At 44.3% G+C, this 284,072-nt stretch overlaps 12 protein-coding genes across 19 annotated transcripts in view; 6 read left to right on the top strand and 6 right to left on the bottom strand.

The window, feature by feature from the left end:
* C15H11orf52 (chromosome 15 C11orf52 homolog) overlaps nt 1-13,840 on the top strand; it is a 16,735-nt gene extending 2,895 nt beyond the window's left edge. The window contains exons 2-4 of the mRNA XM_033172107.1: nt 6,373-6,413; nt 11,191-11,240; nt 12,765-13,840. Of these exons, the coding sequence (XP_033027998.1) occupies nt 6,373-6,413; nt 11,191-11,240; nt 12,765-13,016 (343 nt within the window). The 3' untranslated portion in view covers nt 13,017-13,840. The remainder of the gene's footprint in view (nt 1-6,372; nt 6,414-11,190; nt 11,241-12,764) is intronic.
* Nucleotides 13,841-36,597: 22,757 nt separating this feature from the next.
* Nucleotides 36,598-104,183, top strand: DIXDC1 (DIX domain containing 1). 5 transcript variants are annotated; one of them, XM_033172386.1, is made up of 20 exons: nt 36,598-36,837; nt 61,072-61,201; nt 63,528-63,653; nt 66,646-66,904; nt 67,642-67,749; nt 79,931-80,043; nt 82,551-82,675; nt 85,418-85,507; nt 85,602-85,655; nt 87,281-87,331; nt 90,031-90,135; nt 94,186-94,239; nt 94,548-94,640; nt 94,740-94,811; nt 95,421-95,507; nt 95,660-95,821; nt 97,112-97,178; nt 99,229-99,337; nt 99,529-99,637; nt 101,527-104,183. In XM_033172386.1, exons 1-20 carry the CDS (start codon nt 36,778-36,780, stop codon nt 101,605-101,607), a joined length of 2,055 nt encoding a protein of 684 aa, XP_033028277.1. In that variant the 5' UTR covers nt 36,598-36,777; the 3' UTR covers nt 101,608-104,183. The 5 variants fall into 5 exon arrangements, with proteins under 5 accessions (XP_033028277.1, XP_033028278.1, XP_033028276.1 ...); XM_033172385.1 differs by having other exon boundaries at nt 36,600-36,837; nt 82,524-82,675; XM_033172387.1 differs by lacking the exon at nt 101,527-104,183 and having other exon boundaries at nt 82,524-82,675; nt 94,499-94,640.
* Nucleotides 104,184-106,802: 2,619 nt separating this feature from the next.
* Nucleotides 106,803-119,287, top strand: DLAT (dihydrolipoamide S-acetyltransferase). The gene is made up of 14 exons (XM_033171442.1): nt 106,803-107,214; nt 109,390-109,491; nt 109,801-109,925; nt 110,498-110,657; nt 111,505-111,631; nt 112,055-112,239; nt 112,834-112,984; nt 113,084-113,151; nt 113,972-114,076; nt 114,636-114,743; nt 115,703-115,818; nt 116,092-116,254; nt 116,457-116,593; nt 117,424-119,287. The coding sequence occupies exons 1-14, from the start codon at nt 106,948-106,950 to the stop codon at nt 117,551-117,553; spliced, it is 1,944 nt and encodes a 647-aa protein (XP_033027333.1). The 5' UTR covers nt 106,803-106,947; the 3' UTR covers nt 117,554-119,287.
* Nucleotides 119,288-120,114: 827 nt separating this feature from the next.
* PIH1D2 (PIH1 domain containing 2) lies at nt 120,115-124,706 on the bottom strand. Its single transcript, XM_033171777.1, has 6 exons — nt 124,682-124,706; nt 123,096-123,302; nt 122,599-122,722; nt 121,675-121,920; nt 120,792-121,051; nt 120,115-120,665 (listed from the first exon to the last, which is right to left on the bottom strand). Exons 2-6 carry the CDS (start codon nt 123,276-123,278, stop codon nt 120,522-120,524), a joined length of 957 nt encoding a protein of 318 aa, XP_033027668.1. The 5' UTR covers nt 123,279-123,302; nt 124,682-124,706; the 3' UTR covers nt 120,115-120,521.
* An 81-nt stretch (nt 124,707-124,787) lies between these two features.
* On the top strand, nt 124,788-132,216 carry NKAPD1 (NKAP domain containing 1). Its single transcript, XM_033171778.1, has 6 exons — nt 124,788-124,993; nt 127,271-127,347; nt 127,915-128,015; nt 129,738-129,896; nt 130,332-130,385; nt 131,261-132,216. The coding sequence occupies exons 2-6, from the start codon at nt 127,279-127,281 to the stop codon at nt 131,775-131,777; spliced, it is 900 nt and encodes a 299-aa protein (XP_033027669.1). The 5' UTR covers nt 124,788-124,993; nt 127,271-127,278; the 3' UTR covers nt 131,778-132,216.
* A 2,392-nt stretch (nt 132,217-134,608) lies between these two features.
* On the bottom strand, nt 134,609-137,274 carry TIMM8B (translocase of inner mitochondrial membrane 8 homolog B). The gene is made up of 2 exons (XM_033172500.1): nt 137,131-137,274; nt 134,609-134,986 (listed from the first exon to the last, which is right to left on the bottom strand). The coding sequence occupies exons 1-2, from the start codon at nt 137,215-137,217 to the stop codon at nt 134,819-134,821; spliced, it is 255 nt and encodes an 84-aa protein (XP_033028391.1). The 5' UTR covers nt 137,218-137,274; the 3' UTR covers nt 134,609-134,818.
* Nucleotides 137,275-137,378: 104 nt separating this feature from the next.
* On the top strand, nt 137,379-210,290 carry BCO2 (beta-carotene oxygenase 2). Of its 3 annotated transcripts, XM_033172495.1 has the most exons (13): nt 137,379-137,517; nt 140,154-140,255; nt 195,690-195,894; nt 197,155-197,366; nt 199,323-199,438; nt 200,386-200,488; nt 204,106-204,237; nt 205,480-205,640; nt 206,712-206,879; nt 207,805-207,942; nt 208,308-208,490; nt 208,591-208,701; nt 209,321-210,290. In XM_033172495.1, exons 1-13 carry the CDS (start codon nt 137,457-137,459, stop codon nt 209,435-209,437), a joined length of 1,809 nt encoding a protein of 602 aa, XP_033028386.1. In that variant the 5' UTR covers nt 137,379-137,456; the 3' UTR covers nt 209,438-210,290. The 3 variants fall into 3 exon arrangements, with proteins under 3 accessions (XP_033028386.1, XP_033028385.1, XP_033028387.1); XM_033172494.1 differs by lacking the exons at nt 137,379-137,517; nt 140,154-140,255 and adding an exon at nt 182,774-182,926; XM_033172496.1 differs by lacking the exons at nt 137,379-137,517; nt 140,154-140,255; nt 197,155-197,366 and having other exon boundaries at nt 195,771-195,894.
* LOC117060283 (interleukin-18-like) lies at nt 151,763-163,086 on the bottom strand. 2 transcript variants are annotated; one of them, XM_033172497.1, is made up of 6 exons: nt 163,001-163,086; nt 161,544-161,617; nt 159,913-159,921; nt 158,610-158,762; nt 156,706-156,848; nt 151,763-152,333 (listed from the first exon to the last, which is right to left on the bottom strand). In XM_033172497.1, exons 2-6 carry the CDS (start codon nt 161,608-161,610, stop codon nt 152,094-152,096), a joined length of 612 nt encoding a protein of 203 aa, XP_033028388.1. In that variant the 5' UTR covers nt 161,611-161,617; nt 163,001-163,086; the 3' UTR covers nt 151,763-152,093. The 2 variants fall into 2 exon arrangements, with proteins under 2 accessions (XP_033028388.1, XP_033028390.1); XM_033172499.1 differs by lacking the exon at nt 163,001-163,086 and having other exon boundaries at nt 161,544-161,693.
* Nucleotides 210,291-211,974: 1,684 nt separating the features above from the next.
* On the bottom strand, nt 211,975-219,728 carry LOC117060320 (6-pyruvoyl tetrahydrobiopterin synthase-like). Its single transcript, XM_033172535.1, has 6 exons — nt 219,395-219,728; nt 218,011-218,084; nt 217,194-217,216; nt 215,764-215,820; nt 212,559-212,629; nt 211,975-212,134 (listed from the first exon to the last, which is right to left on the bottom strand). Exons 1-6 carry the CDS (start codon nt 219,604-219,606, stop codon nt 211,975-211,977), a joined length of 597 nt encoding a protein of 198 aa, XP_033028426.1. The 5' UTR covers nt 219,607-219,728.
* A 1,026-nt stretch (nt 219,729-220,754) lies between these two features.
* LOC117060122 (6-pyruvoyl tetrahydrobiopterin synthase-like) lies at nt 220,755-232,281 on the top strand. Its single transcript, XM_033172246.1, has 6 exons — nt 220,755-220,882; nt 225,379-225,458; nt 227,000-227,022; nt 228,929-228,985; nt 229,668-229,738; nt 231,974-232,281. The coding sequence occupies exons 1-6, from the start codon at nt 220,794-220,796 to the stop codon at nt 232,113-232,115; spliced, it is 462 nt and encodes a 153-aa protein (XP_033028137.1). The 5' UTR covers nt 220,755-220,793; the 3' UTR covers nt 232,116-232,281.
* Nucleotides 232,282-236,355: 4,074 nt separating this feature from the next.
* On the bottom strand, nt 236,356-243,463 carry LOC117060311 (6-pyruvoyl tetrahydrobiopterin synthase-like). The gene is made up of 6 exons (XM_033172526.1): nt 243,327-243,463; nt 240,177-240,250; nt 238,865-238,887; nt 238,147-238,203; nt 237,717-237,787; nt 236,356-236,697 (listed from the first exon to the last, which is right to left on the bottom strand). The coding sequence occupies exons 1-6, from the start codon at nt 243,422-243,424 to the stop codon at nt 236,574-236,576; spliced, it is 447 nt and encodes a 148-aa protein (XP_033028417.1). The 5' UTR covers nt 243,425-243,463; the 3' UTR covers nt 236,356-236,573.
* A 13,792-nt stretch (nt 243,464-257,255) lies between these two features.
* LOC117060163 lies at nt 257,256-264,474 on the bottom strand. The gene is made up of 4 exons (XM_033172330.1): nt 264,150-264,474; nt 261,462-261,669; nt 260,066-260,124; nt 257,256-258,818 (listed from the first exon to the last, which is right to left on the bottom strand). The coding sequence occupies exons 1-4, from the start codon at nt 264,319-264,321 to the stop codon at nt 258,541-258,543; spliced, it is 717 nt and encodes a 238-aa protein (XP_033028221.1). The 5' UTR covers nt 264,322-264,474; the 3' UTR covers nt 257,256-258,540.
* Nucleotides 264,475-284,072: the final 19,598 nt, after the last annotated feature.

The raw sequence follows: 284,072 nt of genomic DNA, 5'->3' as shown, positions 1-284,072 counted from the left end.
AGGAGAAAGGGCTTCTCTTGACGGCAAGTGGGAAATGAAATGGTGATGGGTGGGTCAGCAAAAGCACATGCTGGATAACTGCAGAGCAGATGATGATGATGATGATGATAATAATAATAATAATAATAATAATAATAATAATACATTTTATTATTTGTACCCCACCCATCTGACTGGTTTGCCCCAGACATTCTGGGCAGCTTCCAACATTTATAAAAATGTAATAAAATATTACAAATTAAAAAGCTTCCCTATACAGGGCTGCTAGCAATCTTGGGCAAGGCTGGGGAACCTGTGAATGGTGCTTTGTTTCCGATCAGCCCCAGCCAATATAGCCAATGGTCAGGGATGCTGAGACTTGGAGTCCAACAGCATTTGGCGAGTCACAGGTTCCCCAGCCCTGTTCCTGAGGTTAAGGACCACGTTTTCTGATCAGGTGGTTCTGAATAGAACCTAAGAGGAGCCTGGCCTGCTGTGTCATACCAAAGGCCCATCATAGCCCAGCATCTCGTTCTCACAGTGGCCAAGCAGATGCTCGAAATGGAAGCCTACAAGCTGGACCTGAATCCTCACTTGTGATTCCCAGCAGCTGGTATTCAGATATTTTGGCCTGATCTGCTAGGCTTGAGAAGACATTTCAGATTCCTGCTGAGCATCTCCATCAAAAATTTGATTGTGTACTTTATGAATGGCAACACAGCTGGATAAATGGGCTTTTGTCATGAGTATCTGTTTTAGCTTTGTTTTAAACATATCTACTGGGTACTTAAAGAGTTAGGAGAGCCTTAATAAACTACAGTTCCCAGAATTCTTTGGAGGAAGCTGTGACGCTTAAAGTGGTTACAGGTAGGTAGCCGTGTTGGTCTGCCATAGTCAAAACAAAATAAAAAATAAAAAAAATCCTTCCAGTAGCACCTTAGAGAGCAACTAAGTTTGTTATTGGTATGAGCTTTCGTGTGCATGCACACTTCTTCAGATATCTGAAGAATATCTGAGGAAGATATTCTTCAGATATAACTGGGGGAGGCAGTGGAAGACAGGAGTGCCTGGTGTGCTCTGGTCCATGGGGTCACGAAGAGTCGGACACGACAACTAAACAGCAAACAACAACAAATTAATCAGAATGTGAGTTTCCCACATCTTTAACTGAGCCGTACAAGGCAAGCTGGCTGAAACATAATTTCTGCTTAACAGTGCCACTCTCTTCCACAGATAATGCAGTAGGAGTAATAATTATACTTACCATTTTAGAGTGCTCAGAGTACTTCAGCATCTATTGCCATTAGGGCTGCACTGTGCACTTGATCAGTTAGATTAATTGATTCAAAAATTTCTAATGGACTGAAGTGGTATCATAATTAATTGAGCTGGTGATTTGAAATAACAGTGAGCTAGATCCAAGCAAGAAGTTGATTGCACTTAGTTTTTATTGAAACAACGGGACTCTGTTTATGCCATTATTAACCTGTCCTGTTGATTTCCAAAGGACCTGTGTTTATCTCTCTATTTGTCAAAATCCCATGAAGAAGGAAAATTGTATTCCAGGACATGTAAAGTTATGAGATACAAGCAGCCAATGGAAATTACAATCCCACTTAATAAGCAGCTAAATGGAGGAAAGAGGGGCTGGATCTAACCCCCACCCCCAGCTGAGTTGCAGAATATTAATTTTTTTTGACAAGGCCCTGGAGCAGCAAGAGTGTGACATGGAAATGTAGCACAAGAGATGGAGAAATGCTGTTGATTGTACAAAAGGAACTTTGTACCATGTTTGCATAGTGGAATCAGCTGGAGGTTGTAATCGCTGGTCTGTCTATTTTGTTTATAAATTGCATTTCCCATGAGGCTCATGGTGGTTTGCAAACATAGAATAAAAATACCCTAAGCATTATTTAAAAAAAATAGTAGAGAAAGCACAATGAAATACAGGTTTAGAAACAACACAGAATAAACACCTGAGGCCAGAGACCAATTCACCCAACTGGAAAAACGTATTGAAACAAACACATCTTCCTGTTTATTTCTGGAAAGTACTGATAGCAGGTGCCTGCCATATCTCAACAGAGATGCTGTTCCACAAAACAGGGACAGTCCCAACCTGAGTTGCTGTGAAGTGGGCCCAGGGCAGGATTTCCCCCCAGCCAGAAGTGGCTGGAACTTGGTTCTGGCACATGTCAGGTGGACACCTGCGGGGATTCGGTGCTGGAGCTTCCCGTGCGTGGGTCTAGGCCACCCACGCACGAGATACCAGTTGCTGGGGATTCACGGCCAGCGTTCCACGTGCGTATTGGCACAGGCGCCGGCCAAGCCTCAATATCTGAAGGTGCGTGAGTAAGTCGGAAATGAATGGATGCCTCGAAAGTGAATGGATGCCTCGAAAATGAATGGATGCCTCGAAAATGAATGGATGCCTCGAAACTAATCTTGAAATGACTTGCGACCTCCTGTACTGTTACTAAAGCAAAGGCGACTAAACCAAGGGCAAAGTTAAAGCATTAAGTAAAACCCCTGACGTTTTTTAAAATTAAATTTTAAACCTTTTCCCCAATAAAGACAGACACCGATGTTTCTTTTATGGCTTTGGCTGACCCGCATAGGCTCTTACACTGACTTTGACCTACCACTATTCTAATCTTCTTCCTAAGCTATCAGTCCCTGCACCGCCAAATCTTCCGCAATGCTAAGGCTAACTAAAACTAAACCGAGAAGTCTTCCGCGATCTAAGCCTATGCTAAACTAAAACCTAACTAAACCTTTACCGAAGATCTTCCGCAAACTAAAACCTAGCTAAGTCCTACACGCGCTTCCAACCCTTCCAGCCCAACCAGCCCGCTCCCCAAAAACCCTTAAACTGAACTAACCAAAAGCGAAAAACCCCAAAGGAACTAACTGAACTGATCTATCCCAAAACTGAACAGCTGTTCAATGCTTTCTATCTCTGCCTAAAGCGGGGAGCCTCAGCCTTTTATTGATAACCAAGTGTGACATCATAACCAATATATTTACCAATAGGAACGCTGTTGCTGCCCCCCAAAAAGGCGGGAAGCAGAATAAACGACCATTGACAACTTCAAAAACCTCTGGAACTAAACTTTTAGGCGGAGTGATCTCAGTGGCAAAATGCCTACTGAGTCTTACTTTTACTTTCACTTTTAAACGGAAGGATACGTAAAATAGTACACAAATAATCATTAAATTAACCAAATAACCGCGGGTTCAAAGGGACCCACAAAGTGTATTCCCACAGACACCATTGCCATTATAAGAGAACAAGGAAGGTGTTCATGATGAGTTCCGGCACCTCTTTTTCTAGAAAAATAGTACTGAGTGGTCCTCTGATATTTTGGGGGACTTTGCGGGGGGGTCATCTCTTCTGCAGAATGCAATTATTTATTCCTACTGGGTAGGTAAGGGTTAAGGCAGCTTCTGAAATAACCTGACCCCAAACTGTACATGGCCTTATGTGTTAGCACCTGAACCTTGAGCTTAGCCCCCATAGCAGGTTTGTAGCCAATAGACAAGGTGGTATTTGCTGGTGGAAGTTTGTCGCAACAAGCAACCTAGCTGCTTGGTTTTAAACCAGCTGCATCCTCTGGACCAGCCTCAAGGGTAGCCCCACATAGAGCAAATTGCGGTAATCCAACCTGCAGGTTACCAGTACATGGACAACTGTGATCAAGTAGTTCTGGGTAGTTGTGGGGAAAAGTGGTTTGTGAGGGTTGGGGCTTAATCCTCAAAGGGCAAGATTTTTCAGGAACATTTTGTAATTGGTTTAGAGAGAGGGAGCAGCATCATTGCTGGAGACTTCTCTCCCATCCTTGTCCATTCTAATTCTGTCTGATCCAGCAGAAGCTCGGAGATGCCTTTGGACGGACGAGCCAGGGATTAGCCCGCAGACAGCCTCAGAATAGCCATCGCCTGCAGGGCAGCTTGTTAAAACACCCTTCCGCTCTGCCAACCGATACAAGAGAAAAGCAGCTCTGAAAAATTATACAGGGCCTTGTATTTCTTAGGAAACAGGCTTAGGATGCCAATGATTATATTTAAAGCAGAGCTATTTTCATTGCGCTGCCCAGGCCTTGGCAGAACAGAGAAATGAACAAGTTGGTGCCGGAGTGGAAAGACGGCCAGTAGAGTTGTGTGTCTTTCATGATGCTCCAGCTGCTCTTTGCATTACAAGAAGATAGTGTAAGTCTCTGGACTTGCAGCGGGGAAGGAAGACACTTTGGAGAATGAGGCAGAATGAATTTTATCTGTGCAGTCCATTCGGGTGAATGAATGGGGTACTGCCCCACCAACCTCAGTCTATCCTCAGCCAGCCCTTGCCTGCCTACTTGTCTAGCAGGGAGTCGCTGCCAGTCAGTTTCTTCCCCCTGAGTTCCTGTGCTGTCCTTGTAGATGTCAGGAGAGAAGAGGATGGGGGCAAAACTAGAATTAGTTGGCTCTGCCTGTCATTGGTTCTGGCTCTTCCTATATTGGCCTCTCTGCCTTTCGCCCTACCAGTCCCAATGGATACCACAAGACACCACTCTCAGTGGAATCCTATGCATATTTATTCAGAAGCAAATCCTATTGAGTTTGGTGCAGCTTACTCTCAGGTTAGGGTTACCATATTTCATATATATATATATATATATATATATATATATATATATATATTGCTGCTTAAGATCCAATAAATTTCCCCTGGATGTCAATTCCTCCTTTGAAACACTGGTAATGTCCTGAAAAATCTGGACATATGGCAGCCCTACTCATGTAAATGACCTGGTATGCTTCAGACATGACGCTATGCCCTGATTTGTTTGGCTAAAGTATGGCTTGTTTGGACATTTGAACTCAGCCATGCAGAGTAACCATGGTTTGTTTTTTGTTTTGTTTTTTGGCAACAAACCATTATGCGAAACAAACTTTTACAAGGAACCATGCCTTATGGGATCATGACTTATTTTAACTATGGTTGTGGACTACAACTCCCATCAAAATCATCCTGGCTAGGGCTTATGGGAGATGCATTCCAAAACATGTGGATGATCTAATCACTAACTCCACCCTGGGTGGGGGGCGGGGAACCTCTGCCAGAAAACAAGAAACAAAATGCTCCAGTTCAACATTAGTTTTAGGCTCCATAAAAGCACAGAAAGGGCAAACAAGTACTGGATCACATGGAAGCAAAATACAGCTGCGAAACAACTTTCTTATTCATGGGAAAGAGAGCAGGCATCCTCACTGGTAGCAAAGGACAATGTCCAGCTTTGGGAGGAGGACAGGTGGGGTGGCCTGTACTGAACAGGGTCCATTCTGTTCTCTCTTTCCAGAACCCAGCCAGTGTGTGCTTGCTGACTGTACAATGCATTCAGTCTGCATGCTGGCCCATGGCTTCTGGCTGGAGGAGGGGAGGCATGTTACGAGAGCCGGGTGTTTGTTTCTGAAGAAGGTCACAAGAGCTGCCAGCTGTGGCTCCCTGCCCAGGAGCTCTCGGCATTTCCAACCATTTCCATGGAAAAATGAGTTTTTAGGCGGGTATCTTAGCAACAGGCTCCCCACAGCCGCACCTCCTTTCTCTCTGTCCCCCAACCTACCCTGGTATTTTTTTTGCATTCTTTAGCTATCCGTATATCAAGGTGGTATCTCTCCCCTGTGCTGGTGGCAGTGCTGAAATCTAGAGCACTAGTCATGTTACAGCCAATGAGAGGCAGGATGGTGTAATGGTTAGAGTATCAGACTGAAACCTGGGAGACGAGGGCTCAAATCCCCAGTCAGGGCTCATCCAGACTTCCTTTCATGCTGCTTTTCTAGGCACAGGTCTGGGTTTTAAAGTTCTGTTTCTGAGCAGTTTTCTTTCCTTCCCAGCACTTTTCGCAAACCCAACAAAGACTGAGCATGCTCAGTGGGCATAGAATGCTGACTGACGGATGAGGAAGAGAACCAGAAAATTGATGGTGGGGCAGAGAAATGATTGGGACTGGCTGGAAACCTGAACAGGAGAATTCCACTCTGTAGCATTTTGTGGCAGGCTGTGGATCAATACATCTTTATCAAGTACTGATCAGTGTGCCATTAGAGCAGGGGTCAGCAAACTTTTTCAGCAGGGGGCCGGTCCACCGTCCCTCAGACCTTGTGGGGGGCCGGAATATATTCTGGGGAAAAAAATGAACAAATTCCTATGCCCCACAAATAACCCAGAGATGCATTTTAAATTAAAGGACACATTCTACTCATGTAAAAACACACTGATTCCCGGACCGTCTGCGGGCTGCATTTAGAAGGCGATTGGGCCGCATCCGGCCCCCGGGCCTTAGTTTGGGGACCCCTGCATTAGTGGATTAAAGACCCTCTGAATTTCATGCAACTCTGTTTCTTTTATTTCAGGAACTGCCCCTCGCCGTTTAAGCGGAAAAAAGAAAAGCCAGGTAAATAATCCTCTCCAAACATTTTTATAAGCATGATCTGGAATGTGACTCCTTTAATAGATTTTTGAAGCTTCATCCCAGGTGTTTCACCCTTTCGTCTCCTGCCTACAACCCTGCAATACTCAGCTAGTCTCGCCACAGTTCTAAACAGGTTTACCTGGGAGCAAGTCCTATTGGTTTCAAGGGATTCTGTTACCGGTAGCGATCAACGGGGCAAGTGCCTGTGAACGTCGAAAAATATATGCAGGGCCACACGTTCCCTGTCTCCACTGCTCTACACTGTTACGTACTGCATTAATGTAAAATAGGTTGCCCTCCATTTGATCAAAGAACCAAGTGGAGCAGGGAGAATGCCTTTCTGCGTGCGTTAAGGATATGCTACTAAAACAGAATGGCCCGAAAATAGATTATTGGCAGCCCTGAGTACAGTGCAGCAGCTGCAATGTTAATGAAGGGGACAGTTCAAATAGCTAAATATCCCATATTGATTATAAATGCCTTAATTGCTTTTCTAACCTGTTTAAAATATAATTTTTCTGTATTGCTGAATATTAAGAGAGACAGTCTCTTAGAGGCAGAGACCTTGGAAAAGGAATGTGCCTAATGTTGCTTCTTCAACTATTTCTGGGAAACCAGCCAAAACTAGCCAGCAGCTTCAAGGTTTTGATAACAGTGCACGATCTGGAATTAAACAATGGCCTGTTAATACAGAAATAGCACCTTGGCTGTTACCATAGAAACACCATCATGAGAGAGGGGGACGGAAAGCCCCTTTTATGGAATGTGCCGTTAATTGTGGTTAGCCTTTAATGGGCTTAAGAGCTGGTCTTGTTGATTGATCATACTGGAGGCATCAGGCTTGTTGGAGTTGTGTATCCATTACATGTATTGGTATGTATTAATTTATATTTGTGTATTGTTCCTATGGGTCTTTGGGAGAGGGGCAGCTCTGAGTTGTGTGAGCAAGGGGGGCTCTCAGCCTTGGACGAAATGTATGCGCTTTCTGAGCAGACAGGAGGAATGCAGCTGGAGTTGGCTCCTGCCAACTGTATTAATATTATATTCAGTCCATTAAGATGTAAGGTATTTCCTAGTTAGTAGACTCATCCCCCTGCATGGGTATTATTGATTTATGCTTTTGTATTTCCTATCTAATGCAACAAGTATTATTGCCGGTTAACTGAAGTTATGCTTTCTTGCTGATTAGGCACACACACATGCCTTATGAATAGGTTCAACCTTCAGCATACAATAGCGGATCTGTGTGCTCACAAGCTAGGTGATGTTGCTATATTTCTGGGAAGCCTGCCAAGTATATTCAAAGCTCGCCAGGTACACATTCCCAGACTGGGGAGGCTAGGGAGGTTACCCTCCTAGGGAACATGTGAACCTTGAGCCAATTTTCGGTTTCTATTTTCGGTTTCTGTATTGTCTTTATAAGGAGTACGCGCCAGTCTCTCAGTGCTCAGTCCAACTTTTGGATTGTGCCTTTTGCTTTACATATGTAACTCAAAATAAATCCTGCTGAACCCTGCATGGTGTTTTGCCTCTTCGTGTTCCTGAATCCACCGCTCAAGAGCTCAAGAGCCCATTATGGTCTTACATTAAGAAGCTAAAACGTTTAGTGATCATTTTAATTGTTTTGTCTTTTTTTGTAAACCCCTTCGAGGTTTCCCCCCCTCACAATCGAGCGGCGTATAGGTGTTATGAAACAAACAAACAAACCTCAGGCTGCGCACTGTGTGGTGCCTTAGTGCTCATTGGCGTGCATTTACGTGCGGGGGCTCTTCCCAAGGTGCAGCCATTCTCCAATCTGAGATCCTGAGAGGATTCAGGGAGAGACCTGAAGAAAGAGACCATTAGCAACTCACACTAGCAACATTTTAACAAGACACCCACACCCCACACAAAAGGCAAAATAGGGGGTAGTGATGTACCAGTCCAACTAGGTCAAAATGCAGTGTCCAGAATTGACCGTGGCTGAGGTTCCATTTAGAACCCATATATAGCCTCCATTTTAAAACAGCTGTGTTAGTTGCCATTTTGTTTCTGGGCCCAATTCAAGGTGGTCTTGCTAGTGCTTAAAGCCCTTAACAATGCAGGCACCACATATGTGAAAAACTGCTTCTTTCCCTTCTCAAGGTTTGCAGTGTGTGTGTGTGTAGGGGGGTCCTCTTGGTAGTTCCACTGCCCTAAGAAGTTCATGGGGTGTCGCAGTAGAGGGCATTCTCTGTGGAAGCCCTGTTGTAGAACTCCCTCTGCACAGAGATATGCCTGGTGTATTTATTACGTAGTTTCTGCTGAAGGCGCACTGACCATAAATATATATACCCTATTTGTGTGACTGTAATTTGTTCTAAACTATTTTTAATGTCATACCCTCCAACGTTTCTCTGATGAAAATAGGGGCGTCCTATTCCATAGTAATAATAATTTTATTACTTATACCTTGGGTTCCCCAGTCACTCTGGGCCGCTTCCAACATATATGAAAACATAACAAAACATTAAACATACATATATATATATATATATATATATATATATATATATACACATACACACACACACACACACACACACACAACCTTCCCTATATAGGTGTCCTCTAAAGGTTGTATAGTTACTGATCTGCTTGGCTTAGCTCTATACCCTCCAACATTTCTCCAGTGGAAATAGAGACGTCCTAAGGAAAAGTGGGACATTCTGGGATCAAATCAGAAACCTAGACGGCTTCTGTAGATCCTGGACTGTCCCTGGAAAATAGTGACACTTGGAGGGTCTGTAATATTGAATTTAAAATTGCAGTAAACCATTTTGAGATCTTATGGTGAAGGGTGGGTAAGAAACAACAACAACAACAACAACAGAAAACAGGAACAGGATTGGGTAATACTGTAAGGGCAGTTGGAAACAGGGTGTTTTCAGAACTAGAATGTTATGTGTGCACCAGGCGTATATCAACATGGAGACAAAGAAACATCCAAATTCAGACTTTGGGCTTAGAGCTGAAAACATCCTTCCTAAAAGCGAGCAGGAGCCAAGAGCAATAAACAGAATTGCTACCTGGCTGCCCAGTGCTGCCCTGGCCTAGCAAAACACATAGCTGGACAAACGGCAAAGTTAGCAGAGAGGAATAAACAGAATGTTCCTAGGTTTCCTGGAGGACTTGAAAGGAAAACTCCACAGTTACATTCCTTCTGCTAGATGTTGCTATGGCCACTAACCACTGTGGTAATCTGTAGCCCAGTGCTTCGTGGGAAGCTTTTTGCCAAAGGAACGGATCTGGGCTTTCTCATGGGAGAAGGTCATGTGTTCACTCTGGGTTAAAAATTAGCAAAGGTCGCAGTCAAGGGGGCTCGACGCAGGATCTCTTTGGTGTTCAAATAACTGAATAATAGCTGAGGTCCTATTGACTTTCACACACAAGAGACTCAGGTGCTCTGACTTGAGTGCCCACAGTCTGAGGCTGACAGTACAAACAACACAATTTTGCACCCCTGCTCTTAATTTTCATGTGTTTTACTGACAGAATCTTACTGTTCTGCTGAACCTTTTTTTTAGCTTGTTTTGGTTGCAGTAATTTATAGTGGGGCTGGGGTCTCATTCCTCCCTCAAAAACAATTAAGGATTTGTATTTGCGTGGCCAGGCCGAGTCCCCTAAACCCCATGCAGCCCCTGAGCGGAATAATGACACAAGACAACGTGCTATGGGATTAAAATTGGCCACAACTTTACTGTATTAAGATTCAGATGTAGGAAGACCTTGGCTCAGGCATTGGGTGTTTATCCTTCCCAGCCCCTCAGCCGGCGGTCTGGGTAATTTCAGGGTTATCCAGCATGTGTGGGGATTGGGCTAAGTCTGGAGAACATGTGTTCAAGCAGATAGCTCGCCCCCCATTTGCCGCCGCTGGAGGGGGAGGCCAATGACAACCTCTGGGTGTATGGCCAATGCCTCCCCCAAGCCCCTTCAACGGGAACCCTGTTATCGCCGCCGCACTGGGGGCGTGGAGTCACCGCCCCATTCCCCCCACCCATTTAGGAAGATGACTAAAGGATTCCGCCCAAGGCCTGCAACTGCCAAAGTTGTGACGAATTGCTACGGCGAAACCTGCCAATGCAGGGAAATTCCTTTCCGGCCCTTCAACAGCGGCCTTGACATAGCAGCGCTTGAGTACCTGTGGAAAAGAGGTTAACCTGCAGAGTAAGCGTTAATTGAGGGAGTGGAGGGTGGGAGAAGCTCTGGAGCCGACTGCTGCTTCTCAGATAAGCTACACTCTCTATTGTGTACTGTGTGGTCCCTCCTCCCACCTGGCCAATCCCCCTGGCAACACCTCCCCAGGAGGGATTGGCGGCTGACTGGGGTAGGCGGAGACCACAGGTATCTTGCCCAGGAAGGTGGTACCAGTCCAAACTGCCAGGTGCTGCCGTGGGATCCAAGGGGGCTGTGCGCAACCTCGCAAAATGCGCACCCCATTTGATGTGGGGAACGGTCATTGTGAGATGATGCTGTTTCAGAACACATGTTGAGGAAGAACATCCTGGTGCCTGGGTGGATGGAATAATTCTATTTCCGGAAGCCTACTGGAAACCTCACAGTGCCTACATATTTTTGGAGGCGTTTATAAACTCATGGGGTCTAGCAACTTGCTGTTTTAAAAACAAACGTTTACATTAATAGGATTCTGCTGGAGTCACCATATTCTAATTTAGCCTCTCCTATCATTGTTTAGTACCAGCTATGTTGCTTCTCTAAATATCAGCTGTTTCTTCCGCAGGTACAAGAATCATTAGGTCAAGCACCCAGCAGCACCCAGAGAGCAAGAAGGTAAAACTGCCTCTGAAAAGACTTTGCTACCAATTGCAAAAGCTCCTAAAGTATGTTGCTGATTCAGTGCCATGTTACTTTGAGTTGAAGTAGTGCCCATTGGGTCAGCCTTATAACTCTGTTCTTGGTCCTAATTCATACACCCAAGAGGCCACACAGGCTGTGAGTGCAGCTTCGTGAGCCTAGTCAATTTGTGAGTGTGCTCAATTCAGGCCATTTTTAACCATACAAACACAATGCATCTACTTTGGTGCATTCATCCTTCCTTGGAGGTTTTTACACAGAGGGTGGATGGCCATATCTCATGGATGCTTTAGCTGAGATTCTTGCATTGCCCCGGTTTGGACAAGAAGAGCCTTGAGGTCCCTTCCAACTTCTATGATCCTGATGTATGTTTAACTGCAATTCTGAAGTCATCAATAATTGTGAATGCATAACCATGGGTTGATGTATATTCTGGAGTAATTTATCTGGAATAATGAAAGTGTTTGCTCTGATGTTAGTAAGATTCTGCCTGGTGCTAGTAAGACAGACTTTTCTGATCAATGGAGCACAAGCAGCTCTCTTCTAGCCCAGTGACAGAACACTTGCTTTGCATGCAGAAGGTCCCAGGTTCGATCCCCAGTGTCTCTAAGGAAGGCTGAGAATATCCCTGGCTGACACCCAGGGACGCTGCTGTCAGTCAGTGTTGACTGTACTGAGCTAGATGGACCAATGGTCTGTCTGACTCAGTATAAGGCAACTCCCTATGTTCAATGGGGCTCGAGCAGAAGAATTTTCCAGTGGATTATGCCCCGTGTAATTATTTATTATTTTATATATTGTTTAAAGCCAAAACTGGTTTCTGAGCTGTTCTCTCTTGTATAAAAGCACATAACATTAAAATATGAGCATGCATAATTAAACTACACAACAAAATCCCATTAAAACAGGAATAGGAAGCTACCATAAACTGAGTCAGGGCACTGGTCTGCTTAGCCCAGTACAGTTGTACCTTGGATCTCAAATGCATTGGCTCCCAAACAAATCGGCTCCCGGATGATCGAAACCTCGAAGTGAGTGTTCTGTTTTCAAACTATTTTTGGAAGCCGAACGTCCAACAGGGCTTTTGCAGCTTCTGATTAGCTGCAGGAGCTTCCTTCAGCCAATCAGAAGCCGTGCTTTGGTTTCCGAATGTTTTGGAAGTCAAACGCACTTCTGGAACGGATTTTGTTCCATTTCCAAGGTACAACTGTATTGCATTTACTGACTGGGAGTGTTCTCTAGGGTTCCAGACTGTGAGCCTCTTCCAGTCCTACCTGTGTAGATGCTGTGGATTGACCCTAAGACCTCCTGATGTAAAGCAGGTGCCACATCACTGACCTGTGGTCCTTCCCTTATAAACTAACATTAAAAATATGGAGTGAATATAATGCAACCGGGGTGCAATATGGGTTTTCCACCTGATGCACCAACATTGATTGGGCTGAGCTTGCTTCACAGAGATTTGCCTTCCTCAATCTCTTCCTCTTTCTCTCTCTGAAGGGAATGGATGTTGGGCCCGTTTATGACGACGTGTCTGAGTTCCCAGTCTATGCCACCGTGAGCAAGCCGAAGAGCATGAAGCGTGACGACAGCAGCGTACATTACGCAGACATCCAGGTCTTCAGCAAAATACGGGAGCGCTCAGCTGAAGAGGTGAAGACCTTCCAGTCCCAGAACACTACAGAATATGCCACCCTCAACTTCCCCCGGGCTACACAGAAGTATGACAGTAAGAATGGCACTCTGGTGTAAGAGCTGAAGCCTTCTTGCTATCCAACAACAGAAGCATCTCTCAGACCAAGATGTTGTGGATTTTGTGTCTCCACTTCCTTGGCTGGCGAACACCTAAGAAGGGTGTGTCATCTTTCGGCTGCATCTGATAAGGGGACACTGTTGTAACGGGAGCAAAAACATTTCCTCAAGTGTGCCAAGAAAATTACTATTTGGGGCAAGATGACCAGAGACATTTCTGAAGCTAGTAGAACCTCTCCTCTTTTGTTTCTTTTATAATATAAAGATATCACTGGGAGACCAAGCTACACGGTGAAAATGACACGGCTGGAATATTGGTTTGCTTCCAAATGACCCATTTGTTGAGTGTTCATCCCGATTTGTTTGCAGGGAGGTTAGGTGACTTTTGTGATTTATTGCGTATTCATCCTGATTTGTTTGTGAGGAGGTTAGATGATGTTGCTCCAAGCAATTGTTATCCCACACTTTCAGTGCATTTCTCCATCACTTTCCTTATTACAAAAAGTCCAGTTTTGGGGGGAAGTAGGTTTGTGAAAGAACTGCAAATCAACTTTAATGTGATTGAATCTCCACTTAAAATAGCAACAGTCTGGAAGTGCCTTTGGAGCTAAAGAATATAGATATTTGTGATGCCCCCCTTCAGATCAATAGTAACTGGATTCCATTACCATATTATGAACATTCACTGTGAAATTACAACCGGGGAGTATCGTTTAGGATGCACAGTGAGAGTGATTTTTCAAAGAAAGCAGGTACTAACATAATCAGCAATATCCAGAGGAGTAGCCTTGTTAATATATTGCAGTGAAAAGGAAAAGGAAAAGGAAAAGGAAAAGAAAAGAAAAGAAAAGAAAAGAAAAGAAAAGAAAAGAAAAGAAAAGAAAGACAGTCTTGTGGCACCTTAAAGAAAAAAAAAAACATTTTTTCATGGCATAAGCATCTTTGGACTTCAGTTCAGTTCATCGGACACAGATAATCAAAAATGTTACTGCACAATACTACAGGACAAATGTACCGAGAACATTTTCCATTTGAGTCGTCTTCAACTCAGCCACATAATCACATTTATTTCAATAAGATTAATCCTACGAGAAAAGGATGCAAAGACAAGTGATTTGCGTGTAGGACATTCAAGACATACCTCTTCATACATGGAATACAAGCTCGTTTTGTTCATGTGGGCAACACCATCAGAAAGCTCAGCCCCCGTTTCCACCTATGGCAAAACAGTTCTACATTTCTCTCGGATGTAAGCAACTATTCATGGAGTACACAGATTGTGACAGTGAAGTTCAGTGACAGGACGGGGCTGATTTACCTGACAATTTTTGAGGCAGAAAAGTTGTCACAATGCGACTTTCGCACCCAGCTTCTATGCAACACAGTTGTCTTGTGAAAGGATCCTTATGTGATGAATGACAACTTCACACATCCTAATATTAGCTTATTAGTTTTCTCATCCAGAGTAGGCAGTGTAAGGTCTCCCAAGGCTTCTGGTTTTTGTTTTGTTTGTTTTTTGTGCAGGCACTTGTAAAGCGGTCTTGACCTTTCAAGGGAAAAGGTGGGACTAGGAGCCTTGGCAGAAAGCACAGGTGTGACCTTTGGGTGTTTGGCCATTCTTCTAGCATATTTGACAACATGTACAAATTTTAAAGTCTAAAACGAATTTGTGATGATCGTAGAATAGCTGCTTTTTGGCACAGGGGAAAACAGTGGCACAAAGCTCACCTCTTGCACCTGCTGGTCCAACTCCTCCTCTTCCTATCTGTTGTTTTTGCACGCTACCCAACCCCATTTTACCACACAAGCAGTGATATGAAGATGGAACATCACACTCCAACCGCCTCTGGGATGTTTTCTGCTTTGGGCCCAGAGAGAGAGGGGAAATGAATAGGCAAGTGATGATGACAGGGATTGAAGAGGAGTTGGACCCACTCGGCGAAGGGGGCTCAGTGTCAGGGACCGGAAAGCAGATTCCTCTTCAGGAGAGCAAGTCAAGGACTCTGAACCAAAAGGGGGAAGGGTACGTCCCAGGGGTGCCGCTACCTGATGAGCCTGAGGGGTTCAGAGTTCCTTTGGCCAGAGGAGGTGGCATTGCTGTCTTCTGATTCAGAAGACTCCACTGAGGCCCCAGTGAGAGACCAGAGGCTTCCCTGCTACATACAACAGTAGGAGACTCTTGGGAGAGTCTTAAAAGTAAAGCAATTCTATGCCACCTTAACATCCATGGTTTCTGCCAAAGAATCCTTATGGGTACTGAGAGTTGTTAGGAGACCTCCCCCAGAGCTACATAGGTGTCAGAAGTGGTATAAGACTGCATTGAATGCATGGTGCAGGTGTGCTATCACTTTTTCACTTCCTAGAGCGCAGTTGGCGTTCTTCCCAACTTGTCCTGCCTCAGGTTGCCTAGTATCCAGTCTCCACCTAGCCCTGCGCCCAAGGCTGACCTCTGCTTTGCCTTGCCTTACCACGGAGCAGGACCCCTGCTGAGGGCGGATTGCCCAAGAGCCCCATAACCCCTGGAGCTTTCTCTGGCACAGGGCCATGACTTGGTCATCAACAAGCTGGTCTTTCAAGTGGGGAGCCCTCTGCACAACACCCCTCCCTCATATGGCTAGCCTTGCATCCCCAGAGAGGCAATTGCCTTTATGATGGGTGAAACAGGGCTGTCCCATAGAAAACAACTTTGGGGTGTCAGTTAGCAAGCAGCATAAAGGAGGTTATTTACACTCTGGCCTTGTTGGTGCATGCGATTGCACACTTGTTGCTAAGGAGGGGACTGCAGACACTTGGATCTTTATGTCAATGCAGGATGACAAGCACATAAACTAATGCTCAGCTTAGCACATCAACCAAACCTGGAATTTTGGTTAAGGTCTCTCATCCTTATCCACAATCTGAGGCCAAGGTTTTCCCTACAGTTGGTTTCATGGTTTGGATTAGTGTTACGTGTGAGTGAGGCTGGTCTCGTTCTGCTCTTGGCTGCAGACTACTTTATGTTATCACAAACAAACTGGTTCCTCTGTCTATCTAGTTGACGGAACAAAAATGGAACATGTGAAAGTTGTCTTCCAGCCATGTCATTTGATGCAACTGGATAAGCAAGGCCTCAGACTTTTTTAAAAAATATTCTGCACATGAAGTAACAGCAATAAACACTGTCCTCAAATGAGCTTCACTGTACAAAGCCAGTATTTTATCTCTGGTTGCCCAGGGGAACTCTAAGAAGATTGCATATGGGTCTAGTATTACACGCCTGGTTTTAGAGGTGCAATGTATTAAACCAATAATCAAATGCTCTGCAGGGAAAGGGAAATAATAACAGCAATTTTGCCTGTTTAGCAGACACTAAATAGATGAAATGTGACCATTTAAAGTGTTTCAAGATGATTTACCTGAAGAATTTGTTTTTATTATTTGCACTGGATTTATAGATCAGGCAGACACACCTTCTTGGCTTCTGGTTCCTGTTTATTTCCAACAATTGGAATGAGATCAGACCAGAAAAGGGTGTACGTAGTTACTTAAGTGGTTTTGCCTGACTTATTGAACAAGAATCTTGACAATCTTGTTTCACTTTTAATATACTGGTTCTCAAGGTAGCAGGAATACTTTAAACACCTGAAATTCAAGAGGTGAAAACAGCACTTCCTGAAATCTTGTTTGATGATTTGACAAGGTTTACTCAGGATTTTGAATTTTGAATATCAGGATGCACAATAACAAGCCTCTAGTCACCTATATTTAAGGATTCAGCTGGTGCTAAGATACAGCATTGGTTGCTTAATGCCACAGAAGACACAGAGCTGCAGAAACTGAAGTTTGAAAACAGTTACCCGGGCTTCCAATAAATAACCAAAACTGATAGCTATTTAATTGATTTATTTAATTGATTTTCACAAGTGTTGTAACTTCTTGGTGATGAACCACACCTTCAGCTGGAGCTAACCTATGATGCCATCAAATATTTTTTTTTTTAAACCAGAGTATTCTTGTTGCTAGACTCCTTGGGCAGGCACTTAAACTGGCATTGAATATTTCAGTTTCTTATCTTCAAACAATTTTTTTTTAGTGCTTTCCCTATGTTTAAACAAATGGCATCCAGAGGAAGTGCAAAGTATCACTCAGTTGTGGCTTAGTACAGAGGTCGGCAACCTAAGGCCCATGGGCCACAAGCGGTTCATGGGGGTCGTTTAACCGGCCCATGGACCCCCGCTGCCCTCTCAGGGACCCCTGCCACCCTCTCGGTTGGCTCCTGTACACTGTGCTAAACCGGCGCAGAGCAGAGCGGGGACCACCTTCCGCAACGCTGGCCGGCTTCCCATTGGTTGCAGGAAGCTCCTGCAGCCAATGGGAAGCTGCTCATGCCTCCTCTGCACTGGAAGGAGCGCTGCAAATAGCGTTTGCGTGTGCGTGCCAGCCCAACCCGGTGTCTGCGGGACCGTGAACTGGCACAAGCCACAAAAACTTTGCCGACCCCTGGCTTAGTACCATCTAAATTACATTAATTACATGCCAATCTAGACATGCAGATCAGCTGTTGCTTGTAGCTCAGGAAATGTGACCTCAGTGCTACACAGGGCCATGCATCCATACATCAAACTGTCCTTCAGTGGGTTAATTTTAGCTTGCCAGCTGTATAAATGCTTAAGTTTCATACTGCACTTCAGACAATTTTGCTCTGGATCCCAGTAGGATACAGTTAATTAATACAATCATATATTTATGACAGTGGGAACAGCTGGAGAAGGCAGAAGTCAATATGTTTTGCTATTAAAAAATATTTGGTCTTGCTCATGATATTTACCTTCATGCATGCATTGAGTAATGAATAAAAGTTGAGCTTTATCCAAGTCATGAAATGGTCATAAGATGAATTAGGTCAGTTTTGTACTAGCTTATACTGGCAAAAGGTAGCATTGAGCAGCTTGTCACTCTGTTAAATATTATATGAAGGAAAGCTATTCCTATTTATTTTCAGCACAAGCAAAGCTGAAAAGCAGAAAAAGAATCTGTATATATCCTGAATTATCCTTATTTTATTGTAATGATTTTTATAATGAACAGTATAACTAAATGTGTTTTACTAAAAGGAAACTTTCTGCAAACAACTCTGTGGATACTGTCTTTGAATGGGATTTTTCCTCCACCAGCATTTGATTATTGTTCATAAAAATATTGGAAACAGTTAATGGAGAACTTCCTGGCTCCTGGGTTTAGGGGCTGCACATTTTATTATTGCAAATAAATATTTTTATAGTTAACACAGCAGATTGTCCTGGTTTCTGATTGCTGTTTCTGATTGCTCTTTACCACCTTAACAATGTATGTGATTTTATTTGATCAAGGCATATTGATCAGAACTGTTATTTTCCATCCTGGGCTTATTTTGAATCATGTCTCATTAGAGTTGAGTCCCAGAATCTGTTCTGAATGCAAATGTTCATTTGCAAAAGATGTTGAGCAATAATAAGAATAAGAGGTCCTCTGAGTGTATATGAAGTTTATTAATCTTACAACAAAGTCATCTGAATTTATCCCTAAGCATCTGGGCACTGACTTGTAAGAATACAGCTGTGTATGCATTGCCAGTTTAAAACACAGCTAGTTCATTCTTTTTCTCAATTCGGGTTGACAAAATCTTTCACATGAAATGACAATATAGATGCTGGATAGATATGGACTGTGGCTAATGGCGTGTGTACACTGAATGCATAATACTGTACACAAGAGTGCTATATAGCCTATTGTTCCATATACAGGGTGAGTCCTTTAAAAGACTCACCCTGTAGTTTAAGACTAGTCTTCATGTGTGTCACCAAAAAAGAGAGATCAGACTTGTATATTCTATTTCAAAAAACCAGAACAAGCTTGGGTGGGGTTTTTTGTCTTTGTTTAATAAATATTTTTATTGGTTTTACATAAAATGATACATTAATGTTGAACTTTTTTTCAGGAAGACATCAATTCTGCCTTTAAATACATGGTAATATCAAGGAAAATCCTATTTATTACATAATACATTTTAATTGAATGACTATAATTTAAATACAAATACAGTCCATCTCACCATAGTAGGGAAGACCTGTGTGCCTGCTTAGTCTGCTGTCCAGAAGCTAACCACTGATGAACAACTTCATGTTGCTCTCCTAAAACCAGACTTGGACCAGAAAGATCCCCTTCTAATACTGTTCTCTGTAAAAGATGCGCCTCTTCACCCTGGCCTCTGTCACTTGGGACACCCACACCCATCATTTATCCTGGAAAGTAAAAAAAAAAGAGGCACCAGAGTTCAAAGACACATTGCACCCGGGGGGGGGGGGAACACCCAGGGATGGTTCCTCTGCCCCCAATTTCCTCCTCTTCCTATTTTTCTTCACATTTACTTTCCTCCTCCTCCTCCTCCTCCTCCTCTTCCTCCAATTACTTCTTTGTTTAGTGTCTGGAGATAAGAACTGAGGTTGGCTATGTAAGACACTAATGAAAAGACATAATTTTAATTGGGAGGAAGATTTACAGAGGATTTGAAATGGCAAGGGGCTGCGTAAAAGTGAGGCGGTGGAAAGTTAGAGAATTATATGGGGGATGGAAAATTATGCACCTACAATATGTGTTTGAAGTGCATTAATCTGCTTAAACATCTCCATTTCTCATATCTGAGATTATTTTCTTGTGGCTACTTCTCTGTGGAACTCTTTACCTTGAAATATTCTAGTGGCTTCCTCTTGATACTTCTTTTAAACTTTATTCACTCTTGCATTTCCCTCTTGTGCTATTTGCTTTTGTTTATTTCCTATTGCTGGGTTAATAAATTATATCATCTTTCCTATTTCAGTCTTTCTCGGCTTGCACACTTAGAACATAATAAATTGTCTTAGTCAGACCACTGGTCTGCCTTGTCCAGTACTGTTAACACTGACTGGCAGCACCTCTTCAGGATTTCAGGCAAAAGTTTTTCCTAGCCCACGCTGGGAATATTGGGAATGGAATCTGAGACCTTCTGCATGCAAATAATAGAGAAAAATAGGGGTGGTTGGCTTTTGCTGCCCAACTCCCCAAGGGACTGAGTCCCCTAAGTCCATGATTGGTCAGAGATGAATGGAGCCAGGGTGCAGTGAAAGCAAGGCAGGTCTTTATTTTTCTGTTGCAACAGTGCTCCCCCCCCCCCCGCCCCAGCAAAGGAGGCAAGAGAGACCCAGAACGAGAAGAATAATCTCTTTTAAGTGTTTGCATTTTGGTGTGGAGGACACCCCCTCTACAATCAGAAATTAGATCACACATAAGGTGGGGTTACTGTGGCTCAAGGTGATATTCTCGAGGTTTTAGCAAATTTCACATAGTTCCAGACACAGTTTACACAAAACATTAGCATTTGATAAGACCATCAGGATGCCCATCAGACATCCCTCAATGCAGAGCATCTGGGCAAACAATGACAATTCATACAAAGGAGGTTCATAGACACAGATACAGGAGAGGAATCCCTTCAGGAACTTCCCCAGATTGCTATCTGCCTACCTGTTCCTCAGCAAGGGGGATTAAGGAGGCAGAGGAAATATTTAAGAATCTTTAGGAGAGCCAAGATGGCTTTTGGATTGCTCTCCTGTACAATTTTAGACATCTGGTTTATATTTGTATGTGTGTTTACTGTTGAGTAGTGGGTAGAAGGATGAAGACACAGCTCTTAAAACAACCAGCTCTTTATTTCAGCTCTGAGTTCTGGACTGAACAACAGCTTAGCCGCCTGGCTTATATAGTACTCAGTAACCCGCAACAGTAACCAATTCCCCTTAGCTATCCAATCACTGAACAACAATCTCAAGTCTTCATTTGCATGTTGGGGAGGACCTGAGTGGAAACAGCAGCACTGTGGGCAGATTGAGAACTGCAGCCACGGTGGCCAGAATGAGTACTGCAGTTAAACTTAATACATAACACCCCTTCCCACCAGGATGAGGTGTTAGGGCAATTCATAAAAGGTTACAACTAGGCACCGTAAGCGTATAGTTGCTAATTCCACGTACAATCTTATTTGTTTCACAATGGCACTTAAACATATGGTTTCCACAAGTTTCAACAGCATGTGTTTTAACTATTTACAAGTACAATATACTGGTTCATTATGCAACATAATCCTTAAAATAGGCTGGATGACTACGAGTCCAAGTAGACCGACGAGATATTACTGGAGAGGCAGCCGGGCTACTTGAGCCTGGGGAACCTTCCGCCACAGGTGACACGGGGGTGGCTTGAGTCTGAGGCTTCTGCATCGGCTACTGCAGCGGTGGCTTCATGCTCCGGCGAGGGTGCCGGGGAAGGTGGCTTCATGCTCAGGAGGCTCTGGCGAGGGTGCCGGAGAAGGTTGTCTATGCGCTGGATGTTCTTCCTCAGTGGTACTTGGTGGCTGGCCAGCCTCTGCCGGGGCTGGCGGAGGCACTGTTCCATTGTCCAAATTCCCAGCCTGGCAGGCACAGCTGGTCAATGTTCCGGCGCCATAACCGGCCACAGTCCAAAGCCACCTGATATGATTTCGGCCCTGTAACCCCAACCACCACAGCTGGCATCCAGGGAATCTCTCCCGCATAGTTCCTCACAAACACCTTGTCCCCTGGAACAAAAGACCGTGGCAGGCTACCACAGCCTGGGGGATCTTCCACAGCAAAGTCTGGGTGCAGCCGGTCAAGAGGAGATTTACATTTACCTAACATACATAACATTTACCTTGTGCAATGATCAACATTGATTGTATATTTAAGACCTATAGCACAAAGCATGCCCTCTACCTCATAGCTGTCAACTTCCCCCCCTTTTTTTTAAGGGAAATTCCCTTATTCCTCGCAAGAAAAGGGAAAAGTTGACAGCTATGCTCTCTCTACCTGCCAAGCTACAACACTTAGAATTTATACTATTTGCAGCCAAGGTTACAGTGATGTGTCCAAGGATCCAACTCAGAGCAGACGCATTGGAATGAATGGGTGTCATTTAAATGAGCGGGGCCAGATTTAGGTTTGATGAGGCCCTAAACTACTGAAGGTAATGGGGCCATTTATGGTATATGTCCAGCTGTCCTTTGTCAATAACAAATTGTTGCTGTTTTTTGTGTTGAATATATGCTATATGGTAATTTATGGACCTATCTGAAGCCATTTGCACATAACAAAATATGTATTTTATCAAAGTAACTGTTGAACTGAAATACTATTAAGAAGGAGTATATTAATAGTGAAATACAAACCGGTGATATTTTACGGAGCAGGCTAGCAGGCGGGGCCCATTACTTACTTAATAGTAGCGTACACAACACAAAACACTGTTGCTGTATGTAGGTTTTATTTTATTTGTTTTTTTATCTGATATTTTGGAAATGTACATCCAGTTTTTTTTTCTTTAATTTTTTGGGGGGCCTCCAAGAGAGTGTGGGGCCCTAAGCTCTAGCTTGTTTAGCTTATGCGTAAATCCCGCACTGTAAATGAGCATTGGATAAAACCCAAAATGAATATAAATGGAAGAAACAACTTTTTCCCCCAAGAGAAAGAAAGCTTTTGGAAATAGGTCAGAGCCTGATCAGACGCACAAATTTATTTCCCTCCCAGAGTGAAGGGGGAAAGGAGGAGGGGCGGGAAACGAGGGACTAGGCCGCGGTTGGCTCCCGTCTCCATGGCGACGAGAACGCGCCGGCGCTGCTACCTGGGAGCGAAGAGCGGCCTGCAGCGCGCGCCGAGCACCTTTCCCGGGAAGAAACGTGGGCGGGAGGGAGGTCGCATGGGGCGCAATGGAAAAGAGATGGATCCCAAGGGCGGCCGCTGCTGGTTCCTTAAAGTGGGTAAGGTAGCCGCGTGACGGGTATAAGCCCCCCTCTCAGGCATCGCCCCAGTCCCCAAGTATATAGGCACCTCCTTGCTCCTTGCAAAGCAACTTTCTTCCTCGACTCTGGTGCGAAAGGAAAAAGGGGATTACGCAGTTCCGAAGGAAAAAATATACTGTATATCCAGAAACTCCAGAAGCGCGTGGCTTCTGCTAACACTGACCATTGTTAGTTTTGGTAACCAAAAACGAGTTGAGGTGGTGTGGGGATTGTTTCCCTTACGCAAAATCACTTGTTTTATTTACAGGGCGATCTTAGGTAAGCCTACTCAGAAGTAAGTTTTCATTTAGTGAGACTTGCTCCCAGTCCCAAGAACTGCAGCCTGAATTGTATATATTTAAAATTTTATATGCATTTCTGTGCCACTTTTTAAGGTAGAAACAGCTCAAAAGGAACTAGTAATTTTTAAAAATTAAAACGAAAAAAATTTGCGTGGGTATTGTTGGGAATTTGAAAGCAACAAATCTGTGTGCATGCCTGCTTTTTAATGGACTGAAATCGTAACACATTTCACAGGGCACTCTCAGACAGTAGTGGTTTTTGAGTGGGATTCAGTCACATGCCAGAAATTAAAGTTGATTTGGAGCACTTGTGCAACAAATCAGCTTTTTCAAAAACGACTTTTTTTGTGTTAAGGAAATGAGAAAATGTACTGGAAAGTTTTTGACTCAACGTCATCTTAACCTTCCCACAAACAAATAATAATGTTCGAAAAACCAAGTGACATCATCTAACTTCCCCACAAACTGTGCAAACAAGGCAGAATGAATGCTCAATAACAGGTTGTATGGCTATTACTCCTGAGTAAACACACTTAGGATCAGGCTCTTCTTCTGATTAACTATTGGAGGTTGTGCAATGTGCATGGTAGTTAGAGAAATGAGCCTGGAATAACTAACACCTCTGGTTTAGTCCTCCCAGTTAGTGATGTGTACTGAGAATTCTTATTTCACATACGTGCAGTGGGGGGAAATGGCAGAAAAGCCATATCTTTATTATTTCTAAATGATTCGGCATGCTAAAAGGAGAAAAAGCACAATGTCAATAAAATTGTGCTATGAAATAACAATTTTTCAAGAGTATGAGCCTGATAAAAGTGGTGGAGGAATCCCCTCAAACATATGTTACTGTGAATGTTATCAAGTCTTCTGTTGTGGAGGTAGACAGTGATCACTTTGCATTCCCATCTACTCTTCATTATTAATTGTTCTCATTAATCATTGGTGCCAGATGTACCAAATCTGGGACTTGAAGTGGGCTTGAAGTGTATGGTGGAGGTATGCTGCGGAAGAATGGAGCACTTCATATTTATAGGCGCGCTCTGTTATTTTAACGGCATATCCAATTTCATTTCATTAGTTGTTATCCTCTTTTCTTCCTGTTACTTGCTGTAGGTTGTAAGAGAAGACCTCTCCTTTAAAGATTGAAAATGAACTGTCGTTTGCTGCTGCAGTATCATCCACTCCTTTCCAAAAGCTGTGTTTCTGCCTTCCTGACTCAGTTTCCTAAGGACGAACATGGGGACCCTTTTGGAAGTAGGGTCTCGTAATCTATCACAGCCAACCGAAACTTCGGTAAGTGTTCTGGCAATTATTTCTGACAAACTGAGGAGAAAATGAGATGTTTGAAGAGTACAAATGAGAACTCCTTCCCCCAAATGACAGAGATTATTCTTGCCTTGTTTGGTCATTCACTGCTGACGTCTTTGTAATGAGATCGTGTAGTAGAGGTAAGTAGAGCATGGCCTTAACGTTGCACTAATTTCCACAAAAATCACTTATAATTTACATAGGATAACCTGTAATTTTCATTTTCAGAATATATAGTAATGAAAGCAAGGATGTGGCTCAGTTGTACAGCTCATGTGTTTTGCAAAGTGTCCTGGGTTCAATCTCCAGTATCTCTTCACAGGACCCTGTCTGAATCCCAGAAAAGATACTGCCAGTCATTTATTTTCCCAGCTTGGAGCCCTCCAGATATTTTGGAACTACAGTTCCCATCATCCATGACCATTAGCCATGCTGCCTGGGACTGATGAGAATTGTAATCCACATCATCTGGAGGGCACCAGTTCGCAGTTGACACGTGGTCTGATTGGTGTTAGGCAGTTTCTATGTTCCTATTTGTGCAAAACATTGTGAAGCATTAAAAAAATGCAATTATATTGGAAAGTATTTATTGGAGTATACATTTGCCATGGGATCATCCTTTCAGATATACATGAAGTTTTATGCCGCACCTTAAATAAGAAAATTTATTTTGATGTTTCCTAATGTTCAAGTAGGCCTAATAGAATAGTGTATTAAACTGTGTTAAAAATGTATATCCTGTGCTAAGTTTCTCAAGGCAGCTTACAACAATAATAATCCTGTATAAAACCCACCAAAAACTAGCATTCCAAAAACCTACTAAGTGACAAATCAGTAAAAGCAGAGCAGCAGAGGCTTAGCAGCAGCATAATGGCATAAGCTTACGGATAGGTGTAGCATAGAACTGCTCTTAACTGTCTCTCATCTCTTTCAAGGATTTCTAAATCCATATTTTTCCAAGAACACCTGCTTTCCTTGCATCTTTTTTTGTTTTGTGGTATTTGACTGTGCCATTAGAAACTTAAATGGGGCAAACTGCTGATTGCAGCCTTTCCTGACTCTCTGACTGGCTGCATTCACATGTCATGCTAAATGTGCTAAATGCTTTAATTTGACATGCATGAGCAGAAACAAGCTGCAGTCAGCCTTGGGCTTGTGTGCCCCTGCATCCTCTCTTGTCGTTCCACATGACCAAGGGGTTGTAGCTTGTAAGCGCTTCCTTCTGTTTTTAGTTAACTGCAGTTTGCCATGTGGCCCAGACCTGAAATTGAGGTTAAAGTTTGGTTTGTTTCAACAAGCCAGCTTCAGAACCACAGGTTGACGTTGGCTTGTTTGAAATTAACCATAGAAATGTTAGTTACAAGCAAAATAAAAAAAAACTCCTCCTCCTGACCATGTGGTGCTTGTTCCTGCTTGTCTACATCATGACTTAGCATGACATGCAAATGCAGCCTCTGTAATAAACTGGCCACAAAATACAGTTATCTCTGAAACTGAATGCTAACCCAGGACCAGTTTAGATGTAAGGGAATACCAGAGTTTCCTGCTACGTGAGAAGCCTTGGGCTCATGCATTCCTCCCTCCCTGCTTGTATGGCCATAAGGAGGAGATTGGAAGCTTTTTAATTTTGGTTTTAAACAAGCCATAGTTTCCTATTACTTCTGAACTTGGTTAGTTTAAAGTATGGTTTGTTCAAATGAGTCAGGATAAAATTGGTTTCGAATCTTAGCCTGTTTGGATATCACAGTTTAAAGAAACCACATCAACACCCCCCCCCTTTTAATGCACTTTGTTACTTTGAAACAGAAGCAAAACCTTCCAATTTTCTTGTAGCCTCACAAGATGGAATGGAGTGGGGAGCATTTGAGCTTGAGGCTCATAGAGGAAACCTTGGTGTCCCATGGTGTCCAAACCTGGCGCATAGTGAATGCTATCATAGAAGGACCATTGGTCCTTCTAGCTCAATGTATGCATTGACAGGCAGCAGTTCTTGAGAGTTTCAGTGAGAAGCCTCTCCTAGCATTACCTGGGATTGAACCCAGGTCCTTCTGTGTGTAAGGCAGATGATCTGCCACTGAGCTATAAGCCCTTCGCCAGGAGAGCTATGCCACTGTTGTCAACAGAGGATGATGATAATGGCAGATGAATTGGAGACCCTCCCCTTATACTACTGCTTGGTACATAGGATTGTTATGGAGGATTGGGCTGTTAACAGCTGTGAAAATTAAACAAGAGTCTCTATTTGCCAAGTTAGTACTTTTCAGTTCCAGGTGCTGGGGGCAAATGAAACAGCTGAAGAGCACCCAGAGACATCTAGTTGGCCAATGTTGGAAATAAGAGTGCCAGATTAGATGGGTCTGCTCTGCTCCAGGAGCACAAATCTGAAGCTCTTACGATGGCATGTTATATTACGGTCACTAGATTGGCCATAGAGGATTAAGTGGTTCATATACTTTGTGCTTTGTCCTGTTTCAGTTTGCTGAACACACAGTAGTAGCCTTCATCCATTGTTGGATAATGATGTTAGCAGCAGACTCTGCCACAGCCTGAAATGTTAGCTCTTCAGCCTAGTATATTGGATAGGTAGAAATTTGTATTATCAGCACCAGGCAACTTGCATCTTAGCTCTGTTACCATCAGTGTGAGTTTTCCTGCCGACTTCTATAAGAGGTAGATTGCTGCCTTAGACCAGTGGCTCCCAAACTTTTACAGACTACCACCCCCTTGGTTCCATAAACCCATCCCCAGTGCCCTCTACCATGCTCTATAAAAAGCATTATTCAGAATAGCGGTTTGCACAACCCACCAAGGTAGATAACAACTGCAGTAACATTCGGAACAGTAATAATTAGTTACACGTTTATTCAAGATCCAATCAAAACTGTTTAGTTTAATTAATTCAACAAAAGAGATGAACTTGATCCAGTGATGTTAGTGTTTCAAAGGCTGATAATTCATTTACATCTCCAGCACTCTCCTGCCTCTTAGCGTCCCGTCCCGTCCCCCCATTTCACTGCCCCTTAGGGGACGGTACCACCCACTTTGGGAACCACTGCCTTGGACCTAGAAACACAGTTCTGTACTTGACAATTAACTTATAATAGATTTTCCTTATGGGAGAGTGAACATATTTTTTTTGTGAGAATTACTTCCAGGTTAACTTATATTTCTAATAAACTATCAAAGGTGTGGGCACTATGTAAAGTGCTTTTTACTTACAACTTACTTAACACCCCTCCCACCCCCAGATTGGTTTACATTGTTGAAAGGAAACACAAGTTCCATGTCAGATTGGAAGTCCAGGGTATATTTATCAATACCCAAGGGTAGATTTACATTTGTAAGGAGGGGTAAGTACTAAAAATCGTTAAGCATGGAGCAATAATAACTGTAACAAATAAAGTTTTTGCCTAGGCATTGATATGCATAGGTTTTGTTGAAATTGGCCACCAGAGGTCACTGTTCTCAACCAATTGTAGATTTTTGTTTTGAAGGTCAAGGGTGGCCAGTCTGTACAAAACAGCTCCCACAGAACACTTGGTTGTCAGTCTTCATTTGTATTCACCTGTGGCTGTTTTAAGATAATGACGATTTTTGCAGGAATACTTTTAGCTGAACATTTGGAGTCTTGCGTAATAGTGTCTCATAGCTTATAGCTAATGCCGGGGAATGGGGTAGGGAAGTCCTGATGTGGGTGGGCATTGTACAAGATGCCTAAAGATGTAGATCTTATGTTGGATTTAAGAAGCCTGCAGTCTGCAATCCAATCAGGGATGGGGAGAACAGCTGCAACTTGCTTTACTTTTTAAATAATGAGCAGCTTTGTCTTGCAGTTCCCTGACTTACAGCTAGTATTATATCTGGGTGCATTTGGGTAATATTTAGACTGCCCTTTATTTTTTTCATCGCACTCTTGAACTGTATGATTCCTCCAGCATTAAGAAGGTGGCTCGGGAGATTTCCCTTTGGTGGTTTTTGTATGTGTGCAGGAAATTGATAAAAGGGTTTACTTATCTCTGGTACAGAGTCTGGGAGAGATTATTTTCGCTCTTAAAATATGTGGCAGTGTTTATTATTTCTAAGGTGCCTATATTTGATCTTTTAATTCGGATTTGCAGTCCTTTGTTAACAGGGTGCTTGATTAATAGTACTGCATTATAAACTATTCCAAACACAGAATTGTAGAGTTGCAAGGGAACCTGAGGGTCATCTCATCCAACTCCCTGCTATGCAGGAATCTCAACTAACAGATGGCCATCCATCCTGTGCTTAAAAACCTCTGATGAAGGAGAGTCCCCCGCCTTCCGATTTTTCTGCAGCGGAAGCTGGGTATACACCACACCAAAACCCACTAGATGATTAAATATTTCTGCCCCTGCTACAAAAGTGCAGGAAGTGGTTGGAGAACCTTTTCCTCCTATCACATGGCACCGTTCTTGAATACCAGTGAAGGCAATGGAGGACTGGCACTCAGGCCATTGTAGCCTTCCAACAATTAAATCAGTTTCTCCCATTCTTGGAACTAATACAGTACCAGCTCACATTAGCCCCAACCATCATGACCATCTGGAGGATGCAGGTTAACCACTCCTGACCTAATGTTATAGCAGCACAGGGCCTATTGGTCTATAGCATCCTTAGGTTTCGACGAGAGTGTTCTGGTCAAGGATATTTAGGGCTGAACTAGATGTAACCCTGTGCTTGGAGTTATACTTTGGACCTTACATCTAGAACATTGACCCATGGCATTTTAGTCTGCTAACCTTGATTTTTTTCCCTCCCTGGGGCTGACAAACTGCACATAATACCTGCAGCCTTGTTCTCAACAGTGCAGTGCCATAGAGCAGCCTGATTTTCACAATGTTTGTTTAAGGAATTTGCATTCTCCCCTTACAATAAAAAATATTATCAGGATGGCTTACAAATAAAACAATAAGATGCAATGCAAAACACATAATAAAACAGCAATGAATAAAACAGGAATTGAACAGCATGGATAAAATGGTAAATTCCAAAGTCTGGGGAATTTTTTTTTAAAGTGTTTTGGCATCAAAAAGGCACCAGGAGAGTCTCTGTGGACTTAAAACTCCACCAGATTGGGCCCTCATGCTACAAGTTCTTATGCCCAGGACCCAAATGCAACCCTCCAGGCCTCTTGATCTGGCCCATGTGACTCCTCCCAAGCTACACCCCTCATTGCCCCTGCTTCACACCCTCCTTGAGTGTTTTTGCCTGGCTATAATGTGTCCTTGAACTCTGTTAATGTGTCTTGCTTATCTAGACACATGATAGAGGTGTGCGTATGTGTAAAAACTATCCTGTTGTACAAAAGGTACAACATTCAATGCTCCACCCACTTTTCCCTTTAGCCCTGCCAATCACTGGCATGTGGCCCCCCAGAAGGTTGTTCAGATGGGAATGTGGCGCTCTGGCGAGAAAGGTTGTCCACACCTGTGTTAGAAGATGAGTGCTTTGAAGGTTATTGTCATAGGTTTCTGTTTTTTGCATGAGGCATGGTGTACTTGGCCTCCTTTGTGAAGTGCCATGCGCTTAGTATTGTGCTGCAGTTGACTCCAGTCCCTGTTTTATAAAAATAATTCCAGGCAACAGTGCCATATGGGGCCCCGTGTTCGAACTGGGGATTAGTACTTCAGATGATGTTATTACCCCTACCCACTCCACTTCTGTCAACAGCAAATCTGCGACCCAGACAGGCCAGAGTAGTCTCTCTCCTGTGAGCTCATTTATTATGACTTCTAGAGCCCGAATGAAAGGCTACATTGTCTGCTGTAATTTAGCAGGCAGAATAAGCAATCCAGAGCAGCTGGCAGCATCCGCTGCTTTGGTCAGGCGAAATATTTTCTTGCCTTTTGGTCTGCAGGATGGGGCACATCCACATCCCAAAATTTTAGGAATTGGTGTGTTGTTTCAAATGCATTTTCTCCCTGTGGTATATGGAGGGAGGGCGTGTTGGTCCATGTGGCTAATTTGGACCTCTACTGGTTCACGAAGGGCTGTACGTGTATGAATGGTTTTTGATTTTTTTGTTTGCAGGCAGGATAGGTCAGTGATAATATGCACATGATTTGCACATGGAAAGTCCCAGGCTTTATCTCTGGCCTCTCCTGTTTTAATAGGACTTTTGGTTGAAGGGCTTGGAAAGACCCTTGCTTGATATCTTGGAGATCCACAGTCAAGTCAGAGTAAAGAACAAGGTGATGGAATGAGCCAGTGGTCTGGCTCGGTATAATCTGAGGTGGCTTTGGATGTTTAGTCAGTACAGTTGCTTCAAGTAGAGGGTGGAAGGGGCAGGCCTGCTGCTTTTTCCGGGGACATTTCTGAGTGCCTGATTGTGTCAAATCAGTAGGCACAGGAAGCTCCCACTGAGTCATGACCTCTGCATTATGTCACATGATTGAGTTTGGTCCACATGGATAGGCTTGGAGCAGGAAGCCCTTTGTAGCCATGCTCCCACCATGAGTGAGGGTTATTGTATCTGAAGAAGTGTGCATGCACACGTAAGCTCATACCAAGAACAAACTTAGTTGGTCTTTAAGGTGCTACTGGAAGGAATTTTTTTATTTTTTATTTTGTTTCGACTATGGCAGACCAACACGGCTACCTACCTGTAACTGGACCAACCACTGTTCTCAGCCACATGTCCCTGTCTTATTAGTAATTAAACATCTGGTTTCTGCCTCTGGGGTTTCCACATTTATCAATAAAACCAAGCTCCCCATGAGCCAAACCTCATTAATGCTCGGTGGAAGCTAGGTTTGGTATAACAGCTGATGCTGATCCTATGGGAAAATCTGAACAGCTGCCATGATCAACAGTTCCGAAGCGCAAGTCTTTTAGGAGGAGATCTTTGGAAATTTCAGGTGCCTTTCAGAACGTGGTTTCCTCCCATCAGATGCCCTGAAATCAAGCCCAATCCTTTGTGAATTGTTGCGGTGGAAGGGCACAGTAAAAGGAAGTTCTCCTGCACAAGGCCCACTGAAATAAGTAGGGTCTTCTCATTAATTTCAATGGTGCTTGTGTAAGAGAACATCCTAGCGAATGGCAAGGAAACTTGCCTTCTGTGCAGCGGAGGATGGTCTACTAGGGCAGCTTTTGCCTGTCCCCAGCCAGACCCTACTTGCCTGCTTTCTTACTTATAAACCACCCCAGGAGATGGCATTGCCTGTCAGCTTCCTCTCCTTAGTCCCAGTGTTGCCCTTATATAACTTGGCAGGAGGAGAATGGGGGACAAAATTAGAATTACCGTAGTTGGCTCTGTTGCCACCTGCTGTTCGGGTGGCAACAGAGCCAACTTCCCACCCTGCCAGTCCCAATGGTGGTACCAGCCACCAAAGCTTCTGTGTGTGATCACATTTATGAAAAAGGAACAATCACTTGATAATTAGTTCTCGCCATCAAGTGGCAAGTTGCGCAGGGCTTGCTCCATGTCTAAGACAGCAGTTTGGCTCACCTATTCTGAACCTGGAAAAAGAGCTGTGAGTGAAGCTCAAAAAGCTCATCCACCCACAGATGCTATTGCATGATAAGAGCTATTGCCTGATCTGCTGCTTCTCCTGTTTCATGATTTAAACAGGGCATTGAAGGGATTAAGTCCTGTGTGCACCTCCCCCTCCATGTTGCTATCAATATTATTCAGAAGGATTATCTCTCTCTTTGTAGTGTAGAGGGTTGGTTTACTTCTCCCCACTCTCCCCTCCCCCATGCTTCTGATGTAGGACACAGGCAGCCTTCCCAGCATCCTCTCTACCCTGATAATGTCAGTTTGTGGATTGTATCACTTATGGGAAAATAGAACATGTTAAAATGGGAAACCAGATTTATTAAGAACATGAGAACACCTAGAAGACACCTGCCACCCCTTAACTTAGATTATTCATTACTTATGTATTTGTTTTATTTAAAAATGTTTATAAATTACTTAACATTTTAAAAATCTGTAAGTCCTGTGCAGTCTAAAAACAAACAATATCAGTAAAACAATGCAACCTAAAACCAATAAAACCCCAATGTAAAAACTTATGAAAACAAGTAAAACAGGAATTCAGGGGAGCCAGCAACACAAAACAGGGTCCAATCTTATGAGTCGAGGAAAGCCTGGGTGGAAAGCTAAGTCTTTGCAAAATGTCTGAATGTTTCACATGTGGTAGAGGGAATGGCATTCTGTAATACAGGGACAACAACAGACCATGCATGTTTTCAAGTCGCCACCCTGTGATATTCTGTAGGCTGTGGTGCCACGTGTAGATTTATTCATATGGTCTAAATAAGTGTTCCTCAACCTTGGGTCCCCAGATGTTTTTGGCCTACAACTCCCATCATCCATAGCTAGCAGGACCAGTCTAAATGATCTTACAGTTCTCTACAGGCACAGGTGGTCTTTCAGGTAACCTGATCCCAAGTCGTTCAGGGCTTTATATGTCAACATCAAGATGTTGAGCATGGCCATGTGCACTCATTAGTGCAGTTTTCCTTATACAGGTGTTTTGAACTACAGGTCCCATCAGTCTAGCCCATCACCAGGAAAGCACCAGATTGAGGAGGGCAGCATTAGTGCATTATACTAATACTTTTGATTTGGCTTCACTTCATAAACCACCCCACATCATGTTACCGGTAAGTTATTGGATGCTACAGTAGAGGAACTTTGACATGCTATCATGTTAATGTTCACAATACTGCGTTTGGGGGACATTAAAGATATGCAACAGTAAACAAGCATTATGCAGTCTGTTTTTTTGGAGAGGATTGGGGTAGCAACATCCATGTATCAGAGGTTGCAAACATTCTTTTCTGTATCCTGGAGGGTATTGAACTCATACTTAGTACATGATAAAAAGTTGTCTGTAAATCTTTATCCAGTGTGCAACAATTATTTTACATACCGGTATTTCTGAGGCAGTGGTTGTTTTTACATTGAGGCTTAAATGTTTACCGTAAATGCTTTAAGAGTAACAGTCTTAAAATTGCATTGCTTCTTATCAAGGCTACATATCATTCCTTATTTCAAGGTCTCATAGAATATCAAGGAATTCTTCGTGGGCTATAATGCAGAATCTTGGCCTATTTGTGTTATTGTAATCTGTTTTGGTGACAGTTCTGCATATTGTTCCTTTCCTTTGTATACACTGCATAGTTTAAAATCCAGAATAGGAGAGCTCTGGTTTTCGTTCTTTATTATTAAATAAAAAGTTTTCAATCCTTACGAGGGCAAAAGAATTGCTTTAACTTGCTAGCTGCTTCTGCTAAAAGATGCAGAAGTGGTGTATGGCTGGAACATGGAGTTTCCCTACTACAGCTTGCTTTCTCTCCTTTCTTTTTTATTATTTTATTATATTTTATTTTGACAAAGTAATAATCATAAATAAAGAAGAATAAAAAATAAAAATGTGCACCCCACCACTGAGACCATTCCATTGTAACTATCCAACCTCCCAAAATTTCAACACCTCTTCCGATGGTTTGACCCCTTTCCGTTTTAACAGCTCAAATTCTACAAACACCTTTCATATCTCCTCAAAATAATTTCTTCTGCATATGCCCCGTCTTACCTGAATGGCACATGTTAATTTATCATTCATACTGTAGCTATATCCCACACCTCTTTATACCAGTCTTCCATATTATGTTCTGCTTGCCCCTTCCACTTCCTAGCTCTCATAATTCGTGCAGCTGTCAGTAAATTTGTGGACAAGTCCTTCATAGAATCATAGAATCATAGAATCAGAGTTGGAAGAGACCACAAGGGCCATCCAGTCCAACCCCCTGCCAAGCAGGAAACACCATCAAAGCATGCCTGCAAACTTCTTTCTCTCCTTTCTCATATCCTCGTGTTGTTCTCTGTCCCTTTTATTCTTATGTGCTTCTTCTCTTACCCTATTCTCATGTTGGTCTTATTTTTCTTTCAAAAAGTGCTAACCCAAATTTATAAGAAAAACTTGATTGAGGTCTTGAACTCGAAGTGGTGAACCAGGTCTCCACACTGCCAGTGATTCTGAGTAGTCATTGGATCCAGACGTCCCTGCTCCACTTCTTGAGTTCCCCACACCAGTTGCCTGGATTCCTGGCCAGCTTTCGGGTGTACCCATCCCATCTCCCAGGGTTGCAGGAACAGAGGAGACAGCAATCCAGGCAGGAACTTCCCAGGCAGCAACTTCAGAGTCTCCAGCAAAGCGTCCACCTAGCTACCTGTGAGGCTACTCAGGAGGAGAGGAAATGCATGGAAACTCCCACCTGGAGAGGGGCTGGCTGAGAGCCAGGAAGGGGTAGAGCAGGGGTCAGCAAACTTTTTCAGCAGGGGGCTGGTCCTCTGTCCCTCCGACCTTGTAGGGGTGGGGGCGGACTGTATAGGGGGGGAAATGAACGAATTCCTATGCCCCACAAATAACCCAGAGATGCATTTTAAATAAAAGCACACATTCTACTCATGTAAAATCACGCTGATTCCCTGACCGTCCATGGGCTGGGTTGAGAAGGTGATTGGACCGGATCCGGTCCCCGGGCCTTAGTTTGCCTACCCATGGGATAGAGCTCCAGCTCCTATATAAAATCCCAGTCCGAGCTGCTTCATTGCTGAAACAACAGCCTTCATTCCCACCTCTAATCTTCCTGACCTGGAGAAATGGACAGAGAAATGGTGCAAGTTAAGCCAGTGTGTTGAAAGTGGCTTATAATTTGGGCTCTTCTGTGTGTGCCTATCATAGGACATTTTCATGTTTTAGGAAGTAATAATATGTTATTTGTACACTGACTTTTATTATAGTTACTTGTGACTTCTAACATGGGCTGTAATCCTGTGTACAGTTATTTAGGAGTGATTCCCATTGAAGTCAGTGAAACTTAACTTACAAGTAATATTGCATAGGATCGGACTGAAAGGCAGCAATATGCTCCGTTTTAAGTGTGTCATTTCAGGCATTTATTAACAAACAATTTAAATAGTACTGGGATGGGATTGTCTGAGGGCTGTTCTTGCATAACTCTGCATCTGGTTTGGTTAAGCAGTGCTAGGAATTCCCATTGTTTTGTTCACTTAAAAGGAAGGGGGTGAAGTCTTGCTGAGCAGTGTGGTTTGTTCCAGAAAAGCATTTTACTTCACTGATAGCTTAAAGATACCAGTGTTCCCACTTTAGTTGGATGAATATCTCATAATAGCTCTAATCCTGGCCATCACTGTGCCTTGCCCCCTTCATTCCTATAGCCTGTTAACTGGAAAATAAACAAATGCCAAAACAAAAATTTGATTTTGCACAAATCTTGCTTATTTACATTCTTTTTTTTTAAGGAGTAAGGAGATGAGAAGGGTCGGAGAACAGGGGTGTGACTGACTCGAGGCACTTAGCATACTCACAGATGTATAGCCAACCGTCACCCCTTTTGAAGTCCAAATTACTTTTTTTGGTGTGTAACAAATACAGAGTTCTATTTTTAAAAATCCAAGAGAAGGAAGTGTGTACCACAGGACAAAGATGATGCAATCCTGTACACGTTTACTTGGAATTAAGTCTGTATTCTGTTAGTTTTACTCTCAGGTACATGTGCCTAGGAATGCAGCCTAAATTATTCCAGCAACTTGAAAGGAAATGCTACGAGGATGTGGACACACCTAATTTGTTTATTGCTCCCCCTGGGCTGTAATGATTGATTTGCAGAGCCAAGCCATAGAGCATGTTTTCAAACCACATGTTAGCAATGAAACTGCCCTTTGTGGTTATACCGTATATACAATGTACCCTAACACTGAAGAGACGGCAAATAATTCGGGCATAGCCTGTTACAGCCACACTGGCATTGACTTTCAGCTTTCCTGCCCAAAGTTTTAAAGTTGGAAGTTCCATTTTAGATTTTCTTCTCTTTCAACTACATTCCCTTCTTAGCCGAACCAGATTTGCTCCCCCTGCTCCCCCCCCACTCCTTCGGAGCAGAGCTCTGTATCAGATGGAGGGGCCAGCCTCTGGAAATAGGTTTCAGATGTTTTCCCTGACCAGTTCCTCAGCCTGCATCTGTTAAGCTGAGGCGTTTCTATAGGAACAGAGTGGTGTGACATCTCTCCCGCTGCTCCCCCAGTGGCTCCCTTTGAGCATGCCCAGTACAAGTCTTGACTTTGGCTCAAGTATCCTGTTTGCACTAACGGGCTGCACATATGGGACTATGAGCGAGGTCCCCCATGAGCTGCAAGTCTTTGTCTTTAGGAGGAGGAGGGGGAGAAGGAGGAGGAGGTCGTGCCCCAGGCTGGAGGATTTGTTCTGCATGCTCCGAGAACTCGGCCCTTTGGGTGGGCTTCTGAAGAATGCTTGCCTGCTTGGCGCGCGGAAATTTATTGGATATCCTGCACGAGGGCTTCACGGAGGTAAATAAAACTTACCTATTTTCTTCTGTGTCTCGTCTTCTGCAAAGCTCTAAAACTGAAACGGGAAAGATCTTGACCTCCAAACGTGAGGATTTGAAGCACCCAGCAGCCTCACTGGTGCTTTGCGGAGCATCATTAAGTTTTGGAGAGTTTGTGTCAGCGATTCCTAGCTAGCTGTTTATGCACCAAGTTGCAGCAAGCAACCTTTGCCGACTGACTCAGCAGTAAAGCGCGGAAATGTTAGGATGGAAGACCTGCCTTGTAGAATTGGCAGGTTTTTGCTGGGTGTGTGTATGTGTCTGCTTGAAATGCAGTAAAGTCTGTTGTTATGGGCATGCAGATTCCTGGAGTAGGGACGTAACATGCTGGTTGCTCCCCCGCCCCCTTTCCCCGTCCATCTTGATTCTAAACAGTTGGGGACATAGAAATCGGCACATACGGGGTGGGTGGGCGGCGTAATTTGAGCAATTATTCTGAAGTTGAAGGAAAGCATGTTAAATAAACCCTTAAGTTGTGGGACGGAATACCTGGCTGATACCGTGGGGGGGGGCAGCATCTCCTAGACCTGCTTGCAAGCAGTTGGTGCAAAGCCAGTTCAGTTTGATCTGTTTGCCTTTATCAAGGAATGCCATCAGTGTCCATGCAGCTAAGTCAAGGGTTTCCTGGCTAAGTAAGCTGAGAAGACAGGAGACCAACGTGAGACTTATGCTCAATGATCAGGATTATGGTGGTTTTCCTCCTCACCTGACAGAACTTACATTGTGTTCCAGACTTAACCTTGTGTCTTGATTTAGCCTCTTGTAACACTTCTTTTGTCGGTTGCAGGCCTCAGCTCCTCTCGAATGTTTCATTCCCTTTTTCCTATTTACAAACTCCTATCTTACAGTGCATCCAGATAAATGAGACTGCTCAGGGGGAACTTCAGACTTGTAAATATACGGTAGAAAATGAGCACTTCTCTCTCTCTCTAGTTTTCTTTCACTGCTGCCCTCCCTTTTCATTTGAATACCCTGCTGTCATTTATGAGTTTTAGGTTTATTCAGTGTATACATCACTTCCTACTAAAAAAAAGTCCCCAAGTGTTCTGTAACGAAAGTAAAAAATGCAGTTAACGTTCTGTTTTCTATTGGCAGGCTACAAATGTTGTTGAACTACAGCTCCCATCATCCCATTTGCCATCTGCTTGCTGGGGCTGATGGGTGTTATAGTTTAACAAGATCGGGAGGACCACAGGTTCCCTACACCTGGCTTAGTTTGTCCTCCTCTCTATTCTCTAATGGGAGTGGGGTGGCAGGTAGAAGCAGAGGAATCCTGAAGGATATTTCTGTGACCAGAATCTGTTATTTTTTCTCATTTTTAAAGCAAGCAGTGGAATCCACTCTGAAGTAAATGCGCATAGGATTAGGCCATGGGTGAACACCCTGGTCTGAGCATATCCCCAGGAATAAAATCTAGTTTGAGGGTCAGGAAAGCAAAGATTCCCCCACAGACTCATGGATTTTTTTGCTGGTGTATTGTGCAATGTGTTACTGACACAATAATACCAGTTACAGGTGGGTAGCCGTGTTGGTCTGCCATAGTCAAAACAAAATCGAAAATTCTTTCTAGTAGCACCTTAGAGACCAACTGAGTTTGTTCCTGGCATGCACACGAAAGCTCATACCAGGAACAAACTCAGTTGGTCTCTAAGGTGCTACTAGAAAGAATTTTCGATTTTGTTTTGACACAATAATAGTGCATTAGTTGCTGGACCGCCCACACATCATTAGTTTCTCTGCAATGCTTCCCTCGTGTAACCACGTTACTTCCATCTGGAAGGGCATTCTTGCACAATAGGACAACAAAAGTAGGTACCCAAAAATCTCTGGAACTTTTTTGGGGCCAAGGCGTATGTGTTAAATTTCATTTTATAATGCCTTCTTGGAACATTTGTCATATGTAGAGGATTTTAGCAGGAAACTACAGGATGTGCATGACTGAAAAACAAAGCAGTATAAAACTTTAGAGAGTATTAACAATGTTGAAAGCAGGATTGCTTATCCGCACCTCAGTACCACCATGAGCACAAATCACCCCGAAAGCACATTGAAAAAGACATCTAGAGGGCCTCTTGGATCCTCTGCGACAAATCTGTCTTGAACTTCCCAGCAAGGGCAGTTTGGGATTTAACCTCCTGGTGTGCCGGCTGGGTGCCATTTCGGCTCTCAGATCCCTTGACTCCCAATTGACTTTGGGAAACTGCCAAATAGGGCAACAAGATCATACTATTCTCAGTTCTTACATCTGAAATGAACCATGCACTCATATTCCACTTAACAGCAGGAATCTCAATTAGGCTGGGTCTCAGAGCTTTGAGAAGCAGATCTTTCCTCCCTTTTTCATTGTGTTAAGTTTCAAATGAGGGGTGAGATGGGGAATAGGCTTCAGAGGGCATGCAATGTCATAGCATCTGTGCTATCTCCCTATAGATTTCTGAGCATATTTTATTGTACTGATCTCAACCTACACAGTCCTAAATGTCATGAGCTTCACAAGACTACTTCCATTCCTATATGCCATCACAGTATCTTAAATCAACCAAGACTATATCACTGAACAATAAGAACACATACAGAGGTATTATTGTTGGCTGTTCACCAGCTGTGGCATTTCTTGCTTTTGTTAGCCATAGCTAGATCATTGCATCATACATGCAGTAGGGATGCAGGGCCTGGGGCAAATTGTTAAAAATGTTTTAAGAAAGTAGAAATGTGAACAGTGCTAATAAACATAAGTACAGCTAAAAAGTTACTGTACTAAGTAGAAATGAGTTAAGCTTGGACTTGTGAACAAAATTATGGAGGATCTTGCACATACAAGTTTTTCCTAATGAGGCAAACAGCCATTTTAATCTAGGAAAGCTGATGAGAAAGGGTTAACCACTCCCTCCAGTGCCACAGTTCCTTCTGTGGCTGCTGTTCGCTAAAATTTATGGAGACTGCAAATCCGATCATGGATTTCCATTATCTTGTCTAGCTTGGCTTTTAGGCTTGAGAATTTCTCAGCTGCCCTTCATAAATATCCACAGCACTTTGGCCAAAGATCAGGAAATTGCAACTGAGGTTCAGCCCTCTTTTCTTGCAAAAGGCAGGGCCACATTTATTTTGGCAGCTTCAAGCTAAAAGGGACTCACTATAATAGGATGCTACCATCATCCTTAAATTGCATCTTCAGCTTCTGAGGCATAAGAAGTAAGACTGTTTTGCTCCAGGTTTCACGCTTGCAGCTAGAAAGGGAAGCAAGGATGTGTGATTTGTAATCTTGTGCTTTGATCCACTAACCACAGTCCTTCCGCTGTACTGTCTTAAGGAGGTTTATTCATGAACTCAGCAGACTTTGGAGCAGTTGCAGTCTCAGCTATGTGTGACCGCCACCCCACCCCCAGCTGGCCAGGTGATGTTGTCTGACGCTTGTTGGACTAGAGGACTTTTCAGGACATGATTACAGCAGGAGTGAGAAAGTGGTTCAGCACTAGTAGCTGCTTTAAAAAATGCTGCAGCTAATGACATATTTTACTTCCATGCAGCTAATACATTTTGAATGCAGTTTTTGCAAATGTGACAAGTGTCTTACAGAAATTAATGGACCTGTTGCATAAACCCTGGAGCAGAATGGTAATTGTCCCCCCCCCCCCCGCCCTGATGAAGCATGGGAATCACAAACCTTGCATAACCTTGCTGGTTGGGCCTAGATACAGTGCAGCAAAATAGAATGGGTTCGGCTTAAAAAACAAAACAGAAATACAGTGGTGCCCCGCTAGACGAAAATAATTCGTCCTGCGAAAATGTTCGTCTAGTGGGTTTTTCGTGTAGCGAAGCGGCAATGCAAGCCGCGCTTTTGCTAGACGAAAATTTTCGTCTTGCGAGGGCTGCCCATAGACTTTTTCGTCTTGCGGGGCTGCCTTCCGCTAGACGAATGCTTTCGTCTAATGAGTTTTTCGTCTAGCGAGGCATTCGTCTAGCGGGGCACCACTGTACATCCATTCCTTTATATATTCACACAACCTCAAAAACTAACTGCTTAGAAAAAGAATAACAAATTGCAAAGAAAATACATTCTGGTCTCTTGTCAGTGGGCCAGGGGACCAAGGAACATGGGGAGGAGGGTGCTCCTCTGCCCCCTAGGAAGAAGATTGTGGCGGCGACTTACCTTCTAACATCTGTAGAGAGCTTAGAAAATTCTAGACACTTTCTAAGTGTTAATATTCATGAAGATGAATTTAGAAGTTCTTAAATGCAAATATAGAGGGGTGGGTGCGCGCGCACACAAACATTTGGCTCTCAAATAATCTCCCTACTGTTTTTACAGTCATACACTTCTTGTTTCAAGATCACAGCACTGCTTCTGTGGTTGGCATTTTGGGATCTGGATTTGTCAGGTGGTTTTGTTTCTGCTGGTCTCTCCTGCCTCCTTTTTGCTGGCTGTGAGCACTCACCCAGCCCCATTAACTCAGGGAATGAGTGTGACCAAGAAAGAGGGCCTTATTGCCTTTATGGGTGCAGGGCCAGTTCTGTACCAATCAAAATCTGTTTTCGCAGGGCTTCCACTGCACATTAACATTGCCACTTTTAATTTGAGGGAAAAGCATATAACCAGAAGTTATTGGTGGTACAGAAAAGCAATAAACAATAAATAGCAATCTCTCTTTCCCTCAAGATGGAGAAGAGAGCAGGAGGGCCACTAGCTGGGAAGCCCCCTGGAATCTTCTCCACTGATGCCTCCTCCTCTGATCTCTACCACTGCTGCTGAGCAGGGTGTGGAAATGTGATGTTCCTACTTCTTTTCTCATGCCCATGTTTCCTGAGCATAGTGGTTGGGAGGATTGGGCCCATAGTTGCTTATGGCAAATCTGGAAGCTGCTCGTTCTACCTCTTTCTCTCTCTTTCGACAAAATTTCCACTCTGTGATTCTTTTCAGAAGATGAATGAGGAGGCAGAGGTGGCTGTTTGAGATTGCTGTCTCAGTAGAATTATGGACCCAGTCTACTGCCATGGGGGTGAGCAGGAGAGTAGAGACAAGAACAGCCACTGCTTTCTCTTCTTTGTATGCTTCCCCCCTGGAAGAGGCAGAGGCCCAAAGGGGGTGTGCTGCTGGGTTCGATAGGCTCCAGGAAGATTCCTACCGCTGTGTGGGTGGGTGGGGGGTCTTCCCTCCTGTACATGGCAGGGCAAGGGAGAAGAAATTGCTGTTGACTTCTCTTCACTAGGAACAGCTGCTGATCAGATGCTTTTCTTTTAAAATAAGAGTGACAGTGTTAAACATACCCTTTTCAAAAGGGATGCTTCATATGTCATTTGACCCCTGGTCGCTAACATAATCCTCGAATCAGGGTTCAGGGGAGCATCCTTAGGCTAAATGAATCTTCAGTTCCTGGATAAGATATGGTGTGTCTCATTTAAATCAGAGTGGCTGCAGTTTAAAAGCTGGAAGGCCCCTTGAGGCGATTGCACAGCCCCTAGCCCTTCATTCATTAGTGGATTGTGTTCTGCAGTTAGGCTGATTTCCTGCTATTTCTAATGGATGATCTCCACACTTTTCAGCACTTTAAAAATTCAGCCTTCCAGCGGGATGGAGGCAAGATAATGCAGGGCTGGTATAAGTGGCAGGTTGCATGGTGAAGAAACTTAGCAGGAACTTGAGTGTGGTTCAGCATTTGTGGTTTTATTCAGAAATTACAACCCCCAAAACAAATCAAAGGCACTGTGAATACACTTAATTGGGTGAACTGGGTTTCTTAGTATAAGACAATCTTCCCCAACCTGGTGTGCTCCAGATGTTTTGGACTGCAACTTTTGGCCTCAGTTGACACAGGCTAGGGCTGATGGGAGTTGTAGTCCAAAACATCAGGAGGGCACCAGGTATGGGAAGGCTGCTATGAGACTTGATTTTGACATCTGGGCTCAGCAGAGGCTTTCCATAGTGTCAGTTGTCTCCAGATTCAATATTTTGCAGGAGGGATTCAAGCACATTCTGGAAATTTAGCTTTGTGCAAATAAAGTGGATGAAGGCAATTTGCTGTCCTAGTACACCAAATCCACTTGGGGGGAAATAATACTTTTTTGCAGCTTGGAAAGTGATGGGAAAATGCATTGAAAAGATGAATGAATGCATTGTAGGATAAATGAATGATTAAAAGGAAGAAAATAGTGACCATCTGGAAATACCCACTGATGATGCTACTGTTCCCTCATTCTGAAAGTGAGTTGTCAAGAGTGGAAAGACGACTGCATTATTAAGCTGCTGGTTCCATTTATCATGAGCATGACTTGGCCCTAAATGAAAAAAGAGGGGGGGGGAGTAAAATTGAATATTTGAGCAGAGTTAAGCAGAAGAATGGCTTTAGCAAGACTATGTTAATTAAAATTGTTTAGAAGAAATTTCTTTTTGAATGAAGGATTCAATTGTTAGAAAGTATTATAAGATTTTTATGTCTAAGTTATGATTTATTTTTGATTAAACAAGGTTAAGGATATTAAGAAAGATGGCAAATGTTAATAGAATAAGATATAAAGCTATCTATAACGTATATATGATTTTGAAGACAGTGGAGGGAACAGGGGAAGCCCCCTGAATAGAGAAGAATGTAATAAGAGAAGTACAAAGATAAGTGTTGGTTAAGGTTAGTATATGTTTCCTTTTTCTGTATGTTTGTTTATATTGCTATTGTTTTTATTGTGTTATAAATTGTGTTTATGGTGTTTATGGTGTTTATGTTTATGTTTATGTTATGTTTTTTCTTTGTTTTATTGGAAAATAATAAAATCTTTATAAAAAAAAGAAAAAAAAAGAAAAAAGAGGGGGGGGGAGTAATTTTCTTATCCAAAATATCGGATGATGTTGCACAGAGATATGTTTGAATGATGGCCCTTGATTTGTTTGAAATGGCAGAACCAGCTGAGATTTCTGATAAAGAAGCACTTGCTCCAAGGAGGCAGGCATTGGAAATATTCTTTCTCCTTGAAAAGGTGAAGATAATAATCATCATAATGATCTCCCACCTTTGAATAAAAGTGCTGGGGAAAATCACTGAGGCTTGTTGGGTTGAGAGGGGATGGTAGGGTGTAATTTTGGAGGATAGGAAGGGCAACGGTGCTTATTGCAGATTGATGGGGTTAGAAACTGTTTGTAGTAGACCTGCCAATGTGGAGAGACAGACAATATTTTCGGTGATTATTTGGGGCTCATGATCTGTATTCAGGAAAACATGACTCTAAGGACCAGTTGGTGCATCTCTTGTGCCTCGGAATTTGCCTGGCCTTCTGAAGTGAATGAGGTGGAAAACTTGCTGGGCTTCATGCAAAACTACAGTTCATATTGTTCTTTACAGATTCAAAGTGGTTAAACCCTGATTTTGACAGTCATATCTCCTTAGACTCCTCCCTGATTGCCTCTCCTTGGAAACAGCCTTAAAATCAGGAGGAAAATGTTGCCGCTATTTTTAAACTTGCAGAACCTGTTGCTAGGCACTGCTGAGCTCAAGGTGGTCAGGCACAAGCAGTGCAGGAAATGGTAATCATCACTGAATGGAGAGAAAGTCTGAGATGGATTAGCTTCTCAGACATCTGGGTCTCACTGCAGCCTTTCTGACTGTCTTGGCCTTGTCAGAAATATAGGTAGGAACTGAAATTCGGACTTAGCCCCTTGTCCATGTCTCCAGGTTGCCCACTGTTGTGGTGACCAGCTTTGGGGAACAGATCCCTTTAGTAAGTAGTCTGTACTTTGTATTCTACCCATTTTAACTAAATCCAACTGACCACATCTACTGGTGTCCAAGGGATTCGACCTTTAGGGGATGAACCCTTCATTTTCTAGCACACCAGAAGAAAAAATAGAATCCCCGCCACTGGTGATGCTTAGGTTATTCCAGATGGATGCTTGGAATTAATTACCTAGACCAGTCTCTCTACTCCATACCTCCAATCATGCTTTTGTAGAAATCTTCCCCACCCCATTTCATTGCTTTGAAAAACAACAAGAATGCAAACTGACCAAGCTCTGGCCAGGAGATTACTGAGATCATCTAATTAAGATAATGTCTAGGAGCTTAGAAATTATGCAAGGCCTTAGCCACATTATGTCCTGATGCAATTAATGCCTTGAGCTTCGTTCCTTGCTTCACTGTTTGGCCTGCAGAGCCCTGAGTGCTATGTGAACACTGAAACAATAACAACATACACCCTCCATAGGAAGGAATTATGGAGGAACAGAGGCAGTGGCTCATAGATCCTTATTCTGCTAGAAAGAGAAAAGAAAAATTATGACCATAATGTAAAATGTGCACATTTAGTTAATTCATTCTTCAGTTATCATGCTTAAATAGAATTTAACTTTCTAGTTAAGGAATTTACAGGGGTTGTTGACATAAAATTTGTCTTTCCTTGTTGGCATTTTCCATTTGATCTGCACTATATCTGGCGAGGAATAAATGTTGATGGATGTTGGGAGATGTGGCTTTGTCCTTAAGTTTCACCTACATTTGTCATGTAATATGTCCTGATGCTTAAGACTAGAAAAAAGCAATTCTTGCTTTAGAAGTGAAGTGTCCTCGATGAATGTGTTCGGGTGCCAGTACAGCCCAGAAATCCAGTTTATTCAAGAGGTATTGATAAATGAAAAAGAGCAATGCACAATCAAAATGAAAATAAAACACTAAACCAGAATATTGGTCTAACTAGTCCTATACAGCGGCGGAGCAAGCCTCCAAAGGGCCTCCAAAGGGCTCCGCGGGGCCTCCAAAGAGTCTGCCTGCCTCCTCCCACTCAGCCTCCCTACAGCTGAGGGGCAGGCAGTGGGCGGACAGTTTGGGGCAGCGTGGAGCCTGTAGGAGCCAGGAGAGACGTGTGGCTTGGGTGCGCTGCAGGCCCCGCGGTGAGTGCCGCCCGCCATTTTGTCGTCCCCCCTCAGTGGCGACACCCAGTGCGACCGCCCCCCTTCCTCTGCCCCTTGTGATGGCCTGGGAGTCAGACTCTGATGCTGAACCTGAGGGATCCCAGCCTGCACGGGATTCCCCGCCTCCAGAACCAGCTGAGCCGGGGCCAGGGCTTGAGCCTGAAGGATCCCCACCTGTGCTGGATCCCCAGGTGCAGGCATCAGCAGAGTCTGCTCTGGCTCCTGATGGGAGGGAGGACCCATTGCCTGCAGGTGCTCCACTCCCAGCCTCTTCAGAGGAAGCTGAGGCATCCCCTGGGTCCAGTAACCCACCATCCTCTCCTGAGCTACAGAGGCTCAGGGCAGAGAGGCGAAGGGAGTTAAGTGTCTGCAGGAGGAGTGCTCGCCTCCAGGCCCGGAGGAGAGGCGAGTCTCCAGAGGATCGGGACCGCCCTAAGCATAGGGCCAGATAAAAGCCAGCCAGACCCAGCCCAAGTTGCGTGAGCAACTTAGTTGCAAGCGTGTGCTCAACCTGCAACCTTGTGCCTGAACCTGCCTTGGACCTTGATCTGCTCCCTGCCTCGCTCCCTGCCGGATTGACCTCCTTTGGACCCCTAGACCCAGGACTGGATTTGGACCTCGCTTCATGGACAAACCCTTGGGGCCAGCACAGTTTGCTCACGCCACACCCGCACTCCCCCTTCGCTGGGGTGCGTTCGGGAGGAACTAGTAGCCATGGCTGACCAGGCGGCTGCGCTGGTGGCATTGGCCCAGGAGAACCAGGCCTTGACCCACACCGTGCAGCAGCTAAGCAATGTGGTTACGGCGCTTCAGCAGCGTTTGGATGCCTTACTGGCTCCTGGGGCCGCCGCCCCAGCTCCTGGCAAGTACCCAGTGGCCCTGCCAGAGAAATTTGATGGGTCCCCAGCCAGCTTTCCCATGTTTCTCGCCCAGGCCAAGCTGTATATTCAGGGGCGAGCTCGGGATTTCCCTGACGATCGCACTAAGGTGCACTTCCTGATCAGCTTGCTGAAGGACCAGGCGGCCAAGTGGGCGTTGCCGCTGCTCCGGCAAGACTCCCGCTTGCTGACAGACTATACGGGGTTTTGCAATCATCTGGAAACCACGTTCGCCAACCCTCAGAAGGGGAGTCAAGCCAATCGGGCAATTCGGCGGTTGAAACAGGGCAAGTCCACAGTGGCCACCTATGCCACGGAATTTCGGCTGCTGGCACAGGACTTGACCTGGAACGACTCTGCCCTGCGGGACCAGTATCTCGAGGGACTTTCAGACGAGATACTGGATCAGCTGGCCACGTTGGATCGCCCTGCCACACTGGATGCCCTCATCCAACGGAGTCTGCAGATAGACGATCGGTTGGAGGACCGTCGCCAGGCCCGGGGCCGCCGGCACTCCGGCCTCCCGGCGCCGGTGCTTCCCTGCAGTTCCGTGGCCAGAGCTGAGTCATTGGAGGAGCCGATGCAGCTCGGGGCAGCGCGGCCTCGCCTCTCCCCCTCGGAAAAGACTCGGCGTCGGGAGGGGAACCTGTGTCTCTACTGCGGTGGGAGTGGACACTACGCCCAAACCTGCCCTGAGAAACGCCAGCCGCAGGGAAAACGGCCAACCCCAGTAGCCGATGGCCCAGGCTACCTGGGGTCCCAAGCATCGCATGATGGGCCCTCACCAGTGGAATTGCAACACCTCATGATACCGGTGCGTCTATACCCCCCCGGTGGGCCCTGGATTCTCACCCACGCTCTGGTGGATTCGGGGGCAACCCGCTCCTATATGGACTCTGCCTTCGCCACTCAGCATCAGGTGCCGCTTCAGAACAAGCCGGAACCAGTACAGGTGGAGGCAATTGACGGACGGCTCCTACGCTCGGGCGCTGTTACTCGGGAGACCCAGCCCTTGGTCCTGTGCTACCAGCAGCACCGGGAGGTGCGAACCCTGGACATTGCCACCATGCCCCGGTTTCCCCTGGTGCTTGGGATGGACTGGCTGGAGTCGCACAATGTTCAGATCGACTGGGTCAATCGGACGGTACGCTTCCCAGACCCGGGTTCCCATGCTCAGTCCGAGTTAGTAGCAGCTGCCCCCATGGGTCAGGCTTTGTCAACGCTCCCTGCTGTGTACCAGGACTATTTAGACGTGTTCGAGGAACAGGGAGCAGACAAGCTGCCGCCTCATCGGTCCTTCGACTGCGGCATAGACCTACAGCCTGGGGCGCCCCTGCCTGTGAGCCGCTTATATTCTCTTTCGGAGCCAGAGCGTGAAGCCTTGCAGGACTTCCTTCGCAAGAACCTGGAACGCGGGTTCATTAGGCCCTCTACCTCACCCACTGCCGCTCCTGTACTCTTCGTTAAGAAGAAGTGTGGGGAGCTTCGCCTCTGCCATGACTACCGGGCCCTGAATAAGATCACCATCCCAGACCGGTACCCCTTGCCCCTTATTGCAGAATTGCTGGAGCGGGTGCAGGGGGCGCAGATGTTCACCAAACTGGACCTCCGAGGGGCCTACAACCTGATTCGGATCCGTGCCGGGGACGAGTGGAAGACTGCATTCGGGACCCGGTATGGGCAGTTTGAATACCTGGTTATGCCGTTCGGATTATGCAACGCGCCCGCCGTGTTTCAACGGTACATCAACCACGTGTTCCAGGACTTGCTAGACAAATACGTGGTGGTGTACCTAGATGATATTCTGGTTTATTCCCGTGACCCAGCCCGTCACGAGAGTCATGTTCGGTCCGTGTTGCAGCGCTTGCGGGAGCACCGACTGTACGCCAAGCTCAGCAAGTGCGAGTTCCACCAGCGGTCAGTAGACTTCCTTGGACACCGACTCTCCCCTGACGGGGTGCAGATGGACCCTGGGAAGGTGGCTGCGGTTCGAGAGTGGGCAGCGCCCCGGAACCGCAAGGACTTACAGCGGTTCCTAGGGTTCGCCAACTATTACCGGACCTTCATTGCAGATTATGCTCATCGCACCACCCCATTAACCCGACTGCTGCGCCCCAAGACGCCCTTCTCCTGGGATGAGGAGGCTGAAGTGGCATTTCAGGGGTTGAAAGCCTGTTTCCAGAGGGCGCCGATTTTACAGCATCCTGATCCCTCTCGTCCCTTCGTGGTGGAGACTGATGCCTCCAGTACGGCTCTCGGTGCCATCCTGTCTCAGCAACAAGGACCCGATGCGCCACTGTTACCCTGCGCTTATTACTCCCGGCAGCTCCTTCCGGCGGAGCGTAACTATACCGTGTGGGAGCGGGAACTACTGGCCATCAAGGTGGCCTTTGAGGTCTGGCGCCATCATCTTGAGGGGGCACGACACCCGGTGGAAGTGAGAACGGACCACCGGAATCTGGAGTACCTCCAGACCACCCGCAAGTTGAACCAAAGGCAGATCCGGTGGGCGCTGTTTTTCTCCCGGTTCCAGTTCCGGATCCGCTACATCCCTAGCTCCCAAAACCGGAAAGCGGATGCCCTGTCCCGGAAACCTGAGGACGTCGCAGACACTGTACAGCAGGCAGTACCGACGACTATCTTACCACCAGCCGCATTCCTGGCCACTCAGGAGGCCAAGCCGCTGCAGGCTCGGGTGCGAGAACAGCAACGGGTCGACGCTTGGGCACAGGAACGGCTCCGGGAACTGTCTGACGGGTCATGCCCTCGATATCCGGGGCTGGCCCTGCACCAGGGCCTACTGCTGCACCAGGGTCGTCTATACATCCCACCAGGACCATTGCGGGCTGAGGTTCTCCAGATGTCCCACGATGCCCCAGCAGCAGGGCACTTTGGGCGGTACCGGACCACCCATCTGGTAAGCCGGGAGTTCTGGTGGCCCCGCCTGAAGGCTGATGTGGCACGCTATGTTGCTGGTTGCGATGTCTGCCGGAGGGCCAAGGGTCCTACCGGGCGACCCCCCGGTCTGCTCCAGCCATTACCAGTCCCACCGCGTCCCTGGCACACGGTCTCGCTGGACTTTGTGGTGGACTTGCCCCCATCTCGTCACTGTACCTGCCTCCTGGTTTTCACGGACCATTTCACTAAGATGGTGCACTGTGCCCCCTGCCCGTCCATACCCACAGCTAAGGAAACGGCTCAACTGTACTTGCAGCACATCTTCCGCCTGCATGGCCTGCCCGAGCGTGTGGTTTCTGACCGCGGCGTCCAGTTCACATCCCACTTCTGGCGAGCCCTGCACCAGACCCTTGGGACGGAGGTCTGTCTATCTTCGGCCCACCACCCGCAGACCGATGGCCAGACGGAACGGGCAAATGCGGTGCTGGAGCAGTACCTCCGGTGTTACTGCAGTTTCCAGCAGGATGACTGGGTCGATCACTTGCCATTGGCGGAGTTCGCCTACAACAATGCAGTGAACGCCTCCACCCAGCAGACCCCGTTCCAGGCCTCCTACGGCTACCATCCTCGTTTGTTCCCGGACGTGCTGCCAGCTTCCGCGGTCCCCGCAGTGACAGACTGGCTTCAGGAGCTTCAGTCCCAGCAACAATTATTGATGGAGCAACTGCGCCAGGCCAAGGACGCATACAAGGCCCAGGCTGACCGACATCGTCAGGAGGGGCCAGAACTCCATGTTGGCGATCGGGTGTGGCTCTCTACCCGTCACCTGCATCCTTCTCGGCCCTCACGAAAGCTGGATGCACGGTTTGCCGGCCCATTCACCATCACTGCGCAGGTGTCGCCGGTGGCGTTTCGCCTCCAGTTACCTCCATCGCTCAAGGTTCACCCAGTGTTCCACCGGTCCCTACTTAGTCCAGTCGCCCCGCCCGACGAGTTCCACCCAGACAATCCACGACCGCACCCAGTTTTGGTTGAGGGGGAGCCTGAGTACGAGGTGGAGCGCATTCTCGACTCACGATACCGCAGGGGGAAGCTCCAATACCTCATCGACTGGAAGGGGTATGGGCCTGAGGATCGTTCATGGGAACCAGCGGAAAACGTCCACGCACCTGCCTGCCTCCGTGATTTCCATGCAGCTTACCCCAGCAAGCCTGGTCCGGCCCCTCGGTTGAGGGGGGGGCCTGGGAGGGGGGATGGTGTGATGGCCTGGGAGTCAGACTCTGATGCTGAACCTGAGGGATCCCAGCCTGCACGGGATTCCCCGCCTCCAGAACCAGCTGAGCCGGGGCCAGGGCTTGAGCCTGAAGGATCCCCACCTGTGCTGGATCCCCAGGTGCAGGCATCAGCAGAGTCTGCTCTGGCTCCTGATGGGAGGGAGGACCCATTGCCTGCAGGTGCTCCACTCCCAGCCTCTTCAGAGGAAGCTGAGGCATCCCCTGGGTCCAGTAACCCACCATCCTCTCCTGAGCTACAGAGGCTCAGGGCAGAGAGGCGAAGGGAGTTAAGTGTCTGCAGGAGGAGTGCTCGCCTCCAGGCCCGGAGGAGAGGCGAGTCTCCAGAGGATCGGGACCGCCCTAAGCATAGGGCCAGATAAAAGCCAGCCAGACCCAGCCCAAGTTGCGTGAGCAACTTAGTTGCAAGCGTGTGCTCAACCTGCAACCTTGTGCCTGAACCTGCCTTGGACCTTGATCTGCTCCCTGCCTCGCTCCCTGCCGGATTGACCTCCTTTGGACCCCTAGACCCAGGACTGGATTTGGACCTCGCTTCATGGACAAACCCTTGGGGCCAGCACACCCCTGGTCCTACATTTGGTGAAACTAACATAGTACAAAGTACTCTCATTGGCCAACTCTGGTCTTGGCAATTTCTTTTGTTGGTTTCAGGATGCCGGATCTAGAGGGGACAACGGAATACAGTGGGCATAATGATATTTATGGTCTCTTGTGTCTAGATAGCTTTTAGTGACAAGTTCCTTGGCACAATGAATTGCAAAATAGCCATGTACTTAACACCTTTGGGAAGCTGGAAAATGAGGCAGTGAGAATGTCAAATATTGTCAGATTTGTCCTAATTTTCCTACCATACAACAGCCTGTCCTCAGCTTGTCGATTGGAGGGGAGAGGTGACCTCTCTGCTTGGAGGTGATAGATAACTTGTGTATCGTAAAGGGACAGGCAAGGACAAGATGGAATCATGCCCCACCATGCCCTTGCCAATTCTGTCACCCTCCCAGCCATATACCAAATGTGCTACTTTTGACTGAGCAACGTGACCAAGGACAAACAAATCCTAATTTACAACTTATTTGTTTCTGCCCTGAATGATCCAGCCTTTTGTGTTTCTGCTTCTTTCATCAATATGGTGGTCTGGACCATCCATAAATGCCAGATTTGCATCTCATCATCATTCTTGCCACAGGAATCATAGTACCTGTAATATTTGGCTTTACATAGGTGATTTCAAGTTTCTGAAAAGCATTTTCTTAAATTAATTCATAAGAGAAAATGTGCATGCAAAAGCGGTAAGGGGGGTCCAAAAATTCCTTAGAATCAAGTTGACTAGGAGAAGCCATGCTTTTATGTATTCTCATAAATTATTATTATTATTTTTTATTACAGTGGTGCCTCGCAAGACGAAATTAATTCGTTCTGCGAGTCGTTTCGTATTGTGAAAAATTCGTCTTGCGAAGCACGACCATAGGAATGCATAGGAATTTAATTCCCATAGGAATGCATTGAAATTTTCGTCTTGCGAAGCACGACCATAGAAAAATTCGTCTTGCGAGTCACCCTTCGTTAGCGTATGCTTTTCGTCTAGTGAGTTTTTCGTTGTGCGAGGCATTCGTCTTGCGAGGTACCACTGTATTCTGCGGAACTGCCAGGGGAAGCACCTGCCATTAGAAATATGAAATAAAACAGGCTTTATCCTTGCTGGCAAGACTTCTCTTTCCCCACCTATCTTAAGCCTATCGTTATCAGTCCACTGGTGCTGCATCAAGATGCGTGCTGTGTATCAGTGCACTGGAGAATTGCTTCAGATAAATGATATTCGCACTTCTCCTCTTTAACTGTCAGTGCCTATTTAAAGTCATTCTGCCATTCCCCTACACTGGTGAATTCACACTAATGTCTATGTGAACGTATTATTAAGCAGGAAAAAAACAAAACGGCAACAAACCACAGCGTGTGGTTCAGAACCTGCCTCTCTGTCTGTATTAGATCATGTGAAAAACTAGTCCAGGCACACTCTAAGTCTGACCTGCTGTTTCAATTTGAGGGTTTAAAATAGCAATGATACAAGTGTAGTTGTATCGTATAGGTGCCATAAATGGTTGCAGACCTTTTGCTGGCTGCAAGAATGTTCCACTGTGATTCAGCAGCTCAAGGTGCAGCAGGAGACCCCCAATTCCTTTCTTTTAGAAATTTCTATGTTGACCGTAAAGTATGTGAAGGACACATACATCCAACAGGTTAAATATGAGGAAGGAATACTGCGTGAGAGATTGTACCTCTTTTGGAACGCAAAGCCGTGTTAATATAAATAGGATTATGCCTAACCCCACGGCAATCCCACCAATCGGTGCCTTGTATAGTAACTCCTGCACTGAGAATGATACAGGGAGAAATTTGGACTTCGGTTTGGGGGTTAGTGCTTCTTTGCTCCAGTTTGGCCATTGGCCAAAGCTCAGAGTGATCCTAGAGCTATTAACAGTAGCAGATAATGAAGTAAATCTTTGAGGACTAAGGAGATGCCAGGTGAGGGAAAGTGGGGATTTTTTTTTTTAAAGCACCTTTTGCCCTTACCTCTCCTGAATATAACTGTGAGCGTTATACGATCAGAAAGTGACAAAAGGGGGCACCTTCAGGGAATTGTTAAATACTGTGCTGTTTGGAAATGTCTGAGCTGGAGCAGGGCTGCTTAACCATGTCACAAGAAGCAATGTAATGAGACCACAGGGAATTTTGTCCTCCATCGGAAGGACACAGGTGGATGTGGTGAGCAGCTGGTGGGGAAAGTATTTAAACAAGCCACAGGAAGATGCTGTATGTGCCAGGATATGATCATGCAATGATATTTTTCTCGGTGACAGTCCAGTACAATCCTTCTGCTTTTTCCATTCCTATTGTTATTGCTTAATATCTGTCTCATGCCAGGCTGTGTGATGTGCAGGACAGAGCAGTGATGTCATCCCCGACCAAAGGAGTTTATAATGTGCAGTACATCAGTTAGATAGGATGATGGAGAGGTATGGGTCTGACAAATAAATAGTGGAGGCAAGACTGGTGAAAGTGGATGTTTGTTCTGGGGCATGGATACTTGTTTCTTAGAGAATAACCTTTGCAGTGGTCAATAAGGTCTTGTAGACTGATGACAGGTGAAGGTGAAAGCAGAGTCTGCAAAAAAGGCAGAAGTGTTCGAAGCCAGGACATCAGATTGCAGGATATAAAGTTTAATGTGTGACATGGTAAGGAAAGAGGCTTGAGGTTGAGCAGTTTGGGGCGAAGACAAGTGTGTGTGTGTGTGTGTGTGTGTGTGTGTGTTGCTAAATTATTTCTGTCTTTCTATACTGTACAGCCCTTCATCAAAAATGAGTACACAACAATTTACAACGAAATGAGGCCATGTAACACATAATGCACTATAAGGAGAAAACATTGAAAAAAATAAAATACATAAATAACAGATTGGTAGAACCATAATCTAAGAAGAACCATAATCTAACCTATTGGCCTTTGAAAAGTCTTGACAGAAAAAGGTGAGCTTTTTACCTGGCACCTAAATGGATTCAAAGTTTGAGCAAGACACACTTTTGTGGAGAGGGAATTTGGCAGACATGGAGCCACCACTGAAAATGCTTTCCCACAGATTCCTGCATGCACTATGCGCCTCATTTAATGCAGGGGACCACCAGGAGAGCTTCACCTGTTCCCTCTGTGTAATTTTCATGATTCCACACCACACTGCAGTTACATAGATTTATAGGTTGGTGCTGCAGATTCTGTATATTTTGGGGAGCTTTTAGGTTGTAATGTGTACAGGTATGTGTTTTGGATGCCTCAACTTGGCATTGGCCTGCAGGAAATAGCTGGTGCAGCTAAGCACTGCAAAGAAGAAAAAGAACCCTAGAAGCTCTTCAGCAGGTAAAAGCATAATACAGTGTTAAGAACTTAATTTGTTTCGGAGGTCCGTTCTTAACCTGAAACTGTTCTTAATCTGAAGCACCACTTTAGCTAATGGGGCCTCCCGCTGCCGCTGCGCCGCCAGAGCACAATTTCTGTTCTCATCCTGAAGCAAAGTTCTTGACCTGAAGCGTTATTTCTGGGTTAGCGGAGTATGTAACCTGAAGTGTCTGTAACCCGAGGTACCACCGTATAGGAAGCAATTCCTTGGTTCACTTAAAGCAGTTGGCAGTCTACAGCCTTAGAATATTGGCCTAAGGTGATTGCTGGGTCTTGATAACCAGCTATGGAAGTAAGGGGAATTCATATTCCCTAAATAAAAAGAATGGCGGGTAAAGTTTTAGTCTTTAAAGATGAAAGCTAGTAATTAGTCCCGTGAAGTAATTTTCCCTAGAGAAAGAACAGGAGCTGAGTTTGGCTTCTTATCCAGACATCATTATAATGTTTCTGATCATGGTTAATAACCCCAAATGGGCTTTATAGGTGTTCTCTCCCCACCCTATTCTCAGTTTGCTCTGATTTCCATGCAGCGTCAAAACAGAGTGGAACTTCTGCTCACAGGCCTGTGCCCATTCTTACCACCGGCCTGCTTTGTTTGCCATCTAGCCTGATGAAGAATTCTGAAGAAACCAAAACCATGCATAAGTTTAATGATATTTTGATTGGCCTTAATATGGATTTTTTTCTTATGGAGCAGCATGACTATCTTTACTTTTTGTGTAACTTAGAAAATAGTTGTTAAGGTACATCTACCACAGATAGAAAGCTGGTATTTTGTACATGTTTACCCAGGGACTCCCTAATTTGAATACTTCTTTTTTAAAGCATCTGAAGATGGGACGTTTATTTATAATTTTTATTTATGCTATTTGTTTTGCTTCTCTATAACAAAAAGTTTTCATATATTGCCTTTCACCTGAGACCTGGAGCACAAAGCCTGCCTCTTGGAACAGCTTACTATACAGGGAATTGCTGGATTTTACCGGGGGGCGGGCGGGGGGGGGGCAAACTAAAATCAATGGAAAACTTAAGGAGCCAAGTTATGGATTGGTTGCAGTATCACCAGATATATGACATATTAAAATTACACAGAAAGAATGGATTTCTGGACCAAAGCTCAAAATTTGAAAAAGAACTCTTACGGAATAAGGATAAACTTCTGTCTAAAATGTATATATTTTTTATTAGAATGGGAAACAAAAGGTGAGCTTCTTCAAGTTCTGGGCAATAGATATAGTCACAATATAGATCTTAACCTCTGGGAGAAACTTTGGAAATTGGGAAATAAATATCCCATCTTCAGATGCTTTAAAAAAAATTAAATTAGGGAGTCCCTAAGTAAACATATACAAAACATCAGCTTTCTATCTGTGGTAGATGTACCTTAACAACAAAGTCTGCCTCTTGAGCAGCTTGATGAAATCACGCCAAGCCACACACACACACAATAGAATGGTTTGGTTTTGGAGTTCCCTCTTGTGCTTGGACCAAACTTTGATTGGGAGCAGTATGATTCCCTGAGATATGCAGAAGGACTTCTAGACTTGTGAAATGCAAGGTGCATTTATTAACATGGTTGCTGTTTTTTAAACAAAGGTGCAACTATTCTTATTTTTTTGACCCTAGATTAGGACTTTGTATATAACACTTTCTGCTGTATTAACATAACAGTTCATTGAAGATGCGCATGGCAGTTATGATGTAAGGAAGTGATCAGACAAAATGCTTTTCATTTTGACAGTTCAGAATTTTCATGGTTGTCCAGTGCCTCATGGTTTTCTCATTTCTGTGCATTTAATGCCACTCTGCCACTACTTAGCCATTAAATTTTATTGCCTTTTCATTTCTGTTGCCTGTTCATCTCAGCTGCCAGGAATGACAGGCTGCTGGGGATTTTTCATTTTGTAGGAAAATGAAATCTCTGTGGAATCTTGCAGGAAAGTCGTAAGTGCGAAGAGAGTTCTAGACACATAATATGCCTGAAACTACTGCAGGAAAGTCTTATGCTCTGAAGGGGAAAGATTATCGAAATTGTTAATTAAATGAGAGTCTGCAGCAACTCCTTCTCTTTTGGAGACCAGCATCACAGTTTGATGGTAGCAGGAACTCATCTCCCTTTGAAAGGGACTCTCAAGGTAGAAAGTCACAAAGGTTTTGAAGTGATTGGCTAAAAAATGAAATCATGTTAAAATTTCTGGGCATAATAAAAGATAATGCAAGTCAGAGCTATTATGGTAGGGAGATTCTCCTCCAGGCAACCTGTTTATTGAGCATCTATCCTGATTTGCTTGCCCAAAGCTTATGCGGTGGTTAGACATTGTCCAATCTTTATTGAGCATTTGCTCTGATTTGTTTGCAGGGAGGATATATGTCAATGAGCATTCATCGTGTTTCGCTTGAAGAGTGTTCACACATCTTCCTGTTGGTCATTTGTTCATTCCCCCACTTTTTAATGCATGCCCTCCTTACTTTTCTAACTGCAAAAATCCATTTTTAACAGATTTGTTGTACTAGGGTGGCAGAGCCCTTCAATTGTGAAAACCTAAACTTATGATAGCTGCCTGAATGATAGTCCGGAGGAACCCTATGATGATGAGATCTTAGTGTTAATGTGTCTGATAGGTCTACTATTGGTGCAGTGGTTTTAAGTGGAGCTAATCTGTAACTCATACCCACTTTGCAAACAGATGCAGAAGATGCTGGGTGAAGCGGAGAGCAAGAGATGGGAGGCTGGGAAGTTTGCAGTTTAAAATGTTTGTGTGGACACTTTTGGAAATAAATTGTTAATATTAAAAACTGAATTTCTTTCCCCACACAAAGGGTACAACACAGATTAACACCCAAAAGCCCTGTTGAAATCCATGGGCCGAAAACATTAAGCGTTTTTCATATAACTGATTTCAGTACATTGTGTAGCATGGTCTTACACACAAAAAAATTCAGAAGTAGGTCATGTTGAATTTCAGTGGAACTTTCTCTCTAGTAAAGTATGCTTGCAATTGCAACAGAATTAAATTCTGTTGGATATAATTTTTTTAAAAAATACATTTATTTTAAAGGTTTACCCACCTATTCAGCTGTTTTATTGCAACATGACCATAACACATTATTCATAAAAAAAAACACCACTCCATTTCCATGCACAACAATAATGCAAATGCAACAGCTGGATAAAACGTATTTCTAAAACAAAATTCTAAAAATGAAAGCAACCCCCCACACTTGCAATCAATCCAGATCTGGAGTGACAGATAACTCATTGACAAAATTCTGGTGTGAAAGGAATATTTTAACCAATTTCTTGAAGGCTTCTATAGACTGAAGCTGATGTGCTTTCCTGCAGAACACCAGGGAGGGTGTTCTGCAGGAAGGTGCCACCACAGACAAGGCCCTGTTCCAAACACAGATGAGTTAAACCCCCACTAGGAGTTCAAAGCTGAGTTTCCCCATATGGTGACCACACCACATTGTGGTGGCTCATAAAGGGGGGAAACCCCACAGAATGCCCTGGGGCCAGGCTGCTTAGAGAGCTTTAACTGTTAAACCAACCCCCTTGAACAGAGCCAAGAAGCTGACTGGCAACCCTGAAGCTCCTTCAATATGTCTCCTCTGACCAACGCCACAGGCTGATGCATGTAATCAAAGGTACCCTCAGCCCATTGCAGCACAGTTTTTCACTCTCCTGTCCTTCAGGGTTTTCCTCTACTCACTTCTGTATTTTCTGCATTGTGTTGCATTTTGGCAGCCCACTCCACCCTCCCAGTGTCCCCCTATTTTTCTGCTGAGCAGGGGCATACAACAGACAACAGTGGCTGAACACCTTTTTGAGCAAGGCAGACCAAAACCATGTTGTGTTACGGCTGGAGTTGGATTTTTCTTGTCAAGATGATTACAAGTGGTGCTGTGATCAGACTTTGTGGCGGATGGGCCGCGTAGAAGCATGTACTGTGACTGACGTTGCTGAGATGACTTGAAACCTGCCACGTCGGCAGAATAACGGGGAGCTTAACAGAAAGGAAGGCAATATACCGTAAAAGGAATAAACTGGATTATGTCGCTTCAATGGCACAGGCTCTTGTCTGCCCCTAGGGAGTTCCCACTACAATAGGATTGCTGCTTGCCGCTGTACTGTAGGATGGAAACTATATATTTTCATGTTAATTAAACTGGTAAACACAGTTGTGTGTGTGTGGGGGGGGTGTTTTTCTGATATTTGTTACCTGTCAATTAAGTAGAAAACCTCCAAATTGCTTAACAAAAAATCATAAAGAATACACAAAAGCAAGTCGGATTTTTTAAATGCCCTAAATTTAGGTAGCAACCAAAGTGATTAGATGAGCAGAAGCCTGGGGGTGCAGGGAGGAGAAGGGCATTTGGGGCAACCCAAAAGTGCTCTGGGAGAGAGCCACCTTGGTCTGGCATCCAAGAGCATGGGAAGAAGGAGCGAGTCCAGAATCATTAGGGAGAGAGTTCCACAGAAGGCCCTGTCTCGTGTTCTCACTTGCTGCACAGCATGCTTCAGGTCATGTCAAGCAAAGTTTCTGAGGAAATATCAACACACAGGTGGGTTCAAAGGGGAGCAAAGGTAAAGGGACCCCTGACCATTAGGTCCAGTCGTGTCCGACTCTGGGGTTGCGGCGCTCATCTCGCGTTACTGGCCGAGGGAGCCGGCGTACAGCTTCTGGGTCATGTGGCCAGCATGACTAAGCCGCTTCTGGAGAACCAGAGCAGCGCACGGAAACGCCGTTTACCTTCCTGCCGGAGCGGTACCTGTTTATCTACTTGCACTTTTGACGTGCTTTCAAACTGCTAGGTTGGCAGGAGCTGGGACAGAGCAATGGGAGCTCACCCCATCACAGGGATTCGAACTGCCGACCTTCTGATCAGCAAGCTCTAGGCTCTGTGGTTTAACCCACAGCGCCACCCGTGTCCCTTTCAAAGGGGAGTAGGAAGTCCTTAAATACACATTTCAAAACAAGACGCATTCCAGGACCAGTCATACCTTGAACGTCTTGTGACTTGAATGTTTTGGCTCCCGGACGCCGGTTTGTGAATGTTTTTTGGAAGCCGAATGTCCAACGCGGCTTCCGTGGCTTCTGTTTGGCTGTAGGAAGCTGCAGGAAGCTCCTGCAGCCAATTGGAAGCCGTGCCTTGGTTTTCGAACATTTTTGGAAGTCTAACGGACTTCCGGAACGGATTCCGTTCAAGAACCAAGGTACGACTGTACAGACTTCCCAACCTTTCTTTCGTTGACATCCTATTTCACATTATTTAGTTTGCTACATCTCCATTGATTATTCTTTTCTCCTTCCATTCATGATCCTTTATTTTGTCTGCTGCTGATCACAAATTTATCCCTGCTTGTAGATTTATCTTAATACCACTTCGTTTTAAATACACTTCAGATTGTTCCCACTTGCCTGTTACTATCTTTCCATCTATATTTCTTACTTTGGCTGTCATACTTGCTAGTTCGATGTATTCTATTAGTTTAAGCAGCCATTGGTCCTTTGCCTTCCCTTTCCACATTTTTGCGTACACTATTCTTGCGGCTGCTGTTGCATATAGAAATAAGTTTTTAACTTTGTTTGGTATTTCCTGACCTACTATTGCTAACAGGAACGCTGCTGGGTTTTGGGGGAAAGTGCATCATATATCATTTCCCAGATTTTTTATTTTTATTTTTTTGCGAATTTGCATTGCCACCACATGTGAATTAAAGATCTCTCTGTATCTGAACATTTCCAACATAAATTTGATCCTCTTTTATACTCTCCAAAATGTATAAAAGAGGTGGCATCCATATTTATTCCATTATGGTGTCTGTTTATAGGTTTTTTTTGTAGAGCATGACCTGAGGCAACAATGGAACTGTGTGTACACCATGAGAAACAGCGTTCTGTAGTTTTACCTGCAATTCAGATCAAACTCTCCATCTATGGTGTTTGAAAGTGAAGTCTTAGCTCAGTTTGGGATCCAGTGTGCACAGGAGTTACTGTGTGTGTGTGTGTTGAACCTCCTCTGTGCATAAGTTTTTTCAGGTGACTTCAGCAGAAGGGGTAGCTCCTTGGTCGTCTCTTCATTTCTTGTGAAATGCTGAACACCTGAGTGTAAAGTCATTGAGTGAGCCCTTGCATTTGCAGTTCATTGTGTATGTCAGGATGGATATGGTGTTTTGGATTGCTGCCTTGTTGCTCCCCCCCCCCCCAATGCAAGGATGCAGTTGTGCAAAGGTTCTCAACCAACTGTTCAGCTGGTAATAGCATTTTGTTCCTATTCCTCTTTTCCAGCAACAGCTGCAAGCATATGTGGCATGGGTGAATTCACAGCTAAAGAAGAAGCCTGCAGTTAAGCCAGTGCAGGACCTGAGGCATGATCTCCGAGATGGCGTTGTCCTGGCTTCTCTCATTGAGATCGTAGGTCAGTAACATGGTGGGCAGAAGACACTCATTGTAAACATGTCAGGGTTGTTTTCAACTTCACCCCTCCTCCATAACTTGAATGAAGCTAGTCTAGAGTAGTGCACAATGGCTGAGGTGTGCTGTGAAGGAAGACTGTGTGCATGCCTTCTGTCTCCAAAATAAAATAACATAAAATAATAAATCAATGATAGCACTTCACCAGAAATTTGTCTAATATTGCTCCAGTATTGCTCCGGTTTGTCTGCCTGCACTTCCATTGCACTGTCCCTTGAGAGGAGCTCCCCAGTACCTGTTATGCTTGGACTGCTAAGGATAAATCTTTAAACTGCTGGTGGGAATGGCGGAACAAAACAGGAGGGGTGGGTAGGTAGGACTTCTTTAGTTTCACGTAGGCTCAAGATGTTTGCAACCAGGCCTCCACGATCCCCCGTCAGAAGAGAACAACCTGTGAATCCCATAAGCAAACGTTCCTTACTTCCATATGTGTCCCAATAGATGCCAGAATGCTTTTCATGACTGACAACCTGGGCCAAGAACCGTTTTAGGGAAGCGATGAAAGGATTTCCTTTACTCCTAGATCTATTATTCTTATTATTAGAAGTAGTAGTGTCTGCATTGAGGAAGAGCCAGTCATAGCGCTAGGACTGTAGAAACTTAAATAAAATTTGATCCCTTGTCATCTACAAAGCATAGTAGGAGTTGCATATATTGATGAGACAGAATAGGATTTCATTGGTAGGGGGTGGTAAATGACTACACACAAAATGGCACAGCAATGAACTATATGCATCTGCTTATGATGGAGTAGAAAAAGAGCAGGGTTTTTTTTTTAAAAGGCTCCCTTTATAACCTGCTGTAAAGATTGTGTGGAACTTTTTTGGCTGTTCCAAATCCTGGTACAAACAAAGCTTTCAATACAAATCCTTAGTCAGCATCCAGGCGGCTGAGAGAAGTCGGTGATGGAAAGAGAGAGGTTTTGCACAAGTCAGCCACAAAGCAGACTCGCCCCAGTCCCTGCTGAAAATAAGTTTCCCAAACAGCTCTATGGCTTTGATAAATTTAGGTAAAGCACCAGCAACAAGCAATGGTTGTATACACCAGCAGAAACATTTTAAAATGTTTTTAGGAGAATAAAGGCAGCATTAGTAGCAACAAAAAAATTGTAAGTTTGCTGCCATCCTAATACTTACCCTGGCACTCAGTGCGGCTTGCTTCTAAGTAAACATGGGTAGGAGTTACGGATTGGTTCCATTTGTATATCACCTTTCTGCCAAGAAGGCTTGAAATATAGTATACTTTTTTAAAAGATGAGAAATGGGGCTCTCAGTCTCAGGATGACAGGAATTCCCCTACCTTGCATTTCTTTTAATCTGCCTCTCATCAGGGTGTTCATGTCTTAAGTAGCCCCTCAGAAGGTGGGGGAAGTTCTTAGGCTGTTGATGCTCCCATCAGCTCCCTGTTCTAGGTCTCTCTTCTACCTCTCTTTGAGTCACACGGGATTGGGCTGTAGAAGTGCTAGCCCCCCCCAAAGCAAAGGTAAGTTCTAAGCAGTACAGTGGTACCTCTGGTTACGAACTTAATTCGTTCCGGAGGTCCGTTCTTAACCTGAAACCATTCCTAACCTGAGGTACCACTTTAGCTAATGGGCCTCCTGCTGCCACTGCGCCACCAGCGCACAATTTCTGTTCTCATCCTGAGGTAAAGTTCTTAACCCCAGGTACTACTTCCAGGTTAGCGGAGTCTATAACCCGAAGTGTTTGTAACCCGAGGTGTTTGTAACTCAAGGTACCACTGTACTGGAGTGGAACGAAAATAATATCTCTTTTTGTCCTGAAGGCCATGTTTGACCAATGCCTTATTCACGATCGGTATCCTTGCCAGACAGTGAGAGTATGTCTAAACTGTGATTTTATTTTTTTAACAGGGCTTCCTTGGGTACTAATTTCTTTGCTGAGATACCACTATTTATTTATAAGGAGGAAATAGTAGGGTTTGCCATAATGATTGTTGGGATAATGCCACTCTTTTCAAAGGCCACATGGTGGAGCCTGCCAGCAGGAGGACATGACTGAATCCAGCTGATACAGCAGATAATGAAAGATCCCTCTTTGGCAGCATTTCAGGGCATGAGCTCTGTCTATTTATTCTAGTGTTCCAGTGCCCTAAGAGGATGGTGAAATCACAGCTTGTACTCCCCTTCGCCTCCGAGGAGAAGCAGCTGCTGAGGCTAACAACTATTCCCCTCCACCTGTAACAGCTCCGGTAGGCAGTTACTGTCACACAAGCTCATTCTTCTTGATAATTAGGTTGTGTCTCTTCCACAGCTGGAGAGAAACTGAATGGAGTGCAGGTCAACCCTGCTAGCCCTCAAGAAATGAGGGAGAATGTGGAGAAAGTCTTGCAATTCGTGGCATCCAAAAAGATTCGTATGCACCAGACATCAGCTAAAGGTGAGGGCTCTTTAGTTTGATGTATACAAATCAATGAAATAGCATTGCACGTCAATAGAAACAAGCATTCACCTTCCTCTTTGCTTTTTGCAAGCCGTGTTTGCCAGCATTTCCATTGCTGAGTACAACAAAACATTCAGTGGAAAAGAAATATAAAAGGCAAAGCCAGATGCTGTTCCATCTTCCTCTGGCATCAACATTAGTCACAAACATCACATGAATCGGGAGAAATGTTCTCCCAGTCTTGTGAGCTTCAGAGTGCTCTCGTTGAAAATACTGCTTACCTTGAGGCACTGGGTGTGGGTGACAAGGGGCACAGTGACTTCTGTTGTTTCCAGGAGGAGGAGAGCGCAGCCCTGCAGGCTACAGATGTCAGCTGGGAACCCTCTGTACATATGGGGGGAAACAGTGGACTCTCTGTGACAACAGCAGCATTCTTGAGAAGCCGTGAGATGTTACCCAAGCGTTTGTACCAGCTTTTATGTAAGCTGCATCAGGCCTCAGATTTTTATGGCACTCTGGGAAACCATCTGGTGTTTTTGTTTTGTTTTTTACCAAGATTGGGTTTCCTACAATTTTAGGTGGAATCCTGGGAAACGATAAATAGGGTTTTCATGGTAAAAACTCCTTACACTTAACCTAGCTCAGCTACTTTTTCAGGAAATTGGGTGCACCATCATACTGCAATGAAGACCAGACGATAGCAGGATAGAGTTAAGGCTGGGGCTTGGGATATTTCCGTCCCTGAAATAGTATAGAATAAGTTATTCAGCAGCCTGGATAGAAGTGATACCACTGTATTCTGGCAATTTTGTCATGAGCACAATCACAACCACTGGCAGGAACGGGTTTGTGAAGAGTGCTGGCTGCACTTAGGAGGAAGACTGCACAGCTGGAGGTACGGCATCCGAAATGCAGGCTGACTTGTTAATATTTAAACCATTCCCAGGAGGTTCACCTGTTACATTAATGCTGGCTCTTGAAAACCAGCAGCATTGCTAATCCGCACAGACAGTGTCACTTAGAATTTTTCAGGGATTCTGCAGTTTGTTTCCCTTGGGTTTATCTAAACATTCAACGAACACTTACCCCAAGCCACATTCTTCTAGGCGATTGTAGTGTGTGTGTGTGTTGGGGGGGGCACTGGTTATAAATCAATAAAACTAGATAAATCCCAAAATGGTGTGAACATGGGCTCAGGGATACATGGGCTCAGGGATAGAAGTTTTCTCACAAGAGTTTCAGTTAGGTGGTACCTGTGACACTTATGCACTAGTTTCAATTGCTGCCTTAGCAATGTGCATTTCCCCCACATTCAGATATCTGTGTATTTAAAAGTACGATGCTTCGTAACTTAGAAAACTATTTCCTAGATTTGTATGTGGTATGTACTGTTTTCTGAAGACAATAAACCATTAATAAGGGGGGGAAAGAAAAGAAAAACCAGTGCAACAAAAGCAAGTCCTCGCTTGAAGGAAGAAATCTTGATTCCCTGCGACAAGTTAGTTGCAACTGCCCATTTCAATGTATTGCTTAAAATTTATGCAGGGAAGTGTGGTAACATGTGGGTTAGATTTTGCCGCTTCTTTTTGAGTTAGAAGTAGATTCCCCTCCCCTCCCAGTTTTATAAAATAAAATGTGATAGCTCTGAATGTATAGTTTGTCCTTAATTGGGCTTGCTTACTGGAAAGTATCCCCATAATTATGATGAGACACTTTCCCATCTAGCAAACCTGGAAGTGTGCCATGCAGTTAAAGGCCTGATCTGTAGGTGGCAGTAATTGATTTTCTTTTGAGTCACTTATTCAGCTACATTCTCAAAACTTTTAATGGGTGTAGCTACCAAGTGGCAGCTGCAGGCTGGATTCCCTTAAACCTTCTGTACTTCAGCTGCGTCTTCCAGACGCTATTGTGCATTTTTATTTATTCATTATTTTATCAAATTTAAATACTGCCCTGCATCTGAGGATCATAGGGCAGTTTACAGTATAAAAACACAAACCTACTTAGCATAATAGCAAACAAACACCCCCCCCCCAAGTTTAAAAGGCTATAGATTGTTTAATTAGCCCAAAGGCCTGGGAGAAGAGGAATGTGTTTGCCTGGCGCCTAATGGTACGCAGTGAAGGTGCCAGGCAAGCCTTACTGGGGAGAGTATTCCAGAAGTGGGGAGCCATTGCAGAAAAGGCCTATTCTTGTGTTGCTGCACTCTGGACCACTTGTGGCGATGATCAAAGAGTCAGTGTTCGAGACTCCCATTGTTCTAGGCGCATTTTGCAACAGGGAATTAGTTTCTGAGCTCTGTGCCTAAGATTTCAGATTAAAACTGCAGAGTGGAAGGAAAGGAGGACCTTTTTCTGCCTCCCCAATTCCAGCTACTCTCTGAAGACTGGGAAAGAGACCCTCTTAAGAATATTAGGGGGATGGGCACAGGAAGGGCTAGACCATGTGAAAAATGAACATAATATTTTAGCTGCAGTTCATTCATTGTCAGCTTTGCATTCTTGTTATAAAAAAGCACGCCTGGACGTTCCATTGTTGTGCCCACAACCTAGGTTTAAGGTGCCATTTAGCTCCTAGCTTTCGTAACTCAGTTTCTAGCACTGCACAGATTCCAGGTCAGTTCATATGGGGAGATGTGGTCCTTGAGACATTGCGATATGCCTCCATTCCACATTATTGGCTGCTGCTCTTGGGAGCAAGAAATGCATATCATAACAGCATCAGGGCCCTGTATAAGTTGAACTACACCTGCCAGTGGATAAGGAAGGAAGGGCATGGACTTGAAGACTCATGGTGCAGCCACCTTTCTGAAGCTAAGCATATTAGATATGGTTGGAGCCTGGGAATCCCATATACACTGCCTTGACTTTAATGGTGCAAGAAAGTTGGGATATAAATATCCTAACATGGTTGCAACAATTGGCCAAACTGAGTCATGCTGGGTTTCAGGCAAATAACCTCATTGTTTGGGTTTGGTTGTATTTTATAGACATTGTTGATGGGAACCTGAAATGCATCATGAGGTTAATCCTTGCCTTAGCTGCTCATTTTAAACCTGGCTCAAGTAAAGCTGCCAATCAGGCCCCATCGAGCATGGTGGGAAAGAACTCAGCAGGAACAGGACTGTCATCAGCCAATCGCAGGCCTCAATCAGCTGCTGCTGTTGCCCAGGGTGCAGTGGCTGCCCTGGCAGATGTTCGCCAAGATGTTTTGCGCTTGGGGCGTGATGTTCTCCGGCACAGACAAAGGTAACTCATTTCACTTGTTCAATTTCATTTTGATAATGTGAGCTATTTGGAACTCCAACAAACACCTTTGATTAGTTTTGCCAATATTCAAGTTTCTCATTGACATATCTAGAATTGGTCAAAAAGGGGTTTTCCTTAGAGTGGATTGACTCATCATCCTTTCTTGAGATACCCGGGGGGTACATGCTTTTCTGACACCTTTCTGCAATGCAACTGCCATTTTCTAGCAGCACGTTGGTATGGATTGTGCAGGTACACTTGTGAGGGCAAAATGTTATATCAGGAGCCAATGAAAGGAGCGATTGGATGTGTAGGCTGATGAGAATAAATTAACAAAAGGCTAAAAGACTTTATTTCCTCAGACTGGTGGGATTGCAGATCTGCCCCATTCCATTCATACCATTAACCCCTCTACTTCTCTCTTTGGATCCACAGTTGCCACTTCACCATTTTTCTGCAACATTGGTTTAGTTTGCTTTGTCTTGTGTAGCTGATGGTACAACAGGTTGTTTGTTTGTTTTTTAAATTGCACATCTTTAAACCAATTATATGCAAGGAGTGATGATGTGCCTTTTAAAAATCTGGATAAGGAGGCAGTGCCGGCCAAATCCTATGAACATGCCTCATTAGCCTAAATTGAAGCCAAGGTGGGGGGTTGTTGTTGTTGTTGTTGTTGTTGTTGTTGTTGTTATTTTACACTGTTTGTCCATGCTCATGGTGCAGTCTTTAATCTTCAGAGACAGCAGCCTGGATGAAGAGATTGAGCATCCGTACTGGAGTGTCCGAGCACTGGTGCAGCAATACGAGGGGCAGCAAAGTGTGCCTTCAGAGTCCCACTCCTCCAGGTACTAAATTTGCTCCTTGCAACTCCTACCTCCATGCTTTTCCAAATCTACTCTTTGTAGAAGCTGGTCCTGTAATGGTTTTTTAAAAAAAACAAGTAAGGCTATTTTCCATGCACATGGCAAGCTGCATTGGCTCTTCAGGCTGATGCAGAATTTAGCTTCTTTAGAATCTCAAGTTTTGTTTTATCTTGACTTCATGAATATGTATATATTGGAGTGCAGACACTGCTTGTTGAAGGCTCTAAAGCAAAAGCATTCCCAACACAAGCCATTTGAGAAGTTATGTTGTGGTTCTTTCATGCACAGTCCAGCTCTTTGCCTTCTCCCATAGCTTTTAGCCCCTGTGCCACACAGATTCCCCAAGTATATTGCTCCTTGCCCTTTACCTCCTCAATTTGTGCTAGAAATATTTCATACTACATACACACACACACACACAGCAGCAGCAGCACAATGTTTAAATTGCACTAACTTTTATACTGTTTCTCTGGATTTAGAATTGGGAGATTCCGTGCTCATGTTCATTAGAATTTAGCAACTCTCCCAGAATTTTAGCATAAGAATACCAAATGCCGTCCCCACTTCCCAAATGTGTTCCCTTAATTGCCCCAACCCAAATTCCTCCCAAGTGCTTTGTCTGTGATGGCCATTGCTCTTCAGTCACAATTGTACAATCAGAAAGCGGACCCTCTGAACTCAGAGCGTTGTGTGTTAATCAGTTTGCCTGCATCTGCCAATTTGCGTCCTATTTTCTGCTCACTGGGCTTTTTTCTGCTTGCCTCCGGATTTCTATTACATGCATTTTCTCTTTGGGTGCAAAATTTTGCAGGGCACAGTAAAATGTCGGTGCTTACAAGCGGCTTTCTTCTCTCTGTGGGAGACACAAGAAAAGGAAGGAACCTTTGACGGCATGGTGAAGAATGCCTGATACCCTGTATCAGGGACCTTTTGTGGGCCAGTTGGGCAGAGTAAAGCTGATTTAAGTCATGGAGACAGTTGCAAAGAAATCTCACTTTCTTTGACTGAAAGGAACCGTGGCTTACAGCTGTTTTTTTCTACCGTGATGCCTCATCTATTGCTTGGCATCACCCCAAGCTTTTCATTCTCTTGTTTCTCCATCCTCAAACCCCGTGGAGCCCTCTGGATTTTCACATTTGGTGCAGTTCAGCACGTAGTCATAGTTGTCAACTTTCCCCCTTTTTAAAGGGAAATTCCCTTATTCCGAATAGGATTCCTCGCAAGAAAAGAGAAAAGTTGACAGTTATGCACGTAGTTAGTTTGTGGAAAACCTCTTCCTCCCACCACTCCCCTGTGGTGGAAAAATAAGAGCTCCCCACAGTCCACATAGCGGGTGTTCTCCCTTGAAACAGAAACTCAGGGCAAAGTACTTGCGCCTCACTATAAAAAGCCATGCTATCATGGCTGTTGGAAAACCTCACAAGCTAATTGAGGTCTGAGCCTTGGCAGTAGTTGAGACCGAGGCCCCTGGGAAAAGGACCTTGCAGGAAGTGGAGCTTGACTGTAATTATGGCTTATTTTTACTCAGACCCAACCAAGAAGTCTAAAACGAGTGCCATGTGTGCCTCTGCAGCTTAGGCAGCAGAATCCATTCCTTGTTCCTCTGCCAGGCCTATAGGGCTACAGCTGTGAACACAATAATGCAAATCGGGGGGTCATCTGCACATCAGGGCAGCATGAGGTGACCCACACAGTGTATTTTGTTGCTTCTGCTGTTGCACATAGATGTGATTGCACCTTTGCATTCCTTACCCTAAAAGCAGTATCCTCAGAAGGGTGTCCCGTGCCATGGTATTTCTACTGCAAAGGTAGAATTTGTATCCAATCTGATCTTCTTTTGCTGGAGCTTCTATTGCTGACACACACTGTGTAGATCCCACACCAGATTAAATAATTAATTGATGAATTATTTATCATAGTCTTGGAACAATAAAACTGGATACACAAATAAATCATACAGCTAGTTGAAACAGTCCAATTGCTAAAAACAGATAGGCATTCTTCAACAAGAAACCAACAATTTTTTTTTCGTGATCTGCCTTTATTTTTGCAACCCTCTCATTAATATGGGAAGAAGTGTGCAAGACAGCTGTGCACCATAGAAACTTATAGGTCATAATGGCCACCGGAGAATAGAAAGAGAAGACATACGCTAACCTGTTAATGATTCCACAGAAAGGTACTGTAACAAGCACTTCCTCCAAATGATCCTGAGAACTGTAGCTTACCCCTCACAGAGCTATGGTTCTCAGGGTTCTTTCTGGGGGCAGGGAGCCATGTGTTTTAAATGTGTTTCCATGCTAGCCGTGGAGGACAAGACGCCCTCTTTTCTACAGCAAGTAATGGAAATGCAGCATCTTACTCTGGTAAGAGGCTTGTAAAAAATAAAAAAATGAAAATGCCTTCTGCCATGCGGGCTGGCAGAGGAGGGATGGAGCTTCCCTTTCTCTGCAGCTAGTGAGGAGACCAAGTGGACAGGTGGAAGCGAGGTGGAGAGATTTGTTCCTCCTCCGCCACTTATTCCCTCTTGCATGGAATTCCTCATTACCTCCCGCAGCTGCCAAGCAAGTTGTTAAATGCAAGAGTGAAAGCACATAGTTCTCCTGGGCTTTCTGCCACTCACGTTCTGTTTGGGAAAGGGAGACAAGGGAGATGGGATAACAGGCATTCATCATTTTTGCATGTCAGTTCATTTACATGCATTCAGATTTAAAACGCCCACTGATTTGGATTGCGGTGGTGTGCTTAAAATAATCATAATAATAATCCTAGGAGGTGTGCAGTTATGCGCAGTGAAAATAGTATGGCTTGTTTCGACCCCATCTCTGTGTACCTTCTATGCATAGAGATATTTCAAGCATTTCAAAAAGTCTGGTGGAGTCAGGGATTCTCAACTGTTGTCAGAACTCTTGTCAATTCAAGAAATGCTTGACTTGCACCTTCCCTATTTTTTTTTTAAGGAGCCTATGTTGATTGGTAGACAGGTCCTTCTTGTGGCAATCCCTGGACCCAAGCATATTAGAGGGAAAGAATAAGATGTCTTATATAGGATGCTCCAAGGCAGCCAATTGTAACTGAAAACAGAGAAGGAGCTAACATAGCACCTAACCAGGCCCACAGGTGTACAGCTGCTCTTCCTACAGAATAGCTCTTTCTGTCCCCCTAATCTAAGGCAGTATTATTCTACCACCAGCCCATGTACGTCAGCTTGTGGGGAGGTAAGGAGTGGAGGCAGAATGCCTCTTGGCCCAGGAAGATATAGGCAGGAAAAAATGCTTGTCTTTCCCTAGCAACTGTGCCAGTCCCTGGGTTTCTAATATATGGGGCAAAGAGAGACAGTTCCACCAAAAATACCCTTTGAAAGAGAAATAAATGGAATCCCTGGTCATGTGATCTCATTAAAAACTGCATGGCACATTTCACAAGAGTTAGAGTGATTGGCCCACAGAGCCTGGCCCGATTCCAGGGTGGGTAATTACAATTTGCCTCCTGCAGTTCCCTCTGCTGTTCTAATTGGCAACATTTCCCCCCTCTCTTTCCCTGACCTAAAGTCTGCCATAACTCTGGTAATCAGGAGCTGAGGATTCTGGAAGCAAGCAATATGCTGACTCCATTATTTGGGAATGTTACTTGGAATTCCACCCCAGCTCCCCAGTTCTTTTGGCGTATAATATGTTCGTGCTTCACACAGAATATGGTGGTTTCATGTGGGGCTTGACCCATGGCAGAAATTGCTTCGTCCCTTATATCCTGTTCTATTCTACAGCATTTCCTTTATTGTGTCATCTGTGCATTGATTGAATAACGAGGACAGGAGGAGAGGTGTTCCACAAAAACTGCCTTGTTTGTCCTACTAGCGTCCTTTAGTGCAATCTTTTTCAGCCAGCCAGATTCCCCTGGATGACTCACATGCAAGGCTTGAAGCTGATGGCCTTCCCTGCTTGTTAGTTTGTTCCCAGCTTCAGGTATTCAGAGGTATACTGTTGCTGTACACCATGTTATTGGACTTCAGATCCCATCATGCTCGACCGTTCACAGTGCTAGTTGAGGCTGATGGGAGTCCAACAACATCAGGAGGACCACAGGTTAGTCACCTACTGCTGTACATGGAGGTTTCGTTTAATAATCATAGTTAATAATGGCGGGCTAAGCATGGCATTATTGTGGCTGCCCCAGAGTTCAGGAACTTCCTTCCTATTGACTTTCACCAAGTCCATGTCTGAGTGTTGGTTGGGAGCCCAGTAGTAGTAGCAGCAGCAGCAGTAGTAGTAGTAGATTCACCAAAAGATTCCAGGGCAGGTTACAACAATTTAAATTTCAGTATTAAAAACAATTTTTAAAAATTGCAGTCTTGGGTGTCAAAGGCCAGGTAATAGGGGCACATAGTGGATGTGGATGAATAGAAACTGGGTGCTTTTTACCCTGTCCATTTCACACCTTAAATTGGATCTATAGGCAAACTCAGTATGTAACGGGGAACCCAAATTCAGACTGGGTTTTCTGTTGAGACATGGTGTTAAAGCTGTGTGAACTTCCCAAAGACTTTTTTTTTAGCCTTGTTGACTCCCCCCTGCAGGTGCTGTATCCCCTGCATAGCTGCAAGAGAGAAGAAGACCCCCAAAGATTTGACAGGTTTGATCCAGTGTGCAAATTTCCCAGAGTTCTCCTAATCCTGTAGGGCTGAGAAGCAGGCAGAAGGACAGACAACCTGCTAGGAAATTGATCGGAGATTATGTCAAGCTAGAACTAAAATGCTTTTTAATTAAACCCAGGACTGTGCTGTGATGTGTAATTAGATTTCAGTCATAATGTCTTGAGAATGGGGGGTATTCTCCATCCGTTAAATGTGGATTTGTGTGCCGGCTTTGTAACTGTGTACAGACAAAGGGCAGAAGCTGCATTGTGAAACTCAGCAGCAGGACCCAAGGGGGAGGTTGAAAAGGAGGGAGATGTTTCAGAATTGTGTTCATTATTACAGGGAAAAACAGTAGTTTCTGTGTGCTGTTGGGTTTTGTGGGGGGAGAAGCAGATATGGAAATGCTGTTTATATCCCCACACCAGGGTCCCAGACTGAGACATCAAATCCAGGCTACCCTGCAGAGTGGTTCTCCATCTCTCCCACACCTTGTGTGTGTCTCCATCCCAGCAGTGCCAGATGCACAACTTGTTCCATGTGAAAGGAGGTGGCCTGTTGAGCCTGTCATGGATAAAGGCATCTGGTGCTGGTATACCAAATCCAGAGCTGTCACAGACATGGAAAATGCCTGTTTAAACTGCAGCATAGCTGCCAAGCTGGTAAGGGGAGATAATGGCTGCAGGCTAGGCACAGCCACTCAGAGGGAGAATTCAAGTTAAGTCAGCATCAAGGCAATTTATGATGCTTCCAAAGATGATGTAGGTGATTGGTGCTGGCTTTAAATCTAGGTCATAGACTCAGTAGCTACAGATTAGTTACACCTTAACATGCATCTTTAACCACTGTGTTGTATTCACTGTGAAGGTGGCAAAAGGGTGGATATTTCTCTCCTGGCTTTTCAAATGTGTCATAGGTGAAGTTGGGCTTCTAATCTATGTTAGTGGGTCGTAGTTTTTCAGGATTATCATGGGACATAAAGGACACACCGCCCTTGACAGGGGAGGGACCTTGCATAAAGTCCTCAGCATCTCCAGTTAAAAAGGAGCTCTGGGTAGCTGATCTGGGAAAAGTCTGTTTCTGAAACTTCGAAGAGCTAATAGGACATCAGAAGAGCCCTGCTGGGTTAGACCAAGGGCCCACCTTGGTCCAGCATCCTGTTTCCCACAGTGGTCAATCAGATGCCTCTGGGAAGCCCCCAAACCGCATATGAGAACACCAGCTCTCTTGTTCTCAGGAGCCCCAGCAACTAGTATTCAGAAGCATGATACTGTGGGTAGAATATAGGCATTGTGAATCTTAGTTTATACAATTATAATGAACCATAGAGCATGAGAACATAAGGAGAGCCTGCTGAATCTGGCCAGTTTCCCATTTAGTTCAGTATCCTATGGTCAACCAGATGCCTGTGGAAGCCTGCAAACAGGACCTGAGCGCAACAGCGCTCTCTCTTCCTGTGGCTTCCAGCAACTGGTATTCAGAAGCATTCTGCCTTAAGCTGTGGAGGCAGAACATGGCCATCATGATTAGTAGCCATTGAGAGCCTTATTCTCCATCAGTCCTCTTTAAAAGCTTCTAGGAGTGAATCTTCCAACATTCAGTTTTCATGGGATGCCCCCAACGTACAGTATTATGAGCACGGGAGAAAAACCTCTCTGCATGCTTTTTCCACACCATGCAGAACTTTATAGATCTCAATCATGTCCCCTCCTTGCTGTTTTTTCTAATCTAGAAACCCCAAACATTGTGACCTTTCCTCATAATGCAGTTTCTGCCCCAGGATCATTTGGGTTACAATTCTTCTGAACCCTTTCTGGCTCTGCTATATCCTTTTCGGGGATAGCGACCACAGCTGTCCACAGTATTCAGAGTGTGCTTGCACCATAGATTTGTATAATGCTGCTATGATATTTGCAGTTTTATTTCCAGTCCTTTTCCTAATGTTCCTTAGCATTGAATTGCCTTTTTCACAGCAGCTACACACTGGGTCAGCATCTTCTTTGAGCTATCCACTGTGACCCCAAGATTTTTTCCTCATCAGTCACCATTCACCACCGATTCAGGTCCCATTACTTTATATGGAAGTTAGTTTTTTTTGTCACTTTACACTGGCTTACATTTGCTATTTAGATGCCCAGTTGCTCAATTTAGAGATACCTTTTTGGAGTCCCTGGCATTCATTTCCCCCCCCTCCCTTCAGAACCAGTGTAGGTGGACCAGTGGTCTGACTTGGTGTACAGTTTTTGCCTTGAGTGGGGGGGGGGTAACATTTTCATGATTGCCAAGCAGCTCACTATGTCTGTTTGGAGAATGGCAAATTCTCCTGCTTTAAAGTTTGCCCTCAGAGCAGAAGAATGCGCTCTTTCACCTGACTTCTTCCTGTGCAGCCCTCTGCTGAATTAAATGCAGCCCTTCTGCAAAAATGCACATGTAAAATAATTCATGCATATGCACAAGCACTAGGAGAGGAGTATGAAGGGGTTTTGATGTAACTCCTGCATCTGCCCTGAGGTGTGATCTTGTGCACAGGGCACTGGATTTTTCTCCAGTGCCCCTGCTTTGAGGGCTCAGGATGGTTGACAGTGTGCTTTTACTGAGGCAGACTTCATTGGGGTCTCTGTGTGACCATTATACTGATATGTATATCAATTATAACATTGTGGCTGTAACCATCCCTCTCTACCATCCTCACCAAAAGTTTGAATACAAGTGGCTCTAACTACGGTATTTTGGGTGCATAGGGTTACCTTGATGTAGCTGGCCTCTTTTGGATAGAGTATGAAGTGCATTTTCATTGCCGTCCTTCTTTTCTGTGAGATCTTTGTATATAGCAATGGTAGCTGTTGCCAATAGTAACTGAGGAACAGAGTGTGACTGCCAGACCCAAGTTGTTTTCTTTCTCCCTGGCTCTGTGTTTTGCTTTTCCCAGCTGTGGAACATGAACGGGGCATCTTGGTTTCGTCACTGACCCCTCTGATGGTTGTGAAATACTTAGTGGTAACTCCGTGGCAGGGTGTGGGTGTCTGTCTACAATTCCTTTGCTGTTTTGATCCCAAATATCATCCTGCTTTATTCATACTTGGTGCACATTGCAGTTTTTAATAAAAAGAGAGGCTCGCCAATAGAGCTGCCTTATGCATCCTGGTTGCCAAATGGAGATTTCAAGGCTCTTTCCCCCCAAAAGAAATAGATCAACATCAGGGAGGCAGTTTGTCAGATCTGCCCGGAAAAGACATGCCACCATTTTATTAGTGCCTGAAATCTATTGGGTTTTTTTAAAAAAATGTATAGATGGACAGTCTTTGCTTCCTATGCCCATCCTCCTGACTGTGACACATAGCCAGAGATAATTTCCTTTGGATCCTCATCAACACATACACAGAGACAAACTCTTAGTGCCACAGTTTCTGGGGAGGGAAAGCAGTGTACTGCTATGGAAAGGCAGCAGACATGCTTCAGACAGGAATTGCCCAAATCATGCTGTTTTTTTCCCAGGCCATGAAGCACGTCTTCCTTCCCTCCCTCTTCCAGCCCCTCCCCTCCCCTCGACCATCCCTCTTCTCCACCCTGTGCTTAGACATCTTAGAGAATAGGTTTCTGCCTCGCACAGCCCTGGTGACAGCAGGAGAGAGACGGAGCTGCAGAGAGCGAAGGAAGAAGCAACGCACTCATAGACACTCGCCTGCGCACACAGACATAACAGGCACAGAGGACTGGGGGACAGCTACTTACTGTGCTACAGAGATAGGATCCGAGACTGGAGAAGTGGTTTCTGTGGCTTGGCTTGGGGTCTCTCTGGCGGCTGTTGGAGAGCTGGACTGATTAGAATGGGATGAAAAGCAGGACTTGCCATTCAGACCGAGATCCTTGCTGTTGAATAGATTTTGGGCATACGTCAGACCAAAATGCAACAGTGCAAAACAAACAACAACCCAACAGGCGACCGAGCCAAGCCGAAAACCGTGGCTGCCGAGCGTCCAGCCTCCTCCTCCCTGAGCCATGCTCGTAGGCTGCAGATTTATCACCGACCTGTTCCTGCCAAAGAACCGGAGCTGCTCTTTTAATTCCCCCCCTTCTTCCTGCTGTGAATTTCTTGGCTGGTGCGAGGGAGTCCGCCTGGCAAACATTTATCTGCTAGTTTGACAGGAGCCGACATCCTTGGCGCAGAAATTCTGAGCACGTGAAGGAACGAGGCATGCCCGTGGCTGGGACTTGTGGAAGACCGAGGCTCCCTAGGAGATTGGCTCTGTGAGGCCAGAGGTCAAGGGGGGATCATGGGAGGGAAGCAGGTCAAATGGTGAGCCAGTGGCAGTGGCTGTTGTCATTTAAAAGAGGGGGGCAGGTTGGTTGTGGAAACGGTCAGGGGATGTGGGCTTGGTTGCTAAGACCGTTCAGTGGTCCCTTGTTAGACGCTTATGTGGGCAACGTTTTTTTAGGTAAGGGACCAGGCAGTGCTGGAAGGAATGATACAGAGAAATAATTTTCCTGCACCATGAATCCTGCAGAAACAGATTCAATTCCCCAGACCTAATTTCTATGTGTTGCTAATGTTGAATGTTGAATTGGAATTTTTATCTTTTTAATAATGTTATATGGTATTTTGTGTAAAGGCATAGACCTCACAAATTTAATAAACTTGACTTGACTAAAAGAAAATCTGAAAATTGAAAGCTTAAAATGCACAATTCTCCTGGGAATTGATACCAAGACTGTGAGTTTCCTTAACCTCCACCCCACCCCACCCCAACACTTAACTAGTAGGATGCATGATGGAGATGACCTGTGACTCATGCTTTGGGTTTCAGGTGCACTGTTTGACTTGGTAACTTTATTTATTTTGGAGGTGGCCTGATGGCAGTCACTGGTAAATCATGGGCCAAAGAACTGTAAAATGGAGCTGTTAACTTGCATGTGAAACTGCCATTAAACTGAGCTACATCTGTATGGTGGTTATTAAAATCCTTTTGTAGTTGCATTTTAAAGCATGGTTGAGCATTTTCTTGTGTGTGCTACCCCCAAAGGTGCTTTAGGGGAGGGTTTGATGTTTTATACCCTTCTGAATGGAGTGGGCATTTCTGTGGACCAGAATGCCCAGCTGCCCTCATCCCAGTGAGCAGTGTCTGCTTAGTACCACCATCTCCCATATGCATTTCCCCTTCCATCTTGCTTTGCCTCCACTGGGCTGTCCTGTTGGGTTGCAACCTTCTTAACCGGCCCTGCTCCCATGCCTTTGTGTTATACAGACATTTAACTGGTGAAGCTAATACAGTACTGGCATGGTGATAAAGTGATGAGGAAAATGGCTTCATTTCTGCAGGTCTTAACGAAGGCAGAATAGTGATGTCTGCAAAAAGAAGAGGAGAAGTTGGCAGTCCTACTGCCTGTGTGACTTCTGTCACTATAGTGTCATTGCCATGTTGATCCCGCAGAGTGAGAGCTAGAGAAAACTTTCAGATATCTTAAAGAATCGGACAACAGTCCATCTCCCTCCAGCATTCTGTTTCCAACAGTAGTCCTCCCAATGCTGATGGTCCCTGTCTAGTCTCTTTTCTTCTGTGGTATACTGCTCCTATACATGGAGGTCCCTAAAGGCGCTTCCATTGAGAGAATCCATGCGTGTGTCAGTTGTGCTCTTCCAGCTGATCCCTAAGGACTGAATTGACAGCTGTGCTGAACGAAGCCCCTTAGTCCACATTGGTAAAGTGTAGCCCTAGTCACTGATTCCTTGTGTGTTGGTACATAAAACACACAACTTTTATGTTTTGTGTTCCTGCCTGCCTGTAGCTCTAGGGTTGGGCTAGTAGTATGGCAACCTGTGTCTTAAGATCTTCAATGCAGCCAGGCTGTAGTAGATTTAGTGGAGGGACTTTGATTTTTGAATTACGTTACTCAGGAGCTTGCAGAAGCCTTGCTCTTGCCCTGTGAGTTAAAAACAAACATGCTAAGAACACGTCAGGGTTTATGAGATGCTTGGATATTATTACTCTGCTGTGTGTGCCTCCTACCGAGTGCCTTTCTAGGTGTCTGATCCAACTCAAAAGTACTGAGAATATCTGGAAAGCAGGCTGGCTGGGGAGGCGTCTTCTATTTTTGTTTTTAATCCATTCTGTTTTCTTCTCTTTCCCCCACTTTTTCTTTTGTATGCTCTACCTTTTGTTTCCTGTCTCTGGGAAAATGATACATTAACTGGCTCACACTTGCAAGGAGAAATTCTTTAGGGACATATTAAATGGGTCAGTGAGTTTCAGATGCCTTTCTCTGTTGTCTGGGCGATGGATGTGAGAAGAATTTGGGATGGGGGCACAGGGAAGAAAGTTTGAGTGGTTGGAGCAGAATAAGCAGCTGGGAGGACTGGGGTTAAAAAAGGGGGGGGGGAGAGCTGAGTTCAGGCATTTAAAGCCAAATCATAAGTTGGTATCTTTATCCTCATGGGAGTTCACAATTTGCTAAAAATAATCTATTTGACTTTAGGCTTTAGTTGCACAAGGCCCTTAGAAGCAAGGGCCAAATGAGATACTGGATCCTGTGGGTAGCCTTTGTTTGCAACTTCCAACTCCTAAGGGCAGAAGTTGCCCCAATAAGTGTTTGTAAGCCAGGGATGGGGAGCCTGTTGTCCTCCGGGTGTTATTGGACTCGCAACTCCCAGCAGCCAGCAGGGCCAGTGGTCAGGGCTGGTGGGAATTGTACTTCATTAACATATGGAGGACCGCAACGGCCCCTACCCTTGTAAGCAGAATTCCCTATGTGTAAGTGTAGAATAAACTCCTTGACTTTGGGGGTATGTGGTTGCCCTTCTGAACTCTTCTTGTGCATGCTGGAAAAAGAAACTCGCCCAGTATTACTTTGTTCAGCTGTCAGCATCCAGATCAGGGCGAGGAATGGGCTTGGCAGCAGAAGCGTGGCCTCCTAATCAGGCAAGAGTGAGATAACAATATCAGATAGCAGATTTGGGTGCCATTTAGGGGGGCAAAATGGGAGAGAGATAGAGATCGGACTCATGGAGTGCATTCCCTTGGGGAGTTCTTCTGAGCTCTTGCACACATCCAGTTCATTTCCGTGGGACTCGCACAGGATAACTTACCAATGGATTATGCCCCATTTTTAATTACTGAAAGTATGTCCAGTGAGTTGTTGTTTTTTACCAGCCCCAGTTCACAGGTACAATGTCCCCCTCTGATTAACTTGTCAACCAGGGGTGGCTTGTGAGGTGGGTGGAGGTAGTGACATCCTCCAGGCAGCAGTGCTGCACTTACTAGGACATGGATGGGGTGGGGCAAGGAATACATGGGTGGGGTAGGGCTGCTTCTTCTCCGGAGCTCTGTCAACCTAACTTTCTCACCCTATTCCTGTCTTGATGTATTTGATGTAATCTTCTCCCTCTCTTACACTCCCATCGCTGCTCTCAACATGTGGGCAATATTTGCTGTAATCAAACTTTGCATGCTAACTTTATTTCACATAGAAAGTCGATGCAATGATAAGAGTTTGTAATGAAAAGAATGCTTGCCTTCCCCTCCCCTCCCTTCGCAGCCTCGCATCGCCCAGCCCTGTGAACAGCGCAAGGAGCGAGTCCAGTGTCACACACTCAGAAGAGAAGGCTGGATTTGACATTGTTCGTGAAGAGGAAGCAGATACCAGAACAGGTAGGGGAACAAACAGCTGACCAGGTAAATTGAAAGGTACATATCCACTACTTGGGCTGCCACAGCCTTCCTCTGAGATTTTACTCCGGTTCTGCATCATGGTTAGGGCTGCAGTGGTTAATTTATTATTTGGCTAGATTAAGCGATTTTAACACTTTTAATGTACTGGAAAGGTAACTCTGATTAATTGGGCGGTATTAATTAAAAACTGCAGAAAGCAAGCACAGTGGGGCAGAAGGAAAGCTCACTGTCTCAGGCCAAGGACTTGTCTAGTCCAGCACTCTGTTCTCACAGTGGCCAATATAACAAAACATAACATAATGTGTGTTATGCGGAGCCCACAAGCAGAACCTAAGCCCAACAGCACTCTCTCAAACTGTGGACCCCAGCAACTGGTATTCAGAGGCATACTGCCTTTGACAGTGACACACTTAGAGGTAAACTGACCTTAGCCAGATGAGCCACTGGTTCTTATACAGCAGTCCAGCATTTCTGAGGGCAGCTTTCCACATGACATTTTGTTAAGTGCAAACCCAGGATGTTTTAAAGCCAGGGGCCCATGACTCACTGTGGAACATGCCTCTGAAATATGAAGATGGCCCTTACTCTTTGTCAGTGAAAATTGGTTTGGGCTGTTTCCACACCTTCATGATCTTTAATGCTGGTTTTAATCAGTTGGCGGATTTTTAACCTGCTCTTCCTCCAACGAGCTGAGGGCAGCACAAAAGATTCTGTTCTCCTTTCTCTGTCTGCACAACTACCCAGCGAAGTAGGTCTAGGCTGAGAGAGACTGACTAGCACATATTCACTCAGTGAAATTCACAGCCAGGTGGGGATGTGGGGCTAGGTCTTCCTGGTTCTTAACCACCACACAATAATGGCAGTTTGTAATTAGGTTTGTAATTTGAATGATCCATGTTGTTTAGACCATGCATTTTGATTTTTAAAATGTATGTCACCTGCTTTCTGTACAAAAACAGCATTCCAAAGGAATGCATTCCGGGTTTCAAAGCATCCTGACATCCCCTTAGAAACAGCCTAAGTCTCAGCTGGCACAGATAAAAACAGTGCAGTTTCCTTCCCTGGTTATGGGATCCCCAGAACAAGGAGGATGGGAATGAAAAATTGCAGCAAGGGCTCCATAGTCTATGCAGATGATAGGATTTTAGGGCAAGGTCCTGTTTCAGCTTAATTTTCAAACCTATGATGTGACTGGGACACATTTGTAGTGGTCTTGGGGGGACTCGCTTAAAGCCATGAAAAGGGGGAGAAGTCCCTTTTATCATTCACAGTACAGGGAAGGATGCTTTGTCCTTAACTCAAGGAAAGCAGTGGGTGGGTGGGATCCTCAAAACAAAAGCCTGAAATCCCCCATCTGACTAAGTCTGAATTCATAATCGCAGAAGCTGGAACAGAGCCTGGGAAAATGGGGGTTGGTACTTCCCCTCAGTCATTTGGAGTGGCTCTTTAAAAAGTATTGGGTAGTACTTGCCTTTTAAATAACAACAACAAATACAACATGTAGCATTTTTATAATGTTTTAGTGAGTGTTCAAAGCATCCCACAACTTTATCTCTGCCACCCTTTACAATAGCTCTGTCAGTGAGCATTTTTCAGTTGGGGGTGGATGGGTTGAGGCTGAGAAAGAGTATTTTGCCAGAGACCCATCTAATGAGTTCATAGCTGTATTGAGATTTGAACCAGGCAACTTCTGAGGTGACAATTGCCACTCCTGAAATGCAGTCCTGCGCATGCTCATTTGGAAGTGAAGCCCCCTGAGTTCAGTAGCCCTAATTTCCAAGTCACTATGCATAGGATCCTAGCAGGGCAAAGCAGTCGAAAAGTCCACTGTGCTGAAGTAGGGTTGGATACAACTAAAGTGTCTCTCTGCCCAACCCTGTCCAGATCTGTCAGCCTCTGCTAGTGGGGGAGCTCTGCCTATCTCTAGTCTAAATAATGTTGAAGGAAGGGATTAGGTCCCTTGCACAGGGTGTTTATAGTTTGCATTAGATGGGCAGAGAGAAAGACAGACGGGAGGGGGGGTGGCAGGTAGGATGCTGTACAAATGCGGGAACCAACGTGGCATTACAGATTTTGAGACAGGAGTGACTTGAAAGCTGTCCTCCTGAAAAACAGCAGCATTGCTGTTGGGCCTTGTGCAAATTGGCGCACTGCTTGGCAGTGGGGACAGAGAGGCTGTTAGTGTGAATGTGGCCTGTGTGCCTGCCTTACAGTTTCCCAAATGCAGCAACTCGAGCAAGACGTTAGTTCAGATTAGCACAGTGTGTCCTCTTGAGAGGATTCTGCCAAGATGAATTTTCACCTAAGGACATAGCATCCTGTAGTTAATGGCAGGAAGTCAGGGAAGTGTACAAATTACCCAGAGGCATGTGCTATACTGTTGTCCCCCTTCTGAAGTGCAGAGGAAACTGGTTTTGGCCACCTGGAGTTGTTCAACCAACATATTGTTTTGCTTGCAGAAGAGACGTGCTCTCCCTTTCCTGTAGAGTTGCAGCAGGCCAGGTGTCCTGCGACAGGCTTGGAGACTGCATGGGAGGAACAGCTCCTGGAGCAGCAAGGTCACTTGGAAAAGGAGATGGAAGAAGCAAAGCAGATGATTTCAGGACTGCAGGTATCTGTTCTGCTTCCTCTGTCTGCATTTAGCCCATTTGCTTCTAGCAGCCACTTGTAATTCATGGGTAGGCAAACTAAGGTCCAGGGGCCAGATCCGGTCCAATTGCCTTCTCAATCCAGCCCGCGGACAGTCTGGGAATCAGCATGTTTTTACATGAGTAGAATGTGTGCTTTTATTTAAGATGCATCTCTGGGTTATTTGTGGGGCATAGGAATTTGTTCATTTCCCCCCCTCTTCAAAATATAGTCTGGCCCCCACACAAGGTCTGAGGGACAGTGGACCGGCCCCCTGCTGAAAAGTTTGCTGACCCCTGTTGTAATTTGAGGCACGGCTGTGGGAGTCAGAAGCTGTTGTTTCAGCTCCTTGCCCCATATTTGCCCACTCAACCACTTGGATCTGCGGAAGTGGCAATGTTACATGTGCCATGTAATACTTGTCCCCTCCTCTTGTAATAAAGCAATTTTTTAGTGTTGTAGTACCCACACTTTGGAACTCCCTGCCTATTGACATCAGGCAGACACCTTTTTGGCAACTGCTTAAAACATTTTTGTTTAGGTAAGCCTATCCTAACATATAGAAACTGAGACGTTTTTAGCTTCCTGATGAATTAAATTGTTCTTTAAATATTTGCTTTTAACTGGTTTTTTTTTTACTGATAATTTTAATGTCTTATTTCTTTTGTAAACTGCTTTGAGGTTTTCTTACAATCAAGTGGTATACAAATGTCATTAAATAGTTTCCAAAAAGGGACCTGCAGCCATTCCTGAGGTAGGTGGCTCTAGAAATTCTGAGATAGCTCAGGGAAGACAAGAGAGACATGCTGCTCTTTAAACTTCCAATACTAACTAATGTAATGTGTTGAACGAATGCTTCAGTGCTGAGGAAGCGCACGCAGGAAGCATATCATCACCAAGGGCATGGCAAAGTAAAAAAATCACAAAGTGGCACTGGCATAGGGCTGGGGAGGGTTTTATATCATTCTCTGTACCACTTGATGACCATAATAGTTGCACAACTACATTCTGCACAGCAATTGCAAATCATGATTGAATGAGTTATCTGGGGAACAAACTGTGTTCTACCAGATGCAAAGTGCTGGGGAAATACATCCCCACATCAGAAGTGTGGTCTCAGATGAACAGGTCTGGGCTATGTGTAACAAATGCATACCAAATACGCTATTTTGCTTTTTTTCTTTTTAAAAAAGGGAAGAATACACAGTAAAAGCCATAGAGGAAAAGGGGACAATACCTTCATCAGATCAACAGTTGATAAAAATGCTAGAATTCAGGTTTCCAATCATCCAGGGCTGCTAAAGGACTGAGTTTATTTGCCTTGTGAGAAGCCTTGCTTCAATGATGAGATATAGTGTTTTCTTCCTGACTGGTTTGTTCCTCCACCTCTGACCCCTCCCTGGTTACGTGACCCACCCTCCTCCTCACTGCTCTGCTTGGAGGTCAAGTGCTCTGTTCCTTCTGCTAAAGACTCTGTACTTTCTCAAGCACCAGCATTTTCTGCTCTGGGAACTGTGCTGGTTTTGAATTGTAAATGTTTATGTATGAGTGCACAAAGGCAGCATTGTGTTGGCAGCATCAAACAGGGCAGGCAGGAGGGTGCATTTGCAGCCGGCAGCAAACAGGAGACACAAAAGGCTCAAAAAGCAGCCAGGGCTGCTTGGTGCCCTGCTGAAAATTGATTGCCCACTGTACCCCCTGAGATCATGCACTCCCTTCTCTAGTTTTTCATGCTCTGGGAGCCAAACGGGAGGCAGCTGGTACTCAGGGCAGCAGCTGCCTGGCATCGTGTCTCCCAGGAGAAGTGAGGAGGCAGCTGATCCCACTGTCCAGGAAATTGGATCTGAATAGTCAATTTTCCCCTTTAAAGCCTCTAGTTCATGAGGGTTTGATTGAAGGCCCAGGGCTTAGCATGTTTCTTTGGGAAGCAAGACAGGAGCAGCTCCCTGGTTGGTCTCGACTGGATATCATGCTGGGCAAACTTTGGGAGCTCTTGGCATAGGAAATGTAAATGTGTATGAGGTTGGCATTCTGCCAGGGTTGCCTCTCCCTTGGTTATCTATCACACACATTCTGCCAACTTCAGAGTTTAGCTTTGCTGAATCTCAGTTGGACTGTCCCTGCCATTGGACAGCAGTGCTGCTTTCCAATGCTCTCTCTGGGATCTAAGTAAAACATAAATTCAGCCTGCAAAGTAAAGACTACTTGCCTTGCATCTTCCATAAACTCATGTCAGCTTCTGTCTCCTATAGTTGTGCATGCTCAGGTCTGCAGAATGGGAATAATTACAGTCTTAATTCACAGGGCTAGAATTGCATCTGTCTCTCTTTCTCCCTCCGTCTGTTTCCAAAGTTCAGAGATGAGTGTCGATCCTTAGGTAGCCAAAACAGCACTTATCCACACGCAAGTTCAAGTTAAAATAGATATCTCTTGGGAAACTAAGCTTGCTGTATATACTGTTGTGGCCTTGAAGACTTTACTCCAAAAGGGCCTTAGCGGTCTGCCAAAAGCAGCACTCTTATTTCTTTCCCTTGTGTCCAAATACTGCTTTTAATGTCATCTGAGGACAGAATCCAGTTTTTGTGCTGTTGGGCACCAGTTGCTGAAACAGACAAGGTTGCACATCCCAAATGGGGGCTATCCAGAAGGGATTGAATTTCTCTCTGGCACGTTTCCATGGAGGTCTCTGATTGGGCCTTTCCCTTTGCCTTTGTTGCTTTGCCAGGCATTGCTGCTCAATGGGTCGTTACCTGAGGATGAGCAAGAAAGATTGTTTGTCCTTTGCGAACAAGATGCCTGCCCTGAAGAGCAGCTGGTGAGTTGGGAAGGCTTTTTCTCCCAAGACTCTTTTTTTGTGTGTAGTATCTCTATGCAGGCACTGGTAAATAACTGCAATACTTTGCCTTCAGGTCATAGTCCGAAGCCGTCTGGATCAGAGCATGGAGGAGAATCAAGAGCTGAAGGTAAGAAGAGGCAGACAGGATGCAAGAGAGAGGTTCCTGGGGCACCAGCTACTGAGCCACATTCAGGGTCTCGTAGCTAACTTACAAAACCCTGAACAACTTGGCACCAGGTTGCCTGAAAGACCGCCTGCTCCTCTAGAAACCTGTAAGATTACTTAGATGGTTTGGGGAATTTTTACTTGTAGTAACAGACCCAACAGAACATCACAGGGTGGTTACCTGGAAACGGGCATTTTGCTCTAGTTCTCCTGGACTTTGGAGTACCCTTGCCTCTGCCATATAGGAAGCATCATCCACCAGTTGCTTCAGACAGGGGGAGGACCGAGAGGTTTGAATTTACTTATTTACTTTTGCATTTTGCAAGCCGCTTAGTGGACCTAATGGTCAAGTACAGGGTATATACCTAACTGTTGGGGATGTCTGTGAGATGGGAAACTTTCGTCTGATTGCATTTTAAAAGTTCTCACTGGGTCATTTGTGTTTACACGGGAGGAGTTGAATGCTACATGCAGGGAAACGGTGGCTTTTTTGGGGGGGGGCCTAACATGCAAATCCAAACCATTACAAATTTTCAGTGTGGGGCTATCCCAAGTGTGGGATCAAGGGCTATAAAGCATAACAAGGAACAAGGGACATGTCCTGGGGAAACACAGATATCCCCCATCCTCACCCCCCCGCCCCTGCCCCCTCAGGATGCCCTTGCATTCACTGAGGGAAGCAAACCATGCAAACTGCACAGACCATGCTCATCCTGAACCACTTCTGTTTTGGTCATTGGCAACCTTGGCAACAACCAGGCCTGGACTGTTGGCACCAGCTGCAGTGAAAGAGCATGCTGAGCACTAGAAATTATATCCCACGAGGACTCTTTACAAATTTCTTAACATAAAGCTTAAATTACCCATGTGTTTTCAGGTTTTCCTATGTGTTTTCCTATGTGTGGGCTATACTTTGGCACTGGGTTTTACTGCAGTCATGGCCTTCTGTCGTTAATTCTCCCCTTTTATCGTGTGATTCTGGTTGCACAAATTTATGCACCCTCTCTTCTTCTCCCCTGTTACAACATCCCTTCTTCAGCAACTGAGAGAAGCCTAACTCTGCAAGGTGTTCTTGAAGCCTACTTAACACTGAAAAGTTGCGCTATATTTGGAGAACTAATGGGGGCATTAGTTAAGATTTCTAGCCATGTCTAAGTGTATTCACACTTTCATTGGCAAGATGAAAGCAGCTCAGGAAAAGGCAATTCTGTCATGTCTGTCTCATCTGGGGCCCATGCAGAAGTTGGCAGCGAGCCCAGGACTCTCGCTGGAAGCTACATTCTCAGCACTGGGCCGAAAGAGAGATTTTGAGGGATTGTCGGTTTTTCCCGTTTAATGTCGAGTCCTTAAGGGAGCAGGCCCAGGGGGGCATTCATGCAGGCATTGATTTTTTCCTTGGTTCCTTCAGGCTCATTAAAACAGGTCCTGTACAAAATTCCATTTGATTTTCAAGCATGAAAGAGGGTTTCTTTAAAACATTTTAGGTGGGGGGGAGGATGAACAGTGAAGGGAGGTGGGAGAGGCGGCATTGATTTTGAGACAGTGACACCAGGATGTCATTGCAACCTCACTTCGTTCAACTTTCAGAAAGAGTTGCAGAGGCACAAGCAAGAAGCTCGAAGCCTGCAAGGAGTAAAGGTGAGAAAATAAAGTTTAAAATATTGGCTATGGCCTATTGTTGCAGTTTGGCGTGATTGGGGAAGAAGTGAAGAAATGGCTCACCCAACCTTAATGTTGGGTCATACTTGCTTTTCAAAGAATCTTCTTTTGCACATCAGAGAATCTAAACTGCTAGCAATGTCTGGAACGGGACTTTCATTCTCTCTGTGAGCAGTGCAGAGTTTTAAAAGCAACCAACTGGAGGCGTTGAACCTTGAATTCTGCTTGTGAGTTTTTCACCCCGACAGGACCACTTCTGAACATTTTGTAATACACATTTAATCCTCACCTGCCTATCCAAATGTACACAGATGTTTGTAGCTGAAGATCACTCACACTGGGATATATGGTGGGGTGAGGGGGGAGATACTCCAATCAGGAAGATAAGTGTTACCCATCTAAATGCCTCTCTCCAGCAGGACTCCCCCAAGGAATTTTATCTTTTTGGTAGCACTGTATACCCCCCGCCCCCGCTGCCTAGCGTGCTTGCCATTTCCCAGTTGGTGGATTGTCCAGAGGGAAATTAAAATGTGAAGAATAGCTGGAGAAAACATGAAGGCGATTTGAGGAGCATTTGCATTTGTGCTGAATGTGCAAAAACTGATTTATGTGTCTGATTACAAGTACTCTTGACATTAATGTGGGTTTCCACAAGCAGTTTGTAGGGTTAGAGGCAGCTTCTTCTCTGTTACTCAGTTTCCAAAGGACAAGCTGAATTGGCAAGGCTGGGAAAATCCCAGAGGCCTGGTCACAACGACCTCTAAAAAATAAAAAATGTGATTCCCTACCCCCCCAAAAAAATGCTGGCAAAAACAGGATGTAGAACAATAGGTGACAGCACAGTATGTGAAACTGAAACTTAAAAATTAAATTATTGACTGTTAGGAGCTAAAATATTTAACCAACTTTAGGACAGGTCATTCTGGGTGGATTGAAAGAACAATCAGTGATTCCCTAGTAAATGCTGCCTTTGCCATTTGAAAAGTGCTGAGGGTCAGGTGGAAGTAGGCAATTTGAAAGGGTCTACCAAGCAATGGGTTAAAATACAGAGCCTAGGGCTTGCCGATCAGAAGGTCGGCGGTTCGAATCCCTGCGACGGGGTGAGCTCCCATTGCTCGGTCCCTGCTCCTGCCCACCTAGCAGTTTGAAAGCACAAAAAGTGCAAGTAGATAAATAGGTACTGCTCTGGCGGGAAGGTAAACGGCGTTTCTGTGTGCTGCTCTGGTTCGCCAGAAGCGGCTTTGTCATGCTGGCCACATGACCTGGAAGCTGTACACCGGCTCCCTCAGCCAGTAACACGAGATGAGCACCGCAACCCCAGAGTCGGGACACGACTGGACCTAATGGTCAGGGGTCCCTTTACCTTTACCATACCAAGCAATGGGTACTGCAGTCAACACTCAATGGTCAGAAACAGTCACATCCCCACTGCACGGCACTTTAAAAAGTCAGTTGAGGAAATGGTTGTGCGAATCTGTCTTCTCCTGAAGGTGAAGGTTGTTGCTTCATGGATCAGTGTACTCATTCCTAGGCGTACAACATACATATGAGGGATCTGCAACAAATCTATGTGCCGTGCTTGGCTGCCTTCAGCTTGTTTATATTCCAGCCATGTGATAATCAGCTCCAGAGCAAGAGGTATTTTTAGTTCTGCCTCCTCACCTGATGTTGCTGGAGGAAGAAACCTGTGAGAAACATGAAGGGAGAGTTGTGGAAATGTACCCTGGCTTGGGCAGATACAGTAGGATTGCAGGGCAATGTGGTTCTCAGAGCTTACCTAGCTCAAATTCCATGGTATTCCCTGGGCCATTAGGCTTTAAATTGCATGCATGCTTCACATTCATTTTACTGCAGATGAATTACATGTGTCTTGCTGTAGTTTATGTATTTTGAGATCTTTATTTGGTCCGCTAGCAACCCTCAAAACAAGTGTCTCAAACAATATCTGAATTAAAGGCAATTTTAGTAAAACAGTTCAGATCCTCCCAGGCTACATGCTGCATCGATAATATCGGTCCCTACCTACAGTCTGAAATAATGTACTCCATACAGGTTTGCCACTTCGCAACATCAGGAGGGCCACAGCTTCCCTGTCTCTGCTACAGAGATTAGGATTGAGAAACTTCATATAGTGATACTCTGAATGTTACATTCTCAACTTTTCAGCCCTGGTAGATGCTTACATCTTTCTTGAGTGGGCACTAGGGTACTACTAGGTGAGTGTTGTATAGTTCCACTCACTTGAATATGCAATGGTAGCTTCTCCTTCATGGATTGTGTAGGTGGCTGAGTGGTGGCAGTAGGAATTGACACTGGGCCACACAAAAGAACCTCCAAAGGCACATATTTTGCCCATTTTTTTTCACTTTAGCCGCCTGAGCAGCCCTGGGGACACATATACCTTTTGAGATGCTGACTGGAGTGTAGCTCAGTGGTGAGATCCTGGAGTTTGGTCTAAACAGTTCACCTGGGTTGACCTGCGTAGTTCTCTTCCTGTAGCCACTGTACTCTTGCCTTCTGCACCTCCCTTCCTTTTCCCTTCGCATTTTAGTCTGTAGGCTCTTTACACTGCAGTTTCAAGCACATTTCCTCAGAAGTAAGTCTGAGTGCAATTCTACTTGCTTCCTAGCAAATGTTCCAGGATGGCAGCCTGACGTGGGTGTGTTTTATTTTCCCAGGATGCCTTGCAGCAGCGGTTGGCCCAACAGGATGCTCTGATTCTTCAGATAAAGCAAGAGCTACTTAGAGCAAACATGGACAAGGAGGAACTGCATAGCCAAAATGTGAGTGGCCGTTTCGTGTTGCAGCGTCGCGTGTGAGGTTTCCTCTCTGGAGACTGAAGCTCATGGGACTTGTGGGAGGGGTTGTAGTGGGAGATCATGCACTTTGCCCGCAGACGGTCCCAGATTGAATCCTTAGCCTCTTCAGGTGTGTGTGTGTGTAAACCATGTGATGTGAATGGCCTTCCTCTGCCTCAAAACCTGGAGAGCCACAACTAATCAGAGTAAACAATACTGGGATAAGTGCACAAGTAATTGTGTGCAGGCATAAGGCAACTTCCTGTGTTCCATGCCATACATTTAAAGCATGTGGCCTCCCCCTAAGAATCCTGGGAATTGGAATTGGTGCTAGGAATTGAAGCTCTGTGAGGAATGAACTACAGTTCCCAGTATTCTTAGGGGGAAGCCGTGACTGTTAAAAATGCTGTAAATTAATATGGTAAAAGGACAGGCCCGTGGGGAGTCGGGGGAAGTTTCATTGCTACAGCTCAGTGGCCTAATTAATGCCTTCTGTAGCCCATTCTCTTCCTGAGGGATCTATGTATGTTGTTGTTGTTTAGTCGTTTAGTCGTGTCTGACTCTTTGTGACCCCATGGACCAGAGCACGCCAGGCACTCCTGTCTTCCACTGCCTCTCGCAGTTTGGTCAGACTCATGTTGGGAGCTTCGAGAACACTGTCCAACCACCTCGTCTTCTGTCGTCCCTTCTCCTTGTGCCCTCAGTCTTTCCCAACATCAAGGTCTTTTCCAGGGAGTCTTCTCTTCTCATGAGGTGTCCAAAGTATTGGAGCCTCGGCTTCAGGATCTGTCCTTCCAGTGAGCACTCAGGGCTGATTTCTTTAAGAATGGATAGGTTTGATCTTTTTGCAGTCCATAGGACTCTCAAGAGTCTCCTCCAGCACCATAATTCAAAAGCATCAATTCTTTGGTGATCAGCCTTCTTTATGGTCCCGCTCTCACTTCCATACATCACTACCGGGAAAACCATAGCTTTAACTATATGGACCTTTGTCGGCAAGGTGATGTCTCTGCTTTTTAAGATGCTGTCTAGGTTTGTCATTGCTTTTCTCCCAAGAAGCAGGCGTCTTCTAATTTCGTGACTGCTGTCACCATCTGCAGTAATCATGGAACCCAAGAAAGTGAAATCTCTCACTGCCTCCATTTCTTCCCCTTCTATTTGCCAGGAGGTGATGGGACTAGTGGCCACGATCCTAGTTTTTTTGATGTTGAGCTTAAGACCATATTTTGCGCTCTCCTCTTTCACCCTCATTAAAAGGTTCTTTAATTCCTCCTCACTTTCTGCCATCAAGGTTGTGTCATCAGCGTATCTGAGGTTGTTGATATTTCTTCCGGCAATCTTAATTCCGGTTTGGGATTCATCCAGTCCAGCCTTTCGCATGATGAATTCTGCATATAAGTTAAATAAGCAGGGAGACAATATACAGCCTTGTCATACTCCTTTCCCAATTTTGAACCAATCAGTTATTCCATATCCAGTTCTAACTGTAGCTTGTTGTCCCACATAGAGATTTCTCAGGAGACTCCCATTTCTTTAAGAACTTGCCATAGTTTGCTGTGGTCAACACAGTCAAATGCTTTTGCGTAGTCAATGAAGCAGAAGTAGATGTTTTTCTGGAACTCTCTAGCTTTCTCCATAATCCAGCGCATGTTTGCAATTTGGTCTCTGGTTCCTCTGCCCCTTCGAAATCCAGCTTGCACTTCTGGGAGTTCTCGGTCCACATACTGCTTAAGCCTGCCTTGTAGAATTTTAAGCATAACCTTGCTAGTGTGTGAAATGAGTGCAATTGTGCGGTAGTTGGAGCATTCTTTGGCACTGCCCTTCTTTGGGATTGGGGTGTAGACTGATCTTCTCCAATCCTCTGGCCACTGCTGAGTTTTCCGAACTTGCTGGCATATTGAGTGTAGCACCTTAACAGCAACATATTTTAAAATTTTAAATAGTTCAACTGGAATATCATCACTTCTACTAGCCTTGTTATTAGCAGTGCTTTCTAAGGCCCATTTGACTTCACTCTCCAGGATGTCTGGCTCAGGGTCAGCAACCACACTACCTGGGGTGTATGGGACTTTCATATCTTTCTGGTATAATTCCTCTGTGTATTCTTGCCACCTCTTCTGGATGTCTTCTGCTTCTGTTAGGTCCTTTCCACTTTTGTCCTTTATTATGGTAATCTTTGTACGAAATGTTCCTTTCATATCTCCAATTTTCTTGAACAGATCTCTGGTTTTTCCCATTCTGTTGTTTTCCTCTATTTCTTTGCATTGTTCATTTAAGAAGGACCTCTTGTCTCTCCTTGCTATTTTTTTGGAAATTTGCATTCAATTTCCTGTATCTTTCACTATCTCCCTCACATTTTGCTTACCTTCTCTCCCCCGCCATTTGTAAAGCCTCATTGGACAGCTACTTTGCTTTCTTGCATTTCCTTTTCATTGGGATGGTTTTCATTGCTGCCTCCTGTATAATGTTACGAGCCTCCATCCATAGTTCTTCAGGCACTCTGTCCACCAAATCTAAATCCTTAAACCTGTTCCTCTCTTCCACTGTGTATTCATAAGGGATTTGATTTAGATTGTATCTTACTGGCCCAGTGGTTTTCCCTACTTTCTTCAGTTTAAGCTGGAATTTTGCTATAAGAAGCTGATGATCTGAGCCACAGTCAGCTCCAGGTCTTGTTTTTGCTGACTGTATAGAGCTACTCCATCTTTGGCTGCAGAGAATATAATCAATCTGATTTCGATGCTGCCCATCTGGTGATGTCCATGTGTAGAGTCGTCTCTTGTGTTGTTGGAAAAGAGTGTTTGTGATGACCAGCTTGTTCTCTTGACAGAACTCTTTGCCCTGCTTCGTTTTGAACCCCAAGGCCAAACTTGCCAGTTGTTCCTTTTATCTCTTGACTCCCTACTTTAGCATTCCAAACCCATATAATTAGAAGAACATCCTTCTTTGGTGTGATTTCTAGAAGGTGTTGTATGTCTTCATAGAATTGGTCAATTTCAGTTTCTTCAGCACCTGTAGTTGGTGCATAAACTTGGATTACTGTGATGTTAAAAGTTCTGCCTTGGATTTGTATCGAGATCATTCTATCATTTTTGAGATTGCATCCCAGTACAGCTTTCGCCACTCTTTTATTGACTATGAGGGCCACTCCATTTCTTTTACGGGATTCTTGCCCACAGTAGTAGATATGATGGTCATCCGAACTGAATTCGCCCATTCCCGTCCATTTTAGTTCACTGATGCCCAGGATGTCAATATTTATTCTTGCCATTTCATTTTTGACCACATCCAGCTTACCAAGGTTCATGTTTCTTACATTCTGGGTCCTATGCAATATTTTTCTTTACAGCATTGGACTTTCCTTTTGCTTCCAGGCATATCCGCAACTGAGTGACCTTTTGGCTTTGGCCCAGCCGCTTCATCAGCTTTGAATCTGCTTGTACTTGTCCTCTGCTCTTCCTCAGTAGCATGTTGTTGGACGCCTTCTGACCTGAGGGGCTCATCTTCCAGCGTCATAACTTTTATATTCCTGTTGTCTTTGTCCATGGAGTTTTCTTGGCAGGGATACTAGAGTGGCTTGCCAGTTCCTGCTCCAGGTGGATCACGTTTAGTCAAAACTCTCCACTATGACCTGTCCATCTTGGGTGGCCCTGCACGGCATAGCTCATAGCTTCTCTGAGCCACGACAAGGCAGTGACCCATGAAGGAGATCTATGTATGTAGTTATTTGCATTTTCCAAAATCACTTCATCTAGTGAGAAGAGAGAATGGCTTCCCTAGTGTACTTGGCAGTAAAGCATGGTGCAGACCTGTAAATCCTTTACTTCACAGCTGGGGCTGCTTTAGCTTCAGAGCTGAGCTAGAGCCATCCTGTAAATTAAAATGGAGGAAGCGTCAGTGACCAAGGAAGGGCCAGGGAACAACTGGAGCCTCTGTGTGTGTCATGGCACATTTTGTGGAGTGTTGCACTGGGTCTCCAGAGCCAGGGGGTACAAACAGCACACCTAGCTCACTATTCAGTTGTTTCTTATGCAGGCTGATCTACAGAGGAAAGTGGAAGAGCGGAATCGACTTCTGGCTGAACACAAAGTAAGGAAATCTTCCTTCCCCTCTGGTATTAGGGAGGAGACCCCTGCAGTGTAACTGGGAAATCCTCCTCACATGCCCTTATAATTCTGCCTCTCTACCATTCCCTTACCTGTAGCTGGGTTGTGCTACTGAGTCTCTCCATTATCCAGGCAACCCAGTGTGCTGGATGCCCAGCTGATCTTTCCTGTCTGAAGAAAGCCGTGTAGCAACAGCTACGTGGCCTGTGCTGACCTTTGCCCCCAACTTTGCTCCCATCCAGTGCAAGCCTCCTTCCCCTGCTGATGACCCCAATTCCCACTGTGTTGCAGAAGGAGCTGAGCCAGAAGGATCGGCACTTGCACCAGCACCAAGCCAAGATGGAGGAGATGCTGCGGCAGCTCTCCGAGGCCAGCTATCACCAGGTACCGGCACCGTCTCCCCCCTGCTGCCGCCACCAGTCCCTGTTTATGTCCCAAGCCTCTTGGTTGTATTGCTTGCTGATCCATTTCTTCTGTATGCAGGCGGAGCTGGAGCGAGAGCTGGAGCACAAAGAAGCCCTGTTGGCTCAGTGTATAAAGAAGGATGCAGAAGAGGTGTGTGAAACAGCAGTGGAACTTCATTGTTTGCCTTTTGCAAGTGTGGCTTTTTGCTGTTCCAGCACAATAATAATAACCTCTGATTACGCTGCAATAGAGGAAGCAGCAGCAGCACCATTGGATGGAAACAGATGTAATAGAAAAGAGAAAAAAAGAGTTGAGCATTGAGCTTAGCTAGCACCTAGCTCTGAAACTGAAATGACTGATGTGCATATCAGCAAATTGAACACTGGCTCTGTTGTGAGACCACCCCTAAAAATGAAGGTGGATTCTCTGCTTAAAAAAAAGAGAAAATCACATTTGAAGCCTTATTAATCATTTAAAAATAAATATCTAAAGTGCAAAACTCCTGGGAATTTGGGAGGTGATGACAGCATGGACACCAGCCAATCAACACAATGTAAAGCTGGTTTCTGCTACAAATTTGCAGAACCACTTCATGAAAGTGCTTCCAAAAATGGACTTCACTCCTCTATAAATCTTCTGTCTTCACTGTGGAAGACCCCCCAGAATATGGTGACAAATGAGGCTGGGTCTGTAATCCATTCATAGCTCTGTCTCCTTGCCTGTGGCTACAAAAGTTTTTCTTTCTTTCATGCCAACCAGGTGATAGTCTACAGCAATCATGGCTCTCAGAGCAACGGATTCCTGCAGACGTCAGGAAAAGGAGCTGCTTCCACAGCACACAGAGGCGTAAGTTACTTCTTTCTCCTTTTCTCGGGGCTCCATGGAGCATCCTTGGCCTTGCAAGCCACCTGCTGGGAGGGCTTAGGGGTACCGCAGGGCAGAGCCTCTCAGAGGAGCCAGGCTTGCTTCCTCCTGATCTCTCCTTATCTCCTGGACAGACCAACGACCTGCAGCTGGTGCGCGAGGCCCTGCGCAGCTTGCGGAACAGCTTCAGCGGCCACGACCCCCAGCACCATACCATCGACAGCCTGGAGCAGGGCATTTCCAGCCTGATGGAGAGGCTGCACCGCATGGAGATGCAGAAGAGGCAAGAGAGGAGGGTAAGAGGTGCTTCTGGGTCATGGTGACTAGGGAGCCTGGGGCGACGTTGCCTCTTTCTGCACCATTTGTGGCTTGTGGCTTTACCTGCACATGGGGCCTGGAGGAGTCATTGCTCTGTAAGCACCTTTGCCTTGCATGGGCAGACCATGTGCCCATGACGCTTCACAGTGAAGAGGGGGTAATAAAGTACATTATCATCATCATCTATGCTATGACCCCTCCTCCTACCATGCATGCAGGTGAGGGGCAGGTGTAGGCTTACTTCAGGGCATGTGCGCTTGCTGGGGTCCTAGAAAAAGCACTGTGTGACAGCGTTATGGGTTGAGACCTGCATTGTGACAAAGGGGGAGTTTGCAACCACCTGATATACCCTGGAGGGATTCTTGAGGTAGGGGACGTAGTGATGCATGTTGTCCTAAAGCACTAGCTCCACCAAAAAATAATGCTTTCCCAGGCACTGGTCTAGGATGTGTCTGGGATTTAGGAGTCCTGGCTTTGATCTTGGTTTTGTGGTGAATGAATTTCAGGCTTCATGGCTTAGTTGCAGCTGGACTATATTACGCCAGGCAAATATGTCGAAGGAGATGGGAGTGTTGGTTCCTGCTCCTGACTCCCACAAGCTTGCTGCGCCCTCCCTCCTTTAACAGGCCTTTTGCCGCTTTCCCATGGGAGCTTCCTCCTCTAGGAAGCCTTGAGGGAGACTTCGTCACAATCTGTGAAACGGCTAAAGGGCCACCAGGTGCTGCTATTGCTGTAGGGCTTTTCAGTCACTCACGTCACTGGATGCTGTCCTTGGTGGGGGTCGTTTTTGAGCAGGCTCTTGCTGCCATTACAGTGGCACATGCTCCCTTTGTCCCAGTTGGTGTGCACGCTTGCGTATGGCCCTTTAATCAGTTTAACCCATCTGTTGTTTTCCTCTCTGCTGACCTTTAAGATGGAGCCCCTCGCGTTTGTAGCTGCTACTCAGCAGGCAAACCTGGCTTGCCTCTCAAGCCCCCAAGTCTCCTGAGCCTCTCTGATGTTTGCTCAGCTCAGCGATGCAAGGACCGGTAAATGGTTGCCCTGCATTGGAATAGTAAAAGTAGACCCTTCTGTCAGAGCTTTAAAGTAGATTCCCCAAGACACTCCAGGAGCAACAAGAGGGTACAATTTGCAAGTCATTCCTGTCCTTGGATTCTCAACCCCAGAACCTGCTTTTGATGCCAGGGCTCAGTCCTGAAATCTTAATAGTAATAATAATGATGTGCCTATGAGCATGTACAGAGTGTCTTTCTGGTTTCCCCCTCTAGATCCAAGGAAAATCACCTGTCGGCCACACCACGAAAGAGTACCGAGAGTCCTGGCCCTCCAACTCCAGTGAGTGCAGTTCCAAGACCGCGCTCTCATTGCAGACGGAAATGTCCTGCTTCAGGTCTAGACTGTCAGTATTTTGTGGGAGGGATTCAGTTACATTCCAGAAAAGCAGGTTTGCACCGTTCAAGTGCATTCTAGTGCTCTTGTCGCCCTAGCACTCCACTTCCAAAAAAGAATGGACCTTTTGTGGTTAGGAAAGTGATGGGGAAATATCTCTGGAAAGTGTAGGATGAACAAATGGTTAACAGGAAGACGTGTAAACACCTTGCAAGCAAATTCTGATGAATGTTCATTAACATACCGGCATAACCTTCTCGGTGGCAGCTCCCAGACTGTGGAACTCCTTCCCTTAAAAAGCTAGACTGGCTCCCTCCTTGTTGTTCTTCCACTGGCAGGTGAAAAGCATCTTGTTCCAACAGGCTTTTGGAAACTGGCTGCTTTAATGAAAGGGCTGGTGCGATGCTGTTTTTATTGTAATTATTTGTATGCTTTGAACGGGTTTTATATGTGTATATAGTTATAATTCTATTCATTTTTAATTGTTTTTTTTAATTATTGCTCTTTCTGTGTTTTTAGCAATTCTTGTTTTATCTGTAAGTTGTGTTGTCCCATTAGGGCAAAAAGGCAGAGTATAAATAAACTAATAATAATAATAATAATAATAATAATAATAATAATAATAATAATAATAATAATAAACTGCCCCATAGACAAATCAGAACAAATGCTCATTTGTCTAATCTCAGTGTAAGTTTTGTGCAAGCAAATTGGGACAAATGCAGAATAAATCTGGAGGGCTGTCAGATGCTCTGGAACAGAGGCTGTTTAGCAGGGATGCTTTTGGAAATCTAGGCAGGCCTTGCTCCTCCTTACTCTCCCCCCTGACCTGCTCACCCTCCTAATTGCTCCTTTTCCTTGGACTGTTCCTTTCACCAGCTTCACTTGGAACTAAGAGCTTGCCAAGGTGCAGTTGTTGGCACAAAGCAGACAGCTTCGGTCTCTGGATACTACTGCACCATAAATAATGAACAACTCCAATTAATATTTACTCTTAACATCAAGCAGAAAACACCACCTTATTCTCTGAGGCCTTGCAGTGTTTTACTGCAAACAGGTTCTGCCATCTACTGGTCACAGTTGACAGTGGTGCCTCTTTTTGCCTTGCTCCCCAGTCATTGCAGCTGGATTTTAAAAATTGGACATCTCTTATCCATCTATCTCATTCTGGGTGGACCATTTCCTTCCACGCCATCATTGCATTATTGTAACTGTATGCTCTATAAAACAGAAGAGTTTTTTGCATTATGAGAACTCTCAAGCCAAGCCTTTAGACCGGAGCATTTTCCAGGAAGTTCAGGCATACCTGGCACCTGTACCTGCCTGATCCATGCTCACCCCTACCTACACTGGAGATTGTGAGCTGTGTGCAGTGGCAGACAGAAATAAAGCTGCTTCATGTTCCTGGACAAATTGGCTTGTTGAATCCCAAGCCCTCCTCCCACATCCAGTTTGTTGAAAACAGCATAGATATAGCATGAGGGACGTACACCTGCATGACTATTCCAAAAGTAGGGAGAGACATATTTGCCGTGTAACCCTTGATAGGCAGGCGTGCCTGCAGCTTTTCCTTGTGCCAATTCTCTGCTTATCCACATCAGAAGTGGTGTTGGTTTTGGGGCCACTGGAGGCATAGCAGGAGTTGTGCTTTGAGACTGCAAAACATCAACAGGATTCTTGATTTTATCATTGGCTGGATTATTGCCAGTGACTCCAGAGGCTGCAAGCAGGATGATGCTGTTGTGGGAGAGGTGTTGTGTGGCCTGGGGTCTTTGTAATCCACTGGTGTTGTCCCTAAATCCTATTGGTGACAAACTCTGTAGAGGTGTGAAGTGTGTGTGTGTGTGTGTGTGTGTGTGTGTACACAAACAGAGAGATTTCTATCAGGGTGGGGTCTCTAGCCTTTGATGTTAGGTGAGCTCTCACGTTTTCCTTCTCTAGCTTCTCTTTTAGAGTTGAAGGGCTATAATTTAACAAAGTCCACCTGTCTTTGCAGAACTGCCTCATTCTCACAGCACCCCCGCAATGAGCAGCAGTGCCTGCACCAAAGTGCTCTACTTCACGGATCGCTCCCTCACACCTTTCATGGTGAACATACCAAAGAGGTAAGGCTGGCAGCCCTGCATCATGTCTCTGTCATGGGGGGACTTCAAGTCACAATTTGTGCCTTTGTGGGATGTTCTTTCTCCCAGCATGCACTGCAACAGCCCCTGCACCCAAGGAGCCCTGTGTCATTCATGCCACAAGCTGGCAGTGAGGCTGGCTCTACCTCTTTCCTACTCTTGTGTCTGTGCAGGTTAGGTGAGGTGACCCTAAGGGACTTCAAAGCAGCTATTGATCGGGAAGGAACACATCGCTACCACTTCAAAGCCCTCGATCCAGAATTTGGCACAGTAAAAGAGGAGGTATGTAATAGCCTCTCATTAGGACTTACACTCACAGTTATTGTGTGACATACCCACTTGTAGAAAGTGGCAAAATGGCAGTTGGTTTTGTGTGCGTGGGGATGGGGGAGAAGTTTGATTTTGTTTGCACCATAGTGAGAGACTTCTTAATTAACACTTCTCTAATACACAAACTAAAACACAGCTCTCCTTTGAAATCTGCACTTCTTTGAATTTTGCGATGGAGGCTTTCCAACCAGTGTGTGCAAAAAATGCAAGCATTAGGGGAGAAAGTACATGTTAGTGGAAATTACAAAAATGCATTACATTAGTTGTAATTGCTTGTAAAATATATTGGGGGGGAAAGTGCGTACAAAAATGTGTTCTATTAGGAGAAACCTGCCCTAAACCATTGATCAATTTGCATGAGGATTAAAAAATAATTTCAAATTGCTGCAGAAATGAGGAGAACTGAATTTAAGATTGGAAAAATGAGAAATTGAGAGAAACCGAATTTGACATAATCCTCCATCCCTAATTGTGTGGTGACTCTTTTTCATCTCTGTGTGCTCATGCTTGGCCTGTATCCTGTGGTGTGGAAGCCCAGGGGCAGAAAGGCCAGGGTTGGCCCAGGTGTGGGGGTCATGTGGGTAAATCATTCAGCCTTAAAGTACAACTGAAGAATGTTGCATAAAAGCAACCTGACTATTCAGCCGCCGCCCTTTAAGAGCTACAGGCAGAAAGTGAAGTCTCCAGACAAATCAACTGATGAATGTAACCCAATAAGAGTGCCAAAGCTCTGGGAACTTGTCCTGTTTGGTTTGGCTGGTAAGGACAGATTTCTGCAGTGCTTGGCTTGGGTGATGTAACTGTAATAGCTAAAGGAGGTTAGGCCATCATGTAGGGTAAGAACCTGCAACTTCCTCTGAGCTTACAAGGCCCTGATCATCCTGCAGCTTGCAGAATAAGCCTTCTGGTGTAAAACTTGTGAGATGCCCCAGAATGTGCAAAATAATCTGCTTGCACCTTCAAAAGGAGTGACTTTCTGGCACTCAGTTTTTACAGGTGAATCCGAGTGTGGTGAACAGAGAATTGGGCTTGTGCCTGGAGGAGCTGGGCTCAGGCCCACCTACCCCTTGCTGCCATGGGCTTCATTTTGTGAAGGCATGGGCATGTCATCATGTCTCAGGATCAGCCAGTGAAAAGGAAAAATGTTAATAATGTTGGGGCTCACTGGGATAACCATTTGACTATCAACATGAGGATGGCCTTTTGATCACTCATAGTAATCCAGATAGAGTTGAAAAGAGCAGCTTGCCCTACAGCAGTGATAGGGTACCTTTTCCATCTTGAGGGCCACATTCCCTCCTGGACAGCCTTCCAAAGGCCGCATGCCAGTGGTGAGCATGGGCAGAGCAACAAATGCAAATTTTATCTTTGTACAGCAGGCTAGTTTGCGCATGCACACATGTTCTTTCTCTCTCCTCCACCCATGCAAGCAAGAGGCATTATCAGAGTTCAGGCATGTCCTGCACTAGCCCCCAGACACTCAAGGATGGTACAAAGCAGAGATACTGAGGGGTGGGGACTGAGAAGAGTTCTGGGGGTCAGGGGCAGATGCCTGAAGAGCTGCATTTGCTCCCTGGGTCTGAGGTTTCCTGACACCTGGTAGGTTTATGGTTGAGATAACATTTGCACTGAGGACTCCTGATGTGCAGCTGGCTTTCTTAGCCACTGTGCCATGCCAGCACCTGGCTGTTCAAAACACACCCTGAGACGTGCTTAGGGAGAAGAAGCTTCAACCCACTTAAACTTGCAAGAACCGCTAGCCTTGGTGACTCTTGGCACAGGAACATCTGCACGTGCCCTCATTTTGTTGACAAATTTCTCTCACTTTGTTTTTCTCACAGGTTTTCCATGACGACGACATCATCCCTGGGTGGGAGGGAAAGATTGTGGCATGGGTGGAAGAGGATCATGGGGAGAACTAATGAGAGACATCTGAACTCTCTTTCCCTGGCGACGCACCACTGGTATACTGCACTTCCCAGATACTGACCAAAAAGTGTGTGAACTGAGATGCATCTGTCTCAAAACTGCCAAAAGAAAGGAACAGACTTCTCTGCAAAATGACGGGTATAACGTTTTGCCACAAGCGAGGAGGATGTATGGCACTTGAGTTCCATGGCCAAATGTTGCATTGTTTGAAAGTCCCATGGTGTGGGGAGTGGGCCGCCTCTCTTTTTCAGTCATTGTCAGCCTTAATGGTGTGTTTGTCTCTGCTTCTCCTTCCAATTGCTGTCAGAGAATCCAGAGCATTTTCATTGGGAGACGTACAGTATTACAAGGAACCTTGCACTTAATGGCGGAAACTTAGAACCTGTCCTCTGGAGGCAGGCAGTGCTGTTGCAGCTACATTCTCCATATTGAAAGCCCTCGCCAGCCAATCATTCCAAATGACTGTGCCAGACAGACAGCATCGGGAGCCAACAAGACTTTCTTGAGAGAAAGAAGTGGGTTGGATTGTGGTCCAGATCATGAGTTGGCAGCATCAGAGTGGGGTTGGGGTGTCTGCTTCTGCTTTTCTTGTTTTGCTCTCCTATCCTGGAACTCTTGATGGACATGAAATGATAGTTGGATTGCTTTGGGGGGTATGGGTGAGGAGGGTACTTTGCCCTTTCCTTCAACTGCCTTGTCACCCTCTTGCTTTCGTTTTGGTAGAGGAGGCCACAGAAAGGTCCACGTCTTTGTTTCTCCAGGGATCAAGTGGCAGAAGAGAGTCCGGTCCATGCATTTGTTCTCTTAAACTCCAGTCCAAACAGTAGGAGAATGTAATGTGGGTCCCTCGGAAAGGGGGCTTCTCGTGTCTTCTTCCACAACTCAAGAATTCATGACTCTGCTTTTCTCCCATCACCATCTGAGTTCTTTTCCAATCAGCCTGTGCTGAGACTCAGGTGGAACTGGGATCCCACTTTGCTATTTGAATGCTATTTATTTTTAAGTGGTTGGACAGTGGGAATTCACATCGAACTGTTTCATGTGGGTCTCACTGCAAGTTTTCTAGTGAGAGTGTGTGACTGTGTGAAACCACCTTCAGGAAAGCCGAAAGGGAGCAAGGCACCAGGCACATAACCTCTCTGGTCCCCTGGTTTAAAACTGTTGCATACAATCGTGCCCCCGCCCCCCTTGTGGTGGCTGTCTTTTTCCTCTACTGCCATGGTGGTTCCTTTCCCTTTGATTAAGGGGGGTCGACTGGCTTGTTCGCCTCAAGCAGAATCTGCAGTTTTGCCCAGCTCCGCTCAGACCACTCTTCAAGTGTGGCGTGCAAAATGGGTGGTATGTGCTTGCGGAGAACGAGTTAAACAGTTCTCTGAGCCACAGCAGGCACCATGAGCAGGGGAGCTGCATGAACTGGCTCTCAAGCATAACACACACACTTTTCATAGCATAATAAAGCTTGGACAGAAATTGTAGCCGTTAAGGTCAGTGGAGTTTAAATAAGTAGGTTTAAGTAAGAGTCTTTGGGGCACACCTACACATCATTTTGGGATGCATCCACTTGCTGCTTACATCTGTTCTCCACATGCCAAATTTGGTCTCCTGGTAGTCCAGCCGGCAATCAGTACTGCTTCATGTAACATTATACTTTTTAGCTTTTCTTGAATATGGACTTTCTATGTTTCCAGCAATGCTCTAAAATGCAGAACTGGGTAGTGCAGGGGGTGCCTCTTGGTAAGTGCACCCAGGGCATCACTGAACTGAAAAGCAGATGGTGAGTGGCAAAATCAGGAATATCACTCCAGCTACCAGAGATTGCTGCCTCCACCAGCCCAGCTCCATGTATCTGCATCTCGTCTTCCATCCAGCACAGTCCTGTGCGTTGAAGGTGGTTGCAGGCCTGCATGTCTCTGGTGCATGCACCAGCACTCTGAATGAACGTTTCTGTATGTCAGCCTGTTTTGTGTCCTTTTTCATGTGAGGCTGGACATTTGAAGGAAAACTTGGCTTTTATCATTTTATAGATTTTAAACATGTCCTTTTTGTAAACTTGTTCCTGTTTTTTTGGAATTATTTTGTATCCATTTGCATTGCTGTTGTTCAAGGATGGTGTATATTTTTATACCGGTGCAAGTATTATTCCCCTCTGTATATTTCTGCACACATGCTGAGCTGTATTTTACCTATTTTTCTAGAGGACACTAGCAGGTTTTGTACAGCATCCTGTTAATGCCACCCCCCCAAGTGGCTCCCATTACTAGGTTTACTTTACTATGAAGGTATTACAGATTCCTAATGGTTTTATATTTTGCCAGCTGTTTTCTTGTACTGATTGTGTTTTCTGTGTTGTTGGTCTTCCCAATGCCCTCAGTGTACAGAAAGTGCAGTAGTGCCTTTCTAAACCCTGCCCTCATTAGAATCCGTGTCTGCTGTTAGCAATTCAGAGTGCAATCCTTGTTGTCCTTCAGAACAGCAACTACCAAGCTGGCTTTTGGAGGTGAGAGCTTATTACTAAATGGGAAGAAACAGGGTTCCTCACCCCTGATAAAGAAAAACTTACTTCTCCTCATGGAATTACTGTTTTTTCTGTTGCATGAATTTTAGTAGATTGCGAAAAGGCAGCATGGAATTATATTTACTAAACAAAGAGACAGAGAAGAGAATTGTCCAGTGGTTTGTCCCCCCCCCCCCAGGAAGAGTTATGCTTTTAAGCTCAAACTTCTACTCACTTCTCAACAACTTAACTTCAGTTTAATTGAACCAGTTCTTCCTTTTTAGACAGGCTTCTTGGCAGAAATGTGGTTGTGGTGGCGAGAGGGAGCAAAGAATACCCTGGTTCAGGGGGGTCACCTCAGGAAAGACTTAAGGGCTCTGGTTGGCTGCAATCCTTCATACTATTGGGCTGTCTTAATACCGTGAACCCCAGTGGGATTTAGTTATCCAGAGTGGGTGCAGGGTTTCAGCCTCAGTCTTGTAGCATTAAGGTTGAAGTTGTAGCTTGCATTTTCCTAAGACTATCGCCACTCTTTCATATCAGTGTTGTCCCCTTTCTACAAAACACCTAGTTTTACTTTGTTTCTGCAGTTACACCAAAGGTGTATCTACATGGCTGAGGCTTATGTAAAACTGGCTTAGGTGCTGTCACACTCTAACCACCAGAGAACCACAGGAAAGTATATAGGCATCTCTTCACTATCTAAACTACAGTTCCCTCGAGTCTTTGGGGGGTAAGCAGCAATATATTGCTCAAATCGTATGAAAGTTTGTCATGCAGATATGCTCCACAATTTATTTACCGTCCCCTCATAAGGATGAGGAGCATTGGGGAGGTACAGAATAGGCCTGAAATAAATTGAATCATTCATGGAATCGGGTGGGGGGGGCAATTGTATTCACTAACTGGGTGCCTCTCAGTATTTTAGACTACAGCTTCTGGGACTAATAGGAGTTGTAGTCAAAAACATTGTTGGGGAAGGCTGTATTTGAGACTGAAAAGTAGGGAGAAGTTCTTGGTTTTTCTCCTCAACATATCTATGCTTGATTTTTACACAAACTAGAGATGTTCTGCTTCCTTTTGAAATTCCTCTTTTGAGTTCATATCCTTGCAGCATGTCCCATGCAAGCTATGTATAAAATGCTCTATATTTTGTATAGAAATTCTGAAGTCTGCAATCATTACTATTACAAGGGGGGGTTACTCTCATAACCTCCTCCCTGCACATTGCTGGCCAAGAGAGACCCGAAGCTTGTTTGTGTGCTGCAACAGTTAAAAATACTTTGGATTTGTGGACCAAGACTTTAAAGAAAAAAATAACCTCCAATAAAGAGAGTTCGCAAACCCAGGTCTGATTTGCTTTTTGTGTGTGCAGTGGAGCAGGGGGGAAGAAGAAGAAGAAGAAGAAGAGTTTGGATTTGATATCCCGCTTTTCACTACCCGAAGGAGTCTCAAAGCGGCTCACATTCTCCTTTCCCTTCCTCCCCCACAACAAACACTCTGTGAGGTGAGTGGGGCTGAGAGACTTCAGAGAAGTGTGACTAGCCCAAGGTCACCCAGCAGCTGCATGTGGAGGAGCGGAGACGCGAACCCGGTTCCCCAGATTACAAAGCCACCACTCTTAACCACTACACCACACTGGCTCTGGGAAATGGTGAGAAGCTTGCTAGGTGCATTGAGCGTCACATGAGACATGCTTCCTGTATGTCAACAGGTGTGTGTACTTGAGAAAGGACCTTTCAGCAAGCTCTGAGGCTGCCATAGGTGCTGCTGCCTGGGTCTGGTGTGAGAAAGGAAGTCAGCCAACTAAGGAAACAGAGGCCATTTCTTCCATGCTGATTTGTTTGGCAAAGGGAGGAACTGCAATTTCAATCCCAAGCATCTGTGCCAGCCCAAGCAACCTGCTTCATCCTTCAGCAAGAAATAGTGAAAGGAAAACCTGCCTGCTACATAGTGCTTGGTAGTGGGTGTGAGTTACAGCTGCTTTTTCAGATGTCAGCGAATCCAAGGAACTGGCAGCATTGTACTAGTAGTATTTGATGTGTGTTGAAGCAGCTGTCTTTGGAAAAAGAAAATGCCCCAAGGCTTGTACCTCTCTCTCACACAGCCAGACAGCATCAGGTATGATCTTAAATAAACCAACCGCTAAAGCCTCCACCCTCCAGTCGCCATCTTCTTTAATCCTTTGAGCAGCTAAAACCCAGCACATCCACTTATCAGTAACTTTTTAAATCAGGTATTTTTTTTAACCTGCAACTATTCTATAGTAAATTCAGCCAGATCCATTGAGAGATTAAGCACCTTTCCGTTTCAAAAGGGGAAACAATTGTACTCTGCCAGCACACTTTGTTCAGAGGCTGTCTTTTGCCAGGACTGTCTCTTGCCAAGTAAAGGGCACAGTTCACAGAAAGACAGAAGAGCTTTCAGCGCCATGTGCTTTGTGTGTAGATAAAAGGGCACGGGGATTCCTTGGGGAAGCAAACCTTGGTGTAAGAATTTCATCCACTCGTTCGTTCATTCATTCATTCATTCGCGAGTGGCTCAAGCTGACTGCGCGCGCAGCTTCTCACGACGCCGAAAGGTAACCTCAGGCCACGGCTGGGAAGCAGCCCCGCCCAAGCTTGACGCGCTTGACGGCTCCTCGCCCGCCCGCCTCCCGGTTCCTTTTGCGACAGTGTCGCGCGCCCTCCTCCCGTGCCTTACGGCGCTGCCCGCTCCGGGGAGTCTGAGGGAGGTCACTCGCTCCTCTCTCGGCCGCCGCTGCCTGACAGAATCCGGGGAGGCCGGGGCCTCCTCCTTTTTTTCCTCTTGAGGGAGGGAGAAGGGGAGGCGAAGCGGGATGTGGCGCGTGCTGGCGAGGCGCGTGGCCCAGCAATGCTCGGCCCCGCGGAGGGTTCGGCTCCTGCCGGCGCCGGGGGCGAGCTTGGAGGGGGCCCCTTGGCGGGGCCGCGCCTCCTGGGGGGCCGTCGCCGGTGGTAGCGGCGGCGGCCTCGCCTCATGGGGGCCCCGCCGGCGGGGAGAGGCGCCGCTGTTCCTTCAGGAAGGGAAGGCCCAGCTGCAGCCCGGCCCCGCCCGGCACTGGTGCAGCTACCCGGCCCACCAGAAGGTGAGTGGGGCCCGCATTTGTGCAGGGGGTCTCCCCTTCGGTGGCCCCGGGCTGGGAGGATCGGGCGGGGGGGGGGAATCCTCCACTCATAGGGACTGGGAGATCCTCTCACGGTCGTTATGGGGTCGGTGGGTTCCTTCTCCCGGTTGGGAAGGCTGCGGGCTCTGCGGCGGCAGAAGACCTGCTTCGCAGGCAGAAACGAAGGTCACGCGAAGGTAAGAAGCTGCCTGGCTGCTGGGTGAGGCCGGACTGCACCCCCTCCCCCAATAGCCCAGCATCTTGGTCTCAGCCCGATGGCCTAACGGGAAACCTGTGCAAGCGGGACTTGAGCTCAGCAGCCCTCGGTTCTTCCTTCCTGCAAATCCTGTAGTCCCGGGATGGTGGGATTCGCACAGAAGCATTGGGGGGGGGGGGGCAGCGTTGAAGAAACTTGGTGTACACAAGCCTAGAGCTAGATGGGCGGTAGGGCAGTTTATTTTGCTGCTACTGTATTTGAATCAGCCCTTCCTTCCAGAGCGATGGGGACTGGAATATTTATTTTTAGGGGAAGGAGCAGAGCTCATTTGGTAGAACGTGCATGGGCTTTGTATGAAAAAGGTCCCAGGTACCAAATCTTCTAGCATCTTTTGGTACCTGCCTGAAAGGTTGGAGAGCCATTGCCCATCACAGTACTGAGTAGGATAGATTAATATCTGAGGCAGCTTCCCGTGCTTTTGTTATTCAGAATGATGAAGGCTGCAATCTTCATTTAATATTTTTTTTTAATGAAGGGTCATCTCTCAGTGGCAAAGCACATGCTTTTCTATGCAAAAGGTCCTTCTCCAGGTAGAACTGGGGAAGACCTTTTATTTGAAACCCTGGTGAGCTGCTGTCAGTTGTTGCAGCCAATCCTGAGATGGACTGAGGCTGTTGCTTGGGATAAGGCACCTTTCTATGTTTTCATATTCTTTCTTCCCCTTCCCCTGGACTTCCCAGTGTTATACTGGAAGGAAGCAAGGGTTGAGTCTAGTTCAGTGTTCCCAGTTTGGAGTTTGGGTATGGATGGCTTCTCCACACTAAAGGTGCTTGGGTCCCCCCCCCCACCCACCCGCAGTCTTCTCTGTATTTATTGGTGGTATTTGGATCAGTTATTCTATCCTGCTCATGGGTCTTCCTCCCATTCACACACACACATTGTGCTTTTCTGCTGTTAGCTACCCCATAAGTGTTGTGTGTGTGTGTGTGTGTAGTGGTTCTTCAGATATGTGGTCTCCTGGCCTCTGCTTCCCACCTTAGATATAAAAAGTAAGACTTAATTAGAGTAACCCCTTTCCTAAAGATGGACTCAATTTATTGAAGTGGCCTTTCCCAATGATGGGCATACTGAGGACCCATAATTGACTATAGATCTCTTACTTATTCTGGGACCCTGTGTGATGGGAGTTCCAAAGTGCATGGAAGTCTCTGTATGTAAGTTTCCCCAGTGCAGATAGATACCTATCTATGTGTGCTCTTGTGCTCATGTTCTGCTTTGGGGCTTTCCATAGGTACCTGGTTCGACACTCGAAAAACTTAGAGTTGGAGTAGATAGGCTTTTGATTGCATTCAGTAAGGGTCTTGCATTCTGCTTTTCAGCCTTTCTGTCTAGCATGAAAATGCAGGCTAGGGTTTTTTTTGTTTTGTTTTTTGGCAGGCTAATCACTTGTGTGGGTTTATTTATAAGGTCAATATAGGGGCTTACAATCCAGAACTTGGGGATCTTTCTTTACTATGAGGTACCCTGGGACTTCTTTCTGTTTCCTGTATGAATTACATCTCTACCTAAAACCTATTAATAATGGCATTCTATAGTCCTATGAGAAACTGGCCTGCATGGAAATTTAGACAGATGAAGTGGGTTTTTTATATTGATTTGTGCTGTTTTTAACGTTTCATTGACTGTTTTTGTATTTTGATTGATTGATCTCTCCCCGGGGGTGTCTTTTTTGTATATAAATGTATTTTATTGATTGGCCCTAGGGCCTTATGATGATGAATAGGATATTACTCCTATGCCTGGAGCCCTATTTTCTTCTGCACAAATTAAGGCTCCTTCTCTTTGTGAAGGGGACATGCTGGTGGGTGCTTAGCAATACCTGTTGATGCTGAAATTCTAGGATGGGAAATTGATCACCTTAACAACCTGTTTCTTTGTAGGTGCCTTTGCCAGCTCTCTCTCCTACGATGCAGATGGGGACTATTGCACGATGGGAGAAGAAAGAAGGGGACAAGATCAATGAGGGGGATCTGATAGCTGAGGTACCTTGAAATTGGCGTAACCTGTTGGCCTTTTGTACCAATCTAGTGACTAATGTCATTTTTATTAAGTAGTATCTGAGCAGGCTGTTGGAATTGAGTTCCTAGGAACATCGTGGAGGGATGTCAGTCTCCTTCAACGCCTAATACTTTCTGCTGACCACCTGTGATTAAGAGGGAGGAAGAAGTCGATTTCACTGGCATCTTTTTCTTTTTTTCTTATGGTGTACGTTGCTAATGTGAGGTTGATGAGGTGTAGGTCAAGAAAATAGGATGTTTCTTTACTGTAACAACTTTGCTATGTTTGTGAAGGTAGAGACAGACAAAGCTACTGTGGGGTTTGAGAGCCTGGAAGAATGTTACTTGGCCAAGATCCTGGTGCCAGAAGGAACGCGGGATGTTCCCATTGGAGCCATAATCTGCATCACTGTGGACAAGTGAGTAGAGCTAGGACCATCTTTGTAGAATTCCCGTTTTGCTAATGTCTGTTTGAGTGTCCTTCACTTCTCCCCCACCCCACAATCTTTGCCCTACCTTTGCCAAACTACTCCTTCTAGGACAGCTTCTTAGTGATAAAATCTCTTCATGTGAGAGGGGTTCAGATCTACAGTAATTGGATGGCCCTTGCCCAAATTCCTAAGATGTATGGAGCCTGCTTGCCATTCAGTGGTCTGAAAGACACTCCACATGTAAGCAGAGGCACCCTTATGTTCTATGCTCAGTTATATTGGGGCAGGTTCTGGGGCTGAGTCTTGGCTTAAATTAAGCTCTGCTTCTCCCTTTCAAGCCCAGACCTCTACTCTTTCTCCTATCCACTTCACTTGGTCTAGAAACCTTCTGGGCAGGGCCACATCTCTTCTGTATTATGTACTGCTGCATGCTTCAGTGTGTTGTTGGGACATGCAGTTGTTAGCCAGCAGAGCTGTGAGGCCTTCTGGGTGGCTGAGTTATATTTTTAGGTATATTGTATCTTTGCACTTGCTCAAGGCTCTTTCCTGCCTTCTCCTAGGCCTGAGCTTATTGATGCCTTTAAGAGTTACACTTTGGATTCTTCAGCAACTGCTCCACCAGCCTCAGTGCCTCCTCCTCCTCCAGCAGCAGCTCCTCCCGCGCCAGCAGCTCAGCCCTCTGCTCAAGCTCCAGGCAGCTCCTATCCTCCCCACATGCAGGTACAGTACAGGCCCTATTTACTATTTCTCTTACTGTATCTCTCTCTATGTCCATTATCATTTATTCTTCTTCTGTCTTCAAACTTTATTCCTGTTCCCATGCTGCAAAAACAATGCAAGCTGTGAGCTTGCTTTTGCTACAGCAGGAGAAGCAGAACTGCCTTTAAAGGACTGTGGAAATGGAGGGTGGAAAGTTTCTGCCCTTGGCAGATTGGCACATGTCTGTGTGTGAGGCAACTATTTACTTATTTATTTTTATTTATCACAATTATATCCTACCTTTCCTCCATGGAGCTCAAACTGGCATACTCCTTCCACAGCCCCACTCATTTCATCCTCACAACAACCCTGGGAGGTAGGATAGGCTGAGACACTGACTTGCCTAAAGTCACCCAATGAGTTTCATGGCCGAGCAGGGATTTGAACCCTGGTCTCCTAGGTCCTAGTGCAACACTAACTACTACACCACATTGACTCAATTAGTGGTATTAGCTGGTTGACTTTGCTCCCTGCCAAGAGAAAACACACACACACACACACACACACACACACACACGTTGTGCTAACTAACATGCCAACTGCTAGAGAGTGAGGAAGTTTCTTTGGGTGCCAGAGAATGTCCCTCTACCTTATCCTCTACAATGCTGTAGAAGGAGGAGGAATGACCACTCAGTTCACTGTCCATGGAGCAGTTATGTCCTGTTTCCCTCCTTTCAATCAAACATTGTGTCAGGAAGACTGAGAACTGTAACCACACTGTTTGGCCTTGCCTTTTGGATTGGGGATCGTTGCTGTTTGGTTTTAAGAGATCTGTTCATATAGACTTTTGTACTCTCTACTTCCCTAGATTCTTCTCCCTGCCCTCTCACCCACAATGACAATGGGCACAGTTCAGAGATGGGAAAAGAAGGTTGGTGAAAAGCTAAGCGAAGGAGACTTGTTGGCAGAAATTGAGACAGACAAAGCTACGATAGGTGAGAAGCTTTTAAATTGTAAACAAATAAAGCAAGGATGAGGAACTTGTGGCTCGTCCAAAGTAGCTGGATCCCTGCTCCCATCAGTCTCTTATTTGGTCCACGGGTTGCCTTTTTCATATCCCATCAGTCTCAGGCAGCCAGCATGGCCAGGGGTAGTGGGTGTTGTGGCCATTACCCTATCTCACTACAGCATCAGGTGCTCCAGGCTTGTTATCTTACTACATGAAGATCTCTCCTCAATTAGAAGAACTCTGTGCATTACATCTTCCAAATTTGCTAATTTAAATATTTTATTTTGTAAATAATACACAATTCACTTGTTTGCTGGAATCTCTTGCTCTCCATAGTGGGATTGTGAAGTTTCCTTCAGTATTGGTCTCCGTAGTGATTGTTTCCCTAAACAATTTCTTTCCGCTTAAGGCTTTGAAGTACAGGAAGAAGGTTACTTGGCAAAAATCTTAGTGTCCGAAGGCACGAGAGATGTGCCCTTAGGAACTCCCCTCTGCATCATTGTGGAGAAAGAGTCTGACATTCCAGCATTTGCAGACTACAAGGATGCTGGAGTAGCAGATATCAAGCCTCCGGTGCTGCCGCCCCAAAGTCCTGTAAGTACAACCTGCATATGTGATACCTCTGATGGGGAAATGTATCTGTTGGGTAGCCCCATGTAATCAGCTGGATCCAAGATTTTTGGACTTTTGCTTCTGTGCAGGAAGATGTTGTTGCTCTAGAAATTATCTCCATATAGGAGAGATGCAGGATTGCTTCTACAACCTGATCAACTGTGTGCTGCCTGTTTTCATATATTTGCAAGGAAAGGGGCTACAAGACAGCTTAGAAAGAAACCTTTCCTATCTGCCTGCTAAATTTTATTCTTCAGAGGCTTGGGGAGTCACTGAGACTGTTTTGCCGACTTCCCAACGTATGTGATTCCCCCCCCCCCCCGCCCAATTCAGTACACTCCTCTCTCTCTTCTAAGTAAGATGTCCAGCTCCCATTAGGACCCTGCATTCTTGGGTCATGCATGTATTAGCGCAATTCCACTGTGGTACTGTGTACTGGACTTGAGCGGCTGGCACTGTGCCCCATGCCAAACACCCACCCATTTAGTCAAGCACAGGTTGGAACATTGGGGAATTCCCATGAACCTCCATGTGTTGGCATCTAACTAAACATTTGGCCTTCTCTTTTCTGTTAAGGCAGCGGGAGCAACACCTACTCCTTCTTTTCCATCCCAGCCTGCGGCCCCTCCTTCAGCCAAGGTTCCTGGACAAAAAGGGAGGGTAATAGTCAGCCCCCTGGCAAAGAAACTGGCAGCAGAGAAAGGAATTGACCTTTCACAGGTGAAAGGTGAGTGGCCACCCCCAGCATACTTTTGTCACTCCACATCCCCAGTTCATTTGGTTAGCTCTTGCTTGAAACACTTCCCCTTTTGTGTGTCTTCTCCAGGCACGGGACCAGACGGACGGATAACAAAGAAAGACATTGAGTCGTTTGTGCCATCAAAGGTTGCCCCGGTGAGTAGTGCACAGAAATGCAGCATCTTGATGTTTCTGCCTTGGTTGCATCAAAGTTATATATTTGACAAGGCTAAACCTTTACCGAAGACTGCCTCCAATGTATTATTTGAACTGCAGCGTTCCCTCAGAACTTGACCTGAGTGCTGAAGTTTCAGCTCTGGGATGTGAGAAAATGGCTTGCAGCACATTCCAGGTGTCTGTCCCTCAGTATGCCAACTAGTCAATGGGTTCTATGCCCAGTTGCTTTTTGTTTTCAAAGTCCAGAACTGCTTGCACCTCCTGTGCCAATTTGGCATTCTCTTAGAGATACTTCTTGAGAAATGTGATGCTAAGGCAGTATTTCAGCTGACTTTCTAAATGTAGCTACATGGAATTGTGTACTGATAAATTCTTCAAATATTTCTGATCACTATTGCAGGTTGTGCATTGTTGGTATCCTTGGATACACCTGCGTACAACTTCCTCACCACTGCCCCAACGCCTTTAACGCTCCTTTTTTTGACCTTTCCCACCAACCACACTGAGCCCCTTCTGATGGAAATTTTGCTTTAATAAACACAAATGGACTGTAAATTAGGTTGATGGCACAAGCATAGGAATTAGAAGCTGTGTTCTGTAGGCTGGAGAAAATAAGGTAGTGGGAAGGAAGCAGGGTCTTGAAGCTGTTCTCTTTTATATGTGTGAAGGCAACACTTTAAAACTATTCTAAGTTGGAATAGCTTAAAGAACAATGAACCCTCTCTGACCTCAGCCCAACAATACTTAGGCCCCTCTCTTCACAAAAAAATTGTAGCTAAAAAGGTTTCTCTGCACACAGTCCCGGGCAGCAGAAGCACCTCCTCTGGCAGCACCTGCACCAGCAGCTGCAACTGCCCTTCCCACAGGCGTCTTCACGGATATTCCAATCAGCAATATTCGCAAGGTAAGGCATCACTGTTGTCGCCATAGGGTGTGTGTTAACAGTCAATGCCTCTTGTTGAGCATCATTCAAGTGTGAAGGCTTGGCTTGTTGACCTCTTAAGTGCCTCCTCTGAACAGGTGCTAGCAGAAGTTTGTGAAACAGAGGTTTAGCACATGTGGCCTCCAAACGCTAATCTTGGAGTTCCCATCATGTCAAGGGTGGTATTGTACAGATGTGTGCCATGCTTTAGAGTAACAAAAGGATAGAAAAAAGGTGATTCCTACCTTGAGAAGTTCCTATTTTAGATGCAGGGGGGCAAGGTAATAAGGATATAATGGGAACAAAAGCATGTGTGCTTTTTTCTGGCTGTGGGCGATGACAAAGGAATTAGGTTAAAGGCTGCACGTGAAAGGTGTGTTTTGAGGAAGGCCACTCCTGACTGACATTTGGGGAGGGTAAGCTTCTGTGTGGCGCTTTAAATACTTCCACCCAACTGAAAGCCACCAAACTTGGATATGACACCAACTCTTGGCAGAATACGTTGTGTCTTAAATTCTTGTCCTGCTGTCTGTACTTGCAGGTGATTGCCCAGCGTTTGATGCAGTCGAAGCAAACGATACCTCACTACTATCTCTCAATTGATGTAGACATGGGAGAAATACTGGTGCTAAGAAAAGAGCTCAACCAGGTAACTTGCTGTGGTGGGTGAAGATTTGCGATGGCGTTGTAGGTAGTTCCTAAAACAATATTGTGGCATCCTATGTTGTAGGGGGCTGCAGCTCTGTAATGATTTAATGTTTCCTTGAGTTTTCGGTATGTGGTAGTTTTAACATAATACAAAACAGCCTACCATCCATGGATATTCCAGCAGTGTACGCATTTACATGCATTTCTGGTTTCCCACAACATTGCATTCCCAGTCAAGATCACAGAATATGCAACAGGAGATTGTAAACTAAGGGAAAGATGACTATATCAGAGCTAGTTCTGTGCATTGTTTTATTCTCTACATTATTAGAACTGAAATGAGAGAAAGTTGCACAATGCTCTGGGAAACAACCCTCTTATTAAATTGGAATGAAAACCTTTCATTCTGAGAGTTAGGCTTAGGAGAAGTATGATGTGTGTTGGTAAACTGGAGAAGAAGAAGTTTGGATTTGATATCCCACTTTATCACTACCCTAAGGAGTCTCAAAGGGGCTAACAATCTCCTTTTCCCTTCCTCACTCTGAGGTGAGTGAGGCTGAGAAACTTCAGAGAAGTGTGAGTAGCCCAAGTTCACCCAGCAGCTGCATGCGGAGGAGCGGGGACACGAACCTGGTTCACCAGATTACGAGTCCACCGCTCTTTACCACTACACCACACTGGAAGGGGGGAAACCACTCAAGTTGTATGCTCTGGGTTTCTCAGCCTGGTTGACCTGTCTGCATTAGATGGACAGCCTGCTCTTGCTTGCATTGCCTTCTGTATACTTAGGTTCACTGACACCTTGTGTAACAGCTGGCCTTGAATAGCCGCTTTCCACAATCATTGTAATTATGTGGAATACATGGTTGCATGAATTTATCCTTTTTCAACCTTCTAAGATGACTCTGGCAGATGAACAGTTTTGCAAATATGTCCATTCTGTCTCTTTTGTCTTTGCAGGAGATGCCGCAGAACACTAAGCTTTCTGTCAATGACTTCATAATTAAGGCTTCAGCTCTGGCTTGCATGAAAGTGCCTGAAGCAAATTCCTCTTGGTTGGACACAGTCATTAGACAGTAAGTGTACAGTCTTTAAGTTAGCAAGTAAATTTCAAAACTGTTGGCCCCATCATAACTGTATGCTGGAACTGAGTTGCAGCAGTATAGAGGCAGCAGCTTGATGCCTTTTGTGCAATTAAATTGAAGGGGGTCAGGGTGGGGGAGGTTGGCTTATGGTACAAGGCAGCCAATAATGGATTGTGGAAGTGCCTTCCAATTTCTGTTCAAGTCTGAATTTCTTTTGAGTTGCTAGGTTCATACAGATGGACCCCCACCCCTTTTGTCTTCCAGGAATCATGTAGTTGATGTAAGTGTTGCAGTCAGTACTCCAGCAGGGCTTATAACCCCAATAGTATTTAACGCACACATAAAGGGATTGGCTTCCATTAACAAAGATATTGTAACGTTGGCAACCAAAGCTCGCGAAGGGAAGTTACAGCCGCATGAATTTCAGGTAAGCTACATGGAGCAGGAGTGATTTCCAAAGGTGTGACTGTGCTCTGGATTTGCTTTCTGAGAGATGAGGAAAATGTTTTGGAGTGGTGATGGTTGTTTAGCGAACAGTTTCTCAGAACTACCCTTTTATGTTCCACAGCTGACAGCGTACCATACACAGTAGTTTGTCAAAGAACGCTAATGTATTTATTTCCTTTCAGGGAGGAACTTTTACAGTCTCAAATTTAGGAATGTATGGGATTAAGAATTTCTCTGCGATTATCAATCCACCACAGGCTTGTATTTTAGCAGTTGGTGCCTCTGAGAAAAGGCTGGTCCCAGCAGATAATGAAAAGGGGTAAGTTTTTTGTTTTTTTTAAGTACCTCTTTAAATAGGGTAGCACCCAAGCAAATTTGTGTGGCCTGGTTTACATGCATTGTTAAATCATTGTTTAAAATGAACTATGGTTTAACATGCATGTTGCTTCTCCCGTGCTCCTGGTCGTTCCATGGAGTAGAGGAAACCAACTTCTTGTGACATACGAATCCAGGCTCATGGTTTATTTCTCTCCTATCAAATCACAAGTGGAAGCCAAGTTTTCTTCTTAGCTTCACTGCTTGTGGTTTAGAGGAGACAAAGCACAAGCCTGGGTTCACATCTCACAACAAGCTAGACCAGGCATAGGCAAACTCGGCCCTCCAGATGTTTTGGAACTACAACTCCCATGATCCCTAGCTAACAGGACCAGTGGTCAGGGATGATGGGAATTGTAGTCCTAAAACATCTGGAGGGCCGAGTTTACCTATGTCTGAGCTAGACTTAGCTTGTTTCTCCTAGGGCATGGTACACTCAGGTGCAAAGTGCCTTTGCATGTTAAACCATAGTTTATTTCAAATCATGGTTTAACTTTGTGTGCAAACCAGGCCAGTATATAGCTGTAGCCAGGAAAAGTCCAAAATTTGTATAGAAGAAAATACTAAAAATGGCTGACCATGTTTATGCTGGCTGTGCACAAGCTGTGTGCCCCCAAAGGCAGCCCCGTTGTTGCTGCTTTGTTCCTTGCTGACTTAATCCTCACTTACTGCATTTTGCTTTTATTCCTTTTTTAAAAACATTTTTTCCATTCCTATTGATTGGTTCATGGAGGAGGTTGAGCATTTGAAATGTGCTTTTTCCCCCCACCCCAGATTTGACGTAACCAGCATGATGTCTGTCACGCTTAGCTGTGACCACCGCGTTGTGGATGGAGCAGTTGGAGCCCAGTGGCTGGCTGAGTTCAAGAAGTTGCTTGAGAAGCCGGCCACCATGCTGCTATAATCCCTTGAGGCCACCAGGACTTTCTTAGGTCACATCACTTCATTCTAAAGAAGCTATTTATATATCTAGTGTTTAGACTTTTAAACAAATGTTCCCTTCTTTATTTTTTAAAAAAATCTTATCTAAATATATATATATGGTTGCTGGTAATTTTTATTACCAGTTGTACATATTAAAATGGTTTGCATAGGCTTTCTAGAGCCTGGTTCGGTTATACTGTATTTTATACAGGGAAATGAATTTGCAAACTTTCCCCCTCCTAAATAGCCCAAAGTGATTGAAATCATGTGGAGGAGCTCGTGCTTCTGATCAAGGGAACACAGGCCCACCCAGCAACCTGATGACTCATTCTGTGTTCCCAAAAACAGAGGAACCAAGACTGTAAAAGCAAAGAAAAAGAAAAACACAAGTTGAACTATCTGGTGGCTGAAATCCCCTTACCAGCAAAGACAGGGAGCTTGTGCATTCTCTCCTCCTGTCCTTTTAGATTAGAAGGCTGTCCTGAAGGAAGGAAGAAAGAGAACAGGGTTCCCTAATGGTCCACATGCCAGCTTTTTTCTAGAGTTCAGCAGTTACTCAGATTTTACAGCCACATGAATTCTTTGAGAGCACTTTAACTCAAGAACTCCAATCAGACTCCCCACATTTTATGGCGACATTTCTTTTTTGAAATAATGCTTACCATATATGTTCATTCTAGTGCATTTTATGAACTTTTCATCTTTTTTTGGCATTAAATCTTTCATTTTAAGAGACTGCTTCCCCCTCTAGTTTAGTGAATGCTGCTTCACTTGAAGGAGCAGTCATTGTTCAGGGAATTGATGGAATTCATTAGGGGCTGATAAACATAAACCAATGCGGTCTAAACATCTGGATGCTGACTTTAGGGTTCCCTCCCCCCTTCCACATTGTTGACCCTAGGAAGCTCTGAGAGGTGTTGGGACTAGGTGCAATCCAAATGGGACTTGTCCTGTCATTGAAATGAATGTGAGGTCACTGTCTTCCTTCATATAAAAAAAGATTGTGCAGAAAAGATAACCTGAGTGGCTTGTGACCACTGGCCATAATTCAGAGTAAATGAGTTTTGCTTAAGTTTCATTGAAATCAATGGGACAGGTTAGTAGTGACTATTGAAGTCCTATTCATTTCAAAATAGGTGTAACTATATTTCACTGAATTGGGGTCAGTTCTGTAACAACTTTGTCTTTGCCAATCCCAGCCTTGGGGAAGTGGCAGAATTTCTTTGGTCATGTAAATAGTGTAAAAAATTAAATTGCTTGGAATGGTTTTCTTTTGAAATTGTGCCCATTTGCATTTAAGATTGTGTCCACAAAGGGAAGGATTCTCTAGTGGAAAACACTCCCACGTTTGCTTTCCAAATAAAATGTTAATTTACAAAGGAGGATCATGTAATAGCCAAGTGACGTGACCTGGAGAGCCAAGTATACCATTGATAAATATACCCAAAATTATTCTGTACGATATGCATTGCATTAAGTATTGTAAAGTTGTGCTACCAAATCCACTAAAAGAATATTCAAGGTGGTTATACTGTGGAGATTAAATATTTTTCTGAGACCCATCTAATATTTTGTTAATTTAGTTGCTGTTTTGCATAAAATCTTTTACTGTTTTGGTAAGAAGCAAGTTGCACTTAAAACGTCCTAACTCAGTTCCCGTCTGGCCAGTTAGGCCAGTTGTGTTCCATTAAATGTTTAAAATTTATTAGATGGCTTTTCCTTGTCCCTGGTGCTTCATTTGCTGAGGGTGTTATGGTATGTATGGAACTGACCCTACTGGTAAGAAGGATTGCTGAGCTTGCCTCACTATTTGAATAAGTGAAACATGAATCTTAACTTGTCCCACTCAGGGGCTGGGAATCACAAGAGATTTGTCACTTGAACTATGGATAGCTTTGTGCCTACTAACTCTGTAGCTGCTCTAAATGTTCTTCAGTTATTTTTAGAATCCAACTTAACTAAAGCCTTGAAACTTTTGTGTTTGTTTCATTGTAATAATCCAAAACTTGACTACTTTTTCATTCTACTGACAGTATTTATTTTATTTTACTGACTATTTTATAAGTAGGGAATGGCTAGCTTCTATTTTTCTTCTTCTTTGATGCTACGGTATGAGGTTGGCTAGCTCAGTCTGTAGAGCATGAGACTTTTAATTCCAGGGTTGTGGGTTTGAGCCCCATGTAGGGTGAAAGATTCCTGCATTGCAGGGAATTGGAATAGATGGCCCTTGTGGCCCCTTCCAATTCTACAATTCCATACAATTTCTAGTATATTTGCCACTGCTGTAGCTGAGAAACAGTATGGACAGCCTTTGAACCAGGAACTCCTGCTTCAGTTACAAAGAGTAATCTAACCTTTTAGATTCAAGAAATCTACAACTGGTAAGCTGTGTTTGTCCTGTGTTCAAAATGTATCTCCTATCAACCACATGGTCTTTCAATAGAGCCAGGGAAAAACTTGTACTGTATTTAAGTTTGCACCCTTGAGCTGAGTTCTTGTGAATAGGTGTTGGGACACAGTTCAAACCCAGACACCACTGGAAGTGGTAGAATGTGTACCTTTTATTGTTTGTTAATTGAGGGATCAATGAAAATTTAAACTTTACAATTGCTTTTATAAGATTTTCATGTAGCTGTTGAGCCAATACAGTTTGCACAATACAGTAGAAACTCCATGACTGATAAGAAAAACATTTAAAGTAAACATTGGAACATTCTCCATTAGAGTTGAGTTTCAGTTCTGTACTTAGAAACATGTCATCTTCAGTTAACATTACTCAGCTCTGCATCTGTCCAAAGGGCAGCTGTGATGCCTGCTCTAATGATCAGAGGTGTGAAATGCAGGCAAGCAGCCAGCAGACTTTAATATTAACCTTCGTAAAGTGTTTGGAAGTGCTGAGTGGGCATTACTTAAACCCAAGCCCACCTGCCGTATCGAATCTGCTAACATCACTTCTTTTCAGACACAGGCATTGTGATAAGTAAGACTCTTTTCCGGCTGTGAAATGCTGCTGTTGTTGCTTCTTCATTCACAGAGTGTGGAAGATCCAAGTGTAATTTATACTTTGCAGGGCATTCAATCAATACATCATCCTAAAATCGAAAAAGAAGTTTCTTTGTAAATGAAGTACATGTGATTGCTACAGGTGAGGCATGCCAGATGGACACAGGGCTGTCCGAAGGGCAGCCAGAGTTGAGTGTAATTCATGACTAACTTACCTCAGAAACGCTTAGGTCACACTCAGAGACACAGTGTACCTCTGGCAATTCAACTTTCAGTTCAATCTTCAGAGGCTTCTCATTCGTATCCTTTATGATGGTGACTTCATAGGCTGGGGTGCACAATTCCTCTGGCTGCTCTGTAGTGGAAATCTCTTCAATGAGGCATGTTTTAGAGGGCACCATGTTCTCCATTAGCAGAGTAAGGTCACTGCTGTCTTCCTTTGTTATGATGTTTCTCAGTTGGTCAAGTGTCACTTCTATCCAAGGTGATTTTTAGACATGGGAATTTAAAAAATACTTTAATGGATCACATAGTTACAGAATTATCAGTTATATGTCCTACCTAGTAGACAATGGGATGTTTGCTGGCATAATAAGCTTAAGATTAGCCTCTTTCTGGGTTAAATCAAGAATCCAGTTAACCCCAGTTTGCTCTTGACCTGATTGAAGAGTTTGCCAATAAAATTTGGGCAAGCACAATAGTTCTGAAGCAAGAACCACATTTTTCTTTTAGATGATGCATGCAACTGTCATAGCAGACATCTTAGAAAAGCAATTTCCTCCTATATTAAAGAAAAAGGAATTGCCTCTCAGCTGCAGTTTGTATAAATACTTACATAAAAACTCCTATAAGGGGAAGATTCCATTTAGTGTACTCAAGAGTTTTTTAATCTCTTCATTTTACAATTGATAAAATATTTCAGGTCCTATTCATCTTAAATTCATAAAACAAGAATATACCGAGGCATGCTGAAACCAAGCACGCTTCTGCAAGTGCCTCTTAATGTGGGTTATAACTTGCATCCTAAAGAGTGGTGTGAGAAGTTTCATCATACCCCATCATGTTTCACTCCTGGTAATGACTTGGGAGGGTACTTGCCTTTCTGCAAGGTCTTCTGGGACAAAGCCACTGGTGTTTGCTCTCTCCTTAAGCTCTGTCTCATCCTTGCCAGGCTTCCCTTCAGTTTAAATTTTGTAATAGTATAGGAGTTTGACAGAATGATGTTGTAATGCTCCTCAATATACTTAAGTGATAGACGGATCAATTGGTCCTTCATTGTTGGGTCATCCTTTCCCTTCTCAATAACAGATTGGTTGTATGCAATATCAAGGACAGTATAAAACTCTAGAAGAAAAAATAGTCTAATTACTGTTTTATCATATAACGGTACATTATATTGTAGAATACAATGGGGGTATAGCCAGATATGAAGGTTATAAACTTTTGTTGTTGTTTTTTTTTAAAAAAACCATTGTCAAATTGTGAGATTACACTTAATTTTGCTCTTTTGGCTGTTACTTTCCTACTCTTTCAGCTAAGGCTCATTGGTTTATAACGGGTCAGCAAATTTACCTGGCCTCGGGCCGGTTCCTCCGGCGCTGATCGCATAGAGGATGGGGAAGCATGCGCCCATACATGTGCGCAACGCTATTTTGGCGCACTTCCAGGTCGGCGAAGCACCGGAAATAGCTTGTGCACATGGGCCTCCTCCGACCTGGAAGTGACACCTGCGCATGCGCACAAGCTATTTCCGGCGCTCCGCCGACCCAGAGGTGGGCAGCCATGCCAGTAAGAGTGGGTGGCGGGGGTCGCCATGGGCCGGATAATTGACTTGCTCGGGCCATATCCGGCCCGCGGACCTTAGTTTGGGGACCCCTGGTTTATAATGTACATTCCTGTCATCTTCACCCCACCTATTTGGAGAGAAAAAATGGGCTGGGATATAAGGGGCTAAAATAGACCTATAGAAATGAGTACTGTGCTACACAGCAAGCTAAACCTTCTGCAAGGAGCAAAGCTGACCTGATTTCTCAGATACCTCCTCCATTTTGCCAGCCCTCAATGGCACTGGGTCAGATGGCGATTGGGGTGCTGGAACCTGATTCCACCTGCAGAGGTTAACGAACAATGATTTTTCAGTAGGATCCTGGAAAAAGAATCCAAAACCAGTTAATTAATAAAGGAGGATAGTTTATTGACTACATCATGCAGGCATGAACTAGAATAGGAACACGGTCAAACTCTGGTTTGCATCCTCTATTTCTGGTCTTGGATACGGTCCAGTGTTTTTGGATTAACTGATGAGATAATTGCACCTGTTACCTTCCATCCATCTTGTTTTCTATTCTAAATAAATAAGAAATAGTTAGGAAGAAGCAATAGAACAAATATAGAATGCAAATCAAGTGCACACATGCCTATTTTATCTGCCTGGCTAGTTAAGTAAAGGTTTGGCAAAAATGGAGGCAAATTTTGATGTCTGAGCTTCCTTCTTGCTGTGCAGGTGTCTTGCAACATACCAAGATGCAGGTCTTCAGGCACATGTATGGTTCTGCAGGAGCATAATGTTGCTTTGCGTCTTTGAGTTGCTGCTGCATGAACCGGTGGTAACTTTCAGGATTGCTCTCAGCCATGTCATCGAGCATTGTCCAGAGTTGGTTCGCTTTTGCCAGCATATCCTCAGATTTACAAAGAGCCTCCATGATTGTCTCTTCAACAGTGGGTGGCTGCAGCAACACAAGAAGAGAGTCGGAGAAGACTGTGGGAACAGAACTGTGAAGCTCTTCTCTGACAGTGGTAAAATCTATACGGGGGGGAAATGATTCATTGTGGCTGTCCTTGGAGAGTTCCTAAAAACCCCTCTTTCAACACTAGCCTCCATTACTTCTCTAAAGAATTGGAAAAATCAATGAGCTAGTCCTACAGGACTTGCCTTGCTGCCTTGTGTGATGGCAGGATATCTCTCTTGCTCAAACACAGGGCTCTCCAGAGATTTGGGGCTACAGGAAGGCTGGGGCAGATGGGATTTGCAATCCAAGGCATCAGGAGGACACTAGTTTGGGGAAAGCTACTTTAAAACAGTTGCTTGGCAGGCATGAATGCAACAGGTGCAGCTTTTCCAAACCAATGTGATGAACAAAGCTGCTCCTGTTTAAAGAAGATGTGACAAAGTAGCTAAAAAGGGAAGTCCCAAGTTTAGATACTCTATGCTATGGGCTTCCTAAAAGTGCAATCCTATCCAAACATGCCTTGGAATCGAAGCACATCAAACACAGAAGAACAACATCTGAGTAAACAACATTCATGGATTGTTCTGTAAATGGCTTTAAGCAAACCTGTTCTTTCTCTGCACCCCGTCATAAGGGGGAATTATACTGGCCTACTTTGTAGGGCTGTTAGTTTTATTTTAAATATTTATACCACATACCTTTGCAGGGCAAGTTCCAAAATGCAAAGCAATAAAAACTCAGTAGTAAAATCTGCAAAGCTAAAAACTGCACACAAAACCATTTCATTAAATATAAGGGTGGCTGGGATAGTGCCCATGAGGCCTTGATTCAGCATACATCTCCCAAACTCAATCTGACTTGCTTCTGAATAGACATGCCCAGGATTGAAACTTCGAAAAGCAGTATAAAAAGGCTAAGACTTCCACTTACCCTGAGGAATAAATATTACACAACACAACGGAACATTTTCCTGAGCAGACATGCAAATTTTTGCTCTCATAAGGCTGCAATCCCATATCCAACGACCTGAGAATTCAATTTAAATCGGGCGCTGACTTCACAGCAGAACATACACAGGATTGGTATAAATATTATTGGGTGCCTGTTTCAGGTGACAAACACGCACTTGTTTCCCCGCTATCCAATCCAGGAGAAAAATGAACGAGCGGCCCTGATTCGTGTCCGTGACTACTCAAGAGTAACTACCGCTGACTTCAATGGGGCTTACTTGCAAGCCGAAGACTGGGAGGGGAAGGCATCTTACACGTGTAAAAAGAAGGGTGCCAGAGAAATATCAACTACAAGAGAGCTAATAATGTACAAATCATTTTTGGTGTTGCGTTTTTTTTTTTTGCGCTGAGACTCAAGCCACCTACCCAGCTGGTCCGCGCGCCGCGAAGACCCAAGCCGTCTCCTTAGCAACCGCCGGAAGAAGAAAGTGGCCTCCGCCGGAAGCGGAAGCGAGGCGTTCTCTCTCTTTCCCCGGCTCTTCTCGCCCCACGCATTCCGGGTTCCGAGGCCTGACGAATCATCAGCTCGGGAGTCTGCCGCTTGCGTGGTCGAGGTCCCCGGAAGGAAGCGGGGGGGGGGGGAGGAATAAATAAGCGGTTTCCTTAGGAGGGAAAGGTCTGGACTCGGGTGGCGAAGGAACGTGTGACTCGTGGACTGGCAAGGCTCGCTAACTGTCGGTGAGGAGTATCTGAAGAAGTGTGCATGCACACGAAACCTCATACCAATAACAAACTTAGTTGGTCTCTAAGGTGCTACTGGAAAGAATTTTTTTATTTTGTTTTGTCGGTGAGGGGGATGCTCGCTCTATTATATTCCTATCCAGGTCTTGGGGGGGGGGGACATTCGTGGCTCCCTCTCTCTCCCTCCGCTCATCCTATTTTGCCCTCGCAACAACCCCGAGAGGTAGGTCAGGTTCGGACACGATGCCTGGCCCAAGATGAGCTTTGTGCTGCCTGAGCGGGAATTTGAACCCGGGCCTATTGAATGATGCCTGGGCTGGGCAGCGCACCGTGCCCGCCTTGCAACCGCCCATTAGCAGAGCTGGGGAAGCAGCGTCGACTTGGAAGAAAATCGCAGCAGCTGCACCCTGCACGACCTCAGAATCAGATCCTTCTTTGGGCTAGTTAGTTGATCTGTAATAATCATTAATCTGGAATAATGATGGCCCATTTCTTTTGCAGTTGCAAATCATGGGTGAAAAATCTCTGCAGCTGTTAAAAATCTTGGGTGCTGTTTTTGGCATGGGTTGGGGAACTGGTGGGGCCTCCAAAACTTCTTAATACTCATAAGAACATAAGGGGATCTTGTTCTCATAGTGACCAACCAAAGGGCCTTGGGAAGCCCGAATGTCTCATTTGTGAATCCTAGCAGCTGCTATTCATATACACTATACAGCAGTGTTTTTCAACCACTGTTCCGCGGCACACTAGTGTGCCGCGAGATGTTGCCTGGTGTGCCGTGGGAAAAATTGAAAAATTCAAGAGAATTACTTTATATATAGTCAATATAGGCACAGAGTTAAATTTTTTAACATTTTCTAATGGTGGTGTGCCTCGTGATTTTTTTCATGAAACAAGTGTGCCTTTGCCCAAAAAAGGTTGAAAAACACTGCTATACAGTATATTCATCACGACCAGTAGGCATTATTTGTATTTTGATCCTTCATAAATTTGTCTAATTCCTCTTTATAGCCATCCAAGTTTATGGTCGTTGTGTCTCTTGAGGCAATGAATTTCCTGGTTTAATTATGTGCTGTGTATAAAAATATTTATTGTGTCCTGAATAATCTAATATTCAGCTTGGGCTGTGGTCAAAGATAATGGGAGCTATTCTGCATTTCTGATTTATGGGTATGACTCTAGAATTGGGTAAATGATTTGCATCAAGTTGTCTGGAATACCCAGGAGCATTTCAGAGAACAGAAGTGCTCTCAAAGCATGTGAGGAGATTGGTCATCCCCAGTGGCCCCTTGCTAAAAAAAATGCCATGCAATGCATTCAAAGAACCAGCTTCATAACCCTTGCTCTTATTTGCATTTTGTTATCAAACACGCAATTTATTATTCTAAATATATAGCCACCCTTCTCTCCACCCCCTACCTCCAAACTACTAGCTGTTGCATTTGACACAAGTAGGTTCCTGTGAGTTTGAGAATTTACATTGGTATAAGGAGTTCGAATCCCCACGACAGAGTGAGCTCCCGTTGCTCGGTCCCAGCTCCTGCCAACCTAGCAGTTCGAAAGCACGTCAAAGTGCAAGTAGATAAATAGGTACCGCTCCAGCGGGAAGGTAAATGGCGTTTCCGTGCGCTGCTCTGGTTCGCCAGAAGCGGCTTAGTCATGCTGGCCACATGACCCAGAAGCTGTACGCCAGCTCCCTGGGCCAATATAGCGAGATGAGCGCCGCAACCCAGAGTCATCCGCGACTGGACCTAATGGTCAGGGGTCCCTTTACCTTTACCTTTAAGGGGTTCCTAGGGAAGAGAAATGTGTCTTTATTCAAAGTGTGGGGACCTGGGGACCAGATGTACCCCTCCAGCCTCTCCTTAGGCCAGGCACTGCTCCACCCAGTCCTTGAGTGCTCTTCCCTGGCTGAAATGTATCCTGAAGGAAGAAGGGTGTGCATATAAATGCATGGGTTTTATGTGGGTGAAATGTAGCCTCTTGTACAAAATTCACAGTCACATTCATTGCTTTGCTCATCTTTGCCTCTGACCTGGTCCATGACTGGGATGAGGCCCCCAGAAGGTTCTGCATAAGGGAAAAAAGCCTCCCTGCAATCACTCTTAACGACATCAGCAGTTGCCATGTCTGTGATGAGGTTCTGTTATAAACAGCCATTGAGCAGGTTTTCAGAGTTTTGAGAAGGTATGTTATATACTTGCCGTTTATTGCTTATACTGTGTTTTTATTGCTTATACTGTGTTTTGTTTATTGCCTTCTTTTATGCTAAAGGATAAAGGATGTCCCGTGTCCCATTGGGGAAAGTCCTCCTGCGAAATGTCATCCGTCACACTGATGCACATAACAAGGTATTGAAAAGTGTGTTTTGTACCCGAAAACATCTCTGGGGATGTAGGATCTATCCTAGCTCCATAATTGAGGGTGGAGGGAGGGCTAGTGTCATATCCCCCCTGCATTTCACTGCAGCAGCTTCTGTGGCCCTGATCCAACTGATGTCAGAGCTCCAACTCTTGGTAGGATCCAGGGCCTTCAAAAAGGATATGTAGGCTTCGCAGTTCCTGAAGTGCCACTAAAAACAGCAATTAAGCTATGCTAGCCCTAGAAACTGTGCTAGTTCTGTGAACCACCGTGAGACCTGCGGGTACAGGGCAGTATACAAATTTAAATAACAACAGACACAGCTCAATCTTATTTTTCCCTAATGTTGTTTCTGTGGGGAGAGGGGACAGAAAAAGCTGGCAGTGGGTGACAAGACTGCTCCTCTGACCTGACAATAAGAGCCTAGTGGGGTGTTGTGGGGGATGGTGGGTGCATTGCCGTTAGTTCCTCCATTCTACCAATGGGGTCATTCCTGTAGAAATGCAGCACTTTGGCGGGTACTTTCTTAAACTGATATATTTCTTTATGTACCTTAGATTCAAGAAGAGTCGGAAATGTGGAAAATTCGGGAAATGGAAAAGCAGAACAAAGACATTCAGTGGGGCAAGGAAAAGAGACTGCTTCCTGATTGTTCCAGGTGGGACTTGAAAGTGGCAACAAGTGGCGTTTCTGCTTTGCAGTGTTGCCAGTGCTGCATCTGCTGCAGCAATCTTCCACCACCACCACCAACTACTTTATGGCTCCTTACCCGGATCAGAAGTCTGTGCTTATTTTAGTCAAGGTTTGGGAGTCAGGAGAAGCTTATCTGCACCCTCCCCTTCCTGTCCCCCACCAGCTGATGATATGGCAGGAAGGGAAAGGTCTGGCAGCCTAACCCCAGCAGAACCATAGAGAAGGAGGGGGGGGCTTCTCTTAAAACCAGAGCTTATAAAGCAGGAATGGGTTATTTGTGGCCCCTTTCAGATTGTTGTTGGATTACCATTTCTATTGTCCCTGTCCATTGGCCTGGCTGCCTGGAACTGGTGGGAGATGGAGTCTAACAACATCTGGAGGGCCGCAGGTTCCCCATCTGTGATTGAAGGAGTTAGTGCCAAGGAAGGACAGCAGGGAAGTTCTATCTTAGCAAAGATTGGCCAGTTTTAGAATCATAGTATTGTAGAGTTGGAAGGGACTCTGAGGATCATCTAATTCAACCCCCTGGAATGAAGAGCAGCTGTCTCATACGGGGATTGAACCTGCAACCTTGGTGTTATCAGCGCCACACTCTAACCAACTGAGCTATCTAGCCAAGGAATATCCTTTATGAACTTCATATTAGGGAGAAAGTGTACCATCTTTCTGTCAAGAATTCTACTCATATTGATCCAGAGCAGATTCTAATGTGTAGTTAGCAGTGTAAAAACTTAAAACATGTTGCAGGATTCCCCCAAAATAGACCAGAAGTAATTAATATTTCATCCAGCAGAGCTTTACTGCTACTGAAGGCAAATGAGCATAATGGTCAAAAATCCAGTACATTCAGGATTGGCACTGTCCATAAGAAATCCAGTTGCAGCAGACTTAGCTTAAACTTACAATAACATAATAAGAGGAAAACCTTAACACTAAGCATACTATATACAGAACACCACACCAGAAGGAAAGAGAGATAGAAAGTGAAACCCAGGCTCCTTCTGGCCTTATTATTATAGTCAGCATGACGTTGACAGAAAGAGATAACAGAACCAGTTTAAGTCAGCTGTACTCCGCTTCCCTGAAGGAATAACCCAAACATCATAAAACCTCTGCTTGTTTCTAGGCAGAATAGAAACTTATTTGTCAGCTAGAACTTCTAGCTTGCACCAGTTTGTATCACACAGAGAAGCTTCCAGAACCCTCTTGAATTAATTAGAATAGGAAAGATCTCCACACATCAGATCAATACTTTCTGTACCAAGAAATGCAAACGTGACACTTTCTTTACTGCAGCACTGTCTCCGGGAAACTTACCACTAGTGAGACATTTCTCTCAATGCACCCTGACAAACCCAAACCCAGCTAAGTATTTATAGGGCAACCAGCCTAAGAAACTGAGGGGCATACCATAGAATACATGATTTGCATGCAGGTCGTCTCTGGTTCAATCCATGGCATCACCAGGTAGCGCTGGAAAAAAGTCATGTCTGAAACCCTGGAGAACTGCTCCCAGTCAAAGTAGACAATACTGAATTAGATGGACCAACGGGGTGAACTCAGTATCAGGCAGCTTCCCATATTGTTTGGGGAGCTCCTGAACTTCTGAAGGACCTTTTTAGCCTTTTTTCATGACTTGCCTTTTTACCTTTTGAAATGTACAAAGGCTACTCTCTTTCGTCTGCAGCAGCCGGATGCGTAGCGATGGGTTTGATGAAGAGACCCAGCAGGCCAATTGGAAGGCGAGGAATTTGGCTCCTGTGTCAGTAGAGACAGAGGACGACCTCCGGCATGCCCGCTACTGGAACAAGAAGCTCTATGAATGTGAAGCAAACATGCCAGACAGGTCTGAACGTTTACCGATGTCGTTGATAAGAGGTCCATTCGTGCATGTGGTGCTTTCCCAAGAAAAAATGAGTTCAGGTGACAGGCCTCTTCCCCCAAGACATTTTGCTTTCTAGATTTTGTTTGACAGGGGTGAGGCAAGGTTATGAGGGAGGACATATTTTAGGCCTCCTGCCAACTGGGGGAATCCTAAAGTTGGAGGAATATCTTACAGTGACAATTTCTCTTCTCTTTTGAATCTGCAAAGCACATTGTAGATTGAGGCACTGCAGCACTAAAGGGTACAATTCCCTCTATTCCATGGCCTGCAGCTGGAAGTGGTGCAGTCCAACAAAGGTTGCATCATGTGATTTTTGCTGCCTGTGTTGCTTTGCTCTGTGGTTGCATAGCTTGTATGTTTGTGAACCTCTTAAGACAGCATGGTGTTCTCTTGCAGGTGGGGCCACAGTGGCTACAAAGAGCTGTATCCAGAAGAATTCGATACAGACAGGTAAAGCCAATAAGGTTGCTTGTAAAAAGGGTGTGTGTGGGGGGGGGGGGGGGAAGTATGTTTGACCTTTTTAGACCTTCACACTAATCTCTGGCTTAATGTTGCCTTACAAACCTCAAATGCATGTTCCTTCCTTCCCTCTAGCACAGATGTGAGGATTTCAGAAACTTCTGCTTCTAAACTAAGCTGAACTCCCATTACATCCAAACTTAAGAAAACTCTGGTTAGTTTAAACTCTGGTTTGTTCATACAAGCCAGGATGAAACCGTAGTGTGTGTTTGGAGCTGGTTCTCCCAAGTTTGGATATAGCAAGGAACTCTGGTTAGTTTAAACCAGTGGTGGTGGGGAACCTGTGTTCGACTCCAATTTCCATAATCCCTGACAAATCAGCTCTGCAGGCTGGGGCTGATGGGAGCTGGAGTCTTCTTCCCACTTTAAAAGCAGGTGCTGATTGACATTACGGCTATTCTAGAGAAAGAGACGTGGTGTGCACATGAGCCTTGTGGACATGGTTTTTTTTGTATAATTTTTCATTTTAAATAAAATGCAAAAACTAAACTGTCCAAACTGAGATGGTTCTTTATTTCCATTACAAAACAAGTAAGGTGTGTATTTTCAGGGTTATACCTCTTATTCCAGGTGAAATTTAGTTCCTGCAGAAATCCTCCTTAAATGCATGGACTTCTGTATCCCAGACTGTGTTCTATGCATGGGTAACCATACCCCCCAGTTAGCACACAGCCCTTGTGGTAGGTTGGCCAAGGATGAAAACGCATCCTTAGAGCGAAAAAGGTCAAGCCACCTCCACTTTAGAACATTGTTGATTATTCTTCAATATCATGCCTTAAGCTTTTGTCCTCTTGGCTGTATTGCAGTGACAGAGAGCGAGATGAACAAAACTCTGTGAACGGAAAAAGGAAGTCTCAGCCTGGCACGCGGTCTTCCCTTGAGTTGCCCAAAAGGAAAAAAGCCAAAAAGTCACACAAGAAAAAGCGGAAAAAGAAATCTCATAAGAAGCAGAAGAAGAAGAAACAGGAGCAGCCAAATGCCATGGCAGATTCTTCCCAGGAGTCTGACTCGTCGGAGAAAGGTGCTGGCAAGAGAAAGCGGAAGCGTCACAAAAAGGCCAAGAAGAGCTCTGCAAAGGCAGCCCCCTCTTCTTCCTCAGGGCAAGACAATGACTCCAGCAAGGCCAGCAGCTGCCCCTCCAGCAGTTCTGAGGACAGTGAGCCAGACAAAAAGCAGGAGAAGCAGCCGAAGAAAAAGAGGCGGAAACGCCACGTATCTCTCTCAGAACGGTGTGCTGAAAGGGTGCAGGAGAAGCGCAGTAAGAGGAAGAACTGGAAAGTGGCTGCTGATGAGAATTCAGAGGACAGTTCTGATGAGGACTAGGGGAAAGGGACCAACACAGTCAGTGCTTTTTGCGGGGCGGGGCAGGGGCACTGACATTCTGAGAGATTGGTCTCCAAGTGCTGCCCCCTTGGAACAAAAGTAGTCTGGGCAACAGCTCTATGATCCAGATGCTGCAAACCTCAGTTACCTGCAGGGGGCTTCTTTCAGTTTCATGTAGGTCAGAAACTGGTCAGGAAATGAGAAGCTCCCAGCCCAAGGCTCGTTTGTCCAGCCCAGGTTTAAACTTGAGTTTGTTTGTGACAATACAGTACCTTAACTCACAAGAGAGCTACTATTGGAGTCTGCATAGAACGGAACTGACCTTGGGTCCCCTTAGATTTTTTTTTAAAAAAACTAAAATCTATTTTTGATGGCCAATACCTAACATTTAATTGCAATAAACAATGAAGGAGATCAGACACTCCTCAGGTTGCCAACCTGTGTTTCGTATGTACCCACTTACTTGCAAGGTTGATCAGATGGTGGCATACAAGATGTGCCATCAGCTCCAAAGGCCAAGTGGAGAACAGCGCAGGGCATGTGGCAGCCCTAGGTTCAAATAGGATCTACTGGGGTTCAGAGACAACTATCCAAACACAAGCCACGGTGAGATTTAAAGTAAGTTGCCTCTGCTAGGTGTTTTGTGGTCAAATGGAGGTTATAAGCATCCCATGCCCTGCGAGAGTAGGCTTAATGCCATATCCTATTCCTTCTGCTAAACTGGTTGTCAGCTTTGCTGGTGTGTGTCCAAGCTGCATGCCCTTTGGTTTTGCAAACTCTTGCTGGAAAAAATATATATCTCGCTACCAGTCAGGGAATGAGAGCACATGGAGAGAGAGTTCCTGTTCTTACTTAACAAGAGAAGTGGTTTCTCAGCATAATGGGAAGAGGCTGCTGGGATCTTGGTTCACCAAGCTTCTCTCCTGGTGTTATTGCTGCTGGCAGGGGTTGATGGGAGACCAGCAGCACCTGAAGGGTCAGAGATGTCCCATCCATGGTGTAACTAGTCAGATGTGGCTTGGCTTTCATGTAACTCCCTCCTCCAGATCCACATGCCTTCTATGATTGAAGGCAGAAGGGTTTCAGTGGTTTGCTGGAAAGCTGGCATAGCTCATTCTACAGCTTAGGGGCTGCAAAGATGCACACTGTAGAAAGAACTTTGTAGTAGTTACCTCTGCCCCGCATCTTAGGCTGTCAAGAGGTAGAGTACACCATAAACCAAACATTGATTCCCTCTTACGCAGACCTTGTAAGGAGGACTGGGGCTATACATTAGTGGCTTCTTTGCATCCTCACCAATTTCCCACTGAAATTCCCACCATGCCTCTGGGGAAACCATGACTATTAAAGTACCTAAAGTGGTACCTTGGGTTACAGATGCTTCAGGTTACAGACACTTCAGGTTACAGACTCCACTAACCCAGAAATAATGCTTCAGGTTAAGAACTTTGCTTCAGGATGAGAACAGAAATTGGGCAGCGGCGGCAGCGGGATGCCCCATTAGCTAAAGTGGTGCTTCAGGTTAAGAACGGTTTCAGGTTAAGAACGGACCTCCGGAACGAATTAAGTACGTAACCAGAGGTACCACTGTATAAAACTACTAAGTTTGTAGTGTAGATAATTCATCATTCCCTCCTTTTTCTTAAAGTGGGCCATTGTAAACTCAAGGCACACAGGCTGGTTAGAGTAAAGGGTTTTGGACCTTTCCCCTCTTTCCTTATCCTTAATGGTCACATCTTACCTTCCTTCTCACAGTGTAACATCCTGCTGGAGCTGTTTTATCAGCCTCTTGACCTCCAATTGCCTGCTATCACCCCATATCTGGGGAATAGTGAACAGAATGCCATTGTTCTGTCCTACGTTGTGGTACCAGTGCACAAAGCTTATTTTTCTAGTTCTAATGTGTTGCTATAAAAAGCAAAGCAACTCAAGTTATTTTGACAAAAACAACTATTTTTTAATATGTGCAAGGTATCAGCATGAATAAATTCAGAGGGTCTGAAATAGCAAATGATGTTGGTTTCACCCAACAGCAGTCAAAATGAAGAATCTTTATAATAAGCATTTAAGATTTTATACACCATTATAAACATGCACTGATGAGTTTGGAGGTGGGGGAGATGAGACACTCTTAGATCGGAAAGGCATTGTGAAAGGGGTGGGCTTCAAAAATAAATCTGAAGAACAACAGTAGCACACTCATTATAAATGGAATTCCAACTTCTGGAGGGAGGATGGCAGTGAAGGATCTATACCTGTTACTGGCCTTTAAGTGCAAGCCAGGAAATCCTACGTTACATTTGCAGAACTTGCAATCAGCACTCTGGCACAGATCTAGAAAGCTCTGTTGCATCTCTTTCCTCAAATGGCAGAACATGTGTTTTGCAGGGATAAAATGTGCTGACCAGGTTCACAGGTGTTCATTAGAAGATAGTAATGCATTAAGAAATTTGCTTTGATACAAATTGGCATGCTCAGAATGGAACTGAAGCAGTATAAACTCCAAAATAGAGAATGGAATGGCTGAATAGATTTTTACTGCAATCAGCAGCAGCAGTAACTACTGTACAAATTAGTTTTGAGTTGTAAAGCAACTTTCTTTTCTCTTATCAAATGGAGGAGGTAAGAGTACACAAGAGAGCCTACGTGAGCTTCGGCAATGAGTTTGCAAATGCTCCCCATCCCCCATTTTTTCCTAAGATTTCCTGAAAACACTTCTACCTTTGAGAGAGAATTTTAAGAGCATGCTATTTAGTGTGAGGGTACATGTTATCCCTATTATCCTGCATTGGGAAGAAAGCAAAGCAGTTAAGTTTTTGCTACAGGGTCAGTTTGTTTAAGCAAGTCTTGATTTATTAGCTTGAAAGGAGCCAAGATTTTGTTCTACATGACCCAGTCTAATGCCACTTAGGCATGAACAATCATGTACAAATGGCTCTTCAAGCTGCACTGAGGTAGAACAACTGACAGAGTAGGGCCCCAGTGAAAGACCTGGATCTTGTTAAGTCCGTTGATCGAAGGGGACCTCCTCCATGTGGTAGTCAATGGCCTCCTTTCTGTATTATCTGTGCAAAGCGGTTGGTGATGGACAGTGTTGTGTCTATGAAGCGGTTGACGCAGTTGGCGAGGCAAGTTTCTGTTCTGGAGTCCAGCTTGGAACCTGGCTTGTCAACACATTTTTCCCAGCAGACCTCCATGAAGTTGTGAACCTGGAGTAGGGAGTGGCAGAGAGAGATGAGAATGGATACAAGTATTAACAGCACTCCCCATTAGGACCAGCCTCTTTCAATTCCGCTCACAACCTTCAACATGGCAAGTTTCCATTGCCCTCTGCGAAGGGCCCCATTTACCTCTCCAGCTTGGTGTGCATGTAGCAGATATCCCTGCAGTCGTGTTGAGCTTTTGATGGCACAACTTAGCTACAGGGGAGACTCACACCCTCAGAAAATGAATCTGGCTGTTTGGGTGATGTGTGGCATAGGCCCTTTCCCACATAGACATCCATATAGCATGTACACATGTAGCTAGTAACATTGAGGACAATGACACTCATACCCCAAAGCTACAGAAATCACAACAACCAAGGATCAATGAGTCCCATTCTGCCCTAATAATAATAATAATAATAATACAGTGGTACCTTGGTACTTGAACGGCTTGGCTCCCAAACGCCACAAACCTGGAAGTGAGTGTTCTGGTTTGGAAACATTTTTTGGAAGCTGAACGTCTGACGCAGTTTCCAATTGAGTGCAGGAAGCTCCTGCAGCCAATCGGCAGCCGCACCTTGGTTTTCGAACCATTTCGGGAGTCTAATGGAATAAGTTCAAGAACCAAGGTACCACTAATAATAATGGACGTGCTCTGTTTATCATTTTTTGAGTATGGGTCAGTGGTACAGCTTATGCTGTATGGAAAATGTCCCGTGTTCAATCCTTGGCTATTTTCCAGTGGAAAAGATGAGGTAAGGCCCTGGAGAGCTGCTGCCAATCTGAGTGGACAATATAGGGCTAGATAGAGAAATAGTCTAACTTGGTATAATATAGCTTCCTACATTCTTGTGGGGAACTTTTGGTGTGAGAAACAGATCTCTGGCGGAGAAGCCTGGAACTGGCCATTTAGATGCATCTGGACATTTTAAAAAATCACTCCTCCATTTCTCACAGCAGAGCTGAAGCGAAGCTGTAGGAGATCACTCCTCCCCCCACCCACCCACCCACACACATCTGGGAGGAATTGTCTTTGACCTTGCCACAGTGGTGCAGCATGAGGCTATGTGCCAACAGCCCAATCCTATGCCTATCTACTCAGAAGGTAATCCCACTGAATTTAATGATGCTTCCCAATCTCGCATGCCTCAAAAGTAGTATTTGCGAGAAGGAGTTGCAATTCTAGCAGACACCCCCACCCCATGAGAAAGTGCCATCTCCAGCTTCTTGGGGTGACTGTCAGGGCAGAATAGACAATCAAAGGTCCTGAATGAATTCTGGGGAGAAGGTTTAAGGTCTAAGAAGGGGCAGAAGGTCTGGGTGGAGAAAGGGTATAAGGCAGATGCAGCCATTTCAGAAAGCCCAGCCACCTGAAAAGCCTAGGCAGAACAATACTGTAAAGTAAACTATAGCTCAGGTTTCTTAACAGGAGGGTGGATCCAGTCTGGATTATCTTAATGGAAGCAGGTATAGTAAATAAGTGACGTTTGAAGAACAGGCATGGTGAACCTCAAGTCTGAGGGTTCTCCAGGACTCTCTCTGGCCCTTTGGACCCTACAAGGCCCTGCTTAAGTGCTTTCCTGGGCCAGAAGGTATCCTTGAACTGGGCAATGTATTTTACTTGCCTGGATAGAAAGGGGTGTGTGCAGAAACCTCTGGCTTTTGTATGGTTGCAAGGCAAATGCTACCGTGCAAAGTTATGAGTCATACCTATGGTGCCACACTGGCGTGCAGATCCCGGAAGCTTTCCCAGAAAGAACATGGCCCTGGGGCTCAAGAAGTTCCCTAGTCCCTGGTTTTCCCAAAAAAAGGAAAGGGAGAAGAGCTCAGAAAGGGCCTTACAAAGGAGCAGGGTGGGATAAAGGGGCGTGCTACTAGGGATCTGTCAGACCCTAGTCTGACAGAGGAGAGAGGGGAGAGAGGAGAGGGAATTACAATTAGGTCTGAGTCGTGGACACGCATCTGGGTTCAGACGAGACAAAAAAGTTCATAACACGGTTGCTCTGGGCGGGGTGTTCCATGGAGAAGAGGCCAGGTTCAAGCCCCCGCCCCACTCAGCCAGCCACTCCTCCTATTTCAACCTAGCCGATCTCGCAGGGTTGTTCATGCACACACACACACACGAACACGTATCTCGCGGCATGTACCTGGGCGGCGAGGCGGGCGCGCTGCTCCTCGACAGCCACCAGGCGCTGCAGCTCCGAGACGTCGGCCTCCCTCTCCGGGTCCTCCATGGCGGAGCCTCTGCCCTGCGGCCTCCCCGAACCGAGGTAATAAGGACGAAGGCAAAGGCGAGGACCGGCCTTCCCACACCCGCGCGCTCAAAGGTCAACCGGAAGCGGCATCTCGTCGACCGGAAGCCCGACGTCACGCTTCCGGTTCCGGGCTAGCGAGTGCCCTTGGGCCCTATCTCCCCCCCCCCTTAGAGTGGGAGGCCACGAATAGGCAGAAGGGGGACGGCGAGCGGTGCAAGATGGCGGCGGGGCTGCTGCTGCTGCGGGCGGGGCTGGGCAGACCCTACGGCGGGGGAGTCGGTGAGTGAGCGGAGGGGGAGGGGGAGCGGGTGAACCTGACTTGCCTTCTGCCCCCTTGAAGCTGCCTCGCAGGGACTCGCCCTTGTCTCTCCTCCCTGTCTAAACTGACATTTGAGAGCAGAGGACTTATACGGAGTCCAGACCTTTGGTCGACGTAGCTCTGTATTGTCTGCACTGACTGGCAGCGGTGGCTTTCCAGGGTATCAGACCAGGGAGTCCTTTTCCTGCCTTATCAGGGGGCGCCATGGAAGGGGTGAACTTGGGACCTTCTGCCTGCAAGGCAGGTGCTTTGCCCTTCCCCATAAGGCAGAAGGACATAGGAAACTGCCTCGTACTGAATCAGGCCTGTAGCCTGGCGCACTGTTGTCTGCACTGACCGGCAGCAAGGGCTCTCCAGGGTTTCAGGCAAAGGAGACTTTTCTCAGTCCTGCTCCGACGCTGTAGAGGATTTTACCTGGGAGCTTTTGCATTGCAGGGCACGAGTGGTTCTGCCACTGAGCCCCCCCCCCCAAGCCATTTTTGGGAACAAAATAACATATATTGGTACTGGTGGTTCCTTGTTTGTTTCTCCTCCACTGCTGTCCCAGTGGTATTTGTCCCTGTGGTCGGGAAGTTTTTCCTTTCAGGTCTTCTTTCCTAGCTGCAACTTTTGTCTGCTTCTTGCTGTGTTGCATGGAGCTGTAGTGTTATCCTTTTGAAGGTGACTCTCTTTTGAAGCAAGAGGCAGCTTAGATGAGATACCTGGTATTCTTTCTCCCCTCCTAAGAAAGGCTTCTTTATCATTGTGGTCTTTAGGCATTTGCAAACGTCGGACTAATTTGCTTTGGTAGCTGCACTTTCCTTTGCTTTCTCTTCACTCTATACAGTACCTGCTAACCTTCCAGCTGTATCTCACAAGCAACTTACTCTGCATATCTTTCTGCTTCAATAATTGCTTTGGGGTGGGGAAAGGAGCATGTCTTCATAATTAAAATAGAGACTGAGATATTTCTCCTATGTTAGTAAAACATGTTTGGTTCATGTGTAAAAGACAGAGACAACTTTGTGCAGATCAGAACAATACAGCTTGTTCTTTCAGATGTGGAAGAGCAACATTAATTACAAACACAGTTCTAATTACACATGCAAGTCATCAACTTGCAATACATGAGTGCCCCAAGCCACAGAAAATATTAACCAGGCTAGGTATTGCCGCTGCCATGGCAAACCCTTTGTCACATGCACTTTTGGATGTTGTGCAACAGCCTGTAAGATCATGCACTGTCTTGTAACATGTGACCTAAGAGCTAGCATGTGAGTGAATAAGAGGGTAGTTTGCCTTTCGTTGCAAAGAAATAAGAGCATTGAAGGGACCCAGGTGGCGCTGTGGGTTAAACCACAGAGTCTAGGGCTTGCCGATCAGAAGGTCGGCGGTTCGAATCCCTGCGACGGGGTGAGCTCCTGTTGTTCGGTCCTAGCTCCTGCCCACCTAGCAGTTCGAAAGCACGTCAAAGTGCAAGTAGATAAATAGGGACCGCTCCAGCGGGAAGGTAAACGGCGTTTCCGTGCGCTGCTCTGGTTAGCCTGAAGCGGCTTTGTCATGCTGGCCACATGACCTGGAAGCTGTCTGCGGACAAACGCCGGCTCCCTCGGCCTATAGAGCGAGATGAGCGCCGCAACCCCAGAGTCGGACACGACTGGACCTGATGGTCAGGGTTCCCTTTACCTTTACCTTTAAGAGCATTGAAAGGGGACATGCATTGACCTAAGTGTTGTCTCTTTTGCTCACACTGCTACCTACCCATACCTCTTTGTTTGTGTGATATATGTAAAGGTAAAGGGACCCCTGACCATTAGGTCCAGTCGCAGACGACTCTGGGGTTGCGGCACTCATCTCGCTTTATTGGCCGAGGGAGCTGGCGTACAGCTTCCGGGTCATGTGGCCAGCATGACTAAGCCGCTTCTGGCAAACCAGAGCAGTGCACGGAAACACCGTTTACCTTCCTGCCGGAGCGGTACCTATTTATCTGCTTGCACTTTGATGTGCTTTCGAACTGCTATGTTGGCAGGAGCTGGGACCGAGCAACGGGAGCTCACCCCGTCGTCGGGTTTCGAACCGCCGACCTTCTGATCGGCAAACCCTAGGCTCTGTGGTTTAGACCACAGCGCCACCTGCGTCCCATATGGAAATGTAGGTTCGCACAATATGATTTTGGAATGCATCCAAAATTCCAGTAAATCAGATCTGGAGGACATCTTGTCCATCTGTTATCCAGCATCCCATCTACACTAACTTATGGGCTGCTTCACACACGCATGTTCATAACTTGAACCTGGGAGGCCTGGGACCCCCTTTTGTTGCCATATGAGGTGGTATCTGGAGGATACTTCTATACTGGTACTACATTGACTTGTATCACACTTTTGTAGATTCTCATAATGGATTTTCTTGTCATTCAGTGGCTGGGAGAGCTGCCCTCTCTTTGCTGTATCTCTTTTCAGTTTCCTTTATTCCTAAGAGCTTCCCTTCCAAAGTTTTAAAAAAATAATATTAGCATGTCATTAGTACTTATTATTGCATGCATAAGCACTTTGGTCGAGTCTGAGGATTAAAGTCCTCTTCTACCTTGAGTGAGATTTGCCTGTTGTACCCACAGTTCTCCTGAACAAGATTGTCTTGACCAGACCAGCTGTTTGTGTTGCAACTGACAAGCGCCATCCTCTGGCATGTAAAATCCACACATCCCCCAGGAGTTTAGGTGGGTCTTTCTTGGATTCCTTTACCCTGCTTTTGTTTCATGTGGCCATGCAAAATAGTTTGCCTGTTTTTACTCTCTGTAGTTATGACAGTCATCCTCAATTTGGCAAGCTAAAGCTGGAGACATGTTAGGAAGAATTTGCTTTCTGTAGTTTAGCAAGTGGTAAATGAAATCATTTTAATGATAAATTATTGTTGTCATTGACAGTGCTTTCAGTAACAAATTATTGTTTTTGAATTTATTTCACTCTTCCCTGAAGGGTTGGGGCAGATCCTAGGATTATCAAAATAAGTTTTAGATTAATAATTATGAAAAACCCCATTCCTTTCATTTACGGAGCTAAAACTTCTAGTTTTGATGGTTGCAGAGGAGTACCTGGGAGTGTGCTGGGAGTGTCTGAAAAGCCGGAAAGTTGGGAAGAGAGGGTCATTTGGGTGGAATTTCAGTTCTCAGCATTCCTCTGTCTCCTGCTTGAACCATGCTGGTTCCATCCTACACACTTCAAACATGCACCCCAGACAATGCCTGTTGTTTTCCTGTCTCCTGCTTTCCCAATTTATTTATTTTTTCTCAAATGTATATGTTGCAAAGCTGTGTGTTTACATCCCAGCACAAAAGATGTGCACTCATTTTATGCAGTTTGCTTTATTTGCATCCTTTTATTCTGAACTTGAATGATGTGGTGAACAATCTTGGGACATTGAATTGCATCCCTGAATGTAGTGGAGTCTCAGGCTGCTAATATAATGGACCGCCGTGATCATTGCAAAAGGGGAATCTGTTCTCTTGGGTTGTGAAAGAGACACTGTTTTGCTCTCCTGCTTGCCATGCAACCTCCTTCTGTTTCATAACAGTCCATAGACAATTATAGGTATGTACTTTGCTGCCTCTGGCCTGTTTTAAATAGGACAACTAATTGGATGTTTGGTTTCCAAGTGTGTTGGAATTCATGGGAACTACACAACAGCCTTGAAGTAGATGAGCCTACAATTAAGAATGCATTTGGGTGGAGTTTTTTTTAGAGGCTGGCTGAGGCTCCATGTGGTGTAGAGTGCATGGTAACTTGACCTAAGCTGTAAAGGTGTTCTCTTCTAGAGGTTTTTTTCTAGCACTGGTTAGTGCTCCTGTCCCAAACGCATTGCATGAAAGTAAGCCATGTTGTTGTGTAACTGCTTTCATGTAATATATCGTGAAATAGGTGCCTTAAAAGTAATCCAGCAAGGATGGATGAAAGCAGAACAGTTGTTCACTTACAGCTCTCCTTGCAAACTTGGCACCTTAGTGCAACCTGCAGGTGTTTGTTAATACTCTCGGAGTCAAAGCTTGTGCTTTAAAGATGTAGGTGGTGATGGAAAAATACACTTGTGCCATATCTTCGAGCATCTGCCTTTGTAATTAAACACTCCACATGCAGCTGCTGGGTGACCTTGGGCTAGTCACACTTCTCTGAAGTCTCTCAGCCCCACTCACCTCACAGAGTGTTTGTTGTGGGGGAGGAAGGGAAAGGAGAATGTTAGCCGCTTTGAGACTCCTTCGGGTAGTGAAAAGCAGGATATCAAATCCAAACTCTTCTTCTTCTTCTTCTTACGGTATGCTTTTGAGATGTGCCAATTCAACTTTTCACAGTGGATGATAATCTCCACAGCTAGTCTTGAATGAAGTTGGTGTTTTCCCTAGTGTGTAATAGTTCTTTTCTAGTCCATATATACTAGTTGTGGCACTAGTTGTGTTGTCTGTTGCATCTGCTAAGTTCCTGCAGTTTGTATGCAGAATTTTAAATAGAATCTGGTGTTCTTGCTCATAACTTGGATTTTTGGAAATTTCGTCTCGATGCTACACCATACCAGGTTTTTTAAAAGCAAGTTTCTAGTCCTCATGACTGTGGAGATATGCTTGGGTGCACCCAGGTTGTGTGTGCAAAAACTTCAATATTCAGGGGGTCAGGCTTATGTACTCCCCTCTCCCAAGGCTACCTGCCCCTCCTTTCTCGGCTCCAGTCATATTCTTCTTCCAAGACACACTCAACCATCCCTCTGTCACCTGTAGATTTACTTCTGCCACCAACTTGCTACATCTCCACAAAAAAGAAGGTATGCAAATATCCACTGTTCAGTTCAGAATAATGCATGCAAATGATTGATAAGCAAATCTGCATAAATTGTGTTTGGGCTCCTGATTTGGTTGTGGGAGGCTGGGAGAAGGGTTTTTTTGTGCCATCAAATTGTTGCTTATATCCTTCTACCTTGTGAGCCACTTTGGGCACAATTGTGTGTAAAAGTGGCATACAAATATTCAGATGAATATATTTAAATATACTATTTCTATGCATCTTGAAGGGCCAGAAGATGAGACAAAAAAGTCTTTACCCTTCCACCCAAATCAGTGTAACATTGGTAGCAAACTGCCTCCATGTGTGATTGATGCTGGGAATCAATGAAAGAATTTCATATTTTCTGTAAGACTCCTGCTGGAGGCAAGGTTTCTTTTGCTTTTTTTCTGGAGTTATGCTGCCTGGTTACCTCCTTTTCCTTGCCATCTGTTTGACCTCAGATCTGGGACAATTGTTCAGTTCTACCAACATTAATCAGTTACCATTTCCTCTTTGGAGGCTCAGCTGATATGATCGTTGGCATGAAGAAGCCAACTGTCGCCGAATTTCAGGAACCCTTTGGGGAGTGGGGGAGACCTATAAACCCAACTAGCTTGCATTGATTTGTTGACAAATGTTGAATCATCAAAGGTACCCTTTATTCATTCCCGGCTCTCGAGCAGCCGTTCCTGGAGATTAACAGTGCTTCTTCTTTCCCTATAGCTGGTTCCAAGGCTGCCTCTCTGCACTGGACAGGTGAGCGAGCAGTCAGTGTCCTCCTGCTTGGGCTCCTGCCTGCAGCTTACCTGTATCCTGGACCAGCCATGGACTACTCGCTGGCTGCCACTCTCACACTCCACGGTCACTGGTGAGTAAGGAGGGAAGCAACCCAACCGGGATTAATTCCTGCTGCCTCTCCTGCTCAGTTCAGAACCCTGGATTGCACTGGGGTCCAGAGGCTGGTTTCTCTGTGCTGTTTTGACTCGGTAGCCCTGGAACTTGCTTCATCCCATCATTCCTTCTGAGATCTGGACATCTTTCAAGCATGTTAGCAAGTTCATGAGAGGCTCAGGTGGCCTCATTGGCATGGAGTGCCACCTTCAATCAGCTCCAGCTGGTGGCCCAGCCGCACCCCTATCTGGTCAGGGATAACCTAATTTCTGTCGTTTATGTTCTAGGTTACCTCTAGGTTAGATTACTGCAAGAAGTCCTACACAGGGCTGCCTCTGAAGGCAGTTGAGAAACTCTGCTGGTGCAGAATTCAGCAACCAGGCAGCTCACTGGGCAAGATAACACCAAACCTGGCCTGACTGCACTGGCTGCCAGTTAGTTTCCCAGTCCAATTCACAGTTCTGGTTTTGACCTATAAAGCCTTAAACGGCTCAGGACTGCAATACCTCAAGGACTGGCTCTCCCCATGTGAACTGATCAGGACTCTGAGATTATCGTCTGAGGCTCTTCTTCATGTGCCTCCTTCATGAGAGGTTCTGAGGGTGGCAACATGAGAGTGGGCCTTTTCTGTAGTGACTCCCCATTTGTGGAATGCTCACACCTGGGAGCCTTCGTCACATCTCTTTTGACTCCAGGCAAAAATGTTTCTCAATAGACCTTTGGATGATAATATGTTTATAGGAGAGGGATTACAGTATTGCTTTGTTTTTCTTTTGCTGTGTATTTTGCATCCTCTTTTTGTATTTTTTTCTTGCGAACTGCCCTGTGATCTTCAGATGAAGGGTGGTATACAAATTTAATAAATAAACAATGAATAACTAGAGTGTGAAAGGGTTGGGGGAGATTCTTGGCTCGCCACAGTGCTCATTTTAAAGATGAGTCTGTAAACAACAGCAGGGGGTGCTGTAACCGAGGGAGTTGCCACTTCCATAGAGATGCACAGGGACCTCTGTGCTTTGTTTCTGGCATGGGGAGTCTGCCGCTCTGCAGATCTTGTTGGGCTCCCATCAGTCCCAGTCAGCATGGCCATTGGTCAGGGATAATGGGAGTTGTAGTCCCAAGAGCATCTGGTCCCCCAGCCTTGCAACATTTGAACCTACTTTTCAGTAAAATTGTTACAAATTTGTTGCATTGGGATTGGTCCTGCCTCTGAATGCCAGATGCTGGACAAGCAAACAAGAAGTGTTCAAGCCCCACGTTGGATGAAAGATTCCTGCATTTGCAGGGGGTTGGACTAGATGACCCTCATGGTCCCTTCCAGTTCTATGATCTTTCCCTATGCTCTGCTTGTAGGCTTCCCAGGAGCCACCTGGCTGACCACTGCTGCAGGCAGAAGCTTTTAGTGTGCCCCACAGTCAATTCTTACAGCTTCTCACTTTTGCTCTCTGCCTTTTCCAAATGCTCTCTTAGAAATTTACTCTCTCTTCCTGGGCTTTTACAAGCCTTTAGAAGCATTTTACAATTGCAGTTTACAAGCATTCCCAGGAATATGCCATATACTGTACAGTACTACAGAGGTTTATCCATGTCTGTTGTTTGACTTAACACTAGAGGGCAGTGTGGTACTTCAGAGATCCAGTTTGGTCCTGAAAATATGTAACTTGCCAGTGAAACATTGTAAGAATAACAGTTCGTAGAAATGGCTATCCCCAGCCAGCAGTACAGCAGAAGCAACTATTCTCTCCCACAGGTCCCCCCCCAACCCCAACCCCAACCCCCCAAATATTTGCCATCAGAGGGAGAGAAGAGCAGAGACTACACACACTTTCCTGGGGAGGGCATTTCACATGTGGGGAGCCAGCAGTGGAAAAGCCTTGCTTTAGTAGTAAACCTCCTTAATTTCAGAAGGCCAAAGAACCTGGAAGTGGTTCTTTGATTTCTGCATCCAGGCAGATTCCAATTGAGACAGGAGGTCCTTCAGGTACCATTTTATGTCTTTGTAGGTCAATACCAACATTTTGAACTGCACCCAGAAGCCAACTAGTTAATTGGCAAACTGACTGCGGTTTTTAAAAAAATGTTTATTAGAAATTTGCAACAACAGCAACAAAAGCTCTTAGGAGTTTACAAGATTACAAACATTGTAAATTGATTATAGAACTTTTATGTAATATAAAAAGGAGAAACAGGAAAGGGAGGGACCCATAAAAGACTAAACAAAAAGCCGTTCATACAGTAGCTCAACAAATTTAAGGTATGTTCATTACAGAGCAAAAATTTTACTCAGAGAAGAAAACATACCATAGACACTTGTTTTGGAAGTAGGATACATCAGAAGAAGACCTTGAGAGTGAGGGTGGCTGTTCCTCTCCTGCAAGATAAGGCACCTGAATTCCAGAACAGGTTGCTGGTAATGGAACCTGTTACTGTGGAGGAGGAGCTTTTCTTTGTTTTCTTGTTAAAAACTCTGTTGGTGTTTTTCTCAAGCTCAGCACTCTCTGCACTTTCACTGCACTCCCCTTTGTTTTCAGGTTGCACATGCGTAGATGAGTCGAAAAAGCCCAGTACACAATTTTTCATGGCTCTCTAGTGGCTGTGGTGGCTCATTTACCAGATGTAATGTATTTAGCATTAACTCTGGAAGTGTAAACTCTATTCTGACCAAACTAAGCCTCCCAGAGCAAAATATACATCAGGAGGCTTTGTTTTGTGTCCTAGGCTTTTTTTTAACTCGTCTATGCACGTGCAATCTGAAAACAAAGGGACGCGTTGGTTGCCAGATGTGAAATATATTGACATTATTTTCAGCTCTTCTACCCCACTACCTAGTCCAGCATTCTGTTTCCATAGCGGCTAACCAGATGCCGCTGAAAAGCCTATAAGCACAACAGCACACTCATAACCCCCAACAGCTGGCATTCATAGACATTTTTATTATACCGGAGGCAGTATTCTGCGTGGGTTTGTCTAATCCCCTTCTAAAGGCATCCAAGATCAGTGATACCAACCTTAACCTCCTGTTGAATTGGTAATTCCTGAAATAATAGTGCAATCTTTGAATGCCTGGCTTATGAATTCTTGGCAGCTGATTAAAGGTGCCAGGGCTGTGTTCTGCTGTGGTTTTCGCTGACAGTGCTGTTTGTTGTGCCCATAGGCAACATGTCTGCAAGAGCTGCTGTAATACTCCTTGGCACTCCTCAGTAGGCTTGTTGCATAATGATGGGTTGAATGCGATGTTCGTAAAATACCTTTCTGCTTCGGTAATATAATCAGTCATTCAGCACAACCTGTGCTCCTTCTGACTTGCTTAATAATGCTGTCTGGATAATTTGTGAAAGCAGTTGTGGTCCTCGGTTCCATCAAGGTTAGATTTTGAGCTTTTCTCTTTCCCACTGATACATCTCTCACCTGATCTCAGCAATGATAGCTGTCCAATTAAGAAGGCAAAGAATGTTGTTGTTGTTTTTGCGGAAATGGAAAGGGGTTGATAATAATAACCAATTCCTATGGAGAATACCCTAGAAAACGTTTGAAACTATGTTGGGTTGAATTGTCTTCATTTTTAGCTTTTTCTTCTTCTTCCTTGTAGGGGCCTTGGGCAAATAGTAACTGACTACGTCCATGGAGAGACATCTATTAAACTGGCCAACACTGGCCTCTACCTGCTCTCAGCGCTCACCTTTGCTGGCCTCTGCTACTTCAATTACCATGATGTGGGCATCTGTAGGGCCGTGGCCATGCTGTGGAGCCTCTGAGGCACAATACGTCACCTACCGGCAACATTCAACGATTGTTCACCGCTGCCTCTGCTTCATTGTATTATTGCCGAGTCATTGAATGAGGGAGAAATAGCAACAGGGGGTCCTACACTGCGTATAGCAGAATGACTTGGGGAAAGAGGCATCCAAATATGGGTCAGCAGCTATAGCCATTCATCAAAATGTGGGGATCTCTCGCTGAGAAAAGAGCTAGGCTTGAGACAAGCTAGAGAGCTCACCAAGTTTTGGTATTAATGTGGATGGCAAGCTAGTAGTGATAGCCTTTTTTGTATGGCTGACCCTTTCCCCTGTCAAATGGCAGCTTGGTTTCAACAGGTGCAGCAGAACTGGTCTTGAATTCCAGTCACTTGGGTTTTTTTGGTCCTGATATTGCAATTAGTGGATTGTGTACACGGCATCTTGCATGGTGCTCAGGCTGGGCCCTAAGCAGTTGCTGTGCAAAAGGGAATTTTTCTTTCTTTATTTGTTTAATTGATGTACAATAAAGAATTTACAGAAGCCTCAGCTGTTTGATTCTGAAGTGTTTCTTTGAAAATATTTTCAGTTGTCTCTGATGTTGCTTAGCTTTTTTTAAAAAAAAAAACCCACACACAATCCCTTTAAAAGATAACAGCACACTGTCCTCTCCTATTACTACCAAGGCAGTTAACACTTTAAATAAAACAGTTAAAACTTTATTTGGAAGATAAATCAACGAATGCTTATTTGATTGATTGGGGTTGTGTGCTAAGGACTCATTTTGGTTTTTTGTTCTTCTGAGTTGATAGAATGAGAATTTAAAAAGAAGATACCAAAGGTGGTTGCTTATGTTATAAATTGCCTCTCACTCCCTTTTATCCCCAAAATCCACCTATATTGAACAGTTAAGATTAAAACAGTAATAAAAATATAGTAGAATTTCAGATAACTTGTTCTCAAACTGTTAAGGTCAAAAGCAACACTTTTTATTGAGCACAACAATGAATAGGGATCCAGTCCAATGGGCACAGTGCTGTTTTCAGTGATATATTAAGAAACATGTTTTAAACTGTCATATACGAGTCAGACAACTGCGCCACCAAGCACAGTATTGGCTGCTTTTTACAGGCTGCGACTTCTGTGGCTCTGAAGCAGAGAGGGGTGTCTTTCTCCCCCTCGTTGCCTAAGAAATGCTAAGGAGAGAGCCCTGTAACTTTTGCTGAGCATGTGCTGCAGCACTGAGCTATGGCCTTTCACTTGGGAAAATTGCCCAAATAAAGGTAAAGTACCCCTGGACAGTTAAGTCCAGTCAAAGGTGACGGGTTGCAGCGCTCATCTCACTTTCAGGCCGAGGGAGCTGGCTTTTGTCCACAGGCAGCTTTCCAGGTCGTGGCCAGCGTGACTAAACCGCTTCTGACACAATGGGACACTGTGACAAGTGCCAGAGCGCACGGAAACGCCGCCGCAGTGGTACCTGCAGTATTTATCTACTTGCAATTGTGTGCTTTCAAACTGCTAGGCTGGGAGGAGCTGGGACAGAGCAACGGGAGCTCACCCCGTCACGGGGATTCGAACCGCCGACCTTTCGATTGGCAAGCCCAAGAGGCTCAGTGGTTTTGACCACAGCGCCACCCATATCCCTAATTGCCCAAATATTCCTTAATTAGCTGAGGAATCCCTCCTTTAGCAACATTTGAAGTATATGGAAAACAAGACCTTGGCTCAAGTTCCCTGCTTGCTTCATGTTTTCAAGCACCTTCAAATGTTACAGAAAAGGCACCGTCAACACTGGAGACTGGGAGATGAGATCCCATCATTTGCTGCGTCACTTGTTGCAGTCTTTAGTTTACACCTAATTATTCAGTTCTTGGAGAAGCATGGCATTTTTGTCTCAAGACCAATGGCGAGTGCAAAAGGCCTTGGTGGGAGGACAACTCACAGAACTGCCTTCACTTGAGTCCCAACAGCTCTGATGCTCATAGCTGAGGGCTGTCTGAAGGAGGGATTTCCCCAGAACAGTGAACGACCTTAAACTCCATGTGTGAACCAAGGAGTTTGAGACTGAGGCTCCTGCTTGTTCCTACCTTCCCTGGTTCCGCCCCCACAATGCATCTCCATGGTCACAAGGTCTAGAAACTTGCTTCAAAAACAAACCTCAGATTTACAGGTGTCTGCACCAGAAAACACTACAAAGCTACAAAACCAACAACTCTTTATCTATGTGTATTTCTTTTGACTTTATTTCTTTTGCTTAATTGATTTCCTCACTGGCAGTGGTTTGACTTAAGTCTTTGTAGCTGAAATAGACTCATTCCTCATTGCAAATCTCTCTTTTGTATTAGGGCTTGTCGAAGTTGGCTGTATTGTTTCCACTTTGATTTAAGGCCCTATTGATGGGCTGTATGGCAGAATGTCAGTGACCATGTGGTTCTGAGGAGATGGAAATTCTCTTTCACATATTTTTTCATGCAAATTCTGCAGTGGCTTACGTGAAGCACTTATTTGTCCATTGCTTATACAGTGGTGCCTCGCTAGACGAAAATAATTCGTTCTGCGAGTATCTTTGTCTAGCGATTTTTTCGTCTAGCGAAGCACCAATACAAGTAGCGGTTTCCGTGTGACGAATTTTTTTTTCCGTCTTGCGAGGCAGCCCCATAGACAAATTCGTCTTGCGGGGCAGCCTTCCGCTAGCGAATGCCTTTCGTCTAGCGAGGCATCCGTCTAGCGGGGCACCACTGTATTAATTTTATATTGTTGTTTTTGTTCACCTGCCCTTCACTCTAAGGTCCCGGGGGGGGGGAGGGGTAGCAACATTAAAACACAATATAAAAAACTGTTTAAAACAACCTACAGCCACAGAACTATTAGCAGATACTACGCCTTAGGTGACAGAAGGCAGCTAAATATTTGGCTACCACTCTTAATGCGTATAACAAACTGAGAGCAAATTATCTGCATGTTACAATACTTAAATTGTTACAATACTTAACTTTGTAGTCTTCATGCAATTTGTCTGTACAAACACACACACTAAAAGTGAAATGGGTTGATAATAAGTTCCTGTGTTGCCTTTGGAGAAAGGCTGTGTCACCATTAATCTAATTTTGGCTCTTTCCTTGAGTGGTGTTGCTTCTAGCCTCTTCATCTGGTGCATTAAATGGATTTTTTAGAGCCGCCTTCACCAAGCTGGTGGTTATGCACCAGATGTTTTGGACTACCACACCCATCAGCCACAGCCAGCTAGCTGTGGCTGATGGGTGTTGTAGTCAAAACATCTGGAGGGCACCAGCTTGGTAAGGGCTGCTTTGGAATCTTTGCAGTACTTCCATAGTGTGGTGTGGACTAGAAGATGTGCAGGAGTTTGGATGAGTTTTTAAATGTGTTGATTTATAAAAGCAGGTTAGAAAAACACACTTTAAAAATAATAATAAACTAGCTATTAGTAAACAAGGTGACATTCAAACAAACTGGTTTAAATAAAATTGCTGTGTTTTTAATAGGGTAACATCTAAATTGATCCACCATGTTTATCAAGGACTTCACAGCATGTGTTGATTTTGTGGGATGTAAACACAGAGCAGCCAAACACAACATTGCTAGAGTGGACATGAAGGTAACTCAGTCCTGGACTGAGTTACAGGAACCAGAAGTAGGTGTGGTCTTACCTGGGAACAAGAGTCCAAAGATCACTCTCCATTTTGCCTCGTCTTTTGAACAAGCAGGATGCTCTCTCTCAGCTTGCAGCTGAGAGGAGCAGAGGTGAAGCCTGTTCCCCTATGGAATCAGCTTCACCACATGTAAATATATTTGTCTAAGCTTATCTGCCTCTTTGAGCCTGTACTGTAACTCATGGATGACTGTAAGTAGACTCTTTTATATCTTATAATCAGTACTATGTTGTGTCTTTACTTTTAAGAGGGAAGAAGGGGAATATACCAGGAATATATATTTCTTATAGAGGCTTTAGCAAGCCTATGCAACCGTTTTCTGCTGTGTTTTAAAAGGGAATGTGACTGTGCTAAGTTTGGAGCTTGCTCACACAAGCTGGGATGATATATATAAAATAATATATACTCACCCACACTCCTAAACATTCCCACAGATTTGCAGTTGCAAGAGATTTCCCCAGTCTGTCACCTTCACACGGTCAATTTTTCTCAGGAAGAAAATCTATTGTTCATGGTTGCTTTTGCTGAAGTGGTAGATTTTGTTGCATAAATGTATTTCTTTGGTGACAAATGTTGAAACTTGTAGTTCGTGTATTGTAGCGGGGAGGTCAGCCTGCTGTTTTTAAACTGATTGGAATGGTTCTTAATAATAAGATGGACCCTTTTAAAAATGGGTACATTTTGTTACAGAGCTGTTTTAATTGTCTCTGTGTGAAATTGTGACTTGACGCTTACTCACATTTTTCAAGGATGAGGCAACAGAGATGGTCATAAATGAGTCATTGTGAGTGTATCTGATGATTACAATGAGGAAGCACTTTCTCACACGTAAAGTTCTATGTGTGAATGACAATTATTTCAGCATTTGTAGAGCACACTGAGGAAGTTCTGGGGTCAATCTCCAGTAAAAGGATTTTGGGTTTCTAGCTTGGAAAGGCCCATATTTGATACCTCAGTTGGTTCTGGACTAGGTGAATCTCATCTGCTAAAAGATGGCTTATTGTACATCTATATTGCTTAATCATAGGCAGGAACCAAAATGCATGAGAAAAAGGCAAGACTCAAAATGGTATGAAGATGCAGGAAACTTTACTAAGAGTTATAAAATGCCCAATGTAGTCCAAAATACTCTGTACAAAAATATTCATCAACTCAAATTACATATAGCATTCACAGTCATGAAACAGCCACTTAGAAAAGTGACACAGATTGTTATTTAAAAGAGAGCTTTATAACAAAATACTTCTTTATACTGCAAATCCTGCCATCCTACAAACCTTGTTTGTTTTTCCTTCGGGGCTCTGCAGTGTGTTATATAGATATTCCAAGATTCATTTATTAGGGGTGTGATGTTTTTCATTACAGTATTCTATATTATTTGTTTTACTTGTTTGTATTGTTTGTTTGTATTCCATTTCTAGTATTTTTTTTGCTTATGTTTTTCTTGCGATGGTTATATTTTTTTCCTGGGAAGTGGGGAAGTATGTAGCTTTGTAGTCTCATCTATTCCATCCATTCTCTTTATCACCAGTTGTGTGACTCTGTTCCTCTCATTTCTCTCAAAGGCAAGGAAGTAGCCTTGCTCCAGTGAGGACTCAAATCTATAGAATTGTCTGTCACCTTTGGAAAATGGGGTTTTGAAGAATAGCATATCACTTTTTTCTCCTGGAATGAATTCTGGGACATCTCTTGGCTGGAAAGAAGAAAGATTAGAAATGTATTATCTTAAAGAAAGTTCGAATCTTGCAAACAGTGTCTGAAGCAAGGCCTTGATCAAACCACCAAACACAGGGGCCAAAGCAGCCCAATAGAGATCCCATGCTAAACAGCCAGTTTAGGAAGGCTTCTCAGTGTTTGAATTCAGGGGCGGAGGAAGCTGCTTGGCCGCCGGGGGGGAGCTTTGCTCCACAGCGTGCATGCGTCCTGATGCGTGCTTCATGATGAATGCGCCGTGGAGGTGAGGGACGGGCCAGCAAGGCGGCATCACGCTTGTGGCTGGCGTGACACACCTTGCTGGCCCGCCCCTCCCCTCCGCAGTTCTGCCCAGGGCCCAGCAGCAGGAAGGGAGAGCATGCACTGGCTTGCTCGAGCCCTGTTTGCCGGGCGGCAGGACTTGAGCAAGCTGGCGCGCGCTCTCCCTTCCTGCTGCTGGGCCCTGGGAGGAGCCACGGAGGGGAGGGGCAGACCAGCGAAGGGCATCACGCCAGCCACAAGCGTGGCGCCGCCTTGCTGGCCCACCCCTCCCCTCCACGCGCGGCTCCGCCCAGGGCCCACCCCTGCACCGAAAAAAGGAAAACGTGAGCCAGCAGAGCGAGAGAGCCGATTCCCAAAACCTTGCTTGGCGCGTGGCAGCGGCTGGCTTGTGCTTGCTTGCTCTCTCGCTCTGCTGGCTCGTGCTTTCCTTTTTTTCTGGCGCTGGGATGGGCCCTGGGTGGAGCCGCGCATGGAGGCGTCACACTTGTGGCTGGCGTGATGCCCCTCCTCGCTGGCCTGCTCCTTGCCCGGCTTCGCGCAGGGCCCACTCTTGTGCCGAAAGAAACAACAAAAAAATAAAGGAAAGTGCGAGCCGGTAGAGCGAGAGAGTGAGCAAGCAAGCACAAGCCAGCCGCATGCCGAGTGAGGTTTTGGGATCGGCTTGGGAGTCGCCGATCGTGGGGGAGGGTGCCCAGAGCGTCACCCTCTCCATGGCGGTACCCAGGGCGCCCCGCCCCATCACCCCGCCCTCACTACGCCACTGTTTGAATTAAATATGCCTCGCTGTAATTTAAGACCCTTGTTGGAGAGTAGACTCAAGCGATAGGATCCTGACACTGCAAGTAGTTCTGGCAACTGGTTAATACTTTGATATGTAACTCACATGGAAAATGCAACACTATAGATGCTCATCAGACACTTTCACATGACCATGACTTGGCCCTGATTGCTCCATGCTCCAGCTGTGATTGTGCACAGTGAGATGTAATGCAACAAACCATGGTTTGTTGTGATACCTGAATTTGTGAATGTCCATGAAACCAGAATCTGAAACCTGGATTTGAGAAGCTGGTATGCATACAACTGTTGGGAAAAACTGGTTTGGTGTTACATGTGAACCTGCTTTTTCTATGTTACTTGAGCATATGCGCAGAGACAAATGGGACTACTTGATATTATTTAATCTACTTAAAATGTTTTACTAGACTTTTCCAAAGTTAGTCCCATTTCACTTACACTGGTGCTCAATCATTTTGTACTTCTTATTATTTAAAGTAGTAACTAATTTTGAACCTTAAAAAAAACTTTGTTGATAAAATCATGGCTAATACGGGGGGGGGGGGAACAGCCACCTCCAGGCCCAACTACAACACCACGTCAAAGAAAAGGTTCAATTACAAAATCTGATTTAACGACAATTTTATTAGAAATGAGGAAAGAGGTGAAAGAAGGAATACAGAGACTGGAACAGAAAACACAGTAACAACTCAGCAGTCGCAAATTTGACAACAGGAATTAAAGAACTGTCACATAAAACATTAGAATTGGGGGAGGAAACAGGGCAAAAATTAAAGCTTAAAACCTCCAGTTTGGAGGAATCTTCCAAGAAAGTAGAAGTGGAAGTAAGAGAGACAAAAAGGGAGCAGGAGAGGATGAAAGTAGATACTGAAGCAGTGAAATTATGAAGAGGATCTGGGTGAGATGATGGTTTTGGAATTAAATCAAAAAGACAATTATTTGACTGAGAGGCGTTTGTGTCGGTGGAATTAAGTGAAAAAATAATAAAAGAACTTGCTAACCTGATTGAATTGGAGGAAGAAACTATTAGCGTGGCCATGGATAAATTTTTCCACGTAAAACCTAGACATGCTAAAGGGAGAAAAAAAAAACCCAAAAAACTGCTGGGCGACTGTTTGGTGTTTTTCAATTCAAGGAGAATTAAGGGTAGAATAATACAGGTGCACTACCAGAAAAATCTCCAGATCTCGCCTTGGATCTACGGAAGCTGTCCAGTCAAAGTTGTTAAGGCAAATTTTCTCTGCACCACCCTGTGTTCCAAATGCATCATTGCACCTAGAGGCTAATCTTCCCTCGGTAGAATTATGGATCTGGTGTAGGACACGTAACTATTGGTTTTGCCTAAACTCAAATCCACCCCCCCCCAGTCTAATATTCCTAGTGCTGCAAGATGGTCACAAGAGCACCTGGACTAAAATTGTCCATCAAAAACTTCACTCTTGTGGTTTATCACCACAACAGCTACTCACTTTGGGTTTTAGTAAAGCAAACAGTTTAATTTGCCAGCGCTTAAATGATATCGAGCGTCAGAACAACTTGGCAAACAATAAGGAAATTTTGCCCATGGTATGACTATTTTCCACCTTCCCATTTCGACTCTCTGGCACCCTATCTGCATAACCTAGCAATTCTAAAATATAGATGCGCTTTTACTCTCGCAAGATTGAATGTATTGCCCTCGGCTGTACTTGAGGGGCAATTCCATAAGATTCCACACGAAAAACGCTTATGTCCCTGTGGAGATGGTAGTACCAAATCGGTGGCGCATGCCCTTCTGGCTTGCACTCTTTATAAAGACTTGAGGAATGAGGTTATCACCCCTCTTTTATTGTCCATTCCGGGTCGCCCAACCACTGCCACACTGTCCTTTCTCTTGGCAGATCAAGATGAGCAGGTGACAGCAAAAGTTGCAAGGTTTTTAGCTGGGGCAATCAGAATAAGATCCACTATTTGACTGTTGATTCAAAACCCTAAAATGTATTTTATATAATTGACTTTTATTTCTATTCTTTGTATGTTGTATTGCTGTTTTATTGCTATGACCGATGGCTGACGCAAATAAAGATTCATTCATTCAAATTTCCAGATCGATGAGCAGAAAATAATAATTTTGAAAGAAATCCCAATGAGGTTGTTAAAGAAAAGAGTAAATTATAAATACTTGACAGATGCACTGAGATACAACAAAATCCCTTATCGTTGGGAATACCCTGAAGGAGTATCTTTTACATATAAAGGGAGAAAACAAAGGTTTCGGGATCCCAATGAAGCAGACAAATTCTGGAGAAAATATGGAAAAGAATTAGCAGGAAGAAGAATCAACAGAGGTAGAGATAAAAGACAAATAAATAAAGAACAAGATGGCATTAAAAATCTTAATTTTGAATGTAAATGGACTTAATAATAATTTAAAAAGTTAAATTTGGACATGATTTGCCTCCAGGAAACATACATTGCGAAGAAACGCAGAAGGATTTTGATTAATAAAAGACTGAGAAAGGATTTTGTAGCGCATACCAAAAAAAGAAGATAAAGTTGAAAAAGCAAGAAATCTTAGAAGAAATAAAAAGAAAAGAAAATAATAATAAATTCCCCTTGAAAAGAGATTGTGAAACAGGATATTAAGATATTGCAAACACAGTTCTCAAGGATAATAAATCAAGAAACAGAGTGGGAAATTAAATATTTAAAACAGAAACCATTCAAACAGGCTAACAAACCAGGGCAACTATTAGCATGGCAAATAAAGACAAGAAAAATCTTGTATATATAAAATTAATACAGGAGGCAGAGCTGTGGAAAAACCCTAAAGAAATAAGAAATCAAGTTGTGATTTTTTTATACAGAACTATATCGAGCTAATAAATTTAAGGAACCGCAGAAAGAAGAGGAAGGAAGTTGAGTTTTGACATGTTAAAATGATTGTAAAACTATTGAAATGTATATAACTGAAAATCACAAATTAAATAATAATAATAAATTACACACATTATTGTATGTGTTTTGCCAAAATACATAAATTTCAATGCTTTTCATGCACTTTCCTGTGAAATATACATCTTATACACATTTTAATCATAGCATACATATTTTTTGGAACATATGTGCTCCAATGCACAAGGAAGTTTTGGACTGTCAAATTGGGTCAGTCTGCTGCAAAAGGATGACTCAGCCAATTCCTCATCCATCCCTTCTTGACCCATGCAAGTCCCTCCTAGAGAGTCAACAAGGCTGCAACATCAAAGGTACAGAACTTTAAAAAAGAGTCGTTATGGCAATTGGCAGTGGCTTACCCTAAATGCCACCCTCATGTTGCTACCGTCTTTCACGATTTGCATGATGTAAGTTTCACCGTTCCACTTTGTGCTGAAGGCCACTGGAAGTCCTCTCAGGTTAGTGTCTTGGTAAATGTGAATATTCAACGAGATTCCAGGTTCTGCGCACAAAGGACAATCGTGTACCTTTTGAAAAAGTCTCTAGCAGTGGCTAACAAAGCTCAGAGCTGAGCGCCTACAATTGCACCACTTTCCTTGAGGCTAATCGCCTACTGTCAACATCATTCATCATCCCTTCCCTTTGATTAAGTGGGCAGAACTTCAGTAAGATGCGATGTATTCAGCATGCTGGATTTCTGCACCAAGAAACCTCAAAAGTGTGTAGCCATGCATTGGCGACTCAAAAGCATTTGTCCAGCAGTAGAGCATGTGGCCTTTGTGTGATTAACTGACGGTCTCTGCCTTGTTTGTAGTGAAGGCTGGAGCATATATACAGCACTTATTCAAAAACAATCAGCAGTCGCTTGCTTAAGACAAGCTGAATCAGGTGGCAATGTTGGCTGACCAGATATCTTCATAAAACTGATGGCCTTTTAAGAACATGATATATGATACCCCTCCCCCCACAATTTGAACTTAAGCGTACAGTGGTGCCCCGCTAGACGAATGCCTCGCTAGACGAAAAACTCGCTAGACGAAGGCATTCGTCTAGCGGAAGGCAGCCCCGCAAGACGAAAAAGTCTATGGGGCTGCCTCGCAAGATGAAAAGTTTTCGTCTTTTTTTTTCGTCTAGCGAAAGCGCGGCTTGCATTGCCACTTCGCTAGACGAAAAACCCTCTAGACGAAAATTTTCGCAGGACGAATTATTTTCGTCTAGCAGGGCACCATTGTACTGCTGGGTCAGACTCTATCTACTCCAGCATGTTGTTCTCATGTTGGCTAACCAGATGTTCTAATGGGAAGCTCAGAAGCAGTTCATGAGCACAATACAGTGGTACCTTGGTTCTCAAACTTAATCTGTTCTGGAAGTCTGTTCCAAAACCAAAGTATTCCAAAACCAAGGCACGCTTTCCCATGGAAAGTAATGCAAAATGGATTAATTTTAAAAACAACCCCTAAAACAGCGATATAACATGAATTTTACTATCTAACGAGACCACTGATCCATAAAATGAAAGCAATAAACAATGTACTGCAGTCACACAATCAATCAATCAATCAATCAATCAGTAGCTGAACTGGGGTTCCACACAGACACAAAAACAAAACAAAAAAGAGCAGCAAAAACAAAAATGCAAAATAAGTAGCAAAAACAGACAGACCTCCGCGTAACACTCAAAACAGAAGTGTGGCACTCAAATCGTCAGTGTAACACCCAAAGCAGAAGCGTAACACTCAAACCGGAGCATGTTTGGCTTCCGAAAAAGTTTCACAAACCGGAGCACTTCCAGGTTTGCAGTGTTTGGGTTCAAAGTTGTTTGAGTACCAAGGTGTTTGAGAACCAAGGTATCACTGTAGTACCCTTTTGTCATTCCCCCCAAAAGTTGTTTTTCTGTATTTCATCAAAGAGGGATGTGGTGGCAGAGCTATGAACATTTACAGGTATAGCTCGGTGCACCTTGTAAGACAACTAGTGGTTTTTAACTATCAGGGTGCTCCAGATGCATTTCCTGTTTAATATAGGTTGTCTTTAAAATCTGCAATGGATTCACAACTCCCCTTGCACAACTTGTTCCATTATTAAACTTCTCTTATACTTACAAAGCTATTTCCTAATGAGCAATCTAACTGTACACACCTGCAGTAGTTGTTGTTTTTAAATGTTTTATTTTGTTCCTGAATACATGAAGCAAGAGAAAAAATAAAGTGGGATAGGTGAAACCAGTTCAGGCTTCAAGGAAGGGTTGGAAATACTACTGTACCGTTTTGCATTTCTTCGTCTGTCATAGGCTCAAATGCTGCCATGGCATCGGCATTGTCCTCTGGTCTCACGATGAGCACGTGATTTTCTTGGTTTCGGAAGATCTGTGCTGCCTTGCCTTTTTCGGATTTTTTAAAGCTGTCTGCTTCTAAACCTTTCAAGAGACATGTTAAATGTGGATTCAGAAGGAGGGCTGTAGATTTGTCTCTTCCAGAAAGTAATTGTTTGGGAAAGTTTTTAATGTTTTATTGTGTTTTTAATATTCTATTGGGAGCCTCCCAGAGTGGCTGGGGTATGTATAAACAAACAAACAAACAAACAAACAAATTATTATTATTATTATTATTATTATTATTATTATTATTATTATTATTATTATTTATTGCATCACACATGAGTGCTTTGAAGTGGGGCCATTTTCTAACCCTTGAATGTTGAATTAACTTTTCTTCAGGCAGGTTCTCCCTTGAATCAGTATTTTCAGCAGGCCTAGATCTCGTCCCCTCTCCTCCCCAACCATATTTTGTTACACCATGTATAAGCACTGTTCTTCCTCTCTTCTCTTTTGAGATCATTTCTGAGTATTAAGCCACGGTTCCCCATTACACCTGAACTGGGAAACTCGGAGCACTGCTCGTAGCCAGAAAGGATATGAAACCACCCACTAACCCTGGTTTCATATCCTGGTTTATAAATGGAAATTAAACCACAGTTTCCCTATTCGGAAGTAAGGGGAAACACTGGCAATAAGACTTGATTAATGTGCTAAAGCTGAGTGAGGAGTGACAATGAAAAATGTGGTCACAACACTTGTTCTTGGTTTAATAAACCATAATTCTGGACTAGGATTATAATCTTGGAACTACAGGTACATCGGTTCCACCTCTTGGTATTTTTATTTATTTTTTGTTCTTTTTCGTTTGTCTTGGGTAACAGCTATAATTGCTGTTATATTGGTGCATAAATCTGATTGGCTGTGCTTTTATATGTGATTTAATTTACTGAAAGTTTGGTGGCCTTGCATCATGTATTGCACGAAACCACGGCCATTCTTGCTATGTGATGTTCACCTTGGCACGTGGAACCACTTGATCTTATTAATTCATTGCTGAAGTTAGAGAGCAAAGTGGACAGTGGGGAAATGGCCCAATACTGATTTTCCACAGCATTTGATTAAATTGGGGGGGGGGAGGAGAACCACCTATCCCATAAAGCCACAATTCTCCATACAAAAATGTAACACCACAAAACATTGGCACAACTCTTGTTTGTTGAGTAATTTATAACAGAGAATTTACAACTACCTTGATCTTCTGTTCCAGCCAAACCACGAACAGAGTAGGGAAAGAATGGGAAAACGTTAGAGTGCATCCAGACAATTGATTGTTTGCTAGCTGGGTGTATTCTATACCCCCTCCCACTGAATACAAATGAATTAATATCCCCCCCCCCCAAAAAAAAAATCCTGCCTATTACCAATTGGATTAGAACAGGGGTTGCCAACCCTTTGGGGCCTATAGTCAGGGCTGGCCTAGGACATTTTGAGTCCTGAGGTAAACCACTAAATGACCCTCCCCCCACCCCCAGCCAACAAGGAGTAAATGGAGATCTACATCAGGAACGGGGGTGGGGGTGGGGAATAAAGATCTACATTGTGGCACCAAAAGTGCCTTCTGTTTGCTAAGAGGTCACTGTGCAGGAGCTGCCAAGAAGGCAACGGATCCGGCCTCCAAGGAGCATGCCACAGCTGTTGCTGCTACCGTGGCAGGGGCAGCAGGCGATGCATTTCTTGGACGCCAGATCTGCTGCCCCAAGGATCCTGCCGTCTGAGGCGGGCGCCTCACCTTGCCTCATGAGTGGGCTGCCCCTGCCTGTAGGCATATTTGCAAATTGGAGAAACAGCAGGCAATGCACTCAACATCCAAACGCATACCACAGCTTGTAGCATTGGCTATAACAGAACACTTCTTTCAAGCCCAATTTCAACAGAGGGAGGGGGAGCTTGGAAACAAGGAAACATAATTTCCTAATCCCATAGCAGAAGGTTTCTCTCCACCCTCTCTTTGCTGCATCAAACTACTTGGTCCATCTAGCCCACGGATGTATAGGTTTGACAGGCAGTTTGATCTCCTAGTGTGCAGCCAGCCTACAAGGAATCTTTTAATTCGAGGTGCTGAGTGTTGAATTTAGGACTTAACCATGGCAAAGGGGAGCTCTGCCACTGAACCACAGATTGTTTCCTAAGTGCTGACAAGTGTTGCTACCAACAGAAATATATTGAGTACCCACAGGCAGTGGAGAACAGCCCCTGAATCGCTCACCTACAAGGGCAGCCAATAGTCTATTATGCCCTCTGCTTATATTATGTAAACGTTGCCCTGTTTTTTTTAAAGAGTCACAACCCACATCATACATTTTCCTTCAGATATTACCTTATTGCCTTACATGCTTTCTCTGGAGATACTGGGCCTGATCCAAATCAGAATTAATCATGTTTAGTCCTAGCGGTGCAATTTCCATCGGAAACCCTGGAAAACTGCTACCAGTCAAAGTTGAAAATAAAATTGGGTTTGCTGCCCTGATGCTAAACACAGTTAAGCACAATTTTGTTGTAGAAAATGATATTTTTTTAAATAAAATGAGCATTGAAATCATGTACATGCTCAGTCACACTAACTATGAAGTGTGTGTGTGTGTGTGTGTGTGTGAGAGAGAGAGAGAGAGAGAGAGAGAGAGAGAGAGAGAGAGAGAGAGAGAGAGAGAGAGATCTCCTGTGGTGACCAGCATACCATGCTGACCCTGGAGCTGACACCAGGTCTCTTTGCCACTGCCTCCATCTGCTGCTCTGGATAGTCATTTGGGGTTAGAACCCTGATTATGGCCATAGCAACACCTCTGCAGAAAATCAAACCAAAATAATCCAGGCGAGAGTTACCTTCAAAAAAGAGGGTCCCATCATCTTCAAAATGCAGTGGACACATCTGAATTATATCCTCAGCCATCTTTGCTCTTTAGGAGTGTGGTAGGAGGAAGAAAAGGGTTAATAATATGTATCAGTTCTCTATAGGGTGTTCCAAGGTACACGATGCCTTTCTGCTCCCATGCTCATGTGCTTCACAATGTAGTGTTGGCAGAACTGTTAAGAAGACACACACAGAATTCAGGCAGCTGGAATTAGTACCATGGCTGCTGACCAATGAAATGGTTTTTGGGAGTTGTAGTCCATAAGAAATGGAGAGCACAGAGTTGGTGAAGACCTGCACAAAGGGAGTTGTGAGGGATGTAGTGGCTGCATATTTCTTGTGAAAACTATGAATGAAGATTTCCTCCCACTCTGCCACAGAACACTGACCTTTTTTGTTTGCAATGACATCACTAGATTATTAATAATAATTTACATAGTCCAGAAATGTAATGCATACACAAATAATGTAAAAAAAGGTAAAGGTAAAGGACCCCTGGACGGTTAAGTCCAGTCAAAGGCGACTATGAGGCTGCATCTCACTTTCAGACTGAGGGAGCCGGCGTTTGTCCACAGACAGCTTTCCGGGCCATGTGGCCAGCATGACTAAACCGCTGCGGTACCTATTTATCTACTTGCAATTGTGTGCTTTCAAACTGCTAAGTTGGCAGGAGCTGGGATAGAACAACGAAAGCTCACCCCGTCACAGGGATTCAAACCGCTGACCTTCCTATCAGCAAGCCCAAGAGGCACAGTGGTTTAGAGCACAGTGCCGCCCGCGTCCCTACAAATAATTTATCTAGATGCCGTAGGAGTCCTCTTTTGTATTCTATTGAAGCTGAATTGTTGTCTGATGTTGAACAGATATGGTAAACTTTCCCCATCCCTTTATCTGCTTGCAAGGAAAAGCTTCCCAAAGGAAGCTAGTGCATAAGTTTACTCTATGGTTCCTTGTGGCAATACTCCAGTTGTTACCCCATCCTCAATACTTGACAACTGCACCCACTACAGCTGCAAGGCTGGGTTACTTCAGGTAGGGATATCTTTAGGGATGTCAAGGAAACAGATCCTGATCCAAGAGGCTGTGTCTTAACAGCATCCTCTGTGAGGGATTCTGGGGTGTCCCTCTTGTGTTTGGGGGAGACAGAGGTTGGTGGCCCCGCCTAGCTGCGCCCAGCTCCGCACCCACTTCTAGGAGAGTAGATGGGTTGACTATGCAGTCCCAGGTCCCCCGTTCTTAGCAGCTCTTGACAGATTTCCAAGCTGCAGCCTCTGGGCTGGCTTCCTTTGCAACAGCAGGCCTTCATTGGCCCTAAAGTACCAGCCCCAGGCAGGAGGCCAAGCTAGGAAGGGTGCCCTGTTGTCCCTCTTGCATGCAGCCAGGCAGCCACCCGCATCATCGCAGTGCCAGGCTGCCCATCCTCGCCTACCTGCTTCCTGTGCAGCCCAAGATCCGACGGCAACCGAGTCAGCTGAACCTTCACAAGCGACTGGGGAAGTAGTGGGTGAGGTCTGAGCATATGTGGATGAAGCAGGGGAACAGGGGTGGAGCGGAGAGGAAGGGAGGAACAGACAGGAAAGCAGTGCACCAGACCAGGCGGTTTTACCACCAACCATATGACGTTTTTATTGGTTTGTACAGTGCTGTAATTGGGGAAGGGCTACTGTGGCTCAGTAGCTGCAGTGCACGTAAGAAGGTCCCAGGTTCTTGGCATTTCCAGGCAGGGCTGGGAAAGCAAAATTAACAGCAAGATTGCATCCATGGAAGGACTGCCAAGTCAGTTCATCTGCGCTACCCTCAAACCACATTCCTGGCCTCGATTAAGAATTATTTGATTCAAAGTGTGTGGCTTTTGTCCTAGGCTCTGGTTGGTGTGTCTCCAAAAACAAAGATGAACCTGATAGCCTGATAGCCTTGTCCGCCCCTGCAGTAGACAGTCCTGAGCTAGATGCACCAATGGCCTGACTACCTGTTTAAGGTAGCTTTCTTAGGTTCCTTCCTATCTTTCTGGACTTCCTTTTTATTAATTGCTTATATAAATATGAACATTTATAAATTGTGAAAATATTAATATAAAAATAGTATTTTGATATGGCAGTAAATTTATGTAAAAAGAATTAAGGAATAAATGGGAGGTCAGGTATAAAAGATAATGAGATTTTTATTTTTATTGTAACATGAAATTGCAATCACAAATTTATGTCATAATTTTTATCTTATTTACAGATTGTGTAAATTTTATTTTCTTTCCTTTTCCCTCCCCTCTTAACTTGTACCCCTTTTCAGTATTGTTTTTATTTTGGTATGTAATAAGCATGGAAATAAGCATGGGAAAAAATATTTAAAAATGAGAAAGAAATGTTTTAAATAACTCAATAAATATAACTACAAAGACATGATTTGGGGTTGCACAATTATGGCCCCTTCAATCTTTTCTCTTTATTCCAAGAATCAAGAATGCTCACATCTCATTTGTCTTTGTAATATATAGAATCATGAGTAGCTTATTTCTCAACAGTGGCGATGGAGCTGATGCCTCTCGGACCAGGAAAACCTGTGCACTCTGTCCATGCTCAGTGAAGCTTTTTATTTGCTCCTGAGTTGTGCTCTGGCATTGAATGTAGGTTCTGGCTGTGTCTGCCTGGGATTGAGCCTTGGCTCCAAGTCCTTCACTTCAGAAGTCGGCATTTCGGGCTGTGTGGATCTTTGATAGTCCTTTAGTTCCCATTTTGACTCTTAAAACATTAACAACATTCCCTTTCTTCCCACTTTACTACAGAAAGCGTGCATGCCCTTAACTGTGCATGAAGAGTTCCTAATCACAACAAACTTTTCAAGATGATTAAAAACCTCCATAGTTCTTTAGCTTAACTACCTTGACAGGCAATCTAATTTAATTTTAATCAGTTTAAATAACTCAATTCACAAATGCCCAGCCGGAATAAGATACCAAACTAGATGAGCACTTGGTCTAATTCAGCAGGGCTGTTTTATTTAACAACAAAAATATTATCAAACTGTTATGCATATTTAAATGGAGACATTTACTGATGGTTGGTTCTCTGAGCATCAATAAGGAGTTCGATGTGAACAATTATGTTGCTGTTCACTTGTTCAGTTGTGTCCAACTCTTCGTGACCCCATGGACCAGAGCATGCCAGGCACGCCTATCTTTCACTGCCTCCCGCAGTTTGGCCAAACTCATGCTACTCGCTTCAAGAACACTGTCCAACCATCTCATCCTCCATCGTCCCCTTCTCCTTGTGCCCTCCATCTTTCCCAACATCAGGGTCTTTTCCAGGGAGTCTTCCCTTCTCATGAGGTGGCCAAAGTACTTGAGCCTCAACATCAGGATCTGTCCTTCCAGTGAGCACTCAGGGCTGATTTCTTTAAGGATGGATAAGTTTGATCTTTTTGCAGTCCATGGGACTCTCAAGAGTCTCCTCCAGCACCATAATTCAAAAGCATCAATTCTTCGGCGATCAGTCTTCTTTATGGTCCAGCTCTCACTTCCATACATTACTACTGGGAAAACCATAGCTTTAACTATATGGACCTTTGTCGGCAAGGTGATGTCTCTGCTTTTTAAGATGCTGTCTAGGTTTGTCATTGCTTCCCTCCCAAGAAGCAGGCGTCTTTTAATTTCGTGACTGCTGTCACCATCAGCAGTGATCATGGAGCCCAAGAAAGTAAAATCTCTCACTGCCTCTATTTCTTCCCCTTCTATTTGCCAGGAGGTGATGGGACCAGTGGCCATGATCTTAGTTTTTTTGATGTTGAGCTTCAGACCATATTTTGCACTCTCCTCTTTCACCCTCATTATAAATTCCATTAAAAACAAACAAACTGTGCAATTTCATGAGAGAAAGTAAGACTGGGAATGTACTGCTCCCAAAAGGCCACAGGTGAATAACATGCCCATTTGTTTGCCTTCGGGGAAAACTGGAGTTTGTATTTATGTCTCTTAACATAAATGCCCAGACTTTTCTACTTCTTTATCTAGCTTTGGAATTCAAACCATGCTTCTTAAAAGAACAAGGAACTGTAATTATTTCCCTTTTAAAATATTTAAATTTTTGAGTATTTTCTTGGAGTTCCATTGAGGCAGGCTATTCATGTAAATAAATGATTAAAGTAAGAGGTGTCAGTTTGCTCAGCTGCTTGTTTTGGTAGTCTAATCTGTTTTAGCATACCCCATTCACTTTTCATAAGTGATGAAAATAATAGTTAATAGCACAGTCCTAACCATGTCTACTCAAAAGTAAGTCCCACTGAATTCACTGTGGTTTATTCCCAGGTAACATGGGTAGTATTGCAGCCTAGGTGCTGAGGAGTTAGGTATTTGCTCAAAGGATATGCCAAAATTGTGTTCGTGATGGCAATTGGATATGCTAAATAGGTTAGAGTAGAATGTCAGTCTAAGTCATTTTGTACCACTGCTGTCGGTGTGATTATGTTTCAATACTACACATTGTGTCGTGGAGGAAATATTACCGGAATAAAAGGTTCAGCGTCCTAACAAGGAACTGAAAGGAGGAGAGGAAGTAGCTGGTTTTGTGGGTGTTAGCAGTGCCCGCAGTCTGTTCAGGAAGTATCAGTACAGTATGTTGTGGGCAGCAATGGTGTGAGAGAACTGCATTTGCAGAGTGGAACAGTGATTCATAAGAATTAGGATGTGGGAACCTTGCACTCACTCCCTTGACTTACTGATATGTACCTGTATATTTAAAACGTGTAATCAAATCACTGGTCTGTCTCTAGGCCACTGAAAAAACTTGACTCTAAGATTCCTGTGTTTCCAGGAGACTCCCTATTGAAATCAATTTAGTATTGATTACAATAACAGTTGATGCCAGATATTCTGCTCATTTGTTGGAAACTTTAATTTTCCTTCAGTATTTTCATTTACTGTTATAATTACCAGTATATTGGCCCTGCCTCTTAGCTGGACACTTTTTCCACAGTTTTGTAAAATGGCAAAATATCCAGCTTAGAGACTGTTTAAAATCCATTTGAAAGCATCTTTAATGGCAGGGAGACTGTTTTACCACTGTATTAAGTTTTCAAATTAGTTTAAAATACTGCTTTCATATTCAAGTCTCAATAAGCACCATTTACCATTGGTTGGAAGTGTCTGAATCATATGAAGTGTCTTAATTTTTCTTCGGGGCCTTCTAGCGGAGAATTCGGCCGCAGTATGAGTTTGCAGGGTTTTATTATTATTTATTAAATTTATATACAGTTTCTGCCATTCACTCTCATTTTCTTTCTAGACGCAAATCTTTTTACATAACTTTATTAACTACATTCTCATGTTCTTGGAAGCCCAATCTTAAATGCCACTTACACACAACTTGCTATGGTAGTACAGTTAACAAATAGCATGATGGTACTGATTTGTCACAGTTATGTTACAATATATGCTATCCGTACATATGTTACCGCAAGGAATCCTTTGCAACATCCGTCTGTAAACATTCTGTTCCTCAAGTGTGCATTGGAATGCAACCTGAAATAATAACGGTAAAACCAACTTCAAAGAAATTAAATTAAAGCAATTTCAAATGCAGTTATTACAAATTACACTTGGGCAGAGACTGTTATGTATTGAAGTTCTCACCCTAGGCCACTAGGGGTGTGTTTATATAGTTCATGCTGCTGCAGTTTTCACTCAGGTCCGCACATGCAAATGAGGGATTGAAAGTGACGTTGGGTAACTACAGAAAGTTGTTACTGTTGCTTGTAGCTGAGTTCTATATGAGCAGGCTGCTGAGCCCTTCAGTGCAGTTCTGTTCCAGCCTGAGAATAAACAGAGCTGCTTGAAGAATCACTGTGTCATCTGCTATGTCCACCCACTATTTAATAGAAACTAATTCAAAGAAGTATCAGATGTAATGAGATTCTAAGATAAAGTATAAATTTCCAAGTAGAAAGAGATTAATGGAGAATAGTGTTTCAGCTGGACACTATCAGGCGATATATATTTGGAGAAAAATATAACTATGATGTTGGCTTGAGTGGAAAAACCACAAAAACTCCAGATGACCATTGCTGGAGCTATGATGTTGGTCTGGGTCAGTCAGTACTTGAATGAGGAACCGCCTGGAAGCTCCATGTACATTGTTTGAAAACAAATACAATGAATTGACAGCAGCACTGAAATGACGCAGACTGTCCTCCTTATGACAATCAAAAGGCAGAAACAACCATTCTGGGCCCCAATACTTCCTTTTATCTTACTTTTAAGAACCACCACTCTACTCTCTCTGGAATGTATCTTATGGAGATTTACCTCCCAAAGGTCACCCGTCATCAAACCCATAACCACATATTTTGTTTTACATCTATCTAGCCTTATTTACTTATAACCTGTGAGATTACGCCTTTAACCACATCCTTTAACCATAGTTTGGGGAAATTGTTTGGCACATCTTTGAACACTTCTCTGCAGAATCTGATGTTTTCCTATCCCTCATATGCCTACCATTTTATATATCTTCTCCATTTTGAAAGCAAATCAAAGAAGCAGACCCTAGAAAACTGAACTGGGTTTATTTATTTATCTAGGATTTATTTTTGTCCTGTTCTTCAGTCAAAAAAGGCTCCCAGAGCATATCACTGATAAGCTAGTCCCTGCTCGCAGGCTTACAATTTAAAAGATGTGACACAAAAGGAAGGGTTATTGGGAGGGAGGAAGAAAAAAGCAAGTTCTTAATTAGCTATATTGCCTACCCAACCCTTTCTGCTACTTGGATGTGAAGGGACAGCAGCTGTGGGACACTCTTTAGATTTATGAGATAGTGAAGGAGAACCCCACCCCTGTAACTGTCATTTTCTGCAAAGGGACAATATTAAGAGTGGAAGAGAAAAACAGATAAGAGGACCTAACTTTGAGTTAACCAGCCTCATATAACCAACATGCTTAAGTCTAATTAAGGCATGAATGAGTTAATACCATAGAGCAAGCTGTCCTGCCAGGCTTAGCTATGTCCACTTCCCTTACCTTGGGAGGAAATGGGTAATCAAGCCTATTGTTCATCCCCCAACCAACCTTGCGCACAGCATGTAAAGAGGCTAAGCTGGTTGCTCGTTTAGCTGCATGGCTCTCACAAACCACTCTTGAGTTCATTTACCAATAATTTTGGAACTCTCATCACTGTAACAGCCAAGTTTTACTGCCTGTGCAAGTTTTTCTGAATGATGTATGGAAAAGCACATGAATCTGACCGACAGAGAGTTTGTAAGTAAACCATTTGTAACTTACCAAACATTTGGTCTTTCTCCATGCTAGGGGAAGAGGGAAGTTTTGGAACTCATAAAGGCATATTTTAAAGATCTAATAGCCTATATTTCCACACTTTACTTTGCTGCATACTGTATTTTGTGATTTTAAATCTCTGCTGGGGTCCTCTCACCAAAGTGTACGTCTATGCTGCTTTCCATTCACATGAATCCCAAAGTGCCTTACAAACAATAAATAACAAAACACCACAAGTACAGCATAAATCATATAATTAACAAAATGTCAATAAAACAATTACAATCTATAAAACACTATTAGCAAAGCAGCAACTAAGAAACAGGCTAAACATCACAATTACAGCATAAGGATACAAATGTTTAAAATGAATAATTAGTTTTCACTTACAAAGACTGTACATTTAGGTTACTAATAAGACAATGTTTTCAGCCATTAGAGATCTAAGCTTTTGGAATAGTTTCCTTGGCATATTGATAGGAAGGAGAAAAATGCAATTGGAATAATATTTTTAGACCAGTGACTAGTGTTACTTTCAAATTCTAAGAGAGGGACAGCTATAATGTTTTTGTGCAACAATTCTGCTAAAATGTGTCATGTGTACAACAATTCTCTGTTTAACAAATATATTTTAATTGTTTAACAATAGTAATGATGTCATACATGCTGGTAGAAAAAAACATTAGGCAACATTTTAAACTAAGAAATATTCCTGTAGCGTTAGCCTATACTTCTGCCTTCTGTCATTTCCTCTTCTTCTGACTCATTTGTTTCTGGAATGATTTTTTAAAATTTCTATTTGTTTAATCAGCTGAATGCTTGGTAACATGCCACAAAAGCACACCCTCCATCTCCGTATGGGTTATTCTGCAATAATTGACAAATAAATCCCTTACTTGCAATAGTTAGCAATGCAGGTAAGGTTTCCCCACCCAATAAGCATATAGAAACATGCTGAGTCGCCATTTTTTGTTACAACACTGATGATAATGCAGCCTAGAATTGCATTAGCTTTGTCCATGACTTTCAGTGTATGACTAAGATAGCAGACAACGCTTTGTGTGCTCAAGGCAATTAAATGTGTAGGATAAAGGGAGACCTGGGCTGGCTCTCAATTTTTTCCATACTTCATAAACAGGTATATAATTCAAAAGGGACTCAAACCAGTTTAGTGGAATAGAAAGAGAGTGACTGTAAGAAAAGGAAAAGAAGAAAAGGAGAAATATGAAGTTAACATCTTTCTAGGAATTTTATGTATAGAATATTCAAATTATGGTTTGTACTCCTTAAATAATGTTGTGTATTTGATAAATTTCTTTTCAATTTCTTTTGTTTTTGTTTTTTAAATCTCTAAAATTTTCTTTTATGTATTTTTTCCTTTTTTCTGTTTAGTATATGTGGTTTAGGATCAACTTATTCTTTTCTTCTGTCAATTTTAAAAATGCAATAAAGATGAATAATAATAATAATTCAAAAATATAATTCAAAAGCAGCACCCGAAAGCTTGCCCCAAATAAGACCCCTTTAAAGGCAGTTCACCCCGTTATTCCACTCCGACTTTGCCTCCCACCAGACTGAGGGGGAAAGGCAAGACAACGTCTTCCCGCCAAAACGGCCAAAGGAGGACTCCCACCTCGCCCAGCCCATTCCCTGCGTCTCAAGGCAGGAAGCAAGGGAGCAGCAATGGCTCCTTCCACTTCTTCCATCATCACCAGCACCCTGAGGGAGGTGCAGGGTGCTGTGAGGGGGGGAAAGGCGGCACATTCATATATGGGGTGTGGGAACTGTGGAACCAAAACACACACATACATATGGAGATGCTGAATGTTAAAGGGCGTCCATTGCGGGATGTTTAGATTTACTAATCCCCCACACACCCATAACTCTTTCCATGTGGGTGAGGGATTAATTTGTCCCTGGTGTTTGGAGCTCCAAGCAATATTTGGTGCTGGTGCTTTAAAACAGGGTCCTTTATTGTGTGTGGAGTTGGAGCTCAATTTCTGTCGCTGCTGCTGCTGTGTTATAAATCTGTTAAGCGAACGAGGAACAGCTTAATGAAAATAAATGGTTTCCTTTAAAATAAAAGGCATCTAGTCCTTGTATTCCCTTCTCACCCCTTTGTCAGGGTTTGCTGTGTGTGGTAATAATGGTTCTGATAAAGCTGGCAAAAAACAAACCAACCCTCAGTGTCCTGCTCTAAATGTGAGACAGGCTACAACTCCATACTCATTTACCTGGGAGTAAGTCCCTTTGCACTTAGTGTGGCATAGTACTGAAGTGATAACATAGATGACTGTTTTGTATGCCTGCAATGCTAAGCACATTTATTAGGGAGAGAGCCTTACTGAGCTTAATAAGATTTATAGCATATCTTATTATTTCTTTCACAATATTCCTATACTGCTTGATGGTTGTAAACTCTTCCAGCAGTTTGTGATGAAATCAACATAATGTAAACGATGTGTTTGCTTATGATTGGCAAGGGTGTGTGAGAAACAAAACTTCTAAAAACAAAATTGCTAATGCTGGAGTATAGCCAGCATTTTGAGAATTTGCCTCAACAATTACACATGAAAATATGGACAATGCTTGGCTTCTGGTTCCACTCTGCCTTAATGGAGGCAGCCCCTGGGGGAATATTGTTGGTGGAGGAAAAACAAGGATGATTGAAGGTAATTATCCTGGCTCTCGCTCTGGCATGGAAGGCGGGAGGCAGGGAGGCTCTGAGTGCAAAAGCACTTCTCCTGCCAAAAACCCTCCAACGTTGCCATTAAAAAGCAGAGGTTCTCCTGCTAATTAGAGTTTAATTTGGACCAAAGTACAGGCACGTGCTAGAAGAGATGAGATCACAAACTGTGGAACAAACCAGTTGCAGGGAGTTTAAGGTTTGAACTTGAGAGGCGGCTTCATTCGGTGCAAAAGACGATTGGGGAGAGGGGAGCCTACGGTTTCTTTATTTAAAGTTTTCTTCTCAACATTTGATTTGGCAACCCTCCTCTGAATGTTAGTTCAAATTATATTTGTACAAGTGAGGATGGAAGAAACTGGATTATAAATATGGAATATTTGAGTTCCCCACTTGCAGTTTTAAAAATCATTTAATATGTCAACATGAATAGAAGTAGTTAATATTGCAGTTATTGTATATGGGATGTCCGGAATGTAATTGAAACTAAAAAGATTTTGGAACGCAGAAATAAAGAAAACCATCAAACCATTATATCTAGCATGCGGGGCCCCCCACTTTATCTAAACTACGTACTGTAATTCAGTATTTGAATGATTGGTATTAATAATTGTATTATAAATTGGTATTGTTATAATGAGACTATTATTGGATTGTAATTGAAAACTAATAAAATTTATTCAAAAAGTAAAAAAGAGAGAATACGGAGAATGCTTTTGCTTTGTTGCATTGAATCCGAAGCAACAGGAATCAACTAGCTACTGAAAACATTTCATCTGGCAAGGCATATAAGTGCCTTTCACATGTTCACCAGAAGGCACTTACAAAGGGGGAAGGGGATTGCACCCAGGGGCATAGGAAAGGGGGGGCGGAGGGGTGGGTTGACCCATGTACCATCATGGAGGGGAGTGACAAATTATCAAGGAACATTTACTGCCCTACTAGGGCGGTTCATAAAAAACTTTTTTTTTTTTTAATGCCTGCTCCAAAGGTCTTATCTTACTACACTAGGGATTATATAGCTATATATGGAATTTCATGCATATCAGTTAATATCTTTTTTATTACTTTATTGACAATTTTGCAAATACAAAAAAGAAAGAGGGGGGGAAATCAGCAAATGCTTTGATCCTGTATCTCCCCCCTATCATGATTCCTTTAATATTTTAATCTTCCCTTATATTCCTTAGTAAAATTTCTAAAACAATTATGAAAAGTAGCGGTGACAAGGGGCACCCTTGTCTTGTTCCTTTGGATATACCGGTACTTATATTTTCTGTAAGCATACCATTTATTATTAAATTAGCATTTTGATTTTCATAAATGGTCCCAATCGCCCTTTCAAACTTGTCTCCAGTATTTAATTTACTTAAAACTTTTACTATAAATATCCAGGACACATTGTCAAATGCCTTTTTGGCGTCTATAGACATTATAGCCGCTTGTTTACCTCTTTCATTTTCCAAACATTCTAAGATGTTTATTATATTTTCCTTTGCTTGCCTTCCCTTCACAAACCCCACTTGATCTTTATGTATTATATCTTCTAATATTGTACTTAATCTTTTAGCCAATATTTTAGCAAAATTTTTATAATCGCAATTTAATAACAATATTGGTCTATAATTAGTTGGCAGTTCCAAATCAACATTTTGTTTTGGAAGGAGTGTTATCAGCGCCTCTTTCCATGTTGCTGGCATAGTTCCCTTCATGAGGATTTTATTCATCAAATCTTTTAGTGGCATTACTATAATTTCCTCTAGACATTTATAAAATTCAATTGGGAACCCATCAGGTCCGGGTGCTTTTTCTTTCATCTCCTGTCCTGTATTGCTTCCTTTATTTCTAATATAGTGATTTCATCATTTAATAATTTTGTTTTCTCTATTGGGATTTGAGGTAATTTATATATTTTTTAGAAATTTATCAGAATCTCTTGAGCCAGTATCTCTTCTTTTTAATATAAAAATTTGTAAAAAATTTCAAAGGCCTTCATAATTTCTTTTGTCTTATCTATGACTTTCCCTTCTATTCTTATTTTATTTATTAATCTCTCACTTTGTTTCTTTTTCATTTGCCAGGCTAATAACTTCAATTCAATGGAGCAGGGTCAAGATATTAACTGATATGGATGAAATTTCAGATATAGCTATATAATCCCTAGTTTAGTAAGATAAGACCTTTGGAGCAGGCATATTTTAAATTTTTTTTTAAAAAAATGAACTGCGCTACCCTCCTCTGGGCTTCCTGGGTCCTGGAAAGTTAGCCTATGTGAAGAAAATGAGACTAGGCCGAGTGGATTAGGCCTTGCCTTACCTTCGCCCCACCCCCTGACCACAGCCGATTGGCCAGCTGGGTTGGGGGTGGGGCAAAGCAAAGCAAGGCCGAATCTACTCGGCCTAGTCTCATTTTCTTCACATAGACCGACTTTCCGGGCTGCCGGGGAAGCCTGCCAAGGCCACTGCCTGTCCTGCACACCCCCTTCGGGCCCCAATCCCCCTCCGAAAAGCTTCTACTGCTCCCGAAAGTGGAGTGTGTGGGACAATGGCAGCGCTGCTGCTCTGTTTTGCCCACGTCCCTTTTGCTCCCAGCTGCCCCTGCATGAAGGGAGGATCCCCCCTCTCTCAGCCACCCCCTGCCAGTCTCCCCTGCATGAAGCTAGGACCCCCCCAAAGTAGTTGTGTAATTAAAAGAAGTTGAGAAAAATCAGCAAAGCAATTCTGTGGCTAATTGAACAATTCCTTTAAATAGGGTCTTATTAATGAAGTTCACACTTTTGACAACCAGTCTGATGCTTTTGTCCATGGGGCTCTGGTCCATGGGGTCATGAAGAGTTGGATACGAGTAAATGACTAAACAACTGATGCTTTTGCAGAAAAACATTCCTAACACACAAAGATCGTAACCGGCTGAAAAGTAATCACAATTCTCATCAATTGCACATATAAACAAGTGTAATATAAATCTCAAACATAATAGGTACAACCATTCAACTGTAAATATATGCCATCAACATGTGTCCATAAGTATCATGGGATCCACATATTACAGATCAAGGTCCCAAGGCAGACAAAAATAAAGCATGGATGTAATAATTATTATAGTCTTGCCAGTCTGCAACATGAAAGTTGCCTCAGAAGGGTGTGATGCAGGTCGTACTGGTTGGCGATGGCTCTGTAGTTACGCCACTCCAAAAGATACAGATGAAGTTGCCACGAAGAAAAAGACAAACAAAGTAATTCTGTAGTAATGCCACTCCAAAATTAGATGAAAAAGGCCACGAAGAAAACGTCAAACAAAGAGGGACAAGGTTACCCGGGTTACAGTCCTTGTTTCGCCTAAATTAGGCTTCATCAGCAATAAATACGCTGTATAAAGAAGTACAAAATCAGTTTCTTAACCCAAATATCTGCTATCAACCCACAAAATAAACGTTGTTATACATACCACTCGAAGTGAATGCGTAAACACAGAACAACAGGAATAAAAATTAGGCTTCTTCAGCAACAAATACGCTGTATGATGTCAAATAAATACAAAATCAGTATCTTAAACCAAAATGTATGTTATCAACCTGCCAAATAAATGCTGTTATACATACCACTCGAAGTGAATGCGCAAACACAGAACAACAGGAGTATAGAGGGTGGAACAAACATATCAAGTAAGGCTAACTATATATATAGGTATACAACCAAGAGTTACAGGTGTTACTAATTAGGATTCTTCTAGAAAGCCCTTAAAGGGACAGACAAAAATACTGTTAGTTAAGTTGAAAATTTAAAATGTTTCAAAATTAAAGACCAGGAATGTACATAGAACAAGTATCAGACTCAAAAAAAGCGATGAAGGAGAAGAGACGAGATCTGGATTATAAAATCCTGCACTTTGGAACTGCCTGCCTATTGCAACAAAGCACATGCCTTTGCTAGACTCTATTTGGGCACCTGCTAAAAGCATTCTTCTTTAGGCAAGCATACCTAGATGCTTAGGAAGTTGAAGTAATTTTAATCTTAATAATTTAGCTTTTGTATGTTTTAAAGTAGGATTGTTAATTTTTATTGATTTTACTGCTGTGATGTTCTTTTGCTTTTTGTTTTGGTAAACCACTTTGCAGGTTTTTTAAAATAAATTTTATTAAATAAATAAATAAACAATAAATATAAATAAAATAACACAAGCCAAAACACACTCCATCCTGTAGATTTAAGTATCTGTCCATAGTTACCTACTTGTTATCAGAGGCCGAGAATCCACATTCCTTTGTAAGAAAATATGAAATAACGTAAAACCATTTTTGCAGGAAAACAAAAGAATGTTTGTGTGTGGGGGGGGGGGTGACAAGAAATTTTCTGCACCGGGTCCCACCTGACCTTCCTATGCCTCTTATTGCACCCACTCATGGTCACAAACTCCACCCTGACAACCCATTTGAAACAGCATATTCTTATACAAATTAGGTCCATAGGCTGGTTCCATCTGCTGGATCATATAATTGCAGAGTTGGAAGGGATGAGTAATCTCATCCAAATCCCCTGCGATGCAGGAATCTCAGCTAAAGCATCCATAACAGATGGCCATCCAACCTCTGCTTAAAAACCTCCAAGGAAGGAGAGTCTACAATTTCCTGAGGGAGACTGATCTGAGACATTGCCTGTGCAGAGTTTCATTGATCCCATCGATCAGCGGTTAGCAAACTTTTTCAGCAGGGGGCTGGTCCACTGTCCCTCAGACCTTGTGGGGGGCCAGACTATATTTTGAAAATAAAAATAAAAATTAATGAATTCCTATGCCCCACAAATAACTCAGAGATGCATTTTAAATAAAAGCACACATTCTACTAATGTGAAAACATCAGGCAGGCCCTACAGTTCCCTCATTGCAAGAAGCAAAGCTACAGGAAACCAGGCAGAGGGCCTTCTCGCTAGTGGCGTCCGCCCTGTGGAACACCCTCCCAACATTTAGAAAATACCTGAAGGCAGCCCTGTTTAGGGAAGTTTTTAATCTGTGACATTTTAATGTATTTCAACATTTGTTGGAAGCCGCCCAGGGTGCCTGGGGAAGCCCAGCCAGATGGGCGGGGTACAAATAATAAATTCTTCTTCTTCTTCTTCTTCTTCTTCTTCTTCTTCTTCTTCTTCTTCTTCTTCTTCTTCTTCTTCCAAATAACCCAGAGATGCATTTTAAATAAAAGGACACATTCTTCTCATGTAAAAACACGCTGATTCCCAGACCATCCGCAGACTGTATTTAGAAGGTGATTGGGCCGGATCCGGCCCCCGGTGCCTTAGTTTACCTACATGCCATAGATCAGTGTTTTTCAACCACTGTTCCGCGGCACACTAGTGTGCCGCGAGATGTTGCCTGGTGTGCCGTGGGAAAATTACTTTATATATAGTCAATATAGGCACAGAGTTAATTTTTTTAACATTTTCTAACGGTGGTGTGCCTCGTGATTTTTTTCATGAAACAAGTGTGCCTTTGCCCAAAAAAGGTTGAAAAACACTGCCATAGATGAAGTGACTTGTGGATTGAACATTCATTATATATATATATATATATATATATATATATATATATATATATATATATATAATTATTAAAGATTTTCTTGGTTTACAAAGGTAATGCAATGTCTCTCTCGTATTTTCGGTTGTTGTTGTTGAGACATTAGGAAGAGAAGGGGGAGAGAGGTGGTTGGGATGGGGTGATGGGTGGGGTAGGGCGACGATGTTTCTGTTTTACTTAATATGTGTAGGGTTTGGTGTCAGCGTTGTCTGTGCAGGTTCTCTGTTGTTCGCTTGTGCTCCTTTGGTGGTGAGAGAGGTTGGGGTTGGCGTGGGGCGTGATTGTTCTTTTGTGGTTGGCTGTGGTGTTCTTCGGTCTCCTGTGTGAGTGGGGTGGGTGGGTGTTTTTGGTCAGGTTAGCCATATTGATTTGTATGCTGTCGGTAGATTTTTGCCATTGTCTTGTTGGGCTGTGTGTGTGATGAAGGGGGACCATTTGTTTGCAGACAGATAGTGCAACATTGGTTATTTATTGAATATTCATTCTAATTTGTTTGTGGGGAGGATAGATGATTGCATCAAAGCAAGTGTTACCTCATGCTTCCCAAGGCATTTCCCTGTCACTTGTGCAAGACCTTATACAGTAAATCAATCATAATTGTGCAGCTTGAACTTGCCAGTACATGATTGAATCTCACTGGAAAATAACAGCAGCCTGAGAACTCCATGGGTACAGTACATATGTGGGCTTCTTCACACTCCTGCCAAATGGCTGTAAACGTGGGAGGGAGCAGGGCCAACAGCTTTACCAGCACATTCTATCTTGCACACAATCTTTGAACATATGAAATATTATGTAGTATTTACAACTAAATAAAGCTGGATTTACTCATCCTCTCAGTACTGATGGCCAAGTTTCATAATTAGTACTGTTTCAGTCTTTTCTTACAAAGTCACTGTTCCCCCCCCCCTCTGTTTTCATCTCCAACGTTTTTGGAAACAATATTATTGCCAGTGGGGGCTGCGAAGTCCTAGGAAGCAACTTTGTAATGGTGCCATTCATGTAAAAGATTAATTGTTGCCCATATGCAGACTTTGGGATTGCTCACATGTAGGTATGGATAATCCCTTTAAAATTATTTTTCAGTTCTTATCATGCCAAATTATTTTGTTACCATTTTCTGAAACTTTGGAGTCATTTTTTTCAACAGTGAGGATAGCATCGTGATCTTACTCTGCAGCTACATTGCTTTTCTGATATGCTTTTCTCTTGCAGCACTAGCACAAGGAAAAGAAGTTTGTTTTGCAAATGTAACACTATCTTTTTACCAGGTAACAATGACAAGTAACCTAATAAAGTCTAGTGAAAATAGAATTATATGTAGAGAGGAAGCAACGGTAAGCAGTTTTAGTTTAATTAAAAATATTACAATTTCTGTTTTGGTTCTTTTTAAGAAAGCCTATATAGCCACATATTATGAGGTGTGTGAGAAAAACTGTGTGTACAGTTCTGCAGGGCTAAAAGCTTTCTGTTGGCAGAATGAATCTCCAGAAAATTCACAGTTGCCTTCTTTTGAAAAAATGGATTTGTCTCTGGAAGCTCTGAGGCAGTTCACAAAACTGAAGCTCTGGAAGAAGTTTTAAATGGTGGTGACCTTAACAGTACTGTATATCAACCACTCAAAAATTTCACTTAATTAACATTGGCACCCACCTTTTTAAAATTAAAAATAATATCTATATTAACAGATACAAGCAAAGAAATACTTATTCTGTTATCAAAATATGCTCATATTTTAAGGCAAGTGCACTATTTTATTAATTTATTTCGTTTCTAGCAGCCAGCCTTTCTAACAAATATTCAGCTAAATTGTTGATATTTTCAAATTTCTATTTGTGTCATTTTTACTTATTAAAAAGATGAACTATTATTTTGCTTGTGCATATTTACCACACCTATCTGTCCCTAAATAAAATCATGCTTATGTTACTAATCTTCAGAAATCAGGGACATTATTTTACACATTGTGTAAAGATAAGATATTAAGCAACAAGATTCTATCTGTCAACAATTGCTGGTATATCCTAGACCAAACTAAATGTAACACCTGTTTTTCATTTTACTGAGAATTATACTTCCACTTTTCCTTCCATAATCTGCTTTCCTGTTGGATTAGAGGGTGAGGTTTAAACTAAAAATTAATTGGGTTTAAAGCTGCCATGTCTGATCAACAGAGCTTGGCTGGGAATTACTTCTCCCTCTAATCTTTTCCATCCTATTGTTCAACGTGCAACATTCCTAATATTTTAGACTATTAACAGCAGGGGTAGGCAACCTAAGGCCCGTGGGCCGGATGCGGCCCAATCACCTTCTCAGTCCGGCCCACAAACAGTCTAGGAATCAGCGTGTTTTTACATGAGTAGAATGTGTGCTTTTATTTAAAATGTATCTCTGGGATATTTGTGGGGCATCGGAATTCGTTGCTGACCCCTGATTAACAGGGTCTACTGACTCAAAGACCTCAGAACCCAGTGTCTTGAAATGACCTCTGATGAGGTCTATAGATTCTGCTGGCTAGGAGTAGCTGTGATTACTCTGACCATTACTAAAAATTATATGGATCATATCCATAATTGATAAAATAAGAATACTAGAGAGCACAATGCTCTTTCATACTTTTGTCAGCTATGTTTTGTTCTCCTGACACATGTGACCTATAAAATTGTAAATATGCTTATTAAGATAGACTGTTTACCAATATTCCTTCATGTTGGCTTATGACAAGAGTAGGGAATCTTTCACCCTTAGGCTGGATGTGGCTGTGGTAGGTTTCAAAATGGCTGTCAGCCTCCCCTCCCCACCCCTCCCCTTCAGACCTGCCCTTCACAATCAGCTGCTGATAGAGGAAGAAATTGATCTTTTCCTGCTGGATGTACTCTGATGCGAGTACTTCAGTACTATTCCTCTCTTTACACAGCCTTCACATAAATGCAGAAGTGCGTGGCACTAAAAACTTTAGCACATGCAGAAGGATCATGGAGGGAGGCATGCAAGTATAGGGTGGAATAATAATAATAATAATAATAATAATAATAATAATAATAATAATATTCTTCACAATCCAGATTGGCTCCAGTTTTCTTTGAGGCTGCTTTCTGTTGGTTGGAATGGGACAGCAACCAAGTGTTATGAGTATTTTAAAAATAGGAGGCAGATGCATTAGAAAGAAAAATTCCCCAGAGGCTCCTGAAGGACAGCCCTGACATCTGGGATGACTCTCCTCTCTCACAGGGTCATGTGACAAAAAGGGTTCTTGCTGGGGGAGGAGCCATCCTGCGACCCCCAGTTTAGCCCTGAAGCTCACAGCATGCCAGCATGTGTTTTCTTATTTTTTCCCCCTTCTGGATTCTTTCCCCCTCACCCCCATTCAGGCTTCTGGCAAGGACAATACAAAATCAATAAATAAATTACAAATCAAAACAAAACAAGCCAAAGTGATACTAATCGCGCCACACTGGGCAAGAAGACCATGGTTCCTAGAGCTCCTACATCTATTGAACTTCCCATCATTGCGACTCCCAGCCAGGAGGGATCTGCTCAAACAGGGACCAATCCTTCACCCAGACTTAGGAATGTTCTGACTAACTGGCTAGAGACTGAGCGCATCTGGCTCTCGGACCTGGCAACACTCAGGAAGGTTCTAGAGCAGGGGTCCCCAAACTAAGGCCTGGGGGCTGGATGTGGCCCAATCGCCTTCTCAATCTGGCCCGTGGACGGTCTGGGAATCAGCGTGTTTTTACATGAGTAGAATGTGCCCTTTTATTTAAAAGGCATCTATGTGTTATTTGTGGGGTCTGCCTGGTGTTTCTACATGAATAGAATGTGTGCTTTTATTTAAAATGCATCTCTGGATTATTTGTGGGGCATATGAAGTCGTTCATATTTTTTTTTCAAAATATAGTCTGGCCCCCCACAAGGTCTGAGGGACAGTGGACCGGCCCCCTGCTGAAAAAGTTTGCTGACCCTTTTTCTAGAGTATTTGAGAGTATTATTGGGCTGGTGCAGTCAGAAAGGGAGGCAACCTATGGCCAAAGACATATTCAGCATATCTGAGTTCCTGCAAGAGGGCTTAGATAGAGGTCTAAGCAATAGCATATTCAAGAAACAGGCAACTGCCCTAGGCAGCATCTTGGGTTGCAAAAGGGGATTTTCCTTTGTCCTCACACCCCTTGCTGAAGGGCGTAAAGCAGAAGAATTCCCCTAGTGGTGTGTAGATTCCCCAACTGGAACCCAGGTTTTGGACAGCCCTAATGAGCGCTCCCCTCGAACCTATGGCAACAATAGACTTCCATCTGAAGGCATTTTTTTCCTGGTGGCTGTCACATCAGCTCAACAGGTGCCAGAGATAGGAGCATTGTCTTCCAGCCCATATCTTTGTACCTTCCATCTCGACAAGGTGGATCTTTCATTCATCCCTAAGGTGAATTCCCTTTTCTGCAGGGTCTCAGGAAATAGCATTACCCTACTTCTGCCACAACCCCAAGCCAGATAAGGAGACCGCCTGGCACTCTGGACATGCATAGAGTACTGAGGTTCTATTTAGACAGAACAAAGGCCTTCACAAAGTCTGTAGCAGTTCTTCCAAAGCAGGTTCTGCAGCAGGTTTAACAGCACATCTCATTAGAGGGGCAGCTACCTTTCTGCCACCTTTAAAGGGGACTTTCCCCTGGTGGATGCTTGTAGGGCGACCATCTGGGCCTCCTTGCACACATTCGCCAGACACTACAAGCTAGACAAATGGGCTTTAGCCGACACAGCCTTCAGCAGGAAGGTACTGCAAAAGGTGGTACAGCCATGATGCCTCTCTAAGCCCACCCAATAGGAATAGCTCTGGTACATGCCAGGTGTAAGAAGGGCTGTCCTTCAGGAGCTTCTGGGAAACAAAAGAAAATTATTACCGTGAATTTCTATTCCCAGAGACTCCGGGACAGCAGCTACCCCATGGCTATATGGGGATGGAACTTCACTGGATGAAGTAAAGTCACAAGATAATACCTAATAAGTTTTGTTTCTTAGGTTGTTGGTTTTTTTGCCTAGCAGTACACCTGGAAGATAAACAGATGCGACACGCCAATCGGAGCAGGAAATGAACTTCACCACCTGCAACATGCTGACTAAAGGGGAGGGGTTCTTTCCTGCTCAACCATCCTAAGTGGAGAGTTGGGATGATTTCTCCCCAGCAAGTACCTGTTTTGTTATGTGATCCTAGTTACCAGTGAGAGGGAAGAGTCATCCCAGATGTACTACTGTAAGGGAGTCTCTGGGAACAGAAACTGACAGTAAGAATTTCCTTTCATTCACTTCCTTACTATGCTGGGTCAAATCACTTTGCACTCTTGTTTATTTGAAACAATTAACTGGTAGCACATTTCATTAGATTCTCTGAGCATATTTGTAAACGGTTCTAAACGTGTTAGATAGCAAAGCTCGTATATGTGAAAACACAGTCTTAACTGGGAAAGTGCATACTATTCCTCCAAATTCTTTTCAAAGCTGCAGAGATGGAACGCTGCAGAATGACAGCACAATAAGCTGGTATCGCCGTTTCTGTCTGTTCTGTGCAGCCTCATCCCTAAATGCCTTTGTTCAGTCAGAAAAGGCTGAGCCAGAGCCAGGCTTTTATTCTGAAATGATGTGTTCAGCCAGCCTAGTTGTACACTCCTATCATTACTAGATGCACTGTGCCATCTTTCGCATAGACGGTTTATGCAGGTTCCTCAGTATATGCTGCCTATATCTGAGTTCAGTATCACGAAAGATGCTTTCTCGCATGTTCTCTTTCATCAGCCTCCTGTCTAGGAAAGTGGCTGATTTTCTTTGGTCTTTGCTCCAGTACATCCCAGGTAAGATTTCCATTTCCTCCCAGTTTTCTGCTAGGAGTTGTTTTTCAGCATCTGAGATCGGACGGACTGTATTCAGAGGCCTGTTTGGGATTGTGCCTGTAACCCGCAAGATTAGAGTCTAGTTATTATTCAGAAGTGCACGTACTGATTATTTCAGATTGTGCAGTTTGGGGGCTGGAAGGTCATCGACGGCCAACAACAGTCTCTGCAATTAGGTTGCAATCTGAAATTTGAATGGCTTTAAAATAAAATAAAATAAAATAAAATAAAATAAAATAGGGAAGTCACTTGTTTAAAACATGTAACACCAAAGCTTTCACCTAGTCTCCACAATAAAGAAATCAGAGAATATCAAAACAGTCATCCTAGGGGGTAATGTGTAATGTGTTTCTCATTGGAATCAGCAGGTCAGAACTCTCAGAGCCTAGTTAAGTTGCGTTGCTATCCTTAAGCCATGGTGCTGCCTGCTGTCAAATTGTCATTAGGATGGAGCAAGAAAGCAATAATGGAATTACCCATGTACATAGCAAATTCAGTTCATCTGCTGTGCAAGCTTTGGTGTTCTTAGGTAGAATCTGCTAGTTTCATTGTTGCAAGCTTTGTAAGGATAAATGCCTTGAGGGATAGAGTAATATGTTTTTTAGTTCTCTTCTGTATTGCTTCATAGTACGTATGCTATTTTGACAGCAATGTAATATGTTTTAAGAGCAAGAGCTGTGCAATATTACATAGATGGGAGAAAAAACAACATTTAATCACAGCAGTAATCTAAAAAGCAATTCTTATCAAAGTTATTATTCTTTATTCTTTACCCTTTTGCTGGAAATGGAAACCTATTTGCTTCAACGTTTTGGATCACCAAAGAAAATAAAAAACAAATTGTGGGAAAGCAGTAACTTTCACAGCTGACAAATCTCAGATACATTAAAAACACAGAATAGAGTTTAACCAGTAAAACCACAGACTCAAGACTGTAACTGAAACAAATCACTGAGTGGCATTATTAAATGATATGAAATATTACAAAAGTTATAGTAAATAAAACAACATAAAACAAGTTACAAAGGATAAAATATTTGAAACTAAAGCAACTTACATAAGACAAACTTAAAGCAGTTTTATACAATTTGCACATACTCATTAATGGTATGAAGTTATAAATAACATAATCGTCTCCCCCCCTCCCTCCAGTCAATTTAATTCTGAAAAGTTCTAAGTTCCCTAGCATACTAAAATAAATGAATAAATGTCAATGTTTTCAACCCAAGGCAGTGGGCTAGGACTTGTAGTCTTCAGCGGGGCCAAATACACAAAACAAGTTGAGTAGCAGGCAGTAAGCAAGAAGAATAAATGAATCTTATACAACTCTTCCCATCTCCACCAAAATAAAGAACTAACAAAACATGCACACACAATGCTACCTTTTATATCAGTCAGCAATGGAACCAGGAGACTGGACTTCTTTTTGCCAATTTTACATTACCGGTAATTTCATTAGGCTACTCATATGGGTTGACCCATATAAGATGTAGCTATGAATTATCATTATTTGTCAGGAAGAGAGGAAGAAAGTAACTGGAACTCTTGGGTTATCACACTCCAGCAGTGGCTTGCCAAAATGTATAATGCTTTCATTTATGTTGTGGCTTCACGGCTGTTTTTCTGCTACATTTATCATTATGCCAGTCTTAAATGAAAGCATGTACAGCATCAAAACTTGCACAAAGGACTTTACAACCTGGAAAAAAGGACAAGACACATACTTTTGTAAACCAAGAAAACATTTTCTAGATTTTCAGACGTTGCCTTCACTTTTCTCCTCAGAAATGCCTTTCGCATGAACACCAGTCATAAAAACATTCTCTGTTTTTATATCATTCTACACCTAGTGAATAATCTAAAATTAATATCTAGTTTTTTCTTAATATGAGGGCTACCACATTTATTTTGCTTCTGCTTTCCCTTATAAAGGTGTGTTCCAGAATTCTGATGAATGCCAGAGACAAAACTAAATAATTTTTGGCTTTTACATTTTCAAAGACGGTTGTTTGTTTCTTTGCCATACCATGCATTTGGTGCAGCCTGAGATCATTTGCATTGGACACAAAACCAGTTAGTTTGCAAACTGCTTCCTGAATCTCAAAGTTGCAGGCAATTGGCCAAAACATTTTGCTAAGGTGAACCAGAAAATGGAACCAACTCCATGCACTGGCATGAGAGAGAATTCTTTAGTTGACAGATTTATGTACTTTATTTTTAATGGCACTGAACTGTAATTTACCTTAGAAATACTTGGCGTTTCTAGCGTTGTCATCTTCTGATTTGCCTCTTAACACACAAACACACAGTTCTCAACGAATGGAGCAGGTAAAGTGTGAAAGGATGTTTTTTAAAAAATAATAATACATGAACATTTTGTAATTCAAAAATAAGTGTTTTTTATGTTATGTACCAATAGAAATTGGACTTGTATTTACTGTATTATGTCAACTTCAAAACAAAGCTTTATACACTTTGCAGGCTGTTTGGCATAGTTATATATGTAAGAGTTTGTTTTGGTCATAGAAATAAACTTATACAATAATCACATCAAATCCAAATCTTATTAAAATATTGTGGAAATAAGCTTCTCCACTGATCCTTTTACAACAGAGGTAGAGTGCTCTTGAGTAATCAAAGCAAACTATTTGATTCATAATGGAAGGAAGAAAAATAAACAGAAACATATTCCAGCCAAAATCAAGCCCTTTCTAGTTAAGGGGTGTAAATAAATCACAAAGCAACAGCAACAGGACGAGCATCTAATTAAATATATGCAAAGTAATGAGGAATTTGCTAACAGATTTAAAAACCCCAATGGGGAGGGGAAGCCTTTTGTAATTTGAAGGTGTTGTATTCCGATCCAACTGCCCTCCAGATTTACAGCATGTTCATTCAGAAATTAAGCCTCAGTGAGTTAAATGGAGTTATCCTATTAGGTGTGCTTAGGATAGACTTTCTTTTGGGACAAAACATTCTAGAAATCAAAGGGAAGAAATAGGAAGGGTGGACAGCGGAAGAAATAAACAAAGAGGGGAAAGCAAAACTAAGTGAAGCAAATAAGATCTGCAGCTATTTGGGGGGGGGGGTAGCCAGGGTGTTTTTTTTTTTTTTTTGCCCTGGTGAAGCTTCCAGGGGGGTGCCGTTGAGGCTCCCAGCCTGTGAGTGTGTTTGCAAATGCGCATGAGGTGTGTGCCAAACTGGGTCTTTGACCAGGGTGAAATAAAGCCTAGTTTCACCTCTGCTTTCCCTCTCCTCCCATTTATGTTAGAATTCATTCCACAGGTGCCAACTTCAGGGGCCCCAATAAAACATTTTAGGAGCCTGGACTCTCTCTGCCCCCCCCTCCCCAACATGCTGCCTTTATTTCTTTTCCATGTTTGGACTTCGTTTCCCAACTAGCCCTGTAAACAAACTTGCAAAAGGGTTGCTGGATGGCAAAAGGGGTGGCAAAAAGAACTCTGGCATCATTTCTTATGGCCCTTGCGACTGGAGCACAGAAAGAAAATGCAAGCTGCTTGCTCCACTGGGTGGGTTCACGGAGCTCTGCTAGGAGAAGAGAGGAAGCGGTTCCTGGTTGCTAATTATTTAAAAAAGAAATCATACTAGGAGTGCCTAATTCAGATGACTTAGAGGGTAAAGCTTCACAGTAATTATTATTATTATTATTGCTATTAATCCACCCTTTACCCTGAGGTTCTAGGGCAGGTTACAACAATTAAAACACAATACTTAAAAGCAAATTTAAAACAACTGGCTCTCAAAGAAATAAGGTGGGTCCTAAAAATATGCCCAAGCAGGGAAATGCATACCAGTAATTTTGCAGCCAGCCCTTGTTGATTTGGGGTTGGGGGTTGGGGTTCAGAGGGGCTTGGGGAGAGCTGGGTTCAAGTCACTTTTTAACATTAAGAATTCCGAGTAGTCTTTGACCACTCGCTGTTTCTGAGACCAGTCAACCTCACAGAGCTGTTTTGGGGATAAAAAGTGGGGCAGGTGGGAAATAAACTGTTTCACCAGCACTGGGTGCCCACTAGGTGCCTCAGTTGCTAAGATCAGGGGGAGGGCTTATCTTCCCCAACCCCCCAACCCCCATATATTTTAGTCAATTTGTCACACATGACTTATTACATTGAGTAAAAATAAGTAAGACACAAATGTGACATATTTAATTGTCAAAGTGTATTGTTTTGCACTGAAATTCTATAGGTCTCAAATACATCGCTTAGATTGAATACACAAAATAAAATCATAACTTGATGCTCTTTGCTTGGCTCCGTTTCTTAAAAGCCTTTTGCCCAAAATAAATAATCTAGTTTTTGAAACTGGCTCATTTATTTGGGAGGTGCACACAGATTAATCCTCCCAAACCATGTTATCTTGGAAATAATCTGATTCCCTCCAATTTCATTGGTGTTTCAGCTGGAATCAGCCCCACAACTTAATGGGGGTTGCTTCTAAGTAGATGATATAGAATTGTGCAGTTAGTCATGAGTTTTAGTGCGATCCTATATGTTTCTGTTCAGAATTGAGTCTCACTGAGTATTAACTTGCACCATAAAAAGTTGTTTTTCACCCAGGGTTTCCCAGCCTTGGGTCTCCAGCTGTTTTTGGACTACAATTCCCATCACCCCTGATCCTGCTAGCTAGGGATGATGGGAATTGTAGTCCAAAACAGCTGGAGACCCAAGGTTGGGAAATCCTGATTTAGAGAATTGCAGGCATACAGCAAGAGCTTGTACATGTCTATTCAGAAGCAAATCCCATTGGTGCCAATAAGGCTTACCCCCAGGTAAGTGAGTAGAGGATTGCTGCCTTCCTTTCTTCCTTAGCCAACGGATAGGAACAGAATGTTCTTTGCAGTTGGCTTTTACTGGCAGAGAAGGTGCGGGTGGATTGGATTTGATATCCCGCTTTTCACTACCCGAAGGAATCTCAAAGCGGCTAACATTCTCCTTTCCCTTCCTCCCTCACAACAAACACTCTGTGAGGTGAGTGGGGCTGAGAGACTTCAGAGAAGTGTGACTAGCCCAAGGTCACCCAGCAGCTGCATGTGGAGGAGTGGAGACGCGAACCCGGTTCCCCAGATTACGAGTCTACCGCTCTTAACCACTACACCACACTGGCTCTCAGCCAAACCAAGTCAGAAATTGATGGTGATAGAGCAGATGTTTGGAAGCAATGTTTTAAAAGGGAGAAAAGTCAACAGCTTGATTTAAGCAGGGGGGGATTTTGACCTGGCAACCTTCCAAGTACATCACTGAACTGCCAACCGGTCAAGGGTGTGGTCATTCTTGGGTGAGGGAGAAGCCAGGGTGATAGTTGTGGTGTGGCTGTTTTCCTTGTGGCTCAACACAGCACCTCAGGAGAGACTGTACTGCCGCCTGACTCGAGATGCCAACCATAAAAAGCATCCCCATTTAAAACAGAAGAAAATAACTCAATTTGTCTCAGCCGTGGTGAGACAGTCAGTTCCTGAAACCAGAGTTGCTGACTGACTCTGGCTGTTGGGCTTGCTGCAATGGAACAACAAATGCAATCCCTGACTGATCACAAGGTTTTCTCACTTGTTGATGTGCCAGAACAGGAGAAATCTGTGGGGTGCTGTTGGGTTTATAAAAGTAAAACCATAGCATCTGGTAAAGCGAAATTTATTTTTTATTTAAAATTTAAACTTTATTACAGAAAAAAATGATACAATAAGAAAATCGGGGGGACGGGACGAGCAATACATAACATGCACAATGTTGCAAATAAACTTGTATACATATTTTCACACTGTATTCTAAAAAAAGGGAAAAAAGAAAAAAGTAAGAAATAAAAATAAAAATAAAATAAAATAAGATAAAAACATATAAAGAAGAAGAAGAAACAGAGTAGCGAATTACTACACCTTCACTCTTTAAACAACTTAGCATATGGATCTTATTTAAAAGAAATTAATAAAAGACTTCCACCACTTTTCCGCACAGCACTCATTTGTCTTGTTCAAAAATACTCTGTCCTTCATTATTTTTCCTTCCTTAAATTCTCTCTTAAACTGTCTGTTTCTTGGATTTTTATATTTCCCGCAGGGTTAATCTAAGCACAGCCAAAATTTTGTACCCGGACCCTGTTTACCTAGATATTCATTCAGGCATTCCCATTGTCTCTGGATTATAGCCTTTGGTTTTTGCCGTATCAAATCCATCAATTTTGCTAATTCCAAATACTCACATTAGCTTTCTAAACCATTCCCCCTTTGTTGGAATGTAATTTCCTTTCCAATGGCTTGCTATTAATATTCTCGCTGTTGTTATCCGTACATGAAGATATTAATTTTGTCACTAGGGATATCATTATACAGAATTCTAATAAATATGTTTCTGTCCTTTTGGTGAATGATATTTTTAATCTCTTCATGAACCATATCCCAAAATTTCTTGATCTCTGGGCAGGTCCACTACATATGGTATAATGTGCCAATCATTCTGTTACACCTCCAGCATTTATTACTGATTTATTTATTTATTTTTGCCAATCTATCTGGTGGAAAATACCACCTGTGGTGCATCTTCATATAATTTTCTCTTAGTAAGTAGCAGGCTGTAAAATTTATATTTTTCGTCCAATTTCCCCCCCCCCCCATCTTTATATTCAATTTCATAGTTTGGAATAAAAATAAAATTTTCAGTAATGCCACCATTTTAATCATTAATACTTTTCTCCAAATTGAGAGTTTTCTTTTCCATTTTTCTATACTTCCTTTGATTTCTTTCCATCTCTTAATGTAGTTATCTTTAAACAGATTCATATTTTAATTCATAATCCATACCCCTAAATAATTTACTTTGTTCTCTATTTTTACTCCTGTTATTTTTTCCAACTCTTCTCTATCTTTCTCTCTCATAGTTTTTGTTAACAGTTTCTATTTATCTTTATTCAGTTTAAATCCTGAGACTTTGCCAAATTCTTTCATTTTTACTAATGCTTTCTGAATACTTTCTACTGGTGTTTCAGTTGTTATAATCACATCATCTGTGAACGCTTTAACTTTGTAACATAGTGATCCCAAATTTATGCCCCTTATTTCTTTATCTTTTCTTAATGCTATTAGTAATGTTTCCAATGTCATAATAAACAGGAGTGGTGACAAGGGGCAGCCTTGTCTTGTCCCTCTTTCAGTATTAAATCCCTCGGTAATTTTATTATTTATAATTAATTTTGCTTTCTGCTCTCTGTAAATTGCCTGGATTCCATTCATAATTTTCTTCCCTATGTTCAAACTTTTACATGTTTTGATTAGGAAACTCCATGAAACACTATCAAATGCCTTCTTGGCGTCTACCAGCAACATTGCTATTTTCATACTAGGTTTCATTTCTGCATACTCCAATAGATAAATAATTATCCTGATGTTGTTTTTTATTTGTCTTTCCAATAGAAAGCCAGCTTGGTCTTTTCCTTATTATTATTTTAAAGAAAATTTTCATTCTATTTGCTAGAATTCCTGTAAAAAATTTATAATCTATATTTAGTAGGGAAATTGGTCTATAATTTTTAACTAATTTCAAATCTGACCCTTGTTTTGGGAGTAAAGTTATTAAGGCTTCTTGCCAAGATTTTGGTATTTCTCCTTTTTCTAATATTTCATCCATAACTAATTTGAGTTTGGGTACAATTATTTCTTATATTTTTAAAAAATACATTACCGAAATTCCGTCAGGGCCTGGTGATTTCCCTTCTTTCATATTTCTTATTACTTTTTTAATTTCTTCGATATTTGCGTTTAGGTTAGCATATTCCATTTCATTAATTTCTGGTAGCCTATTTTCTGCTAAATATTTTTAGATTTCCTTATCTTCTTTCTGTTCCTCTTTATACAATTTTTTATAATATTTTACAAATCTATCTTTGATCTGTTCTGGATCTATAATTTCTTTTCCCTCATCTATAATTTTGTTTATTACTCTTTCGATTTGTCTTTCTTTATTAAGCCAAGCTAGCATTCTTCTGGGTTTATTTGCCTGTTCGAAACATCTTTGTTTTGTCCAAATAATTTTTTAAAAAACTTCTCTGTTAAAAAGAGGTTTATTGTGAAAGGATTCACGCAGAGAAGGGGTTTAAATTATGATGAGACTTTCGTTCCAACAGCCAGGAGCGAAAGTATGAGAATGCTTTTAACCCTTGCAGCACAGTGATCTCGAAGTTAGTCACTTTGACATTGTGATAGCATATTTAAATACAGGGTTAAAAGAGGTGGTTTATATGCAACAAAGCTCCATGATTTGAACAGAATCCTAAGCCTGTATACAGACTTCACACGGTGATCTGTGGACTTTGCCAATCAGCCAGAAATTGGGAAATGTGCTTGCATGAAGTGCTAAGTGTTCTAGGATTCCAAAAGAGCTAGGCTGATTCCTGTCTATATTGTAAGGGGACAGGAGATGATTGTATGTTTTTTCTAGTGCTTGTTGATGATTTAACATGTGTTGGGAAAACAAACAACCAGCAGTTGGGGTAAGAGTTCCAGCTCAAAGATTTAGGAGCTATAAAGAGTTACCTGGGAGTTGAAGTACAGAGAGTAAGTGATGGGAGTTTTTCTACTAAGCCAGAAAAAGAAAATTACACAACTGTTAGAATGTTTTGGTATGCAGAATTGTAAAGTCATTCAAACTCCCATGTGACAGACTTTCAAAAAGCAGAGTAACGTGGTGTTTGAAAACCAGGAGCTATACCACTCTGCCATTGACAGTATGTTGTACATTTCACAGTGGTCCAGACCAGATGTTAACAATGCTGTGGGTGTGGGAGAGCCAGTGTGGTGTAGTGGTTAAGAGTGGTAGACTCGTAATCTGGGGAACCGGGTTCGCGTCTCCACTCCTCCACATGCAGCTGCTGGGTGACCTTGGGCTAGTCACACTTCTCTGAAGTCTCTCAGCCCCACTCACCTCACAGAGTGTTTGTTGTGGGGGAGGAAGGGAAAGGAGAATGTTAGCCGCTTTGAGACTCCTTCGGGTAGTGATAAAGCAGGATATCAAATCCAAACTCCCCTTCTTCTTCTTCTTCTTCTTCTTCTTCTTCTTCTTCTTCACAGGTTAGTTTCAAAGCTAACCACAGCAACTTGGCAAGCAGTTAAAAGAGTGTTTCGCTATTTAAAAGCAACACAGGACTACTGTTTAAAAGTGTCATCCTCTTTGGAAATGATGTACAGATAAGAAGGTCCTCTGCTGGGATAGTAGTACAATTTGGATGGTCTCTAATGAGTTGGAAATCCCGGAAACGGGTTGGTATCTGTGTCTACACCTGAAGCAGAATATGCTGCTCTGTCTGAATTGAACAATCAGCTTCCCTATTTCGTGCAGATTCTTACGGACATGAATGTAGAATCCAAGCTACCTGTGACAGTTTATGAGGACCACCAGGCCTGCATATCCATGGCAGAGCCTGAACAATTCAAGTCTAGGACAAAACACAAGGACATAAAATATAGACATGTCAGGGACAATGTGGCACAAGGATTAATGAAACTTGTATAGTGTAAGTCAATCCAGAACATTGCTGATACAATGGCATAATAACATATTCTGATACATATTTTTTCCTAAACAGAATTAAGAAGGGGTGTTGAGGTTTGTTTAACTGCTGTTAAGGAAAAGCTGGTGCACAAGCTTCCCTTATCTTGCACCTTCAGGTCTTGTGATTAGTGTTTGACGGTCACTGACCTGGCAACCAGCCAGGTAGGTCACTGTGATCTGGCAACCAGCCAAGGGTGTGGTCATTCTTGGGTATATTAACAGGGGGCTGTACAGTAGTACCTCGGGTTACATACGCTTCAGGTTACATACACTTCAGGTTACAGACTCTGCTAACCCAGAAATAACGCTTCAGGTTAAGAACTTTGCTTCAGGATAAGAACAGAAATTGTGCTCTGGCGGTGCAGCCCATTAGCTAAAGTGGAGCTTCAGGTTAAGAACAGTTTCAGGTTAAGAATGGACCTCCAGAACAAATCAAGTTCTTAACCTGAGGTACCACTGTACATTGCTTCTTTGCTTCGCTGCAAGGAAGCTCTGCCAGATTGATACTGAACTCTGTGCTGTATGTATGCTGCGAGTTGGACTTGCTTTGCACTTGAAGCCTGCACCTTCTACTAGGGATCTAGTAGAAGCCTGTATATAGTGAAACTGCCTTTAAAAACAAAACAAAAACAACTTTCATATGTTGCGAGTTTAAATAAGTCTTCAATCCAATCATAGAAGGAAGCTGCATTTTTATTTTTCCAATTCATCAGTATCAGTCTTTCTGCTGTTTGGTAAGGGCACAAAGAGTCCACTCGTATTGTCCTATAATTCAAGAGGATATTTTGCTCTGTAAATGTAAGGTTGTTCCGTACAGTTCTGTTGATAGTTTCAGTTACCTTCTGCCAAAACTCTTTCAATACAGGATAATGAAAAAACATATGTTTTAGAGAAGCGTTATCCCTATTGTATCTCCAACAGTTAGATAACTTAGATAGCCCTTTTTAAAAACAAACATAATGGGGTCCAGTATCTTCTAAATATTATTTTTTTGTTGTAATAGCCTCAGTTTAAGGTCCAGAGACACCCTTGTTGTAGCAGTTAAAACAGTTTCCCACTGTGTGGTCAAAACAGAGATCTCTAATTCTTTATTCCAATGTTCCCTCAGTACCTGTATAACAAATTGGTTTACTAATAACAAAGATGTACAGTCATACCTCGAGTTGTGTACGCTCCGTGTTGCGTACGTTCGACTTACGGACCTCCACGACCCGGAAGTCCTCTCCGTAGTGTGCATGACATGCGGGTGCACAGAAGCATTCTGCACACTTTGGGCATGCGCAAAAGTGCGAAACTTCTGGGTTTTTTCCTTTGGGGGGGGCGTTCGTCTTAAGCACGGCCGTGTTATGTAGTGCAATCCGGAATGGATCGCATACGTAACACACCACTGTATATCTTTGGGAAACTGCCTTAATGCTCCAGTCTTTTACCTTGTGGGCTTATAGCCGAATAAAGTATTATCTATCTATCTATCCAGTCAGTAAGGGACTGAACTGACTTAGGAGTTGGGAGTCCGACTGAATTTCTTCCAGCACAAAACTGCACTGCCACGAACCTACACGTTTGGGGAGCTGCACATGTTTGGCACATGCCACGCGCCAACAGTGTGTGAGAGTGTTTGTCAAAACTCGCTTGCGGTAAAATATACATATATCCACCCACCTTGGGCAGGTGATCTTCATAAAGTTGCCCAGAAGGGAATGTTGTTCCCTTTCTTGAAAGACTATACTGGCAGCTCCATGTTCTGCCTCATTACATCCTTATTACACATAGCATCAGATTTTCTGCTTTAAATGTATTTTACCAGAGCTTAACCACCAAAGGGATAATTGCTTTAACCCTGCAGGTGGATTTCCCCTTTCAAGCTTCTTGATCCTTAAAGATATAAGAAGTGGTTTTAGAATGCTGATCCCTGCTGAAGGCTCAATTAGACCGCAAGTGAAAATATGATTATTCTTAAGTATTACACTTAAGACAAGCATGTCATTCAGTAGATGTGGGTTGATAGCTGGTATAAAGTAGATGTGGGTTGATAGCTGGTATAAAGCATATCCCTTATTTAATTTGCCTAGGCTGGTGTGTAGCTGTGTGTTCCGTGAGTTTTATTTTTTCCCCTGGAAGGTCCTCTGCTTTTTTAGGCAGTGTTTGTTTTGCTTAATGTAAGAAAATCTCTAAGCAGTTTACACAAACTGCAGTTGTAAACACAAGCAATAAATAAATAAATGCCTATTACTGACATGCAATAAAAATCAAATAGAATATTAATCAAAACCTTAGAACAGAAATATGGGGGAGCCGTTGTCAGAAAATTGAGAGCGTGGGAAACCCTGACATCCCAGTCATGTCTCTGAGGGCCTGAGTTTATTTTCTCCATAGAAGTTCATTGCTGGGGGGGGGGGGGAGATAGTGCTAGATTTGGGCCCACCTTTTGGTGAAGAAGAAGCCTGCCCCATGTCTTTGACACTAGTGGTGATCTCAACTGAGACAGAACTCTCTGTGTGCCCCTCCTGCCAGGACTCATTATTTAATTTCTTGGCAAAATCCATTGCTTTACCCAAGTCAAAGGTCAAAGTCAGTTTTATTACGGCAAAAGCCAGCAGCACAGAAAACCACAAATCCAAACAGAATACAATCGGCAACAACATCACCAAAAATAAAACAATTATACAGAGGAACTTTACAATGTGTTATTCAATAAAAGAGATTTGCGCTTCTCGATAGCTAAAGTGCAGAATTTGGCCACATCATATGATACTAGACTTGAGGAATCTTCTAGAAGATATTTTCGTAAAATTTTGGGGAAGGATTCCAAATAATGTTGTAAGGGTATAAGTTTTGTTAAAAGGGGTAAAATAAATCAAGCACTTTCTTCACTATAGAATTCGCATAGTAAAAGGATGTGAGTAAGGGATTCTATCTTGTTGGACATGCAGGGGCATTGGAACCCTCATAAATTTGCCATACAGCACTGCTTGAAACGGGCTCTAGAGAAGACCCATCTATAGGCTTGCTTTACCCAAGTATTACATCACATGCTCTTGTGACTACATAGGTTGCAGCCTACACTATTTCACTTATGCTCACGGGAGCCTGGAATGTAACCTCCAGGTAAGTTGGTGGGCGCCTGTATTCCTTTTTGGTCTGCTAATTTCTTGCTTTTGTCTCCTCAGTGGTACCAAGTCTCCTGTTGACCCAGAAACAGCAGCAGGTCTCCTTCAGCAACCGGAAGGGCTTGGAATGCATCTCACCATTTTTCTCCAGTGTAGAAGAGACATCTCAAGCTATTCCTACGAAGATCGAGGGGCATGTCCCCACCTGGCTGAAGGGCAAGCTGCTGAGGGTTGGCCCGGGGAAGTTTGAGTTTGGAAAAGACAAGTAAGGCCTGCTTGGTTTGTTGTGGCTATGCCCTGCAAGTGATTCTAAACCTCAGAGATAAAAAAATCTGCATCTCTTTATGCATCAGGCCATAGAAGACACCCAGAAAAGCATAGCTGTCAACTTTCCCTTTTTTGCAGGAAATTCCCTTATTCCAGCGCCGTTTCCCATTGCAAAAAAGGGGAAAGTTGACAGCTATGGCCGTTCCCCAATGCAAAAAAAAAAAGGAAGGTTGACAGCTCTGCAGAAAAGTTACAAGCCACATGGGGATATGCTCTTTCATACGTAGGTTGTTCGGTCAATTGTGTCTCCAGAAAGAAAATACAAAAACCATGTTGCTCACATCTGGCAAGGTTTGTCCTTAGGGACTAGAGAATTCTGCCCCCCCCCCCAAATCTCCCTAGTGGTGGCAGGATTAGCAGGCAAGTCAGTATCCTGGAGATAGATTCTTTATTAATAAACATTTCTTGTTTCCCTCATCTAAAATGAAGTTTTTAAGAAAAACGTTTCAGTCCTTTGAGATTTGCATTCATCGGTTTTGAACTCCCTCCCCACTCTGTGTGAAGTTGACAGAAATTCAATCAAACAAGTGTTTTCCCAAGTTTGGGAGACGTGTTTTCCCCTCCCTTTATTACCTGGCTGAGAAGGAAAAGAGGAAATAACACACCTGTGTGCCCTCATCAAACCCCCCCCCCCCGAATCAGCTTGTACCTGATCTTCTTGCTGTTACTTTGGTATATATGTGCATTTTACATGGGCAGAACTTCATGTGCACATTTTATCATCAGTGAGGATCTAAGTAGGTGGTGCTGGTAGTAGTAGTAGTAGTAGTAATAATAATAATAATAATAATAATAATAATAATAATAATAATTGATTACTTATACACCGCCCATCTGATCTGGCCTCCTTAGCCACGCTGGGTGGCTTCCAAGAGAATATTAAAAATACAATAAAACATCAAACACTAAAAACTTCCCTAAACAGGGCTGCCTTCAGATTTAGAAGACATCTGAAGGCAGCCCTTTTTAGGGAAGTTTTTTTAGTGTTTGATGTTTTATTGTGTTTTTAGAAGTCAGATAGTTGTTTATTTCCTTGACATCTGGTGGGAGGGCGTTCCACAGGGCAGGCGCCACTACCGAGAAGGCCCTCTGCCTTGGATGCCTAAAGTTGGCAGAAACTGAAAAGGGGAAATGGGTGAAATCAGCACCCTATACTCCTATTTCTCCCCCTGATTATATTTCTCTTCTCCAATGGAAGGTATAACCACTGGTTTGATGGCATGTCTCTGATGCACCAGTTTGACATTGAGGATGGAGTTGTGAAGTACAGCAGCAAGTTCCTAAGGAGCGATTCCTACATGACTAACAGCCGGAACAACCGGATCATGGTATCTGAGTTTGGAACCTTAGCTATGCCTGACCCTTGCAAGTCCATTTTTGAGCGCTTCATGTCAAGGTTTGAAGTGCCAAGTAAGTGCAACGCAGACTAACCTTACAGAATAAGCAAGCAAAGAATATATTTTAACACTTTTTCCAACTGCTTTGATGCATCTTTTACCTTTGATCCCACGACACAAAAAGCTTTCTGTTCCTCCACCCTCCCACCTGGAGATTGAGATAAGCACCGTCCTGCTTCATCTCATTTGCATGTACCGGTAATTGGTGTACCGGTAATTGGTTTCTGTTTCCTTCTCAAGCTCCCACAGTTCTTGTTTCAACTTTCACAGGCTTGCTCAGCCTTTCTCGGAACATTGCTAAAATCCTTTCTTTAGCACTAAGAATACCAGGAGGAGGCACCTCTTAGAATAAGGTTACCAGATTTCAGGTAAAAGGGATGTCTCAGGTTCCTCTGAATCAGTTCTACTGAGACTCCGCAGTGTATTTCATTGGGTTGCAATGAGCTCAGTTTTCACAGTGTTGACAGTAATCCAAGAGAATGAGTCAAGAGGAAGGGACCATTTCACTGGCTCATATCAAAAACAGCCAAAGTGATTCTCTTTTTTAGGCCAGTTGCCACAGTAAGGCAGGTTGCCACCACTTGGGTGTCCCCCCCACCCCGTCCCCCACTTTCACCTGTGACTCCTGGAGGCACAAACAATTTTGTCAAGGATAAAGGAGGTTATATATATATATATATATATATATATATATATATATATATATATATATATATATATATGAGAAAATGAATATATATATATATATATATATATATATATATATATATATATATATATATATATATATATATATATATATATATATATATATATATATATATATATATATATCTCATTTTCTATTTTACATAAACAAATGAATTAAAAACATAAACATACAATCCCTTCTGACTTCCCTCCCCACCCTCATTTTGGATCTGCATCTCAATCACAACTCTATTTTTATAAATCCTTTGCCAATCCATAGTTCAAATTTTTACTACAAGTTTCCTGTCAGTCCTACCAATGTATCTAGTTGTTTACAATAGCTTTTCAAATAAATTATAAACTCTCCCCATTCTTTATTAAAGACCTCCTCTTCCTGGTTTCTCATTCTTCCTGTGAGTTTTGTCATATCGGCATAGTTCATCAATTTTGTTTGCCACTCTTCTTTGGTTGGAGGTGTACCATATTTCCATTTCTGGGCTAAGAGAGTCAGTGCAGCTGTGCTCACGTAAATAAACGGTTTCGTCTGGTCCTTCAGGATCTCTGGTCCTATAATACCTAAAAGAAAAGCTTCTGGTTTCTTAGGAAACATTATTTTCAACATTCTCCCCTCCCTCCAGGTCATTATATATCATTTCCCAGAAGTCTTTTGTCACCTTACATACCACCACATATGATTAAAAAGTACCCTCATTTTCTTTATATTTCCAGCACATTTTAGACTTTGATTTGTATATCAACCTTTTTGAGTCCAAGGCTCCCTTGACCAACTACATTCTTTCTGCGGCACCCCTGTGGGGCTCAGGAGCCCAGTTACTGGTATGTCTCCCCTTACCTGCAGAGCTGACAGCCTCAAACACCCTCTCTTGCGGAGTGTTCCCTCAGCCTCCTTGCCTCTCCCCTCTCCTTGGGAGTCCTCTGAGCAGCTGCTGCTGCCAACACTGGTCTCTGCCCCCCACCCCAAAGAGAGATGCCTCCCAGAGGCACCATTCACCTGCAGAGCTTGTAGCCAGGGCTGATGCAATAAACAGCTGTGCAAGCCTTTGGGAGGTAGAGACGCAAGAGGGCATCACAGGAGGGAGGGAAGGAAAGAGGGACAGAGGCCAGTGTTGCCCGCGGCACCCCTGACCATCATTCAAGGCACCCCAGGGTGCCACGGCACTCTGGTTGAAAACCACTGGTTTAAAAGCGTCCATGCAACTCCAGTGATCCCAAGTGTTTTGTATCACACCCACAAACCAATCTGGGATTTTTGTTCCAGAAATGACGGACAACTGCAATGTGAACTACGTGGTCTACAAAGGCGACTATTACGTCAGCACAGAAACCAACTTAATGCGTAAGGTCGATCCGGAAACCCTCGAAACAAAGGAGAAGGTAAAGGAACCTGCATCAGGTCAGATTATTTGTCTATCCAGCCCAGTATGGTTGACTCTGACTGAGACTGGTTCTCCGGGGTCTCCCAGGAGTCCAGGAGTCCTACCTTATGCTCTTCGAAGGTGAAGGAATAGAGTGGGACTGTGGTGTTAAGGTCTCAGGAGGAGGAAGCTGGATCACAGCACTTGCAGGGTGATGTTAAAGGTTCATGGGTGTTAGTTAAGTCTCGGTGTGCAGTAGAAATAAGCCGTGTTGAAGGGTAGGCCACCTTGGATGAGGCTTGCTGTTTTGAGACTCAGACCCAGTCTGGTCTGCAGATGTGGCAGAGATGGGAATAACACGAGACCTGAAGTGGTAGAATGCCCTCTGCTGCTTCAGTTTGCAGGTGAGAGGTCCCATTTTTGAATGTTTCCCCCCAGACTCAATGAAAGTAGAAAGCTAGCCCCGCAGGTAGAAACCTTCTAGTGCAGCCATTTCCCCTCAGGTTGTTTGTACTGCAATTGTCATCGGATGGGGGTCCAAAACATCCGGAGAGTACCAGGAAAGGCAGTTTCTAGCACAATCCCCACCCCCACTGTACAAGTTTTCTATTGGCATAGCTATTTTGATGAAGAAGAAAAAGGACCACCCAGAAATGAAATCCACCTTGAAATGGTAGAGTCCATTCTCTAACCCAGCAGATTACCAACCCTTTCCTACCCCAATCTTCTGCATGTGTGTATGAGACTATAGCATGCGTACTCTGGCACATGCATCTGCGAAGAAGTCGAAAGGGTCTGTTTACTGAAATCTGATTAGCAGAGGTAGCCAATGAGTGCCATTCACAACTAGTTGCAAAGGCAGGGAGCCATGTGTCTAGCTTATACCGGGGCTGGAGAAATATTTATAAATGAATCTCTTCCACTGACCCTGAAAGGAAAAAAATATATATATATTTGCATTTGCAGGTGGATTGGACAAAGTACATTGCAGTGAATGGAGCAACTGCCCACCCACACTATGACCCGGATGGGACAGCGTATAACATGGGCAACTCGTATGGAAAACATGGTGAGATTGTCTGACTTCTAGGAGAATCATGACATTTGTATGAGATTGTGATGTTTCTATGCTAGGGATGGACTGGGTCCTGAGCTCCATTCACTACTGGACCAGGTTCAAAGTGTTGGTACTAATATATAAGGCCCTATACAGCTCAGGACCAGATTAGCTGAGAGGCTGCCTTATTTCTTATATATACCCAGTAGGTCACTGTGGTCTGTGGGAGAGCTTCTCCTGCAACTTCCAAAGATACCAGAAGCTTGCTCCACAAGTTAGAGACAGAGCAATAGAATCCATGGATTGCATGCACTGCCTCTGATATATTTTCTTTACAGATTTATAAACCACTTTATAGCCTGAGGCCATCAAAGCAGTGTACAACAAAACAAACTCTAAAAAAGAATAAAACACATTTTACAGATATCCCATAATTAATATCCCATAAAAATGACTGCTCCACGCTTCAGGAAAAGCCTTCTTCCACATTATTATTTTTCCCTGCAACAATAGCTAACACATTTTTTTTGATGGGGTACATGTTTATAAAAACATAATATGTGAAGACCGCCCCGCCCCCATGGCAACATCATTAATTTATTTTTCTGACACATGTAATCACAGCAATATTGCCCTTTGTGCATCAAAATATTTGCTCATCTTCAGAAAGAGGTTAGCTTTCATGATGAAAAATATACCACACTTGTGACTCTTGGATTAGGGCTGCTAAGAGACAGGCAATAGCAGCATTCAAGGGAAACATTGGCAGATCCCCTCTCCTTATAATCTTACTTTGATTAAAGATTCCTCACTCCATTTTCTCACAGCTCTGATTAAAACACACAAAACAGCTTGACAACTAGCTGACAGGAATTTAGCTGTTGATTTTTCCAGTCCTGTAGATTCTGCACTGTATATGGCTGTGTGCATTGAAATGAAATTGTGCAAGGCATATTTCTATTGCCTTCGATGGTGATTGCAGCCTACTTATCGCTGTGCTCGGGGAAGCGATGGTGAAGTCAGATGAGTGCAAAGTGCATAGAGAATGCACTAAACTGAAACAACAGAGAACCTACACAAACAACGCTGACACCAAACCCTACATATATTAATTAAAATAGAAACATCGTCACCCCATCTCCCCATCCCACCCACTTCTTTCCTCCTCCTCCCCCTAAAGTCTCAACAACTAAAACTGATTTGTAAAAATGTTACATGGAAAAAATACGAGAGAGACATTGCACACACCTTTGTAAATCAAGAAAATTCTTAATAATATTTTTTTTTGGATTATTTATTGTAACTGGCAATATAAAGTTTGCAATGAAGAGAAGTACTGCAGGAGGAGAGCCCTGAAAGAAATTTCCAGCACCCTGCATTGTTGAAGTTTAGGCAGCCAACTTGCTCCAATTACTCCCAGCGATTTTGTGAATTTGCTGAACTTTCAATGTTGTTGCTCTGTTCACTAGCTTCTGTTCGCTTCTGTGTCAGGACATGTGAATAGCAGGGAAAGGTGCCAGGCTCCTGTCATTATATAATAAAACATTTGGGGCAGACTTGCAAAACAATGTAGAAGTCTGCAGAACTGGTTTTGCATTCTTTCCTGCAACTCATATTTCACTTTTGTTCAGAATGTACCTAAGGCAGCACCAGTTTTGGGGAGATCAGGTGTCTACTGCATTATCTAGGCATAGGCAAACGCCGGCCCTGCAGATGTTTGGGACTACAACTCCCATCATCCCTAGCTAACAGGACCAGTGGTCAGGGATGATGGGAATTGTAGTCCCAAACATCTGGAGGGCCGGAGTTTGCCTATGCCTGGCATTATTGTTCAAGCATTACTTTTGCCAAGACAGACACTTCATAAACAAAGGTTTTATATGCAGAGATTGCAGCAGATGCAGCTTGCATTTTATATGTCTCCCTGGTCACTCTGTTGGACTGCACTACCAACTGACTAATTTATTTCTGTTTGGAACTGTCAGAGAGCAACACCTTTTCCAGTGCATCTGGTAGCAGACAAAGGCAAGGGGCTTTTGATTTGCTGAAGATGGGTGGTGGTGGTGGTGGTCAGGGAAGATGATCATTAGATTTTCTTTTCTCTTCTGGTTTTATTCAAAATAATTTATTTATCCAAAGCATTTCTACTCTGTTCTTCAGCCAGAACTGCTCCCAGGGCATTTTACAAATCCATAAAAAATAACAACAGTCCTTGCCGGCTCCTCAGGATTACAATGTAAAAATACATGGTTGGCATCCGTCTGTGTTGGGAGACAATGGAGGAGTGTGCCTTTGGGATTGAGGTCAAGCTATTGGATGGTTGCAGTGCCTGTAGAGAACAATATAGGAGAGGCATGTTTTGTTGCAGCTGGGGCAGATGAAGGCGTCTGGTTGTGTTGCTGCAGATGCACCATGGTGTTTCTTCTCTCAGCTTCTCTCTTCTCCCAGCGGTCATTTCTCCTCTGGTCACTGCTATGGATACATGACTTGACTGCCTGCGTCCAGGCACTGCGGTCGTCTGCAAGGGATTTCCACATGTGGCAGGGTTGATATTCCCAGCCTTCATGCCACGTTTGCAGACATCTTTGTCATGCAGAAGTGAAAAGGGATGGGGAGAGAAGTGGTTGCAGTCTCTAATGCAGCCTTCCTCAACCTGGTGCCTTCAAGGTGTTTTGGACTACAACTCCCGTTAGCCCCAGCACATCCGTTGTAGTCAACATCTGAAGGGCCCCCAGTTCAGGAAAGCTGCTGTAATGTCATGGAAAGCATGGGAGTTTGGCAAGCGCTTTCTGGTTAGATCACTGGTGTTCCTAACACTGTCTATGAATAAGAGGCTTCTGTCACATGAATAAGACAAGAACTGGCCCAGAATCTTCATGTGCTCATCGTTTCACAACCATGCGTTGGAGGTTGTGTCTCCCACACTCTTATGTTAAATCCAAATCTGTGGCATGGAGTGTGCATGCCCTTACTCTCAACTGGAAACATGGAGGCTTATGAATCGCAATGCCTTGAGTCATGCATTTCTTCCAAAACCCCACATCAACAATTATAGAGCCAATGTCTAGATCCATCTGTAGCTGGACTGCTGGCCGGGTCATGTTCTGAGCACAATTCAAAGTGTTGGTGCTGACCGTTAAAGTCCTAAATGGCCTCAGCCCTGTATCCTTCAAGGAGTGTTTCCATCTGAGGTCCAGCTCCGAGGGCCTTCTTGTGGTTCCCTCCCTGTGAGAAGTGAGGTTGCAGGGAACCAGGCAGAGGGCCTTCTTGGTAGTAGCGCCTGCCCTGTGGAACGCCCTCCCACCAGATGTCAAGGAAATAAACAACCACCTGACTTTTAGAAGACATCTGAAGGCAGCCAAGTATAATGAAGTTTTTAATGTTTGATGTTTTATTGTGCTTTTAATTTTTTGTTGGAAGCCACCCAGTGTGGCTAGGGAGGCTCAGCCAGATGGGCAGGGTATAAGTAATAAACTACTACTACTACTACTAATACTAATACTTCTACTACTGCTGCTACTATTACTGGGAGCTGCCCAGACTGGCTGGGGCAACCCAGTCAGATGGGCAGCTAATCATAATCATAATCATAATCATAACAAATAGTAGATGCGTTTTCTCTCTTCCAGGCTCCAACTATAACATCATCTGTGTCCCCCCACAGACGTTGGGCTCCGATGACTCTAGCCTGCAGGGTGCAAAAGTGCTGTGTTCTATTGAGCCAGAGGATAAGATGAAACCTTCCTATTACCACAGCTTTGGTGAGAGTTGCCAGCCCTCCTTTTAAGTGGACCAGATGTACCCATAGTCGATGTTGCAAGGATGGAACATCTCTGAGTCAAAGCCAGACGTCATGAAAGCCTAGTCAGAGGGTTGGAATAGAAATTCATCAAATCACTTTAACACAGCCAATAGACCGAAAAGAACAGAAGTGCACCAGAATCTCAGAGCACAACAGATTCACAAGTGTAACATAAAGATTACCGGTACCAGTTAGAACTACAGTTATCTTGGATTGGTCCCTGGAGATAGTCCTTCCAGTTTCAGATGCTGAGGAATCCTGCTGTTCTCACTGATATTAATAGAAATTTAGCCACCATCAGTGATACCCTTGGGTTTTTATCATCCATGGGATATTTAACTTAAAATTTTACTGACCTTCCTGGAGATTTGGTTACTAAAGGGCCAATCGTATGCTGCCAGACTCCAGCACTGAAATTATAAAATAGGACATGTTCTACAGATCCTACCTCCTGTCATGTCCCATATGGAGGAGGAGGAAGGGTGAGGGCCTAACACAGACAGCTTGGAGGACAACAAGCTTTGTCTAAGCACTGCCAAAGGTGCTCCCAGGTAAATGTGCTAACAGCTCCGTTTCCATTAAAAAAAATAAAGTTCTTAAGCCAAAGGTTTAAGGTTGGCAACCATGCTCTTATCTCAGAAGGGCACTGTCCTGTTTCCAAAAGTGCAGTTGCATTAGGAACACATCTTGGGATCTGTAGGAATTTAATTTGGACAATAGTTAAATAGACCGCACTCCTCTAATCCAAAAAGCAGCTCCATAAAGAAATGGGGAGGTTATCCTATTATTAAAAACTTTTAATAGCTGCAGGAATATACTGATCACTTTTGGTATTCTTTTTTTTTTTTAGCAGACTGCTTAGTACAAATCACAAGCAGTATAGTGAGAAGTGCTATAGAAGTAGTGCAATTAATACTCTGATTAAATATAATTTATTCAAAGCTTTACATATTGAAGCCTTCCCCAACCTGGTGCTTTTGGACTACAACACCACACGCTGGCTGTGGCTAATGGGATCTGTAGTCCAGATCATTTGGAGCACACCAGGTTGCATTGGGTGCAGTTTGAAACTCCTTCAGCAAGGAAAGGTCAAGGTAGCAGGAGGAAGGTTAGACATGGCCACGACGAAAAGCAAAGCAGCAGGGGCTTAGAAGTGTTGTTGGAAGTGTTTGTCCTGAGCCTTGTTGTCTCCTGTTTGTAGGAATGAGTGAAAACTATGTGATCTTTATTGAGCAGCCACTCAAAATGAACCTCTGGAAGTTCATCACAGCCAAGGTTCTTGGGAGATCCTTTTTGGAAGCGATCAGCTGGGAGCCTGAGCACAGTACCCGCTTCCACATAGTGAACAAGCTCACTGGGCAGGTACGTCTTCTGGGTTCACTGCCTCATGGCCTGTTTCCCTTTTTCTTTTCTGGGCATTGCCTGGCTTTTGCTACAATAGGTTTATCTGCTGAAGAACTGCCCAGCAGCCAAGTCTGCTGACTTCTTGAGTTTTGAAGGAATGAGCTCATGTCACTTACTGATAATGCAGCTGCAAGTATATAGGGGGTGAGGAACATTCTTCAGCTTGGGGACCATCTGCCCTCCTGGGCAAACACACAAGTATCACAGTATCCAAGACCACATTTCAGCCTGGCAGAAGCACTCAAGTAAGATGCAGTGATGGGCCAGGGAGTGCATGGCCTGGGGCAAGTCTAGAGGGCCTGATAGAGTAATGTGGAGGGTAGGCTGGAAGTTCCCTACCCCTGAAGAATTTCACTTCTTCATAATGTACCCCTGAATACCAGCTTCTGGGAGTAAACAACTGGGAAGGATCTCGTTGCATTCATGCCCTGCGTATGAGATTTGAGAGGCCTTTGGCTGTCAACAGTGGGAAGTAGAAAGCTACACTAGATGGAACTAAAGATCCACCTTCCTGGATCATATATTCTCAAACTCCTGAAAGGCAGTCTGCCTCCATTATAACAACATGAATTCAGTTGATAGCCACTTCACTTTCTCAAAACCAGATTCTTGCCGGAGCGCCAAAACCTGCACACCTGGTACAAATTTTGCATGTTGGACAAACTCTGCAATCATCTACCATGAGCTGGGGAGCTTGAAAGATCAGATTCCTCATGCGTAGCTATCTGGCTATTGATTTTTTTTTCAGGTATATAAGGCACCATCTCATGACATTGCTAACTATTGCAACCCCCCAACCCTGTCCCCTCACTCTTTGTGAAGTATGTTACTTTAGCCACCTCCTGTAGCAGCAGAGGGCTATGAAGTAGAAGCTGGCTGGCAGACTTCCTACTTTTACCCCAATATTAAAATCCTTTCCAGCAATGCTGAAATATATAACTTTCAGAGGGGATGCTTTGTGGAATGTTCTCTAGGCGTCATTGAGGGCCTGAGACGCCATCACCGGCATGTCTTGTGTTCCTTGCACAGGTGTTGCCTGGGCAGTACTGCAGTGAACCTCTCTTGTTTTTCCATCAAATCAATGCCTTTGAAGATCAAGGATGCATCATCCTTGACCTATGCTGTCAAGATGATGGAGGGGCTCTTGATGTTTACCGGCTGCAAAACCTCCATAAAGCAGGCGAGGCTCTGGATCAGGTAAGCCAATGTTTGGAGGCAGTCATGGAGGCCAGTAAGCTGAAGTTGAATCCTGGCAAGATGGAGGCACTGTTGGTTGAGTGCTTCTCATATTCAGGAATTGGGTAAGCTGCCTGTTGTAGGCAGAGTGGCACTCCCTCCGGAGGAGCAGGTCCGTAGCTGGGGGGTGGGACGGTACTCCTGGGTCTAGCATTGCCGCTTGAGGCAGATGGCATCAGTGGCAAGGAATGCCTATTTACAGCTCCTGCTGCATTCAGCTATGTCTTTTCCTGGACCAAGATTCCCTTTCCCTCTCACTACATGCTGTGAAGTTGGAGTTTAGTGCATAATTAACTATGGTAAGTACAGCTGTGCTGTTGTTGTGGGTGTAGGGTTGCAGTCATGAGCGCAGCATTTCAGTCCAATGGGTCGTCTTCAGTGCTAGTCCTACATAAAATTAATGAACTTATAGTCATGTCCATTAACTTCAATGGGTCTACTCTGATTTGGACTGGCATTGGATATAATGCTGATCTGTGCCCAAAGCACGTGTAGCTTGTAGCTGCACCTGACTGCAAGTGGTTGAAATCTCCAGCTTCCAGAAGAAAGAAGCTTTGAATCACCAATGGTGCACTTTAACATTTCACGATCTTTAAATACATTTTGTACACATTATTTGGTTGCAGAACTGCAGCACAAAATCCAGAGAAGTGCAAGTATCAAAGGGTAACTACATTTTGGTTTGCATATTATTTTAGAAAGTGCAAATAAGGCAGGTTTGCATTAAAATCAGAACTGAACCAAATTTATCCCAAGGAGCCCAAGCTGGGAGGCCAAGGAATTCTAACTTTTTCTCTACTAGTTGGTTCTTGCTCCTTATCTCCATACCAGGCCTGCAAAAGGGACCAGTTCTTCCTTTTGCAATGACATCCAGTCTCCTTGGCAGGCCTACAATTCAGTGGCAAGGCCGTATCCACGACGCTTTGTTCTGCCCATCAGTGTGGATCCTAGTGCACCTGTGGGACAGAATCTCAGCCCCTTGTCCTACACATCGGCAACGGCCACGAAAGAGTCCAACGGGAAGGTACGTACTCTCTGTACAAATTGATGCTATAGGGGCTACCGTTTATGCCTGACATTTTCACATTGTGCTGAACTCGCTCTCCATGTGGTTGCATTGCCCACCAACATACCTTTTGCTTCTACATGCTGTAGCTGCCAAACTGCTCCTTAACAAAGGAAAATGTAAACACTGGGCTCCAATTTAGCAAGTCTGTGAATATAGGAACTGACATTTCCAAAGGATCAGGTAGAAGGTCATGGGAAAGCCCACTGCCTGGTGCCCTGAAGAGCTACTGCCAGTCAGAGAAGGCAATACTGGGCTAGATGGAGAAACAGGCTTACCTAGTATAAGGCAAGGTACCTATAACGTGCCAATTCCTTTTACAGATCTGGTGCACATATGAAAGTCTGCATGATGAGAACCTCAAGGAAGCAGGAGGTCTCGAATTCCCCCAGATTAACTATTCTCATTACAATACGAAGAAATATCGTTACTTCTATGGTTGTGGCTTTGGGCATATGGTTGGTGACTCACTGATTAAGACTGACATAAAGACCAAGGAGATGAAGGTAAAAAGGATGTAACACAGTTAATTTCAGGGTGGGTGAGACCCGGCTCTTAAAACGCACAATAAAGAGCCTGTTTTGTCCCCTTGTTTTTGCCTGCAAGATTTGGCGACAGGATGGAATGTATCCTTCTGAGCCAGTGTTTGTGCCAGAACCTAACTCTTCTGCAGAAGATCGTGGGATTATTCTGTCCGTTGTGCTCACAGCCAAGCAGGTAATTTGGTCTTCATTGCCCATATAAATGGGCCACTGTCTGAATGTTAATTTTAGGACCAGGAATATATAATATATAACAACAACAACAACAACAATAACAACAATGATCTCTAGTGAACACTGGTGTGTACAGAAGGATCCTGTGTTCTGCTTTGAAATGCAAGAACTTTGTGGGTGCTTCCAACACAACAGTTCAGTGTGTGCCGTTCCTGCATGCACCCTTTGTGTAGCGTCCACGTGATGTCCTCATCAAAATGCCAATCCCATATAGTTTCCTCCCATTTTATCTGGATTTACCATTTCTGTGGAATATCCAATAAGTGAAATAACCCTGGGCAAATGGTAAGTCTGGTTCAAATTTGGGCCAGGTGAGGATATGAAATGGAATTTTGATGAGGATGGCCTTGGGGGGTGAAGCGCAAAACTGGCATGCATGGACAGTGCTGAGCCCACAGTAACCTGCCATGTGGAAGCACCCTGTACAGCTTCTCTGTTCCTCTGTGTTTCACCTTTCTAATTTAATTGAAAAGAGCATTGTGAGAAGATGCATTGGTGGGAGGGAGATAATACTGCATTTCAGTATTGTTGTTCAACTTTGACCATCATTTTTGTTTCAGAATCGAGGTACCTTCCTGCTCATTCTGGATGCTGAGAATTTTACTGAACTGGGCCGGGCAGAAGTCCCTGTCCAGTTCCCCTATGGTTTTCATGGCATCTTTGTTCCAGGTCAATAGAGATTAGCCAGTGGTCACATAGCACAATGGGGAGGAGAAAGAGTCTGCTCTACAAAGCTCTGTGCTTAAAACCTTTGCCAACATACTTAATCTTAACCTGTCTAGGGGTGCCAACAGGCTGTCACTATTTGAGGGAGGGATTGAAGTGCATCTGTGAATTTAGGTTTGCGGAATTAAGGCGGATTAAACACAGGAATCTGTCTTATACCAAGTCAAACCATTGCTATGTAGCTCAGTATTATCTGCACTGACCCAGCAGTGGCTCTCCAGGGCTTCAGCTCCACCAAGAGATGCTGGTGATTGAACCTGACACCTTCTGCATGCAAAGCAGGTGTCCCACCATTGATCTACAGCCCTTTCCTTGGTACAGAAAAAAACCACATACAAACTGACCTTTTAAAGTTTGGAAAGTTACAGGGAAATGCATTGGAAAATTGTGGGATTAACAAATTATTAACGGGAAGATCCCACCAGCAAATCAGGATGAATGTTCATTGCTGTGTAACCTTGCCACAGATGTGAAAGAATACTCTGCAAAGACCACACCATAGACTAACTTCTTAAGTAAGCTTTGCGCAAGCAAATCAGCTCAATAAACAGGCCTTCTAGAGGAGTTATCGGGACTATTCTGATCCACAGAGATGTTCAAAAGGAAATAGGTTAATGAGTGTGATAACTGTTGCCAATGAAAGAAAAATATTGACCATAAATTGATTTTTTTTAATAGGAGGCACTCAAGTGATATCAACTTCAAATATAACCTTTTGGACAATTCTAATTGTTTAGCCTTTATTTTTGTATTATCTATATGGAGATTTACTTATCTAAATGCAATTAAAGTGCTTTGGGCATAGTCTGTATATTTTCAAATCTTTTCAATATTAACAAAAATGTTTTAATGTGCTTTGTACTCTTTTGGGGAAGTTGGCTGCCAAAATCGAAGGGGTGGATAGAGAGACAGACAGAGGAGAGAGACAGAGAAAGGGATGCCCTGATTCTGTTAGGGATTCATGTTTTATTTTTTGGTAACACACTGTTGCACCTGCAGGAGCTGACAGGTGAAAATGAGTTCTTCTTCTTCCCAGAGGCAGCATACTAAGAACCAGAAGACCGCCTCCATGTCTGGAGATGTTGCTTTCATTAATTAGGTCAATCTTCACCACATTGGTACCCTAAAAATGTTCTGGAGTACAACCACCATCAGCCCCACCCCACCCAGAATGGAGCTGTAGTCCAAAGCATCTGGGAAGAGCACCAGGAACCTAGGAAACTGCCTTATAGTGAGTCACACCATTTGTCTATTTACTGATTTATTTAATAAAATTTATATACCGCTTGATATAGATAAACCTCAGAGCGGGCAACAAAAAGATAAAACAATGAAATTGTCACTAAAGACTCGCAACCATAATTTAAAACATAAAAAGGAAAAGGTAAAGGACCCCTGACAGAAGTTTAAAACTGCAAAAAACTAGACTAAAACAAATTAAAACCCAGAAGGCTCAAAAACAGAGTCTGCAGTGTTTGTTTGTCTGCAGTGTGTATGTGTGTCTGTAGTATGTGTGTATAGGTGTGTGTCATTCTGAACTTATTACTGAAGATCATGGCACAAGTGAAAAGGTTGGGGCATAAGGAGATCCCATTCTGAACTTTCTTGACCCTGGTACCAATCTTAGCTCAAAAGTGTCCTGGAAGACTCCTGAGCTCCTAATACCTTGAATAAAGATCAGTACATGTAATCTAGTTACCTGTAAAATCTAATCAACATCTCCTGTTAAAGAATGGTTGCTACCAGTCAAAATGCCATGATAACAAGGAAGCAAAGAAGGATAACCAGTTTAGTCATTGCTCACTAGGATTATACTTTTTCAACTTTTAATTAAGCAGAATAAACAAAATAGGAAGTAGGCAGGAAATTTTGGGAAGAAACAACAGAACAATCAAACTATTGGAATTATAGAAATCGCTCGTCTCAAAGCCTGCTTCCTGTTTTCATTAGATTGCATTGGCTAAAATTAATACAAAAACCTTATATTCTCAATGGTTTGTTAGCACTCTAAGGTCCATTAATGAACCTAGTCACACTCTTTTTTCTGCTATATTTATTTATTTATCATCAAATATTCACATAACATACAACCAAATTCCAAAATCCACAAATCAATACATACATTTCATTAACATATCCTATTTATCCCCTCCCTCCCACCATACCCCCCTCAGCTTCCCCAAATCTATCATTATTTGGATTATTTTCTTATCTTCAATTTCCCATGCATTTTTCACCTCTCATTCTACTACAGTTTCAAATTCTGAGCAGTACTTTGAGTCCTTCCCTTTCTTTAATTAAGTCTTGATTTGAGCGGCCTCTAATGTTTGCTGTTATTTTGGCCATTTCAACAAACTCTAATAATTTACACCTCCATTCTGCTAATGTCGGTATCTTTTCACCTTTCCAATTTTTAGCAATCAACAATCTTGCTGCCGCTGTCACATATAATAATATATTTATCTTATTTTTTGAATACTTTCTGGTACTAATCCCAGGCATTCACGACAGTCAGTGGAGCTGGTATTTCTCCCCTATAGACAACACTGCTCTCATCTGTATTGTAGAGTTTTATTTTATGAAGAACTGTTGCAGACAAGTGCTTTTGGAGGTTCTCCCAGATGAATACAGCGAGATTCTCAGTTGTGCTGGAGATTTGACAAGAGACAGAATAAGGGCATTAGGCTTGTCTGCATCTTTCTTGCACGCGACTTAGAGGAACACAAGAGAAAGTGGTGAGTGGTTTGCTGAGGCTTTAATAAAAGAAAGATGCGAGAGCTGGACACAATTTGAACACAGTTGAACTATTCCTGTGACTCTTTTTAATAGCGAATTTTAAAGTGTTATAAGCCTCCCAGGGACCTGCTGGTGAAGTGATATAGGAGAGCACGACTGGTTTGATCACACTGGGTGCAGAGCCTTTGGGGGCACTGCAACTATGTTGTAGAATGGAAGGCATCGAATTTTGGTGTTGCACAGGGCGCTGCTGAAATTTGAGACCCCAAGGTCTACCACTGACAGTGGGTAAGGTATGTCACTATCATTATTGTGAGCATCATCCTGGTTTCTTACCTTACAATGTTGGTAAAGTAGGAGACATCTCGGTCAAGATCCTTTTTGTCAAGGGGCTTTGTGATGGCTTCCTGGGGAGGGGCAGAAAAGGATACTAAGCAGGGCAAGGCAAAGGATGCGAAGTGAGTAGCAAAGAGCAGTTAACTATTATAAATTCATTTGGTTTCCACAGAGCTCTATTGAAGAATTCTGCACCAAGACAAGCCAAAATCTTACACCAAGTATAATTTAATTCTTCAATTTGAACGTACTATATGGATAGGCCTACAGTGATATTCATATAAGCCTATATGAATATGAGTACTTGTTTTGGGCAGCGTGTGAGGAATTCTGCTTTTATTTTTGCAACAGGACAAAAAGCTATGTATAGAGTATTGAATTCTTATCATCAGTGGAAGAAAATTTCCTATTTTGTTTCGACAGTGGAAGAAAATGTTACCCTCAATCTCCTCCCCTCCCCCCGCTTTAATTTTGGAGAGTTCACCAAATATATTCAAGCCTAATAGGGCCATAAAGGATAGGAACCAGCATTTATTTATTTTAAAAAAACTGGGTCTTAGAATGTTGAATTTTGTGTTCAGCACCAAATTCTGAATTTGTGTGGTATGATCGCAAAATATATGCAAGGCCCTGTATCACAGAAGGGTTTTTTTGCTGAACCTATTCCTTGGTACTTTGAAAAGCATGCAAACCAACAGCAGTGTCCTGATTAATCAGTTTTACTTTGTGGCATAGCAGGATTGTTAAAATAATTGTTCTTTCCCATATGCACATATGAGTTGACTCCTATCAGCCCTGGGGCTGATGGGAATTGTAGTACAGCCATGTCTGGTAGGCCAAATGTTTCCCTGAGTTAACATGAAATTCATTGCGACTTCCGGTTTGGTGCCGGTTAATGGCGGCCGGGAGCCAAGAGCTCCGTCCTTCTAGGGGTTATAGGGACCACTGTGTCTGCGCCACAGGTCCCTTAAAGCCACGGGAAGAGCGTCCCGTGGACCTTGGTCTTGTGGGTCCCAGACGTGCCGTCCTCGCCTCCGATTGACCTTCGTAAGGGGGAAAATCGGAGCCAGGCTCCGGCACGGGACTGAAGAGACAGCTGCCCCTAAGAGGACAAAGCAGCGATACCGCCAGACTTGAGCGCCAAGCATTTCCTGTCAATTTAAAGAAGAAAGAAAAAACCCCGGCTGCTGTAAGTACGGGACTAATTGGATTAGCAATTTAACAATTGGCAACCGGGAGGGATGTTAAAAGGAAGCCCGTCCCTCTCTTTTGTTGTGCAGAGAAGGCAACTCAGTTACAAGCGGCTGCAGCTGCACTGTTAGACGTCGCTTTGAAGTATTTTGACGGAGGAGATGGATTAAATCCCTGTGAGGGGTTGAAGATTTTGGAAATATCTCTTTTGTGGTTTATTGGACTGTTCTTGGCACCCTGCCTCAGGGGAAAATGGCGCTGGGAAACTTGCACTTAAAGATGGAAAATTACTGATACTTGACACCCTTTGTCCTCTCCGACCATGTTTGCTTTCGTTTTTAAACTGATCTTAGACCCGGACATTACCCAGGAAGAAAGGACAACCCTTTTACAATTTGAACTGATAAATCAAAAAATGGACTGGATGAGCCGTAATCTTAAAGAAATTTTTCATGGAACAAGAAAAACCAGTCAGATTTGGGAGAACTTTGACAAATTGGAATTGAACTTTTCCAGGGAGCTGCAGGAAATACTGGAGAAATGTAACAAAGAGATTGAGCAATTCCAAGGACATGAAAAACTCTGGAGTGAGAGTCGCAGGGTTGTTGCTTTGGCTGAAAGAACAACATCCTGGAGTGGCAGTCCAGTGATGAAGGCGAGAACAATTTTGAAGACACAAGTGCAAGATAATCCAAAATATGGAATGGAAAAGCTGGAAGATGAGAGTTGGTGTTTCCAGAGGCTCCCAGGGGGGAGGTTTATAAACTGTGAGCTGACATCGAATAAGGATGATAGAGGGAGATGCAAAGAGGAATGGTGGGTGAGCCTGGGAGAGGGTAGGAAAATGGTGAGAAGGGGGATAGGGTGAAAAGGATAGTAATTTAACTAGGACGGCTCCAAGGTACCCTGAAGACAGTGTGTTAAGACTATAGGATTCTGAGCTAGTAAAGAGATATGTGATAGATTTTTAGCAGCAGTCTAAATAAGAAGAATTATAAAATGGTTTTAAGAATTGTTATGTGGTATTGTAAGAGGTTAAGTATTCATGATTTAGATTCAAAGATATTTGAAGGACTATTAAGGTAAAGAGATATATTGGAATAGTTCAATAAAAGTGGATTTGGATAATGAGTTTTAAAGCTAAAAGTGGATGTTACCAAAGTATATTAGTATTGAAGACAAAGGAGGGAAAGCGGGGGAAGTCAACCTTTTCTTTTGTAAGAAGACCCGGAACTAGAATTTCTTTCATATGTTAAAGTAAAGGGATGTAGGTGTTTTGTTATGGATGTATGGATGTTTAGATTTGTTTAAAAAAAAAGATGTATGTTGTATTTGTGTATTGTATTGTTTTTTGTGTTTTTGTCTATATGGAAAATTAATAAATCTTATTAAAAAACAACAACATGAAATTCATTGCATCAAGATACGATGATGGTCCCTAGATTGGGATGCTTTTAAAGCTACTAGTTATGATGGCTATCTGTTACCTTTAGGTTCAGAGGCAGCATTGCTTAGGAACATGAGCTAGAAAAGGCTGTTATCCCCATGCCTTACTTACAGGCTTCCCATTGTGACATTTGGTTGAGCCACTCTGGGAAACAAGAATTGCTAAAACAGATGGAACCTTTCATCTGATTGAATAGATTTCTTCCTACATTCTTAGTATTTGCTCATTTCTGCAATGTCCTTCCCTCTCTTCTCCCCCCAAGGCAAAATAAAAATAGATGGCTCACTAGGCTGACTGAAATTGCAAAAGGTTTTAGTTTGCATTTCAAACAGACATGCCAGCTGCTGGTTTGCAAGTCCTTGAACAGACTTTGTGATTGACCGCTTGCGCTCTCAGAATGAAAGCTGGGTTACGCGAGGTCTTTTTCTAATAAACAACAGTCATCAGCCTTATGAGAGTTGGAAAGCTGGGAAGTGCTGAGCAGATTTGGGCTAGAGAACCATTGCCCTCCCCTTTGTGTTTACATTTTCAGCCAAGAATCTCCCAGGCACAATCCAGCATCTTTACCTTCATGGATGCTTTCAAATCCTCCAGATTTACCACCATCCCAGAAGTGGGATCAATCTAGAAAGAAGATCAGTGGGCATCTCAGCAATCTATGGACAGGTGATTTTGTGGGAATACAATTTGCACTTTGAATTTCCGATGGGTGCTGGAGAATTTCTACAGCCATCTAGGAAAGAAAAGTCTGGGAGCTGACCAGCACACTAAAGTCAAATATACCCAGAGATGACCCAGAGGTTAGTGGCGACCCACTCCCCACTGGAGGGTGTGGGCATGAGGTCTATTGCAATTAGTCTCAGAGCCTTCTGCATGGCACTCCCAACTACCCAGAACTTTGTGTCTAGTTTATCATGGCTGCCTCATGACATGGGTGTGCAACGTGCAACATTTTTTTTATGCATGGTCCATAATCTCTATGATTGGATGCAGGTGGAAGCTTATTCCACAATAAAGCTGCTTGCCTGCAAGGTGCAACTAAAGCTGCAGCAATGGGCTAATGTGGCAACACCATTCAGAGCTAGAGACTTGGCTCTTACGGATACAGGTTAGCAATATAATAGCTAATAGTGGGAGAGAAGGTGGGATGGAAAAAGGTCCATTGGGCACAATTGACCGCGCAAGATCCAAAATGAATTGGGAGCTGCCTATTCAGTCTGGATCACGTAGGAGAACTTCTTGGTGGTTAATAAAAACAACAAATTCAGATATATGTGGTTTCTATGCAAAAAAAGCCTCTAGCTCAGTAGACGTTAGCATTTTCAGACCAGGAATCCATCATTAGCCCAAACGTGCATTTGGAAGCCCACATTCTTTTTACACCATATATTTGTATGGTGGTAGGTGTTGCTGCTGAAATCCACATTAGGTGAGGCTGCAACCCACCAACTAAAGACAGATGATCTAGGCAACTTAGCAGCACACAATAGCACAAATACAACACTTTAAAAGCCAAATAAAAGTGCTTATCACAAACCAACTAACCAACAGAAGAACCCTAATGTGTTTCCCCTCCAATGTTCTGTCAATTTAATGTTAGGATTATGCACATTCAAGGGCTGCTGAAACACAAGGCTTTAATACCCTTAGTAATTATATTTCATGGCAATAATTATTTCTAGAGTTGCCTTTTAAAATGCGCATTACATTGTCTTTATGCAAACGTAAATATGAATATTGTCTCTGTGTGCATAAGCATATGTGCTTTCCTTCAAACCACATAATGAAGACTTTCTGGAAGATGGTAAGTTAAGACCTCATCACGTGTATGTAGAATAATACCAGCCTGTTGGTCAAATGTAATTTTGGCATTCTCCATTTTTCATGATAATTCAGTGATGAGCAGGTTGTAGTGGAATGAATGATGTTCATGGAAGAACAAATGAGCCAAAACACCTTTTGAGTTTCTTCCCTACGCCACCCATGGTTTTACTTACTTCTCCATGGACAGTTACCACAACTAGAAGAGAAGAAGAAAACAATTAACTCTCCAAGACCAGCAATGTCTGCAGATCCTCCTTTATCACTTGTTCTGGAATGGGGACAATGTTGCAATCTCAAGGCAAACCTGTCAAAATGTGAACTTGCACAAAGCTGGACAAATAAAATTAAGTTGATGCAGCAGCTAACACATACATCCCTTGAATGGTGAATGGATGCAATGGTGGTTGAAACAACAGACATCCGTTTTGCTTCCAGGCTATTAATTAACTTTGAAAATTCTCCATCTTACCAAGTTCTACCTGGTTACCTTGATCCTGACTTATTCCAACCCAGCTTTGCAAACACATCTTAATGCACTGGCACCTGGTGCTGTTTCTATTTTAGTCTACCTAGCTCTATTGTTCACTCCTGATTCACCTTCCAAGAGTGATTCCAAAGCACTCAGCCTCTTGCTCCACCACCTCTCAGCTGTGTTTAGGCTCCCGCCATTTGATTTGGAGGTCCTCTACTCTTATTCAAATCCTAGGCTCTGTGATTCTATCCCTGGCCATTTCCTGGCATGAGGAGCCTTATGGGGATTAACTGTGTATTCAAGCCATGTAACAGACAAATATATCCAGCCTCTGCTGTTCCACTATGTATCTGCGCAACAGATGGAGAGAACTGCAGGACTACCAGGAGGCTCGAATTGTCAAGAGAAAATTCAGGTGGAAACCCCCAAATAAATTTTCAACAGCTGCTCTACGCTCCACCCCATGGTGGTGTTAAAAATAAGCAAGATCACCCACAAAGTTATTCAAGCCACCTCACCTTTATAGTTGTGTCCATGCATCTGACTGCACGGCCCAAACAGCTTCATATTCTCTGTGTCGCTCAGCAGCTTGCTAGAAAGAAAAATGATGTGTCATTGGTGAGCGAGCAGCAAGCTTGGGAGCCAGCTGACACTGTGCGATCCAAGCTGCTAGTCCTTTCTTTATTTCTGGTTTATTTTTTTTGCATCAAATAAAAAACAGAATTCTGTTGTTCTGGATGGGTCCCACTCAAACAAGGGGTGCACAAAAGCAGTATTCCCTCACTTGGCACTAGCACCCAACAGGACAGCTGTGCTCTCTCATAACAAGCCTTTAAGGAGCCTGGTATTCACCAGAATGACCTTTCAGTGGCACATAATTTGGAAATGACTGGTTCTTCGTACCTCTGGAAATTTACATTTCTAGCTGAAAGATTCCCTCCCCTCTGATCCTATTCCCCAAACCCTCCCATTTCTTCAGTGAATTCAAGATGCTGAGCATTAGTGCCCCAGTGCAAACCCAATTCCAGCCACTAACACGGCTCACACCTCTCTTTGCTTTCAAACATTTCCAGCCAGCTCTCCCTCTCCCCCAGGCTTTTTAATACACCATCAACTTGCTTTGCATATGCTTGCTTTCCCAAGTGAGCACTGGACAGGCACAGGTGGCTTATGGGTAGCTTTCCTAACATCCAACCAAGGCTGCATTGATGGACTCAGACTCATTACTGTACACACATACTGCACAGTTACTGCACAGAAGGGGCTGCATTCATCTGCATGCTCCAGCAATTGTGTGAGCATTGGGTGAAACTTTGTACATGAATTATTATGTTCCAAATATTTAATTTCACAAGTTGGAGGAAAGAGGCTAGTGCAAAGTACATTTAAGAAAAGGAAATATTTCTGAGCAATGCCAAAAACCAGCAGTTTACTGTCTCTCACCCCCACCCCTGCCTTGTTACCCATGCCTCTTTCATTCCTCCCCTCTTCCAGTTTGCTTCTCTTACCCTGTTCCTTGACTCCCACAGTTTTTCAGTCTAGATGGTAAATTCCTTGGGGCAGAGAGCCTCCCCTCTCTCTTTGGCTTATGCTACACTGCAAAGTGCACTTCCATTAACGGTGCAGCACAGCAACAAGAATAGCAAGATTTCCAACAAAGCACTTTACCTATGACTGTGCCACATCAGCGAATGTGGGAAGAGTATTTCTATTTCCTAGATGCATTAGATATTAAAAGCATCAACCTGCAGTTTTCAAAAGTTTTGTGCATGGCTGGAAAAAGTTTTCTAAATCCCCCAAACTCCAATTTTTTCAGCCACTGGGTACCAATCCTCCAGCCAACAGCTGTGCATCCCAGATGTATCCCCTGTCAAAAACCACCAAAGGTTGGAAGCAAGTTACCAGGCCAGCCTATGGGAAGCACTAAATGTAGTTATCCTGGAGAAGGTCACTGTCCTTGGAGGAGAGGTTGTTAGGATCGTTCTCTGAGATCCCGAGTTCTGCATTGCTGGAGTTGAGCTGATCTTCCGTTGGAGGGCAGGAAGAGTGAGAGGCTCTGCTAATGACAGCAGCAGAGGAGCCAATCCTAGATAAAGACCAGCTGCCCACCACATGATCAAGTCACAGAAGAACTTTATACGCTACATTTTCAGAAGCTGAGATCATGGGATGGATAGAAGAACCAATCAATTGACCCAGAAGGAACATGGAGCACATGCTTGGCATGCTGAGGTTTCTGGGTTATATGTAGCATCTATAGTTAAAAGGCTCCCAGGTGACATAACAGCTGTTCCCAACCCTGTACTCGGTGGCCAGCCATGTGAGTGTGGGAAGCTGGACTTGGGTGCAACTGCACTCTCAGCTCCTGCAGTTTCCAGCAACTGTTTTTCAGACACATACAGCCTCTGAACGGTTCCGTTGAACTTACTGGAACTTACTTATGAGTAAACATGAACAGGATTGTAGCCATGTGTCACAATTTCTTCAGTGTTGGGAGCAGCAATAGTGGACAGACTTGACAGTCAAAAATGTTTGTTTCCTTGACTATTGCCAAAAATTGTTCATTGCCAGCATCTGCTCCCTGTGCCTTTATTTATTGTCGCAGTAGGACAAAATAGTGGCTGCAATCCAACACAAGACTGGATTCATGCCTATGGGTATGTTCAGCTACATATTGGGTTGTGGCTATTGCATTTGTCTGGAACGCAAAAAGCCCACAACAGTAACAGGGCCAGTCAGAGACAAGGCCAAGAAAATACTGCATTCATTCATACTACGATTGTAGTAGTAGTAGTAGTAGTAGTAGTAGTATTTCAATGCCAATATCATTTCAAGCCAACTGACATCTATTCAGAGTAGACCCATTGAATGTGCATCGATTTAACAGGTGTAAGAATGACTAGCGTTGCATGCAACCCTAAACCTTTCTACCTAGTATTTCATCTGTAATTATAACGTGCATGCTTTCAGCATGTAAAGGGCACTGGGAGACTGGGCTTTTCCTGCCAGCTCTGCAGCCCTTCACGCATATTCCAAAACCTTTCCGAATGAAACAAAGCTTCCGCCCCCCCTCCACCTGCGTCATCCTCTTAACAGACTGACACCACACAGCTCTCCTTTCCTTTGCGGCAAACTTTCTTCAAAAGAGGGCAGAGGATGGGGGGAAGAGGCTTCAATTGTCGCTACTGAGCTTGCGCCCTTTGCCCGCCGCGCAGACTCAGTAGCGTCCCCTCGGGTACCCAGAAGTGCGGGCCCACGGCGGCGAAAAGCGAAGAGCCCCGCCCACCTGCCCGGGGTTGCCATGGCGCCTCCTTCGCGCTTCGCCGGGCCTAGCCGCCTGGCCCGGGTCTCCCGCTGCGTCTCCTTCAGCGCCTCCCACCGGCTGCACAGGTGCCGGGGAGCGGGGAGGGAGGGAGCGAGCTGAGAAGCGCCCCTCTTCGGCTGCTTGCTGGGAACAAGGGGGCAGCGGGCGAGCTGAGGGCGCGCGCATGCGCGGGGGGAGGGGGCTTGCGTATGCATATACTCTATGTATATGGGGAGGGGGCGTACGTTTCCTCCCTTTGCACCAAGACTCGGCTTTCTTTGCAGCAAGATCGTGGCTGAGATTCCCGATGTGTTGTTAAGGTTAAGGGAGATGGTGGCTCTGAGCATGTGCAGAGTGCTGCCCGAAGAAGCAGTAGGGAGGCACCCCCTTATACATATCCCCTCCATATGGAGCCGTTCTGTGTGTGTGCATGTGAGTTTTTTTTTTGCTCCAGGGCTCCACCGCAGAATGGTTAGTCATACCAAAATCCAGCTCTAAGCAGGCTTTGTGAATTTAGGGATGTAGGGCTTCCAAACTCCCTTTCCTGCAGAGCAAGGTAAATGTGATGGGTCAGGACTTGGTTCATGGCACAGGTTTCACTTAAGACTAGGACTGAACCCCAGCACCTGTTTGCAATACCAAAGTGTGTTATGCATCATCCTCTCTCTCTGCTGAGCAACCATTGTCTAAATGGCTTGTTGTTGTTCAGTCGTTCAGTCGTGTCCGACTCTTCGTGACCCCATGGACCAGAGCACGCCAGGCACGCCTATCCTTCACTGCCTCTCGCAGTTTGGCCAAACTCATGTTAGTAGCTTCGAGAACACTGTCCAACCATCTCATCCTCTGTCGTCCCCTTCTCCTAGTGCCCTCCATCTTTCCCAACATCAGGGTCTTTTCTAGGGATTCTTCTCTTCTCATGAGGTGGCCAAAGTACTGGAGCCTCAACTTCAGGATCTGTCCTTCTAGTGAGTACTCAGGGCTGATTTCTTTGAGAATGGATAGGTTTGATCTTCTTGCAGTCCATGGGACTCTCAAGAGTCTCCTCCAGCACCATAATTCAAAAGCATCAATTCTACGGCGATCAGCCTTCTTTATGGTCCAGCTCTCACTTCCATACATTACTACTGGGAAAACCATAGCTTTAACTATACGGACCTTTGTCGGCAAGGTGATGTCTTTGCTTTTTAAGATGCTGTCTAGGTTTGTCATTGCTTTTCTCCCAAGAAGCAGGCGTCTTCTAATTTCGTGACTGCTGTCACCATCTGCAGTGATCATGGAACCCAAGAAAGTGAAATCTCTCACTGCCTCCATTTCTTCCCCTTCTATTTGCCAGGAGGTGATGGGACCAGTGGCCATGAGCTTAGTTTTTTTGATGTTGAGCTTCAGACCATATTTTGCGCTCTCTTCTTTCACCCTCATTAAAAGGTTCTTTAATTCTTCCTCATTTTCTGCCATCAAGGTAGTATCATCAGCATATCTGAGGTTGTTGATATTTTTTCCGGCAATCTTAATTCCGGTTGGGGATTCATCCAGTCCAGCCTTTCGCATGATGAATTCTGCATATAAGTTAAATAAGCAGGGAGACAATATACAGCCTTGTCGTACTCCTTTCCCAATTTTGAACCAATCAGTTGTTCCATATCCAGTTCTAACTGTAGCTTCTTGTCCCACATAGAGATTTCTCAGGAGACAGATGAGGTGATCCGGCACTCCCATTTCTTTAAGAACTTGCCATAGTTTGCTGTGGTCGACACAGTCAAATGCTTTTGCATAGTCAATGAAGCAGAAGTAGATGTTTTTCTGGAACTCTCTGGCTTTCTCCATAATCCAGCGCATATTTGCAATTTGGTCTCTGGTTCCTCTGCCCCTTCGAAATCCAGCTTGCACTTCTGGGAGTTCTCGGTCCACATACTGCTTAAGCCTGCCTTGTAGAATTTTAAGCATAACCTTGCTAGCGTGTGAAATGAGTGCAATTGTGCGGTAGTTGGAGCATTCTTTGGCACTGCCCTTCTTTGGGATTGGGATGTAGACTGATCTTCTCCAATCCTCTGGCCACCGCTGAGTTTTCCAAACTTCCTGGCATATTGAGTGTAGCACCTTAACAGCATCCTCTTTTAAAATTTTAAATAGTTCAGCTGGAATATCATCACTTCCACTGGCCTTGTTGTTAGCAAGGCTTTCTAAGGCCCATTTGACTTCACTCTCCAGGATGTCTGGCTCAAGGTCAGCAACCACATTACTTGAGGTGTATGAGACCTCCATATCTTTCTGATATAATTCCTCTGTGTATTCTTGCCACCTCTTCTTGATGTCTTCTGCTTCTGTTAGGTCCTTTCCACTTTTGTCCTTAATTGTGGTAATCTTTGTACGAAATGTTCCTTTCATATCTCCAATTTTCTTGAATAAATCTCTGGTTTTTCCCATTCTGTTATTTTCCTCTATTTCTTTGCATTGCTCGTTTAGAAAGGCCCTCTTGTCTCTCCTTGCTATTCTTTGGAAATCTGCATTCAATTTCCTGTATCTTTCACGATCTCCTTCACATTTTGCTTGTCTTCTCTCCCCCGCTATTTGTAAGGCCTCATTGGACAGCCACTTTGCTTTCTTGCATTTCTTTTTCATTGGGATGGTTTTCGTTGCTGTCTCCTGTATAATGTTACGAGCCTCCATCCACAGTTCTTCAGGTACTCTATCCACCAAATCTAAATCCTTGAACCTGTTCTTCACTTCAACTGTGTATTCATAAGGAATTTGATTTAGATTGAATCTTACTGGCCCAGTGGTTTTTCCTACTTTCTTCAGTTTAAGCTGGAATTTTGCTATAAGAAGCTGATGATCTGAGCCACAGTCAGCTCCAGGTCTTGTTTTTGCTGAGTGTATAGAGCTTCTCCATCTTTGGCTGCAGAGAATATAATCAATCTGATTTCGATGTTGCCCATCTGGTGATGTCCATGTGTAGAGTCGTCTCTTGTGTTGTTGGAAAAGAGTGTTTGTGATGACCAGCTTGTTCTCTTGACAGAACTCTATTAGCCTTTGCCCTGCTTCATTTTGATCTCCAAGGCCAAACTTGCCAGTTGTTCCTTTTATCTCTTGACTCCCTACTTTAGCATTCCAATCCCCTATAATGAGAAGAACATCCTTCTTTGGTGTCATTTCTATAAGGTGTTGTAAGTCTTCATAGAATTGGTCAATTTCGGTTTCTTCAGCACTGGTAGTTGGTGCATAAACTTGGATTACTGTGATGTTAAAAGGTCTGCCTTGGATTCGTATCGAGATCATTCTATCATTTTTGAAATTGCATCCCAGTACAGCTTTCGCCACTCTTTTGTTGACTATGAGGGCCACTCCATTTCTTTTACGGGATTCCTGCCCACAGTAGTAGATATGATAGTCATCCGAACTGAATTCGCCCATTCCTGTCCATTTTAGTTCACTGATGCCTAGGATGTCAATTTTTATTCTTGCCATCTCATTTTTTACCACATCCAGCTTACCAAGGTTCATGGTTCTTACATTCCAGGTTCCTATGCAATACTTTTCTTTACAGCATTGGACTTTCCTTTCGCTTCCAGGCATATCAGCAACTGAGCGTCCTTTCGGCTTTGACCCAGCCGCTTCATCAGCTCTGGATCTACTTGTACTTGTCCTCCGCTCTTCCCCAGTAGCATGTTGGACGCCTTCCGACCTGAGGGGCTCATCTTCCAGCGTCATATCTTTTATATGCCTGTTGTCTTTGTCCATGGAGTTTTCTTGGCAGGGATACTGGAGCGGCTTGCCAGTTCCTTCTCCAGGTGGATCACGTTTGGTCCAAACTCACCACTATGACCTGTCCATCTTGACCTGTCCATAGCTTCCCTGAGTAATTCAAGCCCCTTCGCCACGACAAGGCAGTGATCCATGAAGGGGCTAAATGGCTTACCTCGGTACTAATTCATCCCTCTTTCCAAACCATGACGATGACGACGACACACATTTGTGTTTCACAGTAGTCATGTAAAAGAGGGGAAGTGGAGATTTGTGTTTCCACACATGCAGTGGACATAAACTAGGGCGCTGCACCCAGCTGTGGGGCTTCATAGTTATTTTGGGGGGCGGGGGCACGGAGGGAATGATACACCTAGACTTCACCCTTCCCTTTTTTCCTCTGTCCCTAAACCTGAAGAGCGGCTGTGACTCTTCAGCTTTTCCTATCCTTACACATCTACTAAGAAATACTCAGTGTACTACTCGTTGGGGCTTATTTCTGAGTAAATATCTTTAGGGTTGGGCTGTAATCCTTGCATGTGAAAATGTGCCCCAATTTATTTCTGCGGCCATTCAAACAGCTCTTTCGGTCCTTTTAAAAAAAAATCTCTTAACTTATTTATTTGCTTCTTAACTGTGTTTGGTTGTGGGTTGTCCTTGAATCATAAGACCCTATCCAGAAATTTGTGTAAAACTCATGTTAAAACTGTAGCAAAAACAAAAGTTGCCCCACTAGGTTAGGGAGAAAGCATGTGTGTATGTATGCATACACACACGTTTTCACATGCTTAAATTGGTGAAACTGGATTAGTAACAAGCTCTTTAATGCACTTCTCCACAGTAACTTGCTGAGTGATGAAGAAAACAAGAAACTTTTTGGGAAATGCAATAACCCTAATGGACATGGGCACAACTACAAAGGTGAAGACCAGCTAATCTGAGCACTTGTGTACAGCCATACCTGTGTGTCATTTAAAAACTCATGGCATTAGGATGAGATTTGATCCTGGGTTTACTAACTTAAGCTCTACTAAGCTATGACTTGTTGGTACTTATGACTGATAAACTTGGTGTATTCCATTGGGTATATAATGCAAGAGATATTCCTGTGTGGGTGATAAATCCTTTACAGGAACTTCTTATGCTTGAAAAACTCAGAATTCACAGCTTGGTAGCTGAGCAACTGCTTTGCACACAGAAGTTTCCAAATTCAATCCCATGCATCTCCCAAGTAGAAACTGTGGAGAGCCACTGCCAGTCAGTACAGACAATTATGATCTGGATCTGGATGTCCCACCGGTTGACTGTGATCAACAGGTTGATCCCCAGGTGCTAGTGGTTGATTGCGGTAGATCATGGGCTCATTTTCCTCCGGCCCTGCCCTCTTGCTCTGTCCTTCATTCGCGCACATGATTGCCAAAACGGAAGATGGAGTTATCACTGTGTGGTTTATTGTTTGCTGAGCGATCGTTTTGGGGGCAGGTCAACAACTTTGACCTGCCCCCCTAAAAACTTTTTGTCCCCGCCCCACAAATTGGTCAATCACTGCCATTTTTTTTATACTGGGTGTAGATCTCAGTCTCTTGGGAGTTGGACGTCCCTGATCTAGGTGAACCAATGGTCTCACTCGGCACAAGGCAACTTCCTACATCCTTGTGTTTTAAATTTGAAGAGGGGATGCTCAGCTATGTGAACCGCTCCCTACCCAGCCCCCCTACCTTGATTCTGCTCACATTCTACAGCTCAGATGGGAATGATTTGGAGGGCTAGGTGGGGGAGAGAAACCCACCCCTAGGGGACTCTTGAATCACAAGACTACCCCTTATGGTGCGGGTGTGCTCCCCCAGTAGCTTTTCAAAAGCAGGCCTTCAAATTACCGCAGCCACAAACTGATGTACGTCCTACCTGTTTGTTTGCATGTGGGGGGTGGGGAGGAGTATTTGGAGGGCTGCTTCTGGGGAGCAGCAGTCCACCCACCACAGGACATCCTTTTGCCATAATGGACACCCTCCCCCCCCCTTGGATAGGGTGGGCTTTCCCCCTCAACATCAGTTTTTTTTTGCCAGGAGCAGCCCTCATTATTCTGAGTGTTTGTGTGGTTTTTTTTTTGGTTGGGTTTTTTTTTTGCTGTTGCAAGCATTTGTTTTGAGTACTCAGAAAAGTTGTGGAAACTGGGTGCTTGCAAAGACACAGTTGAATGCAGAACTGATTGTGGTTGTGCTCCTGTATTGCTAGTTAAATGCAACAGAGGAGAAGTGTCTGAAATGGCTTTTCCATATAATAGTGCCTCTTTGTGGCAGAAAATCAGAGGAGTTACTTTGCAAGTGAAGAAGAAGGGAAAGAATTGTTGTTTTTTAAACTTCTGGCTGAAGTCGATGAGTGTCTCTATGTACGTCATGATAATTGATTTGAAACTCACTGTGACTTGATATTTTTCTTCTCTTTCTGCTTCCCCACCCTAGTGGAAGTAACTGTACGCGGAGAGGTAAGTGTAAACTTCTGGTGTATAACAACCAACCTGGGTTTTATCCAGTCTTTGTTTTGCAACATTTTGGTGAGTCACAGCCCATTTTGTGGCTTTTGGATTTCAGCCTAGAAAGAGGAAGCTGTTCTCAGTGAGTGCTAGTCGTGAGGGCAGAAAAAGGGATTTCCTTCATATTGTGGGAGTGACTCATAAGAACATACACAGATCCCTGAAGGATCAGGCCAAAGCACCCTGTTCTCACAGTGGCCACCAAGATGCCCATTATGTGGAGCCTGCAAGAAGGCCCTCAGCGCAACAGCATTCTCCCTACTTACAATCCTCAGCACCTAGTGTTCAGAAACATATTCCCTCTGACAGACTCAGTCATAATTTTGGATTTCCAAAATTTCAAAGGCGCAAAACTGTTTGTCTTGCACATCCAGGCTTTCCCCCCTTGCTTCCAAGGTGTGGTGCGTCACCCTCTGACATCAGAACTCATCATGGGGGCTGGGCATCATGTCCAGGTGACATTTGAGGATTATCTCAGCACCCAGAAGGCTGCATTCATGTATACTTTACCTTGCGATGCCTGCAGTTGTTTTTTCTTACTCAGATATGTGAAACTGGTGCTGTGGTGGTTATTGTCATGGAGAGGAGAAGGCAAAGTGGTCCAGATTATTGCCAAAGCTCAGTAGCAGAACATAGAAACCTGTCTTCAGTTGAGTCAAACCATTTCCCCATCTAACTCAGTATTGTCTACACTGACTGGCAGCAGCTCTGCAGGGTTTCAGACATGGAGTTTGTCCCAGACCTACCTAGAGATGCCCAGAATTGAACCTAGGACCTTCTGCATGTACAGCAGATGCTTTACCACAGAGCTACCGTCCTTCCCTTGCTTTGCACACAGAAATTCCCAGGTTCAACACCCCCATAACTCCAGCTGAAAGGTTTTAGGTAGCCAGTGGAGGGAAAGCCCCCTGCTTGGAACTCTGTCTACCAGAGTAGACTGTATGGGGCACAGTGGGCCAATGGCCTGGATCAGTATAAGAGAGTTGCTTGTTAGGGGTTCTGAAGGGGCACAAGGGGCACAAAGCTCCAAACGTTCCCCAGATCATACTGTCTTTTTCTTACGAGATCTTCTTACCTAAAAAAAATGCCCAGGAAAAAATGATTTGATGGCTTAGATCCAACTGTATTGGGAATCAGATAAAACACCTTTTATCCGAGAGATGTCAAGTTTTAGAGAGCTGAAGGGTAAAATACTGATGCTGCTGTCTTGAATAGATCTAGCCTGTGACTTGTAGGAGTGAGAACTTAGTTCAAAGCAAAAGAAGAGCCATTCATTTGAAACAATTTCCCTTCTCTTCTCCCTGCCCTGTGCCCTTTCCTAGTTTTGATTCCAACAACAAGCTTTGTGATAACAAACTTGAACAGAGGAAACCTCTGTCCAGCACCAGAAATTCCAGAGAGGCTTCCCTGATTTATTGCTGCTGTTGAGGGTGCTGTGATGTTGCTCACACATTGTGGCTACAAAGTCCTAGGTCTATAGCAAATCTCATAATTCAGAGCTCTCTTTTCATTCACCCATTGCACCAGACCAAAGTCCAATGTATTTGGAAAGCTGTGGGCTTCAGAAATCTTACATTTTGGCTCTCAACCGAGTTGCAAGGCCTTCTGTTGCTGCTGATTTTTGAACAGGGGCTATGGTTTAGCAGCATGAGATTTCAGATACCAAGTTGTGTGCCTTTCTTTGGACTAAGACTTAGAGGTAGTCATCGATAGGCAGATATCTCTGCTGTTTATGTTATGGAAAACATAGCTATTTGCTTCTCATCAGGCTTAAGAACATAAGAAAAGTCCATCTGGTCCAGCACTCTCTGTTCTCCTTTGGCATCTGGTTCAAGCTCTGTTTGTGCTTGTCTTGTAGATTGATCCTACTACTGGGATGGTGATCAACCTCACAGATCTGAAAGACTACATGGAGGTAATAATGCCATATTTTTTCATAGTTGAAACGTTGTCTGCAGTACTTGCCCAGCTCCCAGCCCAGTGTATGCTGCAGGGAATAGTGGGTTGTGGGGGCAGGAGTCTGATGCAGGAGAGAAACATGACTGGAAGAGCAATGAACACAACCTGAAAGCTTTTGTGTTTTCCTTCAGACAGGTAGAGGAAAAGAGGCAAGGGGTGCATCCGTCCTCCTAGACTAAGGCCAGAGGGCGGGAGAGAGAGAGCAGACCAGTTGCTTGTCTTTCACGATCTGGACAAGGAGGGAATTCCTCCAGATCAATAAGTGATTCACCCTATAATCCAAGCATCCTATTCATCTACCGCTTTGCTACAACCTAAGAAGAAATGGCCCGTTGAAACGGTTATGCATCATTGCAGACCTGTAATAAGAACCAACAGCATTCTTATTTACGTTTTATTTATTATTTATTTTTATTATTCCCTTTTTTCCAGGGAGTTTACGGTGTCTTAGGTTTTATCCTCAGAACAACCCTGTGAGGCAGGCTAGGCTGAGAGACGGTGACTGGCTCAACGTCATTCAGAGAGCTTCCTGGCTGAGTGGGGATTTCAACCCTGGCCTTCCAGGTCTTAGTCTAACACTACTATGCCACACTAGACATGGACAAAACTGTTTAACCTCCTTTCCTCTCTATCCTTAGGAAGCTATCATGGAGCCTCTTGATCACAAGAATCTGGATAAAGATGTTCCCTACTTTGCTGAAGTCGTAAGGTGGGGAGCTTTCTGCATCTCATTATGAAGTGGGGCTGTTGAGTTCCTCTTACACAGCTAGTCCTTTTTTGCTTTTTTATCATTGAATTGTGGGAATACTGTGGACATAATTGAATTTTGATTTCATTTGACAAAGTCCTCCATGATATTTTGGTTAGCAGAAATGTTCAATACTGTCTTGATCAGGGGTTGGCAATCTGTGACCCTCCAACATGGTCAGGGATGGTGGCAGCTGTGGTTTAGCAGTACCTGGAGCAGTACCTAAACAGCTCAGGACAGCAATACCTCAAGGACCACCTCTTTCCATTTGGACATACCCAGACCCTGAGATCATCTTCTGAGGCCCTTCTTCGTGTGCCCCCTCCTCGAAAGGTCTAGAGGGTGGCAACACAAGAATGGGCCTTCTCTGCAGTGGCTCCCCATCTATGGAATGCTCTCCCTAGGGAAGTTCGCCTGGCACCTTCATTATACACCTTTAGGCGCCAGGCAAAAATGTTCCTTTTTAACCAGGCCTTTGGTTGATCTGATTTACATACTATGCCATTTAAAAAAAATTTTTTTGGGGGGGGTATTGGGTTGTTTTTATTTTTATTACGTATTTTGTGGTTTTATATCTTGATTTTATTCTGTGAACCGCCCTGAGACCCCCGTGTATAGGGCGGTATATAAATTCAATAAATAATAATAATTAATAATAATGGAGGGCCCCAGATTTCCCATATCTAGGTAAGTGATAATGTGGTCAGTTGGGTTTGTGGCAGGTTGGAGAACCGTACTCAAGAGAGTGTTTATCCATGGCCCCCATCAAACTGGAGGGAGGGTTCAATTCAGGTGCCACAAAGCTCTGTCCTAATCCTGAGACTCCATAATCAGTTACTTAGATTGATAGGGGGTGGGTGGGATCCTTATCTTACTTGCAGATGACACGATACTGGAATGGGATTGCGAACACATCAGAGGACAACAACAGAATAATAAATTAAAAATGGCCTTGACCAAATGGTAATTGGGCGAAAACAACCAAAATGAAATTTAGCATAGGTATAGAAGGGATACCTGTCTTGGCAGTAGTATTTTATTTATTTAATTTTAAATTTAATTTCTTTAATCCCCACTCAGCCATGAATCTCACTAAGTGGCCTTTTCACATGTGTGAAAAGGATCACAGGATTGTAATTGGTCTCAAGCTGGACATGCGTTAGCAGTGTGATACTCTTTTTTAAAAGGCTCATGCAATTTCAGGCTGCATTAAGAGAATCGTAGTTTCCAAGTCACAAGAAGTAACAGCTCCACTAATTAGGCATAATTAGGCTGAACTAATTAGGCATAATCTGGAATATTGTGTCATAGTTCTGGGTGGTGCACCTTAAGCAGGATGTGGACAAGCCGGAAATGGTTCAGACGAGGGCAACATAGAGGATCAGCGATATGGAAAATATGCCCTACAAGGATCCTGTGACCATTTTTTTTACACTATGTAGGCAGATTAATTGGGACGTGGGTGGCGCTGTGGGTTAAACCACAGAGCCTAGGGTTTGCCGATCAGAAGGTTGGCGGTTCGAATCTCCGCGACGGGGTGAGCTCCCGTTGCTCAGTCCCAGCTCCTGCCAACCTAGCAGTTCGAAAGCACGTCAAAGTGCAAGTAGATAAATAGGTACCACTCCGGCGGGAAGGTAAACGGCGTTTCCGTGCACTGCTCTGGTTCTCCAGAAGCAGCTTAGTCATGCTGGCCACTTGACCCAGGAGCTGTACGCCGGCTCCCTCAGCCAATAAAGCGAGATGAGCACCACAACCCCAGAGTCATCCGCGACTGGACCTAATGGTCAGCGGTCCCTTTACCTTAGGCAGATTAATGCCACTTGCCATTCTTTTGTACATGTCCCATTGGGTGGGAAATCTGTGCATGCAATGCTTGTGGCCTTTTCCAACTCTGTACTCTTGTTAGACTTCAAACCTTCCTCAGCAGTATATTCTAATGCAAGTGCCCAGATAATCTGTTTTGGATGAGTGCAAAAAACTTTCTAAGCTTATGCAACTCAAAAGTAAATCGGTGGAAATACTCAAAGAAGCACAGGTGTGGACATCAGGGTACATCAACAAAGGATTCTTGTAGATCATTGTGCAGTGATCCACAGCAGCTTCTCCCTCTGGTGTAGGCATGTCCCGAGTGTCTGTGAAGATGACAGAAATCTAACTAGAAGGGCAGAATGGCTAACTCACTGTTCTTTCTTGCAGCACCACAGAGAATGTTGCTGTGTACATCTGGGAAAACCTCCAGAAGCACCTTCCTAAGGGGACTCTTTATAAAGTTAAAGTGTATGAAACAGACAAGAACATTGTTGTTTACAAGGGAGAGGGGACCGTTCCAGAGAAATGAAGATGCCTTTGTCTTGATGCCTTTGATCTAGTGCTGGTGAAAGAACCCAATCAACCGGAGGATTAATGAGCTTTATCTGCTAAGTGTAGCCATGAGAAATCTAGAATGTATCTTATTTGTTAAAGATATGCTATAACAGAAAGACAGCAAGGCTTTTGTGAAGGAAGTGAATCTTTTGTGCAGTTCTGTGCTGTTGGAATTTGTTGCTGTCTTGATGTGTGAAAGTGTCCTCTATTTTTCTGATAGTGAGAAATATGTACTGTATTTCGCTCCATAAGTCAAACTTTTTTCCTCCTAAAAAGTAAGGGGAAATGTCTGTGCGCCTTATGGAGCGAATGTGTGGTCCCTAGAGCTGAGTTGCTGGAGTGCGGTGGGTGCCGTTGCCCCACCCTGCTGGGTTGCCGGCAGCCTCCCTTTTCTCCTGAAGCCCCAGGAAGGTTTATGAATGGCGGGAAGGCTGTGCGCCATTGCTGTGTGCTCCTGGGCTGCTCTTTGGGGATGGGGGATGGAGTCACGCCACTCTGCCAGCAGCTTCTCTGTCCCCTGAAGCCCAGGGAAGGTTCCTGGGCTGCTCTTTGGGGATGGGGGATGGAGCCACGCTGCTCTGCCAGCAGCCTCTCTGTCCCCTGAAGCCCAGGGAAGGTTTGGGAGCGGCAAACAGGCTGTGCCTTGCGCTCCCCGGGCTGCTCTCTTTGAGAGAGGCTTTGCCAACGGCCTCCCCTTTCCCCTGATGGCTCCGGGGATGTTGGCCGGAGGATGGGGAGAAGAGGCAGATGCCAAGAGAGGGGAGGAAGAGGAGGGGGACCGAGAAGCGGGGCGAAGGGAGAGGAGGTAGGGGGCAAAGGAGAGGCAGCAGCGAAGGGGAGAAATTGCAGGTGTCGTCTGAGGAGTTTGGATGAAAGGGATGGAGAGGAGGAGGCTGGAAAAGAGACCTGTGCTGCTTGGGGAGGGGGAGAAAGAAAGCCTCCCAAGCCTCTGTGGGAGGAGAGTGATCCCTGCAGAGGTTTAGGATGGAAGCTGCGCCCTGCCAACCATATGGCTGGCGGGTGCACAGCTTCCCTCCCAAGCCTCTGTGGGGATTTCTCTCCTCCCAAGGAGGCTGTGATTGAGAATTTTTTTTCTTGTTTTCCTGCTCTAAAAACTAGGTGCGTGTTATGGTCCGGTGCGTGTTACGGTCCGAAAAATACAGGTAGTTTCTCTGCCCTTTTGTATCTGTTTCCGTTTACATGGGACAAGAGATGAGTCACACCAATTCTAAATCCTGAGTACTTATTCTGTCTGGCAACAGCTTTTCATGGTCTAAGGCAGAGAAGGTGTTTCACTGATCCCATTATCTCAGTGGTGGTGGGGGCTCCAGCCCACAGGCTTCATTAGACCTGGAACAGATCCCATATTTGGTCTGCAAGGCCATTTTCCCCAAATCAGAGGCACCCTCCCTCCCATTTGATAGAATATGTGGCACCATGTGTGCGGCAGTTAAGGACTTGACTCCAAAGGAACAATTGGGGTACTTAATGTGAGCTCCCAATTGCTCCTTGACAAGTGGGGCTCACTGACAGCTGATTACTACTGATAGAGATCCTCATTGGGATCGGCTGCACCAGGCCGTTCCCCATTGGGAGCTCCCTAGTGCAGCTCAGGGGGCCTTATTGATAGCTGGAGATGCCATGGAATTAACTTGGAACCTACATAGAAAGCTTGTCCTCTCCCATTGAGTTGGCCGCCGTCTTTCCCCTTTACTCCTATCAGGGTCCCCAGTTCAGATCTCACTTCTGCCATTAATTTAGTCTATGTTCACACATTACTTCTTGAATTGATGCAGACCGAGCACTTGGTTTTTCTACGTCGTCCACACACAATCTAGCCCTGTTGCAATTTTTTTTTTTTTTGCCCCTGAAAAGCACTAATTGAGAAAACTGGTTTTATTCCAAAAATGAAATGTCATTACAGATTGAGTCTGCATTACCCTGCAGTGTGTCCATTTGAAAACATGTAGGTGGTCCCAGATATGTGTGTGTTTGGAGCGGGGCAGCTACACCCACCCAATGATATCGTGGATGGGTGTACAGTATACCAAGATTGCTGTCACCATTCTCTTCATTCATCGGGGCTTGTGCAGGGAGGATAACCTAATCCAAGGGAGGTTTTTCAAAGTATCAAATAACCACAGCCACCCTTGTGGATGGCAGTATGTGGAATTGATCTACACCGAAAGCAGCATGTTGTGGATGAGCGTGAACAATTCCAGCTTCAGAAAAAACTACACTTTTGCACTTCAAATGGGTTAGTGTGTACACAGCCTCAAATGGTAGCTCTCAGCAAACCGCACTTTTGAGTGTCACTCTTGGGATATGGGAATAACCAGTGCTCTTTTCTTTATTTTAAGTGCTTGTACTCACCATGAAGTTGTTACAGTAAGTGCCACACTTTTAACATTGGGGGTCGGGGGAAGGTGCTGATACTGCGTTCCCTTTAGTACCCCCAGGAAAAAAAGCCCTGGAAATAACAATTTCCCCCTTCCTTGCAGGGTTGTTGAAAGGACCACAGAGGTAATGTAATGTATAAATGCTCTATAAAAGCTACTTATGTTGTGTGCTGCTTCCACTATGTGATTCTCCTGACCAACAGTCATTAAATGTTGATTTGTTAATGGGATTTTGATTCTCCACGTCTCTTCCTACGGTAAAGAGAAAATTGGGAGCAGCTGCAAAAGGTGGAATGATTATGTTGGGGGAAAACGATTAAGGCACTTGGTGGACAGATGACTCTACCAGTAGCTATTGGCTCAATGGATGCACATCTGACTATTGAATTCTGGGGATAAATGACAAGCTGTTACTCTCATGCAAACCATCACATGCCAAGGTGGGGAATTTGGGGTGTGGCAAAACATCCCTTGTTTGGATGATGTGCATGTGGTTGTGGTTTTATGCAACAGTCCAGCTGGGCACCCTTGAGCTCTTTGAAAGCCAGTCGAGTGGTGCTGGTTTCAGAAGTTGGCGAGACTGGGCATTGTTGCCGTCTTGAGCAGAAAAAGCCACCGCCGCCACCACCCTGGCCATTCTCACCCTGCACCTCTTACAAACTAAAAGGTCTCACTGGTAGGGTTTTGCTTGTGGTACCCTAGAGCTCTCAAAGTTGCTCAGAGCAGCATTTGAGCCTCACAGCACCCCCTGCTGGCTCTGATTCACACCCTCCTTGTGTCTGGTTGAAACATGCCATTGAACTCTTGATAATACCTTTTGCTTCTCTGGATGGAGTATAGATGCAGGGCCAGCCCACTTATGAGGTGGACAGAGGCACCGCCCCTGCTGCTGGAGAAGCAAGAAATGGCTGTGGCTTCCAGCTTCCGGCGAGATAACATGCAGAAATTCTGAACTGTTTCCCTGATAGACTATCTCCCTGCCCCCCCCCCCCATAACCCACTGTTTATAAGCTTCATGGCCCTAGAAATGATTGAGGTTCTTTTTTCCTTTGGTTCATTCAATAAAACCTCAGCTCAGCAGCTTGAGCTGAATGCATTGTGCTAACAATCCCGGCCTCGTGAAATTGCCCATTTAACCTTATGCAGAGTGATGCATCTTAATGGAGGATGATCAGCAGTCGGGTTATGAGCTGGCTTTATAAGGATAACACAATCACTGTTGGGATATAAAGTTGTATGGGCTCCATCACTTGGTGATCGGAGCAGCCCCACCTGACGGCCTTTTGCATGTGGTCCACTTGCAGAGGCAGAAGATTGTATGCAATGCTAGTCCTTCTCAAAGCAGGCCTGTTGGATTTAGTGAAACTTGGGCTTCATCCATACTTCTGCTTGTCCCATGCTTTTTGCCTGCCTGTCCCATGCTTTCTTGGTCGGAGCGGTTTTCCATTTGCCCGACCACTTTCCCTGGGAAAACCTGCTCTTTAGCACTGATTCAGAGCAAATGTCAATCTGCAGAAAACCTGGTTGACGTTTGTTCCACTTTAGCGGTAAAGATTGGGTTTCCATAGGGGGGAGTGCCAGGACAGGCGGAAGTCTAGATGAGTCCTCAGCCATGCCCATTAACTTCAATGGGTTGACTGAGTAGGACCAGCATTGGCTCCAACCCAGGATTCTTGCATCTCTTTGCACCCAGAGCTTTGCAACGGAGCCGGTCTTATATTCAGCAGCCAGCCTTCATGCATGTGAACTATCTTAATGTAATGGACTATCCCCTTGCTGGATAATGCTGTGATGAAGAATGAGGTTACACACATGTCACAACATGGCTTTTGCAGATCTTTTTAACCAACAGATTAAACAAAGCTGCAATACTGCAGTAAAAGACCCTGGAGGCATCTCTTCACTGTAGACACAGAATAGTTTGCAAATGTTCTGAGAAGGGGTTTGTCACATTAAATCAACAATGAGTGTTAATACAATATATGGGAGAATAACTCTCCCAGCCACCCCCCCTCTTTGTTCCTTGTGGATTTTTAGTCCCCCTTGTATACGATAAAATTTCTGTCGGATTCATAGACCTTGACTTTGTGCAGGCATCCACCTGGAAGGATTTTTTCAAGGTTGTTCCATATGTACACGGCTAAGTTCTCTGTTGTGCTGGAGGAAGAGCAGAGAGGTTGATATGGAAAAGGAGGAGACTTCACAATATAGGTTTTTCTGCACAAAGGTAGTGCTGCCTTCAAACCTACCTTTCTTTACCCCTGTTGCCTCTCACCCATGACTTCAAATCAAATCTGTGTATATTCTACTTTGATGTGACCTTAGTCTGGATAAGGCACAGGATATCTCAGGGCAGACCCACTCCAGATATTTAAATACACATTTAAAGCACATGGCTTCTTCCCCCAGAGAATGCTGGGAACTGTCGTTTGTGAAATGCACTGGGAATTGTAGCTCTCTGTGCGTTGGAAAACTACAGCTCCCAGGATTCTTTTGGGGAAGTGGGGAAAAACAGGGCCACCATCTTCCAGGCCACGCTCACATGACCTACACAAAAAGGCTTTTCCCAAGCATGGCGGACAAAATTGGGAATTTGGGGGAGCCACGTGAGATTGCATCCTGAAACTGTGTGAGGGCATGGTACTGGTTTATCTGGGACAGTTGTGGGTTATGTATATGTATGGTGTGGATCTTCTCTCAGACCTCAGGCTGTGACAAACTTACACAAGCCAGGCATGCTCTGTGCTTTCTGGAAGAGGGAGCAACCAGCCTGCTTTTTGCTGTACTTGAGGGTCACTTATGCAGCTGACCAGCAGGTGGCTCTCCAGAGCCTAGTTCAGCAGCAGCCATGTGACATAATCGAGCCAATCGGGTTCCCAATGGTCCTATAAAATGGAAACCTCTGGCCTGGTCCTTTAGTCTGAGCAACTTGTTCCTAGATTAACATCATTAAGTTGTTTTGTCTATGGCTGTTTGTTTTGCCCTCATGGCCATCCCTGATAGGTCTCTACAAAGCAGCTTGGGGAGGAGGCATCTCTAGCCTGTGGGTCCATTGAGGCTGTTTCCCCAAAACCAGGACCATGACCCACATCTGACATTGTATATGGATGCAAGTCTCCTGCAGTCTTTACAAATGTGGGCGGAGGAGACTGCGCACGAACCTGACAGCTACCCACCTCGCAACATTGGCAAAAAAATCAACATCCTGGTCAAGGTTCTTGTGGTCGAGCGGATCCATAATGGCTTCCTGAAAATAAGAGCAAAGATCTGGTTGGGAACAGGGATTGTGAAGTTTTAAACCAGGGGTCAGCAAACTTTTTTTTTTTTTTTGGGAGGGGGCTGGTCCACCACCCCCCAGACATTGTGCATGCGGCAGAGGGGGGTTCTCTCTCCCCCCCTCTCTCCCAGCCCCTCTCCTGCCTCTGCCTACCTATGCTGCACTGGGGGGCGGGGGAAATTAACAGAATTTTTTTAACAAACAGAATTGCCAATCCATGGAATGTCTGCAGGATCCTGAGGGCAATTGAGCCAGTTCTGGCCCGCGGGCCATAGTTTGCCGACCCCTGTTCTAAACTTTGCCTCTGAGGTTCATAACTCTGGAATTACCTTCATATATTCCTGAAGCTTGTAAATATTCATGAACATTCCACTGATGGGGTCAATCTATAAGGCAAGTTAAATAATAGCAATAGTAATAATGGTGATGATTTTATACCAGGTATTTATATGTCATTTAATATTCAGAATTTCTGGTGCTGTACATACAAGCACATTATTTTTTTTTCTAAAAATGACGTCAATAATTTAAATTTGATTTTTTAACCCTTGGAGTGTTCAGAGGACAGGACTTAGAACTGCTCTTGAATACTACTACTATGATAATACTATTAACAACCATGGTGGTGGGGGGGACCAATGCTAGGAACTATCACAAGAGGTTATGATTGGATAAATGCACGGAGAAGAGATTTATCAATGGCTATTGGTTTAAAATGGAACCTCCATTTGCAGATGCAGTATATCTCTAAATATCAGGTACTAGGGACAAACAACAGGGGAAAGATATGGTCATTGTGCTCTGCTTATAAGTGACCTGTAAGGCACTGAGATGGTCAAATGGTTGGAAACAGACAGCAGAGCTGCATGGAACTGGTTCTGATCCCGCAAGGCAGCCTCTAGTCAAGGGATCCGATCCCACAGGAGTCAGTGGTGAATTGAAACATGGCGGCAGCATATCTCAAGTGCTGCTGAGAATCTCAGACTCTTGGTAAAAGCACAAAACCTGTTTTCAAAATAAAGAGCAACAAAATGAAAAACGCCCTACCTTTCCACATATGGTCACTGTCACTGCAAAGGAGAAAGAAGAAACCGTGAGAGAGGGAGTTGTTAGCACTAATCGCAGACCCAATTCAGTACCACAAGGTGGTAGCAAAGAGTTGGGTAAAGCACATCTCTTGCTGAAACATCTAATCTCCTCTGCAATAAGGGAAATACCTCATACAGGTATGAGGGTGGGGGAAGTGATAAAGCTCTCCCACTTGCATGCTTTAGTGCTGCCTCACCTCCAGAAAACATCGGAAATGAGCACGTCGGAGTAAGATTACCAGATTTTTTGACAGTGGCATAGGGAGGGGGGGGAGGGGGTGGTGAGCCCCGGGTACCACCCTGGAGAGGGTGACACTCTGGGAGCCCCTCCCTGGCTCGCTTCCACCCGGACGGGCTTGCTCGGGGCTCGCCCGCCGGCAGCGCGTTGCTACGGAGCGCTGTGCGCCCCCAGCAGACCCCAAGCAAGCCTGTCCTGGGCTGACCCGCCAGCAGCGCACCGCTCCCAGTGGGCAGGCACAGCATGCGTACGATGCATGTGCATCGGGAGTGGCGAGCTGCTGGCAGGCGAGCCCCGGATGGGCTTGCTCGAGGCTCGCCCACTGGCAGCGCGCCGCTATGGAGCACTGTGTGCCACCAGCGGGCCCCAAGCAAGCCACGGAGCGAGGCCGCCCTGCCGGGGGCTTGCCCGCTGGTGGCGCGCCGCTCCCAGCACGCATGCACAGCGTGTGTCTGACGCATGTGTCCAATGCGCACTGCACATGCGTGCTGGGAGCGAAACCACGCCCACGGGTGCTTCTGGGTTTGCCGCCCTGGGTAGCCGGGTGGCTTCCTCCGCGTCTGTCCGGGGACACTTTTCAACTTCAACGGATTTTGTATGGAGAATGATTTGTAAATCCGGGGACTGTCCCTGGAAAATGGGGACATCTGGTAACCTTACGTCATAGAGAACTAGCACGATGTGCTGCTAAATTTCCGCATGCAAGGTCTCCCCTCTTCCCCAACAGAAGAGCATTCAAGTGTGCAACCCCAAAGGGGCACAGTCCTGGGGAATTTGGCCACTCTATTTTGGCAGCTGAAGCTCAGTCCACACTGCTGGATTCTAAGCCCCTGCTGAGAAAAATCTCCATTCGGATTCCAGCAGGAAAAACACTGAACAGGATCTCTTCCCACCAGAAAAAGGAATGCCTTTCAAAGCTTTATCACCCTTCGCCTTCCCCTGTTTGCCTGTAGAATAATTTGCTTCAGTCTTTACATGGAGGGTGTACTGATCATCATCATCATCAATGCTAGAAAGGCTCACCGCTCTTTACCTTTGTAGTTATGCCCGTGGCTCTGATTGCATTTCCCAAAGAGCTTCCTATTCTCCTCCTCATTCAGAGATTTGCTGTAAGACAGTGGGTGAGGGTTGAGAAAAAGAAGCAGCCAACAGGAATAAGATGAAAACAGCAAGAGAGGCAATCTAACTGCAGATGGGAACAGAGAAGGGAACCTTTTGTACACAGAGACTGTGTCTATTGTCAGTGACTAGCAAGGATAACTCAAAATGGACCCTCAAAAGCTGTATACTTCTGAAACACACACACACACACACACACACACACACACACACACACACACACTCTGAGTTATACCCAACCCGGCTTCTTTACAGCTCTTTGTAAGTCTTCTTCGTTTTATTATTACATTTAAACCTCACTTTTCCTCCAAAGGTGGCATTTACGGTTATCCTCCCTCCCACTTATCCTCACAACAATGCTGCAATATCGTTGGCTAGACTGAGAGAGACTTTATAAGAGCCTGGATTATAGAGTCCAGTACTTCTATAACCACCATATCTCTTGTACCACCTCTACATTCGGTGATGATGATTCCTGACTCTGCTGAGCCCTATCCAGCCCAGTTAACGTAAATCATAATGCCAAATTATTACTGTTGCGGATGGTTGCTGAACCTATATTGCATGTGGCTACCCTTTGCATAGATCAGGGAGGAACAAGCTTCCAGCATCTCTTTTGACTTTTTCTTCAAACTCCGAGACCCACAGGCTGGATGCAAAACACCCTCAGAACAAAAGGACAGGGCCTCTGAGCACATGCTCAGCCCAGGAATTTGCTTTCAGTTCCAGAACTGAGCACAAGGCCGTTTTACCCCAAGCGTTCTTCATCACAGCTGCATAATTTAGAAGGGGGGAAAAAAGAACCTTTCTCTTGTAGCAATGCCAGGCGTTTTAACAGAAGAAACATGATAACTTTAAAACAAAAAGAGCAACGAAAATCCATAGCCACTTGACCTTGGCAATAAGGATACTCCATCAACGCTATTTTAAATGTCTGTATTAATAGAGGCAGTCCAAGAAAACAACCAGCTGGATCAGGCCAGTGGCCCATCTAGTCCAGCATCCTGTTCTCACAATGGCCAACCAGATGACTGTTGTGAAACAACCAGGAGTCCCAGTCCTTGTTTATCTCTGGCAAGTTCCTCAGATATCTACAAGTAAATCTACCTCGTCACCAACTCTGGAGAGAACTAGCACACCTCGTACTGTTTGCCTTTTGCTGTGTGTGTGTGTGTGTGTGTGTGTGTTGCAACGTTTCATTTATACGAGCTTTTATTCACAAAAGCACTTTCTACAATAAATCTTTTAATCTTTCTTCCAGGTGCCGCAATACTCTTGTTATATGCATGTGTGTTTTGCAAGAGATACTCAAATGTCCCCCTCTGGAATACGTCCTCTCAACCCGGGTGGGAGGCTTCCTTGTTCTGCTCTGTCTGCAATCTAAGCAGCATTAGCTACAACAATCACGTTGCCATTCCCCACAAATACAAATAATTTCTTATTCATTCTTCCCCAGAAGTCCAGTTGCTGCCAGCTTACATATACCATCCCCAGTTCCTGTGCCTTTAACTGTGAATATTAGTAGGTGGGGGAAATGCTCCCCCCCCCCCCGGGCCATGAGAAGCTTTGCCACTTGGCAACCTTTCCCAGAATCCTGTTTGTCAGTATATACTGACACTCTGTAGCCCAGTGGTAGGGTATCCGTTCTGCATGCAGAAAATCCCAGGTTCAGTCCCCAGCACCTCCAAGACAAATAATAATAATAATAATAATAGCAATAATAATTTATTACTTATTGTTTATAAGCGGCTCCCAACAGAATTAAAAGCACAATACAACATCAAACATTAAAAACTTCCCTAAACAGGGCTGCCTTCAGATGTCTTCTAAAAGTCAGATAGTTGTTTATTTCCTTGACATCTGATGGGAGGGTGTTCTACAGGGTGGGTGCCACTACCGAGAAGGCCCTCTGCCTGGCTTAAAGCTGACTTGGACAAAAGTGTCCATTTTCCTTCTATTGCCATCATTGATGAAATCCTCTTTTAAGTTATTTCCCTTTTTACAGACATCTAGGCCCTACTCTCCAGCTTCTTTGCCATCCCATCTACTTTCTTCCTGTCTTGTTCGAGTGACAAAATTGGCAGAGTCCTGTTGGGCCCTGAAGACTAGTCAGTTGGCTGTTGCACAAATTTTTGTCAGCTTCATGAACAGAAAAAACAGTGGAAAGAATGGCCACTGGAGACAGAAACCTATGACATACCCTCCAAGCTTTCTCCGAAGAAAATAGGGATGTCCTATCTAATAATAATAATAATAATAATAATAATAATAATAATAGCACACCCATCTGAATGGCGGCTTCCAACATATATAAAAGCATAAAAAATAATAATAAAGCATTAAACATTTAAAAACTTCCCTATACAAGGCTGCCTTCAGATGTCTTCTAAAGGTTGTATAGTTACTTATCTCCTTGGCTTGGGGGGGGGGGGTCACATAACTCTATATCCTCCAACATTTCTCCAATGAAAATAGGGACATCCTAAGGAAGAGCGGGAGATTCCGGGATCAAATCAGAACCCGGGATGGCTTCTTTAAGTCCGGGACTGTCCCTGGAAAAGAGGGACACTTGTAGGGTCTGCTATGAGAGCTTCTGAACCTCCTTAGATACCCTTTCTCACCATTGTTGCAGGGTGGGGCACTGGGGCAGGTCATACAGGGGACAATGGGGAGAGCTAGAATGCATTAAGGAACCCAACGCTTCATATTGCATAGCTGAGATAAAGGTTACAGGTGAGTCCCTTTCCTGAACTTGGGAAGGAAACTGCTGCAATAACACCCATCGTTCTTACCCTGCAGACCAAACCTGGTTAAAATTTGCCCTTTGGCTCTATTTGCCCTTTGAACGATATGAGTATTAAGAGATGCTATCTTGGGCAACTGGTTCCTTATGCCCGGAGAATTGTAGGTACAAGAAATACTCACTAGAACCCAGTGTTCTGAGAGGTTGCACATCTGTGCTTCCTTCCAGGGATGGGGAAATGGTGGGCTCTTTGGTCACCTATGAATTCGAAACATGTTTTTTTCCTCCCAACCCTGCACCCTCCTTCTTCCCCGTTGTTACCTGTTCAGTCTATGGGCGGCTGCAAATGTTTCAGTGCGAGAAAGGAAGGTCATCTTGCCTGCGGTGTTCAGCTTGCTATCTTTCGCCACACGCTCCATTGTTACAGAGGGGTTGGTAGCTGAGCTGCCGTTTAAAGCGGAAAACCTTCATGCGAGGCCCAAATAAATATATCCACAAGTTGTCATGTGGCGGATGGTAGACTGGCCAATTGGATGCAAATTGTTCTTCAGGCAGCGTATCTCCTGGCTTAAATTTCCTTACGCAGAACAACCATAAGCATTGTTTTTTGTTTTGCACCAATTAACTCAGCGTATTTCCTTCTTGGTTAAAGCCATGGTTTAATGGGATTTTTAAATAAATAAATAAATAAATAAATAAATAAATAAATAAATAAATAAATAGTCAAGGCTCACGTGGATTGTCTAATTTGGGTTGGAACGTCTTGGAAAAGGACATTGTTTCACAGGCTGAGTGCAGGGATAAGGACATTTCTCCTAACCGCTTGTTGCTTGTGAATGCATACCCCTCAATATTACTGGGTCTTTACTTAGATTTTTGTGTTTACACTGTAGAAGTTCTGTCACTCATGGATGAAACAAATGTGGTTTTGGCTCTAAGATGGGTCTCCAGCGAATTACAAGTTAGGTAGCTCAAATCTCCTTCCTTCCTTCCTTCCTTCCTTCCTTCCTTCCTTCCTTCCTTCCTTCCTCTTTCTTTCTTTCTTTTTCTTTTTCTTTTTCTTTTTCTTTTTCTTTTGTGAGTCTGCAAGCTCAGCTCCATCCTCAGGGGCAATTTACTTTAGCTAACAAACTGTTTAGGAGCTGACAACAAATTTACCATAATTGACAATAACTTAATGCTGTTTTATGGTTTCCAAGACAATCAGACTGTAGGAACAATTGAGAGCTCACTTTAGAAATCTGGAGCAAGGAAGATTAGACTTAAAATCAATCAAGTGTTTCCCACCCAGATAGGGAGCACTGGACTGTATCTTTTTTAGAGCCTCAGTGCAGTGGCGGAGGAAGGGGGTGTGTGGTGTGTGGCCTGCCCCGGGTACCATCACTGAGGTGTGTGCGTGTGTGACAAAATGAGTTTTGTTTTGTTTTTTAAAATTGGGCTCACGAAACTTTTTAGGAGTCACATGGTGGCTTAGGTGCCTGCAGGTTCCGCACTGCCAAAAACGGCAGCGTGGGACTTGCGTCTGCCTTCTGCCTCTCCCTCAGCCACCCTACAGCTGAGGGGGAGGCAGCAAAGAGGCTCCAAGCATCAGAGAGGCTCACCCCACCCCCATGGGCAGATTGCCCCGTCCCCGGCTGCAGGACACGCCCCTGCACCAGGCACCTGAGCGGCTACCTATGCCGCTGCCTCAGTGACATGGAATTTCAAGAGATCCCAGCCAACCATTATAGGTTTTGGTAAGATTCCAGCCTCATCACATACAAGGGCCTTCCCTTGATGACCGTTCAAAAACTTCAACAGGTGAAGAATGCTGAGTCCCGTTCCCATTGAATATGAGGGATGTCCCTTGATGACTGTTCAAAAGCTTCAGCTGATGGAGAATGTTATGAGTTGCCAACTGAAGGAAGCGTGTCAATGAGATACACTGGTTTGCTGTTGCCTTTTCCCAGGTAAGGTGAGCCCTAGATAGCCTGAGTGACATGGTCCACCATTCCCATGTCCCATGATGACCTGTAATATCAACAGAGTTCTCCTTAAGTTTGGAATCAACCCAAAGAGGTGTCCAAGAGGTGGCTTTTGAAAAGCATTAGACAGATTCATGGATAGAAGAATCAATAGCAAACTTCATATTCAGAGGCATTTCACCTTTGCTTCCCGGATGCTGGGGTTAAACAACAAGGGAACCTATCCTCATCTTGCTCTGCCAGTGAGGTTCCCACCACTTCGTTGACCACTTTGGGAGACCAGGGAAGCAGCTGGGGTTTGGAAGTGGGGAATTAATAATATGAACTGGACAACAGGGGCAAAGCAACTGCTTATATACATTTCTGAAGGCCTGGGCTGCTCTCACTCTCAACGTGATTGGCTGTCTAAACTCCCAAGCTGCAAATCATAATTCATAGGTTAAGGGCCAATGGCAGTGGCCCAAATCCTGCAGTATTCTGTGACTGGATATCATGTATTGAATCAGAACACGGGCTCAGAATTCTTAGTCCGCACTCAGGCTCAGGCAAACACAGACCACTGAAAACATAACAAGGGCATCTAGGAAAAACCGTTTCTTGGGCCTTCTGGCTATTCCTACTGTTTCCTAAGGCCTAGTTGAGCCTGCAATAGCTTTCCTTGTTATTTCATCTGCCACCACGAAGTAAGAAAGGGGAGGAATGGAAGGGAGCATTGAATTGGGGATCTTCTGAGGGGTTGGCGTCATTGAAGCCTCTAGCCTTTGGCAGCCTTCTCTGCCATCCATCGCCACAAGCTAAATGGAAAAGGCATCAAAAGGCCTCCAAGGCTTTTGGTCATCGCCAGCCTGCTGGAGTTGCACCCCATGTAGGTCTCTTCTAGACTTTTTCTTGTGGTCATTTATCTGACTTTGCATCTCCCACATGAGGTTCTCTTCTTCTCCCTCCCACCAACATCAATGTGGGCTCCCCACCCAGCAGGGAACAAAAGGACCTCTGTGTTGTCTGTTGCAGCCCAGGGAGCTGTCAGTCAAACCCTGGTGTCACAAGACTAGGTAGAAGTCTGGAAGGACATTGCCATGTCAGCTGCTTTAGCAAGGCCACAACCCTTCCGACTACAATGAATCAATTACTCTGGCAAATCAAGTGTGCCTTTTCAATGGCTTCCACCATAGTTTTTTTTTTTTATATATAAACTAAATAGAGCTCTTCTTGATGAAATTTCATCCATATTGGGTTGGTGTGAAGCCAAGGGCCTTCCATCTCCTGAGATCTGAGAGTACTTTTCTCTCTGAGGAACCTCACTTCTGTTGGATGAAGAGCATCCTCCATACATCCTGTTTATGATGCATGGATATTGGGGTGGTTTACACTTGCAAAAGTTTCAAGGTGCTCATACTGCTTGGTTCCTAGCTGGTGCACGTCCTGTAACTTCTTGCTGACTTTTCATACCACATATATTCTGAATTTTGTGTGTGCCCCACTTTTGTTGTGCTATAGCACAGGTGTCACCTTCCACACAGCTGTACTGTAATAGCATTGAGGATGCATTACAGAGAACAACTAGCAAAGCAGAATGATGTGTGGACAGTTCAATATAAATCCAGCACTAAACACTATTTATCCATCAATGATGTGAAAGAAAACCCGTCAGTGTGAGAACTCCCATGATGGGTCACACTGGATTCCCCCTAGTATTCTGTTTCTCATAGTGGACAGCTGGATGCTAGAACCATGGTGGTTTGGGGGCAGGGGAGGGGCAGGGAACCTGGACTACAACTCTCATCATCCTTGACCATCCATGATCATATTAGTTGTTGACTGATAAGAGTTGGAGTCCAACAACATCCAGAGGAAACAATGATTCCCTGTCGGTTAGAGTGTGAGACTAAAACCTGGAAGATGTTTTCAGGAGAGGGAGACGGGTGAAGGTCAGCGATTTAAAAACCCCACTGGTTTCAGTGAAGTTAACTCTTTATTCCAAGAAACTAAAACAGCACAGACCTAAAGATCCCAGCACCTCTTCCCATTGGGTCTTACCCCAATGTGGGAGTTGCGAAGACTGAAGGCCTCTACCTTTGCACAGCTGCCTAAGTCCCCTCATCTCCAGGTTCCCCCCCCAAGCAGTTGTAGACTGTGTCCGTGCACAGCCAATCTCTTCATTTCTTGATGTGTTCTAGGAGACCAGGGGAGCGGAGCCGGTTACAGCAGGAGACCCTCTGGCTTCTTCAGCAGCCTGCCTCATCTTTGCCTCTTGCCTCCCTCCTCTCCAGCCTCCGCTTCTGCCTCTGATTCTGAACTGTTCTCTGCCACAACCTCTTCCTGCTCACTAAACCCTGTTGCCCCTTCAGCTTCTGACACCTCCTCCTCCCCCCAGTTGGCTCCCTCTTCTCCCTCTGACCTCTCAGCGTGGTCCCACCACCAATCCCCAGGCTCTGAGCCTTCTTCCCTTGGGGGTTCCCTCCCACCACTCCTCTGCATCCAGCCAGTCCTTGACAGATATGAGTTCAAATCCCCACTCACATGTGAAGTTCATTGAATGACCTTAGGCCAGTCACGGCCTAACGCACCTCACAGGATTGTTGTGAAGATAAAATGGACATTCCTTTGTGTTAATCTCCTTCGCTTCAGTGGGTGACCCTGAGTTCCAAGGAGCTGGAGAAAATAACACCTTCCTCTCAAGTCTGTTTGTAAATGTTATAAACTTCTGCAATGCTCCCTCTTCACTTAGAGCCAGTGTGGTGTAGTGGTTAAGAGTGGTAGACTCGTAATCTGGTGAACTGGGTTCACGTCTCCGCTCCTCCACATGCAGCTGCTGGGTGATCTTGAGCTAGTCACTCTTCTTTGAAGCCTCTCAGCCCCACTCACCTCACAGAGTGTTTGTTGTGGGGGCGGAAGGGAAAGGAGAATGTTAGCCGCTTTGAGACTCCTTCAGGTAGTGATAAAGCGGATATCAAAATCCAAACTCTTCTTCTTCTTAGACCTTGAAACTAAAACACAGGAGATTGACACAGGTTCCAAGACAGGGGTCCCTAAACTAAGGCCCGGGGGCTGGATGTGGCCCAATCGCCTTCTAAATCCGGCCCGCGGACGGTCCGGGAATCAGCATGTTTTTACATGAGTAGAATGTGTCCTTTTATTTAAAATGCATCTCTGGGTTATTTGTGGTGCCTGCCTGGTGTTTTTTACATGAGTAGAATGTGTCCTTTTATTTAAAATGCATCTCTGGGTTATTTGTGGGGCATAGGAATTCGTTCATATTTTTTTTTCAAAACATAATCCGGCCCCCCACAAGGTCTGAGGGGACAGTGGACCGGCCCCCTGCTGAAAAAGTTTGCCGACCCCTGTTCTAAGACATTTCAAACGAACATTCTGTGTTGGTAAAAATCAGAGGCACTTGGTTTTGAACAAACGTCTGATTTAAAAAGGGCTCGCTCTCTGCTTTTTAGAAAGCAATGTGTGAGAGTCACAAAAAAAAATGTGGGGTGGCCTTTTAAAATAAAACTGCACAAGGCAACAGGATTTTCTGAACACCAGATGCCTCTTATAAGGATGGAAGGAAGCTCTCTTCCTGGGGATTTGCCTTCCTAATTGCAAGAGAGGAAAAGACCTGCTAAACTGGCTCCAGGTGGGTGGTGGGTTGTACCCAAGTGGAATGCGGCGCCTTTGTGATTCAGATCAAAGGGAGTTGGTTTTTGAAACCTTGGCACAGCATGGAATTCCCTTGGAGAAGGAAGAAGAGCTGTGGAGGCTGCAGTTTTAATGGGAGGCTTTATAAAAGAAACAGGAAGTTTCAGGGAGGGACCCTCCTGGGCCCAGAGGATGGAATTTATACACAAAGGGTTATCAAGTGACAAAGCAGAACCTGAAGCTGGTCCACACACATGCAGTCATCACTTGGTGGTTGCAGCATCAAGCGATGGCCGTCTACTGCAGTCATGGGCTATTGCAGGTCTAGTGCCGGCAAGATTAACATTTTGCATCACCTGGGCATCTAGGATTGCCAAATGCTTTCCCTGGGCCCTGCTCCGATGCTTTGAACAGTAGCTTGATCTGCATCCTACTCTTGGCTTCTACTTTAATTAGTTCATTCTTTACATTGCCTTTTTAAGATCTTGCCTTTTCTCCAAGGAACTTGAGACAGCACACATAGACCTGTCCCACAGCCTTTCATTCTCATAACAGTTCTGTAAGATAGGCCCATAGCTCAGTGGCAAAGCACCTGCTTTTCATGCAGAAGGTCCCAGGTTCATTCCCCGGCACCCCCAGCTAGGGATAGGAGGCAACTCCTTGTCTGAAACCCTGGAGAGCCAAGAATGATGGGAGCTGGAGTCCAACAAGTTCTGGAGTTCACGGTCCTTAGAACTTAACTCTGTAGACAAGGAATGGCTGCATCTTGACTCTAGAGCATATAAAACTAAAATGCACATACATGGATGAACAGTAAAGAGTGACAGGAGCAGAGGCACCAGATTGCCTCCAGATGGAGACCCCCGGTGTGCATCATGCCCACATGATGTCATGCATGTTGCACATCGTGTGCATGGAATGTTGTGTCCTCTGGAGGAGGCCGAGCACTCTGGTGCTGAAGCTGCAACACGCAATGCTCACCATGTGTGAGCAGCAAGCGCTGGGCCACCTCAAAATGGAGGGGGCCAGGCCCCTTTCAAACAAATATTGAGGGGGCTCAAGGCTCCTCAGCCCCCTAGAGTTGACATGCCTGGACAGGAGTGAACAGCCTGCCATCTCTCTCTCTCTCTCTCTCTCTCTCTCTCACACACACACACACACACACTGGCAGAGGAAGAGGAGTGTGGGGGGAGCACACCGCCCCCAGCAGCACGATCCCGGTGGGGTGCCATCGTGGCTGCCCCCCATGCCCTGGGCGGCGCACCCTGCCCCCGCCTGCTCTTTGCCCCCCAGTGCTGGAGCATGAAGCTCCGCCACTGCACACACACACACACACACCCTAACTGCCTGCCTGCAACTGCTGAGGGACATTTTGTTGATAACATGCTTAGAGGACAACTTCATTTTATCAAGGGTATCTTTAACCCAAAGGACGAGCACCCCTTTGGTTTTTCAATTCAGGGGTGGGCTGTGACTGCAGAATGAATGAATGCCACAGAACAGTGTGTCCAGCAATGTTTAAGGGTGCCATAGGGTGCGGCCATGGACTGTGAGCCTTGACTTGCAGTTATGAGTTGTGGTTGCAAATACATCCCTGCTTTCCCTGTGAAAGCTGGCAATGGTATTGTTATGGGCTTTCAGGGAGCAAGGATGATGATGATGATGATGATGATGATATTTTATTGAAATAATTTCATTTATAAAGGAATAATGTGATAAAAGAGGAAGGAGGAAAGAAAGGAGGAAAAAGAAAAAGAAATGTCCAAAAAGTACAGTGTAATACATTAAGTAAAATCAATTTCATTTCTATTGATTATTGTATGTAAGCGATATTATATGGTTGCTAATTGCCCTACTACATTCTGTATAAACTCATTGCAGATTATCAATATCTCCTGTCTCCAGATTATGATGATGAACAGGCTGGCATCCCCCCCCCCCTCTCTTTTTTGCTCGGCAACAGGAAAGATGGTCTCATCGGCTGACGGCAGCGATAGACGGAAGATGCTTTTTTAAATAGCCATTTAGCCGAAACAAACTGCTCACCACTTTTACTTAGTCATTCCTGAAATAGCTGAGGGCCACATTTAACATTCCATCATGGTAATTTTTCCTGCCTGAGCTGCAGGCTTACAAAACTGACAAGAGACATCGTGGGTGCCCTTAGGATTTAGGGGCCCAAGAGCTCAATGGAGGCAGGTGGGGGAGTGGATAGAGCAGGGGGAGGTAATGTGATGCTGTTGGACTCCAGTTCCTATCATTCATGACTATCCGTCATACTGGGTGGGGCTGATGGGAGTTGAAATCCAACAACATCTAGATAGCAGTACAGTGGTTACCTTGGGCTAGAATGTCAGAGTAGGAGGTGGGCAATCCAGGTTCAAATCCCTGATGAGCCATAGAGGAAGCTTAGTCCAAGTCAGTTTCTCACACCTAGCCCTACCTCGCAGGTTAGCTATGTTGATCAAAGAGAATCCCAGGAAGTTAGGAATCTGCCTTACACTGAGGGCGGATCTCCACTGGTTGGTTATAACGTTAAAATGCATTGTAAAAATATGACACCAGAGGGCGCTGTAGAGCAATGATCCATTGGCAATGGGAAATTGCATTGAGAGCTATATTACTCTTTTTTTTTACAGTGTTTTTACAGATCAGTGTAGATCCAGCCCAAGTCACAGATCTTTGGTTCAACCTTCTGGCGAAGGAAACAGACAAGGTGGTGGAGGCAGGCTGGGCATAAATACTGCAGAGGTGGACCGGAGTGAAGCCTGTCGGTCCAGTCCAACCCATCCCTGGGGTGGAACGGGACACTCAGCCCACCGGTCATTGGACAAACAGTCAGCAGGTCAGAGTCCACTTTCTAGGCTGGCGTGAGGCTGATTTGGGGTTGTGCCAGCCCGAGAAAACACCCCACATCCATGTCTCATGACAGATCATGAGAAGGGACCGTCTTGCAAAGGCGGCAGACCCTAAAGGTAAGCGTCATGGTCAATGCTAACTGGAAGTCACTCTGCAAGGTTTCAGTCAGGAGTCCCTCCCAGCCTTACCTAGAGATGCTGGCTGGGGTTGAACCTAGGACCTTCTGCATGCAAAGCAGTTCTGCATACAAATAACAGTTTCCATAGAAAATGTCCTTGCATAAACCAAACAATCTCAGCCTTCTGCTGCTTCTTGAAACTTCTTCTCTGTTCTTCTCTGTTTCTGGAACAAATGATCCTCTCACACACAGAGAGACTATCCAACACTACCACTGAGATACTCAAGAGAATATCTAAATCATGTAGGCTGCCTTCAGCTTGCTGGATGAAGTTTCTTGGATTAAGCACGTCTGTATCTAAAGGCAGTGTGGCTCCGAATGTGTTTGGCATGCATTTTTACATCTCTTATAAAACCATTGGTTCTTCTGGCATGGAGAAAGTAAACGAAGAATTCTCTCTCTCTTTCCACTAGAACTTGTGGATGTCCAATGACGCTGAAAGTTGGAAGATTCCGGACAGATATATAAAAAAGGACTTCTTTGCACAGCCCCTAGTTAAACTATGGAATTCACTCCCATTAGAGGCAAGGATGGTCACCAATCCATGGTTTTAAAAGAGGGTTAGACAAATTCACAAAGGAGGTGGTTATCGCTGGCTCCCAACCACAGTGGCTGTGCTCTGCCTAGACGGGCAGAGGCAGCAATGCTTTTGAATGCCACATGCCTATGTAAGAAAGGGCGCATGCCTGTTGTGTTCTCCTCATGCAGCCACGCAGCATCACGAAGTGGTGTGGAGCTGGCGGGGTAGTGTGAGTGCGGACTTCAGGTGCATGTCTGTTGCTGCCGCCCCCCCCCCGGGACATGGGTGGGCAGGGACGCAGCTGCATGGGGCTGGCAGGGCATTGAGGAACAAAATGCATTCCCTCAAAATATGCCCGGGGCCACTGCCCCTCAGGTGTTCCCCCTGAGATGCCGCTGACTAGATGGACCATTGTCTTGATCCAGCAGGTTCTTATGTACACTTTTGTGCACCAGCTGCTGCAGAACTGGTGTGTGTGTGTGTTGGGGTATGTGTGGAGGTTGCCATAATACTCTGCAGGTGAATTCCTCTGTGCCCTCATCAGCTGCAGTGGGAAGAGGGGCCCTATTCAGCTGTCCCTCAAGAACTATGCTTCATTTGATTAATTTCCTCTTTGCTACACATTTGCGGTACACCGCTGCCATCGTTTTGTCCTAGTGTTAAATCTGTTTGCCAATGGAAAGGCAGGATATTAAGTAGTAATAAAGTAGTGTTGTTGAAAAATAAAATTTTGAGGGCCTAAAATGGTATGCTGAGCTAGGAGATTGGAGGACCACACCTGCCTGAGATGGCACGGACCAGTTTCCAAATTCTCTCTCCCCTGGTCTGCATCGCAAGAGTGTGAGAGGGCATTGCTGTGACAAATCTGTTTCTGGGTGGATGTTTCCTGGGCCAGGTTTGATCTGGGGAAAGAGAAAGAGTGAAACTGTTTTCCCATGAGGAAGACTGAGGATGTTTTGAGCAAGAAGGGCAGGCAATTGAGCAAGCGAAGCTCATGGGTGGAAATGGGAGAAGCTGTGTGGGTAGAGATCAGCAAGCGACTTCGTTCAGTCCAATGAAGCTGAATGTTGGAAGATTCAGGACAAAGGAAAGGAAGTATTTGTTATGAAGTGCATAGTGAAACTATGGAACTCACTGCCACAGGAGGCAATGATGGCCACTAACTTGGATGGCTTAAAAAGTGGATTGGACAAATTCATTGAGAAGGCATTGTTGGCTGTGCTCAATGCCTCTAAATACCAGTTGCTGGAAATCATAGCAGAGGAGAGTGTTCTTGTGCCCAAATTCTACTGGCAGGTTTCTCACAGGCATCTGGCTGATCACTGTGAGAACATGATGCTGAAGTAGATGGGCCATTCGCCTGATTAATAAGCTCCCCTTATGCCCTTGTGTTATGGCTCCTTATTAGTCATAACAGTGTGTGTGTGTGAGAGAGAGAGAGGGGGGGGGGGGAAAGAAAGAGAGAAGGCAGGACATTTTGTTCCATCAAGGGAGGTTTCATCCCATCACCTGACTGTGGCACAGCTATTGCTGAACAGGTGTTGGGGGAGAGAGACATTACTCAGATTGTTAATGATAGTATTTTTGGTTAATGGTTAATGCTAGTATTTTTTTGTGGGGTGGGGGTGGTTGGAGTGGGAAGACTTCAGCAGTAGGCTACTTAATGAGAGGTTCTTTCACTTGGAAACTCTCCCCCTAATCCTGTTGGTGTGAGGGAACTGGCTGTGGTCCTTAAAATTGTGTGGCAAAATTTGCATGACGCTTCTCAAGATGAAGGAGCAGGTTTTCGTCTATATTTGAATAAAATTGGATGCCATTTTGAATCAAGTTGGCCAGCTGAATTTTTCAGAAACAAACCACTGATTTCAAAATTATACTGATTTTTTTATGTGGTTCCTTAGAATTCCACTTTCCACTAGTGCAAAATAAATAGTGTAGTGGAGCCTTCAGGATGATCAAAGTTGGAACCCATAACCTCTCAAGAGTAACCCTGAGCTAAGATGAGGGAAGCACCACAAAGCAGCTGACTACCTTCTGAGCATGCTGATGATGATGCCTGATAGGAATGCAAGATAAAGAAAGCAGCACCTCCTCTGTGCATCCCAGCCTTTGGGAATTTCCCCTGTTGTTTACCTGCCTAGTAACATCACCTGAGAGAGGCAGACCCATGAGAAGCTGCAGTTCTGGATGGTGAATTCACTTGGGCTACAATCCTGCGCAGACTCGTTGGGTATTTCTAATTAAGACATGCTTCTTTATCTGCGGCACAATCAAAGAGAAATCTATCCTGTTTTGGGGAAGTGACCACAAGGATTTTGTGGAGGAGTCTGCTCCTTCTGGGATTGTTTAACTCGCTCTCCCTTTTACCATACAGAGTGAAACCACATCCAGTAAGCCCTTCCTTGCCCAGAGTCCAGTCTGAGGGCCACACTTCCTTCAGGGGGACAGGAACATGCCAGTGTTGGGCGAGGCCAGAGCAAAAGCAGGTGGCTCAGTGAAGTTTACCTTTGTGCAGTAGACTTATTTCTATGCACACCCCTCTCTGTTTTGCACCCCGACAAGCCAGAGGCATTATCAGATTTCAAATTCATATTCAAGGACTGCTTCTCTTCATATGAGTCCACCTGGACCCTGAGATCATCCGCTGAGGCCCTTCTTCATGTGCCTCCTCCACGAGAGGGCCGGAGGGTGGCAGCACAAGAACAGGCCTTTTCTGTGGTGGCTCCCCATTTGTGGAATGCTCTCCCCAGCGAGGTTTGTCTGGCCCCTTCATGATACACCTTAAGGCACCAGGCAAAAACATTCCTCCTCAACCAGGCCTTTGGCTGATTGATATTGGGTTGTCTTTGTTTTTATTTCTATTATGTATTCTGTGTTTTTTATATTGCCATTTTTGTTGTGAAAATAAATAATCAGTCAATCAATCAATCAATCAATCAATCAATCCAGGCTGGCAAAAACACACAATGAGAGTATGAAATAGGTTCTCTTATTTAAAAAAAAGAGGATTAGAGAAATTAATGAAAAGAAGATGTCTGTCATTCTCTATTAGTAATGATAGACAAGTAGAGCCTCCCAATTCAGGAGCAGTTGCCAGGAGAGGACTCTTGCCTTTGTGACCTGCTTGTAGGCTTCCAGGAGGCACCCTCCATCCACATGGAACTCGGGGAGTGGGGTGGGGTGAGCCTGGATGAGCATTGTCCAGGCTAGGGAAGGGCGCAGGCAAGACTCCCATCTCAGAGGAGTAGCTTGTCACTCAGGCCTCTGCAGTTAACTTGAAGGATTGCCACTTTTCACATTTCCAGAGCGTTTCCCCATTGCCAATCAATCTAACCCAGGGACATCCAACTCCCAATAGACTGCGATCTACTCACAGTATTAAAAAAACTGGCAGTGATCTACCCAAAGTTGTTGAGCTTTCTGTAGCAAAGGCAAAGTTGGGTTGTTGTTGTTTGCTTTTTTGTAAGCAGGTCGCTGAGGGGCCAGAGATCTGCCAGGATCTACCAGGAACACCCCGCGATCTACCAGTAGATCACAATCTACCGGTACCTGTTGGACATGCCTGATCTAACCTAATCCATCTTTTGTCATGCTGGACTACAGTTCCCATCAGCCCCAGTCAGTGCATGCTGCGAGGGTGGCGGTGCAATCCAAAAGTATCAGGAGGGCGCTGTTATAAGAATTCTAAGGTCTCAAATATACAATAAATATACATAAATGCACACATATCTGAATATATGAACCACGTGTCTGAGCAGGAGAGCAATCCTGAAGCCATTTCGACTCTCCCAATGACCTCAAATACTCCTCTGCAGTAAGGGAGGCAAATGGGGAAAGTCTTCCCATTGTCTTTTTGCTTACAAATCCAGTTTTAAGGGTGTATTTGTGTATGAATAGGGTGAGCCCGTGACCTGGATTCAGGAACTAAAGTATTAACCACCACTAAAGAATGGCCAGGCTGCCCAGGTAATGCAACCAGTGATCATTATCAGGTATCCTGGCAGAAAGAATTTCTGCTGTAGACTCCCTGCTATTATGTATGTACGGTGATTTTGGGGTGGCCTTTGGTGAAGGGTTTTGGGCAATGTCAAAAGTCTTTAAAGGTTCCTGCACACTTTTAAAGTCTTTAAAGGTGCTCTCCCTCCTTGGGAGGAGGGAACTCTGTTGCAACAGAAAAATAAATATCTGCCTTGCTTTCCACTGGATCCTGCCTCCATCCGTTCTTCTCTGACCGATCTTGGACTTAGGGGACTCAGATTCCCATGGGGAGTTGGGCAGCAAAAGCTAAACCCCAATTATTTACATCAGTGCCAGGTTAGCAAAGGACTTCCCAATCAATCCTAAGTGTGCTTACTTGAAAATTAACTCCATCAAAACCAATGGAATCAATCCCAAAAAGTATGTTTGAGAGCGTTAAATATATCATGAGTTTCCTTTCAGAAATCTAACATGTGAGACCATTTCCACACCACCAAGAGGCACTTGGTGCCATCTTTGCTGCTGACCTCCCCTGTACCACAGTATTATTCCACCCCCCCCCACACCCCCGGTGAACTATACAGAGTTTTGACCAGTTGGATCCTCTTGATGTTTCTAAAGTACACAGGGTAACAACTCCTGTTTGCCAATGTGCCGCTGAATGAAAAGGGTATAATTGTGTTCACTTCTTTTAGCACCCCAAGTGATCTGCAATATCCTAGTCCTCATTAAAATGGATCAGGCGTCTCGTGGCACCAATAAATCCTGTTGTTATTCTGCAGCCTCAAACGAATGTCAACATAAAGCAGGGGAGGGGAGGTCGGTTTCCTGGCTGAAACTGGCTGGGAAAGGTAGTTATAGCAAGAGAGGCAGCATTTGCCTGGGGGGCAGGGGAAAAAAAACCCATTCCAAAAAGTCATGGCAGTGACTTTTAACGCTGGCATAAGTAAAAAGGCAGGATTTAACCTTGTTCTTTCTGAGGCTTTTGCTCATGACCTTGAGAAGTATATAAACCAGTTGAAACTGAGCCACTAAATGTGCTCCTTTTCTAACCCTTTGCTCACTTGTCCATTCTTCACTCACTACACCCCCCACGCAACACCCCCAAAAGAAGGCCACAGTTATATACAGGACATTATGAAGCAGTTTTATTGAACCAGGGTTTTTCAGATACAATAGATTTCCAAAAATACATTTCCCTGAGGAAACACAGTCTGTAACAAAACCCACTGGCAGCAAACCCAGCCTATCTTTCTGCGGAAGCCCACAATTAACCGCCAAAAGACTTGGTTCGTCCTTCATTTCTCTTGCTTCCACCCCATTTTCCTCTCTGCATACAACCTATGGAGACAGTAGGGTGAGCACTTCTTAAGGGGCAGAGGAGTTATCCGAGTATTTCAGAGCAAATAAATATTTTACAGTCTGTGGGGGTTGCCCTGCCAGCAGGGGGGCTTATAAGAGTTAATATACAGTAAATGAAGGGGCCTCCCTTAATCTGCGTAAGGTCTTCTGATGGTTGTTTCGGAAGCTGAAGAACGGGTGCAATTTGGCACATGGGCATTCGGATCTGTGTTTAAATGGAAACGCCGGGTTTTCTTTCCTCTACCGCAGAAAATAAAATGCGGGAAAGGGGTGTGTGAGCGTGTGTGGTGTCAGAATTTTGGAACAGCCTTCTTGAACTACTACATGGAGGTACAAAACGCTGTTTCCTTTGTTCGCAGTGTAGGCTATAGTGGAGATTCTCAATGGATCAGACTTTCCTTCCATTCTGCAGTGCCTGCCTGTGTCATCCAGTCAAATATCCTCCAAGGATAGAGACCAGTTGCCTAGCACTTCTCTTTCAGAGAACTAGAAGAATTTTTGGGGGGGGGGGCACAGAAGGAACTGTTGAGAGGCTTCCTTTCCTAAGGTTGCATCATTGTCCCAAGCCTGATAAAATAATATTAACTTAAAATATCTGGTCTATTCCTACTCTTGCCATGGAAGATCTTAGCAGCACTGGAATCTATATGCAACAGGCGGAGTAAGTCTGTTGATTATTTAGCTTATTATTATATTTTTGTCCCCAAGGCAGGGAAAAAGAAGAAATAAAAAAAGAGACAATGTTTGGATCTTGCTCCCACCCCCCTAAAGGCATGAGCCCTCTCTCTTTAGATGTCTCTCAGCACAGCTACCTGCTGCCGTATCTTCTAAGTCAGCAGCTGGGCTATTATTAGGGATTGATGAAATAAATGTGCAAATAAAGATGCATAATGGCGGGGAGGGGAAGGAGAGCTGCAGGTGAAGGCAGGGAGGGAGGGATTTCCTTCTCGAGGAGACCAACCACCCTTCACGTTCTGCTTGGAAGGGAAAGTGGCCACGCATGCGAGGAAAGCAGGGGATGCGTGTTGTGGGGATTCGGGATTCAGCTTAGGAGAGGAGCTTGAAGCCGAGCGAGATGGAGAGGAGCTGCAGGGATGCCAGGAGGAAGGAGCTGCCTTGTGCTGCAGAGGCCGAGCCTTTGGGACCTTGCGTCCACTGGTGGGAGGAAGCGAAGTTATGGTGGTGGACGGTGGTGGCGTTGAGGAGGATGTGGTCATCGGCTGGGTTGCTGTGAAGCGTTGGCTTGTGGGAATCAGTGGTGCTGGTGTCAGGGCGAGGGGTGGAGGAGGAGGACACCGATCTGTTGCTAGTTGTTGTTGTTGTGTCTGAAAGAAACAAATCAGATTAGCCAAGCTGTCGCGGCTTAGCAGAAAACGATCTGTAGGTGGACTGGGGTGGGGGAGAAGGCCTGGGTTCAAAGCCCTCGCATAAATAAAGGCCTGAGGCAGCAGGAAGGGCTGTGGCTCAGTGCTCTGCATGCAGAGAGTTTCCAAGGTCACTTTCCAGGTCTGGGAAAATACGGCCTGGCTGAAATCCTGAAGAGCCCTTGCCAGTGAGAGCAGTGTATATTAGCTTTCCCTAACCTGGTGTCCTTCTGATACTTTTGACTCCAGGTGTTTTGGACCTATCAACCCCAGAATGTAAGAATGTACAAGCCTGCTGGATCAGGCCAGTGGCCCATCCAGTCCAGCATCCTGTTCTCACAGGGGCCAGCCAGACATTTGTGGGGGGAAGCCTGAAAGGTATGCAGGAGCAAAACAGCACCCTAGGTAAAGGTAAAGGGACCCCTGACCTTTCCCTTCCTCCAGTCCAGTCGTGTCCGACTCTGGGGTTGCGGCGCTCATCTCACTCTATAGGCCGAGGGAGCCAGCATTTGTCCGCAGACAGCTTCCAGGTCATGTGGCCAGCATGACATAGCTGCTTCTGGTGAACCAGAGCAGCGCACGGAAATGCCGTTTACCTTCCCGCTGGAGCGGTCCCTATTTATCTACTTGCACTTTGACGTGCTTTCGAACTGCTAGGTGGGCAGGAGCTGGGACCGAGCAACGGGAGCAGCACCCTGCCCACCTGCAATTTCCAAAAAAAGTGATATTCAGCAGTGTAATAGCCAGCTCAGCAGCCTAAAATTTCTGGGGAAGCCTGGCGCAGATAATACTGAGCTATATGGTCTGACAATGTAAGACAGCTTACTAGGTTGTTTCCCACCAGCTAAACAGGAATTGCACCAACTTCCCTTCCTGCTAAACTTGGAATTGCTCTGAGACTGAGATTGAAGTTGGCCAAGAGTAGCCACCTCTCTCCCCACCCCACCCCCCCAATTGTTTAGATGGAAGAGAGAGGGTGGGGTTGAAAAATGTTAAAATTGAGAGAGGTTGCTTTGGATGTTACATAAGAAGAGCTCTGCTGGATCAGGCCATTGGCCCATCAGTATCCTGCTCTCCCAGCAGCCAACAAAAAATGTGTTCTCTTATGGGAAGCCTTCAAACAGGATTTGAACGCAACCGCGCTCTACCCATTTACAATTCCCAACGGACAGACACTGGAGGGAGACCTTGTTTTCTCACAAAATTACCTCTTGCCAGGGTCTGAGTTTGCAGCAGGGTTGTTCCGTTGCCAAAGGTGACAAAAGCCCTGTTGGGAAACAAACAGAAAATGAGAATCATGAATGGTGGAGGAGAGAAGCTGTGAAATGATATCCAAACAGCACTTCTGTTAAAAATGGACAAGGGGGATGCAGTGATGCCCAAACCCCATTTTAGCTGGCATTTGGAGAAGAAGAAAAAAAATAAGAGCTTCCTTTTCATTTGTGCCTGAGCAACTATGCTGATAACTTTTAGGAGCAGGCGTAGGAGATACGGATAGTTATCGCTAGTGTAATTTATCTGCATATGATCTTTCTTCAGCCAATTGGCATTTCTTGGTGATCGTTGCAAAAAAGGGGGAAATGAATCTTCAAGCTTTGCTATAGAACACTCAATATAAATTAAAGCAAGCATATCCACCAAACATGCATGAAGTGGCAGGCTGATATATGCCCCTTTGGATAAAGCGGTGCGTCGTTACACAAAACCACATTTTGTGCCGTAAATTTATGTCTTACGTTTTGCACTTAGGAGTCACATAGTTCTCCCTGCCAGCAAGGGAACACCAGGCTTTGTGTCTAGAAGTGTTGCAACCTCTCCACAAACCCTTTGCCTAAGCGGAAGGTCTCCCAGGTTCAGTCCCCAGGATCTCCAGGTAGGGCTGGTAGAGAGCCCCTGTCTTAAACTTTGTACAGCCATTGCCAGTCTGGGTAGGCGAAACTAAGCTAGATGGACCAGTGGTCTGATTTGCTGTGAGACAGTTCCTATGAAAGCAGAGGATAATAAAACCCCACCCCTCAAAAGGAAAACCAGACAATTCAAACAATTATGGATAATTCAATGATTACAGCCTTGTTGATTTACCAGTAAGTCATAAATTTTGATGTTCTCTGCATAGGAGAAATAAGCGATTTTCTCCACACACGCACTCCCTGCCCCACTATCAGATAATTGCTCTGAATAGTTTCCCCAGCCTCACCCTTCCCTTAAAATTCGATTCTAACTTAGATTGGTATAGTTAGTGCCTTTTGGCCTTGCAGAAGGAGCCACCTCACATGTCAGGCGTGAAGGCCATGGGCATTATCCTACATTTCCTGTCCACAGGGACCCTCCTTTAGGCCTACACATGGAGCTTTTGTTTAGCTATCAGGGGCTGAAAGCCCTTAATAGACCACAAATATGTCCAAGCTTTTGGGGAGAAAAATTCCTGCATCTGTGTCACTGTCTCTCAATGCCGACGCCATTTTAGGAACCCTGAGCTCCTCTGTGGTAGTTCAAGATACAACTGTATTGAGAAACAATACATTCGTTGGTAGTGTGAGGTTGTAGACCCCTTGGGGCAGGGACTCTTCGGTGCAGAAAAGGCCCAGTGGTCAGGATTCTTACTTTATGAGCACAGATTCCATGTTGGCATTGGGGGCCGTCCAGCGAGTTCGGGTGCTGTCGCCTCTGGAGACATTATTCTCCACCAGGTTCTCGACGCCACTGCAGCTGATCGGTTTGTTTTCACTTTCCCACAGACCGCTGGAGCCATCTTCAGAGGGCACGGCTTGCAGGATGACGGAAGTGCTGTTGTCAATCCCAGTAATGGTGACTGCAGAGAGAGCGGGAGAAATTGCATTTTTTTAAAAAATGGGAAACACAGGGATTGGGGCGGGGCAGAGGGAGGAAAGACCTTGATGTGATGCTGGGAGAAAAAATCCAGAAAGCCCAAAGCAGAGGCAAACCTGGACAATCATACATGCCTCTCCATGGGCCTGGGGGGTGCGGGGGGTGGGTGGGGAACACCTGGCCCCTACTGTTGCTAAACCCCAGGCTGGATTCAACTAGGAGGCATGAGTGGCTTCAGGGACAGTGAGGTGTCTGTAGCCATTGAGAAGACAAAGGAAACCAAGAAGCTACAGAAAGGCAAAATCTCTGCAGCATTGTGGGATGTGTCATTGTGGCATCATTTGTACAAAAAAAGCGAAGGCAAACAGCAGCTGCTGTATGTAGCAATAGTGAGCTGGGAAAATCCGAATCCTTTTGTCTCACGTGGCCTTAGGCAAAGCCCCTCTTAAGCATCAGTTTCCCTATCTGCAGTATGGGTGCAATAAAACTGACCTATCTTAACAGGGTTGTATTGGAAGGATTACAGCAAGATAACGCACACAATGCACCCTGAACAGCTTTAAGTTCTTCTTATCATTGCTGTTGATTTATTATTATTTCCATAGCTTTGTGTGCTGTGATTTAGATGCTTAGAATTCATGCAGCCTAGAAGCCATCTGAATCTTTTGACAAAATTCATTCAAAATGAGGTGTTTTGTTTTCGTTTTAAATCTTGCCTCTCCTAAGCTTGAGGCAGCTTGTGACATTGAGGGGAATGAGTGTAAATACCATATACCATTTCATTAGAAAAGAAGCATATAATATACGTTTCTAATGGGGGAAAAGGCACTAGGTTTCTGCTTGCCTATGTGCCATGTTCTTCATTCAAGACCCCCAATTCTAAACCTCCTGGTGTATGGAGACTGGCACAAGAGAGCCAGTGCAGCGTAGACAGAGACCAAGGATCAAATCTCCACTCAGACATGAAGCTCCTTGGATGACCTTGGACCAGTCGTTCTTTCTCAGCCTAGACTACCTCACAGGGTTGTTATGAGGATAAAAGGGAGGTGACAATCGAATATTTGAAAACTGCTGCTCTTGTCAGAGATCTGGACTTGGCTGCTAGATGTTCTTGCGCTGAAATCAGTGTGACCCTTACTGCAGCCATGGACAGCTAACCTTTTCATGCCTTCCTCCATCTTGCCGGGCCAGGGAAACTGGCTAGCCCAGATGTCTCAAGAAGAGGCTCTCCAACAGCCGCTTGCAATGCAGCTTATTAAATTTGGGCTTCATTAGCGAACAGCAGGCTTTCATTTGGGGAAGATAAAAACTGGGGCGTCATCCCACACGGGGACTAAAAAGCACATTTGGAAATGGCAAGGGTGACACACCGTGTTCCACCCTGGGTGGGGCTGTGGGTCGAATCCCTGTTAGGGCAGCTCAGTCTACGAGGCAGCAGCTTTGGGTTAAATGACACGGAGGTCATTGTGCAAGAGATGCACGATCAAAATTGGGGAAACACTTTTGGCACTAAAAAAATTAATACGGAGTATGCCTGATTCTCGAGTGGTGTGAATCAATATTTTGTTCCCTTCCAATATAATCTATGCTGCTTTCATATCGTTTTGTCCTTCTGGGTATTCATTTGGTATTCATTTAAAAATTATTCATTTATTATTAAATTTAAAGTCCACCATTCCTACCAAAGGAAGATTGGGTCCTTTTTCAGTTGAAACCCATAGGACCTTTGCATTATAGTTTAGTGACAGACTAAATAATAATAATAATAATAATAATAATAATAATAATAATATTACTGCAGTTTTTTTCTGTGCAAAGACCTTAATAAACCACCTCTTCCCGCTTTGCGACAAACCCGTGAAATAGGTCATTATGGCCCCATTTTACAGATGGGAGACTGTGGCCAAAGAGGTAGTGGCATAGCTCCATGGCTGGCAGATTCATACCCTTTTGCCCAGCACTGACTTATGGGCTACTTCAGAGTTGCTCTTTCTATATCTGACATCAACTATACTGCCTCTAGAAAGAATAGATCGGCCTAACACACTGTTAACCAATGGGTTGCATTCCAGATGTTCCTGGACTCCAGATCCCATCAGCCCCAGCCAGCACAGGGATGAAGGCGGCTGTAGTCCAAAATCTGGAGGACACCATGTTGGCTGTCCCTTTCTTGTTCTTTTGGTTTTGGTCATCCCGTTAGACTATGCATCAAACCCCACAAATATCTTCCATCCCATGTCTTTTCTGAGCTTCTCTGGGTCCCTGGAGCAAGGCTAGCTTAAAATCCCAACAACAGGCCTTGCATTCATGGGCTGGTGGTGAGACTGGGTCCACAAGGCAAGGGTGCCCCAAAATGGCAGAACACCCTTTGGATCCCAAAGATGGCCAAAGGCAGGTTAGCTCTGGACACACAAACAGGGATGACAAGAAGCAACAGCAGCCCTGGAGACAAAGTCAGCTTACCTGTGTAGATGGCACTCGGTTTGAAATAAGAAGGTTCCACGTTTAGCTTGTAAGCGCCCCGCGTAACTGTCTTCTTGACGATATCACAAGGGGCCTGCTGAAGATAAGCAGGCGAAACAAACAGTGCCCCAAGGAAGACAAGCTGCAGCATGGTAGACTTGAAGCCAGGCATGATCAGGTTGGGTTTTTCTCCTTCTCTCTGATTTCTCTTCAGGACCTGTGTGCCTTGTTGTACCTGAGATCTGGAGAGGGACCATAACTCACAGGGCTATTTATACTGCCAGACAGATGCAAATTACCTTCCTTCCACACCCTCATCAGTGGGAAGTTTCACAGGGGTGACACATTTTGGCATGTGCCCTCCCTCCTCTTTACCTGTTGCTACACCTCAGCATCTGAATGGCCTGTCTGGAGTAAGGGGGTGGGAAAGAGATTCACAAACCAATTAGGAGCATGGAGGCTTCTGCTCCTGGTGTCTCACTAGAAATGTATGTGGGCATGTGTGATCCTGTCTTTGCATGCCATGTCTCAAGAGCCAGTTCTAGGAATGGATGGGGGGGGTGGGAGATACCAGGTAACCAGGTGGGTCTTTGTTGTGGGAAGAGGAAAGCGGGTGCTCTTTTGATGCCTGAAAGTTGGCATCAAAATACCAGTCTGCATCCCTCACACCCTGGTCATTGAATCCAGATTTTCCTTTTCCAGGGAGAAACTGCTAAATTAAAAAGACCTGCTCACACCAACCCCATTTTTATTTTTATTTTTTGCATTTTCTCAGTGATCTGTTTTTAATATCAAGCTCCCATCACCTGAAGTCTTTTGGAAGTGAAAAAGAGGAAGGAAAAAAATTGCTTCTGTTGTGTTGCTAACAATTACACACACACACACACACAGAGAGAGAGAGAGAGAGAGAGAGAGAGAGAGAGAGTTGCATGAAACTAAGTTCTACCAGAGTACAGCAACTGAAATTAATGGACACAAGTTAGTCATGTTTATTAATTTCAATGGGTCTACTCTGACTAACATGGGCTACAACAATTTAGATATTCAGGGCATTCCAAAGGAATGCCACATGTGTTATCTTTTTGTGTGTTATCTTTTCGTCATGCAACAACCTTGTTAGGAAGGTCAGTGCTATTATCTTCATTACTTACTTAAGGGAGGGGGGGAAACAGTCACTAAAGGAGGACATGAAACAGGTTTAGAATATGAGGTTTAGTAAACTTCATTTACATTCATTTGCTTGTGATGGAACCAGTGTTTTTTTCTGGGGGGATGCAGGGGTACGCATACCCCTAAACATTTTGTGAATCTTTGTACTTATGTCCATTTACTGTATTAATTTTCCCTGATTTGAACTATAAAATGGTGATTTTCTTGAGTCAAAATGAGAGTACCGCTAAACATTTTTTTTAGGGGGGGGGGGAGCACTGGATGGAATACAATAGTTTTGAAGAAGAGAGTAGGAGGCTCTGTTTGTTTTTAGAAGGGCCAGGACAGGTAATGACAGCAGTCTCCTTCTTAGCAAAAGGATTCCCTCCAGAGAAAAACAGGGAAGATGATGTTTACAGGAACATCTGAAGACCCCAAAGCACTGGACTTCATTCCTACTTTGTACCAGGGGCTCAGTTTTTAGCACACTGAGGATGCAGAGGCACAGAGTACATGGGAACGGTAATTTACTTCTCACAGAGCTATAATTCCCAGCACCCTTAACAAACTACAGTTCCCAGCGTTCTTTGTGGAGGGGGGGATGTGTGTACGCAGCCTGGGACGTGCTGACCCAGAGCCCTGTCGTGCATCCAGCTAACACACTCTCCTCTGTGGAAATAGGGCTCCTCCCTTTCAAGAACTTCTCCTCTGTCCTCCATCTACTTCCATATCAAATGCCACACATCTGGTCAACAGTTCTATTGCTGACAGCTTCCTGCTGGAACTCCGGGTGAAATTTCCATGACCTCCCAGCAGCTCAGACCCATGTGGAGTGGGCAAAAACAGCAGCAGTTGGTTTGAGCCCGCTGTGGCACCATGCGTGTGGTAACTGAGGCCTTCTCAAAAACCAATATAGCCTTGAAAACTAAAGCTAAAACAGGAACTAAAATTCCACAGTGGATTTCTAGACACCCGTCTTGTCCCCAGAAGGTCCTATTGGGAAGCCTGTCCGAAAGATCAGGAACTTTTCCATGACTTCATCCCAGACTTAATTACACCCGCCACCCCCTCCCTTCCTTTGAGGTAGATGATTAACTTTTCCACTGGGTTTCTTTACATAATTGGTGACTTTCCATCCTATTCATCCTTCGGATACCCCCAACCTCTGCCAAAGGCCAGTTCATGACACAGTGGTGAGTCCATGCTCTTCACCATGACAACCGTAGCCAAAAGCCGATTGCCAAATCACAGGTGAGGCAAGAGCTCAGGGAATGCATTTGCAGGTATCTTGCCCACTTAAAGGCTGCTCTGCAATCCTCAATTCCTGTTGCTTCTACATTCCAGCTCTTTAAGCAGCCAGGAATATTACCCATGCTGTGCCTTCCAGGCATTGAGGGCAGGAATGATTCCCTCATCCTCCTCCCGCCGTGATTTATGCATCAGCTTGTTTTGCTCAACTGCAAATGATTCAGAGAGAAGGTGGAAGATGCAAAGGAGTACAAATAACTAAGGTCAATCACGGAGGGAAAGTCCCAGATTCCATAAGCACAGAGTAGAACCAGATGGGGGGGGGGAATGCTCTGGGATCAAAACACCAATTGCCCTGCTTTAAAAATAGCTCCCATTAGGACCGGGTCATCTTGGGCCAGTATTCCACAAATGTGGCTGGGTTAGCAATTAGCAAACACCTGCTCATGTTCTTTTTTCTTTAAAGAGTCTTTATTAAACAATCACCATTAACTTACACAACAATACACAATAATATAGTATATGCAAACTACATACACATAATTTACAGAAAAAGATGAGAAAAGAAGAAGAAAGAGAAGGATGAAAGATGGAATAAATAAAACAAAATAAACTTCCAATTATTCTCATTGTACTGTTTCTCTTTTTGTTATTTTACACACAGTGCCTTATTATTATTATTTTGCTTTCCCAATTCTTTCCCAAGACATTATGTTATTTATCACCTATATATTACACCAGCTCATGTTCTGAGATATCATTTTATTTTATTTTATTTTATTTTATTTTATGGTCTAGACTAGAGCCATGGTTCCAAACGTGGGGCACATGCCCCACAGGGGGGCAATTTGATTTTTAAGGGGGGCAATTCGAGAATGAGTTATTAACAGTTAATGGCCTTTTAGGCTTCCTCTGCGTGAATAGGACTTCACTTTTTCAATAATAAGAATTATATGTCACGGGTGGGGGACATCAGGATTTTAGAGATGCTTAGGTGGGGCATGGCCAAAAAAAGGTTGGGAACCACTGGTCTAGAGCACAAATGGTCACCCTGACTGATCCACCCACCTTGTCCACATCCTTGAGCCTTACCAATTGAAACTCACCCAACACAACAGGACTAGATAGTGCTCTGGACACCTCTCAAGACTCATCTGTTGTAACAGTTGAGTCAACGTCCTGGCAGATGCAAGCAATTTTATCCTCAAAATGCTTTGCGAACTAGTTGTTGTGAACTACTGTCAGTTCTGTCACCTCCTTTGAGCCAGAGTGCAAGAGGTCTTGCATGACCTGGATGCAATACCTTCTTTGCTGCCTTCCCTGCCACTAGGTAGACTTGATGATGAGTTACAGGTAGGTAGCCGTGTTGGTCTGCCATAGTCAAAACAAAATAAAATAAAATAAAATAAAATCCTTCCAGTAGCACCTTAGAGACCAATTAAGTTTGTTCTTGGTATGAACTTTCGTGTGTATGCACACTTCTTCAGATACCTGAGGCTGATGGGCTTCCACTTAATGCGGCTCAATGTGGTGCCTTCCATAGTTCCAGTTACAGGTAGGTAGCCGTGTTGGTCTGCCATAGTCAAAACAAAATAAAAACATACAAAAATTCCTTCCAGTAGCACCTTAGAGACCAACTAAGTTTGTTCTTGGTATGAGCTTTTGTGTGCATGCACACTTCTTCAGATACTTGTACTGGAAGGAATTTTTTTTATTTTTTATTTTGTTTTGATGGCGAGTGTTCAATTGCCTTTGACTGGAGTTTCCCTCCACTCACATTCAAGCTGCCTCCTAGCTTGTTACCCTGCTCTAAGCTCATGGGGTATACCAGGGATCCAAGCAGGCTTCACAATGCGGGAGATCATGTCAACGGCCCGAGCCATTTGGGTGTTCCAGAGGTCGGCAAGGGAATTGACAGTAGTGCCAGTCATATCAGCCAGAACCTCCTCCCCCCCCCCCCGCGCCTGAGCCACCTGGAAACCCATTGGGATCAATCAGCCTCCAAGGATGGAGCATCTTCATAGGTTCTCCACCTCTGCAGAGGTGAAAAGGTGTTGAAAGCCTACATCGCAACAGGAAACAATCTGACCATGACAAGGGATTGATTGATGTCAATATCCCCCACTTTTAGATCACTCTTCCTGCCACATGTGTTGAGCCAGTGAAATGTTGGGACAGCCCCGTGGTCGTCATGGTAGCCATAAAGTCAGAGACAACCTAGCATTTAGCAACAGCAGCCACAGACTCAAGGGCTGGCTGATAGGACAACAACAATTCCCCAGGTCGGAGGAGGGGCGGCTGGCACATGGCACAGTCATTAACTGTCCTCTGGTAATCTCTAAGTTAGATTCCCGCAATGCGTTATATGTAGGGCTGCCTCTGAAGGCAGTTCAGAAATTCTAGCTGACCTGGACCCTGGAATCATCATCTGAGGCCCTTCTTCATGTGCCTCCTCTGTGAGAAGTCCAGAGGGTGGCAACACAGGAAAGGACCTTTTCTGTGGTGGCTGCCTGCTTGTGAAATGCTCTCCCCAAGGAGACTCACCTGGCGCCTTCATTACATATCTCTAGGCAGCAGGAGAAAACATTTCTCTTCAACCAGGCATTGGGCTGATTAACATTCTATGGTCTTTTGAATGTGTTGGGGTATATGTGTGTGTTATTGGTTTGTTTTGCTACTACTTTTTGTGTTTTCATTTTGTATTTTCAGGTTGTGAACCGCCCTGGGATCTTTGGATGAAGGGAGGTATACAAATTCAAACAATCAATCAACCAATGCCTATGCCATGTGCCCCTTACCCTGCTATACAAATTCAATCAATAAATCAATGCCTGTGCCATGTGCCCCTTACCCCACCTGTCCCACCTCCCATACCATATCACCTCCTCCTTTGAACCACTGTGACTGGCCACCTCCCCAGCTCCTCTGCCTCCAGACATATCTCCCCTCCCTCACTAATTACAAAGAACCACCCAAAACCCCAATACTCTGGTTTCTCTTCAGAACAACAACAACAAAAACCCTACATGTATTAAAAATGGTTAAAACAATTGTAGCAGAGCCCAGGTGGAATCTACACACATATTAAAAAATGCTGTGAAAATGCTTTATTTTAAAACGTTTTGAAAAATATATTGAATTTTGCATAGCTCACTTCTCCATCTAGTGTCACATTTGTATATTGCACTTTAAAAAGGTAAAGGTAAAGGGCCCCTGAGAGTTAAGTCCAGTCGCAAATGACTCTTTATAACACATTTAAAACTTTTATTTGCAGCTGTGTAGCTGAGTCCCCAGTCTCTGCTTTGTCAGTGGTGCTGCAGCCAGCAGATGTCGATTGGCTGAAGATGCAGTCACAAGACTACTGTTGGTCTCAACTGCTGGGGCTGGCTTGCCTGATGGTGAGGTTCAGGAGGTTCAAGGAGGGACAGGGTAGCTGTAGATGGTGAGGGAACTGAAGTCTCTCCTCTTAGTCCCCCACCCCATCCCCGGCATGGCAACCTCTCTTTTTCGCCTCCTTGCTACAAACAGCAGTTCCTTGGAAAACTGCTTCGACTTTCTAGACATGGGAAAAGTGAAAGTCTGAGTGAGCCTAGAGTTATAATTCTCAGAGTTCCTCAGAAGGAGGATTGATTGTCAAACCACTCTGGGAACTGCGGCTCTGTGTTGGAAATAGGGAACTCCTAGCAACTTCCAGCACTCATAAACTATTGTCCCCAGGATACTTTGGTGTAAGCCATGGCTTTTCAAGATGGTATAACATTGATTTAAATGTTGATGGGACCTGAGTTGCTTTTCACTTTTGATGTTTTGATTGTTGAGAGCACTCTTGGATGTTATGCAAGTGTCGCTGCTACTGAAAAGAGCCTTTCGTCAGGAAGACTCCACAGGGCTTTGAATGAGTGGGTGTAAACCTGTCTTGCGTCGTTTCTGAATTATTTGCAGCAGCAACTGGACAACCGGAACTGCGAATTGTTTGTTGGTCTTAGTGGTTGTGCTTTTGGCAACATCTGAAGCTGCCTTCAGCATTAGCGGGCCATCGCTACCATTTATCAAATGCTGTGACATCCTGCTTAAGCAGTTCCCCTCAATAAACTGGTTCAGTTGTCCCCTGAGGGATAGTCTCATGAAGCAAAATGCTTTGGGCTCCTCAGAAAGCTAACTGATTCTTCTGCACCTTTGACATTTTATCTTCCTTTTGCTTGGGGCGCTGGGGGCACTCATCCTTTGAGTTTCCTGGCCCATATTTCCCGAGACGGTGATAATGTAGAATAATGACCTGCAACAAAATGTTGCAGTGTGTCTACTACTACTACTACTGTTACTATTATTATTAGTGGGAACTGCCCTGCACTGCCTGGGTATTCTAAGAAACTAGTACTACTACTAAAAATAGTGAGTTTTGAATTGTGACACCACAAAATAATGAGCAAAACCACGTTTTTGTCCACCATCTTGATTCAAAATGGCGCCTGGCACCAAAACATCAACAAGGACCCTCACCACCTCAGGAAACCTTGTGCTATGTTTAGCAAAGTTACCTAAAAGGCTTCCAAACCCATAGAAAACAATTGGATAGACAGGAAAACCATTTTCCCAAAGACAATCTATCTATCTATCTATCTATCTATCTATCTATCTATCTATCTATCTATCTATCTATCTATCTATCTATCTGTCTATCTATCATCTTTCTATCTATCTGTCTATCTATCTATCTATCTATCTATCTATCTATCTGTCTGTCTATCTATCATCTTTCTATCTATCTATCATCTATCTTATTTCTTACCTTCCTTACATGTCCTACTACTGGAAACTTTGAGGTGCTTAATGATAAAAGGGGAAGATGGGGGGAACAAAAGGAAATAAACCTTGAGAAAGGTCCTTGGGCTGAGAGTAGCCCTTTACAGAAGTGTTCTAGAGATCAGCCCTCTCCCATTACTGTTTGCTCACTGGAAAAGACCCTGATGTTGGGAAAGATTCAAGGCACAAGGAGAAGGGGAGGACAGAGGACGAGATGGTTGGACGATGTTCTCGAAACTACCAACATGAATTTGACGAAACTGCGGGAGGCAGTGGAAGACAGGAGTGCCTGGCGTGCTCTGGTCCACGGGGACAACAACAATACCACCATTTAAAAAACTTGAGCACTTAATTGGAGGAAATGCCTCCTTTTACAAGCATTTGCACTCTTTCATTTGAATGGGGCCCCTCCCAAAAGAGTTTTCTGGTGGATCATCCTCAGCTGCTTCTGGCTAAACAGGGGTTTCCGGCTCCTAAATCTGCCCACCAAAACGCAGTCTTGTGTATTTCCCAGAAAACCACTCAGATCTTCCATTTGGCTTTGTTAAAAATATAATAAAATGATGAAGGTCAGGATAACCACAGTGAAGCTGAAAGCTTATGAGAATTGATTTGCTATTCTATTAAGATGTTATTTAATTGGATTTTAATATAGACTTAACTGGCCATCATCTGTGTTTCCTAATTCTTTCCTCTGACCTGCCAAAAACAAAGGAAACCTGCATGGAAAGGACTATTCAAGACAGATAGATAATATAAGAGCAAGCTTACGTTAATGTATTTTATTTTAGACCGGTTATTTAATTAATCAATTATATTTATGCTTTGGTTTTCAGCCAGAATTGGCTCCCAATGCAGCTTGCATTTAAAATCAACACAAAGGTATGATATAAATAGTAATGTGATGGTGTGTGCGTGGGGGGGGGCAGTCTCTTTTGACCCCCATCCCAGCTGATGTGAGTTGTTGTCAAAAACCTCTGAAGGTCACCAGGCTGGCAAAGGTTCCTTTGGCATAAGGGATACCTCAGTTGGTAGGGCATAAGACTCTTAATCTCAGGGTCATGGGTTCAAGTCCCACACTGGGTGAAAGATTCCTACATTGCAGGGGGTTGAACTAGATGATCCTCGTGGTCCCTTCCAACTCTACAATTCCATGATTCTATGAGAAGGCTGTTAGAAACTTCTTCTTTCTAGTGCTTGGTGATATCTCCCAGTCTGTATCCAAGTTTGACACCTGAGAATCCATTAAGCACAATTCCAGTTGCTGGAAACTTCAGTGGGGGAGAGCGCTGTTGTGATCAGGTCCTGCTTCTGGACTTCCCAGGGATATCTGGTGGCACGATCCCACTTCTCCCTTTGACACGTGGATTGCACACACATTTGTTGTCGGAACACAGGGATAATGTTCCTGAGAATTCTACATTGCTAAAGCAGGACAAAGGTTTCTGGGAATTTTACCCCTCTAATTGGCTCTGGGATAAATATAAAGGTAAAGGTAAAGGGACCCCTGACCATCAGGTCCAGTCGTGTCCGACTCTGGGGTTGCGGCGCTCATCTCACTTTATAGGCCAAGGGAGCTGGTGTTTGTCTGCAGACAGCTTCCGGGTCATGTGGCCAGCATGACAAAGCCGCTTCTGGCGAACCAGAGCAGCGCACGGAAACGCCGTTTACCTTCCCGCTGGAGCGGTCCCTATTTATCTACTTGCACTTTGATGTGCTTTCGAACTGCTAGGTGGGCAGGAGCTGGGACCGAGCAACGGGAGCTCACCCCGTGGCAGGGATTCGAACCGCCGACCTGATCAGCAAGCCCTAGACTCTGTGGTTTAACCCACAGCGCCAATTATTCCGCAGTCCAGTTCTGGAAACTGAAACATGCCATCACTAACTTGAAACTCCCACCCTTCATCCCAAGCCTGTGATAGTGGGCTGTGGATGCACTCTGTATATCCTCAGAAACCCTCCCATTCTTTTTATGTCAATGCTTCACATATTCCAGACCTGGGGAAGCAGGAAACAGGAAAAAACCCCAATGTTCTAGGAATGCGCTGGCCCTCAGACGAACGCCGTATGCTATTAAACTAATTTATTTATTTATAGAACCTTGTTGCTGTGTGTGACGTTTTGCACATTAGCATAAGGGGAGGGGTGGTGGTGGTGGAAATCCCACATCCCATGGGGATTAAAGTTCATTTGTGTCCGGATTTACTTTGCATTCCTGGACACCGTGTGTATTTTCCTTGACTAATCGCTTGAGGTGTGTTTGGAGTGAGGACAATGTTGGAATGGAACAACAACGGAACGCCCAACCCAAGTGGCATGGCAAGCAAGCGATGGGAGACTCTTCTGGGTTGCACAAGAAGCGCCAACATCTCCTCTTTGCCCTAGTTCTCTCCCCAGAGGCAGTTTCACCTGATACTACAGCTTCACCTCAGCTGAGTCTAGGAGCTCCCTGGAGCATGGAGACTCCCAAGTAGATACTGTCCCTGAGGCCAGGGCAGAAAAGAAGGGGAACCCCAATGAGCCATATCCCCTTTTTTCTACATAAACTACAAGGATCCTTGATGACCAACATGCTTTATTATGGTCTAAACCAGGGCTTCCCAAACGGGGTCCTGTGAGCTTCAGCCAGAAGGGTTCATGCCGTGTCTGTGAAGCAGACTTACAATCTGAATTTCCATTCAATTCAAATTGTAATGCAATAAAATACAAGATAAGAAATAAAAGAAGCAGCAGGACAACAACAACCCTACAGCGTCTAGCCCATTGCATTATAATGACTGTAACAGGCAGAAAAATCATTAAGTGTCCTGCAAGGCACTCAGCAATTTTCAAGTGGCCCATGGCAAGCAACCTTTGGCATAAACTTAATTGGCTTAGAGTCCACTTCAGATGAGACTTGGTCACATCCACGCAGCACATTTAAAGGATGTTCCTCCCCACCCCCCAAGCAAAGAATCCTGAGTTTATCCTCCCCTTGTGCTACAATTCCCAGCATGCACAACAAACTGCAGTTCCCATGATTCTTTGGGAGGAAGTTTTAATTGAATAGTGTGTGTATTGCCACGGATGCAGTAGTACATTGCTCTTCATCTAGTGCCGGCTCACAGCCTGATCTAAGGTGGACTTACAGCAGCATCACAACCACCATACAAATACATGGTAAAATAACAATTAATAAATGGGTACCCAAATACATGTTCGGGATAAGGGTAGGTAAAAGATGGCGCTTGGGTCTGAAGAGGCTAGAGGCTGCTGCTATAGCATATGGTGTAGTGGTTAGAGTGGGAGACCTGGGTTCAAATCTGCACTCCGACCATGAAGCCCTCAGGGTGCCCTTGGGCCAGTCACTGCCTATCAGCTTTATCTACCTCTCAGGGTTGTTGTGAAGATAAAATGAGGAGCGGGGAGAAAATCTTCTTCACTGCCTTGAGTTCCTTGGAGGAAATGTGATGTAATGGTTTGGGATTAGAGACGCAAGAGTCCAGGAATGTATTATTACCTTATCTCATAAAATTAAGAAACAACATCTAATAAAGGGGCAATTATAACAATGAACAAACAATCACACCACAGTTCCCAACTCTGATATTGGTTACTCATTTAACCAATGATGGTTAATGATGTCAGATAACTGCTGCGGAGGGTGGGAGCAGCTTCTGTCTCTAGGGTCCTCCAGCTGGTCCAAGTTTTCTTTCTCGTCTTGCCTCTAGCACCTCTCTTCCCTCTTCCATTGTCCTTCTGCATCAGGCCTCTCTCTTTAGCTTCCTCTCTTGTGATTGTGGCATAGCTCCGCAGAACATTCCAGCTCCAATCCCTGGCGTCTCCAGCTAGGGCTGGGAAACACCTCTGGTTGAAACCCCAGAGAGATGCTGCCAGCAAATATAGAGAATGGTTGGGGAACGTTGTTCAGCCCCCGAGGGCCACCTCCCCTTCTGGATAACCTCCTGGAGGCCACATGCCAGTGATGGGCAGGACCAGCGGCAAAAGTCAGTGGAGAAAGGAATGGAAAGCTTACCTTTGCAATAGCGGGGTAGTTTCTACACATTCATACACCCCTCTCTAGCGTCCTTCCAGGCAAGCAAGAAGCATTGTCAGAGTGGCTGCAAATAGGGTGTGTGGTCTGGGGAGAGTTCTGAGGGCCAAATAGAGTGGCCTGGGGGCCACATTTGGTCCACAGTCCTTAGGTTCCTCACCCGTGGTGTAAACAATTTTGTAATAGGATTGCCACCTATCTTGTATAATACAGGATTATCCCGCACAGTATTTCAATGTAAAATGCCAGGTCCTTTATTGATACAGTTTTGTCCTGTATTTTGGGTCTTCTCTCTCTTTCTCCCAAGTTAAGGATCCTAACCAAAAAAGCCAATGCAATTCTGGGCTGCATCAATAGGAGTATAGCATCTAGATCAAGGGAAGTAATAGTACCACTGTATTCCGCTCTGGTCAGACCTCACCTGGAATACTGTGTCCAGTTCTGGGCACCACAGTTCAAGAAGGATACTGACAAGCTGGAATGTGTCCAGAGGAGGGCAACCCAAATGGTCAAAGGCCTGGAAACGATGCCTTATGAGGAACGGCTTAGGGAGCTGGGTATGTTTAGCCTGGAGAAGAGAAGGTTAAGGGGTGAGATGATAGCCATGTTCAAATATATAAAACAGAGCCAGACTGATACCCAGAGAGAACTTGCTGCAAGACAGACCCAAAAAAGAAAATAAAAGAACACCACTAGTAATCACATACAACTCCCAAATTAAAACAGTACAACGCATCATCAGAGATCTACAACCTCTCCTAGACAATGACAGTTCTTTTTCTCAAGCTCTGGGAGGAAGACCCTTCATCGCCTACAGACAGCCACCCAATCTCAAACAGCTCCTCACCCACAATAATACAACAACAGGACTCAACATGGACACTGGTACCAGAGCCTGCAATAAACCCAGTTGCCAACTTTGCTGCCACATAAACCCGGACAACACCATTACTGGCCCCAACAACATCAAACATACCATCTCAGGACTATTTAATTGCTCATCTTCCAACATTGTGTGTGCAATCAAATGCCAACAGTGCCCTTCAGCTCTCTATATTGGACAAACAGGCCAAACCCTACGCCAAAGGATAAATGGACATAAATCTGATATCAGGAATCACAAGACAGAGAAACCAGTAGGAGAACACTTCAATCTCCCAGGACATTCTATAAAAGATCTCAAAGTAGCTGTCTTAATACAAAGAAATTTCAGAAATAGACTGGAAAGAGAAGTGGCTGAATTGCAACTAATCACCAAACTTAAAACCATGGAGAAACCTGGTCTGAACAAAGACATTGGATTCTTATCTCATTATACATAACAAAGCTATCTTTAGCCATCTCACCCCTTGCCTTTCCCTGCAAGACTAATTGCAGCCGTTAAGAGTCGTCAACAGGTTTTCCACACCTATCAGCTGATCACCCATTCCCACCACCCTTCTGAGTAATACCCCTCCCCACTCCCTCACTATATTTAAGGATCTGGTGACTTCTGTTTCAGTGTCTGAAGAAGTGTGCATGCACACGAAAGCTCATACCAAGAACAAACTTAGTTGGTCTCTAAGGTGCTACTGGAAAGAATTTTTTGTTTTGTTTTGTATATAAAAGGATGTCATCTAGAGGAGGGAGAAAGGTTGTTTTCTGCTGCTCCAGAGAAGCGGACACGGGGCAATGGATTCAAACTACAAGAAAGAAGATTCCACCTAAACATTAGGAAGAACTTCCTGACAGTAGGAGCTGTTCGACAGTGGAATTTGCTGCCAAGGAGTGTGGTGGAGTCTCCTTCTTTGGAGGTCTTTAAGCGGAGGCTTGACAGCCATCTGTCAGGAATGCTTTGATGGTGTTTCCTGGTTGGACTGGATGGCCCTTGTGGTCTCTTCCAACTCTATGATTCTATGATTCAAATACTGTACATGTGTGTGAAAGGGTGTGTGAAAGGTCATGTATTGAAGCTCTGCGGAGCCAAACACAGAAAGATATACAGATTTGTATATGTGCATGTGTGCTTGCATGTGCGTGTGACAAATTCCAGAGGCAGAGGCGTAGCGTGGGGGTGTGTGTACTGTGGGTGCCGTGGCCTCGGGCGCAATTCTGAGAGGGGGCGCAAACAGGGGCCCCCACAGCAGGCTCCTTTTACGGAGCCTGGCTCTGCGCCAGAAGGAGCTGAGCCTTGGCTGTGGCGCTTGTGGTGCAGCTTCGCCTCCTGGCTCAGGCCTGACCTGGCGGCAGAGAGCAGGAGAGTCAGTGGCCATGCTGCTGCCCACCCTCCTTGACTGCGAGGTGCCTCATGCCTGGCTGCAGTAGCTCTGCCATCGGGTCACACCTGTCCAGGTGGAGGAGAGCATCCCATGCCCCTCTCCTACCCTCAACACCTCTCCCCCCTTGCCCGTCCTGGGCAGCTTGGCATAATCTCCCCCCACTGTCCAGAGGGGCCATCCCGTTGGACTGCAATAGATTGTAATGGATTGCTTTGAAGTCACTTTAGCACCAGATGGAAACAAAATCGCCCCCAACTGCCCCACCCTGCCATCTACTTTACTGGAACCAAGGTGGCCACCCTAATTCAGAGTTAGATGGACCCCTCTCAGTCCTGTTCTAAGTTCTTGTGAGTAGGCCTAGAAGTGTGATAAACAAATAAGGATCCAAAGGCGAGAACATTCCCACCAAGTTTCCATCGATTAAAGTCCACAGGGACATCCTTCTTCTCATGCTCGCATCTTCCCCTCCACTCTCCGTAGCGCCGAAGGCTCGACTCTGACGGCTTTACTTTGCAATCATCCGTCCTGCGCTGATTTAAAAGGCAAGAGTGGTTTGGGGTTAAAGCTATTGAATGTAATTGCTCGACAACATGAGAAGCGTAATTGTTCTACAAATATATTTTTTGAAAACCAGACCTCACTAGCTTCAGGGTGCAGAGTGATAGGCCGTGTGCTGCATGGTGCTTTTGTGTTCTCAGGCGTGCATTGATTTATGTGCAGGGAGGGGGCTGCAGCTCAGTGGTTTGAATACTCTGTATGCAGACGGTCCCAGTTTCAATTCCTGCCGTCTCCAGGCAAGGCGGGGGACACGGACTCCTGCCTGAAAGCCTGCAGAACTACTGTCGGTCGATGTTTACACTGAGATAGATAGAACAATGCTCTGACTCAGTATTAACAGCTTCCTATCTTCTATCTAGGTAAGTATTGTCAACACTGACTGGCAGATTTCCAGATTTAAGGCAGGGGACATCCCCACCAGCCCTACCCAGAGAAGCTGAAGATTGAAATGAGGAGCTTTCATGTGTAAAGCAGAGGCTCTGCCACCAATCTACAGTCCTTCTCTGGGTCAGGTCAGTGGTCCATCTGTGGTCTAAACCACTAAGCCTCTTGGGCTTGCTGATCATAAGGTTGGCGGTTCAAATCCCCGTGATGGAGTAAGCTCCCGTTGCTCTGTCCCAGCTCCTGCCAACCTAGCAGTTTGAAAGCATACCAGTGCAAGTAGATAAATAGGTACCACTGCAGCAGGAAGGTAAACGGTGTTTCCGTGCACTCTGGTTTCCGTCATGGTGTTCCGTTGCACCAGAAGTGGTTTAGTCCTACTGGCCACATGACCCAGAAAACTGTCGGCTCCCTCGGCCTGAAAGTGAGATGAGCGTCGCCACCCCATAGTCACCTTTGACTGGACTTAACCATCCAGGGGTCCTTTACCTTTAGCTTTACCATCTAGCTCTGTATTTTCTAAACCAGAGCTTCCGAAACTTGGGTCTCCAGCTGTTTTTGGAGTACAACTCCCATCACCCCTAGCTAGCAGGACCAGTGGTCAGGGATGATGGGAACTGTAGTTCCAAAACGGCTGGAGACTCAAGTTTGGGAAACACTGGTCTAAACCAACAGTCATCAGCTCTTCAGGGCTACCTTTGAACTATGACCTTTCCCAGGAACAGAGAGAGCTCCCTTACAGTATACGGAGTCAAGTCACTGTCCCTTCTAGCTCAGTATTGTCAGTACTGATTGGCAGCATCCTATGCCCTTTTAAAATGTTTTTTTTTTTGGGGGGGGGAGGTTATTAGGTTGTTGTTGTTTTTATTTTGATTATGTATTTTGTGGTTTTATATTCTGATTTTATTCTGTGAACTGCTTTGACACCTGCGGGTATAAGGCAGTATATAAATTCAATTAATAATAATAATAATAATAATAATAATAATAATAATAATAATAATAATATCTACAGGGTTTTGGGGAATCTCTCCCAGCTGCACCTGCAGATGCTGCTGTGGATTGAACCAGACTCTTCTGCATGCAATGCAGATGCTCTACCCAGGTTGGGGAAGGCTACTTTAGAGCCCCTCAACATTTAACTTCTTGAAAAATGGCAACGCTAAGCAGAAGCGTAGGAAGGTCAGGTGGTACCCGGTGCGGAAAATTTCTTGTCACCCCCCCCCCCCATTGACCCCCCCTGCAAAAATGGTTTTACGTTATTTCATTTTTTCTTACAAAGGAATAATAACAAGTAATAATAATAAAAAACTTTTCTTTATAGCCCGCCCTCCCCGGCTGAAGTCGGGCTCAGGGTGGCTAACATCAGATACATAACATTGGTATAAAATCAAACAATAATTAAATTACCTCCTAAAAACATCTCAAAATCAAATTAAGGTCTAATTAGATGGCTTTCCACAGGGTTAGGGTTGGGAACAGTAAGTGCTCCACTGAACTGAAATTTCAGCCTTCACGACATAGGATAACAGCCAAGTAAACAGCTATTTTGGTGGAGGAGGGTCAAGATATTAACCGATATGCATGATATTTCATATATAGCTATATAATCTCTAGTATTGTAAGATAAGACCTTTGGAGCAGGCATTTAAAAAAGTTTTTTTTATGAACCGCCCTAGTAGGGCAGTCATTGTTCCTTGATAATTTGTCACCCCCTCCATTATGGAACCTGCGGCAGACCGCCCCCTACGCCCCACTTGCTACACCCCTGACACTAAGAACTTGCGTTGACATTTTAACAATATCCAGAGGGGTCGTCATATTAGTTTGCCGTAGCAAAAAACAACAACAAACGGTTTTGCGGCACCTTAAAAGTGCGACAAACTTATTACGGCAAAAATGTTTGCAGACATCATCTGATGGATTCTAGTCCAGAGATACTCCCCTATGCCATAATAAATCTGCTGGTTGTTAAGGTGGCACTGCTCCAGGGATGCCACAGTTCATGCTTCCATTTTGGCTTCAGGCACTGCACCTTGTTCTCTGGCCTTTGCTCCAGGAAACACAAATCCCACATCTGACACCAGTGTTACATGCCACCCCAATCTATGAGTGGTGCCAGATTCCAGGAGTACCAGGCACACTTAAAAGGGTCTGTGTTTCCTTTTGCACAACTATGTATCGCTGCAGCGGGAAGGTAAACGGTGTTTCCGTGAGCTCTGTTTTCTGTTACGAGTTTCTGTTGCGCCAGAAGTGGTTTAGTCATGCTGGCCACATGACCCCAAAAGCTGGGGTCCTTTACCTTTTACCTTTGAATGTTCTATACTCTTTCCATCTAGGCTCAGGTCGTATACATACTGTATGTAAATAAACCACATATCATAAAGATACCACGGTCTCTGCTGATTGGGGTGGTGTGTAATAATATGAATAAAATTATTATTTTGATGACGACGACTCTCTCTGGCTAATTGAGAGAGCTGGAGTGTAAGTCAGAAGCTCATTCCCAAATGTGGGCAGAAGAGACTTCCTTTGCCTTAGGGAGAAGAAGAAACTCTTGCTCCCTTTTGACTCATCATCATACGGCATCTCTAAGACTTTTGGAGACTTGGCTGAAATCCCAGGAAAGCAAAATTTCATATAAGCAATCTGGTATAGCATAGTGACTGAGCAAATCAGGGTGTGAGCTGGAAAGCCACCTCTCCAATTTCTTCCTCAACCAGAGACATGCCCTTTAAAACTGCCGCAGGATGAGGAGGTGATGGAGGTATAGCATCATCTGTTTCACAACCCGCCCCCAAAGCATCTGCCCACTCCCTCTCAGGGTTGTCATGAGAATAAAGTGTTGTATTGGGGAGAAGGAGAACCGTGTATGTTGTTTTGAGCTCTCTGGAAGAAAGGCAGGATGCAAATGTAACAGATATGCAATAATCATCATCATCATCATCATCAACAACAACAACAACAATAATTGTTTTTATTTTATTTTATGAGAAACATCTTTATTACCTGCACTTTTTCTAATGGTATAATTCAGTTATACTACATCTCATCTAAAGATATGCACTGAAAAATATAACCCAAGGTAATAATTGCAGCCACACATCCGAAGCATACAGAAAATTCAGTTCTGTCCTTTGACACCATTTTCAAACTTTTATTCACTCTCTTGGGTGACTATAAATAAGTGTTTCCACTATGGAAAAGAAAGTTTAGCACAGTACATTTTCATGACTGGGGAATGGATTTTTTCTGAAGATCTCTTCAAAAAGGGCAAAAAGTTAGAAAAAAAGTGAATGTTGTAATACAGTTCTTTATAAAGTCCCTTGTAAAAATAAAAAAATTAAGAAAAAAATAAAACTATGTTTGGGTTGCCAGATTTCAAAAATGTGAAAACCCAGACACAAAAGTTGTTGATCTTTTTAGGCAAAGTTCAGCTCCCCCCCTCGAAATCTAAAAAACAAAACAGGTACCGTCAAAATCTACACTACAGCCATACGTCCAGATTTCCCCAAACATTTAAGGAATTTCCACCAGGACGCTGTTTACAGGGGCTGAATAAAAGTATGCCCGGGAAATTCCGGACGTATGCCAACCCTATTTTATGATAGAGTTCATGACTCACGTTTAAGGTGTAGGAAATGGAACACCTAAATTGGCTCATGGCAATTATTTAAATGGATAATAAGAATAATGAACATTGGCAATAGGAACACAGGAAGCTTCCTTGCATACCATGGTCCATCTATCCCAATATTGTCTACAATGACTGGCAGCAGCTTTCCAGTGTTTCAGGCAGGGGACAATGCCAGCTCTACCTCGAGACAACAGGGGTGAACCTGAGACCTTCTGCATGTGAATCAGGTGCTCTGCCACCGAGCTTCCCCACAATACATTTATATAGAGCAGGAATTCACAGAAACAGTTTTCTTCTTCTTCTTCTTTGGTGATCACTCTGAGAGAACAGCTTATGTGTCCCAAGAACTAAGCAAGTACCCATTGTGGAGGAGGACGTCTGCTACTTCTTTGCATGACCCAGTGTTCTGGGCTTGCCCCCAACCAGTAAGCCCTTGTTGGTGGATGACGGATGGGCCACTCCACATTGGGCTGTGCCTGGATCCAGATACAGAGAGCATATTCCCTGCCCTGCCCCCAATGTATCTTTGCATGACGCATTGTTCTGAGCTGGCCTTCTCCCATCCGGGTGTGTTCTTCTTGGGAGGGATTTCTTCCATTTTTTAACATTCTAAAAATGACCCTTCTTGAGTCCAGACCAAAGAAATGTACTTCAGCCATCAGGGGTCTGTACAAGCATGTCACAGTGGAGAGTTTTGACTCCACTGGGCTGGGGCCAATGGCAGGAGTGAGCACAACTGGTGGACCTTGTGTTCAGGTTCCAGGAGCATGAGATACCCCCTTCCTGGACTGAGTCTTTCATGTTGAGGGTGTCATCCATGAATTCCAAGTGGACCTGGGTGCACTGTCCCTGAGAGCCTGTCTTGCCCAGCACTTTTGTGGCTCAGGCCAGCTTCATCAGAATACCCTGGCCTCATTCACACATGCGACAACATCAACTGATTTCCCTGTATCTAATTACTCAGTGCTAGGTAGCTGAATGTGTGAACAGACTGAATGTGTGAACAGACTGAATGTTCACACATTCAGATAGCTGAATGTGTGAACAGACTCCACTGAAAAGCATTGCATTTGAGGCGATCTGGGGTAATAGGAAAGTTCCACCTGGACTGTTACAGCTGCGTTGATGACATTGGAGTCATCAAGCAATGCACGGCTCTGTGTGCGCCTGAACCTGATCTGTAGATCTAAAGAATATGTTTGAGGAGATTTCAGCATTCCAACAACCACAGTAGCACTAACTATTCATGCTGTTGGAAGTACAACAGCAGAGACCATTCAGTGTGTAATTTAAGGGTTAGTTCTGTCAAACCTAGCCAAGAAGGAAGACGGATGGAGGTGTTGCTTGGCAACCAGTCAGGGTGGCCTGATCCTCACCAAGGATTGGCCGTGTAGTTCTGAGGGAGTCTTTCTCTGTATGTTTCCTTGAATCTCACCCTGCTATATAAAAGGCCTGAAGTGAAAAGAAAGGACCAAACTTCTATGTTTAATTTTCCTGAGATTATACCCTTCTTTAGTTTTTTCTCAGTAAGGTATTATCCTCATTTCTTTTCTCACTGGACTCCATCTGCTATTTAGGTGACTTTGCTAACACATGCAAGTATAGGCATCATTTGCAGATGCTGGGGCCAAGCCGGTAGGCGCAATCCGACTGCCCACTCTGTATGATCCTAATCCACAGATATGGTGGCACAAGAAATGCTCATGACCCAGTCTGGACAGGTGAGTCAGTGGTTTCAACTGGCACTTGTGATACTGTTGTTTTGCCTTGACTGACAAATTTATTTATTTGTTGGAAAAGAAAAAAAAGGGGGGGGAGGAGAAAGCCCTAATGAGCCACCCTACCTTTTAGTCCTG

The sequence above is a fragment of the Lacerta agilis genome, chromosome 15, assembly GCF_009819535.1.
Source record: "Lacerta agilis isolate rLacAgi1 chromosome 15, rLacAgi1.pri, whole genome shotgun sequence".
NCBI lineage: Eukaryota > Metazoa > Chordata > Lepidosauria > Squamata > Lacertidae > Lacerta > Lacerta agilis.
This window is presented reverse-complemented; position numbering and strand designations above follow the sequence as displayed.

What these genes read in the sequence shown, in the direction of transcription:
- PIH1D2 (XM_033171777.1), bottom strand. Translation starts at nt 123,278, where the DNA reads ATGGAGGCTCTTTGTAAATCTGAGGATATGCTGGCAAAAGCGAACCAA. An exon ending in GGAGGTATCTGAGAAATCAG is followed by an intron (nt 121,921 to 122,598) that starts GTCAGCTTTGCT and finishes TTTTTCTTCTAG; the next exon opens with AGTTTTATACTGTCCTTGAT. An exon ending in GTGACCTAAGCGTTTCTGAG is followed by an intron (nt 120,666 to 120,791) that starts GTAAGTTAGTCA and finishes TTTCGATTTTAG; the next exon opens with GATGATGTATTGATTGAATG.
- LOC117060163 (XM_033172330.1), bottom strand. Translation starts at nt 264,321, where the DNA reads ATGCCTGGCTTCAAGTCTACCATGCTGCAGCTTGTCTTCCTTGGGGCA. An exon ending in ACCGAGTGCCATCTACACAG is followed by an intron (nt 261,670 to 264,149) that starts GTAAGCTGACTT and finishes CTCTCTCTGCAG; the next exon opens with TCACCATTACTGGGATTGAC. An exon ending in AACTCAGACCCTGGCAAGAG is followed by an intron (nt 258,819 to 260,065) that starts GTAATTTTGTGA and finishes TGTTTCTTTCAG; the next exon opens with ACACAACAACAACAACTAGC.
- LOC117060320 (XM_033172535.1), bottom strand. Translation starts at nt 219,606, where the DNA reads ATGTGGTGGGCAGCTGGTCTTTATCTAGGATTGGCTCCTCTGCTGCTG. An exon ending in GCTTCCCATAGGCTGGCCTG is followed by an intron (nt 218,085 to 219,394) that starts GTAACTTGCTTC and finishes TTTTCTTTCTAG; the next exon opens with CAAGCTGCTGAGCGACACAG. An exon ending in TGGTAACTGTCCATGGAGAA is followed by an intron (nt 215,821 to 217,193) that starts GTAAGTAAAACC and finishes TCTTCTTTCTAG; the next exon opens with ATTGATCCCACTTCTGGGAT.
- TIMM8B (XM_033172500.1), bottom strand. Translation starts at nt 137,217, where the DNA reads ATGGAGGACCCGGAGAGGGAGGCCGACGTCTCGGAGCTGCAGCGCCTG. An exon ending in GCGCCCGCCTCGCCGCCCAG is followed by an intron (nt 134,987 to 137,130) that starts GTACATGCCGCG and finishes TCCCTACTCCAG; the next exon opens with GTTCACAACTTCATGGAGGT.
- LOC117060122 (XM_033172246.1), top strand. Translation starts at nt 220,794, where the DNA reads ATGGCGCCTCCTTCGCGCTTCGCCGGGCCTAGCCGCCTGGCCCGGGTC. An exon ending in ACATGGGCACAACTACAAAG is followed by an intron (nt 225,459 to 226,999) that starts GTGAAGACCAGC and finishes TCCCCACCCTAG; the next exon opens with TGGAAGTAACTGTACGCGGA. An exon ending in AAGTAACTGTACGCGGAGAG is followed by an intron (nt 227,023 to 228,928) that starts GTAAGTGTAAAC and finishes CTTGTCTTGTAG; the next exon opens with ATTGATCCTACTACTGGGAT.
- DIXDC1 (XM_033172385.1), top strand. Translation starts at nt 36,778, where the DNA reads ATGCTTGCCTGCTTGGCGCGCGGAAATTTATTGGATATCCTGCACGAG. An exon ending in TCAGAGTCCCACTCCTCCAG is followed by an intron (nt 67,750 to 79,930) that starts GTACTAAATTTG and finishes CTCCCTTCGCAG; the next exon opens with CCTCGCATCGCCCAGCCCTG. An exon ending in CTTCCACAGCACACAGAGGC is followed by an intron (nt 95,508 to 95,659) that starts GTAAGTTACTTC and finishes TCTCCTGGACAG; the next exon opens with ACCAACGACCTGCAGCTGGT.
- LOC117060283 (XM_033172497.1), bottom strand. Translation starts at nt 161,610, where the DNA reads ATGGCTGAGGATATAATTCAGATGTGTCCACTGCATTTTGAAGATGAT. An exon ending in AGACGAAGAAATGCAAAACG is followed by an intron (nt 156,849 to 158,609) that starts GTACAGTAGTAT and finishes CTTTGTGCGCAG; the next exon opens with AACCTGGAATCTCGTTGAAT. An exon ending in ACATGAGGGTGGCATTTAGG is followed by an intron (nt 152,334 to 156,705) that starts GTAAGCCACTGC and finishes TCTTCTTTCCAG; the next exon opens with CCAAGAGATGTCCCAGAATT.
- LOC117060311 (XM_033172526.1), bottom strand. Translation starts at nt 243,424, where the DNA reads ATGGAGCGTGTGGCGAAAGATAGCAAGCTGAACACCGCAGGCAAGATG. An exon ending in GCCGCCCATAGACTGAACAG is followed by an intron (nt 240,251 to 243,326) that starts GTAACAACGGGG and finishes ACTGTCTTACAG; the next exon opens with CAAATCTCTGAATGAGGAGG. An exon ending in CCACGGGCATAACTACAAAG is followed by an intron (nt 238,888 to 240,176) that starts GTAAAGAGCGGT and finishes TCTCCTTTGCAG; the next exon opens with TGACAGTGACCATATGTGGA.
- DLAT (XM_033171442.1), top strand. Translation starts at nt 106,948, where the DNA reads ATGTGGCGCGTGCTGGCGAGGCGCGTGGCCCAGCAATGCTCGGCCCCG. An exon ending in GCTACCCGGCCCACCAGAAG is followed by an intron (nt 107,215 to 109,389) that starts GTGAGTGGGGCC and finishes GTTTCTTTGTAG; the next exon opens with GTGCCTTTGCCAGCTCTCTC. An exon ending in CCTATCCTCCCCACATGCAG is followed by an intron (nt 110,658 to 111,504) that starts GTACAGTACAGG and finishes CTACTTCCCTAG; the next exon opens with ATTCTTCTCCCTGCCCTCTC.
- BCO2 (XM_033172495.1), top strand. Translation starts at nt 137,457, where the DNA reads ATGGCGGCGGGGCTGCTGCTGCTGCGGGCGGGGCTGGGCAGACCCTAC. An exon ending in CACATCCCCCAGGAGTTTAG is followed by an intron (nt 140,256 to 195,689) that starts GTGGGTCTTTCT and finishes TTGTCTCCTCAG; the next exon opens with TGGTACCAAGTCTCCTGTTG. An exon ending in CAGGCGAGGCTCTGGATCAG is followed by an intron (nt 206,880 to 207,804) that starts GTAAGCCAATGT and finishes TCTCCTTGGCAG; the next exon opens with GCCTACAATTCAGTGGCAAG.
- NKAPD1 (XM_033171778.1), top strand. Translation starts at nt 127,279, where the DNA reads ATGTCCCGTGTCCCATTGGGGAAAGTCCTCCTGCGAAATGTCATCCGT. An exon ending in CTGCTTCCTGATTGTTCCAG is followed by an intron (nt 128,016 to 129,737) that starts GTGGGACTTGAA and finishes TTTCGTCTGCAG; the next exon opens with CAGCCGGATGCGTAGCGATG. An exon ending in GAAGAATTCGATACAGACAG is followed by an intron (nt 130,386 to 131,260) that starts GTAAAGCCAATA and finishes GCTGTATTGCAG; the next exon opens with TGACAGAGAGCGAGATGAAC.